The following is a 266,647-nucleotide window of genomic DNA, read 5'->3' on the forward strand; positions in this document are numbered from 1 at the left end:
AGAGCTGGCAGCCAGCTTCTCCCAACACACCCGACACATGCTGAGAGCCGGCGGCCATCTCACCACCCAGCCAAGCCCCAGTGGCCATCTTAAACCTCATCTGGCCCTGATTCCACCCAACAGCTCCGCAACGTGCCCTCCCGGCTCAGCACTTCGGTTTCAGTCAGCACTGGCTGATAACACTACACTGTGGTAAGCTTCCCCTTCCTTGGACAAGCGGGTTCCGACTTTTTAGCCTCTTCCAGACTTTGGCTCATGGCTGTTAAAGAAACCCAAATATTTGGTGTCCAAGTTCTCCGAGGGTAGCCAGGCTACCCTATGGTTGTGTCAAGGGAACAGAGACATCCTTCTCTAACACAACCACGCTGTTTTCAGACGTTAGGCAGGATCCTGGGACGCCAAATTCCTGTTTTCATCCTCACCCACTGACCAGTCATGGGGGGGAAGCCAGTCATCTAAAATAGACTCCCAATCTGCACTAGGCCGTGTTCTGGTTAATCTCCAGACTCTAGGTTTATCCGGGGAACTGTTCCCCGAGTGGCTCATATTTTTCTGCACAAAAGTCTGGCCCCCTTATGAGTTGGGTAATGGTTCTCAGTGGACTGAGATGGGTACATTAGACCTTAAAATGTCGACTAATCTCAGTAACTTTTGTAAATGGGCAGGTAAATGGGCAGAAGTTCTGTACGTACAGACTTTTCTGTGCATGTGTTCCCGACTTTCCCTTTCCACCCCTCCTGACTCTACTGCTCGAGTCATGCTGGCTGGGGATTGCCACAGCTGCCATCTTGGTCGCCATGTGGCAACTCACAGGTGCCACCTGGTGGCCTTTCTGGGTCACAGACCTGCTATTCTGATAACTCAAGGTCCCCATTCTGTGATGACATGTGGATGCTGGAGTCTGACCCGGCCGAGTTGCAGGCCCCATTTCTTGACAACCCTGACCCATAAGACCTCTCTTTACCACCACAATCATCTTATTCCGGGGCAGCATCCCACTCTAACTCACTCCTTTCTCCCTGCCTTCCTCCCTTAAGGGACCAACCCTTACCTCCCCATCGTCTACCCCTGTAGGTCACCGCACCCGTTCCAGAGACCCCTCTTTCTCTCTTGGCCCACATCGTGAGGTGGCTGGTGCAGAAGGCGTGGCCTGCATCTATATTCTTTCCCTTCCTGACCTTGCTCAACTTCAAAAGAGACTGGGTTCTTTTTCAGCCAATCCCTCTGGTTTTATTAAGGAATTCCAACATATTGCACAAGGATATGATTTAACTTGGCAGGATCTTCATGTCATTTTAACCTCCTCTTTAACTGCAGACAAACAAGATCATATTCTTAAGGCTGCCAGGGAACGGGCCGATAAGGCTCACCTAACCAATCCACAGCTCCCCACTGGAACAGCTGCAGTTCCTTCTGAGGATCCCCACTGGGATTATAATGACAGGAGTGAGGGAATAAAAAAGAAAAATCACATGATACTATGCCTTCAATCTGAGCCCAGGTTAACTCCCCAGGTAGTGGGTAAGCCAATCTCCTTCTTGATTGATATAGAAGCTACCTACTCTGTCCTCCCTTCCTTCTCAAGACCTAGTTTCCCTTCCCAAATCACAGTTCAGGGGATTGTTGGCATGCTTTCTTGCCCACGTACTACAGGCCCCCTTTTATGCCATTTGGAGACCTTTATGGTTAACCATCCATTCCTGATTGTCCCTTCATGTTCTACCCCCCTTTCAGGTAGAGACTTTTTGACCAAAATTGGGGCTGAACTCTCATTTAATTTCTGCATGGCTTCTGTTTCCTCTAATATAATTTTTTTTCAGACTCAACTTTCTTTCTTTCTTTTTTTTTATTGGTGCAATGTATTCATACATCATAATGGTATAAAGAAAATACTTTTGTAGACATACATGCACACATCGCCCAGTTAGCCCCTACCCGATCCCCACCCCGTTCCCTCCCCATCCCTCCTTCCCATGCTTGGCTTAGTGGTTGACATCTAGTTTTATAGCAATTTATCCAAAATTAACAATGATGAGGGGTCGTGCGCGGGACACGTCAGCCGGGGCCCGGGTCGCGGGACTCTGGGCCCCGGGCCGAATTGCGCATAGCACGCCAGACCCCTGGAGAAACCGGGCCCAGTAAGTAGCTGGGTTCTGGGTGGGGGTCGCACGCGGGGCACACCAGATTGGGCCCGGGTCACAGGACTCTGGGCCCCGGGCCGAAATGCGTGTAACACGCCAGACCCCTGGAGAAACCGGGCTCAGTACCCTGGGTTCCGGGCAGGGGTCGCGAAGAGCACGCCAAATGGGGCCCTGGTCGTGGGACCCTGGGCCCCAGGCAGAGTAGGGCAGATCACTCTGGACCCATGGGGAAACCGACAGGGTTACAGTGCTACTGAGTGCCTGATCGCACTACCTCCTCAAACCACATATATTGTCTTCTCTTATTAAAAAAAAAAAAGGAACAGAAAAAGAAAAAGAAAAATATCGGAGAGGAGGTAAGAAAGCCGTTATGGATGCCAGGATGCTGGAGATGCAGACAAAACTTATCTAAATGCACTGGAACTTATGGAAAAATTCGCCGTGAAAGAGGACTGCTATTTCTCTATATTGTTAAGAATCTCAAACATCACCTGTAAGGAGAGAGTTTAGTGGAGACCAAGGAGAAATGCGGTGTTGAAAGAGTTCTCCGCGATGGTGGTGGAGACTTGTATTCAGGAGAAGCAGAAATCGGATCCTACCAACTTTATTTTTTTGGAGAAATTACACCAAATGTCGAATGCTACCATCACGCATGCTTAGGAACACTGGACAACATTCAGAGTGGAAAAAGAGCCTGGGAAGGATTTGAAATGGTGGAGGTAGTGGCAATGCCAGTGGCCAATACTCAGGGGAGGCAGAGATCTGATACATTACACCTGGAACCTTTGAAATAATAACCAAAGAGACAGTGATCGGAACCTGCTGAGGGGTTAGGCGGGCGCCGGGGCCAGTGGCCGACATCGGAGCTTGCTGTGAGGCAAGGCCACTACTGAGGCCTCCATGGCCGGGATTGGAACCTGCCGAGGGGTTAGACCGATGCTGGGGCCAGCGAGGCCGGCATTGGAGCCTGCCATGAGGCAAGGCTTGTGCTGGGGCCTCCGAAGTCAGGTCCGAAAACTGCTGAGGGGTTAGGCCGGTGCTGGGACCAGTGAGGCCGGCATCGGAGCCTGCCGTGAGGCAAGGCCGGTACTGGGGGCTCCGAGGCCAGGATAATAGCCTGCCAAGGGGTTAGGCCGGTGCTGGGGCCAGCGAGGCCGGCATTGGAGCCTGCCTTGAGGCAAGGCCGGTACTGGGGCCTCCGAGGCCAGAATAAGAGCCTGCCGAGGGGTTAGGCTGGTGCTGGGGTCAGCGAGGCCGGCATCGGAGCCTGCCGTGAGGCATGACCAGTGCTTGGGCCTCCAAGGCTGGGATTGGAGCCTGCCGAGGGGTTAGGCCGGTGCTGGGGCCAGTGAGGCCGGCATCGGAGCCTGCCGTGAGTCAAGGCCGGTACTGGGGCCTCGAGGCCAGGATAAGAGCCTGCCGAGGGGTTAGGCCGGTGCTGGGGCCAGCGAGGCCGGCATCGGAGCCTGCTGTGAGTCAAGACCGGTACTGGGGCCTCCTAGGCCGGGATCGGAGCCTGCCTTGAGGCAAGGCCGGTACTGGGGCCTCCGAGGCCAGAATAAGAGCCTGCCGAAGGGTTAGGCCAGTACTGGGGCCAGCGAGGCCGGCATCAGAGCCTGCCGTGAGGCAAGGCCGGTGCTGGGGCCTCCGAGGCCGGGATTGGAGCCTGCCGAGGGGTTAGGCCAGTGCTGGGGCCAGCGAGGCCGGCATTGGAGCCTGCCGTGAGGCAAGGTACTGGGGCCTCCGAGGCCAGGATAATAGCCTGCCGAGGGGTTAGGCCGGTGCTGGGGTCAGCGAAGCCGGCATCGGAGCCTGCTGTGAGGTAAGGCCAGTGCTGGGGCCTCTGAGGACGGGACCGGAGCCTGCTGAGGGGTTAGGCCGGTGCTGGGACCAGCGAGCCGGCATCAGAGCCTGCCACGAGGCAAGGCCGGTACTGGGGCCTCCGAGGTCAGGATAAGAGCCTGCCGAGGGGTTAGGCCTGTGCTCGGGCCAGTGAGGCCGGCATCGGAGCCTGCCATGAGGCAAGGCCGGTGCTGGAGCCTCCGAGGCCGGGATAAGAGCCTGCCGAGGGGTTAGGCCGGTGCTGGGGCCAGCGTGGCCGGCATCGAAGCCTGCCATGAGGCAAGGCTGGTGCTGGGGCCTCCGAGGCCGGGATAAGAGCCTGCCGAGGGGTTAGGCCGGTGTTGGGGCCAGCGAGGCTGGCATCGGAGCCTGCTGTGAGTCAAGACCGGTACTGGGGCCTCCTAGGCCGGGATCGGAGCCTGCCTTGAGGCAAGGCTGGTACTGGGGCCTCCGAGGCCAGAATAAGAGCCTGCCGAAGGGTTAGGCCAGTACTGGGGCCAGCGAGGCCGGCATCAGAGCCTGCCGTGAGGCAAGGCCGGTGCTGGGGCCTCCGAGGCCGGGATTGGAGCCTGCCTTGAGGCAAGGCCAGTACTGGGGCCTCCGAGGCCAGGATAAAAGCCTGCCGAGGGGTTAGGCCGATGTTGGGGCCAGCGAGGCTGGCATTGGAGCCTGCCATGAGGCATGAACAGTGCTGGGACCTCCAAGGCTGAGATCGGAGCCTGCCGAGGGGTTAGGCCGGTGTTGGGGCCAGCGAGGCCAGCATCGGAGCCTGCCTTGAGGCAAGGCCGGTACTGGGGCCTCCGAGGCCAGGATAAGTGCCTGCTGAGGGGTTAGGCCGGTTCTGGGGCCAGTGAGGCCGGCATCGCAGCCTGCCGTGAGGCATGGCCGGTGCTGGGGTCTCCGAGGCCAGGATAAGAGCCTGCCGAGGGGTTAGGCCGGTGCTGGGGACAGCGAGGCCGGCATCGGAGCCTGCCGTAAGGCAAGGCCGGTGCTGGGGCCTCTGAGGACGGGACCGGAGCCTGCTGAGGGGTTAGGCCAGTGCTGGGGCCAGGGAGGCCGGCATCAGAGCCTGCCATGAGGCAAGTCCAGTACTGGGGCCTCCGAGGTCAGGATAAGAGCCTGCCGAGGGGTTAGGTCGGTGCTGGGGCCAGTGAGGCCGGCATCGGAGCCTGCCATGAGGCAAGGCCGGTGCTGGGGCCTCTGAGGCCGGGATAAGAGACTGCTGAGGGTTAAGCCGGTGCTGGGGCCAGCGAGGCCGGCATCGGAGCCTGCCGTGAGGCAAGGCCGGTGCTGGGGCCTCCGAGGCCGGGATAAGAGCCTGCCGAGGGGTTAGGCCGGTGCTGGAGCCAGCATGGCTGGCATCAGAGCCTGCCGTGAGGCAAGGCCGGTGCTGGGGCCTCCGAGGCCAGGATAAGAGCCTGCCAAGGGGTTAGGCCGGTGCTGGGGCCAGAGAGGCTGGCATCGGAGCCTGCTGTGAGGCAAGGCCGGTACTGGGGCCTCCGAGGCCAGGATAAGAGCCTGCCGAAGGATTAGGCTGGTGCTGGGGCCAGCGAGGCTGGCATCGGAGCTTGCCATGAGGCAAGGCCAGTACTGGGACCTCCGAGGCCGGGATAAGAACCTGCCGAGGGGTTAGGCCGGTTCTGGGGCCAGTGAGGCCGGCATCGGAGCCTGCCGTGAGTCAAGGCCGGTACTGGGGCCTCCGAGGCCAGGATAACAACCTGCCGAAGGGTTAGACCGGTGCTGGGGCCAGCGAGGCTGGCATCGGAGCCTGCCGTGAGACATGGCCAGTGCTCGGGCCTCCTAGGCCGGGAACAGAACCTGCTGAGGGGTTAGGCCGGTGCTGGGGCCAACGAGGCCGGCATTGGAGCCTGCCGTGAGGCTAGGCCGGTGCTGGGGCCTCCGAGGCCGGGATTGGAATCCTGCCAAGGGGTTAGGCCGGTGCAGGGGCCAATGGCCAGCATCGGAGCCTGGCGTGAGGCAAGTTCACTCCTGCGGCCTCCAAGGCCGGGACCAAAGCCAGCTTAGGGGTTAAACCGGTGCAGGGGCCAGCGAGACCAGAACTGGGGCCTCCCATGAGGCAAGGCTGCTGCTTGAGCCAGCAAGGTCTGGATCAGTCCACTGAGTAGCAAGGCCACTACTGGGACCATCAAGAGTGGGATCGGTACTTGCAACGCAGCATGCACAGAGAAATATCGCAGAAAATATAAATCATACGCTTCTCTTAATCAGCAATAACTAGGAGGAAAAGGGCAACAGGAAGAGGTTGAACTATAGAAAGGGCCCTATAGTGAAGCAACTAATGTGACCAATCAGAGGGTATGTAATACTGGAGGACAGAGCCTCTTTAAAACGCAGGAGGTACATAAACAAATGTATCAAAGTAAATCACCAAAGAAGCGTGGGATGGAGGGAGGGGAAGGGAATGGGATGGGGGCTGGAGGAGGGCTAATTGGATGATGTGTGCTTGTATATCCTCTCAAGTCTTGTACTCCAATGTGATTGATATATGACTACAATGCACCAATTTAAAAAATAAATTAATAAAAAAATTAACAATGATAATCTCACATAGCAGTTTCATTTGTCTGATACCAAGCTTTTGATGACTTAAAGATAACATTTCAATATTTCTTTTTGCTTTATTTCTTACCAGAGAATATTTTTTTCTTTTTTTTTTTTGGTGAAACTATCATACATTTATTTATTTATTTATTTTTCAGAAAAAAAATCTATCCTAATGTAGAATATGGACTCTAGATACCCAAAACAATCTCGAAAAAGAACAAAGCTAGAAGATGTATATTTTCTGATTTCAAACCATATAAAGCTACAATAATTGAAACAGTATAGTACTGTTATAAAGGCAGATATATAAACCACTGGAGTTAAATAAAAGCCTAGAGATAAATTCTTCCATATATTGTCAATTTATTTTTACAAGGTTTCCACAAACATTTGGTGGAGGAAATAATAATCTTTTAACTAAATATTGTTGAAAAATAATAATTACATGAAAAAGAATAAAATTGGACCGTCACCTAACACCATATACAAACATTAACTCAAAATAGATAAAAGACCTAAATATAAATCTTAATACTATAAACTTTTAGAAGAAAATCTGGGTCATTAAACCTCACAACATTGAAACTGGCAATGATTTCTTGGATATGATTTCAAAGGCACAGACAACAGAAGGGTAAACAAACTCCCTAAAAATTAAAAAATATTGTGTATCCAAAGACAATGTTAACAGAGTTAAAAGTTACTGATAGAATGGGATAAAATATTTCCAAATGCTATATCTGAAGGTATATTAATATTCCAACTAGAAATCCTAAAAATTAGCAACAATAAAAGCAAACAATACAATTTAGAGATAGGTAAAAGACTAACATAAATAATGAATCTCCACAGATAGCTAATCTTAATTGTCTGTTGGATGGATAATCTTGTTTCTCTGGTTCTGGTGTGTGTTACCTATTTCTTCTTTGTAGTTAATCTCTTTGAGTATTTTCTCTAGCACTGGTTTTAAAGACATAAATTCCTTCAGTTTCTGTTTGTCGTGGAAGCTTCTTATTTCCCCATCTAATTTGATAGAAAGTTTTGCTGGGTAGGAAATTTTTGGCTGGAAGTTGTTTTCTTTCAGAGTTTGGAATATATTACTCCAAGCCCTTCTGGCTCTCATGACTTGGTTTGGGAAGTCTGGAGTGATTCTAATTGGTTTGCCTCTGAATGTCACTTGGCCCTTTGTTTTTGTTGCCTTTAAGATTCTCTGCTTGGCTTCCACAGTGGTCATTTTGACAATTATGTGGCATGGGGATCCTCTTCTCTGATCCTGTCTAAAGGGAGTTCTATAAGTTTCCTGGACCTGTGTATCAACCTCTTGCTCTATGTTTGGAAAATTTTCTGCTATTACTTCCTTGAAGAGATTGTTGATCCCTTTGGTTTCACCTTCTTTTCCCTCCTCTATTCCAATTATTCTTAGGTTAGCTCTCTTAAAATGGGCCCATATTTCTTCAATGTCAGATTCCTGCTGTCAGATTTTTTTTCTAAATTAGAAACTATGCGTTCATTTTTGGAGTGATCATCTTCTAGGAGCAAGATTCTATTCTCCATGTGGTCCAATCGGTTGTTTGTACTTTGAATTGAGGTCTTTACTTCATTAATTGCATCCTTTATCTCTTTTTGGCTCTCTCTGAATTCTTTTCAAAACACCTCTATTATTTCTACAGTTATTTTCCTGATTTGATCTTCTAGAAATCTCTGAATTTCTGTTTTATCGGGTTCTGATGTTGTGGAGTTGTGGGCATTCATTGCTCCATTGTTATTCCTCTTCCCCACGATTTTGGAAGTTTGTGCCTTCTCTGGGTTCTTCCCTTGGGTCACTAAGACTTCACTTAAGGTGCTCTGGATCTCGAGTCTGTGATATCTCAGTCCCCACTACTCCTTTACTAGGTTGTATGGCAGAGTCTCAGACCCAGGGAGTCAATCGAGGCTGCTTTAGACCATGGGGGGTTGCCAGGTTGGGCGTTCTCCTATGGTGTGATATCTCTGCCACTGCCACTCCCCCACTGGGTCAAGTCCCTGGGAGTGCAGTACTGGGATTTCTCCTCTAGGGGCCGCAATTTGACTCACTGTTGTTGAGTGCGCCGATGGAACTGTAGTGGACTCAGTGAATTCGCTGCTGCTGCTGCTGCCAGTGGCAATATGGCACCTCTGCCACACCCTTGGCCGTGAGGCTGGCGTATTTCTTCTCTGGTTTTGAGCTCTGCTCTGAGTCCCTGCAGGGTGTGCTGAGCCCAGCCACTGGGAGCTTTAGATGCTCCCTGCGCCGAAAAATCAGCCGAATTCCTCCTGGCTATTCTGCAACGGCTCACCTTGGCTTGCTGTCCGCCACTCCTCTCTGGAGCCTGGTGGGCTGTTGAGTGCGTTCGTCTGGAGCCATCTGGTGAACTCACTGCTGCCGCATCCTCGGCCATAAGGCCGGCGTATCTCCTCTGTGGCTCTGAGCTCCGTTCTGAGTCCCCCTCCTCTTTGGGGCCTGGTGCTGCAAGGAAAGATGGCACCCGCGCCGTTCCACGCCGCGGCTCCGGCTACAGCACTGCAGTCTGGTTTCTTTCTGTGTCTCATTTTTCCAGCCCTCTTTTTCTCTGTCCCTTGTAATTACATTTTTTGTTTCTCTGTTGATGGTGTTTTCTGACTATGAAAGGTGCTGATTTTGTAGTAATAGAGATTGGTTGTTAGCGGGGCTCGTAAGCCCCGCTTTTTTCTGTCACCATCTTCCTGGAAGTCGGCTGCGAATGGTTTTAAGCCGTCACTGGTGACTCCTATCAAATGGTCGCTCAGTGTCTACCAAGATGACCACGGGTATTCTTCTCCTTCAACTTACTAATACTGTACACTTGATTGGCAGAATTTCTAGCTCCAAGGAAAACACAGCGATGGCCACTGTGGGAGCCCTGGCGTCGCGACCTTGGTCAGCACGTCCAGAGCTCGGAGGGACTTACATGTGCAAAGAGGAAGGAGCAGGCTCTCCTCTGGGGTGGGCAGGACATGGGGTGTCCGCAAGGGTGTGCCCCAAGGGCTGGTCCCCTGGGTTCTGTCCCCAGACCTGCAAATAATAATAATAATAATGATAATAATAATAGTAATAATAATAATAGTAATAATAATGATGATGATGATGATGATGGTAATAATAACGTGGAGAGCAGCCTGTGGAGTAGCAGAACAGGACTGGGGGAGAGAGGGAGGGGAAGAGGGAGGGCTGGAGAGCACTACGCAGTGGATACTGAGGGCTAACTGCCAGTTTCACTAGCAACAGGGTGGGATATGGAGAGAAATATATCAAGAGCTATGTGTATGGATATTTCTTTTTGTTTTGCTTTGTTTAAAAATTTTTTTTCTGTAGTACTGAGGATGTAAATCAGGGGTCTTCTATCTCCAAGCTATTGCTCTCAGCCCTATTGTTTATTCTTTATTTTTATTTTTATTTTATTTTATTTTTTGGTGGTACTGGGAGTGGAACCCAGAGGCTTTCTACCTCTGGGCTATACTCCAAGACCTTTTTTATATTTTATTTGGAAACAGGGTCTCACTAAGTTGCTGAGAGCCTCACTCAGTAGCTGAGGCTGGCTTCGAACCTGTGCAATCCTCCTGTCTCAGCCTCCCAAGTGCTGGGATTACAAGAGTGCGCCACCACGCCTGGCTAACTGTTTATTCTTTATTTTGAAACAGGGACTCACTAAGTTGCAGAGGGCTTCACTGAGTAGCTGAGCCTGGCCGGGAACCTGCGATCCTCCTGTCTCAGCCTCATAAGTACTGGAATTATAAGCGTGCTCCCCCACGCCTGAGGGTTGGGGTTCCCCCTGGGCCCCGCTCAGCGTTGCTCCTCTTTAGAAGTTTCTCATGCCATGAAAACACACTGTCTCTTAGCGAAGTGTATTTGAGTAGGCACTAAGGATAAAGGCACCCCGCCTTCTCAGAAATGCCCAGAAGGCTTTTCACCTGCCTGAGCTGGGGGGTCTCCCAGGGAGTGAGTGAGCCATGGTGGGCAGTGGCATAAAGCTAGACTAGTCGTGCTGCTTCCTCGGGGGAAGTCGCTTTATTAATTACGCCCATTACAGGTGACTTCAGCGCGGAGCTGGCTGGCAGGGCTCACTCTCTGCCGACCACTCAATTCCTCCTTCCAGAAGCCTCTGTGGTATCTCCTCCATCAAGAGGGATCGCTGGCCAACTTGCAGGATTCTGCAAACCCCACAGGAGAAGGAGGTCATTGTCTCACAGTGGGGAAGTTCAGCCCCAGGTGAATGGAAATCAGGAACCAAAGGGCCAGAGACCCGGGCGCCCTCCTTACCGACGTGGGGAGGGTTTATGATGTCGGTCACGTTCAGCCCTTTCCACTTCACTGTCCTCTCGAAGACATTCAGGGCGTCTGGGTGGTCATCCAGGGTGCGGCCTGCAGGGGAGAGGGTGGGCCGGGGTAGGCATAGAAGGTAGCCATCCACTGGGGTGGGGGCGGGGTCCTTCCAGGCTGGAGAAGGAGCTTCCCAGGACCCTGAGCTGAGAAGGGGGTCCCGCCACGTGCACTTGGCCTTAGTCATGATTTGGAGGTGGAGCCAGCCCTGCGCCGCGCTGGCTTCTGGCCATCTCACACCGGAGGCCCTGTCTTCCCAGGGTGGGGGCCTCACCTAGCCAGGTCTTATAAGAATGGAACCCAGGGGTACAAAAGAAATGGGGCGCTGGGAGGAGAGCAAACCCAGGCGATGTCAGCAAAGGGTGGACCCCGTAGGCTGGGGCTTATTGGGGACACCCATGCAGAGTGGCCTGGAGAGGCAGGAAGTGGGCCCTGGCCCGCGGGGCCCCTGAGATGAGTGTCAGTAACGTCAGGGTGTTTTAAAATTGTGGGGTGAGTCCAGGGTGGGGTGGGCAGAGTTATGTTTTGAGTCTGAGTGACCCTGAAAAGCTCATGTGTCGGCAATGCAAGAATCTTCAGAGGAAGAGGATTGAGTCAGACGTCAATCTCATCAGGAGATAAGTCCACGGAAGCATTCCTAATGGTAACGCATTTACTGGGGGGCAACGTAGGCGTGTCTAGAGGAGGAAGGACACTGGGTTGGGGTCTGGGGAACTATATCTGTTCCTGGCGGCTTCCTCTCTCTCCTCCCCTTCCCTCTGGCTCTTCTGGATGCCACGAGCTGAGCGACTCTCCTTTGTCCCACACTGCGCCGCCATGATGTCTGCCTTGGAGTTGACCGACTGTGGATGGTTCCTCTGAAACCAATCAACCTCTCCTCCTCTAAGCTGTTGGTTACAGTGATGGAACAGTAAACTACAACGGGCAGGGCAAAGGAGGAGGGGAGAGAACCTTGGCCAGGCGGCCAGGGTCAACGTTGGAGTGAGCGTGAGTGGCGGCGAGCACGCGTGCAGGTTCATGGGCGTGCGTACACCCACAGACATACACACCAGCTCCTGCATGGACGTGTGCACATGCACCATCAACATACCTGCAGGCACACACCTACACACAGGCACCTGGTGCACAAACAGGCACGTGCCCCCCAGGACCCCTGTCCCCTGGGGCCATACCAAAGAGCATCATCATTTTCATATCCTGGTTATTTATCTTGTCCTCAAAGTAGGCGATGCCGTAGCCCCTGGGTAATATCATCCAGATGTAGATCATGTGCTTCCACCCTGGAAGGACACGGGCTAGTGAGGGGCTGGGCTCGCGGGCCCATGGCGTCCTGGAAGATGTCCCACTGCCCGGTGAGGGGAGTCGAGGTGGGGAAGAAGCTTGGATCTCAGGACGGACCCAGGACAAGTTGGTTCTTGGGCACGGAGAATCTTAAGAGCAGGAGACAATCATTTGGGACCAGCTGGGATGCCTGGGGTTTAAAATGAAGCCAAATCAGCCTTCCCAGGGAAAATCAGGTTTGCAGGGGACCACGAGAGCTGAGTCTGTGGCAGGGGTCACGTGGTAGGTTCCTGGAGGGCTGGAGGTTTTGGGGCCCTGCGTGGTCTCGTGCCCACTTACAGGTGAGGAAGCCATCGTCATAGGACACTTTGATAAAGGGCAGTTTGAGCAGCTGGCACCCGCTGGGCTTCCTAGAAGACAGAGCAGCCATGGAGCTGTTTATGGTGGGCTAGGCTTTCCCCAAGACTGGAGGGCGGGTGAGCAGGTCTCCTTCCCCAGAAGGCTCCCTCCGAATTCTCTAGATAACTGCCCTGCCTCCCCTGAGCCTGGGATGTGACTCCTGGCCTGGGTCCTTTGGTCCCATTCAGCGGCACCAAGGACCCTGGCCGGGGACCTTGTCCAGTCTTTGCTAAGACAAAAGGATTGTTTTAATCCATATCACCCTGCCCTGGCCTCTGCCCACACCCTCAAGGGCACTAGGATTCCACAGCCCCCAAGCACGCCCCAGGAACTCAGCCTCTTGAGCCCAGGATGCAGGCCGGGGCCACGTACAAGCCAGACCTTCTCCCTAATCTTTGTGCCCCCTGAGCCCAGAGTGCTCCCACCCAGGCTTCTGGCACTGGGCTTTGGCAAGTGGGAACGAGCCCTTTGCAGTCAGCCCAAGGTCTCCGTGTGCAGCCGTGAGGCAGCTGTCGTCCTCACAGTCTCCTGGGACAGCCAGCACGTTATCGAAAGATCATCATTAAGATGCTTTGGGCATCAGAGCCAGCTTGAGAGACGGCTAGCGGTGAAGACTAAGCATGGCGGCGGCTTAGGGCCCGAGGTGGCTGCAGGGTGGGGACCGGCAGGCAACTCACCAGATGTGCATTCTGAACTCCAGTTTCCCATTGTAGTTAATCACAAAGCTGAAGGGAGGCAGGGGTTCTTGCTTCTTTTCCTTGGGGATGGGGATGGTCCCAATCCAGCGATTTATATACCATTTTCCTAAAAGCTGTGGGAAAGTGTGTCTACAGTCAGGGCTTCAGGGATGAAAACCAAAGGAAGGAAAGGAGGAGGGGATGAGTGGGTGGATAATGGAGACTGGGGTGTTTGGGATTAATGGGGGGGGTGAGATAAATGGGGAAGACACGGGAGGCAATAGAAGGATTTATAAAGGAAAATGGAGCAAGATGTCCCTGGCCTTAGGCGCCTTCTCACACAGTCAGTGCGGGAGGCTGGCACCAGTGGAAGGATTTCTGTGAAATTTCCACAGGAGCTGCCACTGCCCTACTGCCCACCGAGAGGAGAACCGGGACGGGTTCCAGACTCTGGCCAGTAGTGGACAGTCATTGAGCCAGAAGCAAGGACTGGGGTGGAGGCGCAGGTGAAGACAGGAGGGAGCAAAGGCCCTGGAGCTCCTAGCCAGGGTCAAGTGGATTCGACTCTTTTACCTTAGAGGTGTCCACGTGTGTCTTGCGAATCCTTGTCTAATGAACGTCCAACCATCTCTTCATCCATCCACCCATCCATCTATCCACCCATCCATCTATCCACCCATCCATCTATCCATCCATCCATCCATCCATCCATCCATCCATCCATCCATCCATCTATCCATCCATCCATCTATCCACCCATCCATCAATCCATCCATCCATCTATCCATCCATCCATCTATCCATCCATCCACACACCCACACACCCATGCACTCACCATCCGGGCTGCTCATGCATCTTCCATCCATCCTTCCACTCTTCTACCCATCCACCACCTTTACATCAAACTGTCCATCCATTCTTTATTCCATCCATCCATCCATCCATCCATCCATCCATCCACCCATCTGTCTATACATTCACTCACCATCCACTCACCCATCTTCCATCCACTCATCTACCTATTCTCTATCCTCCATCCATCCATCATCTATCCATCTATTTATCCACCAGTCTATCCATCCATCCATCCATCCATCCATCCATCCATCCATTCTCTGTCCTCTGCCCATCCAGCTACTCACCCACCACCTGACATCTACCCACTCACCATCCATATATATAACCATCCTCCATCCATCCATCCATCCATCCACCCATCACTCACCAACCACCCATCCCTCCACACATGCACAGATCATCCTCCATCTTCATCAGTCTCTCCAACTACCCACCCATCCATCCACTCATCATTCATCCACCAGTCACTCACCTTCCACATTCCCATCCATCTATTCCCCACACATACATACGTATGTACATACATCTACCCACCCATCTGTCTATCATCCATGCAGTTATCCATCCACCCATTCATCCCCCATACATACATACATCATACATACATACATACATACATACATACATACATATCCACCCATCTGTCGTCCATCCACCTATCCATCCATCCGTCCATCCATCCATTCCCCCATACATACATACATACCCACCCATCTGTCATCCATCTATCCATCCATCCATCCCCCATACATACATACATACATACATACATACCCACCCATCTGTCATCCACCCACCCATACATCCATCCATCCGTCCATCCACCCACCCACTAGAGCTCTGGGCAACATGGGGGAGGAACTACCGTGACTATGTGGCCTCCCTGCATCTTCAATGATGCCCCTGGGAGCCCCAGATGCTCTCGCCATCACTGCCACCAAGGCTCGTGCCTGAGGTCAAGTGCAGATTCCTCCTGGGGGCAGGCATCTATGGCGGTGTGCAATGATCCCCAAGCCTGCCATCAGGTTGTGATTCCCCAGCACCCTTCTGTCTCATCCCCGAAGGTCCTGACCTCATTTTCCTTGACCTCAGGGGTCTCCCTTGCTGAAGATGAGGCGTCCATGGGCCCAGAGGCTGAAGATGACTCTAGGGCTGAAGAGCCGCTGTCCCCTTGGGTGGAGGAGGAGGGACCACACACTGGTGTTGAGCAGGGACAGGCAGAGAAGGAGCGCAGTCCTCAGTCCAGGTGAGTGTGGCTAGCAGCTGACCACCTCTCAGAGAGGAGAGGAGGGGAGGGGGCTCAGGGCCTGGGGAGGCGTGGAGCCAGGACCAGCAGTGCGTACGCATGGACCGAGTGCCTGGAGTGCTTTGTGGACAGGCGAGATAAACCCAAGGAGAGGCGCTGGGGCCTCCAGGAGGAGAGTGAGACGGGCCCTGAGGCCAGCGCAGGGCCAAGTGCACTGCTATATCTGCAGACACTCTTGTTCCAGCAGCGCTGCAGGGTTTTGACGTCTGTAGCATGTTTGGTGATAAAATGTTTGCTTTTTAATACTGACCCTAATATGGTAGTCTTATAGAATAAAAACATGTAATAGAGAAAGCATGCCTCACTTATAGAGGGGCTTAAGATAGGCAAAATTCCTTCCAACAATGACTTTGACATCTGAGAAACCCAGTCTTAGAAAGGCTACACAAGCCAGGCGTAGTGAGCTCATCTGTAATCCCAGTATTTGGGAGGCTGTGGCAGGAGGATTGCAGGGTCAAGGCCAACCTCCGCAACTTAGCAAGACCCTATTTCCAGATTAAAAAAATAAATGAAAGAAGCTGGGCATGGTGGCACACACCCGTTATCCTAGTACTTGGGAGCCTGAGACAGGAAGATCACAGGAAGATCACAGATCTAGGCCAGCCTCAGCGATTTAGTGATACCCTGTTCCAAATAAAAAAAGGAAAGTCTGGGGGTATTACTCAGAGGTACATAGCCCCTGGACTTAATTCTACTAAAAAGAAAGAAAGAAAGAAGAAAGATAGAAGAAAAGAAAAAAGGAAGGAAGGAAAGAAGAAAGGAAGGAAGGGAGAGAGAGGTAGAAAGAAAGAAGAAAGCCCTGCATAGTGGTGCACACCTAAAACCCCAGTACCTTGGAGGCTGAGACAGGAGGTTTGCAAGTTCGAGGCTGCCCTCAGCAACTCAACAAGGCCCTCAACAATTTACCAAGACCCTGTTTCAAAAAATAAATAAGAAGGGCAGGCAATGCAGATCAGAGGTAGAATGCCTCTGGACTCAATCCTCAGTTACATACACACACACACACACACACACACACACACACACACACAGTCCAAGGCTTCTCCGTGTGTCGCCACCATAAGTATGAACTGGAAAGACCCCAATGTCAGCAAACTGTCCCAGCTTTCACTAAACCCGTTGCCCCACTGGGCAGGAAGACACTGCCGTCCCACGGATGGAACTGAAACCAGTCCAGGTGCCTGACCCAAACGCCCCAGCCCACGCCAGGCCTCCCAGGGCCCTCACCATCTTTGAGGTGGCACTGAGCAGTAAGTTCTCCGGGGACTCCTGGGCTCGCACTGCCGAGAGCAGGCTGAGCCCCACCATCAGCAGGAGCCGCTGCATGGCGCCCTGAGTCTGCTGCGCTCCTGGTCTCCTGCCACAGCTGCAGCCGCCACCACTTTTATTCTGCTGTAGCGGGCAGGCGGCCTGGGGGCAGGACCCCCACCACCCTCATGCTCACTCACAAAGGGCCACAGTGTGGGCTGCAGGCTGACTCCTGAGTTTTCTTTGGACTGGGGTGAATGAAGGGGGCGGTCTGTGTAACTGGCCATCATGACTGCTCCTGCTGGTGCCCTTCTGCCTGGCTGGGACAAGGAAGTTCCATGGCAGCATCCTCCTCCCCCTCCCCCGGTCTCCAAGGAAGCCGGCCAGGGCTCGCCCTCCCACCAGGACACAGACCGTGGCCCCAGTGGGAAGTTCCAGGGGAAGACACCCCACCCTGTCTCCAAGGAAGCCGGCCAGGGCTCACCCTCCCACGAGGACACAGACCCTGGCCCCCGCTGGCTGATCTGAGGCAACATGAGCCCAGCCCTGGGGAGCTGCGCTCAGGCCATCAGAACCCTGGGGCAGGCCCTGCTGGAGCTGCATTGGGTGGACACAGTCCCCATCCCTAGGGGCTCCCAGTGTCCTGCAGCCGCTGTCCTGATGGACGCAGGAGGCCTGGCCACGTGCCCCCCTACCTACCTCCCTCCTGCCAAGCCCCCAGGTGGTTGGGGATAATGGAGCACTGCCCACCTGCTGTGCGGTCCTCACCCTGGACCTGAGCCCCACCTGCCATCATCACCCCCACCCAGAACCTGGCACCGTGGTGGCATCTGTGGAAAGTGCCTGGGACCCTCAGGGGAGCTGCCGCTCCCACCCTTCTCCTGTTCTGCCCTTGGCCAGCATTGCCCACCATGAGCACCAGGCCAGGGCTGGACCCTCTCGTCCTCCAGCCCACTCCCCACCCCAGATCCCCAGCAGACCCCAAGCGAGCCCAGGGCAGGCACCGAGGGACCCACAGACAGGGAGAGGCCGGGGCACTGCTGAAGCTCTTTATGAGGACAGGGAAGTCGGGGAGGGGTAGGGGGAAAGGGAGGGGGCAGCGGGGCACTGGCGGGCCCAGGCGGGGTCTCTTCAGTGTCCTGCAGGATGGGGTTCTGGGTGCCACCCTGGGCTGCTGCAGACCTCGGTGTCCTTGGCCCCGGAGTGGGGGGAGGGCTGGTAAGGCGGGAGGCGAGAGGCCTGCCCTGTGGGGAGCTGGGCCCTCGGGCTGCCTGAGCAGAGGGGTCCTGTCTAGTGTCTCCCCACCATCACAGCTCTGTCCACGTGGAGGGTGAGGGTGTGGCTGAGAGGTGGGGCCATGAGGGCCCTGGAAAGCTGGCTCTGCCTCACCCTGCTCCAGCCCCAGGGCCTCAGGCAGGGCCTGGACCCCAGTGCTGCAGAACTGGGCCTGGGAACCCAGGTGACTGGACAGGTGGGGCAGCAGGGAGGCCAGGCAGTGTGCACTGGACAGGGTCCCCCGGGAGCCAGGGAAGGGCGAGAGGGACACAGCACTGCTGGACGGACCTGTTGCCCTGAGTTTCATAAACAGCAGATTCCCCAGCCCCATGGCTAAAGGAAAGAGAGTAGGTCCCGGTGCCCCAGGAAAAAGGCAGGAGCAGATAGGGCAATGCCTGGGACAGACAGGACCCCCACAGAGGACAAGGACCAGGGCAGACAGGGCCCCTGCAGAGGACAAGGACCAGGGCAGACAGGGCCCCTGCAGAGGACAAGGACCAGGACAGACAGGACCCCCACAGAGGACAAGGACCAGGGCAGACAGGGCCCCTGCAGAGGACAAGGACCAGGGCAGACAGGGCCCCTGCAGAGGACAAGGACCAGGGCAGACAGGGCCCCTGCAGAGGACAAGGACCAGGGCAGACAGGACCCCTGCAGAGGACAAGGACCAGGGCAGACAGGACCCCTGCAGAGGACAAGGACCAGGGCAGACAGGACCACTGCAGAGGACAAGGACCAGGGCAGACAGGGCCCCCGCAGAGGACAAGGACCAGGGCAGACAGGACCCCTGCAGAGGACAAGGACCAGGGCAGACAGGACCCCTGCAGAGGACAAGGACCAGGGCAGACAGGGCCCCTGCAGAGGACAAGGACCAGGGCAGACAGGACCCCTGCAGAGGACAAGGACCAGGATAGACAGGACCCCAGCAGAGGACAAGGACCAGGGCAGACAGGACCCCAGCAGAGGACAAGGACCAGGGCAGACAGGGCCCCTGCAGAGGACAAGGACCAGGGCAGACAGGGCCCCTGCAGAGGACAAGGACCAGGGCAGACAGGACCCCTGCAGAGGACAAGGACCAGGGCAGACAGGACCCCTGCAGAGGACAAGGACCAGGGCAGACAGGACCCCTGCAGAGGACAAGGACCAGGGCAGACAGGACCCCTGCAGAGGACAAGGACCAGGGCAGACAGGGCCCCTGCAGAGGACAAGGACCAGGGCAGACAGGACCCCTGCAGAGGACAAGGACCAGGATAGACAGGACCCCAGCAGAGGACAAGGACCAGGGCAGACAGGACCCCAGCAGAGGACAAGGACCAGGGCAGACAGGGCCCCTGCAGAGGACAAGGACCAGGGCAGACAGGGCCCCTGCAGAGGACAAGGACCAGGGCAGACAGGACCCCTGCAGAGGACAAGGACCAGGGCAGACAGGACCCCTGCAGAGGACAAGGACCAGGGCAGACAGGACCCCCGCAGAGGACAAGGACCAGGGCAGACAGGGCCCCCGCAGAGGACAAGGACCAGGGAAGACAGGGCCCCCGCAGAGGACAAGGACCAGGGCAGACAGGGCCCCCTGCAGAGGACAAGGACCAGGGCAGACAGGGCCCCCGCAGAGGACAAGGACCAGGGCAGACAGGGCCCCTGCAGAGGACAAGGACCAGGGCAGACAGGACCCCTGCAGAGGACAAGGACCAGGGCAGACAGGACCCCTGCAGAGGACAAGGACCAGGGCAGACAGGACCCCTGCAGAGGACAAGGACCAGGGCAGACAGGACCCCTGCAGAGGACAAGGACCAGGGCAGACAGGACCCCCGCAGAGGACAAGGACCAGGGCAGACAGGGCCCCCGCAGAGGACAAGGACCAGGGAAGACAGGGCCCCCGCAGAGGACAAGGACCAGGGCAGACAGGGCCCCCTGCAGAGGACAAGGACCAGGGCAGACAGGGCCCCCGCAGAGGACAAGGACCAGGGCAGACAGGGCCCCTGCAGAGGACAAGGACCAGGGCAGACAGGACCCCTGCAGAGGACAAGGACCAGGGCAGACAGGACCCCTGCAGAGGACAAGGACCAGGGCAGGCAGGATGGTATAAAGTCGCTGATGGCATTAGCTCCTGATGCTTGTAGTTAGAATCTGTAGTGACATCAGCTCACTTCTCTTTCATGATATTGGTAATTCTCTTCTGCGAATTGCACCGGGCTCACTTTTTCGCTCCCCTCCCTTCTCTGCAAGCTGGGATTCCTAGACAAATCACCTCCGTATAGGTTCTCTGTATCAGTGTGAGATGGAGCCCCACACTGCGGCACCAAAACTGTTACTGTGCCAAAACTGTAACGGTGCCCCCACAAAACTGTAACGACCCCACACCAAACCTGTAACGGTATGAGATGGAGCTGCAGGTTCTATCTAATTTTACAAGAAAATATCCAGAACTGTTCTACTGCAAGCTTAAGCAATTTTTATTACTACAAAGGTAGAAAGAAGGGACAGAGCATGAAGGCACCACATCAGAGGGACGCAGTGGAGTGCCTCGAAGGTAAGACACTGAAGTTTTGGATACCGAACAGTTTTTATAAAGATTATTACCTCTCACCTTCGCTTAACCAATAGTCTTCCTGGCCGCCTAGGTGCAGATCCGCCCGTTCTCCCCGGCGCAAGTCTTGTGATATGAGTATGAGGATTCACTTACCTTACCCCCTGCTTAGTCCTTCCATTGCTCCTGGCCTGATGCGGGTGTGGCCCGCCCCTGTTTCCTGTGCAAGCCCATCTTCGTTAAGACCCAGAATGTGTTCCTTGACTAACAAAGTCAGGGGTCACATGCTGTCTGTCCCCTTTGACTGCGGCCTGTACCATCCTCTAGCATCCTTGGGGAATTGTAGCCTATCTGCTAGAAGTTATTTTTTATGTAAACCTGTCTTTGAAATCTGAAGGCCCTGGGCTACAACTCTTCGGTGTTGTTGCTAATCACTTTTGGTGCCCAGAGGAGGGTAACAGCTGCCTCCTCCCCCTGCCTGAGTGTCTGCACCGCACCAAAGCTATTTTCCAGTATCAGCACATTCTCCAGTGAGGGTCTCCCGCTAAGACAGCCCATCCAAGACGGTGGGCACCAAGGTGGCCCAAAGGACGAGGACCTGCCGCCGCGGTTCAGAAGTCTGATCCTCACCAACCGGAGCCCAGGGGACCCGAGGCTGGTGCTCAGTGAACGGCGAGAGCTGGACGTGTTCAGGTGTGGGAAGCAGGCAGCTGCCGCGGGAGGGACAGGTGTCCTCAGGGGGCAACACCTCTGGCGTTCCAAGACACTCTGGATACCAGGAGGCCCTCAGGCCGTCAGCTGGGTCTAAGGGTCAGCCCCTGCAGGACCTCATGTCTCCCCAATTCCCCAGGGGCTCCCCGCCAGTGCAGCACTCAGGGCCAACACCAGCCCCTGACGGACAGGCCAGACCAGAGTGATGCTGAGCTGTTTAATTGGAGTCAGGCAGGTGGGCGCAGGCAGTTGTCAGGGCAGGAGGGGTCCAGGGAAAAGGGAGGCTGGGGGCTCAGGCTCTGCACTGCTGGCAGGGTGGGCTCCGGAGGGGCAGACCCAGGCGGCTCCTGTAAGGGGAGGAGCGGGCAGGAGTGCGTGGGGTGGAGTGGATTCCAGGCCAGGCCTCTCCTCTTCCTCTTTCTTCCCAGGCTGCCCCATGCCCCCACTGTGGCCAGCCAGGGCTCTAGGCCTCCTTGGGGTTGGGGGGCTGGACCCGGGAGGCCAGGCTGTGGGAGGGCGAGGTGCTGCCTGGCACAGGGAGGGAGAGGACTTCCCTAGTGTCCTGGTCTACACCCAGGCCGGTTCCTGAGTGGACACTCCTGCCTGGCCTGGGGTGCGGGGGGGAGGGGCCCACAGCGATGGACCCTCGAACTCCAGCACCCGGATTCTGTGTTTTCCAGAGTCTCCCAGAGGGCCACTTACCCTAGTCACCCTTGGGGATGCAGCGCTCTGTAGTAAAAGGGAAAAACCAAGGATGAGAGGGCGCCACCCAAGGACAAGGGCCCGGACCCTCCTCACCCGCCCTCTCAGACCCTCCCACCCAGACCCGAGGCAGGGCCCGGTGTCCTGTGAAGGGACAAAGAGGCACGAGGGACCCGGAGGGATGTGAGAACCGAGAGACATGGGACACTGGGCTCAAGGGACACCGGGGCCATGGTGGGCATGTCGGGAACATGGGGAGAACACGGCAGAGCCTCCTCTCACCAGCCTGCTGGGGCATGAAGATGTTCTTCTCCAGGAGTCCCCTGTGCCGTATGAATTTCCTAAATAATTCCAGGGCCTCTGGGTTTTGCTCGGGGGTCCTCCCTGTGTGGGGAGGGTCCAGGTGAGCCAAGGGGGTGGGGGATGGCTGCACAGCCTGAAGGAGCCCATGGCTTGAGGACACAGCCCCCAGGGGCCCGGAATTTGCCCTTGAAAGTCCTGAGTGTGGACGAGGGCCTTGGGTGGGGACAGCCTCAGCCACCGGGTGACCTGGGCCCTGGATAGATCCTGGGAAGGCTCCCAGGCCCTCATCCTGCCCTGGAGAGTTCCTGCCCATGGAGGTCTCTGTCAGGACGCGCCTTCCATTCACCCTGCCTGGGGCCTGAGATCATAGCAGGTGGCCTGTGGTGGCCTCGGTGGCCAGCTGCTCCTGTGTGGTCAGGACCTTGAGGGCCATGTCTGCTCTGTCCCTGATGGTCCCCACCGAGCCCACATCTTCCCACTGCAGGGCTCGGCCTCTGCCTGGGCATCACACGGCGCCCACCCACCCAGGGCTTCTCATCCCCCAGGGCCAGGGCCAGGCGCCGCTGTTCTGGGAAGCGGAGGCAAAGGGGGCAGGAGACGGGCCCAGGCCTCACCCAAGAGCCTTGCAGTGCGGAAGAGTTTCTCTTCGTCTTCACAGTAAATAATGCAGTGGTCTTCCACGGGGAGTTCCTCTGCGTACAGGAAATTCTTGCCATCAACTGGAAACCAACAGAGAAAAGAGCTCTCAGTGACCTCATTTCCTGAGAAAACGCTCACGCCCACACTGAGGAACAGTCCAGAACCTTCCAGGAGTCACGCGGGGACCCGGGCAGCCGGAGCCAGGCCTCACAGTGGCCGCCATCACTGGGCAGGATCCCTTGCTGGGTAAACGGCAACCCCAGGAGTGGAGTCTAGACTATGGCCCCCAGAGGACACGAAGGCCAGAACTGGGTCATGATCCGGGTGGCAACCCTGCCCCACTTCCCAGATCCTCAGGCCTCAGTTTCCCCAATGGACCATCAGCAAGGACAGCCCAGAAGGAAGTCAGGACCCAGCCAGTCTTGCTGTGGACGAGCCTGTGACACCTGGTGTCGGGGCCATAGGGCCCGGGGCAAGGAGGGGGTGACCACTCCACTCCCTCCTGGGTATGGGCTGGGTGGGCCCTTCCCGCCCACTCGACCTTCCCTGCAGGAGGGCTCCGGCACAGCTGGGCTGGGACTCACGAGTCCTGTATGTGCCAGGAAAATCGGTTTTCTCCAACAGAATTTCCTTCGTGTAGCACTGACCACGAATCCTAGCAAACAGAAGGCACCCAGGCAGCTGGTCTCTGGACACACACCTGCCACGCTCAGCCCGCCTGGTGAGCACACCTCATCCCTCAACAGGAGACCTGAGAAACCCCTGCTGATCTGACGCTGCGGGGACCCTGTCCCTCAAGTCAGGGATTGAACATACCAACACCCAACACATGGACGGGGAGGCCAGGAGGACATGGAGGCCTGCTATGGCCACACTCACAGGAGGGTGATATTGATCTCCAAGTTCCCATCTCCCAGGGCTGTTACCGTCATGGGGAACGCATTCAGGACCTTTTCCCAGTCTAGGATATTCCAGTTCAATACTTCAGCCTCTGTGTACCAGGTCCCTGTGAACTGGAGCAGGCAGGGCTGTGAGCACACCTGGGCTCAGCCAGATTCCCCCACCAACCGGATCGTGCCCCTGAGCAGACTCCAGAGCCCGGCTGGAGCCCCACGGCAGGGCTGGGCTCCCGCAGGTCCGTAGCCCTGTGCTCAGGGAGCACACGACAGGCACGTGTATCCCGGGCCCCAGTGAGGCAGCGGGGGTCTGCCACTGAGGAGCTGTTCCTTTGGGGGCTGGGACCCAGCCATGGGTGGGTCCTCCCTCCTGACGGCCAGGCCCTTAGAAGAGTCCAGGTCCCAGAATCACTTCATCAGGACCCGGAACCAAACCTGCTCCTGGCCCAGCCCTGCTCCAGGAAGGGGCTGCCTGCTGCAGGACAAGTGCCCCCATCTGTGACACTGAGAACCCAGAGTGCAGGGTCACCATAAATGGCACCTCCTGGAACAGGGCTCTGACCGCTGACCCCATCAGCCGTCCTGGTGCATCCCCTCTGGTCACCGCGCACCCACTCACTTTCTCCTCTGAAAGGAAGGGCACGGGGTCGTCCTGGGCCTGCAGGGTGGCCACCAGGCCGAGCAGCAGGACGGGCAGGAGCAGCGCCTTCATCTCCAGGCTCAGGGCTCACGGCAGAGGAAGGTTCCTGGGTGTCAGGATGAGGCTGTGCCAGCTCCTCACAGGACGCTCTTTATGTACCCTGTGGCCAGTGGCCTGTGCCCACTGGGCAGGGAACAACTCCACCGCCCATCTGTGGAGGCCAAGTCCTTGCCCGTCATGGAGGTGGGACGTTGTTATTGTTGGGATCTGATGAACAAGGACTTAGTGCCACCTAAAGATAAAGACACACAAGCCGACCAAGGTTGGCACCACCCAAGGGTAGAGCTCCCAGACGGGTGTCTGTGGGCAGGGTGGGCACCCCTATGGGCTCAGTGAGCAGGGCTGGAGGCCATGTCCACCTCCCAGCAGCCATGCTGGCCTGGGCAGGTTCTCTGGGGACCTGGCCTCTCACCTCCCAGTGCTGAGAAGAACTGAGCTCCAGGGCCTCAGCTGGCACAGGTGCCAGAGCCCAAGCCCTCAGCCTGGGGCCCCTCTCTGCACGTCCATGCCCAGGATGCCCCCAGAGCTCCCTGGGGTGGGGGCACCACATTACAGCTCAGGGTCAGAACTGCCCCCAGGCCACATGAGGGAGGACATTAAATCTGACCTACTCCATCTGTGCCCAGGACAGCTGAGCTCCCGTTACACCACCTCTTACCCTGGCTGTCATCCATTCTGCCCTGTCTCTGTCCATCTCCTCTCTCCTCTGTCACAGTTCACGTCCCCAACATGACAGTTTGACCGAATGGCTCACAGTTTTATCAGGGCTGTAGGACAAGCTCCGGCCACATGTTAGGGGGTCATGAGTCCACTTCCACCAAACCAAGTTCTTTGACCTCTGTGGACCACAGGGATTCAGCTCCAACCAGGTGACTGACAACCGCTATTGCTCTGGGCACCTGAGGACTTCCCAAGGGGACACATGGAGCCCGGGAACCCCTGGCACGACGGAGGCTCATGGACCTCGGTGCCTTCCTCCTCTCTGGCCTGGAGTGGGACCAGGACCAGGCAGTCACCATCTGCCGTGACCCCACATCACGCAACTCCCTGCCCTCCACTCCTCTCCACCCCGACCTCCCAAGGCTCTCCCCTCCCTCGTCAGCTCTGAACGCCCAGGGTGCCCAAGACAGGCTCGAATCCCATTCCCTGGGGACAAATGGGCATCAGGAGGCCACGTGCCCGCCTGCACCCAGAGTTCACAGATGAGCTGCCCTGGGTGCCCACCCACTCTCTCAGCCCCTCCACAGCAAGGCCTTCCCCTCCAGAGCCCGCAGTTCCCAGGCCTGAGTCACGTGTCCTGGGACCCAGCTGACCCAGGCTCTGACAGAGGTGCAGGCCCCACAATGGCCTCTTTGTGTCTCTCGGGGCCAAGACTGCTGGACAGTACTAATGAGCACCCTCTAGTCACCGCAGGGGTTGTCCTGAGAGTGCTGGCATGATCCAGCACTGACCCCAGCCTGGAGGGAGCCCTGACCAGGAGCTTGGCTTCTGGGGTAGGGAGGGCAGGGCCCCTGGTCTTTAGTATAAGCAGAGAGCAGGGAACAGGCCGGAGTCTCCACATCAGGAGACGTCTGTCCCCTCTGGCTGTTGACTCTCTCCCTGGCAGTGTGCGTTCACTTGTCATGTGGGTCGACCGGTGCCCTTTGTGGTGTTGGCACATGTAATTCCATCCTCGAAAGAGATGCCAAAGACCATGCCCAGATGACTGGCAGAACAGGACCTCCACCAGGAATCCTGGGCTTGGGGCCTTTGGTGCTGTCCAGGTCCTCCCAGCAGCGCCCACCTGGCCCCGGGCCCCAGCAAGCTGGGCTCTACGTAGTTCTCCACCTGTGTTCTTCCTGGATGCTGTTAAGGTCCAGTGGCCGTGGATACCATCAGGAAGTGGTAGGGTAGGAAGCTTGGTTAAATCATGGTTCACCAGAGGTAGGTCAGGAAGTTAGGGTTAACACACAGCAGATAGGAGACAGAGAAGCAGGTCGTGGTCAACAGATGGTAGACACTGCCAAGGGACAGAGGGCTGAAGGTCAGGGTCAAGCCGTGCTGGACAGGAGGTAAGTTAGGAGATTGCAGGTGTCCCATGGTGGACGGGGGCAAAGCAGGAACTCATGCTCTACATTTGTTAGATGCTGTCACGAGATGGTGTGGCAGGACCAGGGTCAGGAGACCACAGGGTAGGAGGTTGGGGTCCCCCATGGTGGACTAGATTTAAGATCGGAGGATGGATCTACCCCTGGTAGATACCGTGAGAAGATGGTGGGCAGGGGGAGAGGCTCCCTCCATGGACACCCCATGACTTTATTTGTACCTCTCTGAGCCAAGACTATGGACAGTACTAATGAGCACTCTCTATTACCCTGTGGGCTGTCATGCAGAGTGCTGGCATCATCTGGTCCTGACCCCAGCTTGGGAGGAGCTGTGAGCAGGAAACTTAGCCCTTGGGGTGCGGAGGGCGCGATCCCTGCTCTTCAGCAGCAGAGAGCAGGAGACAGGCTGGTCTTCAATCAGGGCAGACTTCTGTTCCTGGTTGCTATCGACTATATCCCTGACACTGCGTACTTCACTTGTCATGGGCACTGACCTACTGAACCGTGGCCCTGGGCCTTCTCGGCACCCCGTCCTGGTGGCAGCTCCTCGTGGGCCGCCACGCTCCCCAGCTCTGGCTCTAGCACTTTGGGTGGCATCCCTCACTCCCCTTGCCTTCGGACCTTAGCGTGGTCACGGCTTCTAGTGCTGCTAATTTCCAGGTGCCTCACCGGAGTGGACAGTGTCCAGGATTTATTTGGCACTTGGGAATACGGAGATTGTGATGGCAACATCAGAAGCTCAAGGCCCGAGGGGATGCTAGCTAGCAGGTGCAGGAGGAGGATGAAGATGGATCTCAGCAAAGCCTACAAGATCAACAGACAGTGAGGACTGCAGACTGTTCCCCTAACCATTTAATTTTTATAGAGACAGTGGCCACCACCACCCTGAGGACTCAGTTACACAGTGGACCTGAGTCAGAGCATCAGCCAGGCAGGGCAGTGCAAGGGGTGGACTGTGGCAGAAGGTGTGGTGCCTGACCCTCTCGGCCCACCTGCAGCTGCGTGGACAGGTCTGGAGCACTGACAGACTCATGGCTGCCCACCTCAAGCACCTGCATCGTCTCCTCTTTTGTGTTTCCCTGACACACTGACAAAACCCAGATGTGCAGGGCAGTTACCACGGTGGGAGTGTTGCTAACAGGACAGTGTGTGTGCTCTGCCTTTCCAGAAGAACAAGGTAATATGGTTCCACTCTGTCACCCAGACGTGCAGGGCAGTTCCCATGCTCAGTCAGCAGGTGTAGGTACTAACTAGATAAATGACATGTGCTCCTGTAGAACCTGCAAAAAGAATTCTCCTTGTCTCCATGGTTTCACTTGACAACTCCACCAAGTACTTAAAGAAGAAATAACAGCTCTACACAATCTCTTCCTTAAAGGACAAAAGGAGAGAGCACTTTCCAACCCAAACCAGGACAGGACAAATAAAAACAGCTGTAGACACTCCAACATATAGGCACGGGTAGAAACTGCCTCAATAAGACCGTCAAGGTACAAGAAATTAAATTAGGGATGAATAAGTGGGATTGCTTTAAGTTAAAGAGATTCTGCGCAGCAAAGGGAGACATCAAGAATCTTAACAGAGAGCTTACAGAATGGGGATCTCTGTCAGCTACTCCTCTGATAGAGGTAATATGCAGAAATGCAAAGCACTTGAGAAACTTACCACTAAAAACCTCACAAATAACACAATAAGAAGTGAGCCAGCGAACTAAATAGACAAGTCACAAGAGAAGAAATGCAAATATCCAATAAATCTATGAAAAATGTTCAGCATCACTTGCAGTCCAGGAAATGCAAATCAAAAGGACACTGAGATTTCACCTAGCCCCAGTTAGAATGGCAATCATCAAACACAGAAACAATAATACATTCTGGTGAGGATGTGGAGAAGTAGAAAAGCTGACACACTGTAAGTGGGGCTGAAAATTGGTGCAGCCACTTTGGAGATCAGAGTAAAAGTTCCTCCGAAGAACCAAAATGGATGTACCACTCGACCCAGCTATACCACTCTTGGGTAGATGCTTAAGAAATTGAAAGCAGACAACTGTAGAAATGCATGGACGTCTATGTTTACAGCAGCACAACTCACAGGAGCCGAAATATGGGACCAGCCTAGGTTACTGACTGTGCACACAGTGGAATTCTACTCAGTCAGAAAAAGGGAAAAAAACTATGGCATTTTCAGGAAAACGTGTGGAACTAGAGAATATTATGCTAAAAGAAATTTCTCAGTCTCAAAAAATGAAAAGTCAGATGCTTTCCCTCATATGTGGAAGCTAGGGAGAAATTGGAATATAAAAGGGACTCTAGACAGAGGAGGAGTGATGTAGGGGCATCAGGGAAGGGGGTAGGGAGGAGGAGAGAGATTCCGTGAAGGAAACCCCTCAATGGACATTATGAACAGACACAAAATTATCAGTGCAAATCTTAATATCATGCACAGGAGGGTGAGCAAAGTGCTGGAGTTGGGGGAGGCTTCCTGAGTGCTGTGCGATATATTTCTCTATCACTCTGAAGTTTGTCATATGAGATTACAATGAACCAATAAAAAAATTGTAGATCAATATCCTTCATCCATATACAAGAAAACTTCTTAATGAGATATTAGCAAACCTCTCTCTCTCTCTCTCTCTCTCTCTCTCTCTCTCTCTCTCTTTCTCTCTCTCTCTCTCTCACACACACACACACACATACACACACACACTGACCAAAAGAATTTCATTCTTATATTAGAAATTTGTAAAGTTTCAAAAAATTATATTAATAAAAAGACTACATGATCATATTAATCAATGCAGTAAAAGCAGTTCACAAAATTCAATATCTATCCAGCGTAATGTCAGAAAAGTAAGAATAGAGGGGTGTTTCCTGAGCTTGATAAAAAGCATCTTCTAGAATCTGCACCTAAGATTATTCAATCAGTGAAAAACTAAATATTCTTTCTCTACTATTAGAAACAAGGCATGAATGTTTATTCTTACCATTCGTATTTAACATAATACAAGAAGCTCAGGCCAGTGCAATGAACCTTTTAAAAAAGAAAGACAGAAAAACACCCATGTATTAGAAAGAACAAAATAAAGCTACTTCTTATTTGCTGATGATATGTCCATGTAGAAAATCCCAAGGAATAAAAAACAAAGCCGGCCGGGCATGGCAGGCACGCTTATAATCCCCGCGCTTGGGAGGCGGAGACAGGAGGATCGTGCAGGTTCGAAGCCAGCCGCGCACGCTGGCTTAGGAGACCCTGTTTCCAAATTTTAAAAAAATGTAAAAATAGGTCTGGGAGTGTAGCCCGTAGGTTGAAGGGCTTCCAGGAACCCCGGTACCACCAAAAAAAAATTATAAAACAAAGCCAAACAAACAAAACCCCTCCCAGAATTAATAACCGAGTTCTGCAAAGTTGCAGGATACAAGATAAATACACAAAACTCAATCATGTTGCTATAGTAGTAATGGAGACTAACACTGACAATAATACCATTGACAATCACTAAAGACAAGTAAACATTTAGTTATAAGTCCAAACAATCATACACAGGATCTCCCTGCTAAAACTGTACAATAATGGCAAATCAATAAAGATCTATCCAAATAGAAAGAGAGCTAGGCTTATGAATTAGAAAATTCAACATGTAAAGTTCTCCCAAATAATAGAAAGCTTTAACACAATCCTATAAAAGTTCTAGAAGGTCAAAGGAACTAAAACATCTAAAATAAATTTTAAAAATAGGAATCAAGTGGATGAATCAGGCTATCCATTTCATTATATGTCATGTAGCCACAGTAATCAAGAGTCTTTGGTGCTGTCAGATGGACAGATGTGTAGGTTGATGAGACAAAAAAAGAAAGAAAGGAAGGAAGGAAGGGAGGAAAAAAGAAAGATCCTTGAAACAGACCTGCACAGACTTACCCGACTGATTTTGACAAACATGCCAAAGCAACTCAATGAAGGAGAAGAGCCTTGGTTACAAATGGTGCTGGAGCCGCTGGACATTCACAGACAGAAAACACCCGAGAACCTCGAGAACCCTAACCTCAGCCGCAGACACTATGCAAACATAACTCAAAACAGAGTAGAGACTTTAAGGTCAAACATGAAGCTGTAAGAAGTTTGCAAAACGACATCTCTGAGACATGAAGCTAGGTTGAGATTTCCAAGATTTGTTGCCTTTTGTGTAATCCATAGAAGGAAACAGCTGATAAAATGCCCTTCACTAAATTTAAGCCTTTTGTCTTGTAAGAGATCCTTTTATGGTCCTGAAAAGACCAGTTAAGAACTGGATTTCTACAAACCACATTTATGGCAAAAGACTAGATTTTAGACTTTATAAAAAGCTTTAAAATGCAACAGTTTAAAAACCATTAGAAAATGGGCAAAGCCTGAAGGAATGTTTCCCTATAGAGGATACACTGGTGTCTAGTAAGCACATAAAAGATGCTCAGAATTGCCAGTCACTAGTGCAAAGGGCCACAGCCCAGCTGATTTCTCCCTTAGCTGCTCTCTTGCAACTCCGAGCTATTTCTAGTCTCCTAGCACTTTTATTGTTAATTGTTCTTTATACAAACTGTCCCTGTTCAGTTTTTGTATGGCCCTGTCTCCTGATTGAATGCTGTTTCATGTAATTATATATTATTTTAAAGGTGATAGGTGCTTTTTGGAAAAAGCAAATGGAACACGTTGGCCATGGGCATGAGGACAAGGGGTGTCTGTGTTTCAAGGCAAGGGTTAGAGCCAGCCTCTCCAAGGTGACATTTGAACACAAAGTGGAAGACACTGGAGGAAATGAGCCCTGAACCAGTCAGCTGGAAGAAGATGGCAGGGGCAGGAACCTCCAGTGCAGGTGGGGAGAGAGTGGCAGACATGGGAGGACTGGCCAGTGACAGGTCAGAGAGAGGCAGGAGTGACCAAGATGGGCTGTGGGCCATTGCAGGACTTTAGCCTTTATCCCAAGTGGGATAAGAAGACCCTGGAGGGCTCTGGAGACTCAGGATGTGACTTCCACTTTTAAATAGCATCGGAGACAGATTTTTTGTTGGAAGTCAGAAATGAAGAATTCATGAACACAGGAATGAGGTTTCTGCCAGACGTTTCTGCATAAGGTTTCTGTTGAGGACTCAACATCCCCCCTCCCACGAACTCCACCCACTGTTACTTTTATTAGGTGAATTAAACAGAGAGAGTCAGGGTTTGAGAAGGTTAATAATCAACTCAGGAAAGATTATATTAGACTGTTATTTATTATAAGCCCTAATGGAGACTTTTTTCTGAGCATAACAGGACGTGGGTTCAAGATATACTAGGTGGCAAGCTGACCTGCACGTTCATATTCTCCTTGTATGCAAAGGGTATCTGGACATTGTCCTCCATGTTCTCAGAAGACTCCTTAAGATTTTGAAGTCTAAATATAAAAACAGAGAAACCATTTGGAAAGATACTGCCACAGCCCAGGTCAGAACGGTGGTGCAATCACATGTACCTCACATCAGGGGTCACAGGGTATTAGAATAGAACATGTGCAAGGACTGTGTTTGGACATTGGGCCACAGGTGGTGTAGGCTGTGATCCCTGAGCAAGGGAAGTGAACGAGGTCAGTCATTAGCAAAGCAACTCCAGTCTGGGCATGGTGGCACTCATTGGTAATCTCAGACCTGAGAGACTGACAGGAGGATCAAGGTTCCCAGCCAGCTCCAGCAACTTACCAAGGTCCTCTGCCACCGACTGAGACCCTGTTTCAAAATAATAATAAAAAAAAGTAGAGATGGGAGTGTAGCTCAGAGGTAGAATGACCCTGGGTTCCATTTCCTGTATAAAAGAAAAACAGATGAAAGAGAGAAGGAAAGGAAGGAAGGAAGGAAGGAAGGAAGGAAGGAAGGAAGGAAGGAAGGAAGGAGGCAGCTCCAAGCCTGGAGATATTCTCACACCCTGCAGAGAGCAGCCTGACCTGGCAAGACAGCCTCACTGAATGAAGAGGTGGAGATGGGTTTGGGGTGAGCAGCGATGACCAGAGTGTGTGAGACAGACACCACAAAGGAGAGGCCATGGAGTGGACAAGCCTCAGAAACTCACATAGTGCCGTGAGCACCTGGCAAAATGCCTAGCCGCAGGTCAGAGAGTGGAACTCCAAAGACCAGGGAAGATGATCTGAGGTAAAGAGCAATTCCTGGGCCACAGAGGAAACCACACCCAGAAACACAGGGTGAGAATTAGTGCAAAGGCCAAGTCTAGCCAGTGGAGAAGAGCCAGCTTCAGCAAACTGATCTGGGGCCACCGCCATCTATCTGTGAGAGAGTGAAGTCGGACCTCGGGCCACTGCAAACATTGCCTCAGAATGGACGGGAGGCCCAAACATGGGGTAAAAGCATCAAACTTGTACCAGAGTTGGGAAAGGGCTTCAAAATGTATTAATGTCCTGGTATTGGGAAAGTGCTGCAGAGTCCCAGGCACCAAGGGTGATTAGCAAGAGAAGAGAGGATGCCCAGGGTCTTTTACAAGTTAAAGATAGCAAACTTCCCCAAGGATGTGAGAGGATGCCAGGAGCCTTCAAGAGATCCCAGACTCTGATAATCAATTAACACGTTTTGGGGTGGAACAAAAGGCTTGGGGTCTGTGCTGGAGATAGGGCAGGTCTACAGGAAGGAATCCCCACATTAAAAGACCTGCCCGGGAGAAAGTGCAGATTTAGCCTAGTACTATTGGTTTGTTATAAAACTATTCAGGATCCAAAAACCTTTGGTGACTTCAAGTCAACCCCCTATACTACATCTGGTATAGGACTTTTTTAAAATTCTGTCCTATTGTTATGTCTTTGTAGTAATAAAATTGTTTAAGCGTACAGCAAAAGAGTTCGGGCTATTTTTTCTACACACAGCTCAGAACAAGAACCCACAGCTACCTCTCACGGTTACAGTTGGGAGCCCAGCAGGCCCTGTAACAGTTTCCCCACAGTAACATGTGGTGCGTGGTAAGCTCTCTCTATATGCTTTAATTATATATATTGTTATTAACAACATTTTGGGGAATATATTATGTTCTAGGCAACACAATATTTATTTTTTTCAGCACAAAACATTTGTGTATTTATATTTATTTAGTATTCACTTATGTATTTATGTTTTTATTGAACTCAGGGCCTCATGCATGCCAGGAAAGCACTCTACCACTGACCCATGCCCTCCAGCCCTATGCAACATTATGTTCAATCCTGATGTTAATTACATGCAATATTATATTTCGTGCTTACATTAATTGAATGCAGTATCATATTTAATCCTTACATTAAGCCAGCTGGGCAGTGACTATAGCCACTTCCATTCTTCCATTAGAGGTAAAAAGCCTTGTCCAGATTCCCACGGCCAGCAGTGAGGAACACTAACATTCTCTCTCTCCTTCCTCTGTTTCTAAAATGTAATCTCACATACTGGATATATATATATATATATATATATATATATATATATATATATATATATATATTTTTTTTTTTTTTTTTTTTTTTTTTTTTTTGCGGTGATGAAGATGGAACCCAGGGGCATTCTACCTCCAAGCTATACCCCCAGCCTTATTTTTATTCTTTGTTTTGAAACCAGAGTCACTGAGTTGCAAAGGGCCTCACTAAGTAACTGAGGCTGTCCACGAACCGCTATGCTCCTATTTCAGCCTTTCAAATGCTGGGCCGAATGTGGTTTTGAATGCGTGTTGCTATTGTGTTGTCCAGCAGTTTTGTATCCAAGTTCCTCAGTGATATATGCCTGTAGTTTTCCTTTCTTGAGCTGCCCTTATTTGTTTTTGGTATTAATGTGAGGTTGGCTTCATAGAATATATTTGGGAGAGTCCCATTTCTTTCTATTTCATGAAATAGACTGAGGAATTTCAGGATTAGCTCTCCTATAGCGGTTTTATAAAACTCACATGGGAAACCATCTGGCCCTGGGCTTGTCTTTGATGGTAGGCTCTTTATTGCTGTTTCAATCACTTTGATTGCTATGGGTTGGTTTAAGGTTTCCATATCTTATTGACTCTGTTTAGGGAGGTTTTATTTATTTATTTTTAAACAAATTTTTTATTGAACATAAAAGGTATACATTTAAACTATATTTGGTGCCCTCTCCATGGAGGTTTTATTTATCTAGAAAGTTGTCAATTTCTCCCAGATTTTTCATTCTGTTGGAGTATAGTTTTTCAAAGTAGTTTCTGATAATCCTCTGGATTTCTGAACTGTTGGTGGTAATATCTCCTTTTTCGTCTCTTATCTTTGTAATTTGGATTGATTCTGTCTCTTTTTTTTTTTGGTTAAGTTGGCTAGTGGTTTATCTATCTCATTAATCTTTTTGAGAAACCTGCTTTTGATTTGGTTAATATTCTGTATTGTTTTTAAATCTCTACGTTACTGATTTCTGCTCTGATTTTAATAATTTCCTGTCTTCTACTGGCTTTGGGGTTAGATGGTTCCTGTTTTTCAAGGGCTTTGAGGGGTGTTATTCGTTTATTTATTTAGTGATTTTCTGTTCTTTTTATGTGAGCACTCAGTGCTATGAATTTTCCTCTTAATACCAACTTCAAAGTGCTCCAAAAAGTTTTGATATATTATATCTCTATTTTTGTTTCTATAAATTTCTTGATTTCACCTTTTACTTCTTCTGTGACCCATTCTCCATTCAGCAGTGTGGTGTTCAGTCTCCACATGTTTATGTGATTTCTCTGGGTCTTCTCACAGTTGATTTCTAGTTTCATTCCATTATGGTCTGAAAAGACACAAGGAAGTCCGTCACATTCTTTGAATTTGCTAGTGCTGGCTTTGTGGCCTAGGATGTGATTTTGGAGAAGTTTCCATGAGCAGCTGAGAAAAAATGTGAACTCTGCTGTTGTTGGGTGGAATATTCTGTATGTGTCTAAGAGGTCCATTTGCTCGATGGTTTTCTTTAGGTCTGAGGCATCTTTGCTGACCTTTTGTCTAGATGGTCAGTCTAATGGTGTGAGAGGGGTGTTGAGGTTCCCAGTATTATTGTATTTGGACTTATGTGTGACTTAATGTCACAAAGAGTTTGTTTTATGAAAGTAGCTGGACCTGCGTTTGGGGCATAAAAATTGACTGTCGTTATTTCCTCTTGCTGGATTGATCCTTTTACCAGTAAAAAATGATCTGCTTTGTGTCTTCTAATAAGCTTGGGCTTGAAGTCTAACTTGTCTGGTGTCATAGCTGCTACTCCTACTTGTCTTCGAGTTCCCTTGGCATGGATCACCTTGCTCCAGCCCTTCACCTTCAGTTTATCCCATTCTTTCTCTTAAAGGTATGTTTCTTTCAGGCAGAAATAGACAGACAGATTGGTGGGGTTTTTTGTTTGTTTGTTTTTGGTTTTTTTTTTTTTTTTTTTTTTTTTTGGTGGTACTGGGGTTCCTGGAAGCCCTTCTACCTCCGGGCTACACTCCCAGACCTATTTTTTTATATTTTTTATTTGGAAACAGGGTCTCCTAAGCCAGCACACGCGGCCGGCTTCGAACCTGCACGATCCTCCTGTCTCTGCCTCCCAAGCGCGGGGACAGATTGGGTTTTTAATCCATTTTGCCACCTTATGTCTTTTCATTGGGGAGTTGAGTCCATTTATGTTCAGTGTGATTACTGAGAGATGTTTTTTAATTGCTACCATTTTGAGTTTAAAAAAAATTTTTTTTGCAGCACTGGTGATGGAACCCAGGGGCCCTCTACCTCTAGGCTACATGCACAGACCTATTTTTACATTTTACTTAGAAACAGGGTCTCACTATATTGCTGAGAGCCTCACTGAGTAGCTGAGACTGGCTTCAAACCTATGTGATCCTTCTGTCTCAGCCTCCCAAGTGCGGGGATTACAAGTGTGCACCACCACACCTGGTGAGTTTTAACTTCTGTCTGAGGTAGTGTTAAGGAGTTCTTAATCTGGAAAAAAGTAAAACAACAATTGAATAAGGTGTAATTTGATGAATGGGCTGCTAACGAAAATAACTTATCTGTTTCAATTATTGCTGAAAGATCTGTTTAATGACATCTATTTGCATATTATCCTGACACATAATAATTTCATTAATGATGTATATTAAGATTATTGAGAAATGGATATTTAAAATTACACGGGGGCAGTGAGATACCATTATCCCCTTTACCCCCATTTTGCCCTGTGATATACCTCGAAATTCTCAGAATACTGCTTTGTTAAAAGAAATAGGATCAGAACTAGGTGTGGTGCACACATGCTTGTAGCCCCTGCCTTTGACAGGAGGATGCGTGAGCATAGAAAGTGGAAGCCATGCTGGGCAACACAGCAAGACTCTGCCCAGAAGAAAAAAATAAATACAAGAGAAAGAAGGTGAAGCCAAGCGAGGCCTCACTTGTTAGAAATAGCCTTGTTGCCGGGCGTGGTGGCGCATGCTCGTAATCCCTGTGCTTGGGAGGTGGAGACAGGAGGATCGCACAGGTTCGAAGCCAGCTGCACTGGCCTAAGAGACCCTGTTTCCAAAAATACAAAAGTATAAAATAGGTCTGGGAGTGTAGCCTGGAGGTAGAAGGGCTTCCAGGAACCCCAGTACCACCGAAGGAAGGAAGGAAAGAAAGAAAGAAAGAAAGAAAGAAAGAAAGAAAGAAAGAAAGAAAGAAAGAAAGGAAGGAAGGAAGGAAGGAAGGAAGGAAGGAGGAAGGAAGGAAGGAAAGAAAGAAAGAAAGAAAGAAAGAAAGAAAGAAAGAAAGAAAGAAAGAAAGGGAAAAGAAAAAGAAACAGCACTCTTTTCCTAGCATGGTGGTGTTCAGCTGTAGTACTTGAAGGCTTGGAAAGGAAGATCACAGATTTGAGGCCAGTCTTAGGAGCTTAGAAGGCCCAGAGAAATTGCTGGGATCCTGTTTCTAAATAAAAAATAAAATAGGGGCGGGGGGTCTAGGGCATAGGTAGAATGACACAGGGTTCAAAATGTAGTACCAAAAAATAGCTTTGTGTGTGTGTGTGTGTGTGTGTGTGTGTGTGTGTGTGTGTGTGTGTAATTGGGTGTGAAACCCAGGGGCTTTTCTACCTCTGGGCTATACTCCCGGACCTATTCTTATACTTTATTTGGAAACAGGGTCTCACTAAGTTTCTGAGAGCCTCACTAAGTAACTGAGGCTGACTTCAAACCTATGTGATCCTCCTGTCTCAGCCTCTCAAACGCTGGGATTACAAGCGTGCGCCACCACGCCCAGCACTTTGTTTTTCTTAACCCTTATTACCCAAAACACTGCATGTTGACTTTATGAAACTAGAAAACTCTAGATATTCAAATCAGAGAAATTAGTCCTCTATAATTCCCACACCAAAATATTGTTCCAAGGCTACTTTAGTGTTATTCGCCCAGATTTGTTTGACTTATGCTTGCACTTATGTAAGAACACGTAGTTTCTTTTTCTGCAGTTTTTCTTTCCTTCAGTTCCATACATTTGTTTGTGCCTTATAGACTCACATCATAGGTCCACTCTGCTCATTGGTCCCAAGGAGTGGGATGAAGGAGAGCGCTCTTGGTCTCTCGAGCTCCTCCACTCCTGGGATCAGGCTCTACCGAGATCTGAACGGGCAACTTTCTACATGGGCACCCTCGCTGCCCCGCCTCTACCACCCCCTGTGCCCTGGCCTGCCATGCTCCTTCCTGCTGCTGAGCGGGAACACGCTGCTGCCCCTGCCCCTGCTCCATTCCCAGCCACCCGCCCTCGGTGCAGGCTCAGCCACCAGGACCCCTGCCGTAGGCCTCCACCATGGACAGCAGATGCAGGGCCTGCAAGTGAAGGCAGCCCATGCCTGTGGTGAGCCCTGTGCTCCCAGTGCTGTGGGGCCGAGGGGACCCGTCCCTGCCTCTGAAGCTGCCTTCAGTGGAGAGGCAGACATCCACACCTGGGCTGAGTGTGCAGGGTCAAGAGGATGCAGGGCTTCTGACTTAGAGGCTGCAGAATGGGATGGCTCTACCCCTGCAAGGCCTCTCCTCTTCCCTCTCTCCCTCCTCCCCTTCCTCCTCCTCCTTCCCTCCTCCCCTCCTACCTCCCCCTCCTCCTCCTCCTCCTCCTCCTCCCTTCCTCCCACCACCAACCCTGCTGTGTACATAACCTGGCGCCCACATTCACGTGATGAGGACATGGCCATGGACACCACCCCTCAGTGTCACGCGGTGGTTTTTCCACCTTCACCGGGGCCCAGTGTCAGTGCACAGCTCCCCACCCAGCCAGCGCCTGCCTGGCCAGCAGCTTGCTGTTCCCCACCCCACCCCACCCCGCCTCCAGTCCTTCCTCTGTCCCCTAACATGGCTCCTGGCTCACCGTCACCTATAAAGGACTGTAACCAGGAGCCTCCCAAAGCCCCTCTTTTTATGCTCTGGTGGCCCTGGAGTGTGCAGGTCTGGACGCCGGGGCCTTATAGAGTGGAGAAAGACTGGAGTCCTTGGTGGGAAAGAGCATCAAGAGGGCGGTGGGGCAGGCTGGGCTCACTGGACCAGTCTCTGCCTCTGAACCTCCTTAATGGGTGGTGAAGGCAGACATCCACACCTGGGGTCTCATGTGCTGAGTTGGAGGGACCCGTAGACCCCACCCGCCTTCTAACCCTCTAACCTGTCCCCTAACATGACTCCTGGTCACAGTCACCCTAACTGGCTATAACAGGGAGCCTCCCTGCCCCAGCCCCTCCTTTTGTGCTCTGTGCCCCTGGAGGGTGGGGTCTGGATACGGGGGCCTCGATGGCCCAGGTGGCCTGGGCCGAGATGTGGCTGCGACCCGCTGGTGTTTTCACGGGTTGCTGCTGTGTGAGCTCTGCTTGTCACTGCCCACAGCTGGGGACTAGAGAGTGACCACCATGGACTGGGGGTGGTGTCCATGGGTTCTGGCCTTGTGCAGGCCTTGCAGGACGGGGCAGGGTGGGTGCTGACCAATAGAGTGGAGACGAGACTGGAGTCCATGGCAGGAAAGAGCACAAACAGAGGGGTGCTGGGCGGGGAGGGTGGGGAACAACTGCAGGTGAGCTGCCGGGGGCCTGGCCGGGCCTGGGTGGGGAGCTGTGCGCTGACACTGGGCCCTGGTGGAGGTGGAAAAACCACCGCGTGGCACTGAGGAGTGGTGTCCATGGCCACGTCCTCATCATATGAATGTGGGCGGGCTTGATGGTGGGAGAACTGGGGGAGGAAGAGGACAGGATAGGGAGGAGGGGGAGGAAGAGGGGGAGAACTGGGAGGGGAGAAGGAGGGGCAGGAGGGGGCGGGGTGGAGAACAGGGAACAGGAGGTGGGGGACAAGGTGTGGGAGGAGGAACAGGAGGAGGGAAAGGAGGGGAGGAGGAAGGAGAGGGGGAGGAGAGGGTGCTGAGGGGTAGAAAAGGAGGGGGAGGAAGACAGGAAGGAGGAGGGGGAGCCAGCTGGCTCTAAGCCCCCACACTGGCTGCCGGACGGACGGACAGACGGACCAGCCCAGGAACCTCCAAGGGCGGTTAGCACCCAGCACCCTGCTGCACCCAGGGCAGGCAGAGCTTCCTCCACATTACCCTGTATTCTCACTCACTTTTCTCTCTCTCCCCTCTCTTCCCCTCTCTGTTTTGTTGTGGGAAGCACAGATGTTAGACTGCTGACCCACCTGGGAGCTGAGCTCAGGCTCCTCCGGGCAGCACTTCAACCAGAACTCAGCTGCAGCCCCGGGCGCGGCCCAGCCTCCTGCAACTGCCGCCCTGCTCCACCCTGGATGTTTCTAAGTCCTCTCTCCTCCTTTGCTCGCATAGGGGCAGGATCGCTCCGGGTGGCCTCTGGCCGCTCTCTGAGCACTGCTTCACATCTGGCCACGTCCATGGCATCCTGTGTTTGGTGCTCGACGCTGTGCTTGCCCGTCTCCTCTCTGGCTGTGCCACCACCCACAGGCTTTACAGCATTCCCAGGACCCAGCAGGGCCGCATCTGCCAGCGCCCAATGCCCAGGCCCACCCCAGCTGGGCCACGAGTCCCCTTCCTGTGCCCGCATGTCGCGCGTGTGTGGTCAGGGCCGTGGCTTTTGTGACTGTGTCCCCTCGCCGTAGTGTTCCAGGCTCAGCCAAGGTGTGGCCTGTTGCCACCGTCCCCCCTCGGCATATACAAGCGTGATAAACGCTTGTATTATTCGGCAAGGCCCACGGAGGCCACGCCCCAAGGAAGGAGATGTCATATCTGGCAAAAATACTCCCTGCTCTTAGATTTCTACACTAATAAGCTCCGATGATCTAAAACAGGATCCCAAGAATTAGGACTGTGGAAGAAGTTGAGTCCATGAAAGATAAATTTTTTAGTAAAGGGCAGCCAGAATTCAGGGGCTGCAAAATTCTTTTCTGTTTTTCTGCAGGCAGGTCCTTTGATCTAAAGATGAGCTCCCAGCACCTCTCTGCCAGCAGGGGAAGCTGCAAATCTACCTTTTGCCCCATTTCCCAAAGAGATGTAAAACTGTCTCTGAAATCTGGGCTATTTGTTTCCCCCTTAAGAGATGCTGATAAACTTTTACCTTAACAAAAGCCTACTGTTTGTGACTCAGCAGCAGGACATTAAAAAACTCAAAAGTCTGTTTCAAAATCATGCATTAAAGAATAATTATAGAAATCCAATCACCTGTGTTATAATGTTTTTGCCCTGTCTACTAATTGTAATATAAGTATTGCCTCATAGGGGATGGCAGAGCAGACAGGACAGGACAAATCTGCAACACAGCCCACAGATCTTGATAAAGGAGGGCCTGGACTAAGCCCTAGAGACAAAAAGACTCTGGAAGGATCAAAGGAGATCCTAGAAGACTGAATTTCCCCAAAACAGACTTTGGGTGTGAACCCCCACCTTTACTGACGCCTGCCTGTCCCGGATGCCTTTCTGGGACCTTGCCCCCTAAGGCTCACCCAAGGCCAGAAACCTGATTCCAATGACAAAGGCCAAGGGGGCTGACTTTAATCACCTAGTCCCAGATGAATCTTATCTTGTTTACACTTAATGCCTCACTATTGTCCTTTGGTGCTTACACGGAGTATAGGATATAAATACTGGTGATGGAAATTAAAACATTGTCAATTGCACAAGAGGCATTTGTCCATGTCAATCATTTCAGATTTTTTTTTCCCGGAGAGGAATCTCCACTTTAGCACCGTGAACAGGAACTTAAAGGAGTTTATTTCATAAAAAGGGAAAAAATCGCTTCAGATAAGTGGCTGCAGAACTGCAACCGAAACCCTTGTCCATCTTTCTGAGGATCTCGGTCCCGAGCGGACTCAGTGCCAGATTTATTATTCCCGATTGAGCAAGTTCACAGCAGCCTGTGACATGCCAGTGGTCCATTTGTGCTCAAAATGCTCTGTTCTGTGGGTAACTGTTTAACCTATCCCCAGTGGACGGCATCTGGGTTATTTCCACGCTGGGCTGTTAGGAATGATGCGGCTGTGAGCACTCATAGCCCCGCGTTCCTCTGGACACACATTTTCAGCCATGGTGGGCACACACTGAGGAGTGCCATTGCTGGGCCGTTTGGGAACTGGCGGAGGTGTGCACAGTGGCTCCACCATTTCACCGCCCCGGGGAAAGCGTCAGGGCCTCGGTTTCTCCACGTCCTGGACGACGCTTATACTGTCCACTGTTTTAGTATGAATTTCAGATCAACTTGAATAGCCTGAAAAAAAGAAAAAACAAAAAAACCCACTGGGATTTTGCTAGTGAGGAGCGAGGGACACTGGGTAGTTCAGGGCAGAAGACCCAGGACCAGAAAGCTTCAGACGAAGAAAGCGACTGTGGGAGGAGCAGGAACAGCAAAAGGCCCCGAGGCCCAGGAGGAGCAGCCAGAGGGGCAAGCTTTTCCTTTCTATTTTCTATCTTCCCTTGGCTTAAAATAAACTTTCATATTCCTACATCCACCCTCCTTCTCTTCGTCCTTGAATTTTGCAGACCAAGAACCACTAAGAGGAGAAACTGCGCCCATAGTAACTGCGTGGAATCTAGACGTCCCTTGATCAGTCTTTGTGATTTCCTTGAAGCATGAATCTCTCTATTAGAGAGAGGAGTGGCTGCTGCTGCCCACTGTCCCTGCTAACCAAAGCCACGCTGACCCACGTCACACGGTGGCTCTGAGCTCTGTGCGGGCTGCTCACAGTGGGCCAGGATGCCCGAGGAAGCCACAAGGTTAGGCACAAGCAGCCGGAGAATAGTTACTGGGTGGGTGGATGGATGGATGGATGGATGGATGGATGGATGAGAGGACTTGGCCTAGGAGGCGAGAAGCTCTATTCTACTCTGCACTCTGCCACTTGTGCACCAGGCCAGGCCCTACCTCTGCCCGCCTTGGTTTCCTGATAGTCCTGGGAGGGGTCGCAGTGAACCCCTCTCCTCATCCTGCATAGCCCAGGGGCATGCAGAAACCTCCATCCTCACTCAGGTATGGCAGACACCATGTGGGCAGCCAGGCCTCCTGACCCCAGGCTGACACGCGCACAGATCTGCAGGAGGCTGGACAGCGCGTGCACCCAACCCAACCCACCGTCCCTCACATTCGCCCCGTCCCCACGGCAGGCACCGCCGCCAGCCGGTGTCCTGCCCTGGGGGCGGGAGGCAGTGCTCACCGTCACATTTCCTGCTGATGAGAGCCCTGGGAGGGGCCGCAAGGTTCTGATTCCAGGCAAGGAGTTGGGGGCCACAGTCAGCAGCCTGTCTCCACCCTTGCCTGGGGCCGCCAGGGGCAAGGCAGACCCTGGCACCTGGGGGAGTGCCACCCAGTTCTCAGGGCTGGGCAGGTGCAGCAGCAGCCACAGGCAGGTCTTCTCCATCATCCCCTGCCAAGGCGGTGACCTTGGCAACAGGGCCATTGAGAGAGTGCGGGCACTCCATCCCCAAGCCTTGGTTTCCCTGGGCACCACCACCAGGGCCATTAGAGGTGACATTAAGTATTCTGGAAATTGCCAGATGTGAGCTCTGGTGTGGGCTCCACCTGTCCTCCTGGTTAGCCAGAGCCCAAATGCAACACTGATCAATTCGGCGCCCTCCCGTGGCCGAGTGGAGGACTACAGGAGGCTGGGTAAAGGTTGCTGGGCCTCAGCAACACAGGAAATGCCTGCATCCTTTTAGGAAAGGACTAGACCTCTCACCCCACCCTCCACTCCCCACCCTGGTGCTAGGGATTGAACCTGGGACTTCTACCTCCGAGCTACACCCCCAGCCCTATTTTATATTTTATTTTGAAACAAGGTCTAAGTTGCTGAGAGTCTCGCTACACTATTGAGACTGTCCTTGAACCTAAGATGGATCCTTCTGTCTCAACCTCCCGAGCACTGGGATTACAAGCATGCACCACCATGCCTGGCTTGGACTAGGACTTCTTGGCCAGTACTTCCCAAGCACCCTGAGTGCTGGGCCTTGTCCAGAAGATGGGGTGTGGGGAGGACGTAGAGGAAATGGTCTCACAGGGAACCAGGCCACCAGGACCACAGGGCTCTAAAGGACCTGAAGAAGCTTCCCGTTCCAGCAGGGTGGAACAGGTGCACAGAGCCCAGCCGCCCCTGAGCACAGAGAAACTCCCTGGATGCTACACATTAAAATATATGTCAGAGAGCTGGGCGTGGTACCGCACGCTGGTTATCCCAGCACTTGGGAGGCTGAGACTGGAAGATCGCGGTTCAAGGACAGCCTCAGCAACTTGTAAGGCCCTCTAAAACTCAGTGAGACCCTGTTTCAAAATAAAGAATAAAAAATAGGGCCGGGTGTCGTGGTGCATGCTTGTAATCCCTGCGCTTGGGAGGCTGAGACAGGAGGATCGCACGGGTTCGAAGCCAGCCTCAGCTACTTAGTGAGGCTTTCAGCAACTTAGTGAGACCCTGTTTCCAAATAAAATATAAAAAAGGTCTGGGGGTATAGCCCAGAGGTAGAAAGCCTCTGGATTCCACCCCCAGTACCACCCAAAAAAAAAAAAAATAGGGCTGATGCCGGTGTGGTGGCGCACGCTTGTAATCCCAGCATTCGGGAGGCTGAGACCAGAGGATCGTGGTTTGCGGACAGCCTCAGCTACTTAGTGAGGCCCTTTGCAGCTCAGTGAGACCTGGTTTCAAAATAAAGAATAAAAAATAGGGCAGGGGGTGTAGCTCGGAGGTCAAATGCCCCTGGGTTCCATCCCCAGACTCACACACACACACACACAAATAGGGCTGAGGGTGTAGCTCGGAGGTAGAATGCCCCTGGGTTCAATCACCAGCCGCAACAACAACAAAAATAAATAAATAAAATAAAATACATGTCAGAGCTGGACGTGATGGTGCATGCCTGGAATCCCAGTACTTGGGAGGCTGAGACAAGAGGATCACAGGCTCAAAGCCAGCCTCAGCAATTCAGTGAGGCTCTCAGCAACTCAGTGAAACCAATGGAACAAACTAGAGGCCCAGAAATAAACCCAGGCATTTTCAACCAATTGATTTTCTTGTTTTTGTTATTATTATTGTTATTTGGTACTGAGGATGGAACCCAGGGGCATTCTACTTTTGAGCTACACGACCAGCCCTCCTCATTTTTTATTTTGAAATGGACTCTCACTAAATTGGCCCAGCTGGCCTGAAACCTGCTAGCCTCCTGCATCAGCCTCCTGAGGGGCTGGGATCGCAGGCACGCACCTCCACACCTAGCCTCTCTATTTTTAATAGGCAGCTTAAAATTACTCCTTGAGTGAATTTTTGATCATCTCAAAAAATTTTCTATTCTTTTATTCAGTACTGGGGATGAAAACCCAGGGGCATTCTACCTCCGAGCTACACCCCCAGCCCTATTTTTTTTTTTTATTCTTTATTTTGAAACAGGGTCTCACTGAGTTGCAAAGGGCCTCACTAAGTAGCTGAGGCCTGGAACCTCAATCCTCCTGTCTCAGCCTCCCAAATGCTGGGATTACAAGTGTGCGCCACCACACCTCACATTCTTAAAATTATGGATGAGTTTGCCTTGCGCACCTCTGTGTGTGTGTGTGTGTGTGTGTGTGTGTGTGTGTGTGTCTGTGTGTCTGTGTGTGTGTGTGTGTTACTAGTGATTGAACCAAGGAGCAATCTACCTTCGAGCTACACCACCAACCCTATTTTTTATTCTTTGTTTTGAAACAGGGTCTCATTGAGTTGCAAATGGCCTCACTGAGTAGCTGAGGCTGGCCGCGAACCACGATCCTCCTATCTTGGCCTCCCAAATGCTGAGATTACAAGTGTCCGCCACCATACCCAGCTCTGTTTTTTATTTTGAAGCAGGGTCTTGCTCGGTTGCTGAGAGTCACACATCACATTGCTGAGGCTGTCCTGGAACCTGGGATCCTCCTGTCTCAGCCTTCCAAGTACTGGGACAACAAGAATGCACCCTGCACTGGGTGAACTGGAGGCTCTTTGAATACTGTGTTGAAAAAAAACACGTGCTCTAGTCCGGCTTGGTGGTGCACACCTCTAAATCCAGGACTTGGAGGCTGAAACAGAAGAATCGCAGGTTCGAGGACAGCCTCAGGAAGTAGTAAGGCTCTCATCAACCCAGCAAGACCCTGTTTCAAATTTAAAAATAAATTTAAAAAACAGAGCTGGGAGCCGGGCATGGTGGTGCAGCAGCAGCCACGGGCAGGTCCTCCCCAGCACTGGGGAGGCTGAGATGGGAGGACCACGGCTCGTGGACAGCCTCAGCTACTCAGTAAGGCCTTTTGCAACTTAGTGAGACCCTATTTCAAAATAAAGAATAAAAAACTGGGCTGGGGGTGTAGGTTGGAGGTAGAATGCCCCTGGGTTCCATCACAGTAACACACACACACACACACACACACACACACACACACACACACAACACTGAACAGAGCTGGACACGGTGGGGCACATCTATGATCCCAGTACTTGAGAGGCTGAGACAGGAGGATCACAGGTTGGGGGCCAGCTTCAGCAACTTAGGGAGATCCTGCTTCAAAAGAAAAAATAAAAAGGGCAGAGGTGTAGCTTGAGGGTAGAATGTGCCTGAGTTCAGTCCTCAGTCGCTCTCCCAAAATACCCAACAACCCCATGAGAAATACAGTGAGGGCAGAAGGTTCCAGACAGAAACACAAGTCCAAAGCCGTCGGGGCCCACAGGGAGCCAAGGGGGTGCAAACGAGACTGAACACTCAGCACCCACAAACCCACCACACAGGACGGCAGAGAAGAACCAGCAGTCTGTGATCCCAGCAACTGGGAGGCTGAGCAGGGAGGATCGCAGGGTGGAGGCAAGCCTAAGCCACATACCAGACCCTTAGCAATTCAGCAAAACTCTGTTTCAAAATAAAAAATAAAGTCGGGCATGGTGGTGCATGCTTGTAATCCCAGCATTGGCTGAGACAGGAGGATCGCGGTTGGCTGACAACCTCAGCCTGCAACTCCGTGAGACCCTGTTTCAAAATAAAGAATAAAAAATAGGATTTCAATAGACGTGGAAAAAGCATTTGATAAAATCCAACATCCATTTATGATAAAAAAAACTGCAGAGAATTGGAATAGAAGGAACATACCTCAACATCATAAACATAATCTACAATAAGCCCACCGCCAACATCATATTAAATAAAAACTTGGAGAATTCCCCCTAAAAACAGGAACAAGACAAGGATGTCCATTATCACCACTTCTCTTCAATGTAGTACTCAAGACTCTAGCCAGAGCAATAAGGCAAGAAAAGGAAATCAAAGGAGTACAAAAAGGAAAAGAAGAGCTCAAGCTTTCACTATTTTTAGATGACATGATACTATATTTAGAAAACCCAACAAACTCAACCAAAAGGCTCATAGAACTGATCAACAAATTCAGCAAAGTGTCTGGATACAAAATCAATCTAAAAAAAAATCAGAAGCTTTCCTGTACATCAACCATATATCCACTGAAAAAGAAATTCAGAAAACACTTCCACTCAGGATCTCCCACAAAAAAATAAAATACTTAGGAATAAACTTAACCAAGGAGGTAAAAGATCTCTACAAAGAAAAGTATAAAACATTGAAAAAAGAAATCGAAGAAGATCTTAGAAGATGGAAAGATCTTCCATGTTCATGGATTGGCAGAATAAATATCATTAAAATGGACATCCTCCCAAAAGTGATCTACAGATTCAACACAATGCCCATTAAACTACCAAGATCATCCCTCACAGACATAGAAAAATCTGTCCTTAAATTTATTTGGAACAAAATGCCCAGAATAGCTAAAGTAGTTCTCAGCAACAAAAACCATGCAGGAAGAATCACAATACCTGACTTAAAACTACACTACAAAACCATTGTAATAAAAACAGCATGGTACTGGCAAAAAACAGATACATAGACCAATGGAACAGAATAGAAGGCCCAGAAACAAGTCCACACACTCTCAGCCAATTGATTTTTGACAAAGGGGCCAAAAACATACACTGGAAAAAAAGATAGCCTGTTCAACAAATGGTGTTGGCAGAACTGGTTAACCATATGCACAAACTTGGAAATTAATTCCACTTTCTCACCCTGTACAAAAGTCAATTCAAGATGGATCAAAGACTTGGAAATCAAACCAGAGACCTTGAAGCTCCTTGAAGAGGGCATAGGCCCAACACTGCAACACATAGGCACAGATAAACACTTTCTCAACAAGACCCCAAAGGCACAACAAATTAAAAGGCAAATCAACATGTGGGATTGCATGAAACTGAAGAGCTTCTGTTCAGCAAAGGAAACTGTCAAGAACCTCAACTGAGAGCCAACAGAATGGGAGAAGGTTTTTGCCACCTACTTCTCTGATAGAGGACTAATATCTAGAATATACAGAGAACTCAAGAAACTCAATACTAAAAAAAAAAAAAAAATCCAATAATAAAATGGGCAAATGAACTAGACACTTCACGAAAGAAGAAATTGAAATGACCAATAAATGCATGAAAAAATGCTCAACATCACTGGCAATCAGAGAGATGCAAATCAAAACTACCCTGAGATTTCACCTAACTCCAACTAGAATGGCAATCATTCAAAACACAAACAACACCGGGCGTGGTGGCGCACGCTTGTAATCCCCGCGCTTGGGAGGCAGAGACAGGAGGATCGCGCAGGTTCGAAGCCAGCCGCGCATGCTGGCTTAGGAGACCCTGTTTCCAAATAAAAATGTAAAAATAGGTCTGGGAGTGTAGGCCGGAGATAGAAGGGCTTCCAGGAACCCCAGTACCACCAAAAAAGAAAAAAAAAACCCACAAATAACAACAGATGCTGGTGAGGATGTGGAGAAGTGGGAACTCTAAGACATTGATGGTGGGATTGCAAATTAGTGCAACCACTTTGGAAAACAGTATGGAGAATCCTCAGAAGAATGGGAACAAATCTACCATTTGATCCAGCAATACCACTTCTGGGTATCTACTCAAAAGAAAGGAACCAAACTACCAAACTAATGCATGTGTATCTATGTTCATAGCTGCACAATTCACCATAGCCAAACTGTGGAACCAGCCAAGATGTCCATCAACAGATGAATGGATTACAAAACTGTGGGATATGTACACAATGGAATTTTACTCAGCCATCAAAAAAACTCAATTACATCATTTTCAGGGAAATGGATGGAAATGGAGGACATTATGTTAAGTGAGATTAGTCAGTCACAAAAAATAAGAAATCAGATGCTTTCCCTAATATGTGAAAGCTAAGGAGAAATGGGTCATAGGAAGGACTCTAGATGAAAAAGGAAATCCTATACAGGAGCAAACAAGACAACCTAAATGAAGGGATGGGAGAAGGGAAGAAGGAAATTCTCTAAAACACGCAATTGATGGAGGACATGGAAGAAGCCTGAGGAACAAAAGGTTCCTAAAGAGTTAAGGCAGTTTGGCGAAAGGTCAAGCTTTCTGAGACTCTGGGTGACTTCTGGTCTTTCCAAAATTTCTCACCCCAACCCACCGGTGAGAGTGGGAACTGGCTGTCATCATGCTTTTAATCATCTTTAACCAGGCCTCTTTGTTTCTTCTTGTTTTTTAATTTTCCCTCCATGATTGTATTCTGCAAGCATATGACGTATGTTCTTTTTTTTTTTTTTTTTTTTTTTGCGGGTCTGGGGATGGAACCCAGAGGCATTTGACCTCCGAGCTACACACCCTGCCCTAGATTTTAGTCTTTATTTTGAAACTGGGTCTCACTGAGTTGCAGAGGGCCTCACTGAGTAGCTGAGGCTGTCCACGAACCGCGATCCTCCAGGTTTCAGCCTCCCGAATGCTGGGATTACAAGCGTGCGCCACCACGCCTGGCTATGACGTATGTTCTATATCAGTCATTCTGTATTGTGTTTGAGATTGTACTTTGATGTTTTTCTTTCTTTTGAAGTTGTGGTTTTGGTGCAGGGGAAAAAATGTATAAAAACTTAGTTCTAGAGAATAAAGTTGTCAGTTGTCCAAGAGACAATTGTCCATGCCTTCATTTCAGGTCTCTCCCTCCCAAGTCCCGGAGAGGAATCTCCACACGCAATGTACTTAAACATATCGAAGTCAACCACTAAGCCAAGCAAGGGAAGGAGGGATGGGGAGGAAATGGGGGGGAAATTGGGTAGGGGTTAAATCGGTGATGTGTACATGTATGTACACACAAGTTCTTTACCCCAATATGATGTATGAATATAATGCACCAATAAAAAATTTTTTAAAAATAGGGCTGGGAGTGGAGCTCGGAGGTAGAATGCCCCAGAGTTTCATCCCCAGTGCTGCAATATTAAATAATTAATTAAAATAAAAAGGGCTGAGGGTGTAGTTTAAAGGTAGAATGCCTAGTACCCTCCCTTCCCAGCCCCCACAAGAAAAGAAAAAAGAGACAAACTGTCCAGGGAATTAAGATCTTCATATTATCACTAACAGTAGGTTTGGGGTTTCTTTTATGTTTGCTTTATAATAGAAAATTGGCATTGAAGTGGGCAGATGCCACAGCAACTTCATGCAGACCTTGAGAAAGCTCGATCAGGGGGTCCGCAACGGCGTAGACCCCCATGAAGTATGTCTAGCATTCCTTTCTTCAAAAAAATTATTTTAGGATTATTTGGATTAATAGGTATAATTGGAACTTTATGTACAAACTTTATAACTAAAACTGATGGGCAGCGGCTTGTGAGAGACTCAGGCGGCAAAGATATCTTCCCAAAGATAAAAGTATTGGGCCAAATATTAAGTTCAAACTGACCTTAGTTAGAGCCACTGTGTACGATTAAGTTAGAGACAGCCTTGTGAAGTGAGACAAAACCTACTATGTCCAGCACCCTTGCCCTAAACTTTATAGAAAATAATAATTTTTACTGTCCTTGGCAATCCTGCTTGCATGACTATGCTCTTGCTTTTCTGCCAAAAAATAAAGTATAAAAACTGTAACAAATCCTGAAAAAAATGGAGAAGATTGAATCTGAATTGTGTGTCTTCTCTCATCGGCCTCAGTTTTCCCCCTCTCCTTCACACCGACCCCGACTCTGCTAGGGCTGGACCCCGGCAGAATGGCGCCTACCGCGAGGCAAGATTGGTGAGTAGTCCTTTTCATTTTCAGGGAACCAGGCAGATTGCTCAAGGGCGCTGCAGACCCCCTGTTGCATAGAACAGGTAAAGAAGGGCAATGACGTTAAAGATGGGACATACTGAATCAAAAGAAAGAGGTTTCTTCATTGATATTGCATATGATATTGCTAAGCATAAGAAAAGAGGTATCTCAGTTTTTACTCAGCAACCTAGGCAGTTTCTCTCCTTTCTACAAGAATGTTCTTATTTTCCTGAAGAAGTAACTTTAAACTTAGAAACATGGAACAAGTTAGAAAAAGAAATGAAACTATATTATACTAATCATTGACCAGAAAGGGTCCCTGTAAAAGCTTTTTCTCTATGGAATCTTTTAAAAGATGCCTTAAATATAACTCATGAGGCAGTCTGTCTGGCCACTAGAGTGGCTACCTGGGAGCAAGCACCTCTGCTCTCTTCTGAAACAAAACCTGATATTTTATTAACCATTGGCCAAGTACATGCCTTTGTTTTTCCACAGGATGCTCAAGCACCTTTGTGGATTCCTGATCGGTTAGTTCACCCTTATGCTGCATTGCTGCAGGGGGCCTCGCATTCCACCTCGCCCATGTCCACAGACCTTCTGGACAACGGCTGACCATCTTCAACACGAATTTGCTAATCTCAATCTTCATTCACCACGACAGGCTCAGACAACTCACTCACATTCTGTTTTATTGTTCTTTCTTTTCCGGGGAATATCTTGCCTGTGATTCTCTTCTAGGTCCAGATCTGCGGGAGCTCTCATCATCCTCCCCCCACTCTGAATTTTCCTTTGTTCCTTCCCTCCTCCCTTCGTCGGGGGGCGCTTGAGAACAGCGCCACCCAAATCCACTCGTTCTGTTCAGGTTTTATAATCCGTATGTGTTAAAGCTGTGTAAGCTCTTAGTCTTTCTTTTGTTCAAAAAGCCCAACAGAAACAGAGTTAAACAAATTCCTTCTTGGGGGTGGCCGCTGAAAAGCTTCTTCCAGCCTTGGAACAAAAAAACCTTCCTCTCTCACTCGTAAAAGTAAGCCTTGAAAATTATACAGTTTGAGATTACAACATGGGTTTATGTTTTGAGTTATCTCCCCTCTCTCATCCTGCTTGGCAAAAAGTTTTTCTTCTTCCAAATGTAGCTGCAAGTCCGCTAATTATTTTTGTCTCTCATATTGGATTTAAGATAAAGCATGTTAAGTCAGGGGTTACATGGTACATTCCTGCTTTGAAGTTTGGGACATGTACTGTCCACTTGTGTCCTTGGTGAGTTTTTAGTCTTTTGTTCATCTATCTGCTAAAAGTAATTTTTATGTCAAAAGCTCAGTTTATTTTAAAAAATATACAGGAAAATAGTTCTTTAAAATATAAAAATTGTGAGGTAAAGCTCTTTTGTGTAATTGGTAATTAAGATTAAATTAATACAGCTTGCTTTTTATCTTTTAACTTTAGCCTAAACTATTATAAAAATATATAGTACTTTTTCTAAGTAACAGTGTTTGTGTTTCTGAAGTTCAACTGGGATAACAGCCAACTTTTAGCTGACCAAGGTCAACACTGGCTGCAGCTCTTAGCTATCAGCTTAGAGGCAGAGAGAAAGGATTTTGCTGTTTTGCCTATGTATAAAAGTTTATTCTTATTACATATTAGTTCATGTGGCTTAAATTTTTAAAGGTTTAAGTTGTTGAAAATTTTAAAATTGTCACTAAAGATTAACACGCTTTGTTTTCTTCAGGCTAAGACAACTACCATTGGCTTCCTGGTAATAGATGTTTAAGTTATAATGTCATTCTGAGGATTTATTTTGTTAAAATAATAGTTTAATCTATTGGCTAATTTTTTTTTTTTTTTTTTTTTTTTTTTTTTTTTTTTTTTTTTTTTTTTGGTGGTACTGGGGTTCCTGGAAGCCCTTCTACCTCCGGACTACACTGCCAGACCTATTTTTACATTTTTATTTGGAAACAGGGTCTCCTAAGCCAGCGCATGCGGCTGGCTTCGATCCTCCTGTCTCTGCCTCCCAAGTGCGGTGATTACAAGCATGCGCCACCACGCCCGGCTTGGCTAATTATTAAAAGGGATATGTTAGTGAGTAAATGTAAGTAAACAAATTGTGTCTAAATAAAATGCTATAAACATCAGTAGCCAAATACAAGATATGTACCAGTGATCACAGCTGTATTTACATCTGAAAACTAAATATACTGGATATCTAGAGTCATCTAAATGTGCTAAAAGATTTAAAAAATCAAAATTTAAAAGTTAAAGATGTGTGAGTTTTATATTATATGAGAGTTAACCAATAAGATTTTTTGTCATCTTAATTAAAAAAGTCAGCATTAAGACCTGGTTAACATCTGTTTCTGAGTAAATGTCTCATTGTGCAAAAAAAAAATCATCTGTCAGGTAACAAGTTTATTTTTATTAATGTTGTTCTCTAAAATCATAAAATCTAAAGCTATCTAATTTTTGTCAATACTATTAGCTTGCATAAAATTAGTTATAATTACCAGTATGTATAATCTAATATAAAAATGGGTCAACGTGCAAAAAACCTTGATGAATATATTAATAGATTTCACAACCTGGCTACTATGTTTAATCTAAAAAATAAGATGCATTTCAACAAATATATTTATTGTGTTTCTGGGACTCCGGCTCCCATTAATCAGCTTTTAAGTTTAACCTTTGCGGTGTCTCAACAACAGAAATAAGGTAAACAAAATCACATTTGAATTCCAAGCTTTGCTGTTCAAGGTTGTTTAAAACATTTCAGTCAGTTCTGACTAAAATGTAAACATCTGAAAAGAAAAACTGTAACTCATTAAAGTCCAAGCCAGTGTAAAACTTAGATTGGTGATGTTAATTTGTTTCTTATTTTGTTAAAGTGTACAAAATTATTTCAAAATATAAATTCAAGAAGGGAATTATAACAGAAAGAAACCAGTATGTAGGAATGAAAGAAAGATGTAAAGAAGGTATATAGCTATAAAAATTTTGGTAAGGAAGGACAAAAGGAAAGGAAAAAAATAAAAGTGTCTTGCATGATAAAAAAAAAAAGTTCATTCTAAGATTGTCCCAAATGGGAAAGAAAAGAAAAAAATCAGAAGGTTAAGCAAATCGAAGAAGGTCTGAGCATGTTGAAGAATGACTGTGTAGGATTAAGTTTATGAAAAGAATATTGCATGTGATAAGATGGTTATATTTAAAAATTATTCAAAAAGTTTACAGTGAAATTAAAATAATTTCCCATGTTTCTGTTTTCTATGAATATCTATATATAAGTCAGTATTAAAACAAAACATCAGTTTAGCTACTTCAGTTTATGACAGCTGCCTGAAGTCAGCAGCCTCAAAGCCAACTCTTTCAAAAACAACCCACCTTTGCCGGGCGTGGTGGCGCACGCTTGTAATCCCCGCGCTTGGGAGGCGGAGACAGGAGGATCACGCAGGTTCGAAGCCAGCCGCGCGCGCTGGCTTAGGAGACCCTGTTTCCAAATAAAAATGTAAAAATAGGTCTGGGAGTGGAGCCCGGAGGTAGAAGGGCTTCCAGGAACCCCAGTACCACTAAAAAAACAAAAAACAAAAAACAAAAAACAAAAAACAAAAAACAACCCACCAAATTGCTTGTAAAAATCTATACGGTTCCTCATGAATAATAAGGCTCCTCACACTCTATCATGAGTTTTGTTTCTCATAGACTTCTGCTGTCAAGCTCCAGATGATGCTCCAGATAATATTCTAGATAAACATCTGTAGAAACACCTTGGATAACCATGGACCCACGTCTGCTGCTCAGCATCTCTGGTTTTAAAAATAACAACATTAATTTCAATAATTACTTCCTTAACCCTTTCCTCCGCGGCTTTGATTACTAATATACTAACTGCTCATCGTGTTCATTCCTTGTCTCATAGTGTTTCTTTAGCATTAGCTACTCAAGAAGTCATAGATGGAAAGTTAGAAACTAGATTGTCAGTGATGAAAGAAACTGTTCTTTATTTGGGTAATCAAATCAAAAATATAAAAACTAGACTGCAAGTTGAATGCCGTGCTCAATATAAATGGATTTGTGTTACTCCATTACCCTTCAATCATTCAGAGTATACTTGGGAACAAGTTCAAGGACATCTCTTAGGAATATGGAATAATACACAATTGGCCCCTGATTATAGACGTTACAGGAACAGATTCAAATACTTAGTAGAGCCCATTTAGATGTTAGTTCTACTGCGGATCAGCTTCTCAGTTTGTATCTAATTTCCAGTCAATTTTGAATGTACGTGTTTGGTGGAGCTACGCGGCTTCCCTGGGAATGTTCTGCATAGTAATCATCCTTCTTTGCTTATGTCTTCCAGTCCTCATCCGCCTCGCCACCCGAACAATAAGAGGCTTGGCAATTGAAGTGGAAATGCTCAAATTAAAAACTAATAAAGGGAGAAATGCCACGGCAATTTCATGTAGATCTTGAGAAAGCTCAATCAGGGGATCCGCAAAGGCGTAGATCACCCATGAAGTATGTCTGGCATTTCTTTCTTCAAAAAAAAAATATTTTAGGATTATTTGGATTAATATATATAATTGGAATTTTATGTATAAACTTTATAACTAAAACTGATGGGGAGTGGCTTGTGAGAGACTCAGGCGGCAAAGATATCTTCCCAAGGATGAAGATATTGGGCCAAATATTAAGTTCAAACTGACCTTAGTTAGAGCCACTGTGTACGATTAAGTTAGAGACAGCCTTGTGAAGTGAGACAAAACCTACTATGTCCAGCACCCTTGCCCTAAACTTTATAGAAAATAATAATTTTTATTGTCCTTGGCAATCCTGCTTGCATGACTATGCTCTTGCTTTTCTGCCAAAAAATAAAGTATAAAAACTGTAACAAATCCTGAAAAAAATGAAGAAGATTGAATCTGAATCGTGTGGCGTCTTCTCTCATCGGCCTCGGTTTTCCCCCTCACCTTCACACGGACCCCGACTCTGCTAGGGCTGGACCCCGGCAGGCAGAGGCGATGGCCAAGGGGCCGAGTGGCCCTCTCAGTCTGTCCCGGAGCCCAGCGCCCGGGCCTGGAGGTCCTTCTTTCCCCTGGCTCTGCTGGCAGAAGAGCCGCCCAGCTTTATGAGGTCTGCTGGGAGAGGAAGGAACTGGCCCAGGGCGAGGATGGACCAGACCCCAGACCCTCGGTGACTACAGGACCCTGGAAGACTCCACTCTGGTCCCCGTCACTGGGGCCTGAGCCACCTGCCGGGCACAGCACAGCTGAGGGTGGTGGCCACGCCGGTGACTCTGAGCCCCGCGTGCGTGTCTGCGGTGAGGGTGGGTGGTACCGGGCCTGGCTGAACCTGCCGTGGCGCAGCTGGCGGGGCCAGAGCCGGGTGGTGGCACTCTCTGCAACCTTCAGAGCCCCGGCCTCCCAAGCCCCGCCGGGCAGGCCGCGTTCAGTTCCGGATCTGCTGGTGGTTCTTGGGCACCGCCACGTAGCGCAGCTTCTTCAGGACCGGAGGCCAGCCCAGCAGCTGCTGGTCCCACACGTACTCGGGCGACAGCACCTTGGTGGGCTTGTGGTAGAGCAGGTACTTGTTCAGGTGGCTCTCGTCGTGCCACACGGCCTCGATGCCCTTGTCCTGGTCGGCCATCATGGCCTCGTGGCAGGCCCGGGTGAGCTGGAGCACCTCCGCCCCCGAGCCCCCGAAAAAGCCCCCCGCATAGTAGAAGTCGCCCTCGTCCCTGGGGATGTAGGCCTGGGACTGGGGCCGGCGCTCGTAGGTGAAGGCCTCGCGTCTGCTCCCATAGAAGCCAGGGTGCAGGGTGCCGAAGAGCGCAGACAGGATCTCCACGCCCACGTGGTCACGGAACTTCATGTCCACGTCGGCGCACACCAGGTAATCCACCTCGTGCACGAAGCGCTTCTCTGCAAAGTTGGCGATCATCTCCATGCGGCGCATGGACACGTCCTGCCAGCGCGCGTAGCTGTGCACGGACAGGACCACCAGCCGCCGGCCCGGCCCGAGGCTCACGGGCGGCACGTCGGCCGGCCGGTCGGTGAAGATGTAGTAGTTGACCCGGTGGCCCACCATGAAGTGCTGCTCCGCCGTCTCCAGGAACAGCTTCAGGAAGACCACGTATCTGCAAGGCGCACCACAGGGTGGGGTGGGACATGGCCCAGCCTGGGTCGGGGCCCAGGGGCGCAGGGGCCAGGCACAGAGCCGCCCTCCCCTCGCCCTCCTCTCCCCTGAGAGGGCACCTCTGTTAGCAGGGAGAGCTGAGGCTGGGCCAGGACCATGCGGCCCAGTCAGCAGAGCTGAGCTGGAGCTTGCCCCGGGCTGGGCCTGAGCTCTGGGGCCACCCCTCTGCAGGTCTCCCCTGCCTTCCAGCCCCTGAGGCCCCCTCCAGTGGTCGCACCCCACCCTGGCCAGGGAGAAGCATCTGCTCACACTCCCCGGGCAAAGCTGGCTGGGGTCCTGCGCCCCTCCTTTGCTGCTCTCCCTGGGGCCCCATCTTGGAAAGGAAAAGGTCTCTGCACCGCAGACCTTCCTCCCTCAGCGCTCCAAGGTGTCTTGTGGACACGGTCCCCAGTAAAGCACTTGTGTCCCTAAGAGGGCCCCTGAGCTCCTCCATCAGAGCAGCGATCGGGTCTCGCAGGGTGGGCAGGGAAGGGGCGAGGTGCACCCCAGAAAGAAGGAGCACATAAGGGCTTGCCAAGGGCAGGAAGCCCAGGTCCTGTGCCCCCAACCCAGACGGCTGGCCCCTCCTTTAGGTGCCCAGGTCCACGCGCCCCGCATGGGGAGCGGAGCCGCTATCCTCCACAGCTCTATTCCCGCACAGCACCTGCCCCTTAGGAAATACCTCCCGAGGGCACTGACCCTGGACAGCGCAGCCCAGCGGGCCAGGCAGGAGCAAAGCGCAGGCTGGCCGCGTGGTGACCGCTCCAGCTGCTCCGACTGGCTCCCTCAGAGCGCTGGAGAGCGCGGCCGCTGCGCACTGCGGTGGAGTCGGCACACTTGGGGACCCAGAGGAAGCGGACTCCGCACACCAGGCTCAGCGGTGTGTTTTACGGCTGCGGTCCTCTGTTCCTCGGGGCTGGAACACTGCTCAGGCCCCCCTGGGCTCTTCTTAGTCCCACAAACCCTCCTGAATGCAGAGCAGGGCCTGCGTTTTTATTCACCCCCCAGAGAGCCTCCGGGTCAGTACAGGCTGCCAAGGAACAGCACAGTAACAGGGACCTCAGCCCCTCCTCCGCTGAGTCCTGAATGCAAGGATGGACCCTGGCATCCCCCAACGGTGCCCTCCGTTACCCAGGACTTACTTTTTTTTTTTTTTTTTGATACTGAGGATAGAACCCAGGGGGATTCTACCTCTGAGCTACACAGAATTCTACCTCCAAACTATACCCCCAGCCCTATTTTTTATTTTTATTTTTAAATTTTAATTTATTTATGTATTTATTTGTTTATGCATTTATTTATTTTGCAGTACTGAGAATGGGACCCAGGGGCATTCTACCTCTGAGCTACATCCCCAGCCCTATTTTTCCTTCTTTAGTTTGAAACAGTGTCTCAATGAGTCGCAAAGGGGCTCACTAAGTAGCTGAGGCTGGCCTTGAACCATGATCCTCTGTCTCAGCCTCCCAAATGCTGGGGTTACAAGCGTGCGCCACCACGCCCGGCCCCAGGACTTACTTTTTTATGGCAAACACAGTTAGTCCGATGGTGACATTTCGGATCCGAAACTGCTCATTCAGGATGTCAGTATTGAAGGTCCCCTCCCAGATGATTGGGGCCAGCCAAGGGGTCACCACAAGGACATCGTTCCTGCTGCACAGGGAAAGAGCCCCAGGGCAACGTGTGAACCCAGGGTGGGCTTCCCCTGGCCACACACCTGCTGAGCCACCCTCTGCTGTGCTTCCCCCAGGCCTGAACACCCTCCGGGAGGGAAGGGGCAATTGCCAGGAAACCGACCAATCAGAGGCCAGTCGAGACTCAAGCTGGGCCAATCAGCAGCAGCTCTCAACTACAGTCAGGCCAGGCTCTGCTGGGCTGCAAAAGAAGCCTGGAGTTGCTGGCCAGGGTGAGAACTTTCTCCTCTAAGCTTTGAGGGTGAAACTACCTACCACACCCTGCAAAGGTCGAGGAAACAACAGAGGTCAAAGGAAGAGAGGAGGAGCCATGATGAGACCAACGTGGGCCTCCAGATTGAGGCATCAGAAGCTCCCACAGCCAGCGAGGTGGCGAGGTGGCGCACACTTGTGATCCCAGCACTTGGGAGGCTGAGACAGGAGGATCACAGGTCTAAGGCCAGCCTCTGCAACTCAGTGAGACCGTTTCCAAATGAAGAACAAAAAATAGGGCTGGGGTGTGGCTCAGAGTTAGAATGCCCCTGGGTTCCATTCCCAGTATCGCAAAAAAAAGAAAAGAAAGAAAAGAAAAGAAAGGAAGGAAGAAAACAAAGAAAGAAAGAAAGAAAGAAAGGAAGAAAGAAAGAAAGAAAGAAAGAAAGAGGAAGGAAGAAAGGAAGGAAGAAGGGAGGGAAAGAAAGAAGAGAAGAGGAAAGGCAAGGCCAACAGAGCCAGCCAAAATTGAGGTTTAAACTGGATCCTCATTCTGATCCTCACGGCGGCTCGTGGTAGTTCAGTTTCAGCAACTTACTTACACGGGTGTAAGCACCTTCGGCTGGGGGTACAGCACCCTGCAAAGACAAAACCTATTTGTGAGACCCTGACACAGAGGGTGCGAGGGAGGGTGCGGCGGGTGCGGACAGCCTGTGGGCCCGCATCCCAGGGATTTGGGAAGGGCAGAGGCTAGAGGCCAGGTCTCTGATCCAATTTTCATAAGGTAAGAAGAGGAAATCAGCAGCCTCGGGGCTCCTGGCCCTTGACTTAGGCTGGGAGGCACCTAGGACTCCTGTTGAATTCATCATGGGCAGGAGGGGGCTGGACACCGTCTCTGTCCACCAGAGCTGAGGTCTGCTCTGGGTCTGAGCTGGGGTGTGGCTCGGACCACACCCTGGCTGGTGACCGGAGCCCAGGCCTGAGGTCTCCTTGTCAGCAGACCAGCTGCAGCAGTAGCCTAAGGCTTAGGTGGTGCAAAGGCCTGTGGACTGTCTCCCCAAAAGATGTGGAGACCCAGGAGCCCAGAGACAGCGGGCCATTTGTAATTTTAAGGGCCGTGATTTGCATCTCCCATGCTGGCCTTCAGAAAGAAGCAGGCAGTCCACCCGAAAAGAAAGGAAATTCTTAGGAGGGCTGCAGCAGATGAACCCTGATGTCATTGCGTTGAATGAATTTAGAAAGACCCTTTTCAAAATAAAGAAACAGGGCTGGGGGTGTAGCTCCGAGGTAGAACGCCGCTGGGCTCAACCCCCAGTACTACAAAAAAAATAATAAATAAATAAATAAAGATGCCGTAGGACGGTGCCCAACGTGGGGGCCTGGATCTGGAGAGGATGGGCGTTTTTCAAGATGGAAAGCTCTGGAGATGGAAGGCGGGCGTGAGCGTGTAAAGGCAAACATGGGAATGCGTGCAGTGCGCTGCGCTGCACACGGAGCAACGGTGGGGAGGGTACGTTCATATTGTGTGTTCTACCACAGTTAAAAACAGAAAGGAAGCCAGGCAGGCGGGGTGGCGCACACTTGTAATCCCGGTGGTGGGGGAGGCTGAGACAGGAGGATCGCGCAGGTTCGAAGCCAGCCTTAGCTACTTACTGAGGCTCTCAGCAACTTAGTGAGACCCTGTTTCCACATAAAATATAAAATAGGTCTGAAAGTGTAGCCCGGAGAGTCCGAGCCGAGACCTGGGGAGGAGCCGGCCTCCACAGCAAAGGCCCAGCTTCCCACGCCTCTGTGCACACGCGGGTCCCGGGGCAGAAGGACGTCATACCTTGCCGAGGTCATTACTCGCTGGTCATCAAGTGGTCCAACAGCCACGCTGCAGATGGAACACAGGAGGTGGGGTCCACATGGGCCCAAGCACAGAGCATGGCTGGGCTGGGTGGAAGGGGGCAGTGGGCTGCGCTGGAGTCCCTCTGCCACGCTCACTGAACAGCAGCCGCCTGGCAACGGCCCCGGCACGGCCCGACCCTCCCCACACCCGTACACTGCACAGCCCCAAGATTGCCAGAGGAGGGTGGGAGAAGGTTCCAGAACACTGCAACCTGAGGCCCCTCCCACAAGAGGGGTGGTCTGATTCCAGGTCCTTATAAGAGATAAACTGCCTAGGCTGTGCATGGTGACCCACACCTCTCATCCCCGCACTTGGGAGGCTGAGACAGGAGGATCGGAGGTTTACAGCCTCAGCAATCTACAGTGAGGCCCTCAGCAACTTAGACCCTGTTTCAAATTAAAAATTAAACGGGGCCTGGGTGTAGCTCAGAGGTAGAATGCCCCTGGGTTCAATCCTCAGTATCACAAAAAAGAAGAAAAAGGAAAAAAAGGAAAAAAGGGAAAAAAAAAAACGGCCATAGAAGCCACGCTAGGTGACTTTTTGGCAGTTTGGGGGATGGAACCCAGGGGCATTCTACCTCTGAGCTACACCCCAGCCCTGTTTTTTATTCTTTATTTTGAAACAGGGTCTCACTGAGTTGCAAAGGGCCTCACTAAGTAGCTGAGGCTGTCCTTGAACCACGATCCTCCTGTCTCAGCCTCCCAAATACTGGGATCACAAGCATGTGCCACCACGCCCGGCTCCATCTCAACTCTTGACACCAGAACCTTGGGAGACCCCGGGGAGGATGGCCCGGCTGAGCCCAGCCCAGCCCAGGCCCAGGGAAGGCAGTAGTCACAGGAAGCGCTTCCCTGCATGGGCTGCGGAGCTCGCAGGGGCGGCTGGGAGGCACAGACTGGAGGGCAACATGTCCTGGGTGAGGCCTGAGCGGGCCTGTTCAGCGCGCGCTGCAGCTCAGAGTGGGCGTCCATGCGGAGAGACGGGGCTGGAGAGGCCAGCCAGAGGAGGCCAGCCAGAGGGGCCAGGCCCCAAGGGCCTCTACCCACCTTTCTGGAAAGATCATTCTCACTGCGGTAGAGGGAGCCAGGAAGACAAGCATGAGGAAGAGGAAGGCAGAGAGAAGCTTCCTATGGGCCGTGAGAGGCAGCAGGATGGGGAGGCCGGCGCTGGGCAGAGGCCGGCGGTGCGGGCAAGCCAGTCTCTAACCTGGGCAGCGGGGCGGAAGGCAGAGTACCCACCGCCTGCGCTGCGCAGCAGGGAACAGAGGGAAGGGTGGGGAAGCGGAGGCCATGCCTGGACCTCCGAGTGGGCCTGGAGTGGGGGCTGCAGGTCCCAGAGAGGCTGGGGCTGAGCCAGAGTCGTGTTGGCAGCAGCGTCTAGGGGACCTTACGGGGCAACGGGGGTGGCCAGGGCTGCAGTGGGCAGAGCATAGAGGAGGCGCAGACCGGCCACCCATAGGCCAGGCAGGGCAGGCAGCGCTCTCAGGACGCTGCCCTGGCTCACCTGGTCTCTGCTCCTGGGCTCACCAGCGACTTGCTTCTGGGGCTCAGGAACCCGTAGCTGTGGGGGAAGGGCACAGAGGACTCAGCCCCAGACCAGCTGTGGCCCCTCCCTGGGCCCAGGACTCCAGCTGAGGCAGCTGTCCAGGGTCCCCCTGCTCCTGCTGGGTCCCTGCAGCCCAGGGCCACCCAGACGGTGTTTTGTTTGTTTGTTTGTTTGTTGTTTTGTATTAGGGATGGAACCCAGGGGCATTCTACCTCCAAGCCACATCCCAGCCCTATTTTTATTCTTTTTTTTGGAAACAGGGTCTCAGAGTGGCAGAGCTGTCTGCGAACGGCCATCCTCCTGTCTCAGCCTCCCGAAAGCTGGGGTTACAAGCGTGTGCCACCACGCCCGGCTCCAGAGGGTGTTTCCTGGGTGTCCCACAGGTGCCCCAGGGAAGCTGGCGGTGACTTAGCTCTGCGAAGGCTCTGGGACCTTCTGCACATGGCCGGCTGCAGCTCGGCCCCAGCCCAGCCCTCCCTGCCTTCCCGCTGCTGGCCAGGGAGTGACTTGGCCTCCCAGCCCCAGGCCCCTCGGGAGGTGGAGGGAGCCCAGCATTTCCCACTGGAGTCTAACAGGGGAGGCTGAGGTGGTCCTCCGAGGGCTGGCGATGCCATAAGCACCCAGAGGGCTCTGGTAGTGGGGCGGGGCAGCCCAGGCATCCAGGACGCTCTGACGCAGTCTCCACAGCCCAGCTTCTTACCTGGAGAAGACCAAGATGAGAATTACCAGGGGGAGGGCCACAGCGTAAAGCCAGTGCCATTTTGGAGTTCCTGGAAGACAGCAGTGGGAGATCTTGATTAACCCCAACCCCCACCGCCCGCTCTCCCCATTCCTTAAACCCAGGATTCGGGCGTCAGAGCCCTCCACCAGCAGAAGGTGCTGAGAGCACATCCCCGGCATGCCGAGCACAGAAGAGGAAGCCACGCACCTCTGCAGCCTCAGGTTCACCCCCTGGACCCCGATCCACCGAGCACCCCCTTTCCGTGGGAGACCAAATTAAACCACACCCACGTGAACGCCAGGAGGTCCCTGCTGGCGTCAAGGGAGGCCTGTACCAGCTCTCTCCTCGAGAAAGGCGCCACCAGCGTCCCCTGAGCACCCACTGCCCCGCACGCTCGTGCCATGGGGATGATAATTGGGCTTCCTCTTCAGGCCATTCCCAACCTCCAGCGCCGGGGGCGGGTCCCAGGCCCCACGCATCTAGGCAGGGCTCTATCACGGAGCCGCGTGTGAGGGTAAGGTGTGTGAAGCTCATCGTCCTCATTAACTCTCCGCTGAGTGTTGAGTTATGAAGCGCATTACCCTCGTGGCGAAGTCGGATGTTACTAGAAGGTCTCTACCGGAGGCCTCTGCGGCCTGCGCCAGGCCCTGCTCCCTCCCTCCCCACCCAGCAACATCACTCCTATCTGTGACGCCCTCCCTCTACATTCGCCTGAGTTTCCAAGTTCTGCACCGTAGGACTGACCTCTCCTTAGCTGCTGGAAACAGAGGAGCAGGAAGGTAACATCCGGACTTCACACGTCCTCTTACACTTAGACATAGACTGTCCCCACAGAGCTCATTTATTAATATTCAGGGTGACAGTTCAGGCCGCAGACTTGTAATCTCAGCAGTAATCCATGGGGCTGGTAGGGTGTGTCTGAGAAGGGGGGTCCCCAGGGCTGTGTCTTGGGGATCATATGCGGTTCCTCCTCCCCTGGCTGCTCTCTGGCTTTGGCCTCCATGATAAGAGGTCGGAGCCTTACAACACTCTCCCTCTCTCTGCTTCCAGCCCGCACCATGTCCTGAGATCTGAGGTCCCCAGCCTCACATGGACTGAGCAGGAAACCCTGAGCAAATAAATCCTCCTGCCTCAGAGGGATGGGGTCGGATCTTTGGGTGATAGCTGTGAACATGCTGACTGAGACACATCTTCATGTATTCTTTCCATTTTTATAGCTGGGAGAGAGTTTGGCTGAAGGGAAATCTAAATGGAAGTCATTTCCGTTCGATTTTGAAAAAATAGTTCCATTTATTTATTTATTTATTATTTTGCGGTACCAGGAGCATTCTACCTCTGAGCTACACCCCCAGCCCTATTTTTTATTCTTTATTTTGAAATAGGGTCTCACTGAGTTGCAGAGGGCCTCACTAAGTAGCTGAGGAATAAACTGCTGCCTACTCCAAGTTCATGAATATTTTCTATTATCCTGTGTCAAAATAAAAGCTAATAAGGGCTGGGGATGTAACTCAGCGGCAGAGTGGCCCTAGGTTCAATCCCTAGAACTGCAAAAACAAACACGAATTGGAGCTGTCTGTGTGAGTCTGTTTCCGGCCTCTCTGCTCCTCCTGGTCTGTTGGTCTGTTTATCCAACGCCACCTGCGCTGGCGACACCTGAGGTCAGGGAGGGCAAGTCCTCCAACTGTATTTTTCTTTTTCAAAATTGCACTGCCTATTTGGGGACCTTTGAATTATTATATACATTTTAGAATCAGCTGGCCAATTTTTATTAAAAAAATTCCTTCAGGACTTTTGATTGGGATCGTGTAGACTCATTGGAGGAGACGACATCTGGGGACTTGTACAGTAGGTAGAAGTTAAGTAGATGAGACAAAAATTCAAGTCATTAAAAAATGATAAGTTGCCGGGCATAGTGGCACACGCTTGTCATCCCAGCATTCGGGAGGCTGAGACCGGAGGATCGCGGTTCGCGGACAGCCTCAACTACTATGTGAGGCTCTCCACCACTTAGTGACACCCGGTTTCAAAAATAAAGAATAAAAAATAGGGCAGGGGGTGTAACTTGGAGGTCAAATGCCCCTGGGTTCCATCCCCAGACCCACAAAAATAAATAAATAAATAAATAAATAAATAATCATAAAATTGGGCTGGGAGTATAGCTCAGAGGTAGAACCCCCACCCCCAGGTTCAATTCTCAGGAGCACACATACACACATGATAATATATATGATAATAATATACATATAAATATGTATATGATAATAAATGCAAGAAGGAAAAACTGAAACTATATCGCAGCCACAGAATATCACTAGACAATATCTAGAATATACAAAAAGAAATAAAAAAGTAAATGTAAATCATTAAAATATAAGAGTTGGAGCCAGGCGTAGTGGCATACGCTTGTAATCCCAGCATTTGGGAGGCTGAGACAGGAGGATCGTAGTTCTCAGATAGCTATCCCCAGTACTGCAAATAAATTAATTAATTAATAAATTAAAGACTTGGACCGTTCTTCTCCCCTTACTTCCCCTACTTAATTTAAAAGAAATAAAATTCAGAGCCGGGCGTGGTGGCGCACGCTTGTCATCCCCGCGCTTGGGAGGCTGAGACAGGAGGATGGCACAGGTTCGAAGCCAGCCTCAGCTACTTACTGAAGCTTTCAGCAACTTAATGAGACCCTGTTTCCAATATATATATATATAAAGAAATAAAGTTCTGTAAAGCAATAATTATAATGCTGTATAATATAACTGGATTAACATTCATGACAATAAAACCATAAACCACAAGCAAGGAGAAAATGGAGCTACACTAGAGCGAATTTCTGTATATTTCTCAGAATAAGACAGTATTAACCTGAAGTAGATCCTGATAAATTAAAATGCATATTATAATCTCTATAGCAGCTGCTACAAAATTAACCTTTAAAATACATACTTTTAAGCCAGGTGTAGTGGTACATGCCTGTAATACCAGTACCTGGGAGGCTAAGACAGGAGGCACAGATTCAAGGCCACCCTAGCAATTTGGTGAAGCCCTCAGCAACTTATCAAGATCCTACCTTGTTTCAAGATAAAAGAATAAAAAAAAAATAGGTCTGGGGTGCAGCTCAGAGGTAGAATGCCCCAGGGTTCCATCCCCATCACTGCCAAAAAAAGAAAAAGACTTAGCAAGACCCCCAAACCCTCTGTGCTCTGTTGCCTAAAAGCTGTTAAAATGTGCTGGGGGAGAGGAGAGAAGGAAGAGATGGACGGCAGAAAGGGGGGAGGAGGGAGAAGGCAGAGAGGGTCTGGCCCCGCCGGGTTCAAGGTTGATGCCATCTAGCTAATGTTTAGTTAATAGGTAACTTTGGGAACACACTCATATTAAAAATCTCTAACAATATTGCCCCTTGGTTTTATTGATTCTAAAGAAAACATGTTGCATAGTGATGAAGGCATTAGTCATCTACACTCAGGACACTCTAAGGTTCAATGGTGAGTGTGTGTGTGTGTGTGTGTGTGTGTGTGTGTGTGTGTGTGTGTGTGTGCTAGTTACTGGGGACTAAACTATGGCCACTGAGCTACACCTCCGGCTCTATTTTATCTGAGCTACACCTGAGTTCTACTTTTAATTCTTTATTTTGAAACAGGGTCTCCCCGAGAGGCTGAGGCTGGCCACCAACCTGCGATCCTGTCTCAGCCTCCCAAGTATGGGGATTGCAGGTGTGGGCTTCAGTGGCTTTCTAAGTAGGAAAATAGGGCCCAGCGAGAGGTGCACGCGCTCCTGGTGCTCCCAGGGGGAAAGCTAAGTCTTCTCCACCCCCACACCCCCCCCCCCCGGCTGGTCTCTACCACCTGCCCCCACTTCTCTACTTTTTGCGCAGCAGGGACCTGGCTTGCCAAGGGCCCGGGAACTCTCAGCTGCCGGGTGAGGCCATCTCAAGATAGGAAAAAATTAATTTAAAAGTCTGGGGTGCAGCTCAGCGGTATAATGCCCCTGGGCTCAGTAACACACACACACACACACACACACACACACACACACACACACACACACACACGAACATATCATGGTCCTGAGGGCAGGGAGAGGATGGCTGTCTAGGATGGCTGTCTCCTAGTCCCTCGGGCTCCCTCTCTGAGAATTTCTGGGCGTGGTGACGCATGCATTCTAGAGGCTGAGACAGGAGGATTCTGGTTCGAGGCCAGCCTCAGCTACTTAGTGAGACCCTTTGCAACTCAGTGAGATCCTGTTAAAAAATGAAGAGTAAAAAATAGGACTGGGGGTGTAGCTCGGAGGTAGAATGCCCCTGGGTTCCATCCCCAGAACCGCAAAAGAAAAAAAAAAGAGTAAAAAATAGGGTTGGGGGCCGGGCGTGGTGGCGCATGCTTTTAATCCCAGCATTTGGGAGGCTGAGATGGGAGGATGGCGGTTTGTGGACAGCCTCAGCTACTTAGTGGGGCCCTTTGCAACTCAGTGAGACCCGGTTTCGAAATAAAGAATAAAAAATAGGGCAGGGGGTGTAGCTCAAAGGTCAAATGGCCCTGGGTTCCATCCCCAGACTCGCAAAAAAAAAAAAAAAAAAATAGGGTTCAGGGTGTAGCTCAGAGGTAGACTGCCCTGGGTTCCATCCCCAGAACCAAAAAAAAAAAAAAAAAAAAAAAAAAAAAGAGTAAAAAATAGGACTGGGGGTGTAGCTCGGAGGTAGAATGCCCCTGGGTTCCATTCCCAGTACTGAAAAAAAACCAATTTCCCCCTTTTGTGTGTGCGTTGGGTGGGAGGATTGACTCAGAGAACCTTCTACCTCCCAGCTACACCCCAGCCCTATTTTATTTTTTACATTGAAACAGGGTTTCTCTAAGTGGCTAAGCTGCTCCTGCCGGGCCTCCCAAGTCCGGGTCCCGCTCCCCAGCCGCCGCGCCATCACCCACACCCTGGGCTCCCGCCGCAGCTCGCCCCAGAACCCCAGGGGTCTCCGGGGTCGCAGCCAGCTCGGCCAGGGGCTCACGACCCTCCGGGGACCCCCAGGACCTGGGGGTGGGGGGGCTGGAGTCCCCGCAGAGTCGCCGGCCGCACTTACCCGCCTGCGTCCTCTGCAGCTGGGCCATGGCTGCAACCAGCACCTGTCACCTCTGCCTTCTGGCGCCGGGACGGGTGGGGCGGGTGGGGCCCGGGCAGCCGCACCCAGGCGTCCAGCGCGGTCCTGGAGCTCCCGGCCAGGCCCTGGGACCGCAGCCCCGCGCCCACCCCCCACACACGCGCCGGGTAAGTGTGGGATGCCCACCCACTCCCCGTCGGATTGGTTTGTTTTGCAGTACCCGGGATGGAACGTAAGGGCATTGTACCTCCAAGCTACACCCCCTATTTTTTAGTCTTTTTTTTAGCCCAACTTTTTAGTCTTTTTAATTTTTTATTATTTATTTATTTTGCGGTACCGGAAATGGAACCCAGGGGCACTGTACCTCCGAGCTACGCCCCCAGCCCTATCTTTTTATCCTTTATTTTTTGAAACAGGGTCTCACTAAGTTGCAAAGAGCCTCACTAAGCAGCTGAGGCTGTCCTCGAACCACAATCCTCCTGTCTCAGCCTCCTGAATGCTGGGATTACAAGTGCGCCACCATGCCCAGCTTGAATTCATATTTCTTACTCCACTGGCCCTGGTTACTCTCAGCCAAGAATTTATGTGGTACCGCTGAACTACACCCACAGCTTTTTCTTATTTTATTTTAATTAATTAATTAATTTATTTATTTATTTATTTATTTATTTTGGGTGGTACTGGGGTTCCTGGAAACCCTTCTTTCTCCGAGCTACACTCCCAGATCCATTTTATATTATTATTTGGAAACAAGGTCTCTTAAACCAGCATGGCTGGCTTCGAACCTGCGCGATCCTCCTGTCTCTGCCTCCCAAGCGCAGGGATTACAAGTGTGCGCCACCACGCCCGGCTCCTTTTTTAATTTTTATTTATTTATTTATTTATTTATTTATTTATTTATTTATTTATTTATTCATTCATTTGTGGTACTGGAAATGGAACCCAGGGGCATTCTACCTCCAAGCTACATCCCCAGTCCCATTTTTTATTCTTTACTTTGAAACAGGGTCTCACTGAGTTGCAGAGGGCCTAAGTAGCTGAGGCTGGCCAGGAGCTTGTGATCCTCCTCTTTCAGCCTCCCAAGTACTGTGATTACAAACATGCACTACCACGCCAGGCTTGTTTTTGTTTTTGTTTTGTTTTTTGGGTTTTTTTTGGTGGTACTGGGGGTGGAACCCAAGAGCTTTTCTACCTCCGGGCTACAGTCCCAGACCTATTTTATACTTTCTTTGGAAACAGGGTCTCACTAAGTAGCTGAGGCTGGCTTTGAACCTGCGCGATCCTCCCGTCTCAGCCTCCCAAGCGCGGGGATTACAAGCGTGTGCCACCATGCCCGGCTATAATTTTTTTATTTTTGAAACAAGTTGCTGAGGGTTTTGGCAAATTGCTGAGGCTAGCAGGAAACTTGTGGTTCTCCTGGTTCAGACTCCGGGGACTCGGATTACAGACAAGTAAGTACCTTTGCTTTTGTTTTGTACTGGGGATTGAACCCAGGGGCATTCTACTTCTGAGCTACACACCCAGGTCTTTTTATTTCTTGTTTTGAAATAAGATCTCAGTAGTTTGTTGAGAATCTCACTAAGTTGCAGAAGGTGGATTTGAATTGTTTAATTTTGAAACAGGGTGGGCCAAGTTACTTTTTTATTTTTTTATTTTTTATTTTTTTGCGGGTCTAGGGATGGAACCCAGAGGCATTTGACCTCCAAGCTACACACCCTGCCCAATTTTTTATTCTTTATTTTGAAACAGGGTCTCACTGAGTTGCAGAGGGCCTCACTAAGTAGCTGAGGCTGTCCGTGAACTGCGATCCTCTGGTCTCAGCCTCTCAAATGCTGGGATTACAAGCGTGCATTTTTTTAAAACGTAAAAAAAAATTTTTTTTTTTTTTACGTTTTAAAATTGGAAAAGGAGCCGGGCGTCGCGGTGCACGCTTGTAATCCCAGCATTCGGGAGATGCTCCCAGAAGACTGGCTGCTGCCTACAGACCAGGTCAAAGGAGCAGGGCTGCCACAGCGAGCACTGATGGGGGAAACGCAAAGTGCCCTGCTCAAAGCGGGCAGCGTGAGGTGGGCACCGCGGCGCACACCTGGGATCCTGGTGCCCGGTAGGCTGAGACAAGAGGGTTGTGGGTTCTGTAAGATTAAATGAGCGCGGTGTGGCCCCCAGCAGCATAGAAATAGGTGGAGATCCATATCAGATATATGTGAATATCTTTATTCGTGGGAGAGCGGCCCCCAGCCCCCGCGTGGCCGCGGGGGCCGGTGGCGGGGGAAGAATGCTTGTCCCTCCCTCTCCGGGCTCCTCTCTGAACTCTCTGGACCCCCTCTTCCGGGGCGGGAGGCCTGGTCCCCTCCCGGAATCGCAGAGCTCCGCCTCCTAGCTTCCAGCCCTGCCCCAACCTTACATTCCGACCTCTTTGACTCAGGGGTGCATAAGGGCTTTGACTAAGGGGTGCAGAAGGGCGTGGTTTTTGCTCATCTAGCGGCTTCATGCTGAGACTGGGCGACGTCAATCAAGGGCCCCAGGTCCCCAGGTCGGGAGAAGTCGGAATCTGAGCCGCTGGAAGGGAGCAGGTGGCTGTGGTCGCAGCGAGAGTTGGAGGTTACCCTGGAGAGCTCGGTGACTGGTTTGCTTTGAGGAGACTAACAGGCAAGGTGCTATTAAAGAAAAAGAAAATTGTGAGAGCGGAACCCAGGCTGGGCAGAAGCCCTTTTAGACGCAAGGCAGTCACTAGATCTACTAACTTAAATAGCAACATTTTCCTGAGGAGAACGTTTACCGCCCCTTTAGCAGTTTTTATTAGACCAGAGTTATTAATAGCAGCAACTCCCGAAGCAGACCCCATACCACTCTTTTTAGCATTGAGTGAGTATGGATTTGCCTGGTCAAAACACCTGTCACTGCATTGGGAGCATCAGTTACCCATTTTAGAAGTTTAATACTTAGGCAATTTGGCATCCGAGGAGGGAGAGCACCAAAATGTAAACAAGTGGACCTGCTAAAATATAAACATCAAAAAGAGTTATGTCGAGAGGAACAAAGTTTAGTGGGTCCCGACACCGTGCAAGAGAATTATGTCCTTGCCGTCATCATCGTAAACCGAGATTTGAGAAGGAAACTAAGGCCTGAAAGATCGAGCAGGCCACCCAAGAGGAAACTGGCTTACCCTGTACCTGCAGTTACCCTGGGCCCGCAAGGAAGATGGAGGATGGAGGGCGAGGGGGAAAGGGAACATGGACCCCGACCACATCTTCTGTACCAGCCGTCAGAGGGAGATGGGGCTTGTAACACCGGCATCCACGTTTCATAGGCCTGTGACCCAGAAGGACCACCAGGTGGCGCCTGTGAGTCACCAGGGGAGGTCCAAAATGGCGGCTGTGGCTCGCGGGATTCCCCAGCCAGCATGCCCTGGGCAGCAGTAGAGCCGGTAGAGGGAGAAAACAGAAAATGCAGCCGCCAGAAGGGCTGTAAATATAACAGGAGTCGGCCAGATCTTAGTACAAAGAGAAATAAGTCTCTCTGGGGACAGTTCCCCTGAGAATCCAAGAGCCTGCAGATTAGACAACACACGGCCCAGCGGGGATTGAGAATCGATCTCAATCTTAGATGGCTGACTTCCCCTATGAGTTGTAAGTGGGCAAGAACAAAGGCAGGAAACTCCAGCGTCCCAGGGCCCTGCCTAGTTCGGTACAGAGTAGGTGTGGCCAAGAGAAGACGTCTCGTCTCTTTTACACACCTCGCGACCGTCCCGGACGGTCGGAGAACTGGAGGATACCGGTGCACCGGTTTTTACAGCAGTCAGTCAGTCAGAACCCTCCGAGTTAGGCGGAACCCACTTACAGTCTTAAGAGGAAGCTATCGCTGAGAGAGGCTGCTGTGGAGATCTGGCCTGAAAATGGCTGCGAAAAGTTTTTTTAAAAATGGCCGCCGACTCCTAGGATTGGTTAGGAATGGAAAGTGGGCGGGAATAAAGATGGCGGGGCCTCCAGTGAGGCCGAGGTGGGAGGGGTTAAGGATGGTGGACCTCCAGCGAGGCCATGAGATAGGAGGGGTTAAAGATGGCGGGGCCTCCAGCGAGGCCATGAGGTTAAAGAAACATGGCGGCTCCCCAGTGATTACACGTGGGCCAAAGATGGCGGGCCAAAGCTTGCGGCCTTCCCCCCCCCCCACAGTGATCCCATGTGGGTGCTTACCGGAATGCCCGGGCCGGGCAGCGGGGGTGGGCGGGCAGAGGGTGAAAGGCGCCAGGGCGCGAGTCTGGGTGGAGGTATGTGCAGGAGCGTGGGAGGTCAGCAGAGAGCAGGCGCAGGGGCCTGCGCCATGTGGCAGGCAGGGGCGCGGGGCTGGCGCAGCAGTCCGCGGGGCCGCGGGCTTGCCCCGGTGATGTGAGCGGGGCGCGCGCCGGCAGCGCGGGCCCATCCTGGGGTCGGCGGTCGCGGCGGCTCGGGTTGGGGCGGGACGGGAGAGGCTCGTCCCAGCAGCGGGCGGCGCAGAGTCCTGGAGGCGCCGCGTATCTTCTTTCAGCTTTTTGCAGAAGTCCGAGGGCCGGGCGGGCGGGCGCGGCTCCGGCCGGCCGCACAGCCCGGGCTGGGGCGGGGATGGCAGAGGACCGCCCAGGCGCGGTGTTGTCCCGGCGAGCGGCGCGGCGGGTCGGGCCGGGTCGTGTTTCGGGCTGGGGCGCAGAGAGAGCGGGGGCGGCGCGGTCCAGCGTTTTAAGCTCTTTGTAGAAGCCGGCAGGCAGGCGGGCGCGCAGAGGCTGAGCCGGCGGGCGCATAGAGAAAGGAATGGAGGAATGGAAAGTCCGTTCGAGTCCAGTAAGTGCAGATCCAAGCCAGGTCCCATAAGTCCGATACGAGTTCGGCACCAGGTGTATGATTAAATACGCGGTGTGGCCCCCAGCAGCATAGAAATAGGTGGAGATCCATATCAGATATATGTGAATATCTTTATTCGTGGGAGAGCGGCCCCCAGCCCCCGCGTGGCCGCGGGGGCCGGTGGCGGGGGAAGAATGCTTGTCCCTCCCTCTCCGGGCTCCTCTCTGAACTCTCTGGACCCCCTCTTCCGGGGCGGGAGGCCTGGTCCCCTCCCGGAATCGCAGAGCTCCGCCTCCTAGCTTCCAGCCCTGCCCCAACCTTACAGGTTCAAGCCCAGCTTCGTCAACTTGGAAAGGCCTTCCACAACTTAGTGAGACCTATTAAATTAAAAATAAAATCGGTCTGTGGGTATTGCCCAGAGGTAGAACACCTCTGGGTTCAATTCATTATCATTCTCTCTCTCTCTCTCTCTCTCTCTCTCTCTCTCTCTCTCTCCTATTTCCTCTTCACTGATCTAAAGACACCCTGGTCACATGGCTGAGCTAATGAGGTCACTTTTGTGTGGGGAGCTTCAGGACTTATGAGGATGCGCCTTAACACAGGAGCTGAGGCTTGCTTGTGGTGTTCTTGCTGTATAAAATCCAGATACATGTTACGCCGGGCGTGGTGGCGCACGCTTGTCATCCCCGCGCTTGGGAGGCGGAGACAGGAGGATGGCGCAGGTTCGAAGCCAGCCTCGCTGGCTTAAGAGACCCTGTTTGCAAAAATAAAATAAGTCTGGGAGTGTAGCCCGGAGGCACAAAAAAATAAAATAAAATTTCATAAACTAAAAAAAAAAATCCAGATACATGTTAAATTGATGGAGGATGAGCAAACCCTTCTTCCAGGACCAACACAATCCTGTGGCCATCATCTAAGTCTGGTTTCCCTCTAGTGAACTCGAGCTGCTGGCACAAAATATTTGTGAAACCAGTCAGAAAAGAGATCCCACCGGGCATGATGGTGCACGCCTGTAATCCCAGCATTCGGGAGGCTGAGACAGGAGGATCCAGGTGTGTGGACAGCTTCAGCTACTTAGTGAGGCCCTTTGCAACTCAGTGAGACCCTGTTTCAAAATAAATAATAAAAAAATAGGGCTGGGGGTATAGCTCGGAGATAGAATGTCCCTGGTTTCCATACTGAAAAAAAATAAATCCTAAAGGAAGAGAGATGTATCTTAGCTCCCAGTTTCGGCGGTGTCAGTCCACGGTGGGCCGGCTCCACTTGCCTGGGCGGGAGATGAGGGAGAAGGTCCTGGCGGAAGGGCGTGGCCAAGGAGAGCTGCTCTGCTTATAGCTGCGACTGGAAAGACTGGAAAGGGGAGGAAGAGAGAGAAGAAGGGAGAGAGGGCTGGGACAAGAAGCACGCTTCAAGAACAAGCCCCAGCGATCCCCCTTCCCCAGGTTGGCCTCACCCCCTACCGTGCCCAGCACCAGCCCACGGATGGATTAATACACTGTGAGGTCAGAGCCCACATGGTCCAGGACCCCCAGGAGCCCCGCCTCTGGACACTGCAGTGCTGAGGACCAAGCCTTTGGGGGCCATTCCAGAACCAGCCCATAAGAAGGCCGGTGAACATTCACGCGGGACACTGCTCATTATTTCCTCATGGCAGATCTTCACATGTTTCATTGGCCAAGGTGGCGCCATTCCTGCTGTACGACAGGGTCGCAGCCGGGAAGAGAATTCCGCAGGGCTGGAAGACTCTGGCAAAACCGAAGCCATCACCCCTCTCGATTTTAGTTATAATAACGATAATATTAATGAAATTCGAATGTTGCTTTGAGGATTGATATTTTATAATAATCTGAAGATTGATGTGAATAAGATTGGAGAATGCCCTAAGATTTGTGCTGGGAATAGCATTAAGAAGAATATGACTATGGGAGAATTTTCAAAAAGCTACAAAGAAAAAGAGCTCTTTGCTTCTCTGCTTACAACACCTAACTCATTTAAGGCTTTAGTAATGAAAGGAAAAAGTTAACTTTAGGCAAATTATACCTATTGTGCAGGGCCCTCCATATGACTGCTTATAAGTTAGGGGGTCAACTGTGGTATCCCCCTCAAGGGGCTAGCACTAATCAGAATACTTTCCACCTCCAGCCATCCTCTACTTTCCTGTAAGGAGCGATGATCATTGGAAAACACAGAGTTAATGTTACTGGAAAATGACTTGATGTCAGGACTGTTCCTATAGAGGGTTGGGCAGGCGGGGACCTCCTTGGTGCCCGCTCACTAAAGACAGAAGAGTTCTCTTGGTAAACAACTTAATAGGTATTATAGGAAATTAGATGTAGGCATTGTATGTTAAAGAAATAGAATAAGTTTAGTATAAATTTAATGGCTGGGTCAAAATAAGTTAATGGAATACCCAGTAGTCAAAAATAAGAGATAAAATTAGCAGCTAATTTTAGAAATAGAAAGTTTAGCATTTAGTAGTTAAGGATAAGTTTAGTTAAAGTTTATTATGTGTGATGGAGAAATTGGCTAGGCAGAGCCTCCCCTTTCTGGTGTTTTTTTTATTAAAGATCATAAGAATTTAAGAAAATAAATTGTACATTTAGTATTTTAAAATATAAAATATAAAAGTAAAATGTTTTGTGCCCCTTAAAGATCTTTTAAAATATTTGTGTTCCTTTTAATGGAAAAGCCCCTTGTTTTCTGTACTTTCAGTTTAGCTTTAGGTTTGTGATAAGTAAAATAAAAAATTAATGCGAGTAGAATAAAAATAATGTGCGTACGGCGAAGTGTGAAAAGCACGAGAGAGGTCCGGTACACATGGCATGTAAAGTTTTAATGGCACGGCTCTCCCGGGGATCAGGGCGAGGCACTGTGGGGCCCACGCGCCTGTCCGAAGCTTGAGGACGCGGGCTCTCCTTTTCAAGGTATGCATCTCGCGAGATGAGGGTTTACTCGCGGGAACGCCCAATTCTCGCGGGGGTTTCAGCCCCTCCCTTGCCCTGCAGAGGTCATGTGACACAAAGTCACATGAGTGCAGGACCCAACTTATCATCCCGGCCTTTTGATGGTAGGGATAACGGATGACGATTGGACCCTCTAGCTTCTTCCTGCTGTCAAGGGGCGTCGTCAGGGGCCCCAGGCCGGGAGGAGTCGGGAGTCCAGTCCCCCAGAAGGGGATGCAGGTGGGTGCATAGCTGCAGTGTGAATTGGAGGTTACCCTGGACAGCTTAGTGATGTGCACTTGAGGAGGCTTGAACAGGCAAGGGCTATTAAAGAAAAAAACAAATCATGAGATTGAGCAGGAGACCAAAAAGGAGACTGGCTTACTCAGTACCTGGAGAGCTACCCTGAGCTGGCAAAGAGGATGGAGGTTGAGGGATCCAGGAGCCGTCAGTCTTCAGCCAGGCTGAGTAGGGCCAGCGGCGGGGCCTGGTCTGGAAAGGTGCTCCCCCTGTGTTGAGGCACCTGGGGCTCATCCTTTTCCAAGGGCTCTGTTCCAGTGGCCCTCCTGGCCACACGCCGGGCACAGTCTGATTGGTGGGCGTGGCTTCACCCCACTTCAGGCAGGCTACTGGAGGTAGTCGTCGTTGCAGTCCTCCACACCTAGGTGGCGCTCCAGAGGGCTGAGCCGCCACCGCCAGCCGAAGGGCAGCTACCAGGGATCTGCTTTTTGGCAAAGTCGGAGTGTACGCTCCATTTCCACCTGTTTCTCTCTGGAATTAAAACTTTAGATGCCATGTTAAGGTTCTGTCAGCTGCAACGGACCTACACTCACACACAAAGAGCGCATCCCGGGGCGGGCGTCCGGCAAGAATGGCAACGCGGACTCCCCAAGGGCAAACAGAGGGTGTTGCCCCAGCCCCGGCCTGGCGTTTCCCGCAGCACCTAGGGCATGCCCGAGCGGACCGCCCAGCAAAATTGAGTCTGGCGCGGGTCAAGATGGCAACTGTGACATCACCAGGCAGCGACTGCGCGCCATCACGAAATGGTGGCTGGCGGGAAAATAAATGGCAGATGATAGGGGAGAACATTTGGAGGGATATCAGACCGCTTAGAAAAGTTCCTAATTATTCCTGGGCCACCGCAACCCATTTCCCAACTCATATCAAGGCAGACAGACTCTCAGGGCATCTGCTAGTATAAAGGTTCGACTTCCCATAATTGGTTCGCGGGCGGAAACGAAGAACAGGAAATGGGCGTCCCCGATTTCCCTGCTCAATCGTTCGGAAACGGAGGTTAAGAGATAGGGAAGAACGTCTTCATTCCTTCTCAAAACCGGAGGATGACCTGGTCATCCGCAGGGTGGTCCCAGTGGACCAGGGGACAATGGGTCACCAAGCGCTTGGATTTTGGGGTCCCAGTGGACTGAAAGACCCAAGTCCAGAACCTGCTAACCAAGGGAAGGAGGCAGTTTACCGGAGTGAAGTGTTGCCGGCCAGTGCTGGCTGCAACAGAAGCACTGAGAAGCTTCTGGGGGCATGGTGGAGTTGGGGTGCGCAGATGCTGGTGGCTCGTGTAGATGGCACTGGCGGCTGGCGCAGGCAGGATCAAACGGTGGCACGCAGGCGGCATGGCTTGCCGGGTTTGCGGCGTGGAGACAAAATGGCTTCCAGGCATGCGGCAGTCGCTAGGCTGGGCCCCGAGGAGCACCGCCAGTGAGCCTGGCTTGGGCGGGCGAAACGGAGCAGCAGCAGCGAGTAGAGCTATGCCTGGCGCGGGTGACTGTGGCGGACACCAAGGCCGGCTGTGCACCGCCCAATGAGCCTGGCTCGGGGCGGGCGGGGCAAACCGGCCAGAGGTCCCGGTGGTGGCTGGAGCGCCGAGCTGGAACGGCGGTTTTAGGAGGTCCAAGCGGCAGGCAGAGGTCCTGGCCCGTGCAGGCGGTCGGCAAGCAGAGCAGGTGCCAGCATCACCCAAGGAGCCTGGCTCCGGGCGGGTGGAACTGGCAGCCTGGCGGCCAGCGGAGCCTGCACGCCCTGGTGGTGGTGGCCGCGGCCGCGGTGGCAGTGGAAGATGGCCGTTGGCGCTCCGGAAGAGAGCACGTGGGCGGGAAAAGATGGCTGCGGGCTCTCAGCAGAGCTCAGGGCTGGAAAGATGGCCACGGGCTCTCAGCAGAGCTCAGGGCTGGAAAGATGGCCACGGGCTCTCAGCAGAGCGCAGGGCCGAAAAGATGGCCGCGAGCTCTCAGCAGAGCTCAGGGCTAGAAAGATGGCCGCGGACTCTCAGCAGAGCCCGGGGCGGGAAGAAGGCCGCCGGCTCTCCCGGAGAGCGCGGGGCTGGGGAAGAAGGCTTACAGTCCGGGCAGGCACGGGGTGGCAGCGGCGGCAGTGGCAGGAGCAACGCCTGCAAGCAGAGCGCTGGTGTGGGACCTCGCAGTCGAGCTGCTGGCGGGTCGGAGAGTCTGGGGCTCAAAAAGAGAGTAAAAATAAAAAGAGAAAAAAAAAAAGGGAGGAACCCAAGAGTTCTCCCGGGTTTCGGCACCAAATGATAAGTAAAATAAAAAATTAATGTGAGTAAAATAAAAATAATGTGCGTACGGCGGAGTGTGAAAAACACGAGAGAGGTCCGGTACACGTGGCATGTAAAGTTTTAATGGCACGGCTCTCCCGGGGATCAGGGCGAGGCACCGTGGGGCCCGCGCGCCTGTCCGAAGCTTGAGGACGCGGGCTCTCCTTTTCAAGGTATGCATCTCGCGAGATGAGGGTTTACTCGTGGGAACGCCCAATTCTCGCGGGGGTTTCAGCCCCTCCCTTGCCCTGCAGAGGTCATGTGACACAAAGTCACATGAGTGCAGGACCCAACTTATCAGTTTGAACGTGCTTTGCAGAGCTCCACTGTTAGTTAGGTTAATAATTAGAATAAAATTGATCTTTGTGGGTAAGTAACCAGAATGATTTGTATGACATTAATTTAGATAATTTCGGGTGTTTTTTTCAATCACGGTATTGGGATATGAGCTCATTGAGGCAGGTTGGATTGTTTCAAATAAGTGCAAAACGTACCTAGATATATTGAAAACATATTTTGCTAAAAGTTGTTTGTATCCAGGTGTATTGTGGATATGTTTTGCCAAAAGTTGTTAATACCAAATATTTCTGTGTAAAAGCATATAAAAAACAAAAAAACGGGGAAAACAGGTGGTTTCGAGGTGCGCCTGTTACGTGGAATTCAGGTTAATGAAAAACTAAATGAAAAGCAATATATGTGTAATGTGGTTTAAAAAACTAAATGAAAAACAAAATACATATGATGTGGCTTGCTGTAATTTGTCAGATTCATGTATAAATAAAGTATACTCCAGGGCACAGGCAGCGCTGCCTTCCCCCTGCTACTAAGCACGGCGTCTCTCATTCTTCAATTTCGCCAGCCCTACGCCTCCTTCAAGACCCCTGGACTGGCAGAGGCTGGACCCCAGCACTTCATGATCAATATGCCAGTTCACCGCACCACTGGGGTCCGCTGTTGCTCAATACATCATGGGCGTCTTTACTTTTAGCTTTATGTCCTGGTTTTTTTTATTTTTCATTAACTTCTTTTTGTGTGTGTTACTGGGGATGGAGCCCAGGGGCATTCTACCTCTGAGCTACACCCCCAGCCCTATTTTTCATTCCTTATCTTGAAGCAGGGTCTCACTGAGTTGCGGAGAGCCTCGCTAAGTAGCTGAGGCTGGCTGTGAACCCTGGTCCTCCTGTCTCAGCCTCCCGAGTGCTGGGATCACAAGTGTGCCCACCATGCCCGGCTCTTTTTTTCTCTAACTTCTGTTCATCACCCTCAGCCTAGAATGTCCTCGGTTTATCCGGTCCCCTCAGGTTGTCCCAGCGTCTTGCCTGGTAAGAATCTTCACACTGACACTTAAGCCTGGTCCAGATTCTCTGTTCTGTCCGCCCACAAACATCCTCGGCCTCCGCTTCTTGTCACCACTACCCACGGGGCTGTTGTTTGGCATTTGCAATGTCCTTCTACCACAGACCAGAGAACCCGCACAGTGAGCCATGCCCAGAGCCTGGCCCCACGTGGGCATCGGGGGCCCTGCCCTGAGCGTGTCAGCCTGCAGGCAGCTGATTCATTACCCTTTCTGGTTGTGCATAAGGGACCCTGGGAGGGTGCAGGAGCCAGCCGGCAAAAGTACGGGTTCCAAAGAGAGGAGTGAGGATGAAATAATATAACTCTTAAGAATTAAATTCCAAATATGATTTATTCCTAAGCATGGAAGGATCGCCAGTCAACTCCCGGGTCGATATCTCTACTGGACGACACTGGGGCTTCTTCTCTAGTGGTATTTATAGTTTTTTGCTTTAGGTTACCCTGGAGGGAAAATTCCAATGTCCCGGCAGGTCAAAGAATACCCTGATGCAACACAAACCTAGTCTTAGCTCAGACAGAACAATATCATCATTAGCATTAGTAACCTTGAAGCTTTCAAGGCCCCAAACCTTGTTGACTCTGGGCGAGGACAGTCAAAAGTAAGATAAGCGGAAAACCTTAATGGCTCCCAACAGGAAGGCACAAGAGGATCCCTGGCAGGTCAGGAGGTGGGGAGGGGTGTTTTCCTTTGAAGATGCTGAATAAACTGTATTATGCATCTGTGTTTTCATTGCAGCTGCTTAAAATCGGGTGTGGAACTTCCTACTTGTACCATCCTGCCAGGTCAAACGGCTTCAGATTTGGGAGCTCTGGGGATTTGGGGATTAGGGATTTTCAACCCTAACCAATGATTGGCTTCATTCACCATCTCAAGTTCCTCTGCAGTTCTCTGCCACTCCCTGAACACCTTCCCAGAAACACCCAGCGGTGTGTGTGGGAAGGGGGTAGGAAAAGGCTTTTCTGAGAAGAGCCAGAGCCAAGCCGGGCTGGGGGAGGAAAAAGGAACATTTTACCCTAGGTAATGCAAAATTCATGACAATGTTGAGCCCAAACCAGGGCTAGGGCAACCCCATTCTGAATTGCCCGGGACTAGTAGGGCCTCAGGAGAGGAGTTGAGTTATAATTTAATTAATTTATTCTTTGTGGTACTGGAAATTGAACCTAGGTACATTCTATCTTTGACCCACACTCCCAGCCCTATTTTATTTTTTGTTTTGAATTTTGAATTTTTTTTTTTTTGTGGTACTGAGGGTGGAACCCAGAGGCTTTCTACCTCTGGACTATACTCCCAGACCTATTTTATACTTTATTTGGAAACACTAAGGTCTCCCTAAGTTGCTGAGAGCCTCACTCGGTAGCTGAGACTGGCTTCGAACCTGTGCGATCCCCCTGTCTCAGCCTCCCAAGCGCTGGGATTACAAGCGTGCGCCACCACACCCAGCCGTAATTTTGAATATTTTTATTCTTATTTTTTATTTTATTTTATTTGAACAAGTTGCTGAGGCTGACCTCCAGCCTGCGATCCTTCTGTCGCAGCCTCCCAAGGACTGGGCTAAAGGTGTTTGCCAATTGAGAGACCACACCACATCTATTAGGATGATCATGTTTTTAAAAAACAACAGAACATAAAGAGTGCTGTTCAGGCAGTGGAGACACTGAAAGCCTTGTATATTGCTGGTGGGAATGTGAAATGGTGTAGCAGCTATGGTGTTATGGTTTGGATAAGAAATTTTCCCCAGAAAAGCAATGTGTTGGCAATGCAGAAATGCTCAAAGGTAAACTAACTAAAACAAGGCTCTTACTTCATCAGTGGATAGACCCACTGATGGATGAATAATTTGAATGGAAGCCGGGCGTGGTGGCGCACGCTTGTAATCCCAGCATCTGGGAGGCTGAGACAGAAGGATCATAGTTTGAGGACAGCCTCAGCTACTGAAAGGCTCCATTTAGAAAAAAAAAAAAAATCATAAGCCCCTAGCAGCTAGCTAATAGTTAAAACAGCCAGCTAATAGTTAAAAAGAAAAAGTATATTTTACTGCAGCTCACAGCTTAGGAATGTAAAATATGCGATAAGCCCACCCCATCTTATCTATACTGTCTGGGTCAGAGCGCCTTGACCCGGGAGCTTACTGACTGCACCTGGTATTTTATCTTACACTTGACTACAGAATGTACTTTTCAAATGATTCTGTAATTTTCTGTAAACGCATGCAATTTAGCCCAAAACCCCCTAACTAATGGTCTTTTCCCTATAAATACCCTCAGTTTCAGTGGCTCGTGGCCGAACTCCTATACGAGTCGGCCCCAGTGCACTGGCTCCTTAATAAATCTTTTGCTCATTGCATCAAGGTACGTCTCTCATGGTTCTTGACGTCGCTTATCCCGAGGTTGATTGAGGGTCCCCCCTCAGCGGGGTCTTACACTACTTAGTGAGGCCCTTTGTACTCAGTGAGACCCTGTTTCAAAATAAAGAATAAAAAATAGGGCTGAGGGTGTAGCTCGGAGGTAGAGTGCCCCTGGGTTCCATCTCCCAGCACCAAAAAAATAAAATGAAAAAAATAATAATTTGAATGGAGGTAGAGTGTGGCTGGCAGAGATAGGTCACTGCGGTGTAGCCTAAGAGACTCCATCTATGCCTAATATTCCCTCTTTCTCTCTCTCTCTCTCCCTCCCTCCCTCCTCTCTGTCCTTCTCTCCTCCCTGGGTTCCATGAATAGCTGATTTCTGTTATGCCTGCCTACCATAGAACAAAACCCTGAAACTGTCATGAGTCATCACAATAATTTCTGTGGGTTCTTGGCTTCCGTGGTGAGAACAATTTCAACATGAGCTAGCCAGAGACAAAGGCACGTGGGGAGGGGGAGGGGAAACCTGCGACTTTGGTGGTGAGGATATCGTCATCATTGGTACCGGGAATGAATCCAGCAGGCATTCTACCTCTCCGAGCTACACCCCCAGCCCTACTTTATTTTTTATTTTGGAACAGGGTCTTGCTAAGTTGCTGAGGCTGGCCTTGAACCTATCTCAGCCTCTCAAATACCAGGCTAGGAGATCTTCCTCTCAAACTCTGGAAGAAAAGCTGTGCACCAGTGTGAGAAGAACAGAAGTTACAGGAGAGAAAATATGGCTTCTCAAAGTACACAGTCCACCCCTTTACCCCACCCCACCCAGACCCGGCTCTTACAAGTTTCCCTTTGCCTCTGCCTGCTCTCTCTCTCTCTCTCCTCTCTCTCTCTCTCTCTCCCTCTCTCTCTCTCTCCATCTCTCTCTCTCTCTCTCCATCTCTCTCTCTCCATCTCTCTCTCTCTCCATCTCTCTCTCTCCATCTCTCTCTCTCTCTCTCTCTCTCTCTCTCTCTCTCTCTCTCTCCCCCTCCCTCCCTCCCTCCCTCCCTCCCCTGCTCTCTCTATCTGAAGGATCAGCTTCACACTAAGGCTGATCTCTCTAGGTTAACTGCAGGCTGAAGTTCACAGGAAAGCACGACCCGCCCTTCCAAAGCTCTCCCTAGCCCAGCTTACTGGAGGTCTCACCGGGCATGCACTGGCCACACAGAAGGCAGACAGAAGTCACACCCATCACACAGAAACCTTAGCTGTTTGTCTTCTTTAGACCTGCGGGACAGCAACTCTTGCCCAGCTATGAGAGCAAGGTAACATGTTCACAGCCACACTCCAGAATCCAAGAGGGGCACGTGCACGCACGTGTGTGTGCCGCGCCAGGATTCAAGCCCTGGGCATTCTACCACTGAACTATCCCTCCAGCTTTTTTTTTATTACATTTTGAAATGGGATCTTGCTAGGTTGCCACATGCTGGCCTCAAGCCTGTGGCCTCAAGCCTGTGATCCTCCTACGTTAACCTCCCAAATTCTGGCGTTATTAGTGTGGGAAACTGCACATCACTCAGGAGAGGCTGCTTTTGAAACGCTGGGTAGCTCCGGTGCGCACCTGTCACAGGTACCTTCCTGTGAAATGTCATACGATTCTCCTTAGCCAGGAGCAGTGACTCGCACCTATAATCACAGTATCTGAGAGGCTGAGATGGGGGGAGAATCCCAGGTTCAAGACTAGCCTCAGCAACTTAATAAGCCCAACAACTGACTCTGTTTCCAATAAAAAATAAGAGATGGCTGGGCGTGATGGCACAGGCTTGTAATCCCAGCAAAATAAAACCAAGAGTGTGGTGCTGCCATACCTATAGACTTACAGATGACAGAAGATGTGAGAGTCCAGAAATAAACCCAAACATCTACTGCCGGTTGTTTCCAACACGATGCAATGCCACTCGCTGGGGAAAACACCGGCCTTTCCAACAAACAGCGCTGAGACCACCGGGCATCCACCGCAGGAGGAAGGGCCCTGGACGGACACGCCGGCCAGCCCAGCCTCGGGATCGCGGCCCTCCTGCCCGGAGCTCCTCAGCACAGCCCTGGGGGAGACTCCAGCGGGGCCCAGCAGCCCCTCAGCTGAGGGAGTGTTGGGAAGCCGGGGGCTCGGGGCTTGTTTTACGGAGCACTTATCAGGGAAGAGAGCTCCCCCAGAATGGGGGTAGGGGCGCTCTGCAGGTGTCTCAGGCCTTCAGCTGAGCACTGATCACTCCAATGGTGGAAAAAGTGCTGGAGTCCAGGGAAGGAGCCACCCGAGAGGAGAGACAGCCCTGAGCTTCCACAGGGCTGAGGAAGCCCCCACCCGCCAGCACACCATTGAAGATCACCAGAAAAAAGGGCTTCTCTGACTTGGCGTCAGATTGGCCTAGGAACTGCTGTTCCGGCCAGGAAGGCCAAAGGGCAAAATCCTTAAGAGAATCAAACTGAGCCTGGCATGGTGGCAATCTCAGCGCTTGGGAGGCTGAGACAGGAGGAACACAGGTTCCCAGCCAGCCTCAGCAATTTAGGGAGGCCCTCTGCAACTCAGTGAGACCTGGGAGTGTAGCTTAGAGGTAGAATACCCCTGGGTTCAATGGTTCAATCCCCAGTAACACAAAAAATAAAAATTAAAAATTAAAAGCTGGAGCCGGGCGTGGTGGCGCACACCTGTAATCCCAGTATTCAGGAGGCTGAGACTGGAGGATCGCGGTTTGCAGACAGCCTCAGCTACTTAGGCCCTCTGCAACTCAGTGAGACCCTGTTTCAAAATAAAGAATAAAATATAGGGCAAGGGGTGGGGGGTAGCTGGGAGGTCAAATACCCCTGGGTTCCATTCCCAAACCCGCAAAAAAAAAAAAAAAAAAATTAAAAGAGGGGCATGGTGGTGCACGCTTGTAATCCCAGAACTTGGGAGGCTGAGACAGGAAGATCACACAGGTTCAAAGCCAGCCTCAGCTACTTAATGAGGCTCTCGGCAACTTAGTGAGACCCTGTTTCCAAATAAATTCAAGAATAGGGCTGGGCGTGTAGCCCAGAGGTAGACAGCCTCTGGGTTCCACCCCCAGCACCACTAAATAAATAAATAAATAAATAAATAAATAAATAAGGCTGGGTGTAGCTTAGAGGTAGAATGCCCCTGGGTTCAATTCCCAGTACTATAAATAACTAAATAAATAAATAAGCCGGGCGTAGTACTGAACGCTTATAATGCCAGTACTTGGGAGGCTGAGGTAGGAGGATCACAGGTTCTCGGCCAGACTCAGCTACTTAGTGAGGCCCTCTGAAACTTAACGAGACCCTGTTTAAAAGATAAAGAATAGCCAGGTGTGATGGAGCACGCTTGTCATCCCAGCATTCAAGAGGCTAAGGCAGGAGGACTGCGGTTCGCAGACAGCCTCAGCTACTTAGGCCCTTTGCAACTCAGTGAGACCTTGTTTCAAAATAAAAAGAATAAAAAATAGGGATGGGGTATAGCTTGGAGGAAGAAAGCCCCTGTGTTCCATCCCCAGTACCGCAAAAAAAAAAAAAAAAAAGAATAAAATATGGCTGGAGTGTAGCTCAGAGGTAGAATACCCCTGGGTTCAATCCCCTGTGTCACAAAAATTAAAAAAATAAGTAAATAATTAACTCATTAAGAGATCCCACGGTGCTGAGCTGGAGAAAGGTCCCACCCTGCTTTCTCCAAACACAAAGGCCAACAGTACTGAGGCGCCCCCTGCCGTGCTTGCGAGGCAGTGCAAGGAACCTCTCCACCCTGCATTACAAGTTCCCAGTCCCGGGGTCTGGAGGGAGGAGCAGCCGCTGCGAAGCTCACTGGAACCCACCTGCAGGAGCCCCTTGCAGATGCTTTAGGAGGAAATTGGCTGCAGTGGCAGGAAGTGGTGGGAGCCTTGGGTGGCGGGGCAGCTGGCCCCCTCCACCCCTCCGTGGGGGACCCACCTCTCCTTGGCGGGGCCTCTGCCACCCACAGGGCTCTAGGGCAGGGGCGGCACTCAGCGAGACCCCGTGCCTCCACCTGGCCGGCCGCTACCAGCACTGCTCTAATAACAGAAATTCTCTTTTTTTTGGTGTGTGTGGTACTGGGGATGGGACCCAGGGGCTTTCTACCTCTGGGCTACACCCCAGCCCTACTGAATAATTGACTTAGAGTCTAAGTTGCTGAGAGCCACAGAGTAGCTGAGGCTGGCTTTGAACCTGTGCGAGCCTCCTGTCTCAGCCTCCCAAGCGCGGGGATTACAAGCGTGCGCCACCACATCTGACTACAGAAAAACTTTGGAAGGAAGTTTAAATTAATAAAGGGATCTCGTTTGTTTGTGGTACTGGGGATGAACCCAGGGGCATCCTACCTCTGAGCTACACACCCAGCCTTGTTTTTTATTTTGAAATAGGGTCTTGTTAAGTTGCCAAGAATCTTGCTAAATTTAGTTTAACTTAATGAGACCCTGTCTCAAAATATAAAATAAAAAGGGCTGGGGTATGCTTCAGAGATACACTGGGTCCAATCCCGAGTTACACATGCACACATGCACTTGTACCCACACAGACACGATTTTAAAAGATAACTGACAGCTGGGCATGTTGGTGCATGCTTATAATCCTAGTACTTGGGGGGCTGAGACAGGATCACAGACCTCAGCAAGCAGTGAGACTCTCATCAACCTCGTGAGACCCTGTTTCAAGATAAAAACGAAAATTAGGGCTGAGAGGGTAGCTCAGAGGTAGAGCCCGAGTTCAACCCCCAGTGCCAATAAATAAATAAATAAATAAATAAATAAATAAGCCAGCCAGCCAGCCAGGCAGGGTGAAAAAATACTTGCAACCCTAGCATTTGGGAGGCTGAGACAGGAGAGCCGCGGTTCGAGGACAGCCTCGGCTACTTAGTGGGGCCCTTTGCAACTCAGTGAGACCCTGTTTCAAAATAAAAAATAGAGCTGGGGGTATAGCTTAGAGGTAGAAAGCCCCTGGGTTCCATCCCAGTACCACAAAAAAAAAAAAAAAAAAAAAGGCTGGGGTGTAGCCTAAGCCAGGCATGAAGGCACACACCTGTAATGCCTATACTTGGGAGGCTGAGATAGGAGGCTCACAGGTTCAAAGCCAGCCTCAGCAACTTAGCAAGACCCTACTTCCAAAGAATGAAAAAATGAATTAGGGCTGGTGATGTAGCTCAGAGGTAGAATGCCTCTGGGGTTAGTCTCCAGCAGTGCACACATGTGTACATACACACTCACACATACACAAATACACACACACACAAAGATAACTGCCTAAAGCAAAAAATATTAAATGGTGTGTAACACAGGAGAAAGGAGCCTGTGTGACCACTGTGACAAGGGCCAGGAAGGGCACGCGCAATGGAAGGGTTTCCACCGTGAGACTGAGCAGTGCCGCTGAAGGCAGGCATGGGGGTGCACACCCGGAATCCCAGGGCTTGGGAGGCGGAGACAGGAGGATCACAAGTTCAAAGCCAGCATCAGCAACTTAGCAAGGCCCAACACGACTTAGTGAGACCCTGTTTCAAAATAAAGACATAAAATAGGGTTAGTGGTGTATCTCAGGGGTAGAATCCCCCTGGGTTAAATTTTCAGTAGCATAAAAATAAAAGGGCTAGGGGTGCAGCTCAGAGGTAGAATGGTCCTGGGTTCAATCCCCAATATCACAAAAAAGAAGAGAGAAGAGATAAGACAGTGAAATGGATGTACTAGGAGCGGTAAAAACCAGCCAGGCGCCGTGGGCGCGCTTGTCATCCCAGTACTTGGGAGGCTGAGACAGGAGGATCGCGGTTCACGGCCAGCCTCAGCTACTTAGGCCCTCTGCAACTCAGTGAGACTGTTTCAAATAAAGAATTAAAAAATAGGGCTGAGAGTGTAGTTTGGAGGTAGAATGCCCCTGGGTTCCATCCCCAGTACCAAAACAAAAACAACAAAAAAAACCTCAACCCAGTAGGGCATGGTGGTGCACACCTGTTATGTCAGTACTCAGGCGGCTGAGACAGGAGGGTCACAGGTTGGAAGCCAGCCTCAGCAACCTAGTGAGAACTCAGCAACTTAGCAAGGCCTTGTTCCAAAACAAACAAAAAATTGTATAGGGCTGGGGGTGTAGCTCAAAAATAGACTTCCCCTGGGTTCAATCCCCAGCACCACACACAAAGTACAAATAACCTCAACCCCAAAGAAGGGATTAAAAAAATAGAAGAAAAAAATAAACAGCAGATGGAACCAACAGAAAACAAACATCAGGACACAGGAACCTGTATTGTCCACTTTCCGCTGTAGCGCAATACCCGAGGCAGGGCGTTTTATAAAGAAGAGAGGCTCAAAGTCCAAGTTCAGGCAGCCCCCTGGTCAGGCACTCAGGGCAGATGGTATCACGGTGGGCACTGAGCGTCACGGGCTCTGTCCCCAGGCTGCTTCCTCTGTCTCTCCTGCCAGCAGTGCTGCAGACGCGGGCTCATCTCCCTGCCCTCCTGGGCAGAGGAGCGGCCCCTGGACCTTCCTCGGGACCCTGCCGTGTTCCCACCGCTGCCTGCACCTCGCTGCCCCACGTGGGCTCAGGCGCGGGTCTCCTGTGTGACCACACATCCCGGTCAGGCCCTCCCCAAAGATAAAGGCTCTGCACTTTCGCCGCTGACTATGAACCTCCCTCCACATCCAGGGAGGCATGTCCTTCCTCTCCTGAACGCCCTCCTCTGCCATCCTGGTGTTCATCATTCTCAGCCAAGAGCAAGTTGACCTCCCCCAGAAAGCCCCCCCCCCCCGTTCTCATCACAAATAACACAAAGATGCTGAAAGATGAAACTAACTCGAGGGTGGGGGAAGGGGTTCTGCAGACTACACCAGGGGTGTTCTGAGCTACGCCCCAGGGGAAGGGGTTCTGCAGACTACACCAGGGGTGTTCTGAGCTACGCCCCAGGAGAAGGGGTTCTGCAGACTAAATGCAGGGGTGTTCTGAGCTACGCTACGCCCCAGGGGAAGGGGTTCTGCAGACTAAACGGGGGGGGGGGTGTTCTGAGCTACGCCTCAGGGAAAGGGGTTCTGCAGACTAAATGCAGGGGTGTTCTGAGCTGCGCCCCCAGCCGTATTTTTTGAGATAGTATCTCACCAAGTTGCAACCCTCATGTCTCGGCCTCCCAAGTTCTGACACTGCAGTCGTGCACACGCATGCCTGACTTGGAACTGTCTTTATGAAGCCACACTGCTCTGTCGCTGCTGGTAGATCCAAGGCGTGGGATTCAAGAGTGCGGCCTTAGTCCCGAGTGTATGGAAGCAGGGAGGGCCTCACTGGGTTGCCAGAGGCTGGCCTTGAACCTGCGACCCTCCTGTCTCAGCCTACCAGCACTGGGATCACCACACCTGGCGCATTTTCCACCTTTGATGCTTTGAGTCCTGGGCCTTGCTGACTCAGGAAGAACTGTCCTCCCAGGGCCACTGGAGATGGTAAAGCGGCCCACGTACTTTCCACATGCAACTCGAGAGACCCAAGGCCGCACCCCAATACCTCTTTTTTGAGGCTCTTGCATCCCAGCTCACTCTCCCTGAGCTATTCACCGGGACCAGGCCCGTGACTGGGAGAACCCCATAGCATAGGGAGTCCTTCTGCGCCTGCGTGGGCTGCCTCACCCACTCCACCAGTGGAGGCTCCAGTAGACCCCCTTGCCCATGCTGCCCCTCTCCTCAGCCTCCTGACCCCAGTGCTCCCCGAGTGGCCTGTGTAGCTGCGCACCTCCTCTTGGATACTGTAAACAAGTCTTTTCTTTTTGTATTGGGGACTGAAACTGGGGGCATCCGACCCCCACGCTACACCCCCAGCCCTATTCTGAAATAGGGTCTTGGTAAGTTGCCACCATGCCTGAGGCTGGCCTTGAACCTGTAATCCTCCTGTCTCAGCCTCTCAAGTCCTGGGATAGCAGTTGTGCACCACACCCTGCTGCTAAACTTTGTCAGTGTCAACTGTCTTCTGATCAGTTGCTCAGCAGTGTCGGGATGCCTGGGTGTGGGAAGCCATGCAGACACCTCACCATTGTAGGTTGTGCTGGGAAAACGGAGGAAGGAGTGCCGGGAGGAGATAGGGGCAGAGCTGGAGGACTGAGGAAGACTGTGGAGTCCTGCTTCCAGGGAAGAGGCCACCAGAACACCAGTGGTGGCCATGGGGATGCTCGGGGCAGGTGGCCACGCTCCTGACCCAGGCGAGCCCAGGCCACAGAAGCCTTCTGAAGGAACTCGGGCGAGTTCCTCTGCCTGCTGCACCCTCCTCGCCTGGCCCAAACACGCGGGCCAGCAGAGAACCACGTGGATCTAAGAGGGTACTTCTCAGTACCTGGGAGGCTGAGAGAGAGGATGCAGGTTCAAGGACAGCCTCAAACAAGTAACAAGATCTTCAGCAACCTCGTGGGGTTGTTTCAAGACAAATATTAAGCCAGGCACAGTGGCAGCACTTGGGAGGCCGATACAGGAGGGTTACAGGTTCAAGGACAGCCTCAGCAAGTAGTGAGACTCTCAACAACCTAACAAGACCATTTCAAACTAAAAATAAAATTGGAGCCAGGCATGATGGCACACACTTGTAATCCCAGTACTTGGGAACCTGAGACAGGATCGCAGGTTTGGGGCCAGATTCAGCTACTTAGTGAGGTCCTCTACAACTTAGTGAGACCTTGTTTCAAAAAAATTAAATAAAGCCGGGCATGGTGACACATGCTTGTCATCTCAGTACTTGAGAGGCTGAGACAGGAGGATCACACGGGTTCGAAGCCAGCCTTAGATACTTAGTGAGGTTCTCAGCAACTTACTGAGACTGTTTCCAGATAAAGTATAAAATAGGTCTGAGAAGCTGGGCGTGGTGGCGCATGCTTGTAATCCCCGTGCTTGGGAAGCTGAGACAGGAGGATCGCACAGGTTTGAAGCCAGCTCAGCTACTTAGTGAGACCCTGTTTCCAAATAAAATAAAAAAATAGGTCTGGGAGTATAGCCCGGAGGTAGAAAGACCCTGGGTTCCACCCCAGTAACACCAAAATAAATAAATAAATAAAATAGGTCTGAGAGTATAGCCTGGAGGAAGAAAAGCCCGTGGGTTCAATTCCTTAAGCAGGTGCCCTGGCTCCAGGCTAAAAGAACATGCAGAGCTGGGTATGGTGGTGTACACCTGCAATACCAGTATTGGGAAGCTTGAGACAGGAGAATCACAAACCAGCCTCAGCCACTAAACAAGACCCTCGATAATTTAGCAAGACTGTTTCAAAATAAAAAGGGCTAGGGGTGTAGCATGTCCTTGGGTTCAATCCCAGTATCAAAAGTAAAACGAAAAACAAAAACAAGTAAAAAAGGACATGGAGTCCCAAAAGGAATAAACTCAGAATTGCTGAAGGGAGTTTTAGGACAGATTTGCAAGAGAAAAAGTAGCCATCTTATCTCCTGTGCCGCCGCTGAACATCAGCCTGCATCTTCCTCCTGGCTGAGGGCTCTGAGCTGTAAGCTGTTCTGCTGTAACAGCACAGGCAACCAAGTGTGTGTTCTGTTCCCGTCCTACTTGGAATTAGTCGGAGGCTGAGAGACTGTCATCCCTCTAAGAAACAAACATGGAGACGGAGGTGGAAACGCACGAGGTTCACCAGAGGCATCACCTGTGGAAGATGCAGGGCAGGAAGCAGGAGAGTGAGACCAGGCCACCAGCGCCAATGCCCGGACCGCAGTAGACACTGCGCCGCCTGGGGCAGGGACGTGCAGGCCTGGCACTGTAGGGGCTCGGCCAGCCTGCACGGCGACACACGGAGGTTGCAGCGGGCAGAAGTCCATTCTCATGGCAGGTGTGAGGGGCTGCCCTGCAGGTGCCACAGGCCTCTGGGACCTCAGACTCCCCAGTCTCCTGCCTCCCACCTAACCACGCCATGAAGACTGGACAAGCCTCACAGCTCAGCCACGCCGCGAGGCTGGCGGACAGTCCAGTCCCAGTGCAGCTGCTGACTCGAGCCTTTTCAATTGTGCGTGGGGCACCTTGCCCATTTTATTAAACACTCTGGGGAAAAGCAGCTCATTTCTGAACAGCTGTTCAGGAAGTATGAGTTTCTCTTCTAAGATACTTAAGAAAAGGCCAGGCCCAACTTGACCACCCAAGCTCTGACCTGGGAGGGCGGCTCTGCACACCCTCTCTCTCCCCATCCCCAGCCCCCAGGATGCTAACAGCAGGCCTCCTTTGCCCCCAATCCCTGCTGGGGAACCCAGACTCCAGAGTATGCCCAGGCATGCCAGCCACTGCACCCAGCAACTGGCCCCAAGACCCAGTCATGCCCATGGGCCTGGGAAGGCACAGCTCCCTCCCTCTTTGGGTTTCAGGCCAGGAGGGGACAGCCTGGCCTCCCACATCCAGAGCCAACCAGCCTCCTACAGGCTCTCCCCCTCTGAGTTCTAGACAAGGCAGATGAACAAGGCAGGACCCCGAGGAGCAGAGCGGAGGTGGGATGTGGCTGGCAGAGCGCTCACCACCCCCACCTGCTCCTTCTTCCAAGTCTGCAAATCCCAGGGGGCTCCCCACCACCGAGGACACAGGGACACAGGCCGGTTTCGCCTCCCAGGCTGAGGGATGCGCCGTTTCTAGGAAAAGCTGAAAGTGTGCGGCGGCCCTCAGCAGCTGCGGGAGGTGACGGCTGAGATCCGCACCAGAAGGGCCCGGCCAGCACCACACGTCCGCCCGGCACACTGGGAAGGGGCCTGGGGCCAGGGCGCGCTCAGGCGAGGCCGGCCCGCTCCAGGTCCTGCGGCAGCACGCGGCCCTTCTTGCGTGCCCTCTGCAGGCGCCGCTCAGCCCTGGCCGCCTTCTTCTTGCGCAGGTTCAGGCGCCGCCTGTCCTGCCGCTGCTGCATCTTCTCCACCACGTGGGCCGAGCGCCTCTCCCACTGCCGCTGGCGCTGCGCCCGGCGCTTCTCCTTGCGCTTCAGGGCCTCCTGCAGCAGGGGCTCGCTGTCGCGGATCTTCACGCCCTCCGCCTTGTACAGCAGGTTGGTCCACTTCATCTTGGCCTCCAGCTCCTGCGCCTTGCCCGCGTCCTGCTCCCGCAGCTCCTCCAGCCGGGCCTGCCGCGCACGCACGCGCTCCAGCAGCTGCCGGTAGTTCTTGCCGGTCAGCGGGGTCAGGTTCCCCTTCACCTTCTGCCGCCTCTCCTTCCTCCGCTGGGCCTTGCTGGACGGCTCCTCCTCATCTACCTCCACCTGCGACAGGCGCGAGCCGGTGAGCGACGGCACCCACCCGGCACCCCAACCTCGCCAGCACCTGCTGTCACCCGAAGGGAGCCGCCAGCCAGCCCTCCGGCTCTGCTCACCTTACTGAAGATCAAGGCGGGCTCCTGCGGCTCCACCTGGGCCACCCCGGGTGCCGCCTCGGTCCCGGCCCCAGCCCCAGCCTCGGCCTCCACCGCCTGGGCCTTCGCGGCCTTCTCCTTGGCTCGCAGCTCCTTCCGCTTCCTCTTCTTCCGGTCCCGTTCCTGCTTTCTCCGCTGCCTCTTCTCCAGGACAGCCGCAGAGAGCTCCTTGGAGCCACCCTGGGGAAAGGAGGGCTCGCTCAACACCTTCTCCCCACCTTGGGCACGTCAGGCACGAGGAAACCGTCATGCAGGACACAGACACAGGTCAAGTGTTCCAAAGGTCGTGACCCACCACCCAGAATAAAAGTGTCTCCGGAAGGGGCAAGGGCCCTCAAACAAGGACCGTGGCTTCTGGTTCCGGCTTCTGGTTCCGGGCCTGTGGGGAGCCGTTAAGGTTTTTACCTTATCTTGTCTCACCCTTACTCAAAAGTACACTTCTGACTGTCCTTTGCCCAGAGTCAACAAGGTTTGGAGTCATGGAGTCTAAGTAAATAAGACCCTCTCAGAATGATTGATGCTAATTGTTCTACTAGTTAAGATTAGGTTTATAGCCGGGCGTGGTGAAGCACGCTTGTATTCCCCGTGCTGGCTTAGGAGACCCTGTTTCTAAATAAAAATATAAAATAGGTCTGGGAGTGTAGCCCGGAGGTAGAAGGGCTTCCAGGAACCCCGGTACCACAAAAAAAAAAAAGAAAAAAAAAAAAAAAAGATTAGGTTTATGTTGTACCAGGGTATTGTTTGACCTACCCATGATATATGTACTTTTTTTTTTCTTTCATTCCTGTAAAACCCAAAACTAGAAACTGTATAAATAACCGCAGGAGAATAAACTGGTGGTCGGCCCAATAGAGACTGGCAATCCTCCCATGCTTGAATTTAATTCTTTTATCCTTATTCCTCTCTTCGGAACCTGTACTTTAGCTGGCTGGCTCTGGCACGGGCCCACTTCTGTACTGCTGCCCTTCCTTCTCGAGCTCAGGGTCCAGATGGAGCCTGCGTGACAAGGCCATCCTGACCCCTGCACATTATTATTTTTTTTTGGTACCAGGAATTGAATCCAGGGGCATTCTACCTCTGGGCTACACCCCTAACCACCATTCCTCCCCGCCTTTTCATAGTATTGGGGATTGAGCCCAGGAGTGTTCTTAGATCTACACCCCCAGCCCAATTTTTCTTTGTGGTACTGCGGATTGAATACAGGGGCATTCTACATCTTAAGATACATCCCCCAGCCTTTTTTAAAAAAAATTTTATCTAGGGTGTATTCATTTTGAGTCACTCCCCCATGCCATTTTGGCATGGGGCTGTTATTTCTATTTTCTGTATTTCTATCTTTCTAATAAACTTCTTTAAATCTTCAAAAAAAAATTTTTAAATTTATTCTGAAACAGAGTCTCACTATCTTGCCAAGAGTCTCACTAATTGCTGAGGCTGGTCTTGAACCTGTGAACTTCCTCCTGTCTCAGCCTCCCGAGTGCTGACACCTAGCTCTATTTCTTATTTTGAAACAGGGTCTCACTAAGTTACTGAGGGCCGCACTAAATTTCTGAGGCTGGCCTTGAACCTGCAATCCTGTTTCAGCCTCTCAGACACTGGAATTACAAGTCTGGTCAACTACAGAGTCCTCTGCCCTTTTAACTTTTCTTTCTTTCTTTCTTTTTTTTTTTTTTGCAGTACAGGGGATGGAACCCAGAGGCATCCTACCTTCGAGCTACACCCCCAGCCCTTCTTTTACTCTTTATTTTGAAACAAGATCTAAGTTGCAGAGAGTCTCACTAAGTGCTGAGGCTGGCTACAAACCTGGATCTTCCAGTCTCAGCCTCCCAAGTACTGGCATTACAAGTGTGTGCCACCACACCCGGCTTTTTATTTTGAAACAGGGTCTCACCAAGTTGCTGAGAGCCTCCCCATGTTGCTGAGATCTTCCTAGCTAAGCCTCAAGAGTACTGGGATTATAGGCAAGTGCCACCACGCCCAGCTGACCCTGCACAGCCTGCTCATGAGGCATGGGGGCTGCCCTGCCGCTGCCTGCCTCACACCCCAGGGCTCTGCACTGGGCCACCCAGAGTTGTGCTTCAAGAAATGGGGCCCACCAGGCGTGGTGATGCCCACTTGCAATCCCAGCACTCGGGAGGCTGAGACAGGAGGATCTCAGTTCATGGACAGCCTCAGTCACCTAGTGAGATCCTTTGCAACTCGGTGAGACCCCACTTCAAAATAAAGAATAAGAAATAGGGATGGGTGTGGAGCTCCGAGGTAGAATGCCCCTGGGTTCCATCCCCATCACTGCAAAAAAAAAAAAAAAATGAGACCCAGAGCCTCCACTGCTTGTAAATAACCAGAGGACGGCCAGCAGGCTGTCCCTCCCAAGAGGTAAAAACAGAAGTGGGTGCTGCCCATACACAGCAGAGGTCCTAGGGAAGGCTCCAGGCAAGGGCGTGGGCTAGGTCAGGGGGAGACCACCTAAAGACTAGGCTGGCCAGCCCACAGTGCTCGCAGGTCACCTCATTTCATAATGAATGACCTTCAGTCGTTGCAATGTCAGCAAAGGCAGAACTCAGAAGAAGGCGGGGCATCGCTGAGACTGCAGAAGAGAGGAGTCAGGGAAAGGCCAGTGACTGGTGGGAGACCAAGTTCTCCCAGGAAAGAAGAGCCACGGCTCTCTCGGCACAGAGAGCAGAGCCAGGGCAGAGAAAGCGGCCCACAGATGCCTGCTGGTGCCCCTCCAGGGCTCCACGCCTACCTGACCCCGGGCCTGCTGGATCTTCTCGTGCAGCCGCTGTCTCAGGACGTCCAGGGCAAAGACAGAGTCAGCCCCCGTGGCCCAGCCATCTGTGGGGAAGGAGACAGGATGCAAATGAGGCCTCCCATGACAGCTCCTTTCCTCCCCATCCCTTCCCTTCCCGCTAAGCTTCAACCTCGCTCACTGTCCTCCCTGACCCCAGGGGCCAGTCCAGTAAACTCCACTCCACCCACCTCAGCCCGGTCACCCCACATCCTCCTAGATCACTGTGGGGTCAGGACACTTCCCACCGGCCCAGCCGCTCCAGACCCTCAGAGGGCCATTCTGGGCTCCGTGCGGCCTAAAACCACTATGCACCCCACGCCCCACAGGCATCCTGTGATCTCCACTCTGCGGGAAGTGTAATATTCTCTCCCGTCTGAGGTGCCCTTTCTTATTAGCAAAGGGGACCACGTTCGCATGTGAGCCCCACAGGCCCTGCCCTGGCACCTCTCACCTGCAGCGGCTCCTGCAGAGCTAGAGGTCTCTTCCTCTCTGGCTACAACTGGCTTCTTGCCCCCAGAAGCCACCGGAGTCCTCTCTCCAACGGACTTGGCCTTGTGCTTCACAGCCTTCTGTTCCTGTTCTCGCAGCTTCTTCTGGGCTTTCTTCCTTTTCTTCTTTGGGGGCCCAGAAGTTTCCAAGCCTTGAGTTTTGCCCTCTGAAAGAAAAAAAATGACAAAGAGTTGCCATTCCAATTCCTGAGACCCACTCAGGAGAAAGGAAGGGCTTTTAAAGGCTGGGACCCAGCCAGTGCACACTTGTAATTCCAGCATTCAGGAGGCGGAGACCAGAGGATCAAGGTTCACAGACTTGTCTCAGCTACTTAGTGGACAGCCTCAGCTACTTAGCAAGGCCCTTTGCAAGTCAGCGAGACCCTGTTTCAAAAATAAAAAAGACTACCTGGGCGTGGTGGTGCACGCTTGTAATCCTAGCATTTGGGAGGTTGAGACTGGAGGATCACGGTCTGTGGCCAGCCTCAGCTACTTAGTGACATCCTCTGCAACTCAGTGAGACCCTGTTTCAAGATAAAGAATTAAAAAAAAGAATGGGACTGGGGGTGTAGCTCGGAGGTAGAATGCCCCTGGGTTCAATCCCCAATACTGCAAAAAATAAATAAGCTGGGCTTGGCGGCGCATGCTTGCAATCCCAGTACTTGGGAGGCTGAGACAGGAGGATTGCACAGGTTCGAAGCCGGCCTCAGCTGCTTAGTAAGGCTCTCAAGCAATTTGTTGAGACCATGTTTCCAAATACAAAATAGGTCTATTTTCTAAAATAGAAAATAGCCCGAAGATGGAAAGCCTCTGGGTTCCATCCCCAGCACCATAAATAAATAAATAAATAAATAAATAAATAAATAAATAGGGCTGGGGGTGTAGCTCGGAGGTAAAATGCCCTGGGTTCCATCACATACAAAAAAAAAAAAAAAAAAAAAAAGCTGGGACCCCACAAGGGCGCGAAGAGAATGAAGCGGAGGAGCCCGTGGCACTTATCCACAGAGCGCGGAACGCAAGCTTTCTCGGAGGCCAACCGGCAACACCCGCCTGGCCCGGCGATCCCGTTGGAATTAACACGCAGACCTGGCAGCCGAGGGGAACGCTAACACCCCGCTCCCGCCGCCAACCAGGGCCCCGCCGGCGGAGGGGCGCGCCGGTGCCGCTCGCCGCTCACCCCGCTGGCGCCGCGGCGGCTCGGGGCCGGGCTGGGCGCAGATCTTCCGGGCCAGGTCCTGCAGGTAGGCGTCCTTGGCGAGCAGGGACGCCATGGCCGCGACCCCGGCGGGCGGGTCCTCGAGGCCGGGACCGCCGAGCACGCGCGTGGGCAGGCGCCGCAGCCGAGCGCCGAGCTCCCGGAGCGCTCAATTGGCCCGGCCTGTCGGCGCCGGAAGAGGCGGGGCGTCGAGGGGGAAGTGACGTCGAAGCACCGGAAGCCCGTGCTGCTGGGGCTGGCGCCACGCCCCGGCATCCCGAGCGCGCACCCCACGTGTTGCGGCGCGCACTTGCAACCAAGGATTTGGGAGGAGGGAACAGGAGGGTCCCTGGCGAGGCCACCCTCGGTAATTTAGTGAGGCCCTCGCCGTTTCGGAACAAAGAGGGCTGGGGGTGTAGCTCAGAGGCAGAACACCTCTGGGTTCAATCTCCAGTACCCTCCACACTCAAAATAAAAATTAAGAAAATTAAACTTATGGCCCGGCGTAGCAGCACATGCCTGTAATTCCAGTTCTTCGAAAGCTGAGATTGAAGGTCAGGATCAGCCTCGGCTCTTTAGCAAAACGACAACCTAGCCAGTCTAAAAAGGGCTGGGGTAGTGTAGTTCTGAGGTAGAATGTCCCTAGGCCGAACTCCCAGGTCCAGAAAGAAAAGCAAGTATTTTCATGGTACAAGATTTTATTATTTGGGCTTTTCAAAACCCTCATGGGCTGGGCATAGCGGTACACGCTTTTAATCCCAGTGCTTGGGAAGCTGAGACAGGAGTATCACAGGTTTACCGCCAGCCTCAGCTACTTAGTGAGGCCCTCTGCAACTTAGTGAGTCCCTGCCCCAAAATAAAGAATAGTCACTACGTTGCTGAGGCTGGCCAAAAAGGGCTAGGGTTGGGTACAGCAAAACAAAAAAACTCTCGTGGTCTATGCCTTCCAAGCACCACCCCCCAATCCACCACGGTTCCATGTGATTATAAACTTTTCTTCCTCAGTGGCTAAATAGCTTTCTGCAATCAAAATACTGCAGGATCCATCACCCCACCCCACCCCCACCCGATGGTGCTAGGGATTGAACCCAGGGGCATTCTACCTCTGAGGTGCACCCGCAGCCCTATTTTATTTTGTTTGTTTTTTTTTTTTTTTTTTTTTTTTGTTGGTACTGGGGATGGAACCCTTCTATCTCTGGGCTACACTCCCAGACCTATTTTATATTTTATTTGGAGACAGTGTCTCTTAAGCCAGCTGAGGCTGGCTTCGAACCTGCACGATCCTCCTGTCTCAGCCTCCCAAGTGAGGGGATTACAAGCTTGCGCCACCACGCCCGGCTCCCAGTCCTATTTTATTTTGAAACAGGGTCTTAAGTTGTAGAGAGCCTTGCTACGGTGCTGAGGCTGGCCACAAACCTGCCATCCTCCTGCCCCAGCCTCCAAGTACTAGGGTGTGCCAGCATTCCCAGCTCTATCACAAGTCTTACCAATGGGAAACTCATGGAAAGTGACTTCCCTGGCCACCCCAGAAACCAGAACCAGCCAGTCCTGGTTCTAGGTCCCCTCTCCCTGTGGGGATCTTGCTCCCTAGACACAGGCCACCTTGCATTTCTCTCTGACCCCAAGGCTGGATCCTGGGCAGCTATCAGGGACAGATCTCTCTCCCGGCATAATGAAGCCGTGGCTGGCAGTTGGGGCAGGGCTGAAGGTCTAGCTCTTCAGTTTAAACACTGGTTTCTGCATGTCTAAGGTGGGCCTGGCTCCCCGGCTCAACTCCTTTTGACTACTCCACTTCCTGGCTCTGTGGCCTGGGCACCTCTCCCCTCCCACGCCCATGTCTCCCCACTCTGAACAGCAAGTACAGGCACATCAGCACTGACTTGGGGCGGCAGTGAGTAGAGGGCGCCGCGGCACAGGTGTGTGAGCTGGGTGCCCCGCGGTAACGGCAGCCTTCCCCCTCATTCACCAAACACCAAGGGCCTTCTGGGTGCTAGTGGGAGGGGCCTGTCCTGGACCCCAAGGCTGTCCAGGCAGCGCGGGAAGCTGTTGCTCAGAGGCCACTGGGAGTTCAAGAGCTGACTGGGGACGAAGAAAGAGGAGGCAATACAAAAAGGCGGTCGTTTTACTTAACAGTCTCATTACAAAAATAGCAGAACGGACATGGCAGTGGGGCTGGGAGGCAGCCCTGGCTGGCTTCTGTGAGCAGGACGCCCTCTCCACTCGCCTGCAGGGCAGCCCATCCATGCCATGCATTCTGGGCTCAGGGAAGGGGCAGTGGGCAGCCCTGGCCCAACGTTTGACCAACACCGTCCACTCTGCGCCCCTCCCACTTTGGCACAAGCTCAGGTTGTCTTTGTTATCAGCCATCTTCCCTGTCCCACAGTGGAGTCAGCAGGACAAACTTCCTTCTACCTGGCTGGCAGGTTGAGGATGGGCCACCCTGGAATGACTGGAACGACTTTCCAGGAGTGATGCTGCCTAGCCGGCTCCCCAGGACCCAGTGGTCCTAGGTCCCAGAGAACCCAAGCAGAACCACGGCTGAAAGTAGCATCTGGCAGGAGCCCTGGACTGTTCCTGATAAACCAGAGGCCTGGGGGGAGCAGCCCTGGAGGCTCAGGCGTGCTCTGTGGGGCCTGGGCCACCAGTGTGTGAGTGGACAGGGGCTGCAGCCTGCAGGGGGCCAGTGCCGGGCTCCGGGGACGCCAGCAGAGGGGCTGGGAGGCCATCAGCAGGGTCTGTGTCGAGGTCCGGCCTCCAGTAAGCTTCGCACAGAGGAAGGTCATTAGCTTCACAAAGACTCGAGCTTTTCCACCACCAGAAAACCAAGGGAGAGACAGGAGCAGGCGGAGAAAAGCCAAGGAAGGGGAGCAAGACAGAAGCAGAGTTAAGAAAGCACAACCTCCCGACCTGCCTTCCCTCCTCTACTCTGCAGCCCCTGCCCAGCAGCCGGCCACGAGAGGGCACTGAGCGAGCCACCCCGCAGTCGGAGAGAAGCCACCACAGGCTTGTGCAGCTCAGCAGCCCTCCAACCTGCTGAGCAGGGTGTTCCCTTCTCGCTCTTGCTGGGCCGGCCCTCAGTGGCTGGAGAGGTCATGAGACCTGGCGAGGGGCCCCAAACAGTGGAGGCGCTGCTTTATTTGGGGGCAGGTCCCTGCACGGGACTCGGCCTAAGCGGGTGACAGTCGGAAACACCTGCCTGGCACTGCCCTGGACTGCTGCCTTACATGGCCTGGGCTCGTGCCCTGGGTTTCCCATCTCCCACGGGGAAGGCTCAGGACAGGTGCAGGCAGGAGCGTGGCCCGTGGGCAGGGCAGCGTGGCTCCAGAAGGGCCATTCCCATGCTGTCTAACGGGCACAGGGTGGCGCCAGCCTGCTCCCGCGCCTGCCCCAGTAGGCAGTCCCGCAGGGCGCAGGGTGGCATCCCCAGGAGAGCGGAGGGGAGGCAGAGCCAGAGAAAGCAAGTAGTGAGCAGACAGTGCAGGCGGAGGTCCCGCGTGGCGGGCAGGCAGGCGTGCGTGCGTGCGTGCGCAGTACAAAGCGGGCAAAGACCGAGCCCACTGGCCCAGTGCTGCAGAGTCCTCACCGCTGCTTCCATGGGGGCGGGGAAGTGGCTGGAGGACGAAGCCTGCTAAGGGGCGGGCTGACCGGAATCCCTTCTGGTGCGGCAGAGGGACAGACTGCAGGATGCAGGGAGCCTGGTGTGCGGGGCTCCCGGGTTCTCGTCACTGCTCTGCTCCGTGAGCCTGGCCAGTCCCCTGCTCCCTTGGCCCTCAGCCCCCGGGAGGGCTGTCCAGGGACACTCAGGGCAAGAGCTGCCTCAAGGGCAGTACCAACGTGAAGGGACTCGCCCCAGCAGGATCCGAGACACCCAGCTCCTCGGCCTCCCTGAAGCTGCCGCTCCATGTCTCCTAAGCCAGTATCAGGCACCAAGACAGCCCCCAGAACCTTCTGGAAAACACTAGGACTGTTCCCGGGAGGCAGTGACACTGGGTCCAGTGCAGGAAAACAAACCCAAAACCACGGAGTGTGCTGGTTCTGGACATCTGCGGCTCCCCAGCATGGCTGAGAGGACCTTTAAACCTACCCTACGAAAGCCGGGCGTGGTGGCGCACGCTTGTAATCCCCGCGCTTGGGAGGCTGAGACAGGAGGATCGCACAGGTTCAAAGCCAGCCTCGGCTACTTAGTGAGGCTCTCAGCAACTTAGTGAGACCCTGTTTCCAAATAAAATATGAAATAGGTTTGGGAGTATAGCCCGGAGGTAGAAAGCCTCTGAGTTCCACCCCCAGTACCACCAAAAAAAAAAAAAAATTTAAAATATAAAAAATAAAAAAATAAACCTACCCTATGAAAGAGGAGGCCTGTCCAGGAGAGAGCACCGGGGAGCGTGGCCTTTGTGACCGCTGAACTGACCCTGACCCGGCAAGGTAACGGGCAGAGCGAGGCCGCCAGGCCCTGTCCCCTCTGCATACATCATTAACCACCTTGGACTCATTTCCTGCGGCCCTCCAGCACAGTCTCGGGTCTCGGAATTCTAAGTAGCCCTCTTGAGCCTGCGAGGCTGAGGATGTGGCCTGCCCGCTTCTGTGAGCCTGGAAGGCAGGCAGCCCCAGTTCTGTGAATAAGGCCGAGCAGGCAGGAAACGTGACCCCTGCTCACCCTGGCTGGGCTGTCGGGCATTCTGCTCCCACCTCGTCCCTCCCAGGACTGCGCCCCACATGCTGGGGCATTCGGTGACATCCAGTGGAATCGCATCCTGGGTCAAGCAGTGCCATCCCCGACATGGGTGTGGGCCTAGGGACCAGCCACATCTTGTCTGAAACGTCTAAACAGGGATTCCAGGGCCCAGAGAGGCGAGGCCCAGACAGCACTGCTCAGCACTGCACGGCCCCTGGGGGCCCTGTCCAGACTCGGCCTCCCACACCAGGCGTCCTGCGGTTTCCATCCCTCTGCACTGGGGTTAAGGCCGGGCCCGGCAGGCGCCTGTGAACCGTGCGTTGACCAAGCGCTCTGGCCAGGGCTTCTGTTCTGGAACCCAGGCACTGGCTCTGCTGCTGTGACCAGGAAGGTTTGGAAAATGAGAAGGACCTTCCAGGCCAGGCCCGGGTGGACAGGCTCCAGCCTGACAGGAGTCCAGCTCTATTTGTACCTGGATGAGTAATACTCCTCCTCCAGCTCGTACAGGTCGATGGAGACCTCGTCCCGCAGGGCGATGAGCTTGCGGTCACACTCCTCCTGCAGGGCACGCAGCTGCTGGTTCCGCTGGTCGATGCCCTCGTTCACCGAGGGGAAGTCGTTGAGGATCAGAAACTGCTTGAGGTCCGACACCAGCTTCATCAGGGACTCACCAGCTCGGACCTGCAGCCGGCAGAAGCAGGGTGGGCGCAGGGCAGGGGTGGACGGCGGCGGGCCAGCAGTGACCCCAGAGCCGCAACCTCCTCCCTTGTGAAGATGAAGGGAGAAGGCGAGGGAGCCCCTCAGGGGAGGCAGGACCTCCACTCCCACAGGCTCAGCTCCATCAGAACGGATAAACTCTGGCCCTCAGAGAAGACCGCTGCCCACTCCACCTCCTGCCCCTCACTCCCCGGGGTGGCGCGGCTGCCAGTTGGGGCCCTTTCCCCTGCACGTCATTGGCACGGCACACTGGCTGTCTCCCGGGACGTCGGGGAGGACCACACTACAACGTGGCTGGTTTGTTTGGCAATCGTTCATGCCAGCAGGGTTTCCCTCTTCCAGACCCCATTGTTCAGCTATGGGATGGACCGAGCTGGCAATCTGCCCGGCCTTCCCTACAGGGTCCTTCCTGGGGACGATCTCCTAGGAAGTGATTTGTGCACCCCCCCCCCCGCCCTTCTCAAAAGCTGCCACAGATAGAATCAAAGCAGCCGCCTGTTCCTTCTGCTGGAGGGAGGACGACAGGAGACCCTGATGCACCAGGAAACCCAGCGGGGCCCTCCTGGGGTCCCAGCCACTCGCACCCAGGGACTCACGATGTTCGCAGCTCGCACGTGCATCTCGTAATTATCCTGCTCACCCTGGGTAGCCCGAGACACCTGTGTCTCATCTTCAATCTGAGGGCAAGAAAGCCTATTATCAGCCCAGCTGACCAGACAGTCCTGACCACCGGCCCAGCCCAACCCAACCCAGCCCAGCCCAGTGCACCCACACTGTGCAGCCCGTCTATCCTGCCTTCCAGGAAGCAGGCCCTCTTGTTCTGTTCTACAGAAGACATCAGGCACCCTCAAGGCAAAGGAATGCCTGCCTGTGCTGGCCGCGGTGCTAGGTGCAGGGTCTTAACTAACTTGACCAAATCTTTTTGCCCAGTACTGGCAGTGCTTTACCTCTATGCTACACTCCCCCGCCCTTTTACTTCATATTTTGAGAGTGTCTCACTGAGGTGCCCAGGTGGGCCTCAAACTTTCAGTCCTCCTGCCTCAGCCTTCTGAGTAGTTGGGATGAAAGGCCTATGTCTCCACGCCCAGCCTTGACCTAGTCTTTTTGAAGTGTGGAACCCTGTGTTATCAGGAAGTGATAAGCATTTGCCCGTGCACTAGGTGCGTTTTTGAGTGACAGAATAAAAGGGCTACTTTTTATTTTTAAATGATCATTTCCTGGGTCCGGATACCACACTAAGCACCGCTGGCTAACCAGCATTCTCTCAGGAAATCCTCGCAGGAGCCTGGGCGACTTGAGGCTAGGACTGAGCTTAGTGGGCTTGGGGCGTCTCAGAAATACACAGGAGAGAAGCCGGGCGTGGTGGTGCACGCTTGTAATCCCAGCATTTGGGAGGCTGAGACAGGAAGATCGGGGTTCGTGGACAGCCTCAGCTACTCAGTGAAACCCTTTGCAACTCAGTGAGCCCTTGTTTCAAAATAAAGAATTAAAAAAGTAGAGCTGGGGTGTACCTCAGAGGTAGAATGCCCCTGGGTTCCACCCCCAGTACTGCAAAAAAAAAAAACAAAAACAAAAAACACAGGAGCTGGGAGGCCAGATCTGAGGTCCTGGCTCTCCAATGGACAGTTTCCAGCAAGAGCCTTGGGAGGAAACGGGCAGAGGGGGGGGCTTAGAGTACCCCCAGTGGTAAGAGCCAGGCTTCCTGGGCTCAAATTCTGACTTAGTCATGTGACTCTGGGCCTGTTTCATGGGGAGAGAACGGTACCTGCCTCATAGGGTTCTTGCAGGTTAGATGGGCCAGAGAATCACAGAGGGATAAATGCTAGCTGCCGTCCTTACTGCCTGGCCAGCCGAGCAGGCCAAGATCTGTAGAAGCCAGGAGAGACCTGGCCCATCTGGCACAGCCGCAGCGTCAAGGCTTGCCGCCCACCGGTTCACCTGCCACTGCAGCCCAGCTTCTGGCCTGCCTGTCTCCCTCCTGTTCACCAGTCACTCGCTGTGCAAGTCTTATGGAACTGTAAACGCTGGCCTTGAACACACAGTATTGGGCCAGAGCCCTGCACTACTCTACCTGGGCCTGTACTGACCGGCTCGTTTGTTGCCTGTTGACCTGTCTGCTACCGCACCCTGCCACCTCATCCCCAAATGTTTTTTCCGGGGGCACAAGGACCTTGTCTGTCCTCCTCTCTGCTGCATCCCCACCCCCGGCAGAGTGCAGGCCGCATGTACTGCAAGTGCTGCTCAAACACCCTACGCCAGAGCCGCCGGCCATCCCCAGGATCTCCCCGGGCCTCTCGGGGGCCAGGAGCAGCACCCCCACCTTGGCGGTCTTGATGATCTCGGCGAAGTTGTCCATGATGGACTTGATGTCGTCCTTGAGCCGCTTGTTGTAAGACTGCAGCAGCGTCTCCTTGCTCTGGGGCAGGGCCCTTTGCTGGGCCATGGCGGGCCTCGGGCAGACCAGGGCGGAGCGCAGGGCAGAGCTGGAGGTGGGCGCGCCGCGCTCGGCCACCCTCGGCCCCCTGGGCGGCGCGTGCACGACCCTGGGGGCTCCCTTTCTGCAGTCTACCTTTCAAAGGCAGCGAGCTCACCCGTCGGCAGGCCCACCGCGCCCCCCACCTGCCTGGGACCCCCAAGCCACGCCTCCCAGCGCTCTGGGCCCGGCGGGCTCGGGGCCGCCCTCGCCCTGGCGGGCCTAGGCCGGGCTCGGGCCCGCACGTCCGGACCCGGCGCAGTCGCGGCTCGGCCGGAGCCCGCGGAGAAGAGCGCGTCTCCTGCCCGCCCGCCCCCGGGCCGCGCTCCCCGCGCGGGCGGCAACCTCGGGCCCCGACCGGTCCAGGCGCCGCCCCCGGGCGGGCCTTCCCGAGTCCTGGCGCTTTAAACCGGAAATCCCGCGCACGCCCAGGTCTCGCGATCTCCGAGGCCGCTTTCTTATTACCCACAATTCCCTTCCCTTTCTCTCTGCTCCAGCCGCCCAAGATGGTGAGTTGTCCTGCCTCCTGTCTGCCGGGCCGGGAGCATCCGCAGCCATCCGCCCCCGGGCGCGGCCGCGGGGACCCACGGCTCCGCCGGGCGCCAGCGGGGCCTCCCGGCGTGGCGGGCAGCCGCGGGGCCGGGGCCGGGGCGCGGCGGCAGCGGCGGGCTGGGGACGGGCCGGCCGCCTTCCCCGGCGCGGCTGTCAGCGCGAGAGAGCGTGCGGGGACGCGCACGACCGCCGCCCGAGGGCTGGCGGGGACCCCAGCGCCCAGGGCCGGAGCGGGGGGCGGCCTAACGGGGTCTCCTCCCTGCGCAGCCGAAAGGAAAGAAGGCCAAGGGGAAGAAGGTGGCCCCGGCCCCTGCGGTCGTGAAGAAGCAGGAGGCCAAGAAGGTGGTGAACCCGCTGTTCGAGAAAAGGCCCAAGAACTTCGGCATTGGTGAGCCGGGCGGGAGGCCGGCCGAAGCGTGTGTCCGGGGACACCGGGTCTCCGTGCGCGGCGGGTCCCGGTGGGCTCTAGGCGGCCGGCGGGCAGATCTGCAGGGAGTGGGGCTCGGCTGCTCTCCAGAAAGCGGCCCCGGTTCTAACGTCGCCCCTGGCGAGGTGGACCTCGGTGGTTCTCGGCCAGGCCGGGGCGTGGCTCGGCGTTGCGGTTCAGCCAGTGGCTCTGGGCACAGGGTCTCCGTGTTGGTGCAGATGATGTAAAAGAATATTTGCTATCTGAAAGATGGTGATGACACTTGAAACCACCAAGATCTCTGATGCACCAACTCCCTTATGAGGGGCCCCAAACGTGAGTCGTAACTGGGTTTCAACCTCGCACAACGCCATTACCCTTCCCAGGACAGGACATCCAGCCCAAGAGGGACCTCACCCGCTTTGTCAAATGGCCCCGCTACATCCGGCTGCAGCGACAGAGGGCTATACTCTACAAGCGGCTCAAGGTGCCTCCGGCAATCAACCAGTTCACCCAGGCCTTGGACCGCCAAACAGGTGGGGTTCTGGGGCTCTGAGCCCGCTGGCTGCAGCACGCAGAGTGGCCCCACCTGAAATGATAGTCCTGCTGCGTCGGGCTCCTGGAACCGCCGCTGTCAGCTTTATGGGGCCCCACTGCCATGCTAAAGCTGGGTGGGGGTCTGGTGCATGATAAGGCCCTAGTAACGCGAGCCTGCGGTCCTAGTACTTGAGAGGCTGAGACAGGATCACGCATTTGAAGCCAGCCTCAGCAGCTCAGCCAGATCCCCTTTCAAAATGAAGGGATTGGGGGTGTGACTCGAGGGTTCCTGGTTCTGACCCACAGTACCAACAAATTAGGTTGGAACTTAAACTCTGGGCCTAACTGAGGGATGCTTTCCCAGCTACCCAGCTGCTCAAGCTTGCCCACAAGTACAGACCCGAGACAAAGCAGGAGAAGAAGCAGCGGCTGTTGGCCCGGGCTGAGAAGAAAGCTGCCGGCAAAGGGGACGTCCCCACCAAGAGGCCACCAGTCCTCCGAGCAGGTGAGCGGCCCCTCTGCAGAGGCGGCAGCTGCAGGGCCGGCTGTGCAGTGATGAGCTTCTTGACCTGAAATCACTGTGAGGGGTGAAATCTGAGCTTTTTAACACTGAGGCACGGCTGGGCGCGGCTGCGTTTGATGACCAGAGCTGCCTGTGAAGCTCATCAGGGGTTGTGTTCCAGGCGTCAACACTGTCACCACCTTGGTGGAGAACAAGAAGGCGCAGCTGGTGGTGATCGCACATGACGTGGACCCCATCGAGGTAGGCCTGGTTTAGGGATTTTCTGCTGAAGCTGGAGTCCTGTGTGCTGGGAAGGTGGGGTGGGCTTCATCCTAAGCCGGGCACCAAGTCCAAAGTGCGTGGTGGCCAGAAGAGGCGCTTGTTCTGAAGCCAGCGTTGGCTGGATCCAGTGTGCTCATGGCTTTTGCAATGATGTGGATTTTCTAGCCTGAATTACTTTGAAGTGCGAGTACACGAGCTTTTTAACCCTGAGCAATTGCCGCCAAGCCCGTTCTTGGTGGCGGCTTTTGGTCAAAACGTGCTCTCAGCTGCTGCTTTCTTCCCAAGCTGGTTGTCTTCCTGCCTGCCCTGTGCCGCAAGATGGGGGTCCCCTACTGCATCATCAAGGGGAAGGCGAGGCTGGGGCGCCTGGTCCACAGGAAGACGTGCACCACGGTTGCCTTCACACAGGTTAACTCGTAAGTGAGCAGCCCTGGTCCCCATCCACTTAGCCCTTCCCAGGACTTGTAAGACCAATGTTGTAGTTTAAGTAATTTTTTTGAACCTTTGCCGATGATGGTTAAGAATTTCTTCACCTGAATAAATCATGTGGTCACACTATATCTGAGGCAAAAAAAAGTTTGTGTTTAGGGCAAAAATTTGAAGGCATTCCTCCTAAAAGGCTAAGAGCCCTTTCTTCCTTCCCTACCAGGGAAGATAAAGGAGCCCTGGCCAAGCTGGTGGAAGCTATCAGGACCAACTATAACGACAGATACGATGAGGTGAGCAGCGGCCTGACCAGAGCCTGCCTTGGGCGAGGGAGGTTTTCCAGAGACTGGTAGGGTCGTTAGCTGAGCAGCTGTGGGGTGGTCCCGTGACAGCTGCGTGCCTAGAGCAGCCAGGCTGAGTGTCTTTCTGTCATTTCAGATCCGCCGTCACTGGGGAGGCAACGTCCTGGGTCCGAAATCTGTGGCTCGCATTGCCAAGCTGGAAAAGGCAAAGGCTAAAGAGCTTGCCACCAAACTGGGCTAAATGTACACTATCGTTTTCTGTACATAAAAGTAATAAAAAAAAAACATTGTACTTCACCTGGTGTGTTACTGTGCTTTCTGGGGTGAAAGCACACTAGGGTGGTAACATGTTCAAAGGCCGTCTCCATCGGTAGAGTCGGACTGGTGTGCCGCAGTCCTGCGAGGCCAAGCCCAGGCCTGTGCTTGGCTACTCGATGACTATGAGTCAGACAAATGCGCAGAGGCCTAGGATTTTTATTTATACCAAAGTACATGATGCAGTAAAATAGGTTTCTAGGAAGAATGTTGTTGAGGAACGCTCTTGGCGAGAGGTTGCATTTGTCAGGCGACAGGGGCCCGGCGGAGGAACTTCTTGAACCACAGGTACGACGTGGCTGCACACAGCCCGTACCTGGGGTGGAGAGGGCGGTTAGCTGGGCTCTGCGCGTGCCAGAGGAGGGGCCGGGGTGGGACTAACCAGGTGATGATGTACTGCATGTGTTCGTTCCTCAGAGTGACTCTGGTTTGGCCTCCGATGGGTCCTCCAGGAACGGTGCTCTCTGCAAGAAAGTGGGGCGCTCTTGCCCAGCTGTGCCACTTCCCCCTGGGTTCTTTTTTCAGATTCCCTCACTGTCACCACATGCTAACGTCGGTCGGGCAACACAGGTTTGGGGCAGCTGCATGCTCCTCTGGGGGGCGGGGGGGCTGGCCACATACGGAAGTTGGCATCGATGAAGACGGGGATCGCGCCTGTGACCTTGGCCATGGCTTCCAGGTCTCGGTAATGCCAGTGGTTCCTTTCTGGGTTGTTCTCGGGGACAAAGGGCTTTCTGGTTTCTGTCAGCCTCACCGTCCCAACTAGGTCCACTTCTCCCTCAATCTACAAAGGAGAGGTGAGAGTGATCTTCACAGGAGCCCTGTGGAGGCCAGCGGTTGAGCTGCCGACCCCTTTACCTGGCCTTTCTGGCGAGTCTCCGGGTTCACTTTCTTCCTGGGAACAAACCCTCTGTTTACCAGGATGGTGACTCTAGAATAGTGAAGGTTGGGAAGGGTTTCTGTGTAAGGACCTCCACCACTGGTTGCTGAGCCACCTAGAGTTTGCACCAGTGAGAGGGTCTGTAGTTGTAGTGCTAGTAGTCCAACAGGCCACACAGGCTAGGCAAGAACTTAATATCCCTCTAGCCTGCGGACTCCAAACAGAGGCCACTTGTGACAGGGGAAGTCCTCCTCACTTGTGCTCTCCTGGTGGGCGTGTATCCCCACCCACCACCTCCCCTCCACCGGGCTTCCAGGTGGCCCCTGTGCCACTTCTGTTCCTTTTCAGCTGCTGTGCCCCACCCACAGCAGCACACAACCCGACCAGTGACCACCAGGGCACCTACCATGCCCCTGAACTACTGTAGCTGCCTTACTCCTGTCCTGATGGGTAAGAGCAGCCCAGGCGCACAGCCTGCTGGGTGTGCGCCCCTGTTGTGCCAGGCCAGGAGCCTGGGCCTTGCACACTCCTTTGCCAGGAGCCCGGGCCTTGCACACTCCTCCTTTGCCAGGAGCCTGGGCCTTGCCCTTGCACACTGCTTGCCAGGAGCATTCTTGCGGCTTGCTACCCCAGAACCCCAGGGGCGCTTCCCTGCCTCATCTCCCTCAGGCTGCTGGGGTTTTCCTGACTTCCTCTCGACAGTTCAGCAGGGTCCCCATGCCAAGCTGCCCTCCCCTGGGCACTTCTCCAGGGCCAGCCTGTCTCTGAACCTCTCCTCCAGAGCTCTACAGAACCTACTCATCAGTACATGAGCTGGCTGAGAAGTCCGCTTAGTCAACACAGGCTCTTACCCAGGCTGTGGGCTGGAGAGGAGACGGCGGTGAAAATGGGCCAGCGCCACAGGCCTACTCACCCCAGCTCATGGCAGTGGAAGGGGGTGACAACGTAGGCCCCACTCTCCGTCGAAGAGGAGATCCGACCAGCCTCCCGGGCCTCCCGGGCAGGGTCCACCATGGTCCGGGGCATCATGTACAGCTCTTTAGAGTGGTCAAAGCGCCCCCTGACCTTCACTGGCCTATACTCCAGGTTTTTCAGTTCCATTGGGCTACAGGAGAGGGGAGAGGATTTGTGGCCAAGCAAAGTTTGACAGAACAAATCTGAGGGGGAGGAGGGGGAGTTGCAAACTACTAAGCCCACCAGCCAGACAAGCAACAGGCCAAGGGCAGGCCCTTGGGGTCCGCTGGGTCATGGGAGCTGCCCTCTAAAGGGGCTGGTCCTCCCATGGTTCCAGCCCTTTGATGTCACATGGGAATGCCTATGTCAGAGTCCAGTTCTTCATGAGAGCTAAAAATGGATTCCTATATGAATATTTTACCTAAAATTAATAAAATATGGAGGCCCCCAAAAACCCCATCTGCACTGGGCATGGTGGTACACCTTTGTAATCCCAGTTCTTTTGAGGCTGAGACTGGAAGATCATAGGTTCAAAGTCAGCCTCAGCAACTTAGGTTCTCAGCAACTTAGTGAAATTGTTTCCAAATAAAAAATAAAATGGAGGCCGGGCATGGTGGCACATGCTTGTAATTTCAGCATTCGAGAGACTGAAACAGGAGGATCATGGTTCGTGTACAGCCTTAGCTGTACTTAGTGAAGCCCTCTACAACTCACTGAGACCCTGTTTCAAAATAAAGAATAAAAAATAGAACTAGGGGTATAGCCCGAAGGTAGAATGCCCCTAAATTCCATCCCCAGTACCAAAAAAGGGTGTAGCTTGAAAAATACTGCCAGCCAAATACGGCACATTTTTTTGTGAAGTACCAAGGACTGAACCCAGGGGTGATCTACCTCTGAGATATACTCCCAGCTCTATTTTAACTTTTTTATTTTGAAATAATCTGCAAAGGGCCTTGCTAAGTTGCTAAGGCTGACCTCAAACCTGCGCTCTTCGGTCTCAGCTCTCAAGAGTCTACTGGGATTACAGGCATGTGCCACCACGCCGCCTCAGCAGTCTGCTACCTTGAACTCAACTTTGTCAGGGGACCTGTCTTTTGAGAATGGTGCTTTCTTTTTCGCTGTTTTATTTAAAGGGTGCTGCTAGCCGGGTGTGGTGGTGAATGCCTGTAATCACAGCATTTGGGAGGCTGAAACGGGATCGCAGTTTGCCATCAGTCACTACTCAGTTACTACTTAGTGAGGCTCCTTGCACCTCAGTGAGACCCAGGCCCTGTATCAAAAATAAAGAAAGAAAAAAAACAAAACAAAAAAAACAGGGCTGGGGGTGCAGCTCAGAGGTAGAGTGCCCCTGGGTTCCATCCCCAGGGCTGGGAGTGCCTGGTGGCCTCGGGCAGCTTCACAGGGCGGTGGTTGTCAACAGCGAGCTCAGGACCACCAACCCTGAGGTCAGAGTGAAGCCAGGGTCCCTGCCGCTGGCAGCAAGATCACCCCGCTGGGCAGGCACACTCACTCTGCTGGCAGAGGGATGGGCTCGGCCATAACTCTGGACTCTAATTCTGCAATCAGTTCCAGCTTCCATTTCCGCCGCTGGACCTGTAGAAAGAGCATGAGGGCAGACGGCAGGCATCGGGGCCAAGGGCTCGGGGCCACGCAGACGGCATGCCCGTCTCTACCTGCCAAGTGCCCAGGCCGAAGGCAGCCGCAGGGATGAGGAGCAGGAACCACTGCAGGAAGGAGTCCTCTTCCGCTTTGGAGGAAGGGGCTTCGGCCAGAGAACTGCCACACCTGCTCGGCCTCCACGCCGCCCCTGGAGGTTTTACAACACTGACATGGAGTCAGAAGCCCTAAAACAAACAGGACTGGTGCCTTCACCTCCTCAAGAAGACTCCCAACGCAGAGGGAGTGCGATACAGGTGTAAACAAACAAAAATCTGCTGGCAGGAGCCAACTAGTAGCACCTGTGTCCAGCCCAGCTCCAGACCCAGCGTCTAGCACACTGCGCACACAGGGCAGAAGCTGGCTGACTGGGTACATGAGGAGATCTAGGGTTCAGTGCTAGCTCTGCGCCAACTTCACCATGTAACCGCCTCTTGCTAGAATCCCCAAGGATGACTAGCTTTGTGCTACAGAGAAAAAGGCATACATAAACTTAGGGCAGTGGTTTCCAGAGCTTTCCCAACACCTTTCGCTGCCCATCTTAAATTCAAAGATGGGACAATCGGATACAGAAAGTAGTTTATTCTTTTCTTCCGTACTGGGGATGGAACCCAGGGGCACTCTACCTCCGAGCTACACCCCCAGCCCAATTTTTTATTCTTTATTTTGAAACAGGGTCTCACTGAGTTGCAAAGGGCCGCTCACTAAGTAGCTGAGGCTGTCCCCGAACCTGGGATCCTCCTGTCTCTGACTCCCGAATTACAAGCGAGCGCAACCACACCCGGCTGTACTTTATGCTTTCGAGGAGTGAGGCTCGTCCGCTGAAGACACCGGGGCAGGCGTTGTGTACAGCAGCCTTAGGGTCTCCTCTATTGGTGCACAGTTGAGACGCAGCGGGAACTATGGGACCTGGGCGCCTTCCTTCAGCATCTCAGCACCCGGAGTCGGCAGTGGCCCTCCTAAGCCTCCCCGCGCCTTCGCGGGACCCGCTATGCCAGCATGCAGCCACGGCGGGGCGGCCAGCTCGGGGTGCTGGCTGGGAGCTGCCCCTGCAAACCCGTCTTCTAGCCCCGCAGGCCCGGGGCGCGGTGCAACTCGCCCTTCGGCACATCAACGAGCCCCAGAGCACGGGCTCAGGCACACGCGAGGCCGGGGGTCAAAGAGACTCAGTGGAGAGGCGAGTGACCAGGGGGCGCCCAGAGGCTGCGGCCCGGCCCCGGGGTGCCCGCCCGCCTCCCCGGACACAGCGCGCCTGGGGAGGGGGAGTGGCGCCTCCTCCATCCTGGGGTCCTCGGCCCGGGCACCTGCCCCGGCGTGGCTCCGCGGAGCGGCGGGCGTTGCAGGCGTGGCCGGGCAGCGCGGTCCTCACCTGCGCGCAGGGCGCCCTCGAGGGCGCGCCTCCCGGCGGCGCGGCCCGGCCCCGCGCTCACCCGCCGGGCGCACAGCAGCCCCAGCCGCCGCGCCGCCGCCGCCGCCATCGCGCCGCCGCCCGCACTTCCGGGCGAGCCTTCTGCTTCCGGGGCGACCCCGCCCCGCCCACGTGGTGCGAGCGGCGCCCGGGGAGCTCCGGCCATGGGCGAGCCGCCCGCCGACGTGCAGGCCTTCCTGCTGCAGCACCCGAGCCTGCGCCTGCTGCCCGGCGCCACCAAGGTCCGCGGGGAGAGGGGAGGACGGGGCGGAGGAGCGGGGTGGGCGGGGAGGAGGGGGAGCAGGACGGAGGAGCGGGGAGGAGGGGGAGCGGGACGGAGGAGCGGGGAGGAGGGAGAGCGGGACGGAGGAGCGGGGTCGGCGGGGAGGAGGGGCACAGGGAGGGAGGAGCGGGGAGGAGGAGGGAGACCGGACGGAGGAGCGGGGAGGAGGGGGAGCGGGACGGAGGAGCGGGGTCGGCGGGGAGGAGGGGGAAAGCAGAGTCGCTGCCTGCGCCCTCAGCCCGGATCCGCGCGCCGTCCACAGGTGCGCTGCGCCCTTACAGGCCACGAGCTGCCCTGCCGCCTGCCCGAGCTGCAGGTCTACACCCGCGGCAAGAAGTACCAGCGGCTGTCCCGCGCTCCCTCCACCTTCGACTACGCCGAGTTCGAGCCGCATATCGTGCCCAGCAGCAAGAACCCGTAGGTGGCTTGCCAGTGGCCTAGTGCAGCCCGCGCCCGCCCCAGGCGGATGGCCCCTCCCCAGTGGGTGCCAGACCTCCCGAGGCTGACCTGCCAAGCCATGGCTGGCGTGCCCCCCCTTCCCAGCGAACACCCTGCCAGGCTGAGTCTCCGTGTACACTCACCCTGCTAGGGCTGTCTCTGGTGACAGCAAGAGTCACTGGGTCAGCAGTTCTCCCTGTGGCTCAGTGGACTGGGCCGGAGCTTTCAGGCTACATCCTAGACCACACTCAGCCACGGTGGGGCGCTGTGGGGCTGAGTCCACGCTGACCCGCCCCTGCAAACCTGTCTTCTTGCCCCACAGGCACCAGCTGTTCTGCAAACTCACCCTGCGGCACATCAACAAGGTCCCGGAGCATGTCCTGAGGCACACCCAAGGCCAGCGGTACCGGAGAGCTCTGCAGAGATGTAAGTCACCAGGGCCACTCGGAGGCGCTGGCCTGTGGGTGCCTGCCTGGTCCTGGCTCGGCGAGGAGAGGGACGATGGCCCCTGGCCTCAGGGAGTTCCCAGAGTGGGCAGGAGCAAAGCAGAAGCAGGTTGGGAAGGACCACAGGATGTGATGTGAGTGTGGGGGAAAAGGAGCGGAGGCTGCCTTAGACGGAGGCCGGAGGGCCCTCTTGGCTGAGGCTGAGCTGTGCTCTGGGTGGAGGTTGTCTGAGACAACAGGAGCTCTGGCAGCCGCGGGCCAGCGTGCGAGGCTGGGGTGGACCAGGCCGTGGGGTCACGGAGGCGGTTGTGGTGGCTGCTGGCACACAGGTTAAGAGGACGGTGGCTTGGGAGGAGAGCGGGAGAGTGTCCACAGGGCTCAGCGGTTTGGTGGCCAGAGCCAGGTCGGGGGGTAAGAGGCAGAGGAAGGAGTCGGCTGCCAATCCTTGGACCGAGAGGGAGTCTGCGGGGGATTTGGGGAGCTTCTTTACAGGTTTTAAATTCAGGGTGGCTAGCCAGGCGTAGTGGCAGCAGCTCAAGGGGGCATTGGGCACGGGCTCCTATGACCTGGAGGGAGCGGTGCAGGACCAAAGCCCGAGCTCCAGTAGGGCCTCCAAGAAGCCTCATCCCATGCCACTGTCCACATGCTGCTGAGGGAGGACTTAGGTCCACTGTGCCAGCCTTAACTGCCCAGCTTCTTGTGACCTGGCTGACACGGGTGAGGGCGAGGCCTGCTAGGTAGGCCTACACACACCACTTCTAGCCTCTGGGCCACTGCCCCTGCTGTGGGGTTGGGTGCAGGCCCGGCAGGGGCACTAGGGGCGTGGAGGGTTCTGGGCACGAGCTGGTTTGTCTCCCAGATGAGGACTGTCAGAAGCAGGGTGTGGAATACGTCCCTGCCTGCCTGCTGCAGAGGAAGAGGAGGAGAAGGAAGGAAGACCAGAGGGATGGGGACGGGCCGCTGGGCCCAAGAGAAGCCTTCTGGGAGCCAGCCTCCAGTGATGAGGGCGGGGGTCTGAGCGACGACAGCATGTCAGACCTGTACCCAGGTAGGTGGCACGGCCCTCCCCACCCTGCGGCTTCCCGCAGTCCTGGCAGCCTCTCACCCTCACCCGTGAGCTTAGCCGGATGCCTGTTTTTCCCAGCGGAGCTCTTTACCAAAAAGGATCCAGGAGTGCCTGAGAGCAGGGACAGTTCTGATGACTTCCTGATAGACCGAGAGGATGAGAAGCCACGGCCTCCAGGGGAGAAGGGCGCTGGCAACGCAGTGGAGGCAGAAGTGGACTTGAAGCAGGTGCGTAAGCGTGGGAAGGTGAGCCCTTCGCTGTGGCTGCTGGCCTGGCACAGGCACAGGGTCCCCTACCAATGGTTTCCAGTTTGTTTAAAAACAAAACAAGCCAGGCTCAGGGGCATACTTATAATCCCAGCACTTGGGAGGCTGAGACAGGAGGATCGCAGCTTTGCAGGCAGCCTCAGCTACTTAGTGAGGCCTCCACAACTGAGCAAGACCATTTCAAAATAAAGAATTAAAAAAAAAGACAACAGATGTGGTAGCACATGCTTGTAATCCCAGTACCCAGGAGTCTGAGACAGGAGGACCACAGGTTTGTGGCCAGCCTCAGTTACTTTGTGAGGCCCTCAGTAACTTAGACCATTTCAAAACAAAAAATAAAATAGGGCTTGAGGGGGTATAGCGTGGAATAAACACCCCGGGTTAAATCCCAAGTACCAAAACAAAAAAGCCTCTTTCACAAGTGCAATCCCAAGCTAACATCACAGAAATAAATGGAAGCCTGGGCCACTCTGGGGCAGAAGGGTCTCCTGGAACAGCCACAGGATGGCCAGTCAAGCCCTGGTGGCTCTGGCCATTTCCTGCGCGCAGGAACCTGGAGGGAGCGGTGTAGCTGCTAGGTACCACCTTTCCAGGTCTTGGGGCGGCAAGGTGTTTTGGACCTGGGAGAAGACTCGGTCTGGACAGGGAGTGGAGCCACACGCACAGCCCTTTCCCTGCCTCCCTGCCGCAGCGCAGGGAAGCAGGCCGAGGGCCCACTCCTCAGCAGGCTGCAGGCACCATGGTGTGTAGAGCCCCCACCCCAGGGGACCACAGAGGCCTCTAACATGCTTTCTGCCACAGAAACACCTGGGCTCACGAACCAAGAAGCTCAAGAGCCGCCACCGCAAGCCCAAGAGCTTTGGCTCCTTTAAGCAGCCGGGCTGACAGAGACCTCGGAGATCGTCGAAGGCCCCAGCGTCTTCTCCAGCCACTGGTCCTTGGCTGGCGTTCCCCACCCCCTGAAGCAGGGCCGCCCAGAAGGCAGCAGGGCTGGGGACTGCCCTGGACGCGGTTCTCGGTGGTCAAACCCTAGACTCCACCTGCTCACCGCAGCGCCCCATGAGTCCTGGCCACCACCATAGGAGCACACTCATACCACAAATGCAATTGTTTATTTTGATGTTTCCAAAATCAAAACGTTTTCAAACACAACTAAGTTATAAAATACAGCATAAAAATGAGATTTATACCTATTCCCACATAAAGCAAAAGCGTCTTCAGGAATTGTTTTGCTAGAACCAACAGGCCAGTCGTGCTCTGCTCTTCTCTCATGCCGGCAGCTTACTTGGGGCTGGTAGACGGGTGCCCTGGGGTGGAGGCCACAGCTGCGTGGCCAGAGCTGCCCGAGCCCCTGGCCTCCTGGGTCCACCCACTCGCGATCCACCCGTGGCCCCAGAGGACCTGGGATGGCCAAGTGTCACCGAGGGGCTGTCTGTGGCGAGGCGTGCACCAAGGCAGCCGGCCCTGCTGTGGCTGGGACCTGAGCTGCTAGTGCTCTGCCCAGGCTCAGGGAGGGCAGGGAGGGAGCCTGTGATGGGAAGCGTTTGCTGTATCCTAACAGCCCCTGCCTGTGGGCGGGGCATGCAGTGGGGCATTGGGAAGGTGCAACACCTCCCTTTTGGGGGTGGATTCAGCCTGCAGCCCCAGGGACGAGCCAGGACTGGCTCCCAGGAGCCTGCACCCAGCATGGGATGGGCGGCCAACCTTCCCTTGTGGGTTGTGCACCTCAGTTGCTCTGTCCCCCCAAAAGGATCTGAAGGGACCCAGATGTGGCGACTACCCCATGGTACTACCATGCAGAGTGGGGAACCACAGCATCAGACCCCCCCAATAAGAGGAACACGGTGTAAGGCAGTGTTAGAAAACTTTAAATACAGGATCAAGATCAAATTGGTAAGGCATCACATTGTAGAAAGTAATCTTGGCTGCATTAGCATAGCAAGTTGACAAAACTGAGCGAGTGAGGGCCTTCAGGAGCCGGTGACTCGGGCTGCCTGGGGCAGGTGCAGTCTGGAGCGGGGTCCTGCCGGTGGGAGCGCAGCCCATGGGCTCCAGGCCTGGCTCCGAGGAGGTCAAGTGTGAGGTAACTGAGCCTGCGGGTCTCAAGTGCTGGGGCCTGGGCCTGTCGCTGCGCCATCCTACTGGCTCCTCCCAGGCTGGCTGCATAGGGGGGTCGGCCACCTTGTGCCACTTCCCAGCAGTACCCCCCCAGCACCAGGCTTGGGGAACCACAGCTTCCCGAGGATTTACACCCCCTCAGCCTGGCCTTGAGCCACGGAAGAGCCTAGGACTCCTCCCTCCCAGTCCGTAGCAATGCCGTTGACGGCCACCACGGCCAGCAGCCTCAGTCCCCGATACGGCGTGGTTCTCTGGTCGGGTTTCTCTGCATGTCTTCGCTGATCCTGTAAATATCAGAATGCTGGCCAGAAACAATGAAGCCACTGGTGGGATTTCAGACCAGGGAGTTTAACAGTATGTTTGATGTTTGGCCAAACCATCTAAAATCATTTAGAAGTTTGAGCTAAGAATGTAAACTTAAAAAAAAAAAAAAGGAGACCACTCCAAATGATAACCAGGTCTGCTCACAGTATAGCATGAAGCCCCTCATCCTAAAAAAGGCTCAGGCTGAGGCCACAACCCACTGAGCAGCTCACTCCAAACCTCAGTGTGGGGACTGACCATGTGGCTGGCCAGCACTCAGCAGATACCAGACTGCGATTCCAGAGCAGATTTTGCCCTCAATTTTCAGGTGTCTGCAAATAAAGTTCTCAAAACATCGGTGCCTTTACCAAGGGAAGGGAGGGAAGAGGACACAGAAATGCTGGCAGTTTGTTGGCTCCACCCTGAACCAGTCGGCGACGCTGCACGGGTCCTGGCCAGGCAGGGCAGGGGTCTGTCTGTTACCACTCTTTCTTCTTCTCGTCCATGGAGACACCCCCAGGGCCCAGCGCCACCACCAGCAGCAAGCCTCCAATCACGGACATGGTCTGGAAGAAGTCGTACTTGAGGAAGTCGTGCATGGGCTTATAGACTGGGATGGTCCAGAAGGCGTTGAAATACACGTTGATGGCAAACAGCCAGACGACAAGAGTCAGAGCCGCCAGCTTGGTTTTAAAACCAATGGCCACTAAGATCATCAGAGCTGTGCCCACGATGTTCTGCACGATCTGCACAGAACCAAAGGTCAGACACTCAGAGTCAACATCAGGAAGCGAGCTACGTTTATAAACAAGCCTTCCAGTGTTGTCAAAGCACCTGGGCCAGGCTGATGCAACTCCTGCTCCACAAAGGGGGAGAGCTGGGAATTAAGTGGGGAAATACAAGTGATGGGAACTTAAAAAGCAATGTCTTTAATGCGAAACGTTTGCGGAAGAATAAAAGGCTCCAAGTATTAGCACGCTGTGATTCACCAAGATACTCCAGTGCTGGCCTGGCGGGTCTACACCATAACCTAAGATGCCCACCAAGACTAGAGCCATCTTCTCCCAGAGTGGGCACCCACCTGGGCAAAGTGCACCAGCTGCTGTGAACAGTGAGGAAGGAGAGAAGGTGGAGAGCGCCAGGCCCCCCGGCACCATCAGGCCAAGTTGGGCTCAGAGGCCGCTCCCTGGCACATGAGAGATGGATGCGTTTGTTCACTTAGACGGGCTCAAAGGCTCGCCTCCTGTGTCCCCGGCTGTGCTCAGACATGACCTGGGCAGGGGCACGAGAAGCCAGGGCCCTTGGAGCAAGCAGGTGGGAATACTCACAGAAAAGAAGCTGGCGTCAAAGTGAAGGAGGGTCATGAACATCAAGACCAGCAGGACCCTGCCCCCGAGCTGCATGTACTGCTTGGGGGAGCTCTCGCGCATGGTGGGGACGCCCGCAAACATGCTCTTCCCTTCCGAACGGGACTCTGCCAGGAGCAGCAGCAGGCCTCCGCCCAGGGCCAGGTTCCTGCAGAGGAGAAGCGCTGGCTAGAAGCTACAGCTCAGGACATCTAGTCTGCCCCCAGACCAAGGGAAATTTCAGCGTGAGCACAGCAAGGCCCTTATTTCCTTTTCTCCAAACCACTCAACCCCTCGGCAGGGCAGGCCCATGTCTGGAGCTGAACCGAGGAGGGGGGCTTCCTGCACGTGCCAGGAGCCGAGCCTGGTCCCCGCATCCCACAAGGCGGCCTTGGGCCCTCAGTTTGCACACCGGCGCCACCTGGGGTGGGGGAAGAGGGCCTGATTCTCACCTCTGGGCTGGGGGAGGCTCTGCTTCTCAGAGCACAGTGCACACCCAGAGCGGCTCACACCAGCCAATGGCAAAATCAGACAGAACACCAGGCTCACCACCCCAACGTGCACCTACCTCATCAGAAACTTCAAGTCCCACAGAATGCTGTAGGCAATCGTCTGTGGGGACAGAGAAACCCAAGTCAGCATTTTTTAAAGGGATTTCTCTGTGTGTGTGTGTGTGTGTGTGTGTGTGTGTGTGTGTGTGTGTGCACGTGTGCGCGTGCTAGGGTTAAACCCTGAGGCATTCTGCCTCTAGCTGCACCCCAAGCTGTTTACTTTTGCTTTGAAACAGGCTGTAAATTGCGAGTCTCACTTGCGGAGGCTGTCCTCAAGCCTGTGATCTTCCTGTTCCAGCCTCCCAAGCTTCAGGATCTCAGGCCTGTGCCACCAAGCTCAGCTGAATTTCTACAAATTTAATAAATGCACTAGGCAACTTATCCAATAGAGGATATAAAACACACAAAAGCACCACAGGAACCACGGCAGATCCAAGTCCAGTGGCCTGGCTTCGCACTTCTCAGAGCACGGCGAGGCGCTAGGCTGCTTAACCATCAGCTGTGCAGAGGCTGTCCTGAGAAGGAGGGCTTCGGAGGCACTGTCTGGCCTGACATGCCTTGCCTTACGTATTTCACCTGCATAGCCAGGCTCTCCTGCTCCCCAAGTCATCACCAGTCAGCATCCTGGCTCCTGCCAGCCTGTGCCCTGTGCCCATCACAGGAAATGGCAAAGTGGCGAAAGATGGCCCAGTGCCTGGGCCCAGGAGTTCCTGAGGCTGCCAGGAGGAAATGTCAGCCACTTCCCTGAGGAGAAAAATAGTTGCAGTGGCTAGACACATGGAGGGCTGCAGGGGAGGGATGCTGGATCTGACAGCTCCACCATAGCAAAGAAACATGAAACCCCCATGCACCCCATGTATGCACAGCGCTGATTCTAAAGTGAGACCCCAGCCGGGCGTGGTGGCGCACGCTTATAATCCCAGCATTCGGGAGGCTGACACAGGAGGATTGCGGTTCGGCGTCAGCTACTTAGCGAGGCCTTTCGCAACTCAGTGAGACCCTGTTTAAAAAATAAAAAAGACAGCTGGTTGTCGTGGTGCACGCTTGTAATCCCAATACTTGGGAGGATGAGACAGGAGGATCACACAAGTTCGAAGCCAACCTCAGCTACTTACTTAGTGAGGCTCTCAGCAACTTAATGAGACCCTGTTACCAAATAAAAAAAAATATAAAAATAGGCCTGGGAGTGTAGCCCAGAGATAACGAGCCCCTGGGTTCCATCCCCAGTACAAAAAATAGGTAAAAATAAATAAATAAATAAAAAAGACTAAAAAATGGGGCTGGGGGTATATCTCCGAGATACAATGCCCCTCCCTGGGTTCCATACCCAGTACAAAAAAAAAATAAAAAAATAGAAATAAAGTGAGAACCCCAGGCACACACAGTGCTGATTGTAAAGTGAGACCCCCACAGAGACACAGCTGATTCCAAAGTGAGACCCCCCACACGCCATGTACCTGTAGTGCTATGATTCCAAACAGCCCAAAGCAGGCATACTGCACGGAGTTCCTGCTCAACACCAGGACGCAGCCAGCTGGGGAGAGAACAGCCAGAGTCAGGGGCGCAGGCGGGTCCTGGGAGAGGAGGCGCCGTCCACTACACTGCTCCCTCGCTTGGCCCTCTGGGCCAGCTGCGGCTGAATGACCTCCCAAGCCCAAAGCAACTGCCAGGAGACTGAATGGCAAGGCCACACTCAGCCTTAACTGGACTTACCAAGAGCGGGTCTAGGATGTGCCTCCCTGGCTGGCCAGAGAAACAAGCCATTTTCCAGTGTGAAAAGCTCACAGAGACAAGTCTGTTTTTATTGTACTGAGGAACAAACCTAGAATCTTACACATGCTAGGAAAGTGATCTACCACTAAGAACAGTAACAGAGTATTTAAAGTACACACACACATATACAATACATATAGTATGTATACATAGTATACACATATAGTGTAGATGTAGAGTATATACATATGTATGCATATGTATATGTATACATGTAGTGTAGATATATAGTATATACATACATAATGTCAAATATATATGTGTACATAAATACACATATATTTTTGACATTAGGGATTAAATCCAGGGTCATTCTACCTTTGAGCTACACCCCCATGCCCATTTACCTTTTATTTTGAAAGAGGGTCTAAGTTGCTGAGGCTAGTCTCGAATTTGCCATCTTCCTATTTCAGCCTCCCAAATACTAGGATTACAGGCATGCATCACCATGCCTAGCCCCCTTTTATTTTGAGACAGGGTCTTGCTAAACCACCCAGACTGGCCTCAAACTTGTGATCCTCCTGCCTTAGCCTCCCCCAAACAGCTGGGATTACAGGTGTGTGCCACCACACCTGGCAGAAACAGGTCTTTGACTTCTCTGCTAGGAAAAGCTTTGCACAGTAGAAAGCTCGAGTCCCTTTATCACCCCGTAACGTGCAAAGGAGGGTCTGTCAGAGCAGAAGAGAGACGTAGTAGGCCCTGCTGCCCTCCACGTGACCTAAATCCTCTTATCCACTCTAGATGCCTCCTGCTTGTGTACTTAAAAACAGGGGCCGCGTGGATTTCTTTAGCAGAGCCCCAAGCAGAGCACCCACCCAATGCTTGCAGAACCCACCCGGCCGGTACGCCTGTGCCAGAGACCCTCCAGTTCACACACTACATCCCTGTGGCAACGACCACGGGCTCTGGGGAGCCCGACAGATCCTAAGGAGGCTTCGGTGCCACTCACTCAGCTGCCCGAGCAGGTTGAGGAACACGAAGGATGAGGCCAGCAGGTAGCCGCAGCTCCAGGTGGTGTCGATGTAGTCGCGCTGCTCGCTCCACTGGAACCACATGCGGATGCCGTCCTCCAGGAAGGTGCTGATCAGGCAGAGGCGCGCCACGTGAGGGAGGTACTGCTTGGTGACTCGCAGGAACTAGGGCCAGAGACCGTGGTGAGGCGGCGGGGCAGCAGGCGCTGCCGCAGGCAGGGGCCCAGCGGGCGGAGCCCCATCCTCCCCCCAGACCTGGGCACGTCTGGTGATGAAGTCCCCGCCCCAGGTGAGCCTGCACAGACCCACGGGCCGAGGTCCCCATCACCTCCACAGCCACGGGCAGGTGGCAGCGCTCTCTGTCACAAAGGCAGAGCTGCCCCAGACACACAGCCGCCATGCTTAACTAGGAGCATTAAAAAGTGAGACCAACATTTGCGAGGCCCGTAGGGACCAGCGTCCAGGGCTCCTCTACCCTGGCGCTTTCGCCTTCGGGGATGTGCAGGGCACTTGGGGTACAGAGCAGTGGAGCTCCCCAGGCGTCACAACTGTGGCACGAAGCTGCTCCCTTCGCCACGGGTGTTCAGCTCTCAGGTCAAAGGGCCCCCGGGGCTGTGCTGCCTCACAGCCCGAGGCGGGCACAGGCGACGCTCATCTTGTGTGCCAGGGCCAGACCTGACGCCACTCCAGACAGAACCAGCGCTTACTGAGGTGAGGGCCAGCGGCCCAGGCCCGGAGGCCACTCAGTCAACTGGACCGTGGTCACCCATGTTTACAGTTACTCTCGAATGTCCAGAGTAGGGAGAGGAAGAGAGCTCTGTACAAGGTTCCAGGCAGAGGCTGGCCTTCACCCAACCACATCCCCAGGAAGCTCAGGGCTGAGAGGGTGACTGCATGTGCAACCCGTGAGCAGCCCAGGAACTGCTATGGCCAAGGCCCAGAAAGCACTGGGTTGGTTTGGTTTTTGCAGTATTGGGGATGGAAGCCAGAGGCATTCTAGCTCCGAGCTACACCCCCTGCCCTATTGTTTATTCTTTTATTTTGAAATGGTCTGAGTTACAGAGGGCCTCACTAAGTAGCTGAGGCTGTCCGCAAACCACATCTTCCTGTCTCAGCCTCCCACTGGGGTTTTTTAAAAACACAAGTAGCCAGGCGTGGTGGCACACACTTGTTATCCCAGCATTTGGAAGGCTGAGACAGGAGGATCGTAGTTCAACCTCAGCTATTTAGTGAGGCCCTTTGCAACTCAGTGAAACCCTGTTTCAAAATAAAGAATGAAAAATAGGGCTGGGGGTGTAGCTTGGAGATAGAATGCCCCTGGCTTCCGCCCCCCCCCCCCCCCGCCAAAAAAAAACCATAAACCCAGAGCAAACTGAAAACTGCCTATCCAGTAAGATAGACAACTGTTTCAACTGCAATGAAAAGCAAGTGTGTAGCCGGGCGTGGAGGTGCACGCTTGTAATCCCCCTGCGCTTGGGAGGCTGAGACAGGAGGATCACGCAGGTTCGAAGCCAGCCTCTGCTGGCTCAAGAGACCCTGTTTCCAAATATAAAAGTAGGTCTGGGCGTGAAGCCCGGAGGTAGAAGGCCCCTGGTTTCCATCCCCAGTGCCACCAAAAAAAAAAAAAAAAAGCAAGCATGTAAAATCAATGACAAATGTCAGAAGGAAACCCGCACTCTGCTTCCTTCTGTCCCTGTATGCTCTGCATTTGAGACAGCTTGACTAGCCAGCGCGCCCGTTGCAGCCACGTGCAGGCGTGACGCAGGGGTGCCCCATGCGTTTGCCCTAGCTGCCCTTCAAAGCTGAGCCACCGGAGGAAGAAGTCCAGTGACAACATGCAGGTCTTCAGAAGGACCAGGCCAGCCACAGGAGTGACGTGTAGGGAAGGGTCTAAAGGGCAGATCCCGGCTCCTCCCTGTGGCCGAGGGCTGACTAAGCCTACTGCTGGAGTAAATGAGATATATGAGTGTTTCTTCATTTTCAACATTTAAAAAAATTGCCTCACAAGCCGGGCATGGTGGCACTCACTGGTAATCCCAGGAGTAGGAGGCTGAGACAGGAGGATGGCAGGTTCGCAGCCCTCCACAACTTAGTGAGATCTTGTCAAAAAAATAAAATAAAAAATAGGGCTGAGAGTGTAGCTCAGAGGTAGAATGCCCCTGGGTTCAATCCCCAGTATTGCAAAATAAATAGATAGATAGATAGATAGATAGATAGATAGTCGCTTCAGTCAGGCATGGTGGCATGCACCTGTAATCCCAGTACTTGGGAGGTTGAGACAGGAAGATCACACAGGTTCAAGGACCATTTCAACAAGTAGTGACATGCTCATCAACCTAGCGAGACCTTATTTCAAAATTAAAAATAGGACTGAGCGTGTATCTAGGAGGTAAAGTGCCCCCTGCATTCAATCCCTAGTACCACAAAAAAAAAAAAAAAAAAAAAAGAAGTTGCTTCAAAGCCTGAAACATGCTAAGGCTGCCATCTTGGCTGATAAACACGTTTTTTGTTGTTGTTGTTTTTGCGGGTCTGGGGATGGAACCCAGGGGCATTTGGCCTCCGAGTTACTCCCATGCCCTGTTTTTTATTCTTTATTTTGAATCAGGGTCTCACTAAGTTACAGAGGGCCTCACTTAGTAGCTGAGGCTGTCCACGAACTGCGATCCTTCGGTCTCAACCTCCCAAATGCTGGGATTACAACCGTGCGCCACCACGCCCGGCTCATACACGTTTAGATCAACCTTCAGCCCAGGAGAGGGCAGAAAGATTCAAAAACTTAGCCAGTGCTAAACAGGGAGCTACAATGATGTTCTTTCTATATCTCGTCCACAGAATGTGGGTGATTACATCGTCCTAGGTATTTGGAGAGGCAGAGATTGGGAGGTTGTGTGGCGTTCACTGTCCTTGCACCTCCTTATAGGACTTAACCAGGCGTGGTGGCGCATGCTTATAATCCTAGTACTTGGGAGGCTGAGACAGGAGGATCGCAGGTTTGCGGCCAGCCTCAGCTGCTTAGTGAGGCCCTCTGCAACTTAGTGAGATCCTGTTCCAAAATAAATAATAAAAATAGGCTGGGGGTGTGGCTCAGAAGTGCCCCTGTGTTGAATCTCAGGTAATGAAAAAAAAAAAAAAAAAAAACCTGCCTACTTAAAAGCCAGGCATAAACCAAGTGTGGTGGCACACATTTGTAATCTCAGTACAGGAAAGGCTGACACCGGAGGATGGCAAGTTCAAGACCAGCCTATGCAACTTAGCAAGACCCTGTTTCCAAATAAAAATTAAAATTGGGAGCTGGGCATGGTGGCACACGCTTGTAATCACAGCATTTGAGAGGCTGAGATAGGAAGGTCCAGGTTCCAGGACAGCCTCAGCTACTGCTTAGTCAGACCCTCTGCAACTCAGTAAGACACTGTTTTAAAATAAAGAATACAAAAAATCGGGCTGGGGTGTAGCTTGGAAATAGAATGCCCCTGGGTTCCATCCTCAGTACCACAAAATAAATAAGTAAATAAATAAAATAAAATCGGGCTGAGGTGTATAGCTTAGAGGTAGACCACCCGAGTTCAATCCCCAGTACCACACAAACACACACACAAAAACAAGTAAATAAATACATAAATAAATAAAAGGCAGGCACAGTGGCGTGAGCCTGCAGTCCCGGCAACTGTAGAGGCTGAGGCAGGAGAGCTGCTTGAGCCCAGGAGGATGAGACCTGCCAAGGCAGTGACTCGCAAAGGAAGAAAGGGAGGCTCCAAGTGCGCCCGTCCCGTAAGGAGGCACGGGGACAGCGGGCGCACACGCCTCCCCGCTCTCTGCCTCTCCAACACCTAGGACGACGCACAGACCACTGGCTCCGCTTAGCGCTGCTGAGGAACGCCCTTCCCATGGTGGCGTCACCCAGGTGACCGCGGCCTCCACCTGGTCTACAGGTGGGGAGAAGGGAGAGCAGCTGCAGGACGAGCGTGCGCAACAGTCTAGACGGGCAGGGAGCGGGGCAGCCAGGGCAGTGCGTGGAGGTGTCCTGACTCGCCTCCAAGCCGGAGCGGTGCACCGCCGTGGTGATTACGCGGGCTGCGCCCTCCGGAGCGAGCAGAGCAGCCTGGGCCGCGGCGCCTCACAGGGTGCTCGTTCATTGCCAGCCCCGGAGGAGTCTGCTCCTCTTAATTGGAGTGTCTGGGTCAAGAGGATTAAAGAGCAGGAGCGATGGCGGAGGCAGGGGCAGGCCACACCTCCCCTCGCGCCAATCTACAGGCAGCACGTGCTGAGCTAAGCATGTCTGCTGCCTGGCGGCTGTTTCAAAGCAAGTGTGGCCTGGCTTCTGCAGTCGGGTGGGCACAGGGCTCTCTGAAGCGCGACTGTTTGTACATGGAAGGAGAGCCAGTCCACTGACAGGGCCAGACCCACCTGACACACTCGTCAGTCACAACCATTCAGCTAAGGCCCCTGGATCCGCACCACGCGCTCACACGACAGGGAAGAGCCCGACTGGAGCCGGACAGAGCAACAGGCCAGAGCGCTCGGGCACCGAAGCCACGGCCGCGTCAGGGCTAGGCCGGGACGCCAGCAGTGGACACGGGGCAGCGGCTTGTAGAGGAGCGAGGACAGCCAGCCCACCACGACAGGCGGGTTCTCGTGAGAGCTCTCCATCCAGCAGGCACGGCTCACAGGCAGCAGCATGCGAGGAGCTTGAGAAATGAGGAAGCCGTGCTGATGTGGGGCACACGCCTGTAGTCTCAGCACTTGGAGAATGAGACAAGAGGATCCCAGGTTCGAAGCCAACCCCAGCAACTTAGCAAGACCCTGTTTCAAAATAAAATGGGGCTGGGATGTGGCTCAGAGGTAGAACGGCCCTGGGTTCAATCCCCAGCACCCACACCCACACCCACACAAAGGAGCCAAGATCTGTCTAAAAGGGGTATCATCTGAGAGGACAGAGGAGACTCAGGAAGGTAATCACCCAAACCTAAGACAGGACTTGGGAAACAGAGATCTGGACAGCACAGCTACCTGTAGCCCCACCTAGAACAGAAACACCAGCCTTGCCGGGCGTGGTGGCGCACGCTTGTAATCCCCGTGCTTGGGAGGCTGAGACAGGAGGATCACATGGGTTTGAAGCAGGCCTCAGCTACTGAGTGAGGCTCTCAGCAACTTAGTGAGACCTTGTTTCCATATAAAATATAAAAAAGGTCTGGGAGTATAGCCCGCAGATAGAAAGCCTCTGGGTTCCACCCCCAGTACATCAAAAGAAAAAAAGAAAAAAAGAAACACCAGCCTTCTCTTCATGTTCAAGACAAAAAGGGACCGAGGACTGTTTCTGAGAACTGAGAAGGCTGGTTGAATTTCCTTGCTTACCTGGCACTGAAACTGCCCCATCCAAGGACTCACAACCCCTTGGTGAAGAGAACCCAAGGCTGAGTGACTATCCCTGCATCAGGCTGAGTCAGATCCAGCTCGCAAGTCAGCTACAACCTCAGAAAGCCCGGCAAGTATCCTTCCAAGCGTTGCTCTGTACATTCCTACTATATCCCAGGGTGCAGGAGACAGTGCCAAGGTCCCTACCCACAGGACTGCCCGCCCATGTAGGAGAAAGGGCCACATCTCACCTTCACAAGGAGCCACCACCAGTGCCCCCATGCTCCACCCTACTCCCCAGAGGGGGCACGATTTTACCCTCCTGTGACAATCGGCAAGCAGCGGTGGCTCCCCAGCCCTTTACGGTGCAGTGCAGGAAGTTTCTTTGCGGGGACAAGACAGCACAGGGATGGAAACAGAGATACCCGGTCACCAGGCCCGACTCACAGCAGATTACCACACACACCACCGACCGCGTCTACCAAAGCTGTGTATGGGGCGCCAGCGACAATGTCAGGAACTCCCTGGTGCCCCCTAGGGTCAACAGAGTCCTGGAGCTAGCTGTGCCACCCTTAAGGGGCACCAAGGCCAAACTGGAAAGCAGGGCCTCTGCAACTTTCCTGTCACCCTGGTGACAGCCATCAGGCAGAACCCATTAAGGGCTAATGTCCCTGATTACTGGCGCACTCAGAAGCTACATTCTGTGCAGCCATAGGACATGGACATTATTTCGGATTGCTGAGTTCATGAGCTTCTGGCCCCTTCCCACCTGTCTCCAATACCCAGCTCCCTCCAAGAGCACATCTCAGCACTTTCTCCAGAGCCTGGCTTCCTGGGAGCAAGAGGACACTGTCCCTGGCTGCCAAGGACAAGAAGCCTGATGGCAGGGCCAGAGCAGCACCTCAGAGGCGCCTGCCAGCAGAAGTCAAGCCGTGCATTTGTCCATGGACTGGCCTCCACAGGCCGGATGGAAAGGTGGCCCTTCCGAGCTAGGAGGATGCCGGCCCCTGGGGTAACAGGAGGAGCAAGCACAGAACCCAGCAATCTCCCTCTGTGGTCAGGGAGGATGGAGCCGTGATGGCTGCCTCACAGCCAGGAGGGTAGCACACTAAGATCAGTAAAGGTCCAGCGCCATCTTCTCACGATGGGAGACAACCTCTCAGGTCTAACGCAGCAGCCCAGGCTTTCTGGGCACTACCCGACAATAACGTGAGTCCCGCCGCCTGCAGATGAGACCTTCTCACTTGGACTCACCACCTCCCTATCGGTGGCTTTGTTTTAAATATTGAGGATGAGCGGGCTTGGTGGTGCACACCTGTAATCCCGGTACTTGAGAGGTTGAGACAAGAGGACGCCAGATTTGCAGCCAGCCTCAGCAACTTAAGAACATTTCCAAAGAAAAACTAAAGTAGGGCTGGGGGTGTAGTTCAGAGGTAGAATGCCCCCGGGTTCAATCTCCAGTACACAAAACAAATAAATGTGCATATCTGTATATATAGAAGATGAATACTAAAAGCACATTCCCACTGGGCGAGATCTCGGCCATAAGAAGCTATCATTGTGCCCTCTTCTCTGCCTGGGGTGCAGAGGGCCCCGACGAACCCTGGTTCCTAAGGGCAGGAGTGTGGGCCTGCTCAGGCTTACTGGGCCTTACTCTCAGCAACTCGGTGGAAGTAAGTCCTGCGTACCCTAAAGGGCCTTGCCAGCCCAAGACCGCTTCTTTTCACTTAAAGCAAAAGAGAACGCAGGAAGAAACGAGAAAGGGTTATGTAAAGAGTCTGAACTTCTCTCTGGTACGAAGTCTATCACTCGAGAGTTGGCAGCAGCCTGACTTGCAGACACGTTATCTGGGTCTGGTTATGAAATTCATTTGCAAAACCCAGGCTTTCCCAGGCCGAAGAGTGAGTTCCTGTAGCTCTCACGCTTCCTGGGCTCAAGGAGCCATCTTCTTAGAGACTTGTTACTCGGGGAAACAAAACTGGGTCACCAGAAAGCATGTCAACGAAAGGCGACAGCGAAAACGGCCTACCTCATCGCTGGGAACTTTGGCCATGAATTACCTTAGGAAGGAATACAACTTTTAAATTGCGTCTTTAAAGACGAAACCACGACCTTACGGAAACACAGTGTTTCAAGTCCCCGGCTAGCTTCGCGGAGTCCCAGCTCGGGGGGTCGTGGCCTGGCGCCCAGGGGCGGCACGGGGGTGCCCCCGGCCGGGGAGGAGTGGCGAAGTCCGCCCCGCGCTCGGCCCGCTCCCGCGCCGCCGGGGGCCTGGAGCCCGCGGCAGGAGGCTCCGCAGTGCCGGGCGCTCGGGAGCAGGGCCCGCGCCCGAGCCGGCCTCCCCGGGCGCCCCCGCCGCCGGACACCCGGGCACCGGGCCGGACACCGGGCGGAGGGCGGCCCCGGACCCAGGCCCGGCCGCGCCCGGGGAGGCCGGCGGGAGGGAGAGGGCGGCGCGGGGCCCGGGCCGGGCCGCACCTGGTCGGCGAAGTCCTCGGCCGTGCCCATCAGGTCGTTCTGGCCCATGGCGGCGGCGGGTTCGGCTGCTGCTCGGCGCTCGCGCTCGGCCCGCTGCGGCCTCCACAGGAAGTGCCCGGCCGCCGGCCTCGCTCCGCGCCGCGGCTCCAGCGGCTGCCACGTAGGCCAAGCCTTAAAGGGACCGCGCGCGCGCCGCCCCGCCTCCCGGCGCCGCCCGCCGCCCGGCGCGTCCCCACGCCGGCCCCGCCCACCGCGCCCCGCGCCGGCCCCGCCCACCGCGCGCCTCGCGCCCGGCCCCGCCCATTGCGCTCGAGTCCGCGGACCCAGGGCCTCACACTCCGGCCCCGCCCACCGGGCGCTTTCCTGCGCTGGCCCCGCCCACCCGCCGCGCGCCCTCACGTTCCGACCACCCCTCAGGCCCAGGCCCCGCCCCGCGCCCTCAGGCCCCGCCTCGCGCGCGCCCGTTCGCTCCGCCCCTTCCCCGCGCGCTCCGCCGGTCGGCTGTGCGCTCGCACGCTCGGACGCCCGCCCGGTGCCGCCGCAGGGCCCTCGGCGCCGGGCTCCCCGCCAGTCGCGGGCCGGCGTGCGGCACACTCCGAGGACCCGCCCTCGCGCCGTCCTTCCCGCCAGGCCCCGCCCACCGCCGGCCGCCCCGGCCGCGGTCCTCGGGGGTCCGCAGCCCTCCGCGCCCGCCCGCCTGGAGCGCCGCGCCGGCCCTTGAGCCCCGGGCGCCTGAGCGGCCCCGCGAGGGTCGGCGGCCAGGGCGCGGCCAGGGCGGTGGGCACCGGAGAGCCGCCGCCGAGCGCGCTCAGCGAGGGTGGGGCGCCGGCGCGGGCCCGGGGCGCTGCTCCGGACGGCCAACGGAGGGACGGCGAGGCCGAGGCCCGCTGGCGGCCATGGAGAAGTACCAGGTGCCGACGTGTGCCCCGCGGTCGCGCTCGCTCCCCCGAGCCAGCCGGGCCCCCGGGAGGACTCGGGTGACCGCCTCCTCCACCTCCCTGGACCTCAGCGTCCCCTCCAACCTGACGGGCTTCAAGGGCTCGCAGCCAGACCGCTGGAGGCTGGGGACGGCTCTCCCGGCCTAGCCACGGGGCCCCGAGTGGGGGTCTAGAAGCAGAAAGAGCCCGGGACAGGAGCCCCAGTCAGCAACACCCTGGGTCAGCACCCTGGGTCAGCAGGACGCGGTGGGGCAGCCTGGGAGGCTGCGACAAGAGGATCGCAGGTTCCAGGACAACCTCTCAGCAACAGTGGGACCCCGTCTCAAAATAAAAATAAGCCGGGCGCGATCGCGCACACTTGTAAGGAAGCTGAGACAGGAGGATTGCAGGTGCGCAGCCACCCCAGCTACTTAGTGAGGCCCTCCGCAACGCAGACCCTATTTCAAAATAAAGAATAAAAAACAAGGCTGGGAGCCGGGTGCGATGGTGCTCGCTTGTAATCCCAGCATCTGGGAGGCTGAGACGGGAGGATCGCAGTTCCCAGACAGCCTCAGCTACTACTTAGTAAAGCCCCTTGCGACTCAGTGAGACCCTGTTTCAAAAAAAAGAAAAGAAAAAAAGGCTGGGGACGGAGCTCGGAGGTAGAATGCCCCTGGGTTCAATCCCCAGTACCGAAAAATAAATAAAAATAAAGATCTTGGCGTGATAGCACATGCCAATAATCCCAGTATTTGGGAGGCTGAGACAGGAGCACCGCAGGTTTGAGTACAGTCTCAGCAAATAGACTCTCATCAACCTAGTGAGACCCTGTTTCCAAAAAAGAAAATCGGCTGGGTGTGGCTCAAAAAGTAGAGTTCCTCTAGGTTCAGTCCCCTGTACCACAAAAAATAAAAATAGGGCTGGGTCCTAGCTCAGAGCTAGAATGCCCTGAGTTCAATCCATAGTACCACACACAAAGAAAGCACTCCTGGGTCAGCATCCCAGACCTCAGTAATTAAACACAAAGGAAAACTGCTTACGTGAAAGCAGATGGGCATTTGTTTAACCACGTCTACACCTAATACATTAGCTTCATGAAGTGTTAGGTTCAGCCTGGCATGGTGATGTGCAACTATAGTCCCAGTACTTGGGAGGCTGAGACAGGAGAATAGTAAGTAGGTTTGAGACCAGCCTCAGCAACTTAGTGAGACTTTCAACACCAGCCCTGCCCTCTGGCCCTTGTGGCTGAAGCTCTTCTGGACATGATTTCCTGAGCCACTCCCAGGGGCCAGGTTACAGAGTCCTAAGATTTTTCTGGACTCAAAGTATTCCCGATTCAGGGCTCCATCCCATATCACCTCCTCTGAGTACCGTCCCCGCCCCCATGCGCTGATAACTGTCTGGGCACCCAGCAATCCCATGATCCCGTGGCCTGCGCCCTGCCCCACAGCCCTGCCTCTGCAGAGTTTCTCTTAGGGTTTGGCTGAGGTCACAGCTTTGGACTCAGACCCGAGAGTGCTAATCCAATCAGGGCGGCCCTGTGTATTAATGCTGTAGACCCGGGCAAGGGTCTTCCCCGTTCCTGGTGTTGCTGAGAAGCACTCGGCACGGTGCTGCCACTGGATGGCTGGGACAGTGACGGGCTTGTTTGGATGCTCAGTTTGGGGGTGGGTGCTGGAAGTTGGGCTCTCAGAGGTCCAGAGAGAGTCAGTAACACCCTCCGCCCCAGGGCAGGGCTCACTCTTGAATGCCCAGCAGTCCACCCTGTGGGTTGGAGAAAGACCTCTGAAAGGGCCTTAGAGAGAGAGGATGGGCTCCACCTTGGAGGGCTTCTGCGGCCGTCCCCCACTGCATGGGAGGAGATGCTCTGCCCCACTGAGGGAGTAAGGAGGACCAGCCAGAAACGCGGGAGTTGACTGCACGCTGGAAACTGCAAAGTGGCATTCGTGATCTGAAAGCTTCTCTTCCTTCCTGGCAGATTCTGTCCCAGCTGAGCCCTGGGGCCTTGGGGGTGAACCTCGTGGTGGAAGAAACAAAAACCAAAGTCAAGTATGTAATAAAACAGGTAAGAGCCAGGCGTGATGGCGCACGCTTGTAATCCCAGCATTTGGGAGATTGTGACCGGAGAACCGTGGTTTACGGACAGCCTCAGATACTTAGTGAGGCCATCCGCAACTTAGTGAGACCATGTTTCAAAATAAAGAATAAAAAAAAAAAATAGGGCTGGGGGTGTAGCTTGGAGGTTGAATGCCCCAGGGTTCCATCCCCAGACCCGCCAAAAAAAAAAAAAAAAGCAGGTAAGAGGCAGAGCCCTGTGACCCAGGCAGGGGTGGTTCTGTGATAGTGGTTTTCCTGAAGCAAGCTCGCCATCCTCAGTTTAGAGAAAGGCTTCCTGGAGTCCTCTGGGCCTTCAGGGAGGAGACAGACCCGGTTGGGGTAGACCAGGCATGGCATGAGACTCCGCAGGCCTCCTGCCCTGACCTGCTCACCTTGATGGGGAAGGAATGCCGATTTTCACTCTACCATCCACAACATCTACCATTCATGCTCGCCACGGACCCAGCAACTCTGCCAAACAGGAATGAGGGCCCCGGTTTGCAGTGAGGCTTAGGGCAGCACATACTAGCCAAGGCACACTTTCCAAAAGGATTTCGTTTCTGAGCAGCAAGGCGCTACAATACAGGGCCACCAGTTTTACTAAAAGGCAGCCCGGCCCAGAGAGGGAGGGTCTGGCCAGGAACACGCAGAGCTAAGCGCAGAGCACACCTGACCGAGGGTCCAGAGCTAGCCAGAGTGCCCAGGTTCAATCCATAGTACCCCCCCCCACACACACACACTATTTGGGGCGGTGGAGGTGTCTCAGGAGCCTCTGCCTGCCGGGCCTGTCTGGGGCTCAGCAGCCTCACCCCAGGCAGCTGGGCTGAGAGTCCTTGCTCACCTCCATTGTGTGGCTGGCTGGCAGTGGGGTCAGCCCCCTGTCTATGGGCAGGGAGTGGTGGCTGCCTGCCTTCTGGGCGATTAGGGAGTTGTTTTTTTTTTTTTTTAAGCCAGTTCTGCTGGGCGTGATGGCGCACGCTTGTAATCCCAGCATTTGGGAGGCCAAGACAGGAAGATCGCAATTTACGGACAGCCTCAGCTGCTTAGTGAGGCCCTTTGCAACTCAGTGAGACCCTGTTTCAAAATAAAGAACAAAAAATGGGGCTGGTGGTGTAGCTCAGAGGTAGAGTGCCCCTGGGTTCCATCCCAGTACTGCAAAGAAAAAGCCAGGTCTTTCTGAATCAAGATTGTAAGAGGGAAGCACAGGTGAGCTTTTGTGTCCCTCCCATCTTTGTCCCAAGGATGCCTAAACTTTCTTGTTTCTGTAGAGCAGTAATGTTAAGTTGGCAGCTGCCTTTTCCCACCTAATAAATGACAGACTGTCTCATGTCATTACCACAGTTTCCTCCGCTCCTGCTCTGGTGGCTCCCATCTTGCTTGATGTGGTGTATGTGGTTGTTTCAACCATTCCCTCATATGGGAAGAGGGTTTAGCTCATCAAGGGGTGGGTGGAGGTGGTGACAGTGGTGATGCCGGTGGTAGTGGTGGTGGTGGTGGTAATGATGTGGTGGTGAGGCTGGTGGTGGTGGTGGTGGTGATGATGATGGTAGTGTTGGGAATGTGATGGTGGTGGTGGTGGTGGTGATAGTGATAGTAATGGAGATAGTAGCTGGTAGTGGCGATGGTGGTGGTGGCATTGGTGACATGATGGCAGTGATGGTGATGGCAATGGTGATGGCGGTAGCGATGATGATAGTGGTGATGATGGTGGTGGTGGTGGTGATGATGAGATGGTGGTGATGGTGGTGTAGCAGTGATGGTGTTGGTGGAGGTAGTAGTGGTGATGATGATGGTGGTGGTTCAAGATGTTTACCAAAAGCTGGATGTCATGGCTCACGCCTATAATCCCAGTATTTAGGAGGCTGAAATAGGAGAATCATAGGTTCAAGGCCAGCCTCAGAAACTTAGCGAGACTATTTCAGAATAAAAAATAGAAAAGGCTGGGGGTATAGCTTGGAGGTCAAATGGCCTTGGGTTCAGTCCTCAGTATAACACAATGTTCACTGAGCCAGTGCTTCTGTGTCCTGCAGGTGGAGTGCATCGATGAGCATCAGGCCAGCGAGGCCCTGGAGGAGGTGACCCCTGAACGTTTCCTTTTCTAGACAGCGCAGCACACATGGGGACTGTGCTCTGTGCCTGTGGTTGAGGAGCAGAGCCAGGGAGGCCTGGCATGAGGGTCCTAAGTAGTTCTTGCCCAGGCTGCAAAGGGAGTGTCTATATCCCCAGCCATGTTTTTATTGTTTTGTTTTGAAACAGGGTGTTGCTAAGTTGCTGAGGCTGGTCTTGAACCTGCAATCCTCCTGCCTCAGCCTCCCAAGTACTGGAATTACAAGCGTGCACCACTATACCTGGCAAAAACACCCATTTCTTTTTGTTGTTGTTGTTTTTTGATGGTGGTACTGGGGGTGGAACCCAGAAGCTTTCTACTTCCGGGCTATACTCCCAGATCTTTTTTATATTTTATTTGGAAACAGGATCTCACTAAGTTGCTGAAAGCCTCACTAAGTAGCTGAGGCTGGCTTCGAACCCATGCGATCCTCCTGTCTCAGCCTCCCAAGCGTGGGGATTACAAGCGTGCGCCACCACGCCCGGCCTAAAAACACCCATTTCTAAAAGCAGGTGTTGATAACTAGGAATACAGATTCCTAGAGGAGATGGCGCTTCACTGTTGGCTCAGCCTTTAGACTAATCTACCAACAGCCATCTTTCAAAATATTCTTTTTAAGCTAGGTGTGGTGGCGCACACTTGTAATCCCAGCATTTGGGAGGCTGAGACCGGAGGATTGTGGTTTGTGGACAGCCTCGCTACTTAGTGAGGCCCTTTGCAAGTCAGTGAGATCCTGTTTCAAAATAAAGAATAAAAAAAAAGGACTGGGAGTGTAGCTCGGAGGCAGAATGTCCCTGGGTTCCATCCCTACTACAGCAAAAAAAAAAAAAAAAGTAAAATAAAAAAAGATTATTTTTAGCAAGGTATGGTGTTGCACGCCTATAATCCCAGTACTTGGGAGGATAGGATGGAGGCCCTCAGCAGCTTAGCCAGACCCTGTTTTCAAATAAAATGTGGCTGAGGGTGTAGAATGCCGGCCGCGCCAGCACCCCAGCGCTTTCCTTCGCTCTCGTCCGCAGCTGATGCCCCTACTGAAGCTTCAGCATGCCCACATCTCCCTGTACCAGGAGCTCTTCATCATATGGAACAGTGAGGTGTGTCACACTGGTGCCCACGGCTCGGTGGCCATCTCCTGGGCTGCAGGGTGGGCGCCTGTCAGCTGGGGCTTCCTGTGGGTAATCCCAAGCCAGCCCCTCCGGGGCCTCATGGCAGGCAGGCTGCCCACCCCCCCGCAGAGGAAACAAGGCTGTGAGCACCAGGTCCCCACAGGCTTCCCAGCCAGTATGTGGCCAAGGCAGGAGGCCAGGCTGGGTGGGCCCGGCTCCGGTGCAGCTCCGGGTGAACAAGTCTGTGCCACTGGCCTGGGGTTTGGGCTTCTGCAGAAGGGGCTGGCCCTAGGAAGCTGCTCCCTGCTCCTATGTCACTGGACCCCTTACTCCCAAAGCCTTTGCGTACTTACTACTAAGAATACTACTGGCCTGCCGGGCGTGGTGGCGCACGCTTGTAATCCCCGCACTTGGGAGGCGGAGACAGGAGGAACGCACAGTTCGAAGCCAGCCTCACTGGCTTAAGAGACCCTGTTTCCAAATAAAAATGTAAAATAGGTCTGGGAGTGTAGCCCGGAGGTAGAAGGTTTTCCAGGAACCCCAGTACCACAAAAAACAAAAACAAAAACTACTGGCTTCTGGCCCGTCTCACATCCTAGAAGGCCCTAGGAATAAGCTAGAAGTCCTCATTTCTCCGAGGGAGCCTGGGGCTCAGAGAAGCCAAGGAGCCCCAGGGCCACACAGCTAAGTGAGGATCCATACCCAGTGCCCAAGCCCTGTGTCCCAGGGGCAGTATGGCTTCTTATATTGGCCAGGAGCTGGAGCTCTCCCACTCCTTCACGTGTGGCTGAGGCCGAGGGAGGGAGGTGGAGTGGGGACTGGAAGCTGGAGCCCATGAAGGCTGTGAGGCCTGTGAGGTGCCCGGCCTTTGTTACATCCCCCTGGAGCTGACGCCTCAGGGGCTGGACAGGGACAGAGGCCCCTCCCCACCAGCCGGGACCTCACTGCATGCACCCGCAGATATTTCCTGAGCACGCCCTGCCACTCATTCGGAGGGGACAGAAAAGTCAAAAGGCCACGCCAGGATGGAGGGAGAAAATGTAGAACTGGCTTGGACCAGCCTGGGCCAGGCAGGCTGGGGGGGTGTTGGGGAGGGGGGCCGTGGGAAGCTGCAGGGCAGTGCAGAATGGCCCGCAGAGGGGGAGAGGGTGGCGGCCCCGCAGGGCCCCAGGCAGCTGGCCCGTGGAGCACAGCGGCCTGGCCTCGCCCCCTGCAGATCTCCTCTCTGTTCCTCTGTCTGGTGATGGAGCACAGCAAGAGCAGCCTCCAGGAGGTCATTGAGAGCAAGAGGAAGGAGAAGGCCATCATGGACCCCGAGGTAAGCCGGCCCGCCACCAGGCCTGGGCCCACAGGGGGAGAGCGCGTGTGGTCTCCATGAGAGTGGCGTGTGCACATGTGCACGAAGCCCCGGCACACTGCACGCCCATCCACCAGGCTCCTCCGCAGCCATGCTTGTAGCATGGCACGGGAGCAGCCCGGTCCCTTCACCCCCACAGCGAGCTCATGGGTGCCCAGGCAGCGCTGTCCCTGGGCCGTCTGCTCGCCTCTCCCAGCTGACGAGCAAGCAGCTGGCTGTTCCCAGCCGGAAGTCCACCTGGGAGTGAGTCAGGGGTGGCAGAGCCGGGAGGGTGGCTCCAGAAGGTGGGAGTTCCAGGCGGTTTTCCAAGGCCGTCCAGGTAACCACTGTGCTCCCACCACCAGCCGCGGGCCAGCACCCAAGGGTGCACAATACCTTCTTATGGTACTGAAGGCTGAACCCAGAGGATTCTACCTCCCAACTACACCTCCATCATTTTTTATTTTTCATTTTGAAATAGGGTCTCGCTAAGTTACTGAATCTGATCTTAAACCTGTGATCCTCCTGTCTCAGCCTCCCAAGTATGAAAATTATAAGCCTGCACTCCCACACCAGACTTGTGTTAGTCTTTTTTATTTTTTGGTACTGGGGGTTGAGTCTGGGGGCATTCTACCTCTGAGTTATACCCTCAGCCCCATTTTATTTCTTATTTGGACACAGGGCCTCATTAGGTTGAGAGTCTCACTACTTGCTGAGACTCAAACCTGTGATCCTCCAGTCTCAGCCGTTCAAGTACTGGATTATAAGCATATGCCACCACACCCAGCTGGTATTTTTTATTTTGAAACAGGGTCTCCCTAAGTTGCTAAGGGCCCTGGTAGGTTGCAGAGGCCGGACTCAAACCTTCAGTCCTCCCATCTTAGCCTCTCAAGGACTGAGATTGTAGGCCTGAGCCACCCCACCCAGCTGTGTCCGTCTTTTTAATGTTATTTAGGCTGCAGAGTTGTTCGTGTGTGTGTGTGTGTGTGTGTGTGTGTGTGTGTGTGTGTGTGTAGTACTGGGGAGTGAACCTGGGGCATTCTACTCCAGTTATACCCCCGCCCCTATTTTATTTTTATTTTGAAACAGGGTCTTGCTAGGTTGATGAGAGTCTCACTACTTGCTGAGGCTGTCCTCAAACCTGTGATCCTCCTGTCTCAGCCTCCCAAGTACTGACATGACAGGTTTGTACCATGGTGTCTGGTCATCTTTCAGGCCCTGACCTCCCGGTCTTGTCAGTAGGTAGCCATTTTGTTTAAATGGTTCAAGGACAGCCAAGGGCTTCTGAGAGGCACCCAAGGAGATGCCTCTTGTGTGACCACTGTTGGCTGATAAACAGAAACCTCCCTAAGGATGGCCCACAGTGCTCAGGCCGTAGAGCCGCTGGCAGTGCTCAGGGCCGCGCGTATTTTCCTCAGGGCTCTGGCTGCTGCTCCGGTTCCTGTTGTACTCTCCTGGTCCCCTCAGCTCTCCTTTCCACCTCCTTTATGTCTTCTGTCCTAACATGTCTCTTGTTTGTTTGCGAGTTTTTCCTAGCCCTTTTTTATTTTTTATTTTGAAACAGAGTCTCAGCCAGGTTTGGTGGTGCATCTTGTAATCCCAGCATGCGGGAGGCTGAGACAGGAGGATCACGGTTCACAGAGAGCCTCAGCTACTTAGGCCTTCCACGATTTAGTCAGACCCTGTTTCAAAATAAAGAATAAAAAATAGGCTGGGGCTATAGCTCAGAGGTAGAATGCCCGTGGGTTCCATCCCCAGTACCACAGGGAAAAATAAAAAAGAAACAGGGTCTCACTGAATTGCTGAGGGCCTCGCCAAGTTGCTCAGGCTGGCCTTGAACCTACAATCTTCCTGTCTCATCCTCCCAAGTACTGGGACTGCAGGTGTGTCTCCTCATGGATTGCAGCAGTTCTTTGTATACTCTAGACATAGGTATCCAGATGTGATCCCACAGGCTGCGGCTTGCCAATGAAGTCTCCCCCTCCCTCCCTCCCTCCCTCCCTCCCTCCTTTCCCTTTCTTTCTGGGGATTGGTCCTGGGGGCACTCTGTCTCTGAGCGACACCCCCAGCCCTTGTTGCTTTTTTGGAACAGGGTCTTGCTCAGTTGCTGAGGGTGTATTAAAGGGTGATAATCTCATCTAGAAATAGACATTATAGTTTGGTGGTCTCTTGTCCTCAATTCTTGCTTCCTGAGAGAGAGATTTCAAAAAAAGAATGGAGGTGTAGGAGGTTGCCTTAGAGAAGTGGAGGCACAGCTTAGCAGAAGGCTCTGATCAGGGGTACATTCCAAAGAAAGGGTCTGGCCAGCCTCTTTCCGGATATGGCAACGTGAGCGAGCGCCCCCGTGGGCGTGGCAGGGTGTGTTTACTCTGCACCCACTCCCCACCCTCCCCATTTGTCCCCAGTGGATGCAGGACACACTGGGCCAGGTGCTGGATGCGCTGGAGTACCTGCATCAGCTGGACATCGTCCACAGGTGACTGTCTTCCCAGGACTGGCCAGCGCTCGGGTGCCACTCAGCTGGGTGGGCTGACTCCCTCCCTGGCCCTGCCACACTGGGGGAGCCTCCCCAGGCAGCCTGGATGACTCAGCCCAGGGCACACAGCTGCCTGACGTGCACCTGGCGGGCGGGGTGGTTCCAAAGTGCTAGGGGAAGTACAGATAAGCCCCGGGGAAGAGCTGGCACGGGCCTCTGGACCAGCCTTCGACCCTCAGTAGCACAGCTTCCGGCTCCACAGTGGGAAGGCCCGGGAGTGGCTTCAACTCCAAACACACGGGCCTTATGTGTGTGTGTGTGTGTGTGTGTGTGTGTGTGTGTGTGTGTGTGTGTGTTGGGGGGGTACTGGGGATTGAGGAGAGAAACCAGGCATGGTGGCGCATGCCTATAATCCCAGTACCTGGGAGGCTGAGACAGGATTGCTTGTTCAAGGCCAGCCTTAGTAACTTAGTGAGGCCCTCAGCAACTTAGTGAGACCCTGTTTCAAAATAAAACAATAAAATAGGTCTGGGGGTATAGCTCAGAGGTAGGATGACACTGGGTTCAATCCCCAGTACTGCAAAAAAAAAAAAAATAGAGAAAATCTATATGGGCCCCGTGTACAAAAGGATTTCTCGTTGTCCCATGTTAATATCACTGGACCTTAGACAATGGTGGGAAATCAGCCCCAGGCCAGTGTGTAGCTGAGGCCTACAGCTCGAGGCCACCGGGCTGACCTGGGATGTCAGCCGCTGGCTGTGGTCTTGCTCCTGCGCAGGCTGAGAAGGGGCATTTGTGTGTGTGATGGAATCCAGGAGCATCTACCTCCAAGCTACACCCCCTGCCCTATTTTTTATTCTTTATATTGAAACAGGGTCTCACTGAGTTGCATAGGGCCTCACTAAGTAGTAGCTGAGGCTGTCCGCGAACTGCGATCCTCCTGTCTCAGCCTCCCAAATGCTGGGATTATAAGTGTATGCCATGCCTGGCAAGAAGGGGCATTTTCTGGAGGAGACAGAAGGGTGGGGCCCAGGCTCAGAACCAGAAGGGCCCCGGGGAGTAGGGCTGCAGCCTGCTGGCCTGGCCCACAGCGAGCTCACCAGGGCAGCTGCGGGCCCAGGAGTCGCGTCTCTTGGTGCAGGAACCTCAAGCCCTCGAACATCAGCCTTATCAGCAATGACCACTGCAAGCTGCAGGACCTGAGCTCCAACGTGCTCATGACCGACAGGGCCAAGTGGAATGTCCGTGCTGAGGAAGGTGGCTGCGTCCTCCTGGGGGGGAGGGAGGCCGTGGCCACTCTGGGTGCTGAGCTCTTTGCTCACAGGTCCCCAAAGCCCCCACCTTCCCCCTTGCCGGGGCTGCAGCTGGGGACCAGCTGAGAGCGCATGCAGGGTCCATGTGACGCCAGCATCGGAGAGAAAGAGCCCTGCAGGACAAAGCTGTGGCCTTGTGCCCTGAAGATGTCACTTTCATGGGGAGAGGACTAAGATGTGGGGCGGAGGGCGCTGTTCTGGGTCCTGGAGTGACTCTGGGCGGAGGGGGGGGTGAGCTCTCCTCCTTCAGAAGGAGGGCAGGGCAGAGGGGCTGGGCTTCAAGCCTGTGGCAGTCTCCCAGTGGAGAGAGCGACTACAGTGCAGAACTTGAGTCCTAGGGCGCCAGTAGCTGGTGGCACTCTGGCCTAGGGGCACACAGGATAGGTGGGCAGATGGACAGTAGGTATGTCTATGGCCAGGGGGATAGACGGTAGGGTAGGTCTGTGGATGGGGGCGTGGATGGTAGGGTAGGTTTCTGGATGGGGGTAGGTTTCTGGGTGGTAGGGTAGGTCTTTGGGTAGGGGGTGGGTGGATGGTAGAGCAGGTCTGTGGATGGATGGTGAGGTGGATGGATAGACAGATAATAGAGAATGGAAAATGGATAGAGGGATGGGTAGGTGGGCTGATTGGAGGTATAGATGGCATGTGTCCTCAGAGTCCATCCTTTGCCATTTGGCTGGGAAATGGAGCTCCAGAGAGGTAGGGGCTGCCTGAGGCAGGCCGGCCGGACTGACTCCCCACCACCAGTTTAGAAGCTAGGGCAGGGGACTGGAACCTTGTTCCATGGTCCTGAAAGAGGTGCACGTGTTGGCCAGCGGCCTGTGCCCCTCCCAGCCCCTGCAGCCATCACTAACACAGACACGTCTGCACACGGCCAGCCTGGCAGACACCTGGCAAGAATGAACGGCAGTGCTGGGACGGACCCTACTGCCACGGCCAGCATGCGGTGGCCCAAGGGCTTGCGTTCCCAGCTGCTCCCAAGGGGGTGCCGAAAAGGACCGCTGGGGTGGGGTCGCTCTGCCCTCCTCCTGCCCCTGGCACTCAGGACTCAAGGGGTCCTCCTTGCCCTGCCCACAGACCCCCGTCAGAAATCCTGGATGGCCCCCGAGGCCCTCGACTTCTCCTTCAGCCAGAAGTCTGACATCTGGTCCCTGGGCTGCATCATCCTCGACATGGCCAGCTGCTCCTTCCTGGACGTGAGTGCCCAGTCCACTGTGCCCAGGCAGGGCTCACTCTCTGTGGCCCCCAGCCCTGCCCTGCGGCAAGGAAATGCAGCGCCCAGGGCCTGAGGCTACCCTGACTGGAGGGAGGCTGGGCTGCCCGCTGGCTGTGTCACATCCTCAACTCAGAACAGGGGGGTGGCACACATGTACTCAGGAGGCTGAGACTGGAGGGTCACAGGTTAGAGGCCAGCCTCAGCAAATTAATGAGGTCTTGTTTAAAAATAAAAAGGGCGCCGGGCATGGTAGTGCACACTTGTAATCCAGCATTTGGGAGGCAGAGACAGGAGGATCATGGTTCGCGGACCGCCTCAGCTACTTAGTGAGGCCCTTCACAACTCAGCAAGATCCTGTTTCAGACATAAAAAGGACTAAAAATGAGCTGGCGTGGTGGTGCACACTGTAATCCCAGCATTTGGGAGGCTGAGACCAGAGGATCACGGTTCGCGGACAGCCTCAGCTACTTAGTGAGGCTCTCCATAACTTAGTGAGACCCTGTTTCCAAAAATAAAGAAAAAAATAGGGCGGGGGGTGTAGTTCGGAGGTCAAATGCCCCTGGGTTCCATTCCCAGACCCACAAAGAAAAAAAGAAAAGAAAAGAAAAAATAGAGCTAGAGGTATAGCTCAGAGGTAGATTGCCCCTGGGTTCTATCCCCAGTACCCGAAGAAAAATGAAATAAAATAAAAAGGGCTAGGGATGGAGCTCAGAGAGAGAATGTCCTTGGGTTCAATCCTCAATACCACAAAATAATTAATTAATTAGTAAAATATAAATAAAATTGGACTGAGAGGGTGTGGTTTGGAGGAAGAATGCCCTGGGTTCAATCCCTAGCACCACAAAAAATAAAAAAAATAAGAATACTACTAATTGAAGTGAAAAGCTTAAGAAATGAATTTAAACAGATGAAACAATTTCATCCCAGTTTTATTTATTTATTTATTTATTTATTCATGTATTTATTTTGTGTGGGTCTGGGGAAGGAACCCAGGAGCATTCTACCTCCAAGCTACACCCCCAGCCCTATTTTTTATCCTTTATTTTGAAACTGGGTCTCACTGAGTTGCAGAAACCTCACTAAGTAGCTGAGGCTGTCCGCGAACCGTGATCCTCCTGTCTCAGCCTCCCGAATGCTGGGATTACAAGCCTGCGCCACCAGGCCCGGCTAATTTCATCCCAATTTTAAAAAGACTTAGTGAATTGAAAGGAAGAGAGTAAGAAATTATTATTCAGAGGCTGAGACAGGAGGGTTGCAGGTTTGCAGCCAGCCTCAACAACTGAGCAAGGCCTTCCACAACTTAATGAGTTTCAAAATGAAACATAAAGTAGCGCCCGAGCTAGAGCTCAGAGGTAGAAGGCCCCTGGGTTCCATCGCCTCTAAATGGCAGGGCCCAGATCAGGGGACTTCTTGGCAGCATTGGGCAAGACGAGCTGCCCCCGCCCTCCCCACAGTGAGGTGGCCTGCTTGCTTCTGGGACCTGTTTCTTCTTCACAGAGGAGCTCCTGCCTCGCCTCTGGTCCCCAGCACATCCTCCTCCCCTGGGCAGGGCCTGGCCTTCACTTGTCACAGGCGTGCGCAAAGCGGGTCTCCTCCCCTCTGGTAGGAAACAGAGGCCATGCAGCTGCGGAAGTCCCTCCGCCAGCACCCAGGCGGCCTCACGCGGGCCCTGAAGACCATGGAGGAGAGAAAGGTCCCCAACGCGGAGACCTTCTCTTCGCTTCTGCCCTCCATGTTGCAGATCAACTCCGCGGATCGGGCAACGATCAAGTGAGCTGGGATTGGGGTTTTATTTTCACCTGTCAGTGTAACTTTCCGCATCTTTCCACTCAATGCAAACACGACTGAGGGCTCTGTAGATCCCAGGAGCTCCCTTGATTGCCCAGCACAGTTGGGCTCTCCCAGCTCTGCCACCCCGCACCGCGTGGCCACGTGACCTTGAGAGCTTGTTCTGAACACTCGTACAAGCTGCCCCTTGGTCAGGCATGAGAGGACCTGAGGACCACGGCACTTTTCAGGGTCTGGGACAAGAAATCCATCACTCTAATGTAAAATCAGAAGAAAAAGGAAAATGAAGGCCGGGCGTGGTGGCGCACGCTTGAATCCCCGCGCTTGGGAGGCAGAGACAGGAGGATCGTGCAGGTTCAAAGCCAGCCATGCTGGCTTCAGAGATCCTGTTTCCAAATAAAAAAGTATAAAAATAGGTCTAGGAGTGTAGCCCGGAGGTAGAAGGGTTTCCAGGAACTCCAGTACCACCAAAAAACAAAAGAAAATGAATCCAGAATGGATTAGGTATGGCTTTTATGCCAACACAGTTATAAAGTCTGGTGGTTTATGTCTCTGTGGAGGAAGAGGCCAGGAAGGCAAGTACCCGGGCCCAGGACTGTCCTGAGAGCAAGCGCTATGCCCACACAGGGCAAGTCCTGGAAGCGGGTGCCAGGCCGCCGGCTGGGCACCTGTAGAAAATTGTGAGATCTGGCCAGGAGAGTCCAAACTGGAAGGCCAGTGCGCAGTGCATGCCCGTGGTCAGGCGCCCTGAGCCTGCAGCAGAGGTGCCACATGGGGAACTCAGCCCGGGGCACCTGGGGCAGCCCATCTTCTCTGCCTCCGCCAGGGACGTAATCCAGATCACCTTCGTGAACAGCGCGTTCAAGACCTCGGCCATGGTTCTGAGCATGCACCAGCAAGTGATGCCTGCGGCCATCACCGACCTGCTGCTGGAGGGCAACATGGCCAGCATCCTAGGTGACGGACACGGAGCTGCTGTGGCCTCCGCATCTCACTGTGCAGCTCCAGAGGCCAGCGCCTCCCCACAGCCCGTCCCGATGGACCCCTCACACAGTGGACAGGACCAGCTCCCTGGCTCTGTGCCTCCACCTCGCCCAGCACTCAGGATCTTGTCCTCAAGCCCCCCATTGCCTGTGACACAAGGCTCCTCTCCACAGCTGCGCCTGTTTCCCCTGCGTTCCTGCCACACAAATCCTGTTTAGTTGTGAGACCCATTTGCTGCCCTCGTGCCTCCAGAACCCCTGGCCCTTTTGCTTTGGTACCCCGGCACAGCATGGTCTGACACACGGTGGTCCCTGGGTGACCTCCCTACTCCACCTCTGCCTCTTGCATGCCAGGGTGAGCAGCAGCCTCCACTGAGGATCAGGCAGTTTGATTGGGGACAAGAGCATCTCCTTATGGCCTGATGGTGGCCCCACACCCCCAGCCCAATAGTGTGGCCAGGGACAGCGCCCTGGTGGCCTGGCCCTCAGCTTGGTTTCCCCCATGCCCTCCTGTCCTCTGCAGAACTCATGGAGAACTTCTCCAGCAACCCCGAAGTCCAGCTCAAGGCCATGCAGAGGCTCCTCACGATGCCGGAGGAAAAGCTAGGTAAAAAGCCTTTACCATCTGCCTGCTTTGACGGTAGGCAGCCTGGAATTCTTCCAGGTGCCACTCCTACAGGGCAGAGAAGACTAGGGATGGGCTAGCTTTTCGCAAGTTTTTAAGGGCTCCCTGATAAGACATCCATCTTCCCACTTTCCCTGTTTCTTAGCTCCCATGGTGGACACTGGCATACGGGCATGTGCATGTCTGCGCTACTGCAGGGGACTGCTGGGGTCAGGACACTACGGTGCCATCCCAGCAGGCCCCTTGATGAGTATTGACGAACTGCCCAGTGATTGTGTGTGTGAGGATACTGGGGCGTGAACCCTGGGCTGTCTTACTTCTGAGTCACAACCCCAGCCCTATTTTATTTTTTATTTTTTATTTTTTTGTGGTACTAGGGGTGGAACCCAGAGGCTTTCTACCTCCGGGCTATACTCCCAGACCTTTTTTATATTTTATTTGGAAACAGGGTCTCGCTAAGTTGCTGAAAGCCTCACTAAGTAGCCGAGGCTGGCTTCGAACCCCTGCGATCCTCCTGTCTCAGCCTCCCAAGCGTGGGGATTACAAGTGTGCGCCGCCACGCCCAGCCTTTTATTTTTTATTTTGAATCAGGATCTCACTAAGTTGCTGAAGCTGTCCTCAAACTTGTGATCCTCCTGTCTCAGCCTCCCATGTACTGGGATTGTAAGTGTGCGCCGCCACGCCCGGCTTCTCCGTGATTTTTTAATGTCTTTGTAGAACATGCTTTCATAAAATCTCCCCATTGAATCTGTCTCATCTGTTCCAATATCACATTCAGGTGCCCACCCATCCCCTTCCACGCAGCCATTCATCTGTCTATCCATCCATTCGTTTTCCTTCTCGATTCCCATTCTCATCCATCTGTCCATCCGTCTGTCCGTCCATCCATCCATCTGTCCGTCCATGTATAAAACCTGCACTAGGAACCCGCTGAGTTCTGTCCCAGTGACTTCAGAGCCTGTGGGGCCCAGTCATGTCCCCTGCAGGGCAGCAGACAGCTCACACTGCCCACCGTCCCCACTCCTTGGCCCCTTCCGAGCTGAGCTCTGACCCGGATAAGGTGCAGGAGGAGGCAGATTTTGCCTCCCGGCTGCCCCAGAGCCACACCTGCCTCAGACAGCTTCTTTTGGGGAGGGTACCTGTGCCCCAGGGAGCGCTTCTGCCCTCCCCAGCCTCACTACGTGCTGTCCACGCTCTCCTGATGAGGAAGCAGCGGTGAGGAAGGGTCCTGGCAGGCCCCCCACCCACCCAGGCACGCAGGTGTCCACAGTCACGGCAGTTACAGCCACGGGCTCTGGGACCCAGCAGTTTGGGCCCGAGTCGCTGCTCAAGCATGGGCCTCCATATGAGGGCTGGGAGAGGAAGCACTGCCTCATGGAGCCGCAGGACGCATATGCCTGGGCAGAGCTGGTGCAATGCTGCACCTGCCGCCCAGTGCTTGGGAGGCTGAGCAAAAAGAAAGATCAAAGCACGGGCGGCAGCTCAGTGGGAGTGCCTGCTGGGGTGCACAAGGCCCAGCACCAAAGTCAAAGCAGAGGTGGGGCCTCAGGGGGTGCATGGCAGACCGCAGGCGGCGTTCCGTGGACGTGTGAATGGCCCTCCTCTGCCTCCCTGTCCTCCCCCTCCTCCTCCGGGCCCGCCCGCTCTGCAGGGCTGCCGTGGCCTGTGGAGCTGGTGGAGCTGGTGGTCACCGTTCAGAAGCAGCACGAGAGGATCTTCGACCTGCAGCTGTGCGCCTGCTCCCTGCTGCTGCGCGTCCTGGGCCAAGGTGGGCGATGTTCCCGGTGCCGTCCCCACCCACCGTCCCGTGCCTGCCCTCCTGGCAGTGCACATCCTGCTGTGTCCACCTGAGCCGTCCAGGGACGGTAGGCCACAGCCCAGGAGTCTGGAGTCGTGGGGCCCACTGCGGCCCAGCAGTGTGTGTGTGTGTGTGTGTGTGTGTGTGTGTGTGTGTGTGTGTGTGCGCGCGCGCGCGCGCGCGCTACTGGGGACTGAACCCAGACACATTCTACTCCAAGATGCATCCTAGCCTTATTTTATTTATTTTGTGTGTGTGTGGTACTAGGGATGGAACTCAGGGGCATTCTACCTCCAGGCTCTACTCCCAGACCTATTTTATATTTTATTTAGAAACAGGGTCTCACTAAGTTGCTGAGAGTCTCACTCAGTAGCTGAGGCTGGCTTCGAACCCGTGTGATCCTCCTGTCTCAGCTTCCCAAGCGCAGGGATTACAAGCGTGCGCCACCATGCCCGGTCTGGCTTATTTTTTTTTAATCTGAAACAGTCTCACCAAGTTACTAAGGGTCCTGCTAAGTTGCTGAGGCTGGTCTTAAACCTGTGATCCTCCCGTTTTAGCCTCTCAAGTGCTAAGATTACAGGGGTATGCCACTGAGTAGTCTGGCATGACTTTGATTCTTAAACATATAGTCAAGTTGGGCATGGTGGCACATGTCTTTCATCTGAGTACTTGGGAGCCTGAGCCAGGAGGATCTCAGGTTCAAAGCCGTCTCAGCAACTTAGCAAGACCCTGGTTTTTTTTTTTGTTTTTTTTTTCGGTACTGGGGATGGAACCCATGGGTATTTTACCTCTGAGCTACACCCCTAGCCCTACTTTTATTCTTTATTTGGAAACTAGGTCTCACTGAGTTGCAAAGGGCCTCACTAAGTAGCTGGGGCTGTCTGTGAACTGTGATGCTCCTGTCTCAGCTTCTGGGATCATAAGCGTGCACCACCATACCCAGCTTGCAAGACCATTTTTTTTTTTTTGGTGGTTCTGGGGATAGAACCCTTCTACCTCTGGACTACACTCCCAGACTCCCAGACCTATTTTATATTTTTTTTAAATTTGGAAACAGGGTCTCCTAAGCCAGCGTACGCGGCTGGCTTTGAACCTGCGCGATACTTCCTGTCTCTGCCTCCCAAGCGCGGGGATTACAATCGTGCGCCACCATGCCTGGCGTTTGCAAGACCATTTTAAAATAAAAAAGGACTGTAGGTGTAACTTGGAGGTCGAATGTCCTGGGTTCAATCTCTAGTGCCCTCCCCCAGAAAAGTTAGTTACCTTCCTAATGTTAGTTTTAAGGGTTTGCTTTCCCTGTACCACTTAGATTGTGTCTTATCTTTTTCCCTCTTGCCCTGGAGGTGAAACCCAGTCCCTTGTGCATGCCTGGCAAACTTCATTTTCCTTAATACAAGATGGAGGTGCTGCCCCCGGCCAGGGAGGAAAGACCCTGTGCGCCTTGATTCCCCTGCACCCCAGCTCTGGCGTTAATCCTGTGCTTTCTCTGCTGGAGCAGGGCTGGCACGGGACGCAGAAGCCCAGGTGCCACTGGGCTCTGTCATCTCCACCTTGCTGAGCACCCTGCGCAGCCACTCCGCCTCGCAGCAGCTGGTCGTCACGGGCTACAGTCTGCTCACCATCTTCTCCAGCCAGGGTGCGCCGGCCCTCCTGCCTCCTCCCGTGCGGCGGTCTGTCCTGCCATGGCGGCCTGCCCGGCATGGTCCAGGGGCTTTACTCACTCTTCCTTTGCTCTGGATCACAGTTCCCCACTTTTATAGCCACGGGCTTACTCATGCTGCCTGGTTCACATTCACACACCTTTGTGTGTGTGTGCATGCAGTGTTGGGGATGGAACCCAGGGGTGTCCTATCTCTGAGCTATACCCCCAGCCCTATTTTACTTTTTATTTATTTATTTATTTCTATTTTTTGTGGTACTGGAGATAGAACCCAGGGGCATTCTACCTCCAAGCTATACCCCTAGCCCTATTTTTTATTCTTTACTTTGAAACAGGGTCTCACTGATTTGCAAAGGGCCTAAGTACCTGAGGCTGGCTGGGAACTGCAATCCTCCTGTCTCAGCCTCCCAAATGCTGGGATTACAAGCGTGCGCCACCACACCTGGCTACTTTTTATTGTAAAAGAGGGTCTCACTAAGTAGTTGAGACTGACTGCGAACCTGCGATCCTCATGTCTCAGCCTCCCAAGTACTGGGATTACAGGCATGTGCCTGGCCTGTACATACATTTTCTACCCCTGCTGGGTTCCGAGGCTGCTGGCCAGGCAGGCAGCAGGCCACCAGGGCCCCTGCCCTCCTGGCCCCGGGCCGGTGGGCCTAATTCTCCCCAGCAGGCAGCCGCAGCTCCCCAGGGAGGGTCAGGCCCGGCCCAGTGGCCTCTCTCCACAGCTTGTCTTCTTCCCTTGCTGACCCCGCTTTGGGTGGAGAAAGGAAGCCCTAGGACTAGGGATAGACTAGAATGGCCAGGCCAGGTGGACTGGCTCATCCAATGTCCACTTGTGCTAGGCAGGCAGGCTGGGCCCTCAGCTTGGTCATGAATGGATGGGAGATGGTTAGGCCCTCCAGGGCCAGGCCCTGGGTCCCATCTCTGGCGCCCAGGAACTCGGGGCAGAAGGGCCCAGGTGTCCAAAGCTGATGGAGGAGGGGCGGCCCCCAAGCTTCCTGGAGGGGCTCCCTTCCAGCCCCTCCCTCGGTCGCCCACAGAGTTGGCCTCAGAGGAACTACAGAAGGCTGGGCTGTTCCAGCTCATCCTGGAGCACCTGGGGACATTCCTTGAAGACAGAGATGTCTGCCTCAGTGCCCTGGGCCTGCTCTGGTCCCTCCTGGTGGATGGTGAGGCCCTTCCTCCTTAGCTCCTCTGCCCGGGACTCGTGAGGGCCTCCACATCCTGCCCCTAAATCTGAGGGTGGCCATGGCCCTTGCAGGGAGACACAGAAGGGAGGAACCCAGGATGTCCTGTCTAGTAGGCCACCCCTGGCGCCAGAGGCCAGCGGAGAGCTGGATCTTTTGATTTGGAACAGGGCCACCAGGCCTGCACTGCCCCTTCGCCTAAGCCCCATCTTGGCAGTGCGGCACCTGGAGCCATCTCACCCCCCAAAACAGGGCTTCAAGCCTGGCTGGCCCGAGACCTGTCACCCCCTGTGCAAGAATCCCCAGGCCTGTCCCGGGCAGCCCCTCTGCACCCAGGCTTGGTGGCCGGGGACGCCCTCCACCTTCCATCTCTGACAGTCTGTGCTGTTTCTGCCCTGCGCGCCTGGCGGGAGGGGCAGTGGGTGGCGCCGCTGGCATGACCCAAGGCCTGGCTTTCCCCACCCTTGTCCCAGGCCTAGCAGTGATTGTGAACAAAGCCCCCGTGGAGAAGCTCCCGACCCTGGTCATCCGGGTGCTAGTCACACACCGCGCGGACGCAGAGATGGCGGAGGCCGGCTGCGCGGTGTTGTGGCTGCTGTCTTTGCAGGGTGAGCAGCGGGCCCTGGGGTGAGCAGGGAGGGCAGCCCTGGACACGGCACGGAGGCCCCTGCCCTCTGCAGGCTGCATAAAGGAGCAGCAGTATGAGCACGTGGTCATGCTGTTCCTGCGAAGCATCCGGCTGAGCCAGGACAGAGTCCTGCTGGTGAACAACGCCTACCGGGGACTGGCCAGCCTGGCCAAAGTGTCAGGTGAGCCCGGGGTTGGGGGCTGACACTCGGAGGTGGGGCCAAAGCCAGCCTCCACCAGCAACGTCTGCCGGCTGTGCAGAAAACCAAACAAAAGCAAGAGTGTCAAGACAGGAAAGCGACTTGGGTCCCGTCAGCCTGCAGGCGCCACTGCGACCTCTAGGCATGAACAGCCTTTGCGCGTGGCTTACACGCTGCGACCGTCTTTCCAATCTTCACACTCACGCCAGGTGTGTGCAGGTTTCCAGAGACAGGTCTGTCTCCAAATCCCACCACACGCCCGGGCTCCTATGGAGGCTGACGAGCTCAGGCTACCACGGCAGGGCTATCTCTGCAGAGGTTAGCCCTGAGTGCTCGGGGTCTGAGGACGGGCCATGGACACCAGCGGTGCACAGGGCTGAAGCTCCCGGCCTGGTCCTGAGCTCTAAAGACCCTCTTGCTTTGAGGGCCTCCCTGGCGCCTCATCCAGTTCTGTTCTGATGGGGCAGCTGGGATCCCGTCCTGGCCTGGCATGCCCATGGGCAGCACTCTGGGTGAGGAGAGTTCAGCTCCCTGAGACCCCATGATAACCCTGCTGCAAGGCGTCCAGGCCATCCAGGCTCCTGCCGCCTCTCCACTGTGGGCCCCGTGGTGGGGAGTAAACTTCCTTCCTGGGCAGCTGGCTCTTCCTGGGCAGAATAACACCTGGCCCACCAGCAGGTCTGTGTCAGGCTAGCAGTCAACTCCTCTGACAGCAGGGGAGGCTGCGGGCAGGGGAGCAGGACCTGGGGCCAGGCTGGGTAGAAGTTGAGGCTCAGCCATTGACCCCTGTGACATGCAATCATCTCCCCGCCCAGCCTCGTTTTCCCTTGGGGAGGAAAAGTACAAATGCCAGAGGAGCCGGGCCGGGTGGGTAGTGGCACTGGGGAACCAGGCAGACAGAGCCCTCCACATTTCCAGCAAGTCCCACGCGCAGAGCGGGAGTTAGAGCTGCAGGCCCCAGTGGCCCCCGACCCGTATGCTCAGAGGTCTCTCAGCACCCCACGCAACCAGTATGAAATGTCGCCCACCGCCCTGGGGGCCTGGCAGCAGTGAGTCTGTGCCCCTCCCCAGAACTGGCGGCCTTCCGGGTGGCGGTGGCAGAGGACGGCAGGAGCGGCCTCAGCCTTCTGCGGGAGACATACCAGTGCCACAAGGACGACCCTGAAGTGGTGGAGAACCTCTGCATGCTGCTGGCCCACCTCACCTCCTACAGTGAGGGCCCCCGCCTCTTCCCAGGAGGGTCAGGGGCCGGGCTCCCAGCGCAGCTGCAGAGAGGGACAGGAGAGGGGCCCCAGAGCTAGCCTTGGTCCTCCAACTTGCCAAGCTCCCTCCTCAGCAGGAGCCCTGCCCAGGACCATACACAAGTTCCAGGGCCACGCTGTCCCCACCCAGCCGACTTGGCTCCCACTGGCTGGCTGGGCTCCCCCCTCAGGGCCTTCTGTGCTCCACCACAGAGGAGATCCTGCCAGAGCTGGAGTCCAGCGGCATCAGGGCCTTGGTCCAGGAGATCGAGGGACGCTTCACTTCCAGCCTGGTGAGGGACAGCCGCGCCCCGCCCCACCGCGCCCCGCCCGCCAGGCACCTGTCTCCGCAGGGCTGCTGTCCTGTGGTGCTGGGGAGCCAACCCAGAGGTGTTCGACCCAGGAGATACACCACTAGCCCTCTTTTACTTTTCATTTGAATGCAAGGTCTCACTAAGTTGCAGGCCTTGAACCTGCCGCCCTTCTGAATGCTGGGATTACAGGGGTGCAACATCACGCCCTGCTCGCAAAACATGTTTTCATGTGGTTCTAGGAATTGAGCCAGGGGCATTCCACCTACAATCCCAGCCCTTTCAGGTTTTTGTTTGAAAATAGGACCCGAGTTGCTGGGCCTGATTAAGCTCCTCCTGTCTCAGCCTCCCAAGTCCTTGCGCGTGTGCCTGTGGTACTGGGGATGGAACCCAGGGGCATTCTACCTCCAAGCTCCGCCACCAGCTCTATTTTTTATTTTGAAATAGGGTCTCACTGAGTTGCAAAGGGCCTAAGCAGTAACTGAGGCTGTCTGCAAACTGTGATCCTCCTGCCTCAGCCTCCCGAATGCTGGGATTTGTTCACTGCCACGCCTGGCTAGGTCCTGGTGTTTTTAAGGGCTTGCTTTCTTGCCTCTGTGTCTGGACCAAAGTCAACCCTTGAGGGGTGATAAGACCTTTTTAAAGGCCCTGTCCACAATGGCTCATTACATTAGTCAGTGGTCCTGGGCCCTGCACCCCATGGCCAGTGACCTCCATGGTGGCCTGCTGGCCTCCTCCTTGCAGGAGCTGGTTTCCTATGCACAGAAAGTGCTCCTGAGACTGGAGGCCGCTCTTCCCAGCCCCCAGGAGGGAGAGCTGCCTGGTGCCACTGCAGGGAAGGAGGCAGCTGTCACCAAGGCCTCCCTGTCCCAGTTCTGAAATGCCTGCCCCCCTGCCCTCCGGGTCAGCACACACAGCCACGCTCTTCTTGCTGAGGAATAAAGAGGCCAAGGCTGGTTCCTGACATGCCCAAGCCGTCTCCGGCGTAGTGTGACCATTTGCGGTGGTACCTGGCACTCTACAGACCCAGCTGGCTGGGCTGGGGCAGGGAGGGAGGCTTCAGCCGTCTTTAGTGAAAGAAACTGCGCCTCTGTAAGCTCATTGATTTTTTTGTGGTGCTGGGGACAAGTCCTCGGTCCATGCATGCTGGGCCAGCTGTCCACCACAGCCCAGCCCAGAAATGCCTCGCAACGCAAGCACCCGCCTCTATGTGGAGCACAGCCTCTGGGTGCACCCGCTCCACACGGCTGCCTGGGGGCTCGGTAAAGCCTTGGGCTCTATTCACCTCGGACGGCTGGATCCTGACTCCAGTTCCCAAAAAGACCCTCAAAACACCTCAGGTCAGCAAGGTCTAGACCAGGAGAGGGATGGCCCCTGGGGTAAGTGCAGTCCCACGTTTTCTTCGCTGGCAGCGGGAGGAGCCTCTGCTGGGCACTGGTCTGCTGGTCAACTGACAGGGTAAGAAAGGGGCCCGGCTCCCAGAAAGTCTCTCTCCAGCCCAGCGGCCCCAGGAAAGTCCCAGCGAGGCAGCTGCTGAGCCAGCGCTGCATGTCAGCAGCGAACCACACTGTGTGCTAGGTCTTAGGTCCAGAGCAGCCTGTCCCGTTCCACACAACAGGAGAAGTGGCTGCCTCGGAGCATGACGCTGACTACCAGGCTGAGCGCCGTCGGGCCCGTGCAGGGCAGCCCAGGCGCTGTCCTCCCTGGTGTTCACTGACAGTAGAGACATGGGCATGCCTGCTCTGCCTTCCTGCCCAGACGGACAGGTGTGGCAGGACGGCGGAGGCCAGCGGGGGCGCTCCCGAGGCACCCCCACGGCCCTGGCTCGGAAACACTGCACCAGAGTCCCGTGGGCTGGTCCCGACTCAGCGGCGGGCTAAGCGCTCTTGCTGCGGCTGCCTGGGGTGGGGGCCGGGGGGCGCCTGTCTCGGGCAGTGCTCTCCCACTCCTTCCTCACCATGACGTAGAGCCTCATGGCTGCCTGGGCATCTTGGATCTGGAGAGAACACGACAACACTCACTGCCGGGCTGTGCACTGTGTGACCACGGGCCCAGGGTCCCCGAGCCTTGGCACCAGGCACTGCGCTGGGAAACAGAGCGGCTGTACCCACACCTGTCCAACCCCCCTGCACCTCCAAGAAGAAAGGGGACCCCCACAGCCAAGGGGCGAACACCGACCTGCCTCCTCGGGCTCCTCGGCAGGGAGCTGGGGGCTTGGTGCTGGGCGCAGGGACCAGGCACCTACTGTCAGCGCGGCCTGTGGAGCAGAGGCCCGGCCTCACCTACCTACCTGCTTCCCTTCCTTTTTTGTGGTGCCCAGGATTGAATCCAGGAACATTCTACCCTCAGCCCTATTTTTTAATTTTTTTTTTTTTTGCAGTATTGAGGATGGAACCCAGAGGCATTGTACCTCTGAGCTACACCTCCAGTCCTATTTTTAAGTCTTTTTATTTTGATACAGGGTCTCACTGAGTTGGGAAGGGCCTCACTAAGTAGCTGAGGCTGTCCGTGAGCTGCGATTCTCCTGTCTCAGCCTCCCGAACGCTGGGATTACAAGCGTGCCCACCACGCTCAGCCTATTTTTTATTCTGTATTTTGAAACAGGGTCTTATCGAGTTGCAGAGGGCCTTAAGTAGCTGAGGCTGGCTGTGAACTTGCGATCCTCATATCTCAGCCTCCCAAGTACTGGGATTAAAAGTATGAACCCACCTTATATTTCATTTTAAAAACAAGGCCTTGCTGAGTTGCCTCTCACTGGCCTTAAAACTTGTGGTCCCCATCAGCCTCCCAAGTCATGGCCTACAGGTGTGCATCACTGCACCTGGCTTGGGCCACACATTTCTTTTTTCTTTTTTTTCTTTTGGTGGTACTGGGGTTCCTGGAAGCCCTTCTACCTCCGGGCTACACTCCCAGACCTATTTTATACTTTTTTTATTTTTGGAAACAGGGTCTCTCATGCCAGTGCGGCTGACTTCAAACTTGCGTGATCCTCCTGTCTCCGCCTCCCAAGCGTGGGGATTACAAGTGTGAGCCACCACGCCTGGCTGGGCCACACATTTCTAAAGGGGCTTCACTATGGGGTGACGTTTTGCCCCTAAGGGTCCGTGTGCCCGAGGCCTGGTCCTCGAGTGCCAGTGGTGGACCTGTGAAAGGGGGCCAGAGGGGTCACTGGGCCAGCCCTCGGAGGCAGTCGTAGTTCTAAGGCCCCAGCTAATTCTTGTGAAAGAGCTGTATGAGAAGACCCTCTCTGGCTTCCTGGGCTGCGAGGGACCTCTCCCTCTCCCACAGGCGCCTCCACCTAGGCTGATGCCCGCACCTTGTCCTTGAGCTTCAGACTGTGAGCCAAATAAACCTCTTTTCTTCATAAAGTACCCAGTCTTGAGCGTTTCATTACAGCAGAAGAAAATGGACTAACACCACCTTCAGTTGGACCGGTGAGCTTTTCTCCAATTTTTATGTTTTTTTTTTTTTTTTTTTTTTTTTTTACCGGTACTGGGTTTAGAACCAAGGGACACTCGACCTCTGAGCTACATCCCAGCCCTATTTTTACTCTTTATTTTGAAACAGGGTCTCACTGAGTTGCAAAGGGCCTCACTAAGTAGCTGAGGCTGTCCTTGAACTGCGATCCTCTAATCTCAGCCTCCCGAATGCTGGAATTACAAGCATGTGCCAATATGCCCTGCTTCCAAATTATAATATAGCATTTTTAATGTTAATTAAATGTAAACACTTAAGACTTTGTGAGCCCCTCTCTGTTTCAACTTTTAAACATCCTCCTAAAGAACCTGCCCAGGCCTCATCTCTCCCGTGCCTGTCAGGTGACACGTGCCTGGGTCTTGAGGTGAGGGGCAGTCCTCGACCCCAAGGACTGCCCCCCAAGGCCGCACTTACCGAGCAGTGCTCCTTCTGCTGGACCTCGATCCCCAGGATTTTCTTTGAAAGGAGCTTCAGAGACGGCCTTGAGCTCTGCAAGAAGAGACAGCACTCAGCACACCAGGCTGGGCGCCTCGCAGAGCCGAGGTGAGAAGGGCGCTTCACTGAGCAGGAAGAAGCTGGCTTCCGAACCAACCTGTGGACTGTGGTTTGCCATTTACTGAGAGTACCGTGGCATTTCGGGCTGCAGCCGTGAGCCAGGGCAGGCTGGCGACCCCAGCCCGCTGGCTGACGGAGGAGGAGCTGGACTAGCACGTGCAGGGCCCCGGGCAGGGGTGAGATCCCGAGGCTTTCACCCTCGGCCTCATGGTCTCCAGGGCCGGCTCTGCCCCGGCACCTCTGGGGCAGCGTGCGCGTACCGGGACTTGCCACACAGAGCTGCGTGCAGAGAACTCTCCACTCCTCCCTCTGCCTGCGCCTGCCAGGCAGCCTCTCCCACTGAAGCTACGTCCCCAGCCCTAGTTTTAGGATTTGTCTCAGAGGTGAAGCAAGGAGTAAGGTATGGGGCCACAGAAGACGCCGCCTGCCGCGAGCCACGGCCAAGCACCTCTACTTGACGCTTGAAAGGCTTGTACTTCTGTGTGTCCCGGATCTTCTTCTTTGGATGATCAAGAAACAGGACCTAGGGGAAAAAAACAGTGACAAGCATTTTCATTTTTAATTTGTGGCAATGGAACCCCTTTTTCCCAAGTAACACCCTGTAAGGAGCCTCCTATATTTAACACACACAGAAAAAAAGGGTACAGATATGAACTTGAATTTGTGAAAAAAATCGATCACCGGGACTTTAGGTGATAATGCTCAACAATGAGAACCACAGTAATCACAGTACCTTAGCCGGCGTGGTGGCGCATACCTGTTAGTACAGTACTTGGGAGGCGGAGACAGGAGGGCTGCAGGTTTGAGGCCAGCATCAACAACCTGATGAGGCCCCTCAGCAGCTTAGACAATTTCAAAGTAAAATTTTAGCCAGGCGTGGTGGCGCACGCTTGTAAGCCCCGCGCTTGGGAGGTGGAGACAGGAGGATCACGCAAGTTCGAAGCCAGCCGCGCTGGGTTAAGAGACCCTGTCTCCAAATAAAAATATAAAAATAGGTCTGGGAGTGTAGCCTGGAGGTAGAAGGGCTTCCAGGAACCCCAGTACCACAAAAATAAATAAATAAATAAATAATTTAAAAAAGGGCTGGGGTTGTAGCTCAGAGATAGAATACCTCTGGGTTCAATCTCCTGTACCAAAAAATAAAAATAAAATCTAGAAATTGAGAAAGAAGAAAAAGAATCAATCATCAATTAACCAGCAACCGACTCCTGAATTCAAGTTGGTCCCACACAAGAATGTCTGCAATGAGATTATGGCGGCTCATCTTGTGACCCAGCCCAGTGCCTTGGCGTCTCCCACGCGGTCCGTACAAGCGACTCGTGTGTGTTGGTGGGGGGACAGGCGACACATGGGAGTCCCTGAAGGTGCAGGAGCAGGGAGATGGCGTTTGTCAGCTTTTAGAAAACACTGTTTTTTACCTTTTTGGTGGTAGGAACCCAGGGCTTCACATGTGCTAAGCAGGTGCTCTACCACTGAGATATATCCCAGCCCTAAACTTGGAGTACTGAGACTGAACCCAGGGTTTGTGAGTTACATTTATTTATTTTGAGATGGGTTCTTGCTTAAATGCCAAGGCTGGCCTCAAACCTCTGATCCTCCTGCTTCTGCCTCCTGAGTCACGAGGCGTATAGGCACACGTCACCACGCACAGCTCCATTCATTTTGAGAGGAAATCTAAAGCAGCATTTGGAGGGTCCTGAAACGTCCCCCAGGCCTCTAGGGCTCCACAGGCTGCTGCTCAGTTGCAGTGCTGGGCTCAGCAAGGACAGCGCCCACTCTGCCCACCCATAAAGTCCTAACCAAGCACCCAGGAAGCCGAGGCTGGAGGCTGCGAGCCCTGGGGCGGTGGCCACTGTGAAGAGGTGGGCTGGACTAACACTTCCCTCCTAGTCCCAGCCCGCCGGGGCAGCTGAGTCCGCGCTGCCTGTGCCAACTCGGAGGCTCAGGGTGGCTGGAGGGGACGGGGCGTCCAGGCTTGCAGCAAACGTACTTGGGAACGCTTAACCTCCCCGAGGCCCAGCCCTGCCATCTATAAAGGCAGACTTAAATGTGGAATATTGCGGAGTGTGGTGGTGCACGCTTGTCATCCCAGCATTCAGGAGGATGAGACCAGAGGATCGCGGTTCACGGACAGCCTCAGCTACTTAGTGAGGCCCTTCACAACTTAGTGAGACCCTGTTTTCAAAATAAAGAATAAAAAAGGGCAGGGGGTATAGCTCGGAGGTCGAATGCCCCTGTGTTCCATCCCATCCCCAGACCCCCACCCCCAAAAAAGTGGGATGTTTGCAAAGGGTTAGTGCTGGGACGGCAGCAAGGCTGCTGTCTGGGCACCTGGACGGCCACGAGGACGACCGGGGGGAGGGGGGGGGCTCAGCGCAGCTTTCCTGACGGGCACGGGGCTCCTGTGGTTCTGGGGACTAAACCCAGGGGCATTCTACCTCTGGCCTCCACCCCCCAGGCCTATCGTTTTAAAATTTCTTTTATATTCATTTATTATTTAGTGCTACTCTGGGAATTGAGCCCAGGGACATTCTACCTCCAAGTTATAATCCCCAGCTCTATTTTTTTATTTTGAAACAGGGTCTGGCTAAATAGCTAAGGCTGGCCTTGAACCTACAATCTTCGTGTCTCACTCTCCCAAGTACTGGGATTCCAGGCGTGCACCCCACACCTGGCTTCTTTCATTTTGAAACAGGGTTTCACTAAGTTGCTGAGGCTGGCCTTGAACCTGTGATCTCCTGTTGAAGCCTCCCAAATGCTGGGATTACAGGTGTGTCACCGTGCCTGGCCCCGCTGCTTCCTTTAAGGAAAGCACGCAGGCGCTGGCCCAGACCTTAAAGTGACCCACCATTCCCAGGTTGGCTTTCTCCCAGAAGGCCGGGGAAGACACAAAGCCACATCCCTAGCATCAGAGCGACACTCCAGCAGACAGAAGCTGGACGGGGTCAGGCAACATCCACAAGGGCTTCTGCCAGGGAAATAATTTTATTTTGCAGTACTGAGGATGGGACCCAGGGCATTCTACCTCCGAGCTACACGCCCACCCCTATTTTTTATTCTTAATTTTGAAACAGGGTCTCATTGAGTTGCAAAGGGCCTCACTAAGTAGCTGAGGTTGTCGGTGAACATCGATTGTCCTGTCTCAGCCTCCCGAGTGCATGCTGGGATTACAAGTGTGTGCAACCACGCCTGGCTTGAAAACAAGTTTCTTGCCCAAGGGACCTGGTCCCAGGTGGACAAGCAGGCGTCAGCCTTCCGCCCTGTGGAACAGGCATCCCTCGAAGGCACCTGCGAGCCCCAGGCCAGCCCCTCACTCCAGGGCAGGGCCGCAGGCTGCTCAGGCCCGGAGCTCCAGCGTGGCCAGGGCTATCCAAACCAGTCCCAGCCAGGCTCTGGAGCACAGCGGGAGCCTGGTGAGGAGGCCTGACATCACCGCCAGCGTGTGCCCAGTGCAGTGCAAACTCAGAAACGCAGTGGCAGAACTAGGTGAGCATGCAGAAAACCGGGAGAGGGAGAGCGGGCCTGGGAACCAGGAGGCCCCAACCTCACCTTTAAATCGTTGTGGAGTGCGTGCCCCACCAGAATTCGGCCCTCGAGCATCTCTGCTACTTCCCTCTGCACGACTTCAAATTCTTCTCCTGAAAATCAACACAAAGACGTGACTTTCTGAGAGGCCCACCCACCCTAGAAGGGCCTCGCAGGCAGGCAGGGAGCAGGAGGCTGGAGGGACACCACGTCTCGGGTGCTCGCTGGAGGGACCGGGCTCGGATGCTGCCAACCACCTGGGTCTGGGCTGGCACCAGTCTGCAAACACTTAGGCTGTCTTGGGGCCACCTGACCGCACAGCTTCAGCTCCTCTAGGCTTTGTGCATTCTGACTTCCCAAGTGGAAAAAGCAAGCCTGGCCCCATGCACAGAGGAGGCACTGCCCTACAGCAGGCTTGGAAGCAGGCCACCTGCTCACGCGCTCATCACGATGCCCCGGGAACTGCCCTCACTCTTACCCTCACCAGGCAGGGTCCCGGAAGCACCAGGAGACCGCCCACCTGTGGCCAGAGCGATCAGAGCAGCCGCCCTTCTGAAGCGCAGCCGAGACATGGGGCGGCCTGTGCTCTGAGCAGCCGCTGAGGCAGCCGGGCAGTGTGTGGAGCCGCCCGAGGCCCAGGGCCAGCTCGGAGCGGAGCAGCGCCCTCAGCCTCGCAGCCCCCCGCCCCCGCTGCCAGCTCATGCCTTGCACCAAGCCTTCCGTTTCTCTTTTGGTACTGGGGACTGGGTCAGGGGAGTCTGCCTCTGAGGTAGACACCAGCTCTTTGTTATTTCCAAATAGGGGCTTGCTAAGTTGCCAAGGGGCTTGAAGCTGAGGCTCTCCATCTCAGCCTCCTGAGTCCTGGGTTTCTGGAATGAGCCACCACGCCCTAGTCTACCCTATTTTCAGTATCACAGCCACGGGGAGCCTGCTGGAAGCGACCCAGATCGGCCCCAACAACGCAAGGCAATTCAGGAGCCATCCTGTGGTAGTGGGTGGCCCGGGCACTGAAGCGGGAGACGTGGACGCTTCCGTATTTGACAAGAGATCGCCCGGGAAGGTAAGAAGGGCCAGGGCTCCTCTGATGCTGCCTGCTCCGGAGGAGAAAAGCAGAGAGGGACAGAAACGAACAGAGCCGCCCGCTTTACACTCCTGCACTGTTGGTGCCGTACCCTGCTTGAGGTCCTGGGGCCGGACCCCACTGACCGCTGTCCTGTAGTCCGTCACGGGCTCGGTCGGCTGCACGTACTTGTCATAAACGCACTTCCCGTACTGGTTCACGAGGGACACTCGGGCCACCATGCTCTCCTCCCCCTGGGGTCCCACGCCCACCATCTCGCAATCAATGGCCAAGGCTCTGGTCAGGCTGAGGAGAAGACAAGAGGCCTCGTACAGCACACCTGAGACGTGTCAGGCGGCCGCAGCCCTGGCAGGTCCTGGGTGGCGCCTGTTCCCTCAGCTGGAGGGGCCCTGTCCCTGTAGAGCCTCGCCTGGGAAGGCTGCCCGCCCCGCCCAGCCCAGGCCCGCATACCCGCCGAAGGCCTGCGCCTTCTCCAGGGTCACACTCCTCTTGCTCTGCCCCAGCTGTCTTCTCAGGACATCGGCTGCCTCCGGGCCTATAGCAGCTTCAACATCTGCTGGGTCCACATCATCAAACCAGATGTCTTCCCTAAGAGACAAAGGCAGGAAGCTGGTACCGTGGCATGAGCCCCGAATCCCAGCACCTGGGAGGTCTGATGCCACCGCATCGTCTGCAGCTGTGCCACCCACAGATGGCCACCAGCTCCGGGCCTCCCGCCTGGGGGCCCTCCACAGGGCTTACTAAGCATCACCAGCACGGAGCCACGCACGCCACCTGTATCCTCGGGACTGCGCAGACGACCATGCTGAGGTGCACGGGGCGCCACTACGTCTGAGCTCTGTGTTGGCGCCAGAGACGCAGCGGGGGCTGAGGCCAGCTGGCCTTCCTCTTGCCCACTCTGGGTCAACAGGTGAGCGGGGACCAGGCCGAGGTGCTGGGGCCGGGGCGGCGCCCAGCCGTGCAGCCTCTGGACCTTTTCTCAGCAGCGGCATCCCGGCCCGTTCTGGCCCTGAGGGCCACGTTGGCCGGGTGCTAGGGCGGAGGTGGCAGTACTCACTCGGTGGGTGGGGCCGGAGCCGAGGCCACAGACGCCGCTTCCGGAGCTTTCCGCCTCTTATGCTTGACGTCTCCTCGCGGCAAAGACACGGCACCACGTGTCCGCTTCTTGTCCTCCGCCCTGCTGGCCGTCATGGTGGCCACGGGCACCTTCCTGCCCCTCTCAGGCCCCGAGGCGAGGGCTCCCCCGGGGGCCTCCTGGTCTCTTGCTGGCTCCTCACCTCCCTTGGCTGTATCTGAGATCGCTTTGCTGTTCTGCTGGGTCACGTCAGGCTGCTTTCTGGAGTCCACTTGAGAGACCACAAGCGGCTTTCCTGGGGTCTGTGACTTCTCCTTTAACAGCTAAGAGGACCCAAAATAAGATACAAAGTTTTAACCTGGAATTTACATTCAGTAGACTGAAAAGCTTGTATGGGTGTATACATATGCATAGACAAACATATATTATGATCACTTCTACAAATACTTGTCAGCACCCTTGATGTGACTTTTGGAATAGTTTGGAAAAGCCTTGTTTTCCCTGTAAGTCATTAGTGATAAAGGCTTCGTGATTACTTTACTGTAATGCACAATTTCATACCCCTTAATTCTTATAAAACTTTATGTATGTTTTGTGGTGCTGGGGATTCAACCCAGGGGCATTCCATCTCTGAGCTACATCCCAACTTTCTCATTCCTCCTTTTTAACCAGGGTCTCACTAAAGTTGCAGAGGACCTAAGTAGCTGAGTCTGGCTGCAAACCTGCATCCTCCTGTCTCAGCCTCCCAAGTACTGGGATTACAAGCGTGCACCACCACGCCCGGCTCATTCTTACAAACTTTTTTTTTTTGGTGGTACTGGGGTTCTTGGAAACCCTTCTCTGGGCTACACTCCCAGACCTATTTTATATTTTTATTTGGAAACAGGGTCTCTTAAGCCAGCGAGGCTGGCTCCAAACCTGCGCGATTCTCCTATCTCCGCCTCCCAAGCGCGGGGATTACAAGCGTGCCCACCGTGCCCGGCCATTCTTACAAACTTTAAACTCATATTCTGTGCCTTAAGCACCTGAGTGACAAGCCACCGCACAGCGCCTCGCTGTGGCCTGAACTGATGTGAAGCTGGTTAGTTACATCCTTGTGGCTCAGGTCAGCACTCCACAGCATGGTGGCCACTTCCCTCGTGGGCTGGTACTGCTCAAGGTCTCAGGGAGACAGAGCGAGAGTTCAGTGCCAAGAAAAGCTCCTGTCAAATGGGGGCTGCTGGCAGCCACAGCTCTGATCTTGGAACCCTACTTCCTCCTGGTGTTCAAATCCCTAGCCAGACTGTTCCCTACCTCTCTTAAGACCCTGGCCTGTGGCACGCCTGAGAAATGACGAGATGGGTTTGTACTTACCTGTTCCCGTAGCAGTTAAAGACCTAACTGACTTCCTTGTTAGAGGAATCAGAGAAAACTCAAAAGATTGCCCTGTAGCAACCATTCCTTCCATGCTTTAATTCTGATTTACTTTCTTGGGAGAAAGAAAAAGAGCTAGTGCTTAGGAGCTCATACAGAACCCTGGGATTGCCCATGGGGTCCGACTGGCCCCAGCACCAAGACGGAAGTCTTGTTAGGAACGCCCAGAGACACAGCAGAGCACGAGTAGTTCAAGAAGTTCTTTACTCGCTCCGTTTTCACTGAGGCTCCATGACATATACTTAAAAAATTGTTTGAAGATCAAATAACAGCAAAGAGCACTGAGTCAAAATGTGTAAACCTGCTGCCCGGGTCTACTGTTTACGAGCTGTGTGACCTCAGGGCAAGGCCCTTCGGCTCTCCGTGCCTCAGTTTCCCCATCTGAAAAACAGGGACACTATCAGCAGCTCACCCCAAGGGACACAGACAGAACTGATACGTGAAGCACGGAGCAAGTGCCACATCTCAGGCTCAAGGCCAGCCTCTGCAATCTAGCAATGTTCTCAGCAACATAAAGACCAAATTAAAAAAAACTAAATAGGGCTGGTGGTGTAGTTTACAGGTAGAATGCCCCTGAGTTCAATCCCCAGCACCACAATGAATAAATAATTATAAATGCCTCTCGGGACTAGATAAGAGCACACATACCGCACAGATCCTACAACAAAGTAAACATTATATCACTATTATTATTGTTGTTGTTATTGCGGTATTGGGGATGAAACCCAGAAGCATTCTACCTCCGAGTTATAGCCCCAGCCCTATTTTTCATTATTTATTTTGAAACAAAGCCTCGCTAAGTAGCCGAGGCTGTCCGCGAATCCGGATACCTCCTGTCTCAGCCTCCCAAGTACTGGGATGATGGGCGTGCGCCGCCACGCTCGGCTCAGTGCACATTTTAAGAGTGAAATACCTGGAGACAACTGCTCTCAGCTACCAGCTCCTGGAAGGCCCCGAGCACTGCCGGACCCTCCAAGCCCCGTGCCTGCTCCGCGCTGGCCGCAGGCTCAATACCTCCGACCAAGCGCCTTCCCGGTGAACGCGCTGCGCGGCTCGGGCTCCAACGCGCGATCGCCGGGCTTGCGGGGCGGCTGCGCCCGCCGGGGCTCCCTCCGGCCTCACCTCTTGCAGCGCCTTCCAGTTCTGAGAAAAGTCCTCCGGGGCCTTGGGCGGCCGCCCCGCGACAGCTCTGGGGCCGCCCCCCGGCGCCCCGCTTCCTCCTGGCGCTTTGCTCTTCCAGAACCTCTTTTTTTTCTTCCGAGCCGCCTTCCCGACAGGTCCCGGCCGGGCCACAGGGACGCCCGGGGCGCGCTCGGAAGCCGGGGCCTTCGCCTTCATCCCGGTGCGCTCACTCGCCGGCCGGCCGGCCCTCGCTCCCGGCACCGGAAGAGACCCGGAACGACCCCGGAAGTGACCCGGAAGTGACCCCGCACGCTCCGCAGGCCTCCGAACATGCCTCCGAACGTGCGCGTAGAAAAGTGCCCGGAAGTGGTCCTGATTTTACGACCGGCTGGAAACAGGGTGTGCGACTTTGGTTCCGCAGGCCGGAAGCCGGGCAGGGCCGTTCGTCCGCCCAGAAATAGGGCCGGGGGATGGGATAAGCCCGGACTCTCACCAAGATCCGGGGCGGGGATGGGAAATGAGGACGCCGGAAGCGATCTGGGGGCCTCTGTCCGCGTACCATCGTGGCGGGGCGTGATTATGTATTTCATTTTGTATTTCATTTGGCCTATTTGTATTTTATTTCGAAACAGGGTCTAAGTTGCTGAGAGCCTAGTAGCTGAGACTGGCTTCGAACCTGTGCGATCCTTCTGTTTCAGCCTCCCAAACGCTGGGATTACAAGCGTGCGCCACCACACCCGGCTCATTTTTTATTCTGAAACAGGGTCTTGCTGAGTTGCTGAGGATCTCATTAAGATCCTGAGGCGCTCCTTGAACCTGCAACCTTACTGTTTTAACCCCCCCCTCCAAGTACTAGGATTTTAGTCGTGTGCCACCATACCTCGCTCTTTATTATTAAAAAAATTTTTTTTTCGGAACTGGGGATTGAACTGAGGAGCATTCTATCTCCGAGCGACACTCCAGCCCTATTTTTCATTCTTTATTTTGAAACAAGTTCTCACTAAATTGCAGAGGGCCTCAGTAAGTAGCCAGGCTGGCCACAAACCTGAGATCCTCCTGTCTAGCCTCTCCAGTACTGGGATTACAAGCGTGCAAACCATTCCTGGCCGGCTTTTCTTTATTTTTGATGAAAATCTTTATTTGATTATTCAGCTTTGTGACCTTGAGCGGTAGGTAGGAGATTGGCGTAATTTTGGGTGTTTGATCAAGGGTATGACACGGAGATCCTAAATACAATTCACAAGCGGGGTGTGGTGGTGCATGCTTGTAATCCCAGTACTTGGGTGTTTGAGAGAGGAGGATCTTTTGAAGCCAGCCTCAGCAACCTAGTGAGACCCTGTTTCCAAATAAACAATATAGGTCTGGGAGTATAGCTCAGAAGTATAAGGTTCTATCCTCAGTACTACACACACACACACACACACACACACTCTCTCTCTCTCTCTCTCTCTCTCTCTCTCTCTCTCTCTCTCTCACACACACACACACACACACACACTCACTCCTGGAATTGTTTTTCTTTAGGTCCAGGTCAGCAGACAGATTTTTAATGGGCCCGTGGACAAGGTTTGGTAACTGATTTAATAGAGTCACTTGTGATTAAAGTGTGTGGAAGTAGAATTCACATTTGGATTTGTAAATCACATGAACGTGGGCTTTGACGCTGGGCTTCGAGTCATGGCTGCCCTCGTCCTGCCTCCTTTCTGCCTATAGTTATACTTCGAGGTGAGTCCAGCAGGCTATACCCAGCGGTCCCGTCGAGAGGTCCAATCCAAGGGTGTGGCTCAACATTTGCTGGCTGAATGATGAATAACGGATGAACGACTCTAATGGAAGGGCAGGCAGGGTGCAGGAGAGAGAGGAGAACGGGTAGCAAAGCCTCAGGGAGGCGAAGGTGGGCAGGGCACCTGGAGCAGGCTGGCCCAGCATAAACGGTGGACATTCCCTTCTGGAACAAAGGAGGAGAGAGGCTGCACATGGAGCGGTGGGGAGATAGCACTGGACCCCTGATGCCCACCAGCTGATGGAGATAGGCTAGTCAGCTTTCTGCTACTGTAACAAAATACCTGAGATAGCTGAACTTAAAAAGAGGGAAGATTTGCTTTGGCTCATAGCTTCAGAGGCTCCAGTTCCTGAACCCTCGGTTCCATTGCCCTTGGGTCTGTGGCAATAGAACGTGATGGTGGGAGTGTGTGACAGAGGAAGCTGCTCCCTCGTGACAGCCAGGGAGTGAAGAATGAGAGGGGAAAAGACCCCTGGGTCCCAGGGTCTCCTTCAGGGGCATGCCTCAGGAACTTAACCTCTTTCCACTAGGTCCCAGAGGTGCCACGACCTCCCGATAGTGCTGGGGGCTGAGGCCAAGCCTGTAACAGATGGACCTTGGGGGACATTCTGGATCCTGACCACATGGGGGAGGGTGAGAAAGAGCAGCTCGGGGCATGTGTAGGACTTCCCGGGAGGCGCAGTGGGACCGCAAGGAGGTTTGTAATGATGCGTGCAGGGTTTGGGGGCTGCAGGCTGCTCCAGGATGCTCCCCACCTGTGTGCCACCACACACCTGGTACAGGTGCCGGCTAGGCAGGAAGTCAAGGAGCGAGGTGGACCGAGGCCAGGGGGCAGGCTCTGTGCGGCGAGGGCCATGGACTCTACCCTGGGCAAAGGGGACAGGAGAGCGGTGGGAGCCGGGAAGTAGGGAGGTCGGAGGGCAGGCTGGCGGCCGCGGGCGGAGCTGCGATGGGCTCCTGCAGACTCTCCTTACTCAGCTGGGTGGACTCTAAGTCCGTCATCCAAGGCCACATTCTGGATGAGCCCAGGATGTGGTTTTCGGGACCCCGGATCCAGAGCACCCGCCTTTCCAGGCTAGACAGCCCCTTCCCTGGAGGCCAGGTGTGCACAGCCAGGGGGACCCCAGTGCAGGACTGGGTTTGGGGTGCTCTGTACTGAGGTCTTCCAGAGAGAGGCCCAGGTCATATAGCAGGAGGAGCTGCACAAGGCCCACCCTGTGGCCCTGCCCTGGAGGAAGCTCTGGAGGGGAAACGCCGCCCAGTGTCCAGTGCCCCGCCCAGCCAGGCCCCGAGCTGTTGCATTCCACGCTGACCAGACTCCACACCAGGGCCCTGTGCTGCCACTCCTGAGGATGCGCCAGCTTTGCCCCAGGGCCAGGTGCCACCCTCTGCTCACCACCGGCATCCGGGGAGTCCTCACGGGCGCCTTCTTTGTCCTGGGCTGTTGGGGGCGCTCTGGTTTCCAGCAGGTGGGCTCGTGGCAGGAGCATGGTGTCTGGCTTACCTGGGGGGGGGGGCTGCAAAGAGCCCCGAGGTGGTGCGGGCTTGCTCTTTCCAGGGGGCACATCAGCTTCAGGGTGCACTGGGTGGAGGAACTGAGCTTGGGTTTGGGGGGTGAACAGTGCTTCCTGAAGAAGGAATTGGTTTCTTCTAGTGAAATGAACAGACGCCAGCTTGTCCCAGGCCTGAGCAAGCGCCTTTCTCTGCCTCCCTCGCCAGCCCCTCTCGCTCTTCAGTCTGATTTTGTCCTGCCTCCTTTCCTCCTCTTTGCCCCTCTCCTCTCTCTCTCTCTCTCTCTCTCTCTCTCTCTCTCTCTCTCTCTCTCTCTCTCTCTCTCTCTCTCTCTCTCTCTCTCTCTCTCTCTCTCTCTCTCTCTCTCTCTCGTGTGTGTGTGTGTGTGTGTGTGTGTTGAACCCAGGGGCATTCTACCTCTGAGCTGCTCTCCCAGCCCTTTTTATTTTTAATTTTGAAACAGGGTCTCACTAAGTAGCTGATGCTGGCCTTGAACCTCACTAAGGGGCTGAGGTTGGCCGCGAACATGCGATGCTCCTGCCTCAGCCTCCCAAGTACTGGGGTGACTGGTGTGCACCATCACGGCCCCTCTACATCTCTTTTTGTCTCTTAGAGTTTTCTCCAGGCTCTGGAGCCCGAGGACTTGTTCGCTTACTTTGGCCCTGATGCTGCCTTCAAAGGTACTTGTCCTGGTATCCTCTTAGCCCTGGGAGTTTCTCGGGACCGGAGTGGGGCACCCTCTTCTGAGTCAGTGTCCTGGGGGTTTTTGGTGACTCTGGAGGGAGGAGATGCAGTTAATTAGCTGTGTTACTTCCTGCTAACTTGATAAAAGCTGGTCCGAGTGTTCCGGCAGAGTTGGGGTTCTGACCCCAGGCTTCTGTTCAGTATCCCAAAGGGATGGTCACTAATCAGCTAGTCCCTTCCGCCCATGGTCTCTGCTAGACTGGCTGATTTTCAGGAACTTTGTGGTTTCTCGCTCTCTAGAAGTAAATATTTATTTCTTCTATGGGAAACAAGGTAGGCGCTGGGTCCAGCCCCCTCCAGATCCCGTCCTGTGGCTCCCTTGATGACAGCCCCTCGTGGCTTGGGGTGCCAGCCTCTGTCCCAGTGGGACAGTTGGTGGTGGGGGGGGCCAGAGGCAGGCAGGCCCGTGGTCAGGGTGGATGGAATTAGGGGCCATCCCACGTGTACTCTGGCTTCTCTGTGGTCTGGGCCCGATGCACTCTGGGGCCAGGCTGGAGGACCACTGGGGGCCAATTCTGAGCCTAGGGCTGGGCCCCAGGTCCTCCTGCCTCTGCCCCTCCTGGAGACCTGGGACACTGTTGCCTGGGATCCCAGCTCCTGGGCTGCCTTGGAAGAGAACAGCTAGGACCGGCCTGGGCTCCTGCTCTCCAGGGAAGCCAGAGGGTCTATGTGGAGTCTCATGGCATTGCTCATGAGACACCTGTGTCAAAGCTGAGCCCAGATTGCTGAGCACTGGCCCAGGCCCCAGACAAAGCCCAGGGAAGAGAAGTGACTTGCTGTCCAGCAGTGCTAGGGAGGGAGGAGCAGGACTGGAACCCAGGCCTCACAAGGCAGCACCTCCCGGCCCTCTTCCGGGGCGTGTGCAGGGCCTAGTCGGGTGAGTGAGGCAGCGCCTGTCTCCCGCAGAACCCCAGTTCACCGTGGCCCTGCTCGCTTGTACCTGTGAGGCTGAGGCCGGGCTTGGGGGTCCATCCTGCGCCCCACTCTGCTCCCTGAGCGCCCTGGGACAGCGCTTCACCTTCTCTTTCCGGCCCGAGCTGGGCCTCCTGGCCCCTTCCTTCACCAGCGAGCGCGTGGTGAACGCCTCCCTGCGGCTGCTGAGGGGGCCCCCCCACCACTGCTTCACAGGAGGACGCGCCCTGCTGCCCCTGGGCGCAGTGGCCAGGGTCACCTACTGCTCAGGTCACTTGGTGAGTAGAAGCTTGGGACGGTGTCAGGGGCGGGGTGCGCCCAGGGTGTGGCCTAAGGAGGGGAACAGGCGCAGAGGGACCCACTAAGGGTCTCCAGCCGCGCAGGTAGCAGGTGGCAGAGCCACGTACAGAACTCGGTAGTTTTGTTGACTCCCCAGGGTAGTTGGGCTTCGCAGCCAGGCCTCTGAGTGGGGATAGGAGCCCTGCTACTTCTGCCGGGTGAGCTCAGACCATCCCTGTGACTGGGTCTCAGCACCTCCCCTGAGCACGTTGCTGGCAGCGCCTGCCTAGGCTGGCTGTCAGAAGGATGGCATTAGCCAGGCGTGGTGGTGCATGCTTATAATCCCAGCATTTGGGAGGCTGAGACAGGTGGATTGTGGTTTGCAGACAGCCTCAGCTACTACTTAGTGAGACCCTTTGCAACTCTGTGAGACCCTGTTTCAAAATAAGGAATAAAAAATAGGGCTGGGGGTGTATCTCGGAGGTAGAATGCCCCTGGGTTCCATCCTCAGGACCACAAAAAAAAAAGGAAAAAAAAGGCCTGTGTTTCACATGTCTGCGCAAAGCTTGTTAAAGCTCACAGCACGCCGGGCATGGTGGCGCACGCTTGTAATCCCCGCGCTTGGGAGGTGGAGACAGGAGAATCGTGCAGGTTCAAAGCCAGCCGCGCTGGCTTAAGAGACCCTGTTTCCACTTAAAAAAGTATAAAATAGGTCTGGGAGTGTAGCCCGTGGGAGTGTAGCCGGAGGTAGAAGGGCTTCCAAGGACCCCAGTACCTCTACCACCAAAAAAAAGCTAACAGCTCACCAGAGACACATCACAACCCAGAGCCATTTATTTTGTAATGGAGCCTGGTTCCTGGTTGGGAGGCCCAGTCTGGACCAGGAGAGATGTCACTTAGGGTTAACCTGCTGACACAGGCCTTGCTGGACACCGGAATCACACCTTTGTGTGTGTGTGTGGTACTGGGGATGGAACCCAGGAGCATTGTACCTTTGAGCTACACCCCCAGCCCTAACTTTTAGTCTTTTTTAAATTTTTGAAACAGGGTCTCACTGAGTTGCGAAGGGCCTCGCTAAGTAGCTGAGGGTATCCACAAACTGCCATCCTCCGGTCTCTGCCTCCCGAATGCTGGGATTACAAGTGTGCACCACCATGCCCGGCTCCCACTTTTTTTTTTTTTTTTTTTTACAATGGGCTTTTTTTTTTTTTTTTTTTTTTTTTTTTTTTTTTTTTTTTTTTACTGGGCCTGTGGAAGGTGGGTGGGCAGGGGCACTGGGAGCATGTAGTGGGTACCAGCCCAGTCCCAGAAGACCACGGCTCCTAGCTTTCCCTGCAGATGGACTTGGAGAGGGCTCAGGCAAGTCCAGGCCGGCAGCCAGAGAGGCCCTCTCCTGCAGATGACTTGGTGGTCCTCCTAGGACACGTGCGAGTCTGCTCTTCCTTCTGCAGGAGGGCGACATCCTGGTGGGTGTGGACAGACTGTACGTCCAGCCAGTGAGGAGGCAGCACTGGGAGCTGGTTGCTGGCTGGAGTGGCGCCCAGCCCCATCTGATCCACAGGCTCGCTGTGCCAGGGTTTGTACCAGGTACAGCACCCGGGAGAGGGAGGTTGGGACGCAGGACAGTTCAGGGGAGGGATGGCTCTCTGGATACCACGAGGCCCTGTGAGATACCCAGAGGCCACGGAGGCCTCTTTTCCAGGATCCACGTGGGGACGTGCTCAGTGTGTGGCCTCCGGGGGCACAACAGCACCGGCGGCTAAGGGCCCCTCCCAGCTCACCAAGCACATCCCCGACTTGTGTCTTTGTAGCCCCATCCCTGGGGCTACAGGATGGTGGGGGCAGTTCTGAGATCCCCTTGTTGCAGATGGGGATCTAGTGGTTAGAATATGGGACCGGCTGTCCCGGCCCTCCCGATGGTCCAGGACACAGCCAGGGTCCGCCACCTCCCAGGCCTGGCAGGCGCACTTGGCCAGGCTGCATCCGGGCACAAGTAGGGCGGCCTGGGCTTTGCTCGCCATCTTGGAGTGGCCCAGTCACCCAGCCTGTGGCCACGGGGGTACAGGAGGCAGAGGAGGTCCTTGGGGCTTCGGGCAGAGCCCTGGGCGCAGTGGGAGGCTCGTCTGGATGGGCGACCCCGTGGATGAGATGGCCGTAGAGACCCTCTCCGGGACCACACCCTCTTCATCCCCGAATGCCAGTCCCCGATGGGAGCTGGGCCCTTGGGTGGGCGCGGAATGTGGGCTCTGGCCTTCCAAAGGCCATCGTGTCCAGACCAACAGCCTCTCTCCCATCACCTGCCCCCCCACTGGCTTTCTAGAACCTTCACCCTCTGTCTTCCTCTGCCCTCCCAGGCAATCCCACTAGCCCTCCCCAGAGAAGGAGACGGGCCGCAGGGCGGCTGCTGCACCTGGAGCTGCTGGTAGCCGTGGGCCCCGACGTCTCCCAGGCTCACCAGGAGGACACAGAGCGCTATGTGCTCACCAACCTGAACATCGTGAGTCCTCAGCCCAGGGGCCTTCGTGGGGCTGCGGCTGCCCTTGTGAACCTCTGGACACAGTGCCACTGTGCCCGGCTTGTGACCACAGCTCAGTGCAGTGGGGACAGGCGGGTGGGGAGAGGCAGGGTGCTTTTTTTTTCTCCACTTCCTGCCCTGCAGGGGAGGAAGGCGAGGTTTGGGGGCCCCCCTCAGCATCGCCTGGAGCTGCCCCAAGCCCCCTCCTCCACAGTGTCCATTTGACTAACACTGCCTGGCAAAGAGGGGGTGCAGGCTGCCCCCCGGCCCCTGGCTCCCCAACTCTGTCTCCCTTGGTTCTTTATTTTGCGGTATTGGGGGTGAAACCCAGGGAAATTCTACCTCCAAGCTACACCCCCAGCCCTATTTTTTTCTTTATTTTGAGACAGAGTCTCACTGAGTTGCAAAGGGCCTCACTAAGTACCTGAGGCTGGCCGCGAACTGCGATCCTCCTGTCTCAGCTTCCCGAGTGCTGGAATTACAAGCGTGCCCACCTCGCCCACCTCTCTCTCATCTCTCTCGTTCCCTACTCAAGGAGGCACAGGGCAGGACCGTTAGAAGTCAGTGAGCTGCCCATCTGCCTTTCCTGCAGGCATCCTGTCCCTGCAGTCTGGGAGCAGGGAGCATCACCCTACAAGCCATCAGCTCAGAACAAGTCAGCCCGGTTACGGACAATCATGGAGCCTAGCCTAGGACGGTGTGAGGGTCGTGTCACAGCCTGAGAGCCCGTGGAACTGCCCGCGTGTGTAGAGAACGGCCGCTCAGGGCCAGTCCCACCATGCATGGGTGGCTCACCCGCCACGCTGCAGTGCCGTCAGACAGGAAGCAGAGGACACTGCCAGATTCGTCCCCCGAGAAGCTAGAAAGATTAAAAAACTCTGGATTTGTGCTGGGCGTGGTGGCGCACGCTTGTAATCCCTGCGCTTGGGAGGCGGAGACAGGAGGATCGTGCAGGTTCGAAGCCAGCTGCATGCACTGGCTTAAGAGACCCTGTTTCCAAATAAAAAAGTATAAAAATAGGTCTGGGAGTGTAGCCCTAGCCTGGAGGTAGAAGGGCTTCCAGGAACCCCAGTACACACACACACACACACACACACACACACACACACACACACATACAAAAACCCCTCTGGATTTTAGGAACACTTAGAAAGTTAGTTTCAGCCGAGGATTGACAATTGGTCTCCCCCGCCCCCACCCATCGGCTCTGGAGCCAGGGGGGTGGGGGCTGGAGGGGGGGCTGATTCAGGCTTGTCACTTATTTTGAACAAATGAAAAAGTGCCTCCCGCATCTAGCCCTCTCGACCTGAGGCCCGCCCCCGGACCTGCATTGTCCCCAAGAGATCTCTGTGCCCCATCCCACAGAGATCCGGGCCCAGCCACACACAGCCTGGTGGTCCCTCCTGTCACTAGGCAGGGCTCAGGCCTGGACCAAGCACGTGTAGCTTTTCTGCCTGCAAGCCCTGAACGTGAGATTTTCTGCCTGTCCTCTAAGGCACTTGGGAACCAATGCGTTCAAACTTCAGGTCCCTCCCTCCAATTCTCCAATTGGTGGTGAAGCGGTGGTGGCACCAGGTAACAGCCACCGTCAGCACTGGGCAGCCACCCAAGCCAAGGTCTTGTAGCCTCCTTGTCTCCGAATCTGTCAGCCACCAGGGCGGCTCCATGGTGAGGTGAGGGAGCCGAGGCTGGGCTAGGCCAGCGAAGCCGGAGCGCACAGCTGGCAGGTGGCCGAGCCACCATGCTGGCGTGGGCGCCAGGTCCACTCGAGGATAAGCTGGTGTGAACACCAGCCGTGTGCAGGGTCAGGACTGTGCCCTGACGCAGGGACCCAGAGGGCGGCGCTGGAGGGGAGGCTGGGCGGGAAGGGCGCACTGTGTGTGCAGGGCGGGGGCGGCAGGTCAGCACACTGTGAGGAGTGAGGTGTGCGTTGAATATTCCCGACTAAGGACACGGTCTGTTTTCCTCCCAGCCTGGGTCTGTTTGTATCAGCTGGCCTTCCTGAGCCGTGGGCTGGGCAAGGCCCGGAGGCGTGGCTGCCTGCCCTTCGCTGGCTCCCAGCCCCAGGGCCGGCATCTCTTGCCAGTGGGACTCCCGGCTCTGCCCACGGGCACGATGCTTCTTCGCAGGGGTCGGAACTGCTGAAGGACCCGTCCCTGGGGGCTGAGATCCGGGTGCACCTGGTGAAGCTGGTCATTCTCACCGAGCCCGAGGTAGGCCCTGGACCCCTGCCCACTGAGCCTGAAGCGCAGAGTTGGCGTTGTCCCTTCCCACGCGCCAGGGCGGGCAGAGCTTGGTAACTGGCGGCTGGCAGCCGGCGGGCCATCTTCCCGGCTCTCCTGCTCCTTGGGGCCTCAGCTTCCCCTTCTGTAAGCTGGGCACACAGTGGGTTGTTATGAGGACCGACTGGCATGCCAGCAGCCAGCAGCAGCCTGGGCACAGCTCCATGATGGCGGGCTCGCCTTGATCCCCAGGGGGCCCCCAGCATGGCCGCCAACATCACCTCGTCGCTGCTGCGTGTCTGTGAGTGGAGCCGGACGGTCAACCCCCCGGACGATGTGGACCCAGGGCATGCCGACCTGGTCCTCTACGTCACCAGGTAGCCGAGCTCCCGACGGCACCACCTGCCTGGGAGGGTCACACCTTGACATTCCGCCCTCGGCACAGGGAGCCTGGCTTCCGGCAAGCACCAGAGCCCACCAAGCGACGCTTTTCTCTTGTTGAGGTTTGACCTGGAGCTGCCTGATGGTAACCGGCAGGTTCGGGGGGTCACCCAGCTGGGGGGTGCCTGCTCCTCCTCCTGGAGCTGCCTCATCGTCGAGGACACTGGCTTCGATCTGGGGGTCACCATTGCGCATGAGATCGGGCACAGGTATCTGGGTCCACAGCTGGTCAGGGAGCCGCTCTGGGCTCCAGGGTGGAGGGGTGGCCTTGGTGGGCAGCTGGCCCTGGCAGAGCCTTCCAGGGGAGCCCACACCCCTGACCCCATGGAACTAGGAAGGGTAGGGGCGAGACAGGGAAGTCTGATACTTCTTGATTACTGAATAATTAAAAGAACTGTCCCCCCCAAAAAAAAGCAAATAGAAAATAACTTTTGTAGGAAAACCAGGTAAAAAACAGGTTATAGCCGGGCGTGGTGGCGCACGCTTGTAATCCCCACACTTGGGAGGCAGAGACAGGAGGATCACGCAGGTTTGAAGCCAGCCACGTGTGCTGGCTTAGGAGATCCTGTTTCCAAATAAAAATGTAAAAATAGGTCTGGAAGTGTAGCCCGCAGGTAGAAGGGCTTCCAGGAACCCCAGTACCACCAAAAAACCCCCACAAAAACCAAAAAACAAAAAAACAGGCTTTAAAAATAATCCCATAGCTGGGCGTGGTGGCGCACACTTGTAATCCCAGTGCTTGGGAGGCCGAGATAGGAGGATCCGGCAGGTTCAAAGCCAGCCTCAAGCCGGGCGTGGTGGCGCACGCTTGTAATCCCCGCGCTTGGGAGGCAGAGACAGGAGGATCGCGCAGGTTCGAAGCCAGGCGCGCGCGCTGGCTTAGGAGACCCTGTTTCCAAATAAAAATGTAAAAATAGGTCTGGGAGTGTAGCCCGGAGGTAGAAGGGCTTCCAGGAACCCCAGTACCACCAAAAACAAACAAACAAAAAAAAAAAAAAAAACAAAGCCAGCCTCAGCTACTTAGTGAGGCTCTCAGCAACTTAGTGAGACCCTGTTTCCAAATAAAGTATAAAATAGGTCTGGGAGTATAGCCTGGAGGTAGAAAGCCTCTGGGTTCCACCCACAGTACCGCACACACACACACACAAAATCATCCCAGATTATACTAGAGATAATCACCTCCAAGCTACACTCTCAGCCCTATTTTTTTATTCTTTATTTTGAAACAGGGTCTCACTGAGTTGCAGAAGGCCTCACTAAGTAGCTGAGGCTGGCCACAAACCATGATCCTCCTGTCTCAGCCTCCCAAATGCTGGGATTACAAGCGTGCGCCACCACGCCCGGCTCCTCAGATTCTTAAAATCATGGATTAGTTTGCCTTGTGCATCTATTTTTTTTTTATTGTGGTACTCAGGATTGAACCCAGGAGCATTCTACCTCTGACTACACTCCTAGCCCTATTTTTTTATTCTTTGTTTTGAAACAGGGTCTCACTAAGTAGCTGAGGCCCTCTATGAATTGCAGTCCTCCTGTCTCAGCCTCCCAAATGCTGGGACAAGCATGTGCCACTGCGGCCAGCTAAAGCCTTTTGATATTAGCCAGAAAAGTGGGAGGCAGCCAGCACTTCCCCACCACTCAGGCAGGAAACTGAGGCAGGGCAGTCTAGACTTGTCCCGCCAAGTCAGGTTAGCAGGTGCCAGGGCCAAGGGGTGACCAAGGCCCTAAAACTGGCTGGGCCAGAGCGAGAGAGGTGGCCCAGGACACCAGCCCCAGCTCCAGACCCCACCCCTGCCCGCAGCTTGGGGCTGGACCACGATGGCGCACCGGGCAGCGGCTGCGGATCCAGCGGCTACGTGATGGCATCTGACAGTGAGGCGCCAGTGCCAGGGGACCTGGTGTGGTCTACCTGCAGCCGCCGGCAGCTGAAGCACCTGCTCAGGTACCGCACCCCCCACCACCGCCCTGCCCTCCACCCTGGCAGGGTCCCCTGCCATGCCCACCCTGCCCTGCTGCCCAGAGCCCCGTACCCTTCCCCGCATCCCTACTTCCTGTCCCGGGACCCCTCCATCCTCCCCATGCCCAGCATCCACTCCTCCCTGAATCCCTGAATCCTCCCTCTGTCCGCTCCCAAGCAGCCATCTCCCTAAGCATACCCCACTCTAGCACCCCTCCTTCATCCACCTCACCCCTGCACCTGCTGAGTTTAATCTGCCCCGCCCGTTCCCGCAGACTCGTCTCCCCCAACTTCTCTGTCCCTGCCCGCTCCATCCACCTGAGCCCTGGGGTCTCCTCCCAGCTAAGGCTCTGCCTGCTGCACCCACTCCCCCATCCCAGCCCCACCGGGAGCCCGGGGGCCTGACCGGGGCTGCCCCTGTAGCACAGGGCGGTTGCGCTGCGTGTGGGACCCGCCGCAGTCCGGACTTGAGGGGCGCCCACCGGTGGCGCAGCCCGGCCTCTACTACAGCGCAGACGAGCAGTGCGGGGTAGCCTTCGGGCCGGGGGCCGTGGCCTGCACCTTCTCCAGGGACGGCTTGGTGAGTCCACCCGAGCCAGCCACAACCGTCAGTGTTCCCGCTACACCTGGGCACCTCGGGCTGCGGGGGGCAGCGCCACCGTCTGCTTGGTTGAGCGCTCTTGGTTGCTTCTTTACTATGTTTCCTATTTTTTTATTTTTTGTGGTATCGGGGTTGGAACCCAGGGCCATTCTAACCTCCAGGAGACACCCCCGGCCCTATTTTTTATTCTTTATTTTGAAACAGGCTGCCCTCGAACCGCAGTCCTCCTGTCTCAGCCTCCCAGATGCTGGGCTTGCAAGACTGTGCCCCACGCCTGGCTCGGTGGCTTCTTTAAATCCTTAAAAGGTTTCGAGCCGCAGGGCGTGGTGGGCACGCTTGTAATCCCAGCGTTCCCGAGGATCCGGCCAGCCTCAGCTACTTAGCGAGGCCCTTCACAACTCAGTGAAACCCTGTTTCAAAAATAAAAAGTCTGAAAAATATGACTGGGGGTATAGCTCTGAGGTAGAATGGCCCTGGATTCCATTCTCAGTACCACCAAAAAAAAAAAAAAAGTTTTGAGCCAGGCGTGGGGACCTCAGTTTGCAGCCAACCTCAGCTACTTAGTGAGGCTCTGTGCAACTTAGTGAGAAACTTTCAAAAAAGAATAAAAATAGGGCTGGAGGTATAGCTTGGAGGTAGAATGCTCCTGGGTTCAATCCCTAATAAACACACACACACACACACACACACACACACACACAAACACACACACACACACACACGTTTTGAACCAAACCCTTAATTTTGTCTGACTGGCCCACAAATTATGTAGCTGGCTCTTGCACTGTCTCAGGCAGCCACCAAGGACTTCCAGCTTGTAAGGCCGAGCTCAGCCTAGAAGGCGTCCTGCGAGATGTAGCCTCCCAACCGGGTCCACAGCTGAGTGTGGCTTGCAGGGGGTGGCAAGATAAAGAGCCCCCCCCAGAGGTGGACTTCCTCCCAGGGCTGCCTAGGGTGTGCGGAAGCTCAGGCCGTCTGCCCTGTGGGCCCCTTCCTCCATAAAAAAATTAAGAATTAGAGCCAGGTATGGTGGTATATTCCTGTAGTCCCTGTACTTAGATGGCTGAGACAGGAGAATTGCTCATTTGAGGCCAGCCTCAGAACTTAGTGAAACCCTGTTTTGAAATTTTTTAAAAAATGAAAAGAGCTGAGGTATAGTTTTATTTATTTTTGGTTCCAAGCTCAACCTTGGTACCAAAAATAAATAAATAAACAAACAAGTAAATAAAAAGAATTAAGTTCTAGTTTTTTGTAGTTTTTTTTGTTTTGTTTTTGTTTTTTTGCGGCTCTGGAGATGGAACCCAGGGGGATTCTACCTCCGAGCTACACCCCCTGCCCTATTTTTTTATTCTTTATTTTGAAATCGGGTCTCACTGAGTTGTAGAGGGCCTCACTAAGTAGCTGAGGCTGTCCAGGAACCTCCTCCGGTGACATCCTCCGGTGTCAGCCTCCCGAATGCTGGGATTACAAGTGTGCGCCACCACGCCCGGCTGTTTTTTGTAGTGTGTGTATGTGGTACTGGGGGTGGAACCTAGGGGCTTTCCTGCCTCCAGGCTATACTCTCAGACCTATTTTATACTTTATTTGGAAACAGGGTCTCTCTGAGTTGCTGAGAGCCTCTGAGGCTGGCTTTGAACCTGTGCGATCCTCCTGTCTCAGCCTCCCAAGTGCTGGGATTACAAGTGTGCGACACCACGCCTGGCCTAGAAAGAAAAACATTTTTGAGGGCTTGAGAAACCCAGCCGTCCCTGGCCAGTTTTCCTGCCCCCATAGCTGAGAGTTGGCTGCCCCTTATCCTCCCAGGTCACTTACTGGTGGACACTCACCGGTGGCCGCGGGGCAGGGTATTGTCTGTGTCCCAGTGTCCCGTGGTCTGGGAGGGGCGATGACTTTGGCGGTCCCTGAGCAGGCCACTGTCTCCCCTCTCAGGACATGTGCCAGGCTCTCTCCTGCCACACGGAGCCCCAGGACGAAGGCCGCTGCAGCCGTCTCCTCATTCCCCTCCTGGATGGGACAGAGTGTGGCGTGGAGAAGGTCAGGGCAAGCACCACACTGAGCACACGTGTGTGTGTGTGTGTGTGTGTGTGTGTGTGTGTGTGTGTGCGCGCGCATGTACAGGGCGCCCCGGCTGGCAGCCCCAGTCTTGAGGGCTGCACCCTGGCAGGAAGACTGCTCTGTGCCTGCCGAGGCGAGGCAGGGATGGGCCTGAGCCTAGAGCTTTATCCCGGGGAATGGCCGCATCCCCCCTCCCGCCCCGCTTTATAGAAAAGCTTTGCTCAAGTGTCGGAGCAGTCTGAGTTTCCTGCCCAGGTCCCCCAGTGTTCCCGAACCTTCTCACTAGGCCACCAGACCCTACCATGGTCTGGCTGTTTCCCTTTAGCATGTGAGGGGTGCGGGGGTGTGAGGGGTCCCGTGTGTACTGGGTCTCCTGTGTCTTGGGGTCCCTGTACATGTTAGGGTCCCTGTGTGCACTGGAGTTCCCTGTGTCTTGGGGTCCCTGCATATATTAGGGTCCCTGTGTGTGCTGGGTCCTCTGTGTCTTGGGGTTCCTGTGTGTATTAGGGTTCCCGTGTGTCTTGGGTTCCCGTGTGTCTTGGGGTCCCTGTCTTTGGGGCCCTTGTGTCTGGTGGTCCCTGTGACTGTTGCCGTGTCTGGGGTCCCGTTGGGTGTTGCCGTGTGTGCCAGGGTCCCTGTACGCCGTGGGATCCTGTGTGTGCTGGGGTCCTGTGGCTGCTCCTGTGTGCAGGGGGGTCCTGTGCAGAGGCCCACAGAGCGGTCCCCTCCCGCAGTGGTGTTCCAAGGGCCGCTGCCGCTCGCTGGCGGAGCTGAGCCCCGTGGCAGCCGTGCACGGACACTGGTCCCGCTGGGGTCCCCGCAGTGCCTGCTCCCGCTCCTGCGGAGGCGGTGTGGTCACCAGGAGGCGGAGGTGCAGCAACCCCAGGTACCCAGTGAGCGGAGGGTGCAGTCCCTGCGGGCAGTGGCCACCCCGTGCCCTGGCGGGGGCAGCGGGCCCCTCTCACCCTGGTGCCTCGTGGGCATTTTCAGACCTGCCTTCGGGGGGCGTGCGTGCGTCGGTGCCGACCTCCAGGCTGAGATGTGCAACACCCAGGTAGGCCTGCCTCAGGCCAGGGGGCAGGCAGGGGAGGGCAGCGCTGGGCCGGGAGCCACAGGGCCAGGGGCGGACCTGCAGTTCACACCTCAGTTTTAAGACTAGGACCATAGGACTATAGACCATGAAGCAGGACGGCCTCCGGGGACCACAGAAGCCGAAGCATCCCCTCCCTCCCGAGCCCCTTCCCAGTCAGCTTTCCATTGCCCAAGATAAGCCAGCTGCTAAGGGGGAAAGGTTTCATTATTTTATATGTGGTTCTAGGGACGGAACCCGGCTATCTCTGAGCTATACCCCCAGTCCTATATATATATATATATATATATATATATATATATATATATATATATATATTTTTTTTTTTTTTTTTTTTTTGGTGGTACTGGGGTTCCTGGAAACCTTTCTACTGCTGGGCTACACTCCCAGACCTATTTTTTATACTTCTAAAATTTGGAAACAGGGTCTAAGCCAGTGTGGCTGGCTTCTAACCTGTGTGATCCACCTGTCTCCACCTCCCAAGCACGGGGATTACAGGCGTGTGCCACCACGCCCGGCCTTATGTTTAACTTTTTTTTTTTTTTTTTTTGTGGTACTGGGGTTCCTGGAAACCCTTCAACTTCCGGGTTACACTCCCAGACCTATTTTTATACGTTTTTAAAATTTGGAAACAGGGTCTCTTAAGCCAGTACAGCTGGCTCTGAACCTGCGCGATCCTCCTGTCTCTGCCTCCCAAGCGTGGGGATTACAAGTGTGTGCCACCACGCCCGGCATATGTTTAACTTTTTTTTTTTTTGTGGGTCTCGGGATGGAACCTAGAGGCATTTGACCTCCGAGCTACACCCCCTGACCACTTTTTTATTCTTTATTTTGAAACGTCTCACTGAGTTGCGAAGGGCCTCACTAAGTAGCTGAGGCTGGCCGCGAACCGCGATCCTCTGGTCTCAGCCTTCCAAATGCTGGGATGACAAGCGTGCGCCACCACGCCTGGCTTATATGTTTAACTTTTAAAAGGAACCATCAACCCATGTCCTAGCACTCATTTTTTTTTCTCTCGATTTTTATTCTAGTGTTTTTTTGTTGTTTTTGTTTTTGTTTTTCGGTACTGAGATGGAACCCAGGGGCATTCTACCTCAAAGCTGCACCCCTGGTCCTATTTTTTAGTCTTTTTTTTTTTTTGAAACAGGGTCTCACTGAGTTGCGAAGGGCCTCACTAAGTAGCTGAGGCTGTCCGAGAACCACGATCCCCTGGTCTCTGCCTCCCAAATGCTGGGATGACGAGCGTGCGCCACCACGCCCGGCAGAATCGTGCTTTTCACTGGATTAGCATCTGCCCTCTGCTGTGGACGGCCCTGGGTTTGGTTTTGGCTGTGGGTATAAGACAGTTCTGCATGTGATGAGACCCCTCCTCCTCTCGGCGGATGCTCCAGACCTCCCCAAAGCTCGAGAGGAGGGTCTTTACCTGGGATGCAGGCTGGCAGCTCCGAGGAGGGCAGCCATGGCTGGTGTCTCTGCCCAGCAGGCTGGCGCCAGGACTTTTCTCTCCAATGCAAAGATGGCCAGGATGCCTGCCTAGGCCCTGGGGCTCAGTGGTGACCTCCCTGTTGCTGACCGGCTCTGTTACTGCTCCTAGAAGCACCCACGCTCGCTCATAGCAAACGAATTGACCAGCCTGTTTCCTCAGGCTGCCACAGGGAACCAGAGGTCCCAAGAACGGTGTTCTTGCCCGCTTTCTTCTTGCACACATTTTCTGGGATTTTCTCCATCCGCAGAGCAGCCAGTGCGCTGGTCACCCCTGCTCCTCCGAGCAGGGAGCCGTGCACAGGCTGGCCGGGTCGCCCCCACGTCCTGACCTCGTGTGCAGGGCCCGTGTGGCCTCCCAGTGACAGGGCCCACCTGGGCCTGACCTCTGCTTCCACTGCCAGGCCTGTGAGAAGACCCAGCTGGAGTTCATGTCCGAGCAGTGCGCCCAGACCGACGGCCAGCCGCTGCACCTCTCCCCGGCCGCTTCCGCCTTCTACCGCTGGGGTGCCGCTGTGCAGTACAGTCAAGGTGGGCTGCGGAGCGCAGGGCCCTGGGGACTCGAGGATGGGCATGCCTGTAGGTGGGCACCCGAGCCTAGCCTCCCGTGTCCTGCAGGTGGTAGATCCCGTACTGGCCTGGCCCGGCCTCCCCACAGATGACCAGTGAGGTCTCCTCTGAGTTTCCATTTTCCTGTCTGTGAAACAGAAGCAACAGCAGTGTCTCCCTCTGGGGCTGCGGGAGAGATTCCGCGGTGGGGGCGGGGAGGAGCGCCAGGCTTGATCCTTGGCTTTCACCCAGGAACCATAGTCGTCTGATCATGAATGTCACCGCTGCCATAAGAGGACAGACTCGGGCCGGAGACAGAAACCCTTTCCTAATGAAGAGGCTGCAGTAGATGGGGCTGGAGGGACGAGGGCCCCCTGGACCCTGCCTGGCAGAGCCCGCCGCTTGGGGTCCCAGAGGGGCTTCCCGGCCTTGGCATCCTAGAGGGGCTTCCCGACCTTGGGGTCTCAGAGTGGCTTCCTGGCCTTGGGGTCCAGAGGGGCTTCCCAGCCTTGGGGTCTCAGAGTGGCTTCCCGACCTTGGCATCCTAGAGGGGCTTCCCGACCTTGGGGTCTCAGAGTGGCTTCCTGGCCTTGGGGTCTCAGAGGGGCTTCCCGGCCTTGGGGTCTCAGAGGGGCTTCCTGACTTTGGGGTCTCAAGGGGCTTCCTGGCCTTGGGGTCCCAGAGGGGCTTCCCAGCCTTGGGGTCTCAGAGGGGCTTCCCGGCCTTGGGGTCCTAGAGGGGCTTCCTGGCCTTGGGGTCTCAGAGTGGCTTCCCGACCTTGGGGTCCTAGAGGGGCTTCCTGGCCTTGGGGTCCCAGAGTGGCTTCCCGACCTTGGGGTCTCAGAGGGGCTTCCTGGCCTTGGGGTCCCAGAGTGGCTTCCCGACCTTGGGGTCTCAGAGGAGCTTCCTGGCCTTGGGGTCTCAGAGTGGCTTCCCGACCTTGGGGTCCCAGAGGGGCTTCCTGGCCTTGGGGTCTCAGAGTGGCTTCCCGACCTTGGGGCCTCAGAGTGGCTTCCCGACCTTGGGGTCTCAGAGGGGCTTCCCGGCCTTGGGGTCCCAGAGGGGCTTTCCGGCCTTGGGGTCCTAGAGGGGCTTCCTGACCTTGGGGTCCCAGAGTGGCTTCCTGACCTTGGGGTCCCAGAGGGGCTTCCTGGCCTTGGGGTCTCAGAGTGGCTTCCCGACCTTGGGGTCTCAGAGGGGCTTCCTGGCCTTGGGGTCTCAGAGTGGCTTCCCGACCTTGGGGTCTCAGAGGGGCTTCCCGGCCTTGGGGTCCCAGAGGGGCTTCCCAAGCCGGCTCACTGCTCTTCCCTGTGGTCTGTCCTCCCAGGGGATGCGCTATGCAGACACATGTGCAGGGCCGTTGGCGAGGGCTTCATCATGAGGCGTGGGGACAGCTTCCTGGACGGGACCCGGTGTGTGCCGACGGGCCCGCGGGAGGATGGGAGCCCGAGCTTGTGCGTGTCGGGCAGCTGCAGGGTAGGTGTGCGTTTGTCCCTGCGTCCCTGTATCCCTGTGGGGAGGCCTCCTGTCCCATGGAAGGCTCCTGGGGCAGGTCTGTGGGTGCTGCCCCCTGGGGTTCCCTAGTCTGCCGGGGGTGGTGCCAGGAACAGGTGGAGCTGGGAGTCTGCCCAGGCAACCTCTGGGCCCTGGCCTTGGCATACCATGCAGCCTCCCAGTACCTTCCTGTGTGGATGTCGGGAGGCCAGCGCCTCCTCTGACCTGGCTTCTGTGGCTGGCTCTTGCCCCCTTCACACAGACCTTTGGCTGTGACGGCAGGATGGGCTCCCGGCAGGTCTGGGACGCGTGCCAGGTGTGCGGAGGAGACAACAGCACCTGCAGCCCACACAGCGGCACCTTCACTGCCGGCAGAGCGGGAGGTAGGCGCTGCCCAGGGCTCCCGCCGCCGCCTCCAGGCCGGCCACGCCCACTCCAAGTCCCAGCCAGTCTTTCCAGACCTCCTCAGCCTCAGGCTTAGGCTCTGGCGATGATGCTGCCGCCCACCATGGTGGGATGGTCACTCGCTCTGGCTGTGCTACAGAGAACGCAAAGACAGCCTGCCATCCGAGCAGGCCAGCTCCTTCCTCCCACTCAAGGGCTGTTACACCTGGGCCGTCTTTGGCTCTGATCTAGCAATAAAGTAAGTAAAGATAGCATCTGCCAATGTTGGTGTCCGACGGCCAGCGAGGGCCTGAGCCCCAGCTCCCTCTGGTGCGGCCTGCCAGGCCAGAGAACCTCGGTGCTGGCCCCTGTGCTGGCTGGGCAGCGCCCTTGCTGGTAGCCCCCAGCCTGCTGTAATTTTGCCTTTTTTTTGTGTGTGTGGTACTGGGGATGGAGCCCAGGGGCATTCTACCTCCTAGCTACTCCTCCAGCCCTACTTTTTATTCTTTATTTTGTTTTGTTTTTGCGGTACTGAGGATGGAACCCAGGGGCATTCTACCTCTGAGCTAGACCCCTGCCCTATTTTTTTTTCTTCATTTTGAAACAGGATCTCACTGAGTTGCAAAGGGCCTCACTAAGTAGTAGCTGAGGCTGTGTGTGAACCGTGATCCTCCCGTCTCAGCCTCCCGAATGCTAGGATTCCAAGTATGCACCACTATGCCCGGGTAATTTTGCCTTTTTGTTTGTTTATTTTTGGTGCTGAGGATTGAAAAGAACCCTGGGCAAGCGCTTTTCCATTGAGCTGCTTCCCATCCCCTCTGGCCTGGCTTCGGTGCCTGCCACGGAGGCAGCCCATGGCAGTGTTAGCTCCTGCTCTGTCCCGCTGGGGTCAGCACCCTGTGATGGTGACCAGGGGCCATCACCACCCACTGTGCTTCTCCCTAGAGTACGTCACCTTCCTGACAGTCACCCCCAACATGACCAGCGTGCACGTTATCAACCGCAGGCCTCTCTTCACGCACCTGGGTGAGTTGAGCTGAGGATGCCCACGGCTCAGCCAGAGGTCTCTGTCCCCAAGACACCTCATGTCCAGCAGCAGCCGCAAGCACAGGGGACTCCCAAACTGCCCCCACTTGCAGATCGACCAGGACACTCTCAGCACTGGCCGGGAGCTACAGTGCTCACCGCAGGCTGTGGTCAACGGGGAGGAGACAGGGCATCAGGTGTGGACCCTCCTGCAGGAGCACTACTGCCCACCCAGGAAGCTCCCCACCCCATCAGTGTTGAAAGTTCTCAATGGGCACGGTTGATAGATTGACTGAGTGATGGCTGTCCTGGGTAACCTACTTTCAGGAGACCCAAAGCCCCCATCTTAAATCACGTAGCTCATAGAGTCCCAAACTTGTTGGCTTACCACTCCTTTTTCAGAAAAAAAGGAGTTGTCCGGTGCCTTCTCCCCCGGTGCTTCCATTAGCCCTTGATTTTTATTTAACACCAACCCCCAATTACACCCAGGGCACCTGCCCCTTGGACCATTCCGGTGCCTCCGTCTCCCCGGGGGGAGGCATTACTGACTTTGGGAATCCAGGCTGGTCTTATGCCTGCCTTATGTCTGCCGGGTACACCAGTCCCACTCCAAGCCCTGAGGAACCCCCAGCCCCGGGTCCTGAACAAAGACATCCTGTCTCTTGAGACCACAGAAGCCTAGGGCAAGGCCAGACCCCTCTCTGGGCAACGTCACCTTCTGTACAGTTCGGGGCCACTGTGGGTCTTTATTTTCCGATCTTAGGGCCCTGGAAGGAGGTGCTGGCCTGGGGTCCTGGAGCCCCTCTCCGGCCATGGCAGTGGGTGGAGTTCTGTGTGTGAGCAGATGAATGGGGCTGAGGCTGCGGCCCTCCCCAGGCTCCAGACACAGGCCACCACTGTGGGGAGGCCCTCTGGGGTGGGTGCGTGTGCATATGGCAGAAGTGTGTGCAGGCGGAGGGTGAGGGGTCTCTCCATGTAGAGACCGCAGACCCAGGCTCCAGCAGGAGAGGCAAGGTGGTGGTCATAGGAAGAATCCCCCTTTCCTGCTCCCCTGCTCTGCCACCCCCTGACAAGCTAATGGCTTGTTCTCACAGCGGTGAGGACCCACGGGCGCTACATCGTGGCTGGGAAGGCCAGCGTCTCCCCCAACACCACCTACCCCTCCCTGCTGGAGGACAGCCGTGTGGAGTACAGGGTGGCTCTCACCGAGGACCAGCTGCCCCGCCTGGAGGAGATCCGCATCTGGGGACCCTCCCAGGAGGACATGGAGATCCAGGTCCCTGGGGGGCCGGGGACTCCAGCTGTTGATCAACATCTGTTCACTCACTGGGATCATTCCGTAGTCCTTTGGGGGATCCACTCTCTGTTGGGCCCAGCGCTAGCCAAAATGCAGCCATGAGGTGCTCCCAGATGGGGCTCAGGGTCTCACAAGTCCATACAGCAAGGTGCCTGTGCCCAGAGCCTGCTGGAGGAAATAGCCCCGGGAGCGGGTAAGGCAGGGCCTGTGCAGGGCTGGACCCGTAGGGAATGGTGGCAGGGCTGAGGATGGCCACGGGCAGCCCTTCCTCCTGGGGCGTGGGCAGAGCCAGGTCCACGCACCTGCGGGGGAATCTGGGAGCTTCTGGTGCTAAGGAAGTGCGGGTGGAGCCGCCTGCTGCTGCTGCTGCTTTGGGGCACACTGAAGCGGGTGCAGCTGGGCTGGCCCTGGAGACTGTTAGGAGAGGGGCCGAGTCTCAGAAGCTCCTTCTGGCAGGGGAGACAGCCAGGCTCCCCCAGAAGGGCCCAGGCCAGAGCAGGACCCCCATGAGCACCTCCCTACATGGCTGAGTTCTCCTACCTCCCCCTGTCCAGAATGTGGACCCAAGGGCCAGCTGCCGAGACACTCCCCCCAGCATCTTCCATAGCCCAAACTACATGCAGATTCCCGGGTCCCTTTCCATTTGCCCTGAATGAGGACTTCCCCAGGCAGGGCCTGAGAATCCCCATTTTAACTCACCTCGGCCTGTGATGGGGGCCATGTGTGGGCGTGGAGGGGGCAGATGCTGGATGTCACCTGGCACTGCAGGACCTCCTCTGGGCTCGGGCCGCCCGCCTGGCTCCTTGCTTGGGCCCAGTCCCCTCCTGAGTAGCAGCAGCACAGGCACCCTGCTGTGAGGGTGAGCCAGGCCACCAGGCAGCCACAGGCCCCCGGGATCCGCCCGCCTGCTGGCCAGGGGCCTCAGCTCCTGCTCCGGAGGCACAGGCTGCGCTGGCCCCAGCCCGCGCTGCCCGCCCCCTGCAGTCTGTCCCCACCCTCAGTCAAGCTGGGGACCCTGCGCCGTGCTGCTGTGGCGCCCCCCCAAGCCTACTCATTTCTTGGTGAGTACCAGCCGGCCTTGGGGAGCTCCTTGTGGTTCAGTCGTCCTGTCAGCTGCCTGTCTGCGCAGCCTGGGAAGGAGGGCCCAAAGGAGCGTCAGGAGGAAGGCTGCCAGGAGGCCCCGGGGCGGCGCGGTCGTCCCCAGCTCTCTGCCGTCCTGATGCAGGTGTACAGGCGCTACGGTGAGGAGTACGGGGACCTCACCCGCCCAGACGTCTCCTTCACCTACTTCCAGCCTAAGCAGCAGGCGGCCTGGGTGTGGGCTGCGGTGCGCGGGCCCTGCTCGGTGAGCTGTGGGGCAGGTGAGGCCCCTGCCAGGCGGCGCGCACCCCTGCTCGGCTCCCCGCGGTGTGGAGGTGGTCAAGCCCTCTCCCACGCTCCTAGGGCAGCGCTGGGTGTCCTACAGCTGCCTGGACCAGGCCCGAAGTGAGTGGGTGGAGCCTTCCTGGTGTCAGGGCACCCCACGGCCGCCTTCGTGGCCAGAGCCCTGTGCCCCTGCAACCTGCCCTCCATAGTAAGTACCGAGTGGCCCAGCCGGGCGGCTTCCGTACACGTTCTTGTTTAGTCCTGGCACCAGCCCTGTGGGTGGGCTCTGTCAGTGCCCAGGGTGGCCACTTGCTATACAGATGTCTTCTGGCTCCGGTGCCACTTGGAAGGGCAGCTCAGAATCCCTGGAGACACAAGGCTGGGCCCAGACCAGGGGCGTGTCAGTCAGACTGGACCCACATGCCTGTCACCCACTGCCAGCCAGCCTGGGGACCTGGCCTCCTGCTCTGTCCCTCTCCTCTGCAGCTGGGCGGCTGGAGACTTTGGTCCGTGCAGCGCCTCCTGCGGGGGAGGTCTATGGGAGCGGTCCCTGCGCTGCATGGAGGCCTGCAACTGCGTGGTGGTGGAAGCCTGCAACTCCCAGCCCTGCCCAGCCAGGCAAGCAGGGGGCAGGAGGGCACAGGCCTCCCAGGCAGGGCCCTACCCCGCCCCTTCCGTGAGCCCTCTGTCCAGGTTGACCGCAGCTTGGCTGGGTGGCCAGGCAGACCCCATCCCTCTCTGGGCTCCACTCTGGTCTGCCCAGCTTGGGTACCTTTGTCCCTCTCCTCATGGCAGATACAGGTCACCACCCGGGCCCCCAGGCTGGGTCAGCCTCCTCATTTCCCGAGGTGATCCGTGCTCCGGCTGGCACGCAGCTGGAACCCGTTGCCCTGGGCGTGGTGCTGCGAGCCCCCGAGCGCTTGTCCTCAGCCCCTGTGATGGGGCGTGGGGCATGCCTTCATTGGGCTGGGGGTCCCCCTCGCCCCTGGAAGACAGGAGGGCTGGGCTCTGCATCCCCCATACCCTGGAGCAGAGGGTATTGAGGGGCAGCCTGGAGGAATCCGTTAGCTCGGAGCTACGGTGACAGACCTGAGCTTTGCTTCTTCCTGGGTCAGATTCTGGGCTTGTCGTGTCGGGGAGCAGACTCGCTCCCTGAGCCCCTCAGTTGGGCTGTGCCTGACGAAGGTCGTGTGCCGCCCTCAGGTGGGAGGCCTGGCCGAATGTGACGTGTGCAGGAGCTCGGGGGGCGGACGTCCCGGGGGTGCCAGTGACTGCAGGGCCCTGCCCCACAGGCGAGCAGCCTTCTGCCCTGGAGCCCTGTGTCAGGATGGAGTGCCCTCCAGGTGGGGTAAGTGGCCCGGGTGGACGGGTGACGGGCTCTGGAGCCTGGGAGGACGAGGAGCCCCGGTCACCACGGTCCTGGCGCCTGGCGGGAACACCTTCTGCATGGTTCTGAGGGCCAGGGGCGAGCGTTGAACCTCTTAGAAGGGGAAGGCCAGGCTGAGAATAGAGACCGAGCAGAAGCATCCGAGGGAGGGGTAGTTTGGCTGCCGAGTGGGGACCTGCTGTCCACCCCCGCCTGGCAGTGGGACTGCAGTGGATGATCTTGCTCTCGGGAGCTGGCCCCTGCCAGGCTGGAGCTTACAGGGCCAGGCATGCCTGCAAACCTCAGCTCTGATCCCTGGCTTTCAGCCCTACCCACCCCATGGTGGACACTCCCAGTGATGGGGAGTCCACAGAGGCCGAAGTGGGCCATAGTCAGGGCACTGGCAAGGGGTTGGGAGGCAGGTCTCTGAGGAACAGCGGGGAGGGGGCGCTGGGGGGCTCTGCAGCTCTCTAGGAAAGGTCAGGGGTTGGGTGCTTGCGTGGGGGGCAGTGGGAATCCTGACCTGTCTGCTCACTGCTCTGCCCTGCAGCTGGATACCAGGTCTCCTGGGGAGCAGGCTCCATCCCCGCTAGGCCATGCCAGGCCGGGGACTCAGGCTGCACACACATGGACTGCTCTGGCAGGGCCGTGCTCCGTCTCCTGTGGGCAAGGTGGGGACCAGCTCGCTCATCTTCCTGCATTCTGCCTGGTTCTAATAAGTGTTTGAGCAGCTCAGGGAGTGCCCGGACCACCCCAGAGCCACGGAGAGCGGGCATGGGGCCTGGCAGCTACTTTGCCTGTGTTCGTTGATAGCTAAAAAATAAAGATAGTGAGACCCAGAAAGCCTGCACCCAAGAGCATGCCCCTTACAGCCCAGCAGAGCTGCAAGAGGTGTCCCAAAACCACCCAAAACAAAGCCTTCTTTTGTTTTCCTTATTTATTTATTTATTTATTTGTTTGTTTGTTTGTTTGTTTGCATTACTGGGGATTGAACCCAGGGGCATTCTACCTCTGAGCTACACCCCCAGCCCTATTTTTTATATTATTTATTTATTTATTTACTTTTGCGGGTCTGGGGATGGAACCCAGGGGCATTAGACCTCCGAGCTACACATCTGCCCTGTTTTTTATCCTTTATTTTGAAACAGGGTCTCACTCAGTTGCAGAGGGCCTCACTGAGGAGCTGAGGCTGGCTGAGAACCACAATCTTCCTGTCTCAGCCTCTCAAGAACTAGGATTACAAGTGTGCGCCACCACGGCCAGCTTGTCCTTCCAATTTCTTATTGTGGCGAAATACATCATAAAACTCCCCACCTTAACCGGTTTTTGGTGTTGTGTTAGCAGCATTAAGTACACTCACTATAGTGCAGCCTCACCACCATGGACCTCCAGAACTTTCCAACTAAGCCCCTGTTCCCATTAAACACCAACTCCTCCCACAACACCCCCCAGCCCCTGGCGACCTTTCCGTTCCTTCTGAACCTGTGATTTTACTCACGTGGGGACTTCAGATGTGTGAGATCCGACAGGACCTGCCCTTTGTGGCTGTTTTCTTTTACTTCGTGCAATGTCCTCAAGGTTCTTCCAAATGGTGGCCAGGGTCAGGATGCTCTTCTTAAGGCTGGGAAGCGTTCAGTTGTAGGCACAGAGCGCGCCCTGCTTACCCGAGCGCGGGTGGGTAGGCACCTGGGTTGCTCTGCCTTTTAGCTATTGTGCCTGCTGCCGCTCTGAATGTGGGGTGCAAACATCCCCTGCTTCTGGTCCTCTTGCATGCCTATCCGGAAGCGGGGTTGCCGGTCACAGCATCGCTCGCCATTTAATCTGGGAGGGCGCACTGTACCGTCTGCCGCAGCCCCGCCTGGGCACAAAGGTGGTATTTCCATAGTAGCTACGCCCCACAGTGAGAGAAGAGACTCGTGTGTCCTCAACCGAAGCCCGAGTCACTTGCTCATCCACTCTGCATGCCGAGAACTGAGACCGATTCCTCCTGAGGACCTTCCTGAAGGAGGCCCAAGGAGACCAGCCTCCACGGCATCTCTAGGATGGACACCGAAGGGACATTCTCACCCAAGTGTTACTGCCTCGGGGAGAAACCGCGGCAGCTTCTCTTTGTGGACCATTTGCCCTGCGCCAGGCGCATTGGAGCGGGCGCTGTGGTCCCTGCTGGGCCTGCCCTGGGGTGAAGGGGACCCTGCTTCCTCTCGCAGGCCGGAGGGAGCTGCGCTTTCAGTGTACGGACTCTGTCCTGGGGACACCTGTCTCGGAGGAGCTGTGCGGCACAGCCAGCAAGCCTGGGAGCTGGCGGGAGATCTGCCAGGCTGGCCCCTGCCCTGCTGGGTGAGTGGTGGAGGGAAATGGGGTGCAGGACTGGAGCCCGATCTGAGGGTGGCCTTCTGTGGAGCTCTGGCCTGAGTCTCGGCACCCTGCCCAGTGGCTATGGAGGGGGCAGGTGCCGCTGGCCATGCGCTGTGTGAGGCTGGACCATGGCTACCCCATGCCTCGGCCCCACTCCAAGTACTGGCCAGAGCCCTGGCCCCGCCCCTTTGAGGACTGTACCCGGAAGCCCTGCCCAGCCAGGTGAGCCCCTTTGCCAGGAGACAGGCAGCTTGGGTCTGTCTCGGGCTCTGTAGTCACCTCCAGAACCACCTCCTGCCCCTCAGTGTCCTCGGCCACAGGGGCCGGTCATCTGGTGCCCTCGAAGGCTGAGGGTGAATGGTGTGGGTCGCAGAGGCCGCGGGAGCATGTGCCCATGGCGTGTTTATTCATCAGTAAAGCAGCCCGGGTGCTGTCCTGGAGCCAGGGGACACGGCAGAGCTGACATGGGGCAGGGAGGGAAGGGCCGAGAATAAGACAGGCGGTGGGACATAGAATGCCCGTGGTGGGCAGGGTGTGGGACAGAGCGGCCACAGAGGGGAGACGGCCGGCAGGCGAGCAGGCTCCAGGGCTGGGACCTCTGTGCGCAGCCTCCTGCCTCCCGGCCACGCCTGCTCCTTGCTCTCAGCTCAGGTCACTGTGCTGAGCCTCTTGGGGGGACAGAAGGGGCCCCGCCCAGGACGCCAGGCTGAGGTTCTCTGCAGCCCTCCCAGCCTCTTGACTCCACCTGCCTAGAGGACCCAGGGGCACCTGGCTCCTTGGGTTTCCTGCCTCGGCTCTCTGGCCCGCTGACGCCTGTCTGTCCCAGGTGGCGGTACCAGCTGGCGGCCTGCAGCGCGAGCTGCGGGGGAGGGACCGTGCGCAGGATCCTGTATTGTGCCCGCACCCACGGGGAGGATGAGGACGAGGAGGTCCTGCCTGACAGCCAGTGCCAGGGGCTGCCTCGCCCAGAGCCCCAGGAGGCCTGCAGCCTGGAGCCTTGCCCACCCAGGTGAGGGGGGTGTGCAGACACCAGCCAGGCAGAGGGGGCAGGGATGGCGGCCCCCAGGGACCACAGAGCCACCCGAAGCCACTGCCAAAGCCCCCTGATACTCAATTCTTGTGTGTGCCGGAGTCTGTGTCTAGACTTTCTACCAGGTTCAGTTTAATTTCCCTCCAGCTATTCCTTTCCATATATCATTATTTAAAAATGTTTTGTAGGGCTGAGCATGGTGGTGCGTCCTTGTAATCCCAGCACTTGGAGGCTGAGACAGGAGGATCGCAGGTTCACGGCCAGCCTCAGCTACTTAGGCCCTCTGCAACTTAGACCCTGTTTCAAATAAAGAATAAAAAAGTAAAAAACAGGGCGAGTGGGGGTGTAGCTTGGAGGTAGAATACCCTGGGTTCAATTTCCAGTACCACGCACACACAAAAAGGCTAGGACGTAGCTCAGTGGTAGAGCACCCGTGGGGTCAATTCTCAGTACTGAAAAAAATAAAGGGAAAATAAATAAAATAAACTCGCTTTCTTTGCTTTTGCTAAATCTTATAGCTGTGCAGCAGCTCATTTATTTTTTTTCTGTGTTACATTTAGTGGTGATCTCAGGGTTTCTTTCTTTCTTTTTTTTGTGGTACTGGGGGTGGGACCCAGGGGCTTTTCTACCTCTGGACTACACTCCCAGCCCTATTTTATACTTTATTTGGAAACAGGGTCTCACTCAGTTGCTGAGAGCCTCACTCAGTAGCCGATACTGGCTTCGAACCTGAGCGACCCTCCTGTCTCAGCCTCCCAGGCGCGGGGATTACAAGCGTGTGCCGCCACGCCTGGCCCCCTCTCATTATTCTGAAGTCCTCTTTGTCTCCCTTTTTTTCTCTAACTTCCACATCTGAGAGAAAACATCCAACCCCTGACTTTCTGCGACCGGCTGATCTCACTCAGCCTGATGTTCTGTAGTCCGTCCATTTTCCTGTAAGGGGCATAAGTTTGTTTTTGTGGCTGAGTGAGATTGCCTTGTGCGCACACGTTCACCCGTTCATCTGGTGGTGGTCACCTAGGCTGGCTCTGTGATTTGGCTGCTATAAACGTGGCTGTGCATGTATCACTATACTATTCTAACTCTAATTCTCTTGGAAAAATCCCGAGGTGTGGTGGAGATAGCTAGGTCATAGCTAGGGAGGTCATAGCTAGGCAGGGGCATTTCTACTGCCCTGGTGGGCAGAGCCCAGGGCTGCGGCCACACGTCCCGCAACACACAGGACAGTCCCCTAGGACAAGGGTCGGGCAGTCCAAGTGGCAGTGGTGCCATGGTGGAGAGCAGAAGTGCCGTAGAGGCGGGTCTCAGCCCCGTCAAGCCGTCGCCCCAGAGTCCAGAGAGCGCTGAGCTCGCGCAGGGCCTGGGTTTGAGGGGCGGGTGGTGACATCAGAGGGACGAGGCAGTTAGGTTCCTAGGCTCAGGGCAGGCTGCCTGGGTTCATGTCCTGGCTCTGAAAAATGCTGGCAGTTCTTATTTGTTGAATGAATCAAAGTCAGCAGGGGCGGGATGAGAGTTGTGGGGTCCCTCCATCTTCCTCTTTCCCTCACAGGGCGTGATGGGCTGAAGTCTGTTTCCTTGCGGCATGGTTCTCCTACTTGTCACTGGGCTAGCAAGCGGCTCTGTAGGGTAATGGGTGTTATAAAATAAAGGGGCTGAGGGGCCTCTTTCCTTCCTAACCTTCCCTGTCCCAGGAGTCCTGCGACTAGGCAGGGGGACGGTGACCCTGCTGGCCCTGGACCCTGTCCAGGTGACTGAGGAGACTGAGGGAGGCGGAGCACACACAGCGCCATCCTCGCCGAGCCCAGCTCTCTCTGGGTCCTCTCTTCCTGCAGGTGGAAGATCGTGTCCCTTGGCCCGTGCTCAGCCAGCTGTGGCTTCGGCACCGCCACACGCGTGGTGGCCTGCGTGCAGCTCGACCGAGGCCGGGACACGGAGGTGGACGAGGCGTCCTGCGCAGCTTTGGTGCGGCCCCAGGCCAGCGTTCCCTGCCTCACCGCCGACTGCACCTACGAGTGGCACGTCAGTGCCTGGACAGAGGTCAGGGGTGGACAGAGGTCAGGGGTGCTGCGCTCCACTGCGGCTGGGAGCATCGGCTGGGGGTCTCTGCGCATGGGGCTCTGGAGTATTGTTTCTCTGTGGTCCCTTGAAAGGAGGGAGCGGGACACCTGGAGACAGAAAGCACAGCAAGGCCTGGAGAGCAGGAGCAGCTGCGCCTCAGGAGGCTGAGACTAAGCCAACCGTGTGGCCCACACTTGTCATCCCAGCATTTGGGAGGCTGAGACAGGAGGGTCGTGGTTCTCAGACAGCCTCAGCTACTTAGTGAGGCCCTTTGCAAGTCAGTGAGACCCTGTTTCAAAATAAAGAATACAAAATAGGGCTGGTAGTGTAGCTCGGAGGTAGAATGCCCCTGGGTTCCATCCCCAGTACTGGAAAAATAAAATAGGCTGAGACTAGAGACACAGTAGGCTGGGGGCAGACAGTTCTGCTCCTCATACTGACATCCTGCACCAAGCACCCTGAGGCACCGGAAAAACAAAGGAAAATTAGACTTGGAACCCCTGGGGAGGACCTTCAGTGGGGGGCACAGAGGCAGAGCAGACGGGACAGGCCATCGTCATGGAGTACCGCCCGCCTCCATCAGAAGGGCCCTGAGCACTGGGAGACAAGGGCAGCAGTGCTCTGGGCTGCAGGGTCTGATCGAGTTTTAGGCAGAGGATGTGCCTGGGCTGCTCTAAGGCTTCAAGGAACAGCGGCTAAGAGCGACAGGGAGAATCCGGGTTTGAATCCCAGTTCTTGTCGCATACACGACCCACCCAGGGGGCCTCTCTGAGCCTTGGTCTCCTCATCTGTATTGTGGAAAGCTCTGTGACCCCCCAGGCTGCACGGGATGGTACTGGATTACGCCTGGCTTGTGGTCTCCGCCGCCCCAGCGCCCTCACTCCTCCTCTCCCCGCAGTGCTCTGTCTCCTGCGGTGAAGGCATCCAGCGTCGGCGTGACACCTGCCTTGGCCCCCAGGCCCAGGCGCCTGTGCCACCCAACTTCTGCCAGCACTTGCCCAAGCCAGTGACCGTGCGAGGCTGCTGGGCTGGGCCCTGCGAGGGGCAGAGGACCCCCAGCCCAGTGCCCCACGAAGAAGCCACCACTCGTGGCCAGACCACAGCTGCTGGTGATGGCACTTCTCTGCAGAAAACCCAGTCCCAGACCTGGACCCACCTCCTCTCCCCAGCTGCCCAGCCTCTGGGGTCCCAGGAGAGCCCGGCCGAGTCCAGTTAGGTTCCTTCCCCCTTCGTGTCTGAGAGGCCGGCTGTAGGAGGGGTGGGCATAGACAGCTCCTCGGGGCCGAGCCAGGATGGCACTCTCTTTCCCATATTATTGCCGCCAAGTACCCGAAGGTCGCAGTCCAGAGCCCAGGTCCGTGTGACCCAAGCCTGTGCACTTCACTTGCTCACCTGCCTCTCCCGCGCCCTCCCAGGCACCTGCGGCAGGCAGCACCTGGAGTCCACGGGGACCATTGACATGCGAGGCCGGGAGCAGGTGGACTGTGTGGTGGCCATCGGGCGGCCCCTGGGCGAGGTGGTGACCCTTCAAGTCCTCGAGAGCTCCCTGAACTGCAGTGCAGGTACGTGTAGGGCCGTGTGGGCAGCTGCTGCCAGTTATGGGTCTGCCAGCTACCGGCACTACTCCGTGGACCCCACGTCTGGCAGGGTGCTGTGCCTGCACCCCCTTGAGGTTGAACCCAGAGGCATCCTGAGTTACACTCTGAGCTAGACCCCAGCTCTATTTTATTTGGGTGCAGGGTCTCACTCAGTTGCTGAGGCTGGCTGCGACCCTGGGACCCTCCTGTCTCAGCCTCCCAAGTACTGGGATCACACAGCTGTGCCACCTTGGCTCGCTGCCCCTTTGGGTTCTCTTGGCTGTGTCATGCTGGGGTGTGGTCATCTCCGTTTTATGGATGGAGAGCCTGAGGCTATGGGAGACTGAGTCATATAGCCATTAAGAAGGACAGCAGGAGCCGGGCGTGCATTCAGGAGGATGAGATAGGAGGATCATAGTTCACAGACAGCCTCAGCTACTTAGGCCCTTTGCAACTCAGTGAGACCCTGTTTCAAAATAAAGAATAAAAAATAGGGCTGGAAGTGTATCTCCCTGGGCAGAGTGGGGACCCCCGCCCAGGGCCACCGCTGCCAACCTGGGGTAGGGCGCTGGCCTCACTGTCCTGCTGCCTTCTAGGGGACATGCTGCTGCTCTGGGGCCGGCTCACATGGAGGAAGATGTGCAGGAAGCTGTCCGGAATGACTTTTAGCTCCAAGACCAACACGCTGGTGGTCGTGCAGCGCCGAGTACAGCTGGGAGGTGGAGTGGTGCTGCGGTACGCCAGCCGGCCTGTCCCCGGAAGTCCCTATAGAGGTATGCTGGACCCCACCTCCCCAGGGTGGAGGGTGGCCGGGCTTGAGCAGTCCCAAGGGCCAGGGGGCAAGACGGGAGAGACAGATGAGAGGGAAGGAATCTGGGGGCAGACAGTATCGGTCTGCATGGGCAGCCAGGACGAGGCTTCCAAACACTGACCGCAGCCCTTCCCCTCTGGGCCGTGCAGCCGTCGGGTGGGCATGGGACTCTGCACATCCTCGCTTAGCCCCTCAGCCGTCCCCATCCCTGTCTCTGGCACTTTAGGATTGTTTTAAGGTACTGGGGATGGAATCCGGGGCATTCTACCTCTAAGCAACACACTCAGCCCTATTTTTTATTCTTTATTTTGAAACAGGGTCTCGCTGAGTTGCAAAGGGCCTCACTAAGTAGCTGAGGCTGGCTGCGAACCACCATCCTCCTGTCTTAGTCTCCTAAATGCTGGGATTACAAGCGTACGCCACCACACCCGGCTCACCTTAGGATTTTTCTGCAAGCCATTTTCATTCAGTTCTCTCCTAGGCATGGGACCTGCCCCTCTCCCTCTCCCTCTCCCTCTCCTTCTCCCTCCCTCTCTCCCTCTCCCTCCCCCCTCCCCCTCCCCCCTCTCTCCCTCTGAGCTACACCCCCAGCCCTATTTTTAATTCTTTATTTTGAAGCAGGGTCTTGCTGAGTTGCAAAGGGCCTCACTAAGTAGCTGAGCCTGTCCTTGAACCGCGATCCTCTGGTCTCAGCCTCCCCAGTGCTGTATTGACAAGCATGCACCACCTCGCCCAGCTGCACTGGACCTCTTCCTGGGCACGAATGCCCACCACCACACGCTCTGAGGCAGAGGGTGGTATCACAGGGAGCCCTGCCTTGCCCACGGCCCCAGTGGTGCCTTTGATCACCTCTTTCTGCCCTCAGGGGCCTGCCGTCTTCTGGCAGCCAAGGTGGCCGGGATGGCTTCCCTCTGGGTGCAGAGGTTGCTGGTTCCCAGGCTGCCAAGAACGCGGTGCGGCGGGAGCCTTGCTCTTAGAGGTGCGGGTTTGGGGCACCCCCGCCTCGCCCACTCACCACCTGCCCCTCAGCAGCGAGCTTGCTGGTGTCGTCGGCGTCCTTGCTTCTCTCTTCTCAGTCCCCACGTGCAGCACCTGGCAGAGGGAGGCCCAGGTGCAGCAGGAGGAGCTGGAGTGGGCTCGGGGTGGCCGTAGCCGCCAAAGGTGGAGCCTGCCTTCGTGCCGTCTTGGCGTTACGCACTCTCGCAGCATAGCTTTGTGGAACCCTGTTTTAGTGCTTTGCCAGCCAGGCGTGGTGGTGCACACTCGTACTCCCAGAGACAGGAGGATCGCAGATTGGTGGCTAGCCTCAGCAACTTGTGAGGCCGCCTGCAACTTAGGCCTTGTTTCAAAATAAATGATAAAAAAATCAGGCTGGGTGGAGCTCAGAGATAGAACCCCTGGGTTCCATCCCCCAGGGATTGCACACACACACACACACACACACACACACACACACACACACACACACGACTTTGCCCTGTGCGGGGCCACTATTCCCTTCCCTTTACAGAGGAGGGAACAGAGGCTTGGGGCATTTACGTTCTCAGCCAGGAATTGGTGGAGTGAGGGTTCAGGGGGCTTCTGCCTGGAGGCCTGGATCCTGGAGCCATCTCCCTGGCTGTGAGCTGCCCTGGCGTCAGCAAGCTGCCAGGGCTCCTGTGTCCCTGAGGTGGCCCACACCCAGTCTACCCGCCTGCCCTCCCCTGCAGAATGTGACACACAGCTCTTCGGGCCCTGGGGTGAAATTGCGAGCCCGTCGCTGAGTCCAGATGGGAGGCATGCAGGGGGCTGCCGTATCTTCATCAGCGTGGCTCCACAGGCCCGGGTTGCCATCCGCGCCCTGGCCACCAGCACGGGCCTCGGGACCCAGGAAACCAACGGCAGCTACATCTCGGTGAGGCCACCCGGACAGGGACAGAAAGGGACAGGCCTTCGCTATGAGTTTGGACAGCTGTCCCTGGGGACGAGGTCGGGGTGCTGGGCTTCGGGCAGCCCTTCGGTTTACCTCGGAAGCAGTGCGGGGTGCTCAGGAAGGCGCGCTCCCTCCGCCTCCTCACTGAATGTTTATTGTGCAACATACGGGAAAGAGAAAAGACTTTTCTGCTGCAGACTGACAGCCCAGGGCAGAAGCACCATTTCCAGCCTGATACACGTCGTCAGCAGCGCAGGGTGGAAATGGGGGAGGGCTTGTGTGTTCTGAGGGGATGATGCCCTGGAAGGTATGGACGCTGCCGGAGGAGGCAGCCTGGCCTCTGAGTCAGACAGGCTGGCCAGATCCCTGCGCTGGCACCCGTGTGTCCCTGGGAGGTGGGTGCCTCCCCTGAGCCTTAGTTTTCTGGGGAGAACGAGAAGCTCTGGCAGAACTGACAGGGCTCTGGTGAGGTTTAAACGTGACCCTGAGGTACGCTATCTTGCATGCCCGGGCTTCCGTGAACGCTGGCTAATTATCCCTCATGCCTGGGCCTTCTGGCTGCTCCGTTCCCCCAGATCCGGGACGTCCACAGCTTGAGGACCACCACACTCCACGGGCAGCAGGCCTTCTACTGGGAGTCAGAGGGCAGCGAGGCTGAGATGGAGTTCAGCCAGGGCTTCCTGGAGGCGCGCGCCAGCCTGCAGGGCCAGTATTGGACCCTCCGTTCCAGAGGAGGAAGAGCTGGAGTGTGGCTGGGCCGGGCCCTGGCCTTCTCTTCGAGACTCAGGGGGCAGAGGAGAGCAGCTGAGCCCTACTGAACCCTTGCCAGCCCTCAGCGTTGGACTCTGGCCTGAGGGTTCCAAACTCAACTTGTCAGCCCAGGGGATTCTCCTTTAGAGTGTTCCCCAGTGCAGACTAGCGGGTGGGAGGTGGAGTCCTTCTTGAAAGGCAGCTCCCAACCCTCAGGTACTAATAAATAATAAAGGAAACGGGAGGCTCGACTGGCCTTTTCTTCACCTGCCCTGCCCACATTGCCGCAAGGTGGGGATTCCCTGGCCACCGCCCGTTTATCCTGGCAGGGCTGCATGGAATCCCAAATGGCCCCTGAGGCAGGTAAACCTGCCTGCTCTCCGCGAAGCTCCACTCCCACCCTAATCGGGGATGGATTTGATAGTTTAAGCGCAGCTGCCACCAGGTCCCACCCCATATGCTAATGAGCACTTAGCCCTTTTGAGCGCACCTCGCCAAGCCTGAGAGCCCCGCCTATGCTAATACCCACCACTTACCTTGCTTGCGAGCCCCGCCCCCTATGCTAATATTCACCACTTACCTTGCTCGCGAGCCCCGCCCCCCATGCTAATATTCACCACTTACCTTGCTCGCGAGCCCCGCCCCCTATGCTAATATTCACCACTTACCTTGCTCGCGAGCCCCGCCCCCTATGCTAATACCACTTACCTTGCTCGCGAGCCCCGCCCCCTATGCTAATATTCACCACTTACCTTGCTCGCGAGCCCCGCCCCCTATGCTAATATTCACCACTTACTTTGCTCGCGAGCCCCGCCCCCTATGCTAATATCACCTCCACTCTCCGTGCCGGGCCCGCTCTCTATGCAAACGAGTGCCCAGCGACGCCCGCCTCCTATGCTAATAGTCACCATTCCACCACGCCTGCGGGCCTCGCCCCCTATGCTAATGTGCCACCGGCCACGCCAGAGGGACACGCCCCCTATGCTAATATAAGCCTCTCCCACAAGGCAGCGCGCCGGGCGGACGCGGCCCTTTGTGCAGCGGTGGGCTGCATCGAGCCCACGGCAGCATGAGCGGCTCGGGCGGGCAGGGGGCGTCCGCCAACTCCACGCCGCCCGCGCAGGAGGAGGGCATGACATGGTGGTACCGCTGGCTGTGTCGCCTGTCGGGCGTGCTGGGGGCCATCTGTGAGTACCTGGCTGGGGCAGGGACCCGCGGGTCATTTCTGCGGGGCGGCCGCGGCGGGAGCCGGCACCCTTGGGCTTGGATCCGGGCTTCGGGCCTGGACTGGCCGGCGGGCGGGTTCCGGGGCCATCCAGAGAGCAGAGGCTCCCACAGCGCGGCCGTCCCTTCCCGGCCCTTCCCGGGGCCTGGAGAGGCTCACCTGGGCCAGGTGGGTCAGAGCGCTCGGAAGCTCCGGGCAAAGCTTGTTCTTAAGTGTGTGTGAGGTCTGGTTGGACTTGAGGCAGGAAGCCGCTTGGCTGGAAAGTTTGCTGAGAGTCAGCTGGCGCCAGGGCACAGGTGGCCCCTGGGGGTGGCTGGGCACTGGGCAGAGGAGGCGGCCTGTCCTTGAGTCCTCCTGTCCACCAGGACTCGGGTTTCCCCTGTGCCTCCAGACTTCAGGTTCCCAGGGAGGCAGGCCCAGAGAGGACAGCGGCATGACAGAGGTCATGTTGCTGGCCTTCCAGAGGCAGGTGGAAGTCCCTTGCCCCCACCGAGTGAATTCCTGGAGCCCCGGCAGCGCCAGGCCAGGACGGGCGGGAGGGTGCCAGGACCCTGAGGGCTGGGGGCTCAGCGGGGCAGACCCCTCCACTCTCCTGCCAGGAGCCCAGACTTCCCGGGTGGGCGAGGAGGAAGTTCAGGCAGGGTGAGGCAGCGCCTTTCTATCCAAAGGCGAGGTGTTGGCTCAGGCCGGGCTGGCGGGTGCAGGTCAAGTCCTCGCAGTGCAGTTAGCTGACTTGGGTGGCTGGTGCTGAGGGGTGCCAGTGGCCAGTGGGGCTCTCAGCTGCCCCCGGAGGCAGTGAAACTTGAGGAGACCTGTGGCACCACCCCAAATCGCTGCCGCCTGCAGGTTTGGGGGTGCTGTCTTGTGAGTACTGGCTAGTATATGCCACACAGCAGAATGCAAAAGGGGGTTTATTCGAGGGCCGTGCCCCTGGCCTGGCAGAGCTGGAGGGTGCTTATCCGGGGTCCTAAGGGCATCCGGAGGCAGCGGCTAGGGAGGAGGGAGGGCCTCTCCACACCATCCCACACATTGGAGCCGAGTGGAGGACGCGGAGGACCAGTGCTCCGCTTAGAGGAGACCTTGGGGCAGGGAGGGCAGCCCACTCAGTTTGGGCCACTTCTCTGGTTTCCTCCATTGCTGGCTGTCTGCATAGGGTTACACGGGAAAATGGAAAACGGCAGAATTCCAAGCCCTAGTGGAGGGATCAGGTGTGGAGGAGCCGCTGCAAGTTTAATGAGCTGGTTGCTAATTGCTGCCTCGGAGGGCCGGATCCGCCCCGCCCTGGCAACAGCCTCCTCTCGCTTCCTGCCCCAGCCAGCTCCTGGGAACGCCTGGCAGGCTCCTGGAGTTCCTGGTGAGGTGGAGGAGCGAGGGGCGTGGCAGCTTACACACAGGTGCAGCTGGAGGCCACCAGAGAAGCCACCTCGGGGCCCCTGGCTGCTCCTTCCTAGCACTAGGTGGGTGGAGTATGGGGTACACACAGGCACAGGAGAGGAAAGGGTCCTGGAAAGACGAAGGAGCCGTGCCAGGTCACTCGGCTGGTGCAGGAGAGCCGAACCGACTCGGGTGGTACCTGCTCCCGACCTCTGCTCCATTCCAAGACAGAGGACTCCTTGCACGCAGGCCTGTGAGTGGTAGCATGTGGCTCTTTTTGAGGGTGAGTCTAGGTAGAGCATTGCCTTGAGCCCCTGAGAGATGCTACTCTTTATTCCTTGCCACCCTGTGAGGCGGGTTTCGATACAGCTGGCATTAGAGGCCTCCGGGCCCTGGGATGGAGAGGGGAGATGTCCTGCAGCCTCCCGCCAGCTGACCAGCTCTGAGGTCGGGAGGCACCTTGCCGTAGCCTTGCTGTGGGCCGGGCAGGCACTTACCTCTCTCCCCTGAGCCCTGTCCCAGGTGATGGGCGACCTCTGGGTGCACCGGAGGACACAGTGCTGAGCATGGGGAGGGGTTCTCGTGGCCCCTCAGGCTGTCTCCCCATCCCTGCCGACTCTGCCCGTCTCTTCTTTCAAGCTTGTGCTACCTCGGGCCTCTTCAGCTGCATCTCAATCTCCCCCCTGAAAATTGCAGCCGGCGCGTGGATGATGTAAGTACGCGCGGCGCCCTGCCTGCTCCTGCCGGGCGGGATTCCCCCCGCCCCCCGAGGAGTCCAGGCTGGGGGACACCCATCCACGCCTTTGCTGGGTGCAGAGTTGAGGCTACACACAGTGGCTGGGCGTTCCCCGGGGCAGACTGTGCAGACCCCCTTTCACTATATCCTTCCTGCCTCTGGGAGCCCCAGGGCTGTAGCGTGGCAGGCTGGCCATCAGGGTGACCCGGCTGGGGAGGGCGGTCCAGCTGTAGGGGGTGAGCAGCGTCAGAGGCAGGCGGGGCCGGCGGAAGCAGCCCCGCCCGGGTGGGCACGGGCATTATTGAGTTCTGTGCCACCTCTGACCAGGGTGACACTCAATCCCTGGGAGGGGAAGGGAGGATGGGCGCTGGTGGTTGGAACAGGTGTGTTTGAGCCTCTTCCATGGCCGGAAGGGGCAAGATGCAGGACTGGACCTCACCAGGGCGAGACGTGGGGCTGTAGTGGAGGGGTGCAGAGGTCTGCGCTGGGCGAAGCAGCCGGGGTGGGCGTTGATAGAAGGGAGGCATGGGGCCGGCTCCCAGGTGGTCAAAGGCCAGCGATTCCTTGTGTGCGAGCTGGTGCCTGGAGGACTGGCCGTATGGAGAGGCTGGCTTGGAGGCCAGAGCAGCGTCTGAGAGTTAGGGGAGAGTTCCTCCCTGGCCCTCAGGTCCCAAGGCTGCATCTTTGTCAAACGGCACCAGTGGCTTTTCCCCCCTCAGGCTTGAGCCCGGCAGGAGGGCCTGGCCCATGGCAGGGCTCAGGGTTCAGTAACTGATCATTCTCCAGCCTCAAGAACCACTGCTGAGGTCTGAGCTGCTCCCAGCCACGGGCCGGGCTAGGGGTGCTGAGCACCTTCCGCCCAGCCGCACGCCCACCCAGTCCTCCTGTCCCTGGGCCCAGGCGCTCCGTGCCGGGCACCTGTCCGCCTCTGGCTGAGGAGGGGCTGACTGGCCCTGGCTCTCCTCTTTGCTGGTGGGGGCTGCCTTCCTCTGGGGTGGTGACGTTGGTGGCAGTGGTGAATACGCTGACAGCTGGCAGGCCCAGTGCCCTGCATGGCTAGACTTGCTCCGAGATCACAGCCGGCTGCAGCAAGGGTCTCGCTCCTGTTTTCGTGGCCAAGAGGGCTAAGGATCCAGCTGCCTGGCCTTGCCCCTTCCCCTTGTGGTCAGCTCCGGCAGGGAGGCAGCGGCAGCGGCACAGCTGGAGGGGGGGTAAAGTGCTCACAAGACTCCCGGGGCAGGACCTGGGGGCGCGGGAGGGTGGGCTGCCATGTGGTCACAGCCGCTCCCGCCCCCCGCCCTTGCCCCGCAGCACGAACGCCTTCATCCTGCTGCTGTGCGAAGCGCCCTTCTGCTGCCAGTTCGTGGAGTTTGCAAACATGGTGGCCGAGAAGGTGGACCGGCTGCGCTCCTGGCAGAAGGCTGTCTTCTATTGTGGGTGAGGGCCTGCTGGGCAGGGTTCCCCTAAACCCTGCTGGCCAAGGGGCCCAAAGGGCGGGTGTTGGGGGCGAGTGGGCGGGGAGCAGGTGCCGGGTTTCCTCTCTGCAGAGGTGGAGACCTGATGGCCCTGGGCGGTCATCGGGTGATGGCCGCTCGAGAGCCGGATCCCACGGTTCTGCGTCTGGGGGTTGGCCTCAGCCAGTTACACAGGACTTCAGAGGCCCCTGCGACGTGTCCCCAGCCCTGTGTGCAGCAGAGGCAGAAGCGCCTGGAGTTTGGTCCATCAGCGGGGACCTCAGCGTGAGGAAGAGCTGCATGGCGTCCGTGCAGCCCCTCCCTGAGCGTCCTGACACCAGGAGGGGGAGGGGGGACAGCGGATACTGGGCTTCTCATCTGCTTGGCTTTGCTTTTCCTGTTTCGGGCCAGGTCTTTGTGCGGTGCTCAGCTCAGAGTGTAACGCTGAGCCACTGTCAGTACACAGAGGCTCCTGGACAGAGCGCTTCTCAGAGCCGCGGAGCAGCAGTGTGTATTCCCGCTCTCCAGATTATCTATAAGATTAATTCATGAACCAGCGCGTGGTGGTGGCCGGTGGCCCTCACAAGATGCGTGGTGGCTTTACGGCGCTTTTCCGCTGTGTCTTAACCTCAGAGGAAGGCCAGCCATGTGCCTTTTTTTTTTTTTTTTTTTTTGCAGCACAGAGGATGGCACCCAGGGGGCATTCTACCTCCGAGCTACACTCCAGCCCTATTTTTTATTCTTTTTTTTTTTTTTTTGTGGTACTGGGGTGGAACCCAGAGACATTTATTTATTTATTTATTTATTTATTTATTTATTTATTGGTGGCACTGGGGTTCCTGGAAGCCCTTCTACCTCTGGGCTACACTCTCAGACCTATTTTTACATTTTTATTTGGAAACAGGGTCTCCTAAGCCAGCACGCGGCTGGCTTCGAACCTGCGCGATCCTCCTGTCTCTGCCTCCCAAGCGCGGGGATTACAGGCATGCGCCACCACGCCCGGCGTTACTCTTTATTTTGAAACTGAGTCTCACTGGGTTGCAAAGAGCCTCACTAAGTAGCTGAGGCTGGCTGCGAACCTTGATCCTCCTGTCTCAGCCTCCCGAATGCTGGATTAAGCCCACCACGCCCGGTTGTTAAGCTTGTTTTTTAACATGGTTGTAACCATTATAAATATATTTGTACCTGCTTTTTTCTCTTCATACAGTGATACATACAGTGATACATTTTCGGTATAGACTTTTTAAACATTATTTTATTCAGCTGGACATACTGTTTATTTACTTGTTAACAATGGTGTAAATCAAGCCATGACAGCTCTCTGCTAAAGCTTCTTTTGTATTCGCGATGACTTCCTTAGAGACGTTTCCAGGGTGGAATTACCAAAGGGCGCAGTCAGTGAAAAGAGTGGAATAGAGCCCGCGTGGCAGCGCACACTTGTGATCCCAGTACTTGGGAGGCTGAGACAGGAGGGTCGCAGGTTCATGGCCAGCCTCAGCTACTTAGTGAGGTCCTGCGCAACTTAGTGAGACCCTGTTTAAAACTAAAGAATAAAAAATAGGGCAGGGGAGGTAGAATGTCCCTGGGTTCAATCCTCAGTTCCGTTAAAAAAAAAAAAAAAGCCAGACACGGTGGCGCCCTTTGCAACTCAGTGAGACTCTGTTTCAAAATAAAGAATAAAAAAATAGGGCTGGGGGTGCAGCTTGGCGGTGGAATGCCCCTGGGTTCCATACCCCATATTCGTAGTGCCTCAAAAAAAAATTAATACATGTGTTCAGTTGTTTTCCAAAGCGCAGCCCGGGGTCCCCTCCGTTTAGAGCTCTGTCCTGTTCTGGTGTTTGCCTTTGTTATCTCAGAGGTAAAAATATTTCATAAAGTTGGGCATTATGGCATTTCTGTATAATCCCGGGATTTGGGAAGCTGAGACAGGAGAATTGCAGATTTGAGGTCAGCCTCTCACTAAGTTGTTTCAAAATAAAAAGGACTGATTTGTCATGGGGATGCATGCCTGTTATCCCAGTACTTGGGAGGGTGAGACAGGAGGAGCACAGGTTCTAGGCCAGCCTTAACAACTTAGTGAGACCCTGTTTCAAAATAATAAACAGAACCAGGGATGTAGAATGCCTCTGGGTTCAACTTTCAGTGCCCCCCAAAGATAATACTAATGAAAACCAAAAAAAAAAAAAAAAAAAAGGGCTGGAGGTATAGCTCAGCAGTAGAATGCCCCTGGGTTCGGTCCTCATTACTAACTCTGACTCGAGATTTTATACTCCTTTGTTGTATTTTCTGTATATCTTTTTCCAGCCCATTTTTGCCTTTAATTTTGTTTTGACAAAGTTTCCACTGTGATCTTTCTTTTTCCTCTGATTTCTATTATTTTATTACAAAGACTTCTTAATTTAAGATGGACTCACAGCCCGATAAACTCCACAGCTTAACCCCGCCGACCTTAAATATACTTAGAGTCCTTATATTTTCCTACAGTTGGGATCATGACAGAGTATCCTACCACATATCACTAGCCCTGGAAGAGATTAAAATTCAAAATTCCCGGTACAGATTCTACTGAATGCATATGGTGTTTGCAGCGTCATAAAATCCAATCAGTGGACCCATTGTAAGCTGAGGACAGCCTGTACTTGGAAATGTATGGACATTCAGGTGTCAGGAGCTGGCCGCGAGCCCCGCCTCCTGCATCCTGCACAGGCGGCTGCAGAAGTAGGGCAGAGGGGCCTTTAGGTCGCTCTCCGGCCTCACCAGGATCAGGAATCAGCTGCAAGGATTCTAAAGCCCGGTGGGCCCTGCCGCCAGGGGGCGCCCAACCGCAGCTGCTGAGCCCCGCAGCTCACTCCCACAGTGCCGAGTCCTGGGGTTTGGCTGGGGACCTCCTTGTTGGGATCTGGATGGTTTCACGGTGCTGATACGAGCACGCACCCAGCACTGGCCGTGTTCTAGGTTGCATGGAGGACTGAGCCTTAGAGAAGCGAGAGGTAGCTGGGTCACAAGGCTTGCGAGGGGCCAGACCTGACACCAGTTTCTCTGGGCACAGAGGATGCTGGACCAGCTTCCTGCTGTTACTCTGTGGACCACAGGTCCTGCCCAAACCCCGATGAAAGCGTTGGTTCCTTTCCCCAGAAAAGGCATGGGAGTTTGCAGACACGTTCGGGGTGTTGGGGGACTTTGTGAAGGCTGGCCATGGTCGTGTCTCCGGGTTGGTTTCTAGGGGTCCTTCCTACCCCGCCCCCGGGCCTGGCGAGTAGCCTGATGGTGCTGTGGCCGCGCAGGGCAGGGAGAGCCCGTGACCTTGTCTCTCCCCTAGGATGGCCGTCATCCCCATCATCATGAGTCTGAGCCTGACCACGCTGCTGGGTAACGCCATCGCCTTCGCCACGGGAGTGCTGTATGGACTCTCTGCCCTGGGCAAAAAGTGCGTCTGCCAGTCCCTGCCCGGTGGGACCTGCCCTCCCACCTCTGTCCCCTCAGCGGGCCGGCCTGAGAGTGGCCCCTTTGTCCACTTGTAGGATCGGAGGCAGGGCAGCTGCAGTGTCTCACTGGTGCTCTGGGGACTGCAGGGGGCTCCCTGGTGGCTCCTCCTGCCAGCCCCTTCCCATCTGGGCTGTGCCCAGGCGTCACGGCCAGGTGCCACCTCTCCCGCAGGGTGCAGGCTCAGAACAGGTCTTCTTGGCCTGCGTCTGGGAAGCCAGTGTTATTAGCAGAGGTGACCAAGCCTGTGTCCCTCGAGTAGTGGCCTCTGTCTGGGGACACACAGGCCTGGAAGGCTCTGCCTGCAGGTCACGCCCGGATGGCTGCTGGAGTTGGGTGATGTCTGGGAGGCTGTGCCTGGGGCTGTGCCTGGGGACATCCTCCATCTCTTCCCAGGGGCGATGCCATCTCCTACGCACGGATCCAGCAGCAGAAGCAGCAGGCAGATGAGGAGAAGCCGGCAGAGACCCCGGAGGGGGATTTGTGATGGGTCCAGGACCTTCCCTCCCTGCCCACCTGTGAACTTGGCTGGACCAGGCAGAGCCTCGACCTGTGGGATGGCCGGGAGAGGAGCCCTGCGTGCGACCCTGCACCTGGAGTCCTCTGCCCACCTGTGCTCCAGATAGGCCAGGCCCGGAGCCCCTGACCCTGCTGGTGCCCAGGGCCCGGGCCACAGGGCTCGGGCAGAACAGAACAGAGCCTGTGACAGCGCTGCGTGGAGGCCACAAGCTCGCTCCTCCTGCCAGCCCTGCTGGGTCTGCAGGCTCCTCCCTGCTAGTGCTCCGTCCTTCCCCAGACCCACTGGGCATGGCTAGAGGGGGAGACACATCACCTGGGCTCCTGACCTCCCCCAGGTCCTTTAGGTCTGAGCATTGCACAAAGGGGATGTAGCCCGTTCTGGCAGGTGGAGACCCCAATCCTGCCCTGTCTGTCTGTCCTCAGAGCAGAGCTCTTGCTGCCCAGGGGCATTGCTGGCCCACCTGGGAGTCCCCAGCACCCAGGATGCACCCCTCGCCCACAACAGCAGCCTGGCAGCAGCTGGATGGTTGGGTGCAGGAGCTCCCTGCCCAGCTCCCCACACCTTGGACTGGCCGTCCTAGGACAACCTGGCTAACCCACTCCCATGGGCTTGGCCCAAGCCCCCAGGCACTGGGAGGTCCCCCTAGTGTGGTCCTGCCGAGCTCAGCCCGCCTCAGGTGCTGCTGCCCTGGGAACCTTCCTGTCTCTGGAAGCCACTGCCCCTCAGAGCTGGGTCTGCCCCCAGGAGCCAGGCTACCAGGAGCAGGCCTGCACGGAGAGGGCCCGGAGCCAGTGCCCAGAAGTGGCCCTTGCTGAATGTACCCCCATTCATCCTCCGCACCGCCATCCTTTCCTGGCCTGGGACTGCGGCCCCTGCTGCTCCTCAGACTCCATCTGGGCCACAAGGCACATGAGGTTTGGGTGGGGCTCTCTCCCAGACCCCAGCTGGGCTGGGGGCTCTGGCACCCAGGGCCTGAGCCTTGCTCCCCCAACCCAGCCCCAGGGCCATTTCCCAGGCCTGCAGTGTTTGGGGTGAGGAGGGGCAGCAGCTGCGCAGGTTGGGCGGGGTGTCTTTGGGGACATAATGGTGGCTCTGAGGTCAGTAGCAGCTCTCCAGGGAGCCTGGCCAGGCTGAGCCCCAAAATGGCGGTGGGACACCTGCCTTCAGGGTTCCTCTGGGGCCACCTTCCTCAGGCCAGTGCCAGGCTCCAAGGGCTAAGTGTGTGTGTGTGTGTGTGTGTGTGTGTGTGTGTACATGCGTGCATACAGTAAGACCTGTCTACCTCTCTGGCCTGGCCTATCCCTCTGCTGTCTTGCCTGGGTATGGGACTGTGGACTCTGTGGTCTCCCCAGCCAGAGTGGTCTTGCTGGCTGGCAGGTGCAGGAAGGGGACGTGGGCTGGACCTTCAAGGAAGGCCACACCCACCGTGAGGGCTATTCTGGCTGGGGCAGGCCCTGCGGTGGCACAGAGAGGTAGGAGGCCCTTGGCCACAGGCTGGAGTGGGGTGGTCGCTCGCCCCAAGATCCCCAGCAGGTCTAGCTGGGCAGTTGCCTGCCAGCGGGGCCATCGGCCCGCCCGGTCCTGTGGCTGTTCGTGTGTCTGTTCTGCCTTGGGCTCCTTCGCCCTCCGATGTGCCCCTTGTGCTCTGGGCAGTAAAGCAAAGCTGTGGTTTGCACACCGGCGCTTACCTGTTACCTCTGTCTCTGTGTCCGTCAGTGGTAGACATGCCCCAGCCAATGCCGGCAGAACGGGGCCACTGGCCCGGGAAGTGACTCCAGGTCCCGTCCTGAGCAGGACAAGGATAGCCCAAGGCTGCATAGCCAGGCTCCAGGAAGGGCTGCACAACGCCTCTCCTTCCTCACCAAGGAGAAGTCCAGAGCGGTACAGAGGGTCCTGCTGGGGCGGCAGACCCTGGGGCCTTCGCTGAGTGTTTGGGGCTAGCCTGCCTACTGGGATGGGGAACTGCCCCCTCAAAGATCACTCTTTCCTCCCAGAGCCTGTAGGCCCAACTTGTTTATTGTTGAAAGTAGGGTAAAGGCGGTTTGCAGGCTGGAGCCCTTGTCCCCTGAGGGTGGCGGGACAGAGGAAGTGGCCATCCTGGGTCTATGACTGGCCCTTGCGAGTCCAGGTGCCCCATGGTGTCCACAGATCCTGTCCTCCAGCCATAGCCAAGAGGCTCAGCAGCAGGAGAGGGGTCAGAGCAGGATGACAGGCAGTGTCCCTGTGCAGACCCACGGTCACGCCGCCGCCTGCCCTGCCCGTTGCACAAGGAGGGTGCAGGCCTGGGGTCGCTAGCAGGGCCTGTCGTGGACGCTGGCTCATGCCCTCCTGTGGCCCACGCCGCTTCTTCCCCACAGGGCTCACTTTTGCGTGTGCAGACGGCTGGGGCTGGGGGCTGCGCCTGTCGGTGAGAAGTGCACCCCAGCTGGTCCCGCGCTGTGGCCTGTGGTGGTGCTGCTGAGGCCTGGCACCCGGTGGCTTGGCCCCTCTGGCGCAGGCTCCCGCCCTAGCGCAGTAAGGACCTTCTTCCAGCATGGAAGAAGGATTCAATCTGCTCCAGTGAGCGGCCCCTGGTCTCTGGCACGCAGCAGCCCGTGAACAGCAGGCTCACCAGGCAGATGGCCGCGAAGAAGAAGAAAGGCACGGAGAGGCCAAAGGCGTTCTGGGGGCATGGAGCAGGAAGCCAGGTCACGGGGACGTGGCCCCAGGACACAGGGCCTTCACCTGGCCCCTGCCCGCTCCAAGACCTCCTGGGTTCCCGCTGCCTCCAGCCTCCCCGCTGCTTTTCCTGGGGCGTGCTCTGTGATCCCGCCTGCCTGGCGTTCCCCCAGGCCAGGCCCCACCCCCGCCCCCAGCTCCAGCCCTCCCACACTCCCCGCAGCAGCCCGCATACCCACGGCCCGAGTGGGCCGCTGAGCCGGCCGGTGAGACTGTCCTGTGAGTGACTTCTTGTGAGAGTTTGGACCTGGGCTGCTCTGGTATTTGGGGCTGCTGTTTGAAAGGGGGGGTGGGGGGGCTGGTGGGAGCTTAGGAGGGTGTGGCCCTCGGGGGCGCAGGGGCTTCTCCACAGCCCCTCAGCTCCTCCTGCTTTTACAGTGAAGGGGCCTGGGCTGTGTTGCATGGGGTCATCCTTAGCTCTGTGGGAGGGGTGCTCGGGTGTCACTGTGAGGGGCATGCCATTCCCCCCAGGCGGCTAGGGCTGTGGGGGAGGGTCTCAGGGGCCTGGGTCCCTGGCGAGCACTCACCACCACCAGCAGGAAGGACTTGGTGAGGACAAAGGCCGTGAGCCAGCTGACCAGCACGCAGAGCCCCGAGGCCACGCCGCGGGCACGCAGGGGCAGGATCTCAGACATGAGCAGCCAGGTGATGGGCCCCCAGCCCATGGCGTAGCCTGCCCAGGGGAGGGAGGGAGGGAGGGGCAGGCTCGGGACCAGCCAGGGACACGCAGCTGTGCGGCCTCCCCCTCTGCAGACACACCAGGACCGCACACGGCCCATCTCATGTGCACCCAAGACAGCCCCTCTCCCGGGCCTGCGCCCGCCCCAGGCATCCCAGCCACCTACCCATGATGAAGAACATGGTGGCCAGGAGGGGCACCAGGGTGAGGTAGCTGGTGGGTGTGGCCGGGGGCTGCTCGGTGCCCCCCAAGGTCAGGCTCTCCAGGCCCATGGTGCTGTTGGGGGTCAGAGGCCGTGGACCAAAGTAGACATAGAACCCCATTGTCAGGTTGGCAGCAAACATGATGGAGGCTGTGGACACAGGTGGCCCCGGGCCGGCGTCCTGAGCCAACGCTACCCAGGGCCGGGTCCTCCCACAGCTCCCGGAGCCTGGGCTGAGGCCTCCTGCAGGCCACACTTGGGCCTGCAGCCCGGCCTGGGCCTCGTCATGCCCTAGGGCGAGTCTCCATGGCCACCTCCACTTGCAGTGGCTCCAGATGGCCTTTCTAGAGCATTTAGCCAATTCCAGGGAGCTGGGGTGGCCAGGGGTCACAGTGTCCTGCTGGGGGGCCTGGGGGTGGCCAGGGGTCACAGCTTCCAGCTGGGGGGCTGGGGTGGCCAGGGGTCATGGCTTCCTGCTGGGAGGCTCAGAAGTCAAGGGTCATGGATTCCTGTTGGGAGCCTGGGGGTGGCCAGGGGTCACAGTGTCCTTTTGGGGGGCCTGGGGGTGGCCAGGGGTCACGGCTTCCTGCTGAGGGGCTGAGGCACTCACCTGACACGAAGAGTAGGACCTTGCGGCCGGCCAGATCCATGGTGAAGGCGGCAATCAGCACGGACAGGAGCCTCACGGCCCCCACAATGGCTGCGTCGTACTTGGGGGGCTGCAGGAGGGGGTCGGGGGACTGAGACCTGCCCTGCCACTCCCGTCCCCCCAGCACTGTAAGGTGCTTGGACTTGTACCCGTATTGGTCAGTCACTGCCCTGCACCCCGCCTTTGCCTGTGGGGCCTCCCAGCAGGGGCAGACCTGCTTCCCCACCACTGGGCCCAGCTGGCACAGAACCCGGGCAGAATAGCACCTGCGAGGACCATGCTGCCATCACCCGCAACCTCATCTCCTGTGGTGCCGCCTGCCTCCAGGGCAGCCAGGGGCCCGGGACAGTGACGGTCCTCACTGAGGAGCCACAGGGCTCAGCCTGGGCCCGGTCTATTAAACTGGCTTCCTTTTCATCCTGAAGGACTTACTTAAAAACGCGTGTGTTTTCCTTAAGAACACAATTGTGGCACAGACTGGCTAGGAGCGGAGGGAAACCCTGGTGGCCTCTGCTGCTTGGGTCCGTGGCCTGGCCTTTGGCGTGGCGCGGGTGCTGGGGTGGGGCCTGGGGGTCAGCCTTGCTGTGTGGCAGTCAGGTGGGTTCTCACCAGCAGCACGGCAGTGCTGTCGAAGATGGGCTGCAGGTAGACGAGGATGGGCGTGATGCCCGTCAGCTGCTGCAGGAAGCGCATCAGCAAGGCGATGAGGACCGGCCGGTACAGGTGGGGGTCCCGGGCCTCGGCCCACGACACGCGGCTGCTCTGGAACACAAGGCCGTGGCTCAGGGGCTGCACCGTCCCCTCCCACAGCCCCGCTCTGCCGGTCCTCCTCCAAGAGCCAGCCTTGGAGGCAGCCCACACACCCCAGGCTCGGACCTGCTGGAGTCGGCCTGTTCTAGAAAGAGCACCCAGGGCTGGGAGAGGCCCAGCAACTGCCCGGCGGTGAGGTCAGCCAGCCCGCCCAGCCACACCTGTCTCCGGATGTTGTCCTGGATCTGCTGGAACTCCCAGGGGACGTCGGTGTGCGCTCCGTGAAGCCAGGTCAGCGCCTGCAGCGCCTCCTCGGCCCTGCCCCGCGAGAGCAGGAAGCGTGGGGAGTTGGGCATGAAGCTGAGCAGCAGGACCATGGCGAGCACCGGCCCCTCGCCAGCCACCGCCAGCCAGCGCCAGGGCAGTAGGAGGCCTGGGGAGGGGGTGTGAGGGCCTGCGTCCAGGCTGGGCCGAGCCACTCCCACCAGGGCCTCATCTGCCCGTGAAGTCTAGCTGGAGGGTCGCCTCCCTCAGGGAGCCTTCCCCGATTGCCCCGGCCTCTGTGATGGCGGTGGCACCACGTGGGTGGGGGAGGTGAGGACGAACTGGCAAGGCCTGGACGCCCACCCCGCCTCGCCCAGGCCTTGCGCCTTGGTCTTTCCTCCTTGGGCTCCCGCCCCCTCCTCCGCCTTTTATGGAAGCCGGCTGCTGCTGGGAAGCCGAGACCTAGTTAAGGGCGGGGCCTTGTGAATAGCTGGGACAAAATGGGGGCCCCGGGGCTGGGAAGCCAGGTCTCTTGTTGCCCGCCACCCCCGCCCCCGTCTGCCCCAAGCCACACAGGGCAGGGTGATACTTGCCAAGGGCATAGAGGGACAGCGACCCAAACACGGCCATGAGCTGTGGAGTGGCGCCCAGGGCTCCACGCACACCGGGGGGTGCGATCTCAGACACGTACACCTGTAAGACACGCGCCGCCCTCCAGGCTCGGGTGAGAACGGGGTCCAGGGCCTGGCCCTGGGGAGCGTGGGAAGCGCGGACTTCTAGTGGGGTCTTGTCCTGACCGTGACTCACGGCATGCTCCCTGGCCTCAGTTTCCCAAACTGTAAGTGGGCAGAGCAACCGGCTCTGAAAGGGGGACCACGAGGCTGGAGTCACCAGGCCAGGGGTGCCCGGGCGGGCCTGGGGCTGAGCAGGTGGGCCGCCCTCAGTGGCCTCCGCCTCCCCTCCCTTCCCCAAGCCCCAGGCTCGCCAGGCCGCCGACTGGGGATGCGCGGGGCACTGGACACAAGGCTCCGAGAAGGTACAGGGCAGGGACTTCCCTCCGACCCGTTGCTCAATGTAAATTCTCTCCAGTCGAGCAACGCCTCTGACTGTGGTCAAGAAGCAGGGTAGGAAGTTTGGAGCGTCCAGGGTGGAGACAGCTCGGCACGGGACTTATTTCCCCCAAATTAGCTGCCTTGGTTGGGGTGCGCCGCGGCCCCGAGGGCACCGTGAGCATATGCTCCGTGCCCAGAGGCACGCAGGCCGGGAGGCCTCAGCGCACGGGGGCCCAGCACGGACGCGGAGGCAGGGGGAAGGCGTGGCCTTACCGGGATGCAGGCGGCCGTGAGTCCCCCGGCGAAGCCTGTCAGCGTCCGTCCCAGCAGCAGCATCCAGAGGCCGTGGGCGCCCGCCATGAGTGCGTAGCCAGCGGCCGCAGGTATAGCCGAGAACATGATGCTGAGCTTCCGGCCCAGGAGGTCATTGAGGACCATGGCGCTGAGGCCCCCGGCCGCGGCGCCCAGGGTGAACACGGACTGCAGAGGGCGCGTGCAGGGCAGACACGGCCGGCCTGAGCGCCCCTGCCGCCCACCGGAGCCCCAGGGAGCTCCCGCCCGGCTAGCCCCAAGCAAGTCGAGGACCTCGGCCAGTTACGGCAGCGAGTCTCCTGTCTCCAGAGGTGTACGAGCAGTACGCATTGGAGGAGTCCTGCCCAGGAAGGACGTGGGGCCGTGGGCCCACAGTGGTTCTGTCCAGCAGATGTTTACACGACTCTATATGTCTATTTATAGTGGTCCTGGGGATGGAACCCAGGGGCATTCTGCCTCCAAGCTACACCCCCAACTCAATTTTATTCATTTATTTATTTTGAAACAGGGTCTAAGTTGCTGAGAACCTCACTTAGTAGCTGAGGCTGGCTTCGAACCTGCGCGATCCTCCTGTCTCCGCCTCCCAAGCGCGTGGATTACAAGCGTGCGCCCCCCACGCCCGGCTAACATCTAATATTTTAACGGGAGACTTCTGTGACTGAAGGCCCAGACACTAAGCCTTGGGGGTCCGTGGCTTCTTTCTCCAGTGGTGACTAGGACTCAGACTCAACTCTGTCACTCCCTGGCCGTAGACCTGGGCACAAGGCTTAGCCCGTCTGAGCCTGTTTCTTCAGCTGTATTATGGGAACGGACTAGGACCCTCCTCGCAGGGAGGCCCCGGGAGCCAACGATCTCCTGTCTCGTGGAAAGCGCCTGCCTGGTTCACAGTACAGGCTGCGTAACTGTCGGGCGCTTTCCCCGCAGCCACCACGTGTTGATTCTAAATCCAAGGCTATTGAGATGGTGATTCTAGAATCCTGAGACTTCTTCCCCGCTGGCCTACCCTCCGGCCTCTAGCCAGTGCCCCTTCCACTCACACCTGATGGCCCTGCCCCGTCTGTCTGGGCGGATGCCGCTCACTGCGCTGTGGGGAACCCCAGCTCCACCTTGGGGGACCCCTCCCCGCCGGCTCCTCCCAGGCTTTTCCCCCCTGACTCTCACTTCCTCATTTCATGACAACTGTCTGCCCGGCCCCGAGAGCCGGCTGCCAGGAATGGGTGAGAGCGAGGTGGGGCTGGGAGGCTGGGCTTCTGGGGCCCCTAGAGCGGGCCCAAGCTCTGTGGGTGCCCACCCCTTCTGGCTCGGATCACAGCCTTACCCCAAACCAGGATGCCTGCGTCTTGGTTAGATGCAGATCTGGGTCAGAAGCGTGAGCCAGGGCTGGGATGACGGGAGACGAGTAGACCAGGGCGTAGCCGAAGCTGAAGTTGCCCAGCACGGCAGCAAAGGTGGCCAGGAACACCCGCTTGTGCTGCAGCGCCCTGGGTGGGGAGGGGCCGAAGTCCAGGGCCTGAACCCCTCCTGCCTGGACGCTGCCTCTCGCCCCTGCTGCGGCCCTTTTCCCCCCGAGAGGAGGCCGGGGCTCTGCCCAGCTGGCAGATCTTGAGCCCGCTTGCGGCCATCTCGGGCAGGGCCCTCGCCCTCGGGGCCTCGGGGGCCCTGCTGTGACAGTCGAGGGCCGGGCCCGGCACTCCTTTGGGTGCCTCTTTCCTATGGAAGACCAGCTCTCTGGGGAGAACCTGCCCGAGTGTGGCAGGAGGGAGCCCGGGGGTCAGAGGGCGCCCACGCCGCCCGCCCTGGGCCTCTCACCCGGCTCGCGCGCGCTCTCGGGGCGGCGGGGGCGGCTCCTCCGGGAAGGTGTCGTAGTCCAGGCCCTCGGCTCCCAGGAGCGGCTCCTGCATCTTGGGTGCGGACGCTGGGCGCTGGTCCGGGTGTCGGGGACGGCGCTGAGCATCCTCCGCTCCGGACGCCCCGCCCCTCGGCTGCGATTGGCTGCGGGGCGGCCCTGCAGAGCCGCGTCGGCCAATGGGCGGCGGCGCGCCCGCGGATGCTGGGATGAGGGGTGTGGCCGCCGGGGCGCCGGGCGCAGGGACCGGCCGGGCCGAGGAGAGGACGGAGCCCGGGAGGCCAAGCCGCGGGCCGGGTCAGGCCGCGAGCGCGGTCTCCGTGTCCACCCGCGTGCGCGGCCCAGCGCGGCCGGCCGCCGGCTCCCCTTCCCTCCCGGGTGAGCCAGCGACTTGGTCCAGGGGGTGTGCGGCCAGCGGGCAGGGGAGGCGCTGTGTCCAGGGGACAGATCCACGTTCCCCTGCTCCGAGATTTGATGACCAGAAATAACGTGGGCTTGTTCTACATCACCCGGATACTAATATAAAAATGTAAACAACAGACACGGAAACTTCCCTGGGATCCCTCAAATAATCAAAATGAAAGTGAAAATCAAGGGCAATGCAATTTTACGTCTAGTTCCCGCTGGGACTTTTCTAGCGGAAGGGCCAGACCACTTCCCGGTGGATGACCGACACACTTGATTCTTTGTTGTCGAACCTTTGGGCTATTTCCAAGTTTCGGCTATTAAAATAGTAATGCATATTAAAAAAAAAAAAAAACAGTTTCACTTCATAGCTGGGCGCGGTGGTGCCCACGTGCAATCTTAGAACTTGGGAGGCTGAGACAGGAGGATCGCAGGTTTGAGGACAGCCTCAGCCAGTAGTGAGACCCTGCTTCAAAATAAAAATAAAATTGGGATGGGAGTGTAGCTTGGAGGTAGGATGCCCCTGGGTTCCATCCCCAGGAACACACACACACACACACACACACACACACACACACACACACGTTTCCCTTTTTTTCTTTTTCTATTTTTCTGCGGTCCTAAGGATGGCACCCAGGGGCGTTCTACGTCTGAGCTACACCCCAGCCCTATTTTAATTCTTTATTTAGAAACAGGGTCTCACTGAGCTGCAGAGGGCCTCACTAAGTAGCCGAGGCTGTCCGTGAACCGCGATCCTCCTGTCTCGGCCTCCTGGGTGCTGGGATGACGAGCGTGGCCACCTCGCCCGGCTCTCCCTTCTCTTCTCGAGAGGGGAACAAGCAGGCAGTGGAGAGGGCGTCAGTGGGGAGCCTCTTCCTCCCGGAGCCCAGGCTGCTGGCACTTTGGACTTCTTGTTTTCTTCCTTTCTGCACTGGGGACTGAACCCTGGGTTGGGGTCCTTTTTATTTTTTATCTTGAACCAGGGTCTTGCTAAGTTGCTGAGTGGCTCGCTAAGTTGCTGAGGCTGGCCTTGAACCTTCACTCCTCCTATTTCCGCCTCCAAGTCCTGGGGTTACAAGCCTGCGCCACCACTGCTCAACTCCTCGAGTTTCTTTCCTTTCTCTCTTCTTTTCTTTTTTTTCTCTTTTTATTTTTGGTGCTGGGGATTGAACCCAGGGGCATTCTGCCTCCAGGCTACACCCCCAGTCCTTTTTATTTTATTTTATTTTTTTAATCTTGAGCCAGAGTCTCACTAGGTTGCTGAGAGCCTTGCTAAGTTGCTGAGGCTGGCCTCGAACCTGCGATCCTCCTGTCTCAGCCTCCAAAGCATTGGGATTACAGGCCTGTGTCATGACCACCACGCCTGGCTATTCTACTCTTTCCCCACACTCCAGTTACCATAGAATTTGTGTATGTCTCCTTTTTACACGGTGCTGTAAGCATCCCCCCCCCCCACCGAGATGCTGCATGGGAGGTCACACCCGTGTGTGTGTGTGTGTGTGTGTGTGTGTGTGTGTGCTGAAGTTTGAACCCAGAGGCCTATACCCAGCCCTCTTTATTTTTTATTTTGAAACAGTCTTACTAAGTTGCCGAGGCTGGCCTTGAACTTGTGATCCTCTTGTCTCAGCCTCCCACATACAGGAATAACCGGCACGCACTACTATGCCTGACTATACCCATTCTTTAAAATGGGGAGAGAAGCCGGGCGTGGTGGCGCACGCTTGTCATCCCAGTACTTGGGAAGCTGAGACAGGAGGACCACAGCAACTTTGGAGGGACTCCACAATGTAGTGAGATCCTGTATCAAAATAAAGAATAAAATAGGGCTGGGGACGTAGCTCAGAGATAGAATGCCCCTGGATTCAATCTGCAATACTAAAAACTAAAATAAAATAAGGAAGCCAGGCACGGTGGCTCAGGCATATAATCCCTGCGCTTGGGAGGCTGAGACAGGAGGATCACGGTTCACAGCCAGCCTCAGCTGCTTACTGAGGCTCTCAGCAACTTAGTGAGACCCTGTTTCAAATAAAATAGAAAATAGGTCTGGGAGTATAACCCGGAGGTAGAAAGCCTCTGGGTTCCACCCCCAATACCACCAAAAAAAAGAAAAAAAATATGTATATGTATATGTGTGTATATATATATGTATATATATGTAGGCTCAGAGATAGAATGCCCCTAAGTTCCATCCCCAGGACTGAAAAAAAGGGGGGGGGGAACTTGAATGCGCAGCTCACTGTGGGGCCTCTGTGCACACCCCTTTGCAGGCCCCGTCTTTGGTGTCCCTGCACCCTGCTCAGGTTTCAGTGTGAACTGGGTGGCCTGCTCTGGGTCCTCGTATACGTGGACTTGTCCGCTTCTGTTCTGGCTCTTTTCAAATCTATTTTTTCTCTTTAAATCAAGGTCATTAAGGCTTCATTTACTGGCAACAAAAGGAACTCCTTTGAGGAGCCTCCTCTCAGGAGTCCTGACAGGTGCAGGGCCCGGAACCAGAGGAGATGGGAGACGCCCCACGTTTGTGCCTCCCTAGGGGCCTCCGCGGTCCTCCCTCTCCCTCTCCCCCCCAGGGAGACAAGGCTGTTTCCGCCTCTGACGATTAGCTTGATCTTTAGGAGGGCTCCTGCGAAGCAGCCATGCGTTGGGGCTCCTTCCTACCCGGCTTCCTCGCGAGGTGTGTTTGTGGGACTCTCCGTGTTCTAGTCTCCAGGGTTGCTCCTTTTCTCTTTTTTCTTTATTTTTTTTCTTTTTTTTGGTACTAGGGATTGATCCCCCTGGGGAATTCTATCTCAGAGCTACGCTCCTGCTTACCCCCCTTTTCTGGTAGTACTGGGGATGGAACCCAGGGACATTCTACCTTTGAGCTACACCCAGCCCTATATTTTCTTTATTTTGAAAAAGGGTCTCACTGAGTTGCAGAGGGCCTCACTAAGTAGCTGAGGCTGGCCGTGAACCTCGATCCTCCTGTTTCAGCCTCTGGGAAGCTGGGATTACAAGTGTGCGCCACCACGCCCGGCTGGTATTCCCCTTTTAAAAGTGAATTATGTGATGGACGTCTTCCTCCTCAAAGAATAGTTTCCAGCCGGGCGTAGTGGCACATGCTTGTGATCCCAGCATTCAGGAGGTGGAGACAGGAGGATCATGGTTCATGGACAGCTTTCACTACTTAGTGAGGCCCTTTGCAACTCAGGGAGACCCTGTTTCAAAATAAAGAATAAAAAAACAGGGCTGGGGTGTAGCTCAGGGGTAGATTGCCCCTGGGTTCCATCCCCAGTACTTCAAAAAAATATATATATATATATATAATAAAAAAAATAAAAAATATAGTTTCTTTTTTCAAGGACCTTCCAGGCCCTCAGGCTGGTGGCTCGCTGCCCTCTTCTGGGCCTCCCTCAGTTGGAGCTTGGGGACCTGGCCTCTGGGGGTGTGGGGCTTCCTTTCCTCTCTGTTTGCCCTGTGTCTGCCACAGCGCGGGACACTTCAAAGTCTAGAAGCCCTTGCAGGAGTGAATTCAGAGCGCTCCGCCTTTCCCGAGCCTCCGCTCCCCCAGGTGGGAGCCTCCTCTGGAGGCTGCTCTGGGAGGGGCCCTGGCTCTGCCCTGTGGCCCGGGGCAGCTGTCTCCTCTGTCCCAGGCACACCGGCAGGGCAGGTGGAGGCGCAGCCCCTGCCTGGTCCTGTAGCCAGCGCCAGTGTCCCCCAGAGGGGAAGTGGGGCCATGAAGGAAGGCCCCAGGTGGACCCACTTGTGCCGCTGCCGGCCATGCCTGCCGTGCCGGGCGCCTTCCTAACGTGGGACCCCTGCGCCTGGAAGGTAATGTTTCCGCAGACCCCCCCTCCCAGGTTGGGAAGGAAGAGGAGCCACTCAGAGGCTGGGGTAGAGGGAAGGGCCTGGGGTCGGCCTGGGGACCTGGGCAGAGACCCCCGCTTACTACTGGACTGTCTGAACCCCTGGACAGTCCAGGGCACTGGATTTTAACAGATGACCCAATCTGGACTCTGTCCCCGTCTGGAGACAGGTCCTGTGGCCCAGTGCCAGGCAGCTACTTGCCATGGGGCTGGTCCCGGGCTTCCATGACTGTCTGCGGTCCAGGAGGACTGTGGCAGAGGGTGCTGGCGGAGGCATACCAGACCGGACAAGGCACCTCCAGACCAGTCTGACAGCCTGCGGTTCCCAGGCGCCTGGGGAACTGGCCACGCCACATTCCGGGACCCCTGGCGCTGGGGTAAGAGCTCAGGGGTCAGCACGCGGGACCTGGCTTCCCAGACCCATCCTTGCAGGGGACGGTAAGGGGATGGCGGGCGAAGACAGTGGGTGCTGGTCTCCTCTGATCCCCACCACCTCCCTGTGGTGCGAAGGGAAACTGGAGGCTCCGGGTCACCATCCTGGGTCAGCTATGGAGCGCTGTGCCCCTCGCTCTAGCTGGTGCCACCCCCCACCCCGGCTGGTTTCCCCAAGGGACAGGAATAGGAGGGCAGGTGGAGGGTGGGCCCGGGGTCTACCCAGAGGAAGTCTTGGCCCATGAGCCCTCTTTCCCACAGATGGGCTGCCTGGGGCCTCCAGGGGAGAAGGTCTCTGGTGCCCAGCTGTTCGGGGCCCCTGATGCCCCCAGAGATGCCCTTGTGGAGGCCCTGCCCAGCCCTGAGGACTCGGACCTGGTGCTCTCTGTGACCCTGGCTGCGGCCCTCAGTCTGCTCTTCCTCCTGCTGTCGGCCTGGCTCCTGTGGGGTGGGCCCTGCCAAGCCACCTGCTAAGGTGAGTCCCCAGGGAAGGGACATCAGGACAACCGGGCCTTCCAGCCCCACCCAGAGCCAGACCTCACTGGGCCGTCTCCTGGTCCCTGGTGGATGCCATAGCGGGAGCCTGGCTCTCAGGAGGCCTGGCTCGGTGGGCTAAGAGGTGCTGCAGGCCTCCAGAGTGCCCGGGCGGAGGGGCCACAACTTGTGTCTCCTCCAGCTCGCTCCAGGGCCTTGGCTGCGTGCCCATCTTGGCAAGGCCACTCCGGGTACTGTAGACAAAGCCGGGAGACCCCTGCTATTTCTAAAGTTAGCTTGTGGGGAGCCGCCTGGGGCTGTGTGCTATGGAAGCCCCTCTCTGTCTGCATCTGGATTTTGCCTGTCTTGGAGTGACATGGTAATGCCTGCTTCTGAGCACAGTTGGGGGAGCCCCTAGCGGTCAGGCCCTCTGTACCTCCAGGGCACGCTCTCGCCCAGCGCCCTCCTCTCTCCCTTTAAGAGGGACCTAGAAAACCCTGGGAGGGAGCCCAGTGGCGCCCTCGGAGGATGTGCTGGTCTTGGCTGCCACCTGGTGGCCAAGAACAAACTTGCACCTTTTTGATGGTCCCTATGTTGACCCAGGTCAGGGCAGGTCAGAGGTAAAGGTTTTTCATTTTTTTAATGTGGATAAATTGAGATTATGGACAAACACAAATCCCATTACTCAGAAGAATTGTTCTTAACATCCTCTACTAATCTCTTGCCCCCATCACTGAATCTGTAACCTCCGGACCCAGAAGGACAGCCGGGCCTTCCAGCCCCACCCAGAGCCAGGGTCCCTGTCAGGCACTGTCCCTCCTGCCCCTGAGCTGCCGTCTCTGGCATACACTCCTCCCAGGAGTGGGGACCGTGGGCGGGGACCTGGACAGTTCTCAAGAGCTCCACTATGAGCCCGACCCTGAGGGGAAGCCGGGGCTGGGACCCTGGAGGCGCTCGGGTCTGACCTGGGAACAGAGTGCTGGGATTCCTGCAGCTGGCTGGGGAAGCAGTGTCGGGGTGGCTGGAAGGGGGGCAGGTGGCTCTGGGGTGCCAAGGAGGCTGTGCCAGGCAGAGATACAGACCGTGGGAAGGTCAGAGGCCACTGTGTGGCCCAGCTGCCAGCCCTCCTGGGGGACCAGGGCCTCGGGGGCCTCCCAGAAGCACAAGGAAAGGGCATGCCCAGGCGGCGAGGCAGATTCCCAAGCCATGCAGTGCAGCCCCGGGCCTGGTGGAGGGTGGCGCTCCCTCCTTCTCTAGTGTTGGAAGCCAAAGCTCACGGCAGCGTGAAGGCTGGGGCCACACTCCCCGTCAGCACCTCAGCTCCATCTGCAGTGGAACAGGCCAGCTGGGACGTGGGGGAGGGGGCTCGGGAGGTCTCAGACTTTCTGGAGGAGAGCGGGATGGAGATGCAGCTCTCAGGTTTGGGGGAGGCCCCTCTCAGATGGGGCTGAGAGCAAAGGCTGGACACTGGCTCTCCTGACCCTTAGCAGGATGGGATGGGGCACCAGGAGCATCCTGCATCTGCATAGCCTGCCTGCAAAATGGGACCTGGCCCCTCTCTTCAGGGTGACCTTGAGACTGACCCCCGCACCCCCACAGGCCTCTGGAGCATGTGTCTCACGCCAAGCTGCTCTCTGCCCCCTTCTCTCCCTGTTGGAGGAGCGTCTGTGCCCAGGACGCCGGGGCCCCTGGGGTTCCCTCTGCCCCTTGGTACATCTTGTCAAATGGTGGCCCCGAGAGCCAGCATCTGAGGTTGGGGCGGCCTCCGCCACTCACAGCACAGGCTGTTGGAGTCTACCGGGTGGACTGGGCTGGGGGCTTCTGGGGTTCCCAAGCTTCAGGTCCGTCTTTGCACCCTCTCAGAGTGACCAGAGCGGAGCTAGCCCTGTGCTCCTTCCCTGGAAGCGCTGAGGTAGCACCTGCGTGTTCTGGTGTCTGTCCCCCTGCCAGGGAGCCGTGGAGAGTGGGGATGCAGGGAAGCCCAGGTGAGCCAGGGAGCCATGTCATCCGGGACCTGGGAAGCGAGAGGAAGCCCCTCCTAGCCGGGTCACCCCAGGTCTGGGCCCTGCCCGTGGGCCCAGTCTAATGAGAAGCACAGGTGGGTGTGTGGGGCGGGCGGGCTCTGCGTTTCTGACCAGGGCCATGAAAACGCCCCGTGGTTTCTGACCTGCTCCCCTGCGGGCTCGTTTCCCTGGCCCAGCTTCTGCGGGCCCCACGTGCTCAGGCCCTCACCACGAGCCCAGGACCAGTTGAGGCCTCCATGTTCAACCTGGCCAGGAAGAATTGCATCTACAAGGAAAATATTGTTCTGTATAATTCGGTGACCCACTTATCAACATTGCGGTTCCGTCTTGAGGTTTGGCCGGCGGCCGGCTGGTCTCCTACCTCTCCTGCCGCTCCTCCAGGGGCGCCGGGCGGCCAGATGCCTGAGGTTAGGAAAATATGTGCTTTTGGTGGGTTGAACGTTGCAAAGGGTAACGGGATGGGCCGGGGGACAGGCTGGCGGGTCTGAGTCCAGGGTCGGGGCTGGCCAGGCCACTCCTCCTGCTGTTTGCAAAGAGGTGCTGGGAGTGGGCTGCCCACTAGAGCATGTGAGCACGTGTGTATACATGGCTCTGCGTGTATGAACATGCCTGTGTGTATGTATGTGTATATGCATGAATATGTGCCTATGTGTATAAGCATGTGCCCCTGTGTGTGCTTGTGTGTATATGTACATGTATGCACGCATGTGTCTAAGTGTGTGTGCGTGTCTCTGTGTGTGCCTATGTGTATATATACATGTATGCATGCATGTGCCTCTGTGTGTACATGGATGCGTGCATGGGTCTCCCTGTGTACATGTATGAATGCATATGTCTGTATGCCTATGTATATATACACATGTGCATACATGTGTCTCTGTATGTACATGCACGCATACATGTGTCTATGAGTGCGTGTGTGTGTGTGTGTGTGTGTGTGTGTGTGTGTGTGTGCACAGCATGTGTGCTTGGCCCCTGTGGCTCCCGCAGGAGCTGGGTCTAGAGGGAAGCAGGCCTCCTTCCTGCCAGCCAGGTGGTGGGTTGGTGGGTGTTGGCTGGAGAGACTGGAGTGGCTTTCCTCAGACCAGCAAGCGAGCTTCTCCTTGTGGTGGGAGACTGCGGGCCTGCCTTGACTTCCCCTTCTGCTCTCTCCAGCTGCGAGCAGATTGTAGCCTTTGCATTCCTGATGAGGCAGGATGTCCCCTTCTCCCCTGGGATGGAGGGGCCTAGGGACCATTGGGGCGCTTATGGGTGTGATCTTAGCTTCTGCACCGGAGCGGGCCAGGAGGAGAGGAGTCGTCCTCAGAGGCCGGTAGCTAGGCGCGGCTGCCACTCACGGGAGCCAACAGCCAGCTCAGAGGAGGAGGAGGAGGAGGAAGAGGGCAGCTGGCATGGGGAGGCTCACTGGTGCCCACTAAGGGGACAGCTCACAGTGGGAGCTGGAGTCAGGGGCTGGTGCCAGCTGCTCCCCCTGCCAGCCCCAGTGTCCTTTGTAAGGCGAGAATGGGCACCAGGTCATGGCGCTATGGGGAGATGGGCCTGGGGTTTGGAGACCCTCTCACCCCGGAGACAGGACAGGGGATGGGCGTGCCAATAGGGATGGAGTGTGGAGGCGTGGCCTGCAGGTGGACGCTGGGATTCGGGCCTGGGGAGACTCTTGTCTTCCTTTGCACCGACGACCCGGCTGCACGCTCCCCAGTGGATGCTGCCCCTGAGCACCTTTATGGGGCTCCACCCGGCACGCGTGAATTAGGTGTGTCCTGCTTAGAGGCAGGAAGGGGGCGGGATGAGGCCACACTGTCCCTGCTCTGGCCTCGGCCCTCTTTGGGACCCTGCAGCCCCCGCAGGCTCTGCTCCTGGGGTCCCTGCCAGGTGACCCGGAGCTGCCGTGCGGTCCTCCCCCTGGCGACCTGGAGCTGCCGCGCAGACCTCCCCCTGAGGGCTTCTGTTTCGTCTGTAGCACAGAGCTGGCCAGGCCTAGAGAGACCAAGGAGGGTGAGGGGCCGGGGCGGATACCTGCCCTGCCAGCCTGGCGTCTCTGCCTCCTCTCAGCCCCGCCAACTCCTCTCCCAGGACGCCGCCAACTATTTGTGGCCGGTAAGTAGCATAGCAGCTGCTTTTCTTGCTAGAGCATGACATTACACTTTTCCGGATGGCCGGACACTTCCTGACCTGAAGTGTGCTTGGTGAGGCTCTTGCCCTGCCCTGCCGTGTCCCCGCCTCGTCCTGGCCTAGACCACTTTGGCCCTGTGTTCAGACAGAGCCCAGATGGAGCCCCTGGGCCGCAGGTGGCCCGGGACACTTCCCTGGGTTATTTTTGGTCCTGCGCCGGCTCACCAACTCCCTGCCAAAAGCAATTACTGAATTTTCATCTTGTTTTGCTGACGGTTTAGAGTATGTCAAAAATGTTCCACTGGGAGACCTGGGGGCACCTCAGGGTGGGGGGGGGCTGGGGGGGCCCAGCTGTGGCCTCCTGGGAGTGGTCCTCTGGGGTTCTGCTGAGATGGAGGAGGGGGAGCAACTGAGGGCTGTTGACGGCCTCTGTGCCCTGGAGTTTCCTGTACCCGGTTTCCCTTTAGGGTACTGGTGATTGTTCGCAGGCTTATTCTTGTAACAGCAAGGGCGCTTTGCCTCCCATTTTACAGGAGAACCGGAGGCTCAGACACGTCCCTGGGCGGGTGGAGCGGGGTGTTCTGCCCCCTCTCTGCTGCAGCTGCTAGCTTTTCAGCTGCGAGGCTGATTTGCCCTGTCCTGGGCAGGGTGGGACTAGCCTTGGGAGACTCTGGTATAGCCAAGAGACATGCCAGATCTGGTCATTTCCTTTATTATTATTACTTTCCTTTTGTGGAATTGGGGGTAGAACCCAGGGGCTTTCTACCTCCGGACTACACTCCCAGACCTATTTTATACTTTATTTGGAAACAGGGTCTCACTAAGTTGCTGAGAGGCTCACTAAGTAGCTGAGGCTGGCTTCGAACCTGTGTGACCCTCAGCCTCCCAAGCCCGGCTTTATTATGATTATTTTTGGTACTAGGGTATGAACCAGGGGCATTCAGCCTCCGAGCTCCATCCTCAGCCCTTTCTATTCTTTGCTTTGAAACAGGGTCTTGCTAGGTGGCTCGCTAAGTTCCTGAGGCTGGCCTTGAACGAACGTGTGATCCTCCTGCCTCAGCCTCCCAAGTACTAGGATTACAGGGACGGGCCACCACACCCGGCTGGTCATTTCCTTTAAACAGCCACCTTGCTGACCGTAGCTGTTCTATTTACCTCACTGGACATTGCCCAGGTGCTGGCCGAGTGGAGTCCAGGGCTGTGGAGGACGGCAGATGGCGGCTGGCAGGTGGAGGTGAGAGGCGGCCTCAGGAGCCCCATCCTCCTGCCAGGGCCCCACTGGAGAGCAGCTGGTACGATGTGCCAGGGTCCCACGTAGCCCGCAGCTTGGGGGGCAGACTGCACCCTCAAACTAGCGGACCTTTGAGAAGCCCCGGTACCGGGAGGTTGGCAGCTTGCCGGTGGCCCTGCAGATAGCGCCCTGGCTCTTGGATCCCAGCATCGCCGCTGGACCCACAGCCCCGTGGGCCCAGGCTTCTGGGGAGCCTGGGCCTGCGGCGGTGTCCATCCTCTTTCCATTGGCGCACTCTCCAGCTTGGGGCCCTGACTTTCTGCAGCGCACAGCCAGTGACTGTGGCAGGGGCGCGTGGTGTCCGGGCCGCCTTGGCTGCCCCTTGGAATTCAGTCTGGGAATGGGAGTCTGCTCCTGGCCCCTCCGCCACACTTGCCATCCCGTAGCGCCAGGGACATCGCGTGCAGGGCCCTTTTCTGAGGCTGGGTGAGTTCCGGGGGTCCTGTCTGGTGGCCAAGGGACTCTTCCTCCTCTGTCCATCTGTGTCCAGACCATTACCCTTGGGAGCACCCACCGGCCGCAGGCAGAGGGCAGCAGGAGTGGGGCCAGGGTCACTGCCCTGGGATGGGCTTCAGATCCTGACCCGTCCACCCGAACTCATTGTCCACCACTAGGACGCTTTTAGGGGTTTGGAGTGGGACTCTCAGAGGCGAGCACCCTGGACCGGAGTTTGAGCGTGGCTAGCGGAGGGGTGAGGACTGTGTCTCGGGAATTCAGTTGAGTCCTGGAAGGCTCGCCTCGTGCAGAGCTGGCAGCTGCCAGTTCCCCTGCCAGCGTCTCCGGGTGCAGAGAGCTGCCTTGGCCCCTCCCCTCTGGGCGAGCCGAGGTGCATGGGCCGCGTGTTCTCATGAGGGACACTGCTGCTGGCAGGCCAGCGTCACACCCTCTGCCCCCTTGCTGCTCAGCAGCTTCTCGAGTGCTCTCGGGATCAGGCCTTCCCAGGGAGCTCCTTCCTGGTCAGCTGGGGAAGTCGCAGACCTGCAGGCAGGCAGAGCAGGGTCAGGTGTGTGCCAAGTCCCTGGGGGCGGGAGCTGAAGGCGGCACCCAGAAGAACTCAGAGGGGCTCAGCAGCATCAGCTGGAGGCCCCGGGGCCGGTGAGACTCTGGGGTCCCAGGCCTCTTCAAGTGCTGTCAGCTCTTGCAAAGCCGCTCCTGTGTGGGCCAGAGCCGGCCGATTCTCTTCCAGAGGAAAGGCCCTCTGGGGCCGCCCCACTCCTCTCAGCATTTAAGGCGTGGAATCTGCTTCCTCAGGTCCAGAGGATGGGCGACAGGTGTCTGCTGCCCTTCAGGGGACTGCGGGCAGGCCTAGAGAGCTGGGGCACGTCTCGGGAGCTGCGTGGGGGTTGGTTCTCATCTGCGCGGGCATGCCCCCCTGTCTAGGTTATGGGCCTCGTTTGTGGGTGGGGCTGGGAGGGCTGGGGACCCTGCCCGCATGGCTGGGCACTGCCTAAGCCCGAGTCCAGTTGGCCAGCAGCCTTCACACTTGGATTCTGGCCTCCCTTAGCCCCGGCCCCTTCTCCCTTAGCTCCTGGGGTCCCGTGTGAGTGGGACCTAATGAACGTACCACCTAAGTACAAAGGAAGGGCTCACGTGGGCCGAGCGCGGCCCTGTACAAAGGAAGGGCTCACGTGGGCCGAGCGCGGCCCTAGCCCAGCCAGGCGGGGTGGCCTCGGCACATTTCATGAATGACAGTCTGGAGGCCCCAGGTGCAGATACCAGCAAAAGCCACGCCCTCTCGGCATCTGCATTATTATTATTCATGCAGTCCATAGGCAGAATCTCAAAGTGAGAAATAGCCCCGAGAGAAGGTGTGGTCGCTGGCTGAAAGTACGCTCCACTTTTAGATATTTTTTCATAACTATTATTCTTTTAATAATGATTCTTTTAACTCTCCACATGAATTGCTCCGGTGGTGTAAGATCAGGACTGTGAGAGAAACTGAGTCCGTGGAAAATAAAATTTCTGGTAATTCGTCCAAACCTCTAAATGTCCTTGGCTTTGTTCAGATGGTAAAAGAACTTAGTTAGAGATTAGATGCAGTGGCAGCATTCCAGTCAGTAATGACAAACGCAGATTTCCTCTCAATCTTTGACCCTCAACCTAATCAATAACTAACCTAGAGGGGGAGGCGACCCGATGCCTCCATTTACCTCTCTTTGTGATCCTGCCCAGATACGGGAAGACAAACGTTGGGTGTAACATCAGAGCAACCCAGTTTATGAGCAACTAATACTGCCCAATACAATGGAGCTGAAGGCTAGGAAGATTCTTGACCTTTACACCCAGTATGAGCCCTGCCCGAGATGGGGGGGGCGCCACGAGGCTAAGGAAAGGATATTGCAAAGGGTCTGGGACAGGAATATGGATTATTTATAAGATGAATAGGTTTCTAATAAGCCTATCGTTTGGGGAAAAGTGTTTCACAGCTAAGGAAGTATATCTGACAACTAAATCTAAAAACTACATGGTATTTTTGGTGTTTGTCTGCCAAACTGTGTTGTGAGTTTGCTTAAGCTTTCAATTTAGAAGGTGAGATGCCAACACCTGAAGAAACCCTATCACATCCACCTGAATCACCACATCTCCCCACACTTGCCATACGGACTGAGCCCTAAAGATGGAAAGTTCCAAGAAAGTTAAAGAAGATTCCCCGAGAAGCCTCCAAGCTTTGGGCGTGCCCGTTTCTTCTGGAAGATTGCCCTTTGGAACTGCCTGTCTGCAAGATCAGGGAGAAGATCCTGAGTTAATCTCTTGAAAGCCAAAAGCCAGCTGAAAGCCGGACTAGTTTTTTTTACCTTTGTTTACATGTCATTCACTATTGTTTCACAGTAATTGCATTCACTCCTTTTCTCTTATTATTAACTTTACTGGTGAAGGGTATAAATTTTTCGGGGTTCTTGTAATAAAGTGTCATTAGCTCAAAAGGCTCTTGTCCATATCAGGTTCTTCCCAAGAGCGCCGTCACTAGGGACTTAAAGAAATTTAGTCCCTAAAAGGGAAAGAATCACTGCAGATAAGAGGCTGCAGCATTTCACTCTATCCTTCCCCATCTTTGCTGAGATTCTCGATGCGAGTGGACTTGCGCCCCGATTGGACTAAGCTGGCCTTCGGCACCCAGGGAGCTGTGGGATGTCGAGTCCAGGGAGGTGTCCTGACTGCCACCCCAGGCCACGCGGCCTGTCAATGGAGTGCTTGTTGGGGGCAAGAGCCGGTGCTTCTCTGCCCTTTCTCAAGTCCCCTCTGTGACACAGACGTCACAGGCCCCTCATACGCTCTGTCACACAGACCTGCCAAGTGAGACGCTCCCAAGGCACAGGGCCCAGCAAGCGTGTGCTCACGGGAACCTGCACCTACGCGCAGCCCTGAGCCGCACCGCCGGCTGCAGCCAGTGAGGGAGCTCCCAGGGGGAGGCCGGCCAGCCGGAGCCCTCGTGGCCGCTGGGCGCTGTGTTCCGTCTATGAGGCTGGGAGCTTGGGATGCTGGCAGCTCACAGGGCCACCCTAGATGCCGTTGCTCCCCAGGAGTGGAAAGCACTTCTGAGCCACTTCTGGCCCCACCTCTGAGCCCCGGGGCCGGAGGGGCCCAGGCCAAGGTTCCGCCCCCTTGCTCATCTTCCCTTTATCAGAGTAACAGGCCAGTGCACACCGGCCTGGACACGAGGCTTCTCTAGGAGGCTCCCTCCAGCCTAGGCCCTCCTCCTTCCTTCTGAAAGTCCAGACCATGCATCTAGCCAGGCCTGGGGCTCTGGCCCTGAAATGGCCAGGTGGGTGGTCTTCAGCACTGTGAGGCTACGGCTTGGAAGCCTCTCCCAGCTGCACTTGGAATGAGGGGCTTGTGGGAAGGACCCCTCAGATCTGGTCTGGGTGTAGCCAGCCATGCCCGCCTCTCTGGATGGCTGGTATTTAATTAATTAATGAATTAATTTATTGGTGGTACTGGGGTTCCTGGAAAGCCCTTCTACCTCTGGGCTACACTCCCAGACCTATTTTATTTTTGGAAACAGGGTCTCTTAAGCCAGCACCGCTGGCTTCGAAACTGCGCGATCCTCCTGTCTCCGCCTCCCAAGCGCGGGGATTACAAGCGTGCGCCACCACACGCTTGTAATCCCTGGAGCGGATGGCTGATATGTCAAAGTGTGTAGCTCCTCAGATGAGGGCCAGCCCCTGTCCAAGTGGCCTTGCAGAAGTGCTGGTCCGTCTCTGATATCAGGGGCCGCCGCTCAGGGATCCAGTGCTTCTCTCAATGCCGCGGGCTGCAGGGTCCTCGTACTTATGCTCAGGGTGGAGGAGATGTCATGCAGTTAGACATCTCCATGTCTGAAGAAGGTCCAGGACTAGGCCCTCGCTGCCCTGGGCCTCCCGGCGCTCCCCCTGGGGCTGGCTAGCCTAGACACGGACTCCGCAACCTGGAGCCGGCCCCCAGCCTCTGTGAGCTCAGCTGCAGCTGACTTGGCCTTCCCCCCACCGGGAGCTGAAATCCTCGAGTCCCGCCAGTCGGCAGGGTGGAGCGGCAGCCAGGCCTCCGGGAAAGGCTCCTGGGACCCAGCTGGCTGACAGTCGGGGCGCGCCGATCTCCTGGACAGGCTGCCTCCTGGGAGCTCCTGTCGGCCCGTCTCAGCTCTGGCTGACCTGGTGGTCTGGAAGAACTTGGTTTGAAAAGCATCCCATCATGCTGACGGGCAGGTGCTCACAGGGAGACAGAGCCTCCAAAGACCCCGGCGAGCCCGCCGTGCTGAAGCACGGATGCCGGTGTGCACGGGCAGGCCCAGTGGTCAAGGCTGCGGGGTGAGAGCTGGCCACCAGGCTCACGTTAACTTCCTGGACGGTGGGCACGCTGCCCAACTTTTCTGTGCTCCGATGGGGTGGTGGCCCTACCTGCTACTGGCGGTGTTCAGTGACTTGCCCATGGAGAGCAGACGGGGCCAACGGCCTTCCAGAAGCGTCTGTGTTTCCAGGCGACTGTCACGGTCTTCCTTTCCTCTATGGCCATGTTTAGATTTTTCTACAAATGGGCGCGAGTTAACGGGGCAGATTTTTGAAAAAGTTACAGGGCTGCTTTGAAGCAGGCCAACCTAGAGTCATCTCTGGCCTATGTGCTGCTTGTCGAGTAAACAAGCAAAATAGAGAGAGAGATATCTGGATGCTCTCCGTTCCTCACACGCCAACTGGGCGGCTGCCGACCGACTGACCGGCTGCAGGGCTGAGGAGCGGGAGGGAGACCCCGCCAGCAGTACCAGGGCCTGGCTCTCTGGGGGTCCGAAGGTGGGGAGACGCCCAGGGAGGAGTGCCGAGGAGGCTCCGTGCAAGGGGCGCTAGCTAGCAGGGGCCAGGGAAGGGCAGCTGGAGCCCATACTATTTCAGTAGGCCAGGAACTGTGTGCACGCGTCCGTGTGCACATACACACATGCTCACTCACGTGCAGGCATGAAGCACATGCCTCAGAGGGCTCGAGACAGCACCGAGACGCAGCTGGGGAGCAGGTGAGGCCGCGCGCATGCTGGGAGGCGTCTCGGCTGACGGGCCGGCAGCCTTACACCGCGGGGAGTGTTCAAGTAGGAAACAGGAGCCCAGGGTGAAGCAGGACTCAGCGGATGGGAGGGCGGCTGCCCGAGCCGTGTCTCTTAACCCCGGGGAAGTCTCTGTCTATGGCGACGTGTGTGCAGGATTTGAGGACGCCTTCCACAGTTCCTCAGTGTCCCAAAAGTAGCTCCCGAGCAGACCCACGAGAATCCCAGACGTCTGCCGGTCCTCAGTGGTCTCCTCCCCCGGCTGCTCTGGAAGGCTCTGGAAGGCCGCCAGCGCCTGTCCCCACCTCGCAGACAGCGCCCAGCTTGGGAAGGCCGGAGAGCAAAGCTTGCACGTTCTGGGTTTGGGGCTGCAGGCGGTGGGGGACTGCTTTGTCAGGCTGGGATGGGGCCAGCCAAGCCCCAGGACACGCCGTCCCCTGGCCTGGCCTGCTGGAGTGGGGCCCGTGCTGGGAATGGTGTCTGACCCTGTGTTCCAGGCAGCGTGGGGGCAGTGTCCTCGGGACGCAGCTGTGCCCAGCTGTTCTTGAACGATATTGAGGGGAAAGCCCACCCGTTCTCAGCAGCTCTGTGGACCCAGGACTGCTCGTCACAGGTGCTGGGGCCTACGGGGGTGCCCTCGGGGTCACAGGACAGAGGCTGCCACCTCTTGGCTTGTGGAGTCTCTGGGAAAATGTGCTAGCTTCCTGGAGGCTGGCAGGCGCTTCGCTGCAGCCCAGCTCCCTGGGCACCTTTGTGCCGGCTGTAAGGGGCGCGCAGGGCCACCTTCCAGCCATACTGGTCACTGCCTCATGGTGCCCTCCAGGATCCGGGCAGGGAGGAGCCCCTGTGACCCTTGCCCTCCCTGTACTGAGAGGGTTTCAGGCCCAAGCTCTTCCCTGAGTCCCTGTTGGAACATTTACTTTCAAGGAGAAGAGGGGAAACTGAGGCTGCATTAGCACGGCTGGGTTCAGGCCCCTCTGGGTGGCAAGTCTTTTCTGGGCCTCTGGGCTCCCGGGGTGCCATGGGCCCCTTTCTGGGCTCTGTCTCAGGAGTCTGAGCAGAGGGGTCCAGCCTTGTGACTTAGTCTGAGTGGCAGTGTGGACATGGGTCCCTCTGGATGCTACTATGGTCCTGGCTGCCGGCACTTGAGCCCCTGCAAAGGAAGGGCCTGCACAGCCCGACGGACTCCCTGTGCCCACGCCCGTGGAAGGTCATCTCTGAGGGCCTGTCCCCGGCATCGCCCTCTGTGTCCCCAGGGCCTGACAAGCAGTAGGAAGCTGTGAATGAATGAATTCACTAGTTACCACCCATCACAAAGAAGAGTAAAGAGGCCAAGAGCCCAGACCGAGAGTCCAGCTGCCTGCTGCCAGGCTGTGACGTGCTGGCTCTGAGGAACGCAGGCAGCGTCCCCTGCCTTAGTTTCCTTATTTTGAAAATGAGGGCAAAAGATTCTGTCCCTATCATACACGAAACAGGGTGACAGCCAGCCAGCCAATACTAGGTGATAGGATCAGGTCAGCCCCCAAATTCAGATAGTGGAAATAACAAAATCACAGAGGAAGAGTGACTATGTTTTACTCGACGAATAAAAGAGCCTTAAATACATTAGTCAAGAACAGGTATAAGCCAGGCGTGTTGCACGTTGTGATCCCAGTACTTGGGCGGCCGAGACAGGAAGATCTCAGGTTCGAAGGCACCCTCAGCAACTTAGTGAGGTCTCCAGCAACTTTGCGAGATCCTGTTTCCAAACAAAACAAAATAATAAAATAGGGCTGGGTGTAGCTCAGAGGTGGAATGCCTCTGGGTTCAATGCCCCTCCCAAACAGGTATACTTGAAAAGGAACCAAATTACTCCTAGAAATAAAAGCCATGATGTTAAAAACTCACAAGGCAGCTCAAGAATAGACACAATTAAGACAGAATTAGTCAACTGAAGGAGAAGACAAAAGTAGTTAGAAATGACACCCAGGAAAGATGAAGGAACAGAGGCTGGGAGCAGGGAGAAGAGATCACAAAGGATGCATTATAACTGCGCTTTGATAACGGGGTGAGGAGGCCAAAAGGGACCGGGTCCCCGTCTGAAGATGGTGAAGGCCGGGCTCAATGGCACAGGCCTGCAAGCCCCGTACTTGGGAGGTGGAGACAGGAGAATTGCGAATTCAAGGCCAACCTCAGTAACTTAGAGCCTGTCGCAAAATAAATAAACAAATAATAAATAAATAAAGCCAGGAGTGGTGGCGTACACTTGTAATCCCAGTACCTGGAAAGCTGACAGACGAAGATTGTTGATTCAAAGCCAACCTCAGCAACTTAGTCAGACATAGCTCAGAGGTCGAATGCCTCTGGGTTCAATACCCAGTACCATGAAAAAAAAAAAAAAAAAAGACTGGGGGTATAGTGCAGAGGTAGAATACCCCGGGTTCAGTTCCCAGTCTGACCACTAAAAAAATAGGACTAATTTCAGATCTAATGAAAGATAGCATCCCTCCCATCTAAGAAGTCTAGTGAGCCTCAAGCAAGAGAGAGAAGGATTCCACACCTAGTCCTGTTTGACTGAAAGTGCAGCCAGGCACGGTGGTCCACGCCTGTCATCCTAGGATTACAGGCTGAGACAGGAGGATCACAGGTTCAAAGCCAGCCTCCAGAAACTTAGGGAGACCCTGTAATCAAATAAAAAATAAAATAGAGCTGGGGTGCAGCTCAGAGGTAGAACGCCTCTGGGTTCAATCTCCAGTAAAACACACACACACACACACACACACACACACACACACACACACACTTGGCAGAACTATAAGAAGAAATAAATCTGTCATTAGGAGGGAGTTTTTTTTATAGATCAGCTTTATGGCGTATAATCACACACCATAAATTCACCCATTTTTAAGTTCAATGAGTTTTTGCAATTTTGCCTGGTTATGCAGCCCGTATTACGGCCCAGTTTAGGGCACGTCCATCACTCCTAAAAGCTCTTTAGTGCCCATTTGTGGCCAATCACAGGTCTTGACAACCATTGCTCTATTTCTGACTTTATATTAGAAACTGTCTTCTTTTTTTTTATAGCATTTGCGATTGAACCCAGGGGCATTCTGCCTCTGAGCTACATCCTACCCCTATTTTATTATTATTTGGTGGTACTGGGGTTCCTGGAAGCCCTTCTACCTCTGGGCTACACTCTCAGACCTATTTTATATATATTTTTTATTTGGAAACAGGGTCTCTTAAACCAGCGTGGCTGGCTTCAAACCTGCGCGATCCTCCTGTCTCCGCCTCTCAAGCGTGGGGATTACAAGTGTGCCCACCACGCCCGGTGCTTTTGCCCGTTTTTTATTGGTTGCATATCTTTTTGTCATTGGTTTTGAGAGTTCATCTATATGTCCTTGATGTAAGTCCTTTATTATACGTTTTGCAAATGTTTTCTACCACTGTGTTTTTTGTCTTTTTTATTTTCTTAAAGATATGCCTTTGAAGGGCAAATGTATTAAATTTTGATGGTCTAGCTTATTAATTTGGATATATCACATCTTTTTTTTTTTTTTTTTTTTAGTACTAGGAATGGAACCCAGGGGCATTCTACCTCCAAGCTACACCCCCAGCCCTATTTTTTATTCTTTATTTTGAAACAGGGTCTCACTAAGTTGTGGAGCAATCCTTCTGCCTCAGCCTCCCAAGTACTGAGATTACAAGCATGCGCCATCGTGCCCAGCTGGACCGCATCTTTTTTGATAGTGTTATATCTAAGAAATCTTTGCCTGAGCCAGGCATGGTGGCGCACGCTTGTAATCCCCGCATTTGGGAGGCTGAGACAGGAGGATCTGGGTTCGCAGACAGCCTCAGCTACTTAGTGAGGCCTTTTGTAACTTGGTGAGACCCTGTGTCAAAATAAAGAATAAAAAATAGGGCTGGGGGTGTCGCTCGGAGGTCGAATGCTCCTGGTTCATCCCCAGTAATGCAAAAAAATTTTTTTTTTGCCTGATCAAAGATCCCTAAATATACTCCCACCCCCCTTTTAAATTTTAAACAGGGTCTCAGGTGCTGAGGGCCTCACTAAGTAGCCGAGGCTGGCTTCAAACCTGCGATCCTTCGGTCTCAGCCTCTCAAATACTGGGACTACAAGCGTGCGCCGCCACCCTAAGCGGATTTCTAGCTTTTTGAGTCATTTTGGGAGTATGGTGTGGGGTAAGGGTTGAAGTTCATTTTTTTCTTTCTTTTATTTTCCCCCCACTTGTTTTGGCATGGTCTGTTAAAGTCCGTGCTTTCTGGAGCAGGAGGTTGTTAATCCCTCTCTTGGTCGCCGACAGCAAGCAGCTTATGACGTAGTGAGGACACGGCAGGTCCACACGGCGCGAGCCGGGAGCTTGACATGGTGGACGTATATGGGTGTGCCGCACGGCCATGCCCCTGGGGACCGCGCGGGGCAGTTATGAGAGCTGACCCCGGACAGGGTCATTAGATAGGCCAGCCCGCTATGAAGGACTGGCTTCTCAGAGATTGGTGTCTGGTTTTGGTCCCAGCTAGAAATCAATATAATGACATTAAAATATTCTGAAGCCCCTTAACTTCAAATTCAGAAAGAAGACATCCCGACGGGCGTCACTATGTGGGTGACCCTCTCCTAGGGTGGCCGAGACACCTGCGCGTGACTGTCCACTGAGCCCCAGGCAGGCTCTGTGAAGGCCAGTGGCCGGCCGCTTCCCACCTGGCCACTTTTCGGGCTTACCTGCTTATAAGTTTAAAGGATGCTTCCATGGTACCCCCACACCAGGCCCGGTGGGGACATGTCTGCGTAGCAGCAGGGCTGATCCCAGCAGCCAGGATCCCCAAGCGGCCACCACCAAGAAGCCGCTCCCGGAAGCTCAGATGGCCCACAGCAAAGCCCACCATGGGCTGCTGGACGGCAGAATAGGGTCAAAGCAGCCCTCCAGCAGAGTGGACAGACACAGGACTGGGAAGCCACCATTCCGGGGCAGGCGGTGGCTGTGTCGGGGGAGATAGATCCTGGGCACACTGATGCTCTACTCAAGCTCAGCCTTCCAACCTGGGCACGGGACAGCGAGGTGGCTACGGTGAGGGAGGATGAGGAAGACGTCCAGGTGTCGCCTCGGGCCACGGTCCTCGCGGGTGAGCCCATGCCTGCCGGGATGTACGTGGCCTTGAGGGTCGGACAGTGAAGAGCAGGTGCTCACCGCGGTGAAGAGCCGAGCTTGCCAGCCCCTGGCCGGCCTTCCATGCGGACATATTTGATTCTGCCATTCTGTGATTTCTGGAAACTAGCTGGCTGCCTGGAGGCCGGAGGCCACCCCGTTCCCTCTGCCCATCCCCGGTCCCCGCAATTCCAACAGTGGGACTGGTGGTCTGAGGCCCAGCTGGCTGCCGGTGCTTAGGCCGGCTTCCTCCGTGCAGGGGGCGGTCTCTGCCCAAACATCTTCCAGATGTGGCCGCAGCTACCCGATAGCCTGGCTCCAGCTGGGCTCGGGGCCAGCAGGCTCCCGTTGGCTGGACGGTTATGAAGAAAAAAATGGAAGGAGGGCGGGAGGCCCAGCTTCTCGGAAGGGAAAGGGCACCATTGGGCGGGAGTCCCGGCCAGCCCCGGCACCTCCCCTACAGCCTGCTGCCTGGCCTCAAACTTGGGGTGCTCACAGCTGCCTTCTGGGGTGAACCTGGGCTGCCTGCAACGGGCTCCCTCATGGTCTGGGCAGAACCACCATCGCTTCTGCCCCCCACAGTGCCTGTGGGTGGCGGAGGTGGAGTTCGCATCCCCCACCACGGACGAGATGCAGCCGGGCACGTGGCACCAGTCTGTCAGTAGCAGAGACCCCAATGTGCCTCTGCTGGCCACCCTGGAGAGTCCTGACTCTCAGCCGTGGGGCTGGAGGCACCTCTGCCTTAAGATGCATTGACATTAGCCAGTGCCACCCTGGGGATGCCGGGTGCTGGAGGACCTCTATCCAGGTTGTGCAGGCCTGGGGTGGGCCGCTGCCTCCTGCTGCAGGTACCTGGTCAGCCAGGTGTGCCTGACAGCAGCCTCCGTGTTCCTTTTTGGCCACTCTCTCCATCACTTGAGGGCAGCTGGACCCCGACTAAAGCCCTCGGGCCCGTCCTGTCCATTCCCTTGTCCTGCTGCCGACAGCTCTGCAGGGCCCAGTGGCCCCTGCCATTGCCAGGTGGGCCTTGTTTACCCCTCCACCCCTGGACTACCGGCCCCTTCTTTGGGTCTGAACAGAACGTGCTCTGCAGCACTTTCAGACCATCTCCCACCTTCCTCCGTTGTCATCCATCTCTGGGGCTGTGTCTCCCATCCAGTCAGCTCACCACCACCAAGCCTCTGGGCTGGAACCGGGCACCTGAGGCCTGCCTCTATTTGTCCTCCAGTCCTGCCCATGGCGGCCATGGCATGCCGTCCCCCAAAAGTCCAGCACAGCCGCCACCTTCCTGCACCTCTGGCCTTGACAACCCGAGCAGCAGAGCCCGCCAGGAGCCGGGCCAGCTCCACCTCCCCTGCCCTGAGACGCTGCCGTGATGGAAGCCAGGTGGCTGACTCCCCTGGGGCAGAGCGGGTTTTCTGGCTGTCCTGAGAAAGGTAGGGTGGTTCAGGGCACCAAACCCCGAACCGAAGAGCTGAGAAGCTGTCTGCTGCAGACACGGCCCAAAAGAGCCAGGCTCACTCGGCCCAGCCCACGTTAGCTGCCGCCTCGAAGCTGCTTCCTGGCTACTTCCTTAATCCATAGCTCTCGGGCCCTTGGCTTGGCACTGCCTGTTTCTTTGGCATTGGGGTCATTTGGTGCTTTAACCAGTGTGACGTGCCCTATGGTAAAGACCCTCTGTTAAAGTCTAGAAGTCCCTTTTCTTGCTCTTGACCAATGATCATCAAAATAGCCATGATTCCTATTTTTTTCTTGCGGTGCTGGGGATGGAACCCAGGGGCATTCTACCTCTGAGCTACACCCCAGCCCTGTTTTTAAGTCTTTATTTTGAAACCAGGTCTCACTGAGTTGCAGAGGGCCTCACTAAGCAGCCGAGGCTGTCTGCAAACGCAGATCCTCCTGTCTCAGCCTCCCGAATGCCGGGATGACCAGCGCGCGCCCCCACACCCGGCTCATGACTCCTATTTCGTATTTGGGACTTTGTACAAAACTTGTCCTATTTCATCTCGACGGCGTCCACGCAAGGTGGGTGCCATTACAAATGGGGAAGCCAAGGCTGAGAGGGCGTGGCTGGCTGGCTTCAGGTGGCAGAGGGAAAGCTGGGTCCACCCTGCGGGCTTCACCATCTCCCGGCCTGCGCCCCCGCCCCCCCACCGCCTTCTGTCTCTTCTTTCTGCAATTTAATTTTCTGACTCCTTTCTAATCCAAATGCCCCAGCTTCATTCACTCAGGGGGCTTTAGGGCAGGCTGCCACTGCCAATCAACAGTGAGGAAGCGGGGTGTGGAGGTGGGGATGAGGTCTCAACCTGACCGCCAGAGTAGGGCGCGCGTGGTCTCTAACCGCTTCCGGATGGCTGCTGGACCACGGTCCTCCTGCTCCGGCCCTTGAGACCTGTGGGGCAGACCAGGGTGAATTCCTTTTGGGTGCCCAGCAAAGCTGCCCCTAACTACAATCCCAGCTCCGCAGAGCAGGACAGTCTATGTATTCGATGGGGAGTTATAAAGCCTTTTTTAAAAGGGGCAATAAAAGTTTTGGGTTTCAGATCTCTTCCCAGAGAAGAGAATAACAGAGACAGGAAATTTCAGTAGCAGACGCGACAAAGGCCCCGGCGCAGACTGCCCTCAGACAAAAACACCGGGCGGGGGCTGCGCGCCCTCCTGTGCCCTGCCAGCCACGCCGCGGGGGAGGCGCAGGCTGCCGCTACAATGGACTGTTTTGTCTAGGTTGTTGTAAATGTTTATAATACTTCTCTGCGTTTGTGCTGCCCAAGGCACGCCGCACCCTCCTCCTGAGCCGGGCTCCGTGGGTGTGTGCCAGGAGGGGTGCAGGGTGCCCGGCCTGGGGCACATGTGTGGTCGTGCCACGTCGGGCCAGGGCCAACGTGCTGCTGACCCTGGGCCCCGGGAAGGGTGTCACCTGGGCTACCAGGCCCGGGACGCTGGGACATTCTGTGCCTGCCCATCCCCAGATCCAGAACTGACCGGCAGCTGGGGCGATCACTCCCGCCAGCCACCTGTGTCCTGGCACGGCCAGGCCTGCAGGCCGCAGCCCCTTTGCTCTGCTCTTGGCTTCGTCTAGGACTCCAGGAACCCCTATATCCACGTAGATCCCCCATTCCTTTGGTTTCTTGTAGATGCCGTTCAGTACGCCGCTAGCCTTGGGGACAGGGCTGTAGATAAAATATAGGCTGCAGGGGTAGACTTGGACTTCAGAGTCACAACAGGTCACTTTTGTTTCTTAGGATGTCTTACATAAGTAGGTCCCTGATCTTGCAGGAGGTGCTAGCGAGTCCCCGATGGCTCCTCTGAAACGCAGATGTGCCCAGGCGTCCTGTACTGTCCTGCAGCCCCACACGGGCAGCTCTTTCAACTGCATGCAACTAAACCGAGCAACGTTTGGGATTTAGTTCCTCTTTTGCACCAGTCATGCTGCAAAGGCCCGGCTGCCCTTGTGGGCCGGTGGCTGCCCTGGGGACGCCCCACAGTTAGGGCAAGCTTGCTCAGGCAGTGCCCACCCCAGGGCCCACTGACAGCCAGGCTCCCTTTGCAAGCGTGCGCTGCAGGAGGCGGCAGCGCTCATGGCTGCCCCGATTTGGCCAAATGGGGGAGGGAGTTCATCCCAGAGCTTGGAGAACCTGGTTCCTAGCGCCACAATTCTCAGATCCCAGGTACATGGAAGTCCCCGACTCTGGTGTCCGAGGGCTGTGTGTGTGTGTGTGTGTGTGTGTGTGTGTGTGTTGGGGGGGTTGGGGATTAAACCCGGGGGCATTCTACCTCTGGGCTATACCTCCAGCCCTATTTTATTTGGGGTTTGAAACAGTGTCTCACTAAGTTGTGGAAGGCCTCGCTAAGTGGCTGAGGCTGGCCTTGAACCTGCGATCCTCTTGTAACTGGGATCACAAGCATGTGTCCCCACACCTGGCTGGCAAGTGTTTGCGCCCCGAGGCTGCTCCTCCTGGCTGGTCTAGGCGTGCCAGCGTCATTGTGGCTGTGGGGGGGAGCAGGCGGTGTTGCTGTCCTGTCCTCTACTTCCTGGTGGTTTGAGGCCCAAGATGTTAACGTGAGTGTGGGTGCCGCAAGCCACCAGAAGAGTCCACGGCTGGCACGCCCGGCATGACCCTGGACGCTGTCACCCTCTCCACAGACGCCTCAGGCCTCCAGCACCCTCCTCTGCAACCTGGGCTCTGGACCGTGCCGCAGGCCTCCAGGGAAGCCGTGGGCTGGCCTGTGGGGACGGCGAGGCCGAGTCTGGAGCCCAAGAGGCCCGGTACAGGCCTGCGGCCGACGGGCTGAGGGCTGGAGCGCACCTCCTAATTGCCCGTGACTTACAGACTTGGCCGGCCTCCCAGACGGCCTTCATAAATCAGCGCCCTCGGTGTGGCCCGGCTTGGAGGCCCTCACCTCCTCCCTGCCTGGGAGCATCCTGCGGCCTCTAATTTTCCATGTGCTGCTGCAGCTGGGGGCACTGAGCGCGCTTGCTGGGGGCGGGGGCTGCGGGGGAGGGGAGGGCAGGGAGGCAACGGGCCAGGGACAGACACCTGCCTCTGGAGGACCCAGCCCCAGCGCCCGGCCTGGTCCTTGCTGCCTCTCACCTACCGCCTGGGGTCCGAGACCCCTGACTCTCGGTGTGTGTGGGGCGCACATGGTGGGACGTGTGTGTGTGTGTGTGTGTGTGTGTGTGTGTGTGTGTGTGTCTGTGGCGTGCGTGACGAGGCTAGCTGGAGAAGGGCGGCCGGGGCACACCAGTTGGGTGGGGGAGGGCCCTGTGCGTCCATGTCCTCCCCCAGGCTGGAGCCACGCAGGCCTTGCTGCTTCTGGGTGGCAGCCTCGGGGCTCGGGCTGGGGGCCTCCGTTTCCTCATCTGATGAGAGGGGGCATGCTTCCCTGGGCCCCGAGAGACCCCAGAGCCTGCCGTGAGCACTTCACATCCCTGCGAATTCCATGGGCTGCTGTCAGTGAGGAGCTGGGTCAGCGCCCGTGGTGATCTGGGCCTGCCACCAGGGCCGTGAGGGCTCGGGGCACTGCAGGCCAGGGCCCCTTGAGACGGGGAGGGCAGCAGATGGGGAGGCAGGCCGAGGGGTCAGCTGGGTGCCGGGCGGGCTGGGAGAGCTTGGGGCGCCCTCCCAGACTCCAGGGCGTGCAGGAGGTAACTTTAGGACATGTGGCCAGGCGCCCCCCCAGGCGGGGAGTGGACGAGGCTAGCTGTCCCCTGCAGTGGCCCCTTCTGGAAACCCAAACAAACCTCACAGGTGTAGGTGACTTCCTGGACGCTTGGGCCTCAGGTTGCGGGGAAGCCGGTGAGTGGCGTGCTGGGGACTCGGCTTGTGAGGTGATGTCTGGGAGCTGCTGCCGCCGCCACCGGAACCCCAGCGTGGCAGACAGGGCCTCCTCCCCGGCACAGCGGAGGCCTGGCTTGAGGGCTCTGCACTGCCACCTGTTCCCGCTGGGGTCTGGGCACAGGGCCACCACCCAGTGTGGAGCGTGGAGAGGACCAGCACAGGGGCCGTGGACACCCTGGCCAGCAGCGGGCGCAGCTCTGCTGGCCCTGAGCTCGGTGCAGTAGTTAAGAGCACTAGTTTAAGGATCACTGCATATGAAGGGTTTGCAGGTAGTCAGGTCGATGGCTTACTGGGGTGTTCTGATGGTTATTATTACTGAAATGGCCTGACCCAAGACCTGGCTAGAGGGATGGGGCTGACCGGCAGGCCTGGGCGCAGGACAGAGCTGGCCCCAGTTTCCTAACCAGGGACGTTCAGTTGGTAAGTGGTGATAACAGTTCCCAGAGGACAGATGACTGGTGGACATGGCCCTGGAGTTGGGGCTGACTTTGGGGCCCAACCAGCTGTGGGTGGAAGGGAAGGACAGGGGAGGCAGACAGCAGTCTTAGGGTTCCCCAGGCACGTATATGGGTCTTAATGTCTAAGAGGGGAAAGTTCCTTTATTTTAATATTTTTAAATATGTGTGGCATTGGGGATGGAAACCAGCGTGTGTGTGTGTGTGTGTGTGTGTGTGTGTGTGTGTGTGTGTTCTACCTGTGAGCCTCAGCCCTATTTTATTCTTTACTTTGAAAGAGGGTCTTGCTGAGTTGCTGAGGCTGGCCTCAAGCCTGCGATCCTCCTGTCTCGGCCTCCTGAGTACTGAGATTATCAAAGTTCCTTTCTTTCCAGCACGGTGCTGAGAACCAGTAAACATGGAGTGAGAGGCTTCCTAAGAAATCTTCAGCAGAGTGTGGTGGGCACCTTGCCAGTCCCTGGGGGCCTCTCAGGATATGGAAGAGACGTTTCTCCTGGAAGCCCCAGACGGGAAGGACAGGAAGAGCCTCGGCAGGGAGGGAGGGCGGGGCTGGGAGCGGGGGCGTGGTCAGACGCAGGCGCAGCAGAGGCTGGAGAGGCTCAGTTTGGCCGGGTCCCCTGCATTCCCAGCTTTCTTGTTGACCTTGGGCAGCAACAGGACGAAGGTCATAGCCAGGGCACAATGGTAGCAGCTGTGCACATAGGTATAGTCCCAATCCTGCAGAGGGGGGAGTCAGCCTGTGGGTCAGTCTCTTCCCAAAGCCTGCCCCCCAAGACCTACCCCGCCATTCTGGCCCTGGCCCTGGCCCTCCAGGGTCCTGTCCTGCTCTGCCTCAGGGTCTGGTATAGAGCGGCTTTCCAGCCACCAAACCTCGACAGCATTAAAGGACCCCATGCTGCTAAGGCGGCCTCTGAAAGGTGGCTGGGACGGCTCCCTCCCATCTCACCCCTCCCCTCCTCCTGGCTGGGCCCCAGCCCCAGGCCCAGGCCCCTGTTGGTCCATGCCTATCATCCCAGGGGCAAATCCCCTGAAGCCAGGGCCCGTCTCGGTCTCTGCAGCCCCCGGGTCCACACAGGCTGCAATGCTGGGGTGCTGTGAATAGACTGTGCCCCCTCCCACCATGGGAGGGGCAGGGAGGCAGGAGCGAGGTGAGGGCACCGCCTGGCCGCCTGCCGGAGCGGGGCCGCGCTGAGCTCTCTGGTGGCCAGGCCCTCCCCACTAGGTACCTCAAAGAAGAAACGCAGCATCAGGGCCAGCGCCCCGAAGCAGAGGCCGGGGCCTATCTGCTGGGTGTAGACGCTCTTGTCGGGGTACAGGCCCTTCTTCTCCTTCATCTTCTGCAGCTGCAGGGGAGAGTCAGCAAGCCCTTAGGGTGCAGTGTTGGCGATGCCCCTCCCTCAGCCGGCTGGATATGGCCCCCACACACAGCCTTTCATCCAGGCAGATGGGCCCCACATCTCCAGGCGGCGTGGCCAGTGCTGCTGGACCCAGGCTCCTCCATGCAGGAGCAGTGGAGGTCCCGACCCGGGTGCCTGACTGCATGGGGGACCGCTGGGCCAGATGGCCGGAGGGTCCCCCCTCCTGACTCTTTGGAGGTTAACAGTGCTGCCCCTTGCTCTTTGCAGCCAGAGGTAAGCCTCAGCGAAAGGATCTTGGCGCCCTTGGCACCGCAGGCCCAGAGTGGCCCAGGGGTGGCACGTGTGTTTTTCCAGGGGACTTTAGTTCACACCCGGGCAGACACCGTTTGCTTTACTGGTTAAAGGAGGAGTTGGCATTATCAGACGGCTCCGTGACACTAACCCTGATTTCTCAGGCTCCGATGGCTAGAGAAGGTTCTGGTGATGTTCAGCCCAGAGGGTAGGCGAGCCACAGGGAAGACGAGGCGAATGCCTCTCCCCACTGCACACACATGCCCTTGGGGCCGGAGTGTCCCAGAACCCAGGCTGCTCCCATCACAGCCTGTTGTGTGAGGTATATGCCAGGCGCGGGGCAGCGCCCCAGCTGCCCACACCAGTGAGGCCGGAACGACCTGGCCAGGGCAGGTTTGGTCACCAAAGGATCTTTGGAATAGGGACCAGTTTTCAGTTTTCTGGAATTTGCCGCGGCTTCCAGGAGTCAAGGCAGATGGGATGGGGCCGGCCGATGGTGCAGCTTGGGTGTGGGTGAGCAGCCAAGGTTGCCTACAGCCCTGGCACTTGGGCCCAGAAGGGCGCTACCCAAGGTCACTGGCGGGCCTGGCCTTGCCCCTGGGAGCCCCGTCCCCCAACTCTCTCCACTTCTGCTCCCCAAAGGCTGTTGCAGAGTCTCTCCTGACAGGCCTCGGGAGGAACATCAACCCCAATTCCAGGCAGCAACCTCTCTTGAACATCCGAAATAAACTGCCTCTTCAATGGTCTAAAAATCGGGTTGAGCCCCAGATCCAGGGGGCAGCCGCCTCCTCTGCTCCTGGGAGCTGGAACCGAGGCCCCAGAGAGCCTCCCTCCTGGCACTTAGCGGGGTGCTAGGGACTGAATCTCATCCCAGCCAATTAAAATCCAGCCAGACTCAGATTGGCCATGCAGCCCCCTGGCTGGACGAGGAAGGGGGTTATCAGGAGTCTGTGTTTACACATTCCAACATGTTAATTAACCCCACCACCCCACCCCAGGCAGGGCTCAGGCTCCGGGGTCAACCCAGGGCCAGCCTGGCTTCCCCGAGAAGGAGGCCTGTTCTCTGTTCTCCCACTTGAAGTCGGGTCCAGCTCCGCTACCCTGCAGGCCCTCGGGCCCTGATGCCTACACTCCATGCCCCTAAGCCCAGCGCCGCTCTCCGCTGCGGGAGGAACAGAGAGTGTTGGGAAAGCTTACGCCGACACTTCCTTCCCTTCCCCACAGCTGTGGACCAGCTGGGCGGCCCCTCTGGGTACCCGCTTGGCCCTTCTTCCCTGGGGGCCTCGCTGCAGCCTGCTGGAGCCTTGGCTGCCTGTCCCATGCTGCGCCCTACGTCCCGGCCCAGCCCACGGCTCCGCAGAAGTATGGTTGCAGCCGCGCTGAGGTGCGAGGACCCCAAGATGCCGTTCCACGGGGTGGGGGTCAGAATGTGGCAGAGGGACGCTAATTGAGGGCGCAGTCGGAGCCCGCTGACCTTCTGGGGCGGTGTTCTGCTCTCTCCTGCTCTGAGCTGGGCCCAGGGGATGCCATATCGTCTCTCTCTGACTTTGGCTGGCTCGGATGGGCTCCAGGTCTTGCAGCCAGGAGGCCTTGGTACGACAGAGGGGCAGGAGCCTAGCAAGCGGGTGTGCAGGGCCTTGGGAGCACCAGGCCGCCAGGTGTCCCTGCCCCAGAGTCCATCGGGTTGGATCATCTTGCCTACACTCTCCATCCTTGCGGGAAGCTGGCCCGGGCTTCCTCCCTCCGGGTCTCCCAGGCAACCCAGGCTCTACTGCCTCTACCTCTGCGGCCCTTGGTTGCTGGGCACAGAGCTGGGGGAGGGGAGGCTCAGAGCTCGTGACTCAACCAGAGTAAACCAGTGCGGCTGGAGGGCCCAGCTGCTGCTCCTTCCTCTGGCTCTTCATGGAATCCCCGGCTCCTGCTGCCTGTGAGGGCAGAGACATGAAGCCCCCGGAGGCAGGAGGAGTCTGGGCGTGGAGGGGTGCCAGCCCCCTGGGTCCCGTCTGCTGAGGCGCACGGTACGCACCCACTTGGTTGCGATGATGAGGATGGCCATGCCGATGGGGCCGGAGTACACCCCGTAGCCGCGGCGATCCTGGTAGATCCGCACCGCGATGGTCAGCACGCCGAGCACCACGAACGTCGACCTCTGAGGCTCATCAAAGTCAGCCAGTGCTGGGGCAGGGAGACAGCGAGCAATGGGTGGCCCCGCCTGCCGTACCACCCACTGGTGCCACACGGGGCATCCCCTCTGCACCCTGCCAGCGGGACCCAGGGGCCCAGCTAGGTCCCCGAGAGGTGCCACCCCAGCCGGGTTTAGAGGAAAAGCAGAGGCTTCCCCAGCTGGGATTAGGCGCAGAGTCCCTGTTTTCATAAAAGACCCGTACACAAGAGAATGGGGCTAAGCGTTTCCATAGGGCTGCCAGGAGTCAGGCAGGAGGGGACGGGCTGCTTCTAGGGTCAGCTAAATGTCAGGGCCTCATTAATGGGGACCCCTGTGCGGACAGAGCCATCAGCTGAAGTCAAGGCTGGCCTTCCTTCTCTCTCTCCTTTTTCCCTCCCTCCCTTCTTTCTTTCCTTCGTCCCTTCCTTCCTGGGGATGGAACCCAGAGCCTTGCACGTACTAGCCAAATGCTCTACCACAGAGCCCCGGCCTCTAGCGCCAAGCTGAGGCTTTTGAATGGCCCCGTCTTTCTAAAACCCTGAGCCAAGCCGGGCGTGGTGGCGCACGCTTGTAATCCCCGCGCTTGGGAGGCGGAGACAGGAAGATCGCGCAGGTTCGAAGCCAGCCCGCGCGCTGGCTTAGGAGACCCTGTTTCTAAATAAAAATATAAAAATAGGTCTGGGAGTGTAGCCCGGAGGTAGAAGGGCTTCCAGGAACCCCAGTACCACCAAAAAAAAAAAAAAAAAAAAAAAACCCTGAGCCAAAACTGCCCGACGTGCGCAGACGCGCGCAGACCTTCCCGCGAGCCTCCGGGACGTGGAGAGCCCGAGCCTAGCGTGGCGGTTCTCGCCTGGGGAGGCGAGGGCGGGCGCCCACGCACGCTCTCCTGTGTTGACTTCTGTTCTTTGCCTCTGTCATAACAAGCATTTAGCAAGTGAGTCACTTAAGAGGGATACGGAAAGCGAGCACTTGAGACCTGCCTGCGCCCCGCCTGCCTGTCCTTTTTCTCGACGACGCCCAGCTCTGAGCCAGGGGAGGGCGGGCTTCCTAGGGTCCGGGTGGGTGCGGGCGGCCACTCACCCATCAGGGAGACCCACATGCTCAGCGCCGTCCCGTAGATGCTGAAATACTCCAGGAGGTCTCGACGCATAAAGCACAGCACAGACAAGCCCGGCCCTTCGCAGGCGTGATGGAGCTGCCAGAAAACCCACAGGTCAGCGGGCGGGGCCGGCTGCAGCTGGGCGGGCAGGGCTGACCCGAGCCACAGCTGTGAGACAGTTGTCCCATCTGATCAATAGAGGCACCGCAGGGTGTGCCCCTCGCAGGGTCTCGTGGGATCAAGCAGATGATGAGGTGCTGGGTGGGCACCATTTTGGCAGAGAACCCCCTTCTCTGGCCTGACTAGGGACCCTAAAGTGTGATCCACACCCACCTGCTGCATCTGGGTTTACTGAAAGCCCAGGTGGGTGTGTTTGTGAACCAATCTTTGGTGCGAGGCCGGAACCTCATCCTTGGGTCCTTACCTTCGGGTCCCTGGGTGCAAATGTCCCTGTAATGACTGGTCAACCCCGCAGCAGCGTTCTCAGGCTGGAGTGGGCGTCTGAATGCTAGGGACTCATTAAGACACAGTGAAAAGCGGGCGTGGTGGTGCACGCTTGTAATCCCAGCATTTGGGAGGGTGAGACCAGAGGATCGTGGTTTGTGGCCAGCCTCAGAACTCAGGCCCTCTGCAACTCAGTGAGACCCTGTTTCAAAATAAAGAATAAAAAATAGGGCTGGGGGTGTAGCTTGGAGGTAGAATGCCCCCCAGTACCGGAAAAAAAAAAAAAGATACAGCGGCTGGGCCCCACCCCGAGAGCCGCCAGCCCAGTAGCCCTGGCTAGCGTGGAGACGTGCATTTTCTGTAGCTCTCATGGGACCATGCTTTGAGAGACGCAGATTGGTAGCTTTCAGCTTCTGCCTATCTGGAGAGGAGGAGGAGCCTGGACGCCCAGGCAGGGGCTGCACACAGCGTCCCGGGTGCATCTGTCTTCCCGTATTCTTACGGCTGTCCCCTGGACACCTAACTTAATAGCAACTATATTAAAGTAAAATGTCTATATGGGGTTATTTTCCAAGCAGTCAGCTTACTTCTTATGCCAAACAACCTTCTCCTTTGCATGCTCATTTCATGGTTTTTAAGTAATATTTAATTACATGACATAATTATTTTGACAAGTTCGACCGGCATAAACAAGCCTGGGGGCCGAGCACAGTGCGGCCTTGGTGCTCCGGCTCAGCGGGAGGCAGCAGCATCCTGGCGCTCCGCCCGTCTGGAGGCCTCGGGCGGCGCAGCAGAGGGAGAAGGGCCGGGGGATCGGCCAGTGGAGCAAGTCGGGCTCCTTAGGGAGCGCCTGCTGGCTGCGGCTGTACGCGGCCTAAGGCTAAGGTGCACGGGAGGCATCAGTAGAGATACCACCTCCAGACCAAGGGGGAGGTGGTGGTCCTGCTTTTCTGTTCTGGTCAGATCCACCCAGAGAACTGTGCTGAGCTTTGGAGGTTAGACCTTCTATGAAATGGGACTGGCAAAGAAGAAGGCAGAGGAGGGTAACCAGGTGTAAGGCCTGACTGCTTAGATCAGGGAAAGAGAAGCTTCGGGCTGGGTCTGATCAAGGCGTTTAAGTCTCTGTGAGGTAGACAAGGCAGGAGATGCAGGCCTTATGATGTTCCGTTCTCCTGGCTCCTTTCAGAACCACATCTCCCACCCACACCGACCCCCATCACCGTCTCTGCCTCTCCTCACAGCACAGACTAAGGCTTCATGCACCGCAAGGCTCTGGCAGTGTTAGTGCGAGGCCGCCGTCGGGAGGAGGGATAGTACGTGCTGTCCTGGTGAGGCACTGCCCATCGATGTGGGGCCAGGGACAGAAGATTTGGAGTGATTTGGAGTGCCAGCCCGCCCACCAGCCCCTGGCTGGCTAGGGTGCTACGGGATGGTGGTGGGGCCTGGCACTCTGCAGGGGAGCTGGGGTGGGAGGCCGACTGCTCAGGCCGCTGGGGGTGAAGTGCAGAGCCTGGGGTCATGGCCACAGAGGGCAGATGTGGGAGGAGAGGAACGCAGCACTGCCTCCCGAGGTCAGGCTGTCGCCCTGAGGCCCAGGACATTTGTCACCGCAGGCAGCTGCCCTGCTGCTCTGGGCGGCCGGGTGGGGCTGGGTGGGCCTCTGAGGCCAGCCACAGAGGCAGCTGTGGGGCCAGCCTAGGCCTGGTGGGGGAAGGGAGCTGCGAGTGCTTTGGGGACAAGACCCCTCTTTCCTCCCTGGCTGGTCCTCTGCCAAATAGAAGCACGATGCTGGCCAGGCTGGGGTCCTACGAGGAGCAGGTGAGCTGTCACTCAACAAGATGTGTGGGATGAGCTGGGGCTCCGGAGTGTGTCCACACACAGCGCCTTTGGCGTCCCAGCCTCTCTGCCAGTCCCATCACCTGCCAAGTGGGAATCCCAGTGCTGGGCCAGGGGAGGTGTAGGGCCCCCAGCACAGCCCCTGCCCGGGGCATTGGCTCCTCATCATTGGCGCTCACTCCGACCCCAGGGCATCCAGGTCCCAGAAGGATCCTCCTGTCCCAAGTCACTGTTACCCAGGCACCACCTTGGGTGGGGTGTGTGCCGCCCTATCCCCTGTTGCAGGCACCCCTGGATCCTGCTGCTGCAGGCAGAGCGACTGGAATGCAGGATGCGGGTGACGTGTGGACACACGGTGAGCTCATGTGTGCTCACTCCTTGGGGCCATCTGTGCGCCACGCACACACGTGGGCTCTGGCCCTCCCAGGCCCTGGCCCCAGGGAGCGAGGCTGGCCTGAAATGTGAGGTCCCACACTCCGGCTCTGCCACCCAGAGGGGTTGGGGGACTGCTTGCTGCTCAGTCCCAGCTCAGGCCGGGAGCTGGGCTGTCAGGCGAGGAAGGTAAGCAGGAGGGCTGGGAGAGCTAGGTGAGAAGGCAGGGCTGCCCTTGGAGTGCAGCAGCCAGGGCCAGTGGGTGTGTCTCAGAGGACTGGGGCAGGGAGGCAGGAGGGCATGCAGATGGTGGATGGATGGATGGATGGATGGATGGATGGATGGATGGATGAATGGATGGGTGGGTGGATGGGTGGGTAGATGGATGGGTGGATGGATGGGTGGGTGGATGGATGGGTGGATGAATGGGTGGATGGATAGGTGGGTGGATGGGTGGATGGATGGGTGGATGAATGGGTGGGTAGATGGATGGGTGGATGAATGGGTGGATGGATAGGTGGGTGGATGGGTGGATGGATGGGTGGATGAATGGGTGGGTGGATGGGTGGGTGGATGGATGGATGGGTGGGTGGGTGGATGAGTGGGTGGATGGATGGGTGGATGGATGGGTGGATGGGTGGGTGGATGGACGTGTGGATGGATGGGTGGGTGGATGGGTGGATGAATGGATGGGTGGATGGGTGGGTGGATAGGTAGGTGGATGGGTGGGTGGATGGGTGGATGAATGGATGGGTGGATGGGTGGGTGGATAGGTAGGTGGATGGGTGGGTGGATGGGTGGATGGGTGGATGGATGGGTGGGTGGATGGGTGGGTGGATGGATGGATGGATGGGTGGATGGATGGGTGGGTGGATGGGTGGGTGGATGGATGGGTGGATGGGTGGGTGGATGGGTGGGTGGATGGATGGATGGGTGAATGGATGGGTGGGTGGATGGATGGGTGGGTGGATGGGTGGGTGGATGGGTGGGTGGATGGATGGATGGATGGATGGATGGATGGATGGGTGGGTGGGTGGGTGGATGGATGGGTGGGTGGATGGGTGGGTGGATGGGTGGATGAATGGATGGGTGGATGGGTGGGTGCGTGGGCAGAGATAGGTGATGGAGAGACAGAGATGATTAGATAGATAGGTAAGCCAGGCATGGCCATACATGCCTTGAATCCTTGGGAAACTGAGACAGGAGGATCTCAGGTTTGAGGCCATCAGCAACTTAGCAAGATGCTGTTTCAAAATAAGAAATAATAATAATAGAAGGTTGGGGGTGTAGCATGTAGCTTAGAGGTAGAATGTCCCTGGGTTCAATCCCCAGTGTATAAAAAAGATAAATGATTGATAATTGATGTGATGGTGATTGGTTAGGTATTGATTATTAGGTGATTATTAGTTTATTGATTATTGATTTTAGGTAGGTGATTATAGACAGATGATTGATTAGATGAATCGACAGACAGGTTGGTAGGTAGAGGCAAGTTAGAGGGACAGATGGAGCCAGAGAGACACGTGAAGGGTCAGGGGAACAAACTGGAGAAGGGAAGACCTAGGGCCCAGAAGGGGAGCAGGCTCTGTGGGGCTGTGATTCTAGAAGTCAAAAAAGCCAAGATTAGATGGGGCGGGTGGGGAGGCGAGGGACGGCGCAGGTAGGCACGGAAACCCGGTAAGAAGAGAAAGAGAGGGGAAGAGAGCCATGGCAGGGCAGGAGGAGAGGCAGACGGCCCAGAAGCAAGACGCTGAGCACAGCCGGCTGGCAGCTAGGAGCTCCGCTACAAGACGGAGATCACTGACAGGTAGCTGGAGACAGGGTGCCGGGAGGAGGTGCTGGAGCCAGTCGGCCAGACGTACAGAGAGGAAGCAGGGCCAGGGGGAGAGCAGGCCGGGAGGGGCAGGTGGCGGCAGGACCAAGCGGGCGGCTTGACTTGCTGGGTGCTGACATCCTCCATTGCGTCCTCTGTCCCCGCTGGCCCCCTCCCAGGCAACGTCCTCCCCGAGGGCAGCCTGGAGGACCTCATGACTGTCATCCCAGAACACTCCCAGCCCAGAGGAGGAAACCAAAGTCCCAAGCTGGGCAGGGGGAGCGTGGGCCTCCTCGCTCACCTCTAGGTTCCATCCACCCTGGGCTCTTTCACTTCTAAGTCACGCTGCCTCGTCATCCCCTCCCAGGGGCCTGGGGCCCAGCCTTACCGCTATGAAGAACATGGTGAAGAGGTAGACCATGGCCTCCATGTGGAATCGCCTCTTGGCAGCCACGCTGACCGTGGGGAGGAGGGCCAGGCTGCTGAGGGTGGGCAGGAGCAGTTTGGTCACCAGCGCCCCCATGGGTGGGAGGAAGGCACGGGCTGGGGCGCAGTGGCTGGGGGCCTCCGGGGTCCCCAGGACAGGCACAGCAAGGCCCGCTCCAGCAGGGCTCTGGTCAGCTGTGGGGGCGCCCACGAGGAGGGCTTAAGTGCCCGGCCAGGCATGTATGCAACGCCCGCCGGGCCGACAGCTGCCGCACCACGTGGTCAGCACTTGCCCCTGATTTTTTTTGATGTGTGTGTATGTGTGTGTCTATATTTGCTTTCTCTGGGGCAACAACCTCGGGGAACTGTCACCCTGCGTGCCACGCCTGGAACTTCTGGCCATCTTCCATCCTGGCCTATTCCCTAGGATGGGTAGACCAGTGGGCGCTGTGACTGTGGCCGCGTGTCCATGGGGCAGGAGATGAGAGAGCCCGGAGGGTAGCCAGGTCTGGCCACGGGGGACCTTGCAGTAGACGCCGGGCCTGACCGCCGTGTGTGCTTCTGGCTGGCCGGCTCTCAGCTCAGTCCTGTGCCCTGGTACCTCGCTTCAGCCCTGGGGCTGCCCACCAGGGCCCACTCCTCCCTCCACCCCCAACTGCCCTCACCGCCCCTTTCTACACACTCCTTTGCAGGCCTTTAGGAAATTGCCAGGAACTCTCTGGCAGGAGCCCCTCCTCTCCCGGTCTGGGAATGCGGGTGTGTGGCCTGAGCTTCCCAGGCAGGTTGTCTCCGGATTCATGTGCAGTGAGCAAAACAACTTCTGAGCGGAGGCGTGTTGGCGCACGCTTGTCATCCCAGCATTCGGGAGGCTGAGACAGGAGGATCATGGTTTGCGGACAGCCTCAGGTACTTGGTGAGGCCCTTTGCAACTCAGTGAGACCTGGTTTCAAAATAAAAAATAAAAAACAGGGCTGGGGAGGTAGCTTGGAGGTAGAATGTCCCTGGGTTCCATCCCCAGTACCGCAAAATAAATAAATAAATAAATAAATAAATAAATAAATAAATAAATATTCTACTACCTTTTACCTGGGCACCATGGTATAATTCACACAGGACCTAAACCTGCCATCTGATGAGCTTTGACAGGTGTACCGCTGTGTAGCCCTCAGACTGTCTGTGCCTGTGTAGCCCTCAGACTGTCTGTGCTCGGCTCAGCACCTGGACACACTCCACGGTACCCTTGTGGCGAGCCCGGCAGGGCGGCGGCGGCTCTCATTCTGCGCAGGTCTGGCCTGGAGTTGGTGATGGACCCTGCCACTCGCGCTCTGGGCTCTGGCTTCCTCTGCTTTGTCTGCAAGGTGGTTCGCGCTGTGCAGTGGCTGGGTCCTCTGGTTGCTGGCACAGTCCCCTTTCCCTGGGAGCTGGATGTGGGTGTGCAGGCAGCAGGCGCCAGGACAAGGGTGGGCTGCAGCCCAGCGCCGGCCCCTCCAGGAGAGGCTACACTTGCTCCCTGCTTGGTGAGGCCCAGACTCCCCACCTTTCCTCCTGTCTGTGGGCACCTATATATTTTCCCAGAGCCCGTTTTCCTTATCTGCAGTTGACTGGAGCCCATTTCTGCCATTTGCACTGAGGCTCCTGGTCCTGTCCATCTTCCCTTTTAAGACCCCTGTGAGCCGTCTGAACTTCTCAGGGTCAAGTCCAGGTGCTCACAGAGACTGCTGGGCCATCTGCCACCCAGACCTGTCCCCAAACCCCATGCCCCAGCCGCTGCGCCTCCTGCCCCTCTGCTCTTCTGGTCAACAACGCTTTGTCCATTTGCAGCCTGGATGATGTGTCTGGGGAAGGCCTCCACGACCAGCAGCACCCCGCCCTCCAAGGTGCACACCTGCTGCAGTATCCTTCCCGTCCCTGTACGCCGTGGCTGAGCTACTGGTGTCGGTAGCTTGGGCTGTGTCCTCCCTGTCCTGCAGGGTCCAGGTCAGGGGCTCTGGCTGGTGGCGTTCCTGTCCTAGCCTGCCCATGCCCAAGCCTGGCACATGGTGGGTCTTTACCAAATGCCGACGGAGTGAATGATTTTGTTATAGAATGAATCAAGATCTCAGGGGCTGGGTCAGCCGGCGTCTCAGTCCAGCCTCTCAGAAGCCCAGTTCCTCTCCAAATGGGAAAACCAGTCCCTGCTGTGTGTGGCGTGGGGGTGGGAGGCGCACCCCCGGCTCCTCGAGTCCCAGGCCCTGGCTGCCCTGCTCCTTGGCTCCTGCCCCCCCCTCCCCCGGCTGGCTGGAGTGGGAAAGGCTGGAGAGGGCGTATGTTTAGATGTTAGCCGTCAGGTGCTGGACGGGCGCAGAGCGAGCTCTGTGGAGCCCTAAACCTGGCAGAGGCAGGAAGACACCCCACAGTTGGTCTGTGCAGGAGTGAGTGTGCGTGCTTAGCAGCTGTGAGCGGCGGGCCAGGGCTGGGAGCTTGGGAAGAGAAGGGGGGCAGCGGGGAGGGAGAAGCAGATCCGAACATGTGCTGCAGCGATTAAGGAGGAAGGGGCCGAGGGGGTGTCTCCTCGAGGAGGGGAGACAGGTGGCTGAGCCTGGGGCAGCCAGAGACCCCCCACACCAAGGCTGGACCACAAGCCGCCCCTGGGGGGAGTGGCAGAGAGCACAGTGGGGTGGGGGCGGCTGCGTGTGGCTCCCGTCCGAGCCCGGCTGCCTGGACACGCACCAACTGGCCGAGCAGAAGGCGTCCAGCTCCGAGCAGGACTAAAATGACCCTCTGTTCTTCCTGGAGCAGGGAAGTGGCTGGCCCTGGGGGGCTGGGAGTGGGGAAGACAAAGGGGGGGCAGATGCTTCGAGTGTTGCTGCCCCTGGGGACATGGGGAGGGGGCCAGGACGGAGCCGGGAGCTGGATCAAGTGGGGCAGCTGCGAGCCAGCGGAGACCACAGCTGGCCTGGGCCTCCCGCCCTAGAGGCCCTCGCCTGCCAGCCCCACCTGCCCTGGCCTTTAGTCCAGCAGACTCTGGACCCGGAGCCTCTGCTGGGGCTTCTCAGGGGCTGCCTCGTTCATGGCATAGCCTGAGCCTCTCCTGACCCAGGGGCCGGGCACACCTCTTCCCCTGCTCTGGACACATGGTCTTGAAAGTCGTTCATGAACATGGATGTCTGTTCAGCGCTGGTCACCCACCAACCATTCTTCCTACTGTGTCCTGTGGCCTTCTCGGAGCAGCCTCTGCTCTCCCCAATTTATGGAGGTGGAAGCTGAGGCCCTGAGGGGTGTGGGGACTTTCTCAAGGTCACCATCCATGCCTGAGTCCGGGGCCTTCCCTCCCTCATCAGGGGAGCCTGCAAGGGCCAGAGCTGTCCCGCTGACCTCTGTCCCCCCCAAGTTCCTGGCCCCCAGGTCCTGCCTAGCAGCTCTTAGAATGAGCCGGCCTCAGCTCCCAGCTCCCAGGGGCCCAGGCGTGTCCCTCCTCTGCCCAGCAGGTGGTGCTGGTCCCAGTGGGCGGCAGGGGTCAGTTCCAGGGCCCCAAAGTGGGGAGCAAGGGCTGACTACCCATGCTCCTCTCACCCGCAGCCTCGGGAGAGGCAGCTTTATTAGAGGTGTTAAATGCCTGCCATTCCACGCAGCTACCACCTAGGACAGCTTGGCCGCATCTGCGTCCCCCACGTGCACACCCAGGCCCAGCTCGGGTGGCCTTTGCTCGGTGGTGTGTGGCATCCACCCAGGCACCTCTGACTCCCTCCTGGGGCCGTGGCACCTGGCCAGCCACCCAGGGCTCCACCTCTGTGGGCAGTGCCACTGTGACTGCAGCGTGCCTGACACTGGGGCTGGGATCGGTCGTCGTACTGTCTTCAGCTGCCGGCTGAAAAGTGGCCGCTCAAGGCGCCCAGCACTTGCCGAGTGGGCGAGGCCGAGGCCCCAGCCCCTCCTGGCACGCCCCTTGGCTCTGTGAGCCTGTCTGCCCCTCAGGGTCTGCTGTGGGCCCTGGCAGGTGCATGGTGTCAGGGGCTCACAGCAGGGTTGCTCTCTGGTAAGCGCTGTAGCGTCTGCCCCATGAACCAGGGGATCCTCACCCTCTGTGAGGTGCATGGCTGCTGCCAGACCCAGGATCTGGGGCAGGGCTGGGATTTGAACTCAGAATTGCTCATTTGGACAAACCCTGAGCTGCCCGCTCCTCCACCGCAGCGCCAAGGGATGCTCCTGGCAAGTGCCGTTCCCGGAGGGAGGCTGAGCGGAGATGACGACACACAGTCGGCCGCAGTAGCAGCCCCCACTTTCTTCTGTGGACCCCAGGCATCTGGACCCATTGCTGCGGGAGCTCCTGGATGGCGCCTGTGGCAGAGGAGGGGGCCGGTAAGGATGCTGCCAGGAGCCCTTGAGTGTCGGAGACCCTCCTTGTTTTGCAAAGGCTGAGCACTGCTCCGGCTGGAGTCACCTCCCAGACGGCTCCTGGCCGCTGGGCAGGCTGCAAACTCCAGTGTAGGCAGCCCGGCTCCTGGCCGCAGCGGCCTGGGGGTCCAGCCCCACCTGTGGCTTCACTCAGCTCCCTTCTAGGCACCTCGGGCTTCTAACCCGTCCACGCTCCTGCTTGAGAACCTCAGCTATCCGCAGACAGCGTCCCTTAAGCTCCCCATCATGGCCTGATAGTAAACACCTCGTTCCCAGTTGAGAAGGGAGGAGGGGACCTAGTCAGTTCTGTGGGCTAGTCCAGGATGCGCAGCCCCCTCCCCAGTCAGGCCTTGCTGGGGGAGGGGTGCTGCCCCAGGAATGTCTACTCTCAGCAGTTGGCAAACCTCAGTGGGCTGCGTGCTGGGGGAGGGGCCCTCCTGGCTGGAAAGTGGGGAGCTGGCTGGCCAGCCCTACCCCTCACGGGCCCCCGCCTCCGACAGCCTCCCCTTTTCTCCTTCCAGTTCCCTGTCTTGCATCCCCACCTTGCAAACACATTATTCTCTCTGGGCTCCTGAGGCCCTGGGGACGGATCCTGTGGCTGTTCCCGGGTAGGCTGAGCCACCAGGGGCCTGAGTCTGACAGGACCCAGGTGTGTCTGGTTCTGACAGGCTCATAGCTGCCAGGCCCGGGAGGGGCTTCAGCCATGGTTCCTCTCTGGACAGGACCATATGATATGGTTTTGTCAGGACTGAGGAAATAGCTTCAGAAGCCGGGCGTGGTGGCGCATGCTTGTAATCCCTGCATTCGGGAGGCTGACAGGAGGATCATGGTTCTCGGAGAGCCTCAGCTACTTGGTGAGGCCCTTTGCAACTCAGTGAGACTCTGTTTCAAAATAAAGAATAAAAAATAGGGCTGGGGGTATAGCTCGGAGATCGAATTTCCCAATTTCCCAGACCTGCGAGGAAGGAAGAAAGAAAGAAAGAAAGAAAGAGCAAGCTTAAGGAAACCTGTGACCCAGGTCCCAGGGCAGCAGGGTTCCTCCTGTATCAACCCGGTGGGGAGACCACCTATTGCTCCGGGTTCACAGGCAACGAGAGGCACAAAGTCTTCTGACTCGCCCATAGTCACCTAGCTGGAAAGAGGTGGAGCTTGTATTCAAACCCAGGGAGCCTGGCTCCAGACCAGACCAAGAAGCAGACACGGCCCACAGGTGGCGGTCCTGTCACCACTGCTGGAAGAATAGCTGCTCTCTGCAGGGTCCCGCCTCCCAGGGGCTGCCCTCCTGGGTCTGGGCTCCAGGTCCCTGACCCTGAGCAGCCACCCCATCATGACGGGTGGAGTGGGTAAAAGAGTTCGCTGGGTGGGTGGTCGCTCCCGTCCATCCAGCCATCCAGGATGTCTCTGATAGGACACAGGGACCTCCAGAGTCAGACGTGGGTGAGTCCCCTATGTGGGAGGGGAAGGTTCTTCCCACAGGTTCAGCCCTGGGGCCCAGAGCACAGGGACTCTGGCCACTGCTCCAGCCAGGCAGGAGCCCATGCAGAGGGGCTAGTCCCTGGGGCTGCCAGAAACCCGTGTTCTTCCTCTGAGGCTGTCCTCCAAGGCCTGGTCCTCCGAGCTGACCAGATGGGCCCTTGCCGGCCCACTTCCTGTATGGGGACTCCGGCCAAGCCCCGCTCCCATGTCAATCCCAGCTCCCTTGAGCTTCTGAAGTATTGCGCTAGGCCTGGTGGTCTCTGCAGCTCCCTGGCCTGCCTCTCCTCGCCCCTCCTTGGGCTCCCCCAGAAACATTCCTGCTTCTTCACCTTGAAGCTCCTCCCCTTCACCAGGCCATGCAGCTGCTGCACCCCCAGCTGGAAGAGAGCAGAGAGGTGTCTCACCCTCCCCCCGAAGGATGAGGGCTCACATCAGCTCCTCAGTGCTGGAGGACCACCGCGTGCCAGGTGTCTGGAGTTGCTGAGGCTGCCGCTCCTGTGCTGGGATCCCAGCTGCAGGTCAGAGAGAGAGAGTCCAGCCAAACAAAGGCCCTGGGGGGCTCCCCAGAAGAGGTGGCCTTGTAAGAGCCTCAGTGTGTACAGAGGTGCCAAGGAGGGGCTCTAGTGGGCGGCCGGGGGCCGTTAGCTTTTTTGGTGACTGCCAGTGGCCCCAGCTCCAGACCCTTGCGCCGCGGGGGGCGGGGCGCAGTGAGCCCTGGCCTGGCTAGGCGGGTAGTCAGTCTCTGGTTGGCTCAGGCCATTCCGAAAGGCAGGTCAAAGCTTCTGCGAAATCCCAACGCGTGTCAACCATGCCTTTTATCGGCTGTTCAATGCCATCCTTCTCTGGGCACTGGAGACTTGCAGGGGGAGGCCCCTCACAGGTGCCCAGGACCCCCCTGGGTACACCGTGTAGCAGCTGTGGCTGGATGGGGGAGGACCTGGGAGGGCAGCCGAGGACCCATCCTGGGACGAGGGGGAGGGAGGACTTGGAATGCCTTCTCTGGAAGCCCCAGGCCACTGCGGATCCCACAGTGTTCATAGCTACCTGTGGGCCTCGAATCTGGGGGCTCCTGAAGGTCGGGGATGGGGGTGGCATGGAGCCTGGCCTGCAGGGTCACGCTTGTCAGAGAGCCCACAGTCACCAAGCTGGCCCTCCAGGCCCATCTCCCAGGTGGCCAGGGCTGCAGCCTGTGCTGTCCCGCCAAGCCAAGAGTAGATGCTGGGGAGAGTTGGTTGACTGTGGGGTCCCTCCCAAGGGAAACCGTTAGTCACTCTGGTGCTGGCGGGATGTGGACGCAGCGGAGCCAGGAGAACTTGGGAGTGTGCCAGAGCGTGCAGGGCCCTGGCAGCCGGCCGGAGGCGAGGAGAGCGGGTGGCAGAGGCTTCCAGACTGAGCGCGTCCGTTCCTGCGTTCGCCAAAGGGGCCCTGTGCACACTCACGGGCAGCGCGTGTCTGTGTGCATGGGGTTCTGTGTCAGGGCCCCGTGACAGGTTCCAGCATGTCTGCGCTTCAGCACACCGACCCCAGGGGGCAGTGTGGGCCCGGGCTAGGGTAGCCTGCGGATCCGGGTGACTGGGAGCTGCCCCAGACTCCCCAGCAGCTGCTGCTGGGAGGAGACTCAGCTGCTGGGAGCCCAGGACAGGAGGGTAGGCTGGGACAGAGCCACCTCCTCCGCGTGTGACCTCGAGCAGGTCACTGGACGCCTTGGCCTCCTCTGAACGTGGGTGGGTAGCAGAGATGCTGAGCGCGGGGCTCTTGGGGCTCTGGGTGCTCGATGCCAGCCACAGGTGTTGTTTTGCTACTAGCACTGATCTTTTCCGCCTTTCTGGCTCTTGGCCAGACACAGGGCAGGACTTTCTTCCCCAGGGTGCAGCCCTTAGCCATCCAGGGAGGCAGGAGGATGGAGGGAGAGAGGGAGGGAAGGAGGGGGGACTTCGGGCACCACTGTGGGCCTGTGGTAGTTGCAGCGTGGAGACAGGGCACGGGTGACACGGCTCAGATGACTTCCCAAGGCGGTGTCCCCGAGGCGCCCGCTTTGGATGCAGGACTCCCGAGAGCTTTGGGGGTCAGGGGCAGGTGCCTGGCCTTCGGGGTGGGGTTGGCCAGCCTCTCCCTGCAGGGATGGAAGGAGCCGGCTCCTGCCCAGGACCTCTCTGCATGATGGCTCTTCAGGAGCAGAGGCCCGAGCTCCAGGCTGGCCTGCCAGGGGCTGCCCAGCTGGCGTAGGGCTGGGCCAGCTGCCGTGCCCTGCCAAGCTGGTACTGAACATCTGTATAGCTCGCTGGGCCGCGCCATCAGTCCCCTCTCGGAGCCCTCAGCTGCACCCTGGAGTGGCCCCTGGGTCCCTTAGGTGCTGAGGCCTCTGCTCCTCAGGTCCTTTTGAGGCTGGCTGGGCGGCCTTGGAGCACGGGCTCCCCCCCCCCCACCCTGGACCTCAGTCTTTTCCTCCAAGGGGACCAGCAACCTGGAAGTTCCTTGCTGCGTGTTTCCCTCCTGCATCTCCGCTCACCCACAGGCGGGGTGGAGGCTGGCCCCTGGAGCTGAAGATGCACCTTGGGGAATGGGTTCCACCTCCCCACGCCAACCTCCCCTGTGACCTCCAGCTAGACACCAGCGTGCGTTTCCTACTCTGGACCCGGCGGGCCGGCCTCCGCTCCTGCTCCTGTTCCTCCTGCTCCTGGGCCGCCCCAGCAGCAGCTAGCAGGCAGCTGGGCCGGCCTGGCCGGGCTCCAGAGGCGCAGAGCGGGTTAAAGTGTGCGCCAGGCCAGCCGGCGGCGGCGGCAGCGGCGGGCGGGGGAGCAGCCTGGTGGGAAGTGTGAGTTCCTCCCCTGTCTGCCTGACAGCTATAAAGGCGGCTGTGGGCCGCAGAGCCGGCACTGGGCTGCAGGCCCCTCCCGGGAACCCCCTCCAGCAGATGCTCTTTGAAGTGGGAGAGGGAGGCGGGCTGGGGAGGCGGGACGCAAGTCTCCTGCTTGCTGTGGCTGCCGGCACAGCACTCTGGGCACAGAACGCACCTGGCGCCCCTGGGCCTACGCAGCTCTCGCCCGCCCTTTTCTTTGGAGGACAACCTGCTGAGCCAGGTAGGCCACCAAGAGCCACCCTGTCCCTGCTCACTTCTGGGGGTGTGAGAATCAGCCCATCTCAGGCCAGCCAACCTCTCAGAGTGGGGCAGAACGCCCCCCAGCCCCCCTGGGAGCCCCTAGGTCACAGAGGAGGGCTGGGCGGGGGTGGGGTGTCTGGGTCTGCAGAGCACTGCCCAGGGTAGCGTCTGGGGCCCAGCTTCTCCCCCTAAGATACTGCCCACCCGCCCGCACTGCAAACCTCCCACAGCCCCCCACCACCGCTCTGCGACCCCAGGAAGGGATGGATCCCAGCCCTGTCTGCGAACTTTAATGAAAACCAAGTGTGAGGTCAGCCGCACCTGTGTTCAGCCGGGGCTGGGTGCTGGGAGCCCCCGGGACCCAGGTGGGGCGCACATGGAGACCTGTGGGGGAGGGGCGGCCGGGCCTGGCCGGGCTGGGGGGGTCTCAAGGACTCTGGCTCCTAGCCCCAGGGTGCTCCCTGAGTCCTGGGGGGAGGAGTTCTTGCCGTAGCTCCCTGAACACCTGCAGGTGCTTGACCCGCAAGGCAAGGTAGAGGCTGCAGGGCAGAGGCCACTGGAATTGGTTTCAGGGGCGCCAGGAATGGGTGCCCTCCCTCCCTAGCTAATGGGCGTGGAGTTTGCTCAGGGGCCTGGGGCCAGCTGCCTGCTTTCCTGTGTGGCTTTGGTTTTTCGGCTGCCCCTCTGGGCTCTGGCCTGGGTGGTTCCCGAATCCCCTTCTCTAACCCACTGCCAAACCCCGGGCAGAGGCCAGCAGTGCCCGCCCTTCCCTTCGGGGGCAGGGTCCATGCGGAGGGTCAGGTGGGACAGGACTGAAGCCTCCCCAGTGTGACTCGACGCGGGGCTCAGCCACGTGGTCCCGGGCTGCTGCCATGATGGTGTAAGTGGCAGCACCTCCTGTCCTCTGCCCCAGACCCCTGGGCTGGACCTCACCTAAGTGCCAGCTACCTCTGGATGCCCTGCCATGAGGAAGCTCACGAGAGGGTGAGGCTGGGGCAGCAAGCTGAGGCGCAGAGACCAGACAGCCCAGGCCATCAGCCCCCTGCACCTCCCTACCCGCCTCCCGCCCTCTGGCCCTCCCTGGCTTCCTGCAGAGCCATGCTGCAGGGAGTTCCAACATCTGGAGGCAAAACCTTCAGATCAGGGTGGCCCCGACTTGGCACGCACACC

At 56.0% G+C, this 266,647-nt stretch overlaps 13 protein-coding genes across 15 annotated transcripts; 5 read left to right on the forward strand and 8 right to left on the reverse strand.

Annotated features, from left to right (window-relative positions):
* Positions 1-56,447: 56,447 nt before the first annotated feature.
* ABO (ABO, alpha 1-3-N-acetylgalactosaminyltransferase and alpha 1-3-galactosyltransferase) lies at positions 56,448-63,692 on the reverse strand (the record flags this gene model as incomplete). The annotated part of the gene is made up of 9 exons (XM_080709483.1): positions 56,448-57,135; positions 58,689-58,823; positions 59,659-59,694; positions 60,885-60,932; positions 61,994-62,113; positions 62,186-62,359; positions 62,451-62,507; positions 63,193-63,262; positions 63,548-63,692. 9 exons carry the CDS (start codon positions 63,690-63,692, stop codon positions 56,448-56,450), a joined length of 1,473 nt encoding a protein of 490 aa, XP_080565609.1.
* A 29,362-nt stretch (positions 63,693-93,054) lies between these two features.
* Positions 93,055-98,233, reverse strand: SURF6 (surfeit 6; the record flags this gene model as incomplete). The annotated part of the gene is made up of 5 exons (XM_080708468.1): positions 93,055-93,534; positions 93,645-93,863; positions 96,430-96,518; positions 96,926-97,129; positions 98,140-98,233. 5 exons carry the CDS (start codon positions 98,231-98,233, stop codon positions 93,055-93,057), a joined length of 1,086 nt encoding a protein of 361 aa, XP_080564594.1.
* A 2,537-nt stretch (positions 98,234-100,770) lies between these two features.
* MED22 (mediator complex subunit 22) lies at positions 100,771-105,992 on the reverse strand (the record flags this gene model as incomplete). The annotated part of the gene is made up of 4 exons (XM_080708561.1): positions 100,771-100,960; positions 103,305-103,513; positions 104,146-104,226; positions 105,870-105,992. The coding sequence occupies 4 exons, from the start codon at positions 105,990-105,992 to the stop codon at positions 100,771-100,773; spliced, it is 603 nt and encodes a 200-aa protein (XP_080564687.1).
* RPL7A (ribosomal protein L7a) lies at positions 105,991-109,270 on the forward strand (the record flags this gene model as incomplete). Its single annotated transcript, XM_080709484.1, has 10 exons — positions 105,991-106,082; positions 106,187-106,382; positions 106,520-106,726; positions 106,842-106,962; positions 107,367-107,516; positions 107,882-108,022; positions 108,201-108,280; positions 108,587-108,717; positions 108,951-109,020; positions 109,166-109,270. The coding sequence occupies 10 exons, from the start codon at positions 105,991-105,993 to the stop codon at positions 109,268-109,270; spliced, it is 1,293 nt and encodes a 430-aa protein (XP_080565610.1).
* A 320-nt stretch (positions 109,271-109,590) lies between these two features.
* On the reverse strand, positions 109,591-114,395 carry SURF1 (SURF1 cytochrome c oxidase assembly factor; the record flags this gene model as incomplete). Its single annotated transcript, XM_080709491.1, is given in 9 exon segments — positions 109,591-109,660; positions 109,727-109,808; positions 109,966-110,128; positions 110,203-110,275; positions 111,138-111,329; positions 112,689-112,771; positions 112,852-112,985; positions 114,204-114,315; positions 114,318-114,395. Coding segments are annotated over 9 exon segments (987 nt in total), but the record flags the coding sequence as incomplete, so codon positions are not given.
* Positions 114,396-114,406: 11 nt separating this feature from the next.
* On the forward strand, positions 114,407-117,626 carry SURF2 (surfeit 2; the record flags this gene model as incomplete). Its single annotated transcript, XM_080709280.1, has 6 exons — positions 114,407-114,484; positions 114,788-114,942; positions 115,286-115,389; positions 116,269-116,457; positions 116,554-116,720; positions 117,543-117,626. 6 exons carry the CDS (start codon positions 114,407-114,409, stop codon positions 117,624-117,626), a joined length of 777 nt encoding a protein of 258 aa, XP_080565406.1.
* Positions 117,627-119,547: 1,921 nt separating this feature from the next.
* SURF4 (surfeit 4) lies at positions 119,548-131,681 on the reverse strand (the record flags this gene model as incomplete). The annotated part of the gene is made up of 6 exons (XM_080709042.1): positions 119,548-119,908; positions 120,491-120,677; positions 121,077-121,120; positions 122,517-122,593; positions 123,782-123,968; positions 131,634-131,681. The coding sequence occupies 6 exons, from the start codon at positions 131,679-131,681 to the stop codon at positions 119,642-119,644; spliced, it is 810 nt and encodes a 269-aa protein (XP_080565168.1). The 3' UTR covers positions 119,548-119,641.
* A 2,731-nt stretch (positions 131,682-134,412) lies between these two features.
* STKLD1 (serine/threonine kinase like domain containing 1) lies at positions 134,413-155,503 on the forward strand (the record flags this gene model as incomplete). The annotated part of the gene is made up of 20 exons (XM_080709492.1): positions 134,413-134,433; positions 134,529-134,615; positions 136,678-136,722; positions 137,774-137,848; positions 139,077-139,178; positions 141,602-141,672; positions 142,814-142,929; positions 144,063-144,181; positions 145,808-145,971; positions 146,816-146,946; positions 147,496-147,579; positions 149,249-149,365; positions 149,424-149,462; positions 150,894-151,031; positions 152,099-152,227; positions 152,725-152,853; positions 152,926-153,054; positions 154,144-154,284; positions 154,527-154,606; positions 155,369-155,503. 20 exons carry the CDS (start codon positions 134,413-134,415, stop codon positions 155,501-155,503), a joined length of 2,052 nt encoding a protein of 683 aa, XP_080565618.1.
* Positions 155,504-156,500: 997 nt separating this feature from the next.
* REXO4 (REX4 homolog, 3'-5' exonuclease) lies at positions 156,501-167,088 on the reverse strand (the record flags this gene model as incomplete). Its single annotated transcript, XM_080709493.1, has 8 exons — positions 156,501-156,620; positions 158,516-158,590; positions 159,105-159,179; positions 162,206-162,294; positions 163,354-163,547; positions 163,713-163,850; positions 164,320-164,660; positions 166,873-167,088. 8 exons carry the CDS (start codon positions 167,086-167,088, stop codon positions 156,501-156,503), a joined length of 1,248 nt encoding a protein of 415 aa, XP_080565619.1.
* A 2,516-nt stretch (positions 167,089-169,604) lies between these two features.
* On the forward strand, positions 169,605-202,504 carry ADAMTS13 (ADAM metallopeptidase with thrombospondin type 1 motif 13; the record flags this gene model as incomplete). Its single annotated transcript, XM_080709494.1, has 34 exons — positions 169,605-169,757; positions 169,984-170,124; positions 170,781-170,847; positions 171,818-172,101; positions 173,554-173,689; positions 174,168-174,341; positions 174,457-174,599; positions 176,747-176,830; positions 177,092-177,216; positions 177,343-177,489; positions 179,079-179,219; positions 179,658-179,814; positions 181,765-181,869; positions 182,625-182,776; positions 182,881-182,944; positions 184,867-184,993; positions 186,339-186,487; positions 186,768-186,888; positions 187,835-187,915; positions 189,010-189,191; positions 190,438-190,573; positions 190,656-190,785; positions 191,064-191,195; positions 191,693-191,920; positions 192,270-192,324; positions 192,494-192,614; positions 194,151-194,280; positions 195,125-195,307; positions 197,161-197,365; positions 198,285-198,597; positions 198,802-198,948; positions 199,560-199,736; positions 201,484-201,668; positions 202,262-202,504. The coding sequence occupies 34 exons, from the start codon at positions 169,605-169,607 to the stop codon at positions 202,502-202,504; spliced, it is 5,118 nt and encodes a 1,705-aa protein (XP_080565620.1).
* Positions 202,505-203,505: 1,001 nt separating this feature from the next.
* Positions 203,506-211,195, forward strand: CACFD1 (calcium channel flower domain containing 1; the record flags this gene model as incomplete). Of its 2 annotated transcripts, XM_080708562.1 has the most annotated exons (5): positions 203,506-203,623; positions 205,675-205,747; positions 207,083-207,208; positions 210,545-210,652; positions 211,105-211,195. In XM_080708562.1, 5 exons carry the CDS (start codon positions 203,506-203,508, stop codon positions 211,193-211,195), a joined length of 516 nt encoding a protein of 171 aa, XP_080564688.1. The 2 variants fall into 2 exon arrangements, with proteins under 2 accessions (XP_080564688.1, XP_080564689.1); XM_080708563.1 differs by lacking the exon at positions 207,083-207,208.
* A 2,539-nt stretch (positions 211,196-213,734) lies between these two features.
* On the reverse strand, positions 213,735-219,755 carry SLC2A6 (solute carrier family 2 member 6; the record flags this gene model as incomplete). Of its 2 annotated transcripts, XM_080708617.1 has the most annotated exons (10): positions 213,735-213,890; positions 214,474-214,619; positions 214,792-214,977; positions 215,438-215,546; positions 216,086-216,238; positions 216,448-216,659; positions 217,084-217,183; positions 217,816-218,022; positions 219,173-219,335; positions 219,664-219,755. In XM_080708617.1, the coding sequence occupies 10 exons, from the start codon at positions 219,753-219,755 to the stop codon at positions 213,735-213,737; spliced, it is 1,524 nt and encodes a 507-aa protein (XP_080564743.1). The 2 variants fall into 2 exon arrangements, with proteins under 2 accessions (XP_080564743.1, XP_080564744.1); XM_080708618.1 differs by lacking the exon at positions 214,792-214,977.
* A 27,536-nt stretch (positions 219,756-247,291) lies between these two features.
* Positions 247,292-256,624, reverse strand: MYMK (myomaker, myoblast fusion factor; the record flags this gene model as incomplete). The annotated part of the gene is made up of 5 exons (XM_080709226.1): positions 247,292-247,441; positions 247,951-248,067; positions 250,400-250,548; positions 251,618-251,732; positions 256,490-256,624. The coding sequence occupies 5 exons, from the start codon at positions 256,622-256,624 to the stop codon at positions 247,292-247,294; spliced, it is 666 nt and encodes a 221-aa protein (XP_080565352.1).
* Positions 256,625-266,647: the final 10,023 nt, after the last annotated feature.

This window comes from Muscardinus avellanarius, assembly GCF_963383645.1.
Source record: "Muscardinus avellanarius genome assembly, chromosome: 13".
NCBI lineage: Eukaryota > Metazoa > Chordata > Mammalia > Rodentia > Gliridae > Muscardinus > Muscardinus avellanarius.